Raw genomic sequence first — 288,358 nt, 5'->3', positions numbered from 1 at the left:
TTCACAAATTTTCCATTGTGAAGATTCGCCAGCAAATGATTTGGGAGGACCCTATTTCGGGGCATCGACTTTAGCTTTTCCTTTGCCTTTCTTTTTCCGTTTCGAGGATTTATCCACTGCGATAGACTAGACATCATGGAACTCTAAGGTTTTATTAGGGCCAGGTGGATTCTGAGATGAACTATTAGGGACAGCATTTGAGATCGACTTTTTTTTGGAAGAAGTTTCAGCGGGGGTCTAGGATACTGAACCAATAACTCCATCGACGGGAGGAACAACTAGTGACTTTTATGCTGCGGGATCAGATGATGGCTGTGGAGCATTGGGTAATAACTTGTATAATGTTCGAGACTTAGAGTAAACTAGATGCAAGTACTAGGCACGAGTGATGGCCTGCTCTTCAATAACGCATCCACCCATAGCTATATCATGAGCAATTGGGGCTACAAATGATTTGGTAAACCATTCAGTGAGCAACTGATCAGCAATCTCGAATTTAATCAAGCGACATCTACGTCTCCATTCATGGATGTGATTAGAGATGTGCGTCGCAGTATCTTGCTTAAGCGATGTGAGCAAATAGGTGCCAGTTTCATATCGAATCGGCAGCTGAAAATGCGTGAGGAAAGCCATGGCTAAAGAGTTAAAGTCATGGTAAGTACTTTGAGGTAGCTTGATGTACCATTTCACTGCAGCACTCGTGAGGGTTCATTGGAAAAGACGAAGACGAATGGAATCGTCCACGTACGAGTTCGATGAGCACCAGAGGTGATATGTCATCACATGGGCCTGAGGATCTTCTTTAGCTTTTCCATCGAACTTTAGGTAATCACTTGGTATCTTGGACAGCACCAGAGGCTAGTACGGTGAATGAAGGATCGGATCATTCATAAGGCGCGATACATTTGGCAACTTGAGTGTAGCCAAGAAAGGTAATTGAGTGTTAAAAGGCATGGGAGGTCGATAAGTGGGCCCATAGGGAGGAGCCCATCCATGCTGGTAAGGATTTTGGCCCCACAGTGGGGGATTTTGGCCATATGGCATCTAAGGCTGCCCCCATTGCGGATTACCTTGACAATAGGGAGGATTTTGACCTTGAATACCTTGGAACTATCCAGGCATAGGTTTTTGATAAGAAATGTATGGGTTAAAAGGTTGTTGAGCGTGTTGACCTTGGACATATGGATACGGGACCTGTTGTCCTTGAACATACGGCTGATGAACCTGTTGTCCCTAAATAAGAGGATTATGGACCTGCAGTCCTTGGGAATAAGGTTGATACACTTGTTACCCTTGGACGTAGGGATTTTTTACCTGATTCCTTTGGCCGACAGGACTATTGACCTAGGACATGAGGATTTTGGGTTTGCTGCTACAAGAATTGACCTTGACCCTGCCCCTACAAGGGTTGACCTTGTTGATATGTATACAAGGGTTGTTGTTGCCCTGGTTCATTTTTCTGTTGTAACGGTTGACCTTGCGGTTGCAAAATTTTTCCCCGAGGCTGCAGAGGTTGGCCTTGCGAGGACATGGGTTGAGAGGTGTGTGGAGCATATTGCATCTGTTGTTGCGTGGCTTGTTGCAACTGTTGTAAGGATTGACCTTGCGGTTGTTGTAGGTGACCTTGCTACGAGATAATTTTCCCTTGATCTTGCGCGGAGAGCCCTTGCTGCAACAAAGGTTGCCCTTGCGGTAATAAAGGCTACCCTTGTTGTTGTAGAGGTTGTCCTTATTGTTGCAAGGGCACTTGAATAGTGCCCAGGAAATTACTGAACTGAATCTGGCCATAGCCAGGCTGGATGTACTACCCAAATTAGAGGGTGTAAGGTTGATTAACATTCCTTGAGAACCATATGGAATGTAAGGATTTTGGTATTGGACTTGAGCCCCATAGGGCTGTTGATACTGAACATTGCTCGATCCAGATAGATCAACGAGATTATGAACTTGTTGGTACCGGACATTGCTTGATCCAATAGGATCAACAGGGTTATAAATAATACCAGAAGAAGGTTGGTTTACACCAAGCATGTGAGCTTGTGATCCGCTCACATTAGTGGCACCTGACACCATAGAAACATTCAGGTTTTGCCCCCCAGGTGATGGCAGAACCTGGCCACTAACTAGCGGGACGAAGGAACTAACAGAGACTATCTTTGAAATTGTCGGTTGTGCCTGACAGGTAACTGGGATTGATGATACAAGAGTACTCGGAATGGTGGTTGCACTAGGACTGAAGTAACAGCCTATTGGGAAGTCGTGTTCGTAAAAAATGGACCTGATGTAGGCTTAGCGCCTGATGCCCATACAAGATTATGGTAAAGTGATGAGGCACTAGGTGTACCTGAAACCAACTGCACCAAAGACACATAGTTGGGTGGAAAACTAGTGGGAATACCTTCTAAAAAATGGAAACCCTCGGGAGGAAACTGCAATTACAATTCTTCCCCCTCAACAGTGTGTGGAGTAGAAACTTCGGACTCATCCAGAGATGTGACTAGAGCTTCGCCTTCGGGTTCCATGTTAGAAAACAAACGACGACGAATGGTTGAACGAGTATGAGGGGATAGTTCCAAAGGAACACTCGGCTGGTTGTACAGACTATAAGGTCATTATGGTGATATCACAATAGGGTCAAACATAGGGTTCAGAGGGTAGATAACTAGTCCAAGTTGACCGTCTTGTCTGGAGATTCTGGGCCAAGATAAACAGATGAACCAGTATCGAAAGTAGGCGGAGGACGAGATGGCAATGGTTGAACACTCAAAATAATTGTGAGTTCAACATTTTGGTCCTCGAGTGACTCTGGTAACTCAGAAAACTGCTCCTCAGACGATCTTTCAGATGGAGGAGAGGAAGAGGAATTGGGTGAGCCAGATAGTTCAGCCACGATGACCTTGTCTTAGTCGACGGAATAAATAACTTCAAGGCTTTAAAATGTTCTTTTAAGGAAAATAATGATTTGGTCTCAAAAAATACTAACAGGGTGTTTTGGATCGTGGGTGATCAATTATTAAGACACATAAAAGACTGGTGCTCTTTCATTTTTTAAGAGTCGAGAAAGAAACAAAGATGACTGTATCGCTTTCGATTGGAAGCGAGCTTGAAAGGACAAGTGCTCGAATGATATTTTAAGTTTAATGAGTCAAAAAGATCAAATGAATGCTCTGGATGATCTAGGTAAATAGGATTACCAAGCAACCGTGAATTGCAAAATACCTCCTAGCGAACCAAGAAGTACGAGCAGGCAATCTCCTCGAATGCTATGTTTGGTGTATCACGTTTGCAAGGCAGCCGACTCGACTTCATAAGGATAAAAGGATTGCAGCCTAGTGGGGTCTCTCGTTATATACTCGATGGTACAGGAAGCACAAATCTGTACTAGCATTGTCTAATGCCAAAAATAACGATAGCTCCTACATTTAAAGACGTCAGAACACATCTCTACCCTAGACCTTCTAGATATGATCGTTAATGTCAAATGCGCCTTAGGTTAATTGAATTCATTTTAAAGTTGATCTTGAGTTAAGTTTCAATTTTTAGGTCTTAGTGATGCTACTAGAAAAGCCTTAAATGCAACTAGATGAGACAAGACCCTCTCAATTCGAAGAAATGCCTACACTAGAGAGGGTAGAAACTACTCAATCAAATGCAAACAATCAAGCAACTGAAAATGAAATAATCTTTCACTACCTTACTTTTTCAAAAAATAAACTAATGAAAAATGCATTCCAATTCCTAATTTCCTGACAAGCACTTATCTATTAGTCCTTTCAAAAACAAAAAATTCTCTTCCTTTTTCAAATGCCGATGCAATTCTAGTCTTTTAAATGATGCAAATTATCATAACATAATGATGGAACAAGCTAGAATTCATACTTTTTCATGAAACAACAAAACAAATTTTTCGCATACAATCTTTTAGTGAAAAAGTTCTCGAGACAATAAGCTCTCCAAGCAGATGAAAACATGAAAAGAGAAGTTCATTCAGATCAATGAAACACCGACTTTACCAAACACAAGACGAGAAACATAATCCATGCTGTAAAATAAGTGTTTAGGCAAGGAAACGAAAACTTTTCAAACTTGTGCAAAAAGAGGTCAAAATCGTAAAAAGGACCAAAACAAAATGCAAAGAGTAAGCACACCTACAACCCGACTTGGTGAGTTCACAAACTTCTGAATGGAAGACCAACTAGATTCCCTAATGTCGTTGGCCACTCAATGACTCAATCAATCAAGTAGAAAGATGATAAGCGAACAAGCAAACAAAACCAAATGAAAAGTAGCTTTTTAATCAGGGAGAAAACAATCCAAAAGGCTTATGGGGTCAAAACCACAAGAGTAGAACACACTGGTCAGGATTGGGGTGAAGCCCTAATCTTCACTTACAGGCATCAACACAACTGCCTAACTGACAACAAGCACCAAAGGCTGGTCGACGCGACTGTTTCTCAGCAACTTGCGCTGGTCGGCGCAACTATCAGTGAATTAAGCAACTATCTCTGTGTCTATTTTCCAAATTGGAAATGGCCGCATCCTCCACCGCTGTTTTTATAAATCATAGAGGCCCCGATGTCAAAAAGACCTTCGCTAGTCATCTCTACTGTCGGCTTTCTTCGTACGGATTGAAGGTCTTTCTGGATCGGGAGGAATTGCAGTAGGGAGAGTATTTTAAGTCTCAAATAGAAGGGGCTATTCGAACAGCCTTTGTGCACATTGCCATGTTTTCCTCGGGATACGCTGACTCAACCTGGTGTCTAAATGAGCTCCTAATGATGTTGAAGTCAGGGGCTAAAATAATTCCAGTGTTTTACGAAGTGAAACCCGCTGATCTTAGATGGACCCAGGGCAAAGATACTGTGTATGCACAATCCCTGAAGAAACTTGGAGAGAAGACGGAGTATGAGGCTCAAACTGATCCTCAATCTCCTCAAAAGAAGCTGAGACACAATGCAGCCACTATTGAAGAGTGGCGAAATGCTCTTTCTAAAGTTTCCGGCATAAGCGGTTTCGAGCTGCAGGCGTGTAAGGGGTAAGCGTTCAAACATCCTTCCCGGTGTTTGTGTTACTTTATATTGATAGATATGCACATACTATGTTTCTCACTGGTTATATTGTTTTTCCCCAGTGACGAGGGCCTCCTGCTACATAAGGTGGTTGAAAGTGTGTTGGGAAATGTGAATAAACCATTGGATGTAGCCAAATATCCAACCAGTTTAGAGCAAAAAGTTAACGATTTTGAAAAAGTGTTATCGCAACATCCACAGAGTGGAAGAAAAGTTCAGGTCGTAGGGATTGTTGGGTTAGGTGGTGTAGGAAAAACAACCCTTGCAAAAGAACTCTTCAATAGGAAAATGAATAGTTCACAATCCTTCAATAGGGAGAGTTCAGGTTATGCCTGATTTTGCTTTTTGGATGATGTAAGAGAAAATGTAGTTAAAGGCTCTTTAATAATATTGCAGAGAAAACTTCTTAGGAGCTTGACTGGGTCTTGTCTTCCCTATAAGAGACCTGATTGACTTATCGTAATTCTTTATGTAATCCCTTGTTTTTGTAGATAATATAATTCACCCCATAAATACAGAAAAAATATTATATATGTTAATTTTACTAATAATAATATTATTATTAATACTAATGAGAAAAATAATAATATTATTATTACTATGTGCTTAAGATTAATGTGATTGTGATTACTTAAATGTTATTAATAACAATAATATTCATAATAATCTTAATGTTGTTAACAACATTAATAAGAATATTATTATAGTATAACGTAAAATTATTTCATGTAATACTATTATATCTCATTATTACATTGATATTATTAATTTCATTAATACTATTAAAGTTATTAGTAATGCATTGTCAATATACCATCATTAATCTTTTTGACCACTATTAGTTTAGCATTGACCAATGGCAATTATAATGTTTAACAAAAGTAAATATTTATTTTTCAATATTATTTAAAAAACTAATTTTCAAATATTTGATTTGACCATAACTTGAAGGCCTTATTGTAACCTTTGCACAAGATAATGCTATGTGGATAATTATCTAACATATTTTATGCCATTATTTATGGATATGGTTGCAATATGCATGGATTATTTTAGATATTTGTTTAGTGATTTTTTATTCTTAAGCTTTGAAGGAAGTAAATAACATATTTACCATCAGTTACTTCTCACTATAATTTAATCTAAGCCTTTGCATAAAAAATGGACCAAAATAATATGTAAATTACCAGGAGTTACTTCTCACCATTATTTATGTTTTCTTCAGGACTTATGTAGAACTGTAAATGTGTAGACTTACTAGTAGTTACTACCCACCAAAATTTATGCAAGTCGGTGTGAGCATGCAATTAATTTATCCACTTTATATCTCAATTCATTTGTTCCTTCCAAAGCACCAATATAGTATTCCATTTTCTTATTAACAATTATTAACTTAGCTAACATAAATGAATGTAGATTATAAAATTTTATGCAATTTTTCCCATAACATAACTTTTAACGAAGATGTCTTTAGTGCAACTTTTTGGACTTTCCGGTGCCCGAATTAGGTGGTAAAATTTGAGGTGAAATCTTGCTTTTCCTTATTTAAAATCGTTTTTTGAGTGTATATATGGATTCAATACTGTGAAAAACCTCTAGGGCACTTCGATTGTGCAGGGGTTACCCATCAAACTGGTGATTTCAATAAATCTTGCCGAATTTTATAGAAATCAGACTGGAAAAACTTTCAAAAAGTTACACTAAAGAGGACTCGAATTTTTAACTTGAATGGTGTGGAGTCAGGTGCCGTGCAACACTTATTATTATTAGTATTAATAACGTTATTAGTATTATTAATATTATGTTATTAATACTATAATTTAATATTCAAATGATATATATATATATATATATATATATATATATATATATATATATATATATATATATATATAAGTCTTCCATTAATAAAAATCATTTACATCTAGAGCTTTTCCTAGGTCTGCTAAAAGGGAAACCAAACCAAGAGTAGAAGAAAAGTTTTCATCTCCAAGAAAAGTACCATAAACTACCAAACTAACTATGAGCTTGATAAAAATACAAAAAGCCTAATAACTGAGACTATACAAGACATCCTTCACTATTGTTCCTAATCATGAAGGCAACATGTTGCCAAGCAGTAGCCAAAAGAAAAATAACAAGCATTAGACCTTCAACCTTTTAGATTTTGAGACACCTCGATCAATGGAAGGATTGGGAGGATTCTATTTTTCCATTAGAATCTACCAAATCCTCGTTTGTCAAATCTCTGCATTCCTTAAGCCATTAAGATTTTGACAACGCTTCCATTCTTGAGGAAATGCTGATGGATGAGTTCTTGCAACCCAGATTAGCTAATTGATCACCAACTTTGTTTCCTGCTCCTTTTATATGCATAGGAATTATGATTGAGATACCTTGAAGAAGTCTATTGGTTCTGGAGATGAGGGATTCTATATGGAAAATATGAGAGAGTTTTTCTGAGTTAGAACCATTCAAAAGTTTCTTGAGGATATTTATGACAACCCTCGAATCACCCTAAACAATCAGTTTGTGGAAACCTTTTTCCAAAGCATGTTGCTAACCTGCTTATAGGGAAAAAAGCTCTGCATCATTGTTTGTACTAACCCTGATAGAGCCTATTGTAATGTATGTTGGGAGGCCATGATGATTGCAGAAGACTCCTCCAAAACCTGCATTGCCTAGATTTGTCTTTGAGCCACTATTGAAGTTAAATTTAAGGAAGCCCAAAGGAGGAGAGGACCAAAAAGATTGAGCGAATGGGATGAGGTGGGTAGTAGGATTCGGAAATGAAGAGGAGGGAGGTGAGATGGAGAGGGCCTCAAGAATGGAAGACTTGGGTAGGGAAGTCGTCCAAATGATTAGCCCCCCATGAGATGGCAATAATGGATTCACAAATGTTTTTGAGGATTACTTTTTGGATAATTGCTTCACTTCTTGATGATCCCTTGAATATTCTATAGTTCCTTTCCTTCCAGATTGTCCATTAGACAAATATCGAAAGGAGCATTTAAGGATTGTTGAGAACAAGACTTTGAAAGGCTTATGAATGCCAAGTAGTGATGATCCACAACATCGACTTGAGAAATGTGATATGTTTACTTGAAGGTGATTGTTGCTTTCCTCTGAATGTGCTCCATAATGGGGTAGTCATTAAAAATGTGATTTGGATGGTCCTTTGAAACCCCTTTTTCTAATTTTCTCCTAGGTTAGAGGGTGCTTCCTGGCCAAAAGCCAAAGGAAGGAGGTTACCTTGGGCCATAGACCTTACTGCCAGATGTGAGTCCATATCTCCTCTTTGGGGAAGTTTTCCAAATCTCCCATAAGATTATAATCCTCTTTAATAGTAAATTTACGTGAGGACTTGAAACCCCATTGAAGGATGTCGACACCATCCTGAATATGAATTTTCCTTTCCTATAGTTCCTTTTGGAGAATCTCCCAGTCCTTCTCGAATGGGGAAGCCCTAATCCTCCAAATATTTCCAAGTATGCCAATGACCTTCACTTGGTTGATCTTTCCAATATTGTGCCACTTGTATGTAGCTCTGGGCTTCCAATGTAGTAGAAATTTGTGATAGAATCTCTTGAGAAGAGAGCTTTGGAAGTTGCTGCCATGAATCAAACCAAAATTTGGTCAAGCCTCCATTACGAATTTCCCCAAAATAGTTATTTTGAATGTTTTCCTTATTGTTGTCAGCCAAATTCCATGTGGAAGAGCCTCACGTGAGGTTGTGTCTGTGCAACTTGGAGTCTATGCTAAGTCCTTGACTATAATTTTTGTCCCATATTAATCTCCAAAGATATTGGGCCCCTTGAAGTCAATGCCACCAGAGTTTGGCCCCCATGACTTTGTTAAGCATCTCTGGATCCTTGAGTCATAATCCTCCTCTTGATTTGGTAAGACAGAGAAAACTCCAAGCCACAACCACCCACTTATGTTCCCAGGCCGCTCCTCCCTAAAGGAAAGAGCACATTATGTTACGCATTGAACGCACGACGCCTTTCGGTGTAGCTAGGACCAAAATTCTATAAATTGGGAGTGATTGAAGCACCAATTTGAGGAGAACTAATCTTCTTGGAAAATTTAAGGCCTTAAAGGTCCAATTGTTTAGTTTGGTGAGAATTATATCCAGAATATCTCTCTAGTGAATAGTTTTCAATGAATTCTCTACTAGTGGGGCACCCAGATAAATGATCGAGAGAGAGGCTCGAGATAAACCTAAGAGACGGGCAAGATGGGCTTAAATGCTAGGATGTGTATTAAAGAAGAAATCTTGCGACTTGTTGGGTTAAATTTCAGTACCAGAGGCTAACATGAAGTCATTCAGAATGCGCTTGAAGGCCAAGGCTTCTTGAATTGATGGATCGTCCATCAACATAGTGCCATCCAAAAATTGTTGGTGAGTTATGGGTGCCAACCGAGTGTTGAGACGAATGCCTCACATCTCACCATTAAGCATAGAATGTCTAAGATAACACCTGCGACCTTCAATAGCCATGACAAAAAGAAAAGGGGAGAGTGGGTCTCCTTGGCAAATACCTCGAGAGGCACTAAAGGTGGAGGAAGGGGAACCATTAATAAGGATAGAGAAGAAAGGGGAGGAAAATAAGGAAGCCACCCATTTAGCCCAATCATTAGAGAGACCAAAGGCTTTCAAAATTTGGAAAAGATAATCCCAACACAATTTATCAAATGCTTTTGACAAATCTTATTTGATTACCATACTCGATTTTGTGAACTTTTTGATAGTGTGTATAAGCTCATGCGCTACTATGACCTTGTCCAGGTTTGCTGACCCTCAAAATATCCTGACTGCTCCTTGGAGATGAGCAAAGGAAACAAGGGTTTGAGTCTATTGATTGTGATCTTCGAAAGGATTTTGTACACCACGTTACAGAGTGTGATAGGTCTAAAGTTACTTGGATCTGTTGCTTGTGTCGATTTAGGTCCAAGAGTGAGGAAAGTGGCGTTTAGAGCAGGGATGATAGAGCATTTTCTTTGCAATTCCTCTATTAAAGCTAATATCTCCTCTCCCAAGAATGCCCAACCTGCTTAGAAAAAGTCTGAGGTAAAAGCATCCAGTGCAGGAGCCTTACTTTTTGGGAGGCTCATCATTGCTTCCTTAACTTCCTGCAAAGCAATTTCCTTCATCAATGTCGTGTTTTGGTCTTCAGTGACCAATCTTAGAATGTGGGCGATTATTTTCTCCATGGCTTGTAACATGTTAGAGTTAGACTTTTTAAGGAGATCACTATAAAATGAAGTAAGTTCTTTTTCAATATCCCTATAATCAAAAACCATTGCCCAGTCTATTCGGTAAGTGAAAATATATAATTATGATGCTTGTATTTCAACATTAATTTGTAGAAAAACGAAATGTTCTTCTCCCCTTCCCACAATCATGAGATCTTAAATTTTACAGCCACAAAATCTACTCCTACTTCCATCTTTCATTAATATCATAATTTAAAATTAATATTAAAACTATAATTTAATATTAATACTAACACCATTAATAAAATAATTTAATACTAAAACATATATTAGTTACCATAAACATTAAAAAAAATACTAATATTATTTTACCCTCATATAAATATTATCATGTATGAATTTTGTCTCAACATAATACCCTCGCGTTATACTATTTTCTAAAATAAAATGAAAACCTAACCTAACTAGAGTATTATTTAACTTTTTATGAATTTTGTCTCAACATAATACCCTCGCGTTATACTATTTTCTAAAATAAAATGAAAACCTAACCTAACTAGAGTATTATTTAACTTTTTTAAATTCAAATGATTTGTCTAGATTAATTGAAAATACAGCCTTTAAACCCCAAAAAAAAATCTTTTTTTTTTTTCTTTTTCAAGTACGATATATGAATGGCAATTAAAGGTGGAAAAAGCATTGGTCTCCATTGATTTTTTTATTTGCAGCCGGGGATAACTTGTCAGACGAGAGTCTACGGCTTTTAACGTGGTGACTTATGAGTCGTGAATGTTTTGAGTGGTGTCCCATCAATGTTCTCTCATTAGCTGTGGGTTCAGTTTTTTCCATTGGCTGGCCGGCTGGCCACGTGATTCTGATCCCCTACAATGTATGGTTGTGAATGTCGGTCTATTTCTTTTTGACTTGGCGCGGTCCATGGTCGGCCACTACGAAAACGCGCATTCAGACCTAAAACGCGCCTTCAGACATAAGCAAAAACACCAGGGAAACCAGGGCTAAAGGGTTTGAATCTTTCATGTGTATTGCTGTATTTTTGCATAGAGCGTGTTTCCTATTGCAATTCTTTACAATTTCTCTCCGCACTGAGAAATTCCTAATTCATCAGCTTCCTTGCAGTCTCAGACTGAGTCGTACTCATCGCCATCCTTCACATCTCTCCTATCTCTGTGTCTGTTTTCCAAATTGGAAATGGCCGCATCCTCCTCCACCGCTGCCTCCACTTCCACCTTCCTTAATCCTAACAATACGACCAATTCCGCCTTTGACGTTTTTATAAATCACAGAGGCCCCGATGTCAAAAATTCCTTCGCCAGTTATCTCTACCGTCGGCTTACTTCGTACGGATTCGAGGTCTTTCTGGATCGGGATGAATTGCGGCAGGGAGAGCATTTTAACTCTCAAATAGAAGAGGCTATTCGAACAGCCTCTGTGCACATTGCTATTTTTTCCCCGGGATACGCTGACTCACCCTGGTGTCTAAATGAGCTCCTAATGATGCTGGAGTCAAGGGCTAAAATCATTCCTGTGTTTTACCAAGTGAAACCCGCTGCTCTTAGATGGACCCAGGGCACAGATACTGTGTATGCACGATCCTTGAAGAAACTTGGAGAGAAGACAGAGTATGAGGCTCAAACTGAGAGAAATGTTCTTATATGTGATCCTCAATCTCCTCAAAAGACGCTGAAGCTGAGATACAATGCAGACACTATTGAACAGTGGCGAAATGCTCTTTCTAAAGTTGCCGACATAAGCGGTTTCGAGCTCGAGGCGTGTAATGGGTAAGCGTTCAAACATCCTTCCCGGTGTTTCTGTTACTTTATATTGATAGATATGCACATACTATGTTTCTCACTGGTTATATTGTTTTTCCCCAGTGACGAGGGCCTCTTGCTAGAAAAGGTGGTTGAATGTGTGTCGATAAATGTGATTAAACCATTGGATGTAGCCAAATATCCAACCGGTTTAGAAGATAAAGTTAGCGATTTTGAAAATCAAGTGTTATTGCCGCATCCACAGAGTGGAAGAAAAGTTCAGGTCGTAGGGATTGTTGGGTTAGGTGGTGTAGGAAAAACAACCCTTGCAAAAGAAATCTTCAATAGGAAAAGGGAGAGTTCAGGCTATGCCCGATCTTGCTTTTTAGATGATGTAAGAGATAATGTAAATAAAGGATCTCTATTAATATTTCAGAGAAAACTTCTTAGGAGCTTGACTGGGTCAGATCAGCGGATAGAAAACAAAGATGAAGGTATACCAATGCTTAAAAAGCATCTTTCCTCTCACAAGATTTTATTAGTTTTAGATGATGTAGATAGCGTAGATCAGATTGATCAACTTGTGCCAGATCGAACTTGTATCCACGCAGATAGCTTAATATTGATTACATCTAGAGATAAGGGTGTTCTCACGGGATCAGGGGTCGAGAACTCATTAATTTACAAGTTAGGCGGCCTAAGTACAGAACGCTCACTCAAGCTCTTTTGCCAGCATGCTTTCCGTCAGCCCGATCCACTCCCAGGATTTGAAAACGTGGCCCAGGACTTCGTAAAAGCCTGTGATGGATTGCCTCTATCTCTCAAAGTGTTCGGTGGACTTCTCCATGGAAACAATGACCTGTCTTATTGGTCTGCCCAATTGGTTCAACTTCGAAGGAGACTTCATGAAGACATTAAAAGAAGGCTTCAAATTAGTTATGAAGCCTTGAATGAAGAGGAACAACAAGTATTCTTAGATATTGCTTGTTTTTTCATTGGAGAAGAAAGGGAAATGGCCATTAGCATATGGAACGTCTCAAAATGGGGAGGCTGGTTAGCATTACAAAATCTACAAAACAAGTGTCTGGTCGAAGTAGACTCCTCCAATCTGATACGTATGCATGATCACCTACGGGATCTTGCAATAAGTGAAGCCAAAGTTAAGGAACCATATAGGTTTCGGCATTTTGATGACTTGGTGAAGCAAACTGTAAGTAGTCAATCCCTCAAACCCTCTTATATTTTATTCCATAAAGATCGCGGTTCATTATCTTACAAGAATGAATGACCCTGTAATCACTATCATTTTTTTTTTATGATGGGCAGGGAGTAATAACCGTGCGGGGAATTAGAATGGTTCTTAGCGAATGCCATGATGATGATGATGATTTTGATTCTATTCAAATGAAGAGGTTACACCTTGTTGATACTGAAGGTTCCCTCTTGGAACGCATTCTGAAGAGCGCCAAGGCGCCAAATCTCATATGGCTCCGCTGGAACGAGTGTCCATACTCATCTCTCCCTCGTGATCTGATTCCAATGAATAAGCTAAAGTTTCTTCGGGTGTCCGGGCAGAACTTAGAAACATTGTGGCAACCAGAATCACAGGTAAATTGAAATTTGTTGTATAAACATTTCTGTTTAGTGGTTATTATCAAAATAGCGTCTCGGAATAATTTGAAATGTTTAGTAGATGAGAATCGTGATCCACATATAAATATCTTTTTTGCAGCTCCCTTTATGTTTGGAGGAGTTGGACGTATATGGATGTGAAAGGTTGCAGAACATATGGGGGTTGGAAAACCTGACAAAACTTCAGCGGTTAGATGTTAGTTGGTGCTCTCAGTTAGAGGAATTGTCGGCAAAGGGATGTACGCAGCTGAAGAGGATACGGGGTTTGGAGGACGCCAGACAACTTCAGAGGTTAGATGTTAGTGGGTGCGCTCAGTTAGATGAACTAAGTATGGGAATGTGCTTTCAGTTAGAGGAATTGTTGGCAAAGGGATGTACGCAGCTGAAGAGGATACGGGGTTTGGAGTACGCCAGACAACTTCAGAGGTTAGATGTTAGTGGGTGCGCTCAGTTAGATGAACTACAACTAAGTATGGGATTTCGTTTTCCGTTAGAGGAATTGTCGGCAAAGGGATGTACGCAGCTGAAGAGGATAGCGGGTTTGGAGTACGCCAGACAACTTCAGAGGGTAGATGTTAGTGGGTGCGCTCAGTTAGGTGAACTAAGTATGGGATGGTGCTTTCAGTTAAAGGAATTGTCGGCAAAGGGATGTACGCAGCTGAAGAGGATAGCGGGTTTGGAGGACGCCGAAGAACTTCAGAGGTTCGATGTTAGTGGGTGCGCTCAGTTATGGAAAGATCCTTTCAGTTAGAGGAATTGTCGGCAAAGGGATGTACGCAGTTGAAGAGGATACGGGGTTTGGAGCACGCCAGACAACTTGAGAGGTTAGATGTTAGTGGGTGCGCTCAGTTAGATGAACTGCCAAGTATGGAATGGTTGCTGTGAGTTAGAGGAGGTGGAATGTGTTGAACATTGTACGTGGTTGGAGGAGCTTGATGTCCGTGGGTGCCCCAAATTACAATGTCCAGCCTGGGAGTAGGCGGCGTGGACGTTTTAAAACAAAAACAAAAGAGGGTGTCATAAGACTATTTCATAATTGGGGACGTTCACAGTTGGTATAGTACATGGTCATTTTTATTTACAACATGATTTAAGGACACATATTTTATAAGTCAAATCTGAATAATGTATGGGGTAGCAGTCTGTTTAATCATCGTTGTTGAATGTTCTTTTTATTAGTAATACGTCTCCTTCCGTTTATTAGTAATACGTCTCCTTCCGTAATAAGTTGCCGATTGCTACCTCTGAAGATACCTTTCAGTTTGAGGTCCAAGTAGCTTGGACTCTCTACAAGTTTATGACTAGCTCATTTTTTATAATGGTTTGAAAAGTTTTCATTAAAAATATATGAACTTTATTTTAAGACTTAAAATGAGGTTTAAATTTTAATATTTTATTTTATTTTTAATAATGGATGAAAGCATATAAGGTATATAGGGATCGAGAATAAATACTGCACACAGCAAATGAATTTGAATTTGTTAGACGTGGAAAGTAATGTAGAAATCAAATATATATTGAGATTTATATTGAAAGTAATGTAAAAATCAAATATATATTGAGATTTATATTGAAAATTTATGAGGTTGTTTTATTATTTATAATCATTATTTAAGTGGATACAAATATTAACGTAGTTAAAATAGGTATTAATATATTTATTTATTAAATTGTAATTATTTATAAAATATATAGTTAAAATATATACGAGTAGAAAGTAAATATTTTAATATATTTATAATTTAATTTTTTAAGAAATTGAAAGGGTGTAAAAATGGGAAAAAAGGTTATTTTTTTGGTATTATATTGGTTTTTTTATTCTTAATTTCTAGTAAAATAAAAGTGACTAAAGATGATTAGAATAATTAAAATTTTAAAGGAAATGATAAAGATGGCTAATCAAATTTTATGTGAATATATAATAAAAGTGATTAAAAATTATTAGAATAATTATAATTTTAAAGGAAATGATAAAGATGGCTAATCAAATTTTATGTGAATATATATTATTTGATGGTTATAAGATAGATGAATTAAAAGAAAATTTATTTATTTTGTCTTTGGTTTTTGACTGTATTAATGGATAATACTTAGTTGGGATATGGTTTAAAAATAAGTATAAAAGTTGAATCATATACTCTTTAAGTAAACTAGGTATTAAAATCTTGAAACTCTAATATTTGCACATAAATATAGATGAACTTACTAAGGAAAATTATTATTATATTAAAGTATATATTTTTGTATTCTTAGAATTGTGAAACATATTGCTTTAGATAACAATTTTTTGAAAATGATTTTTTTTTCACCTTGGCATAACTTTTGCCTCATGATTATGGAATGTTACTATTAATTGTCATTGGAACACTTCTTATATGTATTTTGGTACATAGGACTAAAGTAATCAAATTTCTTTGTTATGGGTTTAAAGTGAATTCATTACGGGAACATGCTTCATTCATCATTGTAAATGTACAAGTTTTTTCTTTCTTTTCTATCTTTTAATGTGCTTTTCCTCGTATTTGTGTTTTGGTTTGAATCATTTTTTTTTCTTTCAATTAAATTGTTTTATAAACCATTTCTGAAAGATTTTATATTGAATTTCATACACATATATCTACTTCTCTAAGTTTTAACATAATTTTTTCATTGTCTATCAACCAAATATATTTACATTTTGGATGAGTAAAAAAAATTAGCCAAAATGTTATTTTTGAAAGTGAGCATCATCTATGAGAGAGAAAGGAGCATGTGTGGAAAATCTCCCTATTGTGCAAGTTATGTTTTCCTAAAACAAAGTTGTTCTTCTAAAAAAAAGTATCATCAACTCACCAACAAAGAACCATCAAATATAGCAAGCATTTGGTTTTCAATTCTATTTACATTATTCACATAACAACAGACACATGCACTTATAGTTGTTTTCCAACATATTAGAAGTTGTCTAAAAAGTAAATGCTAATTTGAATGAGAAGAATATTCACAGATAAACTTACACATGCACTTGATAGTTGTTTTCCAACATATTAGAAGTTGCCTAAAATGTAAACGAGTAGTCTAGGAGCTGGCAATCCTGACATACCTTGGCAGATCAGGTCTGAGCTGGAGAGTTATTGCCATTGGAAATTCGAAATGAGGAATTGCGACCCTGGGGCTGCTCACTCACCTTCCTCCTCGACCCGGCGCCTCCCGCTCTGCAATTCCTCCGGTCTGCAATTCCTAAACTCTGCAGCTCGCCACCCAGGTACAATTCGGACGAACCTCCGACTCTGTTAATTGAAATTCCCTTCAATGCGAAATTGAAATTCCCTGATCTGTAAAATCATCAGGTTCTGATTGCTGGTTGCTGTTATTTTCATTGTAAAACCCTCGAGGACACCGAGTATCCTCAACAATTAAATTGACAGATAGATTTTGGGCGCTGACGTGCAGACAAGTGGACTTGACACTGGAACAATCGCCATGGTTTACATGACAATAAACCCCCTGTTTTGAAGAGCCCGCGTTTTGTTGCTGTTATTTTCATTGTACAGGTATGTGAGCCTCCAATGGGTGGGAAAAGTGGCCTGTTGAGAGCAGATTATATGCAAGGAAAAACCAACCCAAGGCAAATGGATCATCAAGCATTATCTATTTTTGTCCAGCAATATGTCAGATAGACATTCAACCTGGTTTTCATAGCTGAACAAATATCATTGCTTGTGTAACAGATTTCCGAGGTTGCTAATCGATGGGCCTTATGGAGCACCGGCACAAGACTACAAAAAGTATGATGTCTTGCTTCTTGTTGGTCTAGGAATCGGAGCCACTCCATTTATCAACATTCTCAAAGACATTGTCAACCATATGAAAGTATCTGAGGAAGAAGGCGTAAGTTTCTTTAAAAGTTTTCATTTTCGTTTTGATCCCCGAGCTTAAATCTTTGATTTTCTCCTCTAAATGGTTAGCATTTGCAGAGCATTGCAAATGTAGGGAAGCGTAAGAAAAAAGCTTTCAATACAGTTCGTGCATTTTTCTACTGGGTTACTAAAGAGGAAGGATCATTTGATTGGTTCAAGGGAGTCATGAATGAAGTGGCAGAAATTGATCAAAAGGTACACACCTTCAAGTCTTTACTTCTGTTATACACGCCCTTGCGATTCAATGATGTTGATTGAAGCAAGGAATGAATCACTGTCAGGGCATAATTGAGTTGCACAATTATTGCACAAGTGTTTATGAAGAGGGTGATGCTCGATCAGCATTGATCGCTATGTTGCAGGCACTAAATCATGCCAAACATGGTGTAGATATTGTATCGGGCACCAGGGTAAGTCAATCACATTACAACATTCAAGATTTACATGTTCATGTGAATGAAGAATTTTTGTCAATGCTTATGGGAATTTGATTCAATTAATCTACACAGGTTTGCACACACTTTGCCAAGCCTAATTGGAGAAACGTCTTCAAGAGTATTGCTCTCAAGCACAAAGACTCCAGAGTGGGTATGATTTTCTCCAACCTAACCTTGTGTCAATGATCTGATGGCTGTTATGTGACAGATTGTCAACTAATCCTTTGAAACCTCACTTCTTTCTCTACTTGATATGCACTCAGGGGTTTTCTACTGTGGTCCTGCTGCTCTTATTGACGATTTGAGGCAGCTTTCACTGGATTTCACACGCAAAACTTCCACCAGATTTGACTTTCACAAGGAAAACTTATGATGCCCAAGCGGTTCAATTGTTTGTGTGTTATTAACTTATTTGTGCATTCATGTTATTAACACCCCAGGAGGCAGGGAATCGAAGAGTCTATCCCTTGCCCAGAAGTTATAGCCACTGTCTGAAGAGAAAAAATGGGTCTCTTTTGACAGTAGTTTTCTTTGTATATTAGAACATGAATTTCAGAGAGGATGAATCAATTTTTTCTCCCTTCATTTGCAATAAAATAACTTTTGATTGATGTTCAGAGTATTCCTTGATTTGCGTTTAAACTATGGTGCATCTAAATTTTTGCAGATTCGATTCAAATCCTTTTACTGACCTCTCTTGTTGTTTGTCAGAACTTTCCAAACTCTTGAGATCCTTTTGTACTTCGTGTTGTGATCGTTATTTTTGTGATGCCTTCTTAATTGCAAGTTTATTAGGATTTTGTTTCACGTTAATAGAGTATGACTTTCTCCAATGTATGTAGCCTCTCTTTTTCATTCTCCAATGAAGATTAGCACACTTCATTATCCAGTTGGGATTACTGAACTCTGGTATTTAGTTGCTTATGTAGTAATATGACCCCGTTACTATGTGTCCACAGCTTGTTTGAGATCAGAGAAAACTTTGAATATCATCTTACTTTCAATCTTAGTAGGTAATTCTCTGTTTATGTACTGTGATAATTAATCAACTTTATGTCACTACATACATGTGCATTGTGGAAAAGATTGTAATTTTTTTTTTAAAGGACTTGACATACTAATGAAGGCATTATAAACCATAAGCTGCATTGTAAGCCATAAGCTGCATAGTTCTTGTAACTTCCAAGAGTTCTTATTATAGAACAATTTGGAAGTTACATGAGTTTCATATGTAATGTCTGTTGTAACTTTTATCTGAGTATTGTTTGTTTCTAAGAGTTTCAGAAGACTGCACCAATCATATTTGATTATTGATTTTCAAGTTCTAAGAAGACCTTTCTTTTCGAAGTAGTAAATTTTGGACATTACAGACATTTGATAATCCATTAAACTTCTCCTGCTAGCATGTGGAATGAGATAGATCCCAACCCATTCACTGAACACTTGTCAGCATCACCAAAATCCACCTATATTTCCTTGTTCCTCTAATTACATAAGGCCAATATATTTTACATCATATATCAAAAGGATTCACCATTTATATACCACCCAACACTTAAAAATATGTCAATGGAAAGGCATGACATCCTAGCAAAGGTAATGTCAAGCCTGGCGTTGAACACATCCACACCTGAAACTTCTGCACTTCCTACAGACAATATCTAGTGATGTTGTTTCTTACTCTTCCACTTCTTCTTCTTAGGACACTAACAAGAAAAGTGGTCATGTTTGTTGCTCTTGAAGCAATTGAGATGATTCAAATCCTTCTTCTAGTTAGAATACCCTAAATATTACATTTTCCTCTAATTAACCCTTCCCAAATCTTGCTTTATTTCCCTCCTTCCTCACCTTCTCAATGATGGATAGGTCTAGTACATCCTCATAGTTTCCTAAACCTATCTTCAATCTCATCTCCTCCTTGACAAAGGCATCACATGGACATTCAAATGAAGGTATATTCTCATAAGCACATAGACATTGTAAAAAGCATGCCAAGATGGACCAACTCCATTCAAACAAATCTAAATTAACTCATTTTCTACCATCTTGCCACCAATTGTGACAAGATGATATCTCAACTTTGTGATATTCCTAGTTATTTTATCCATGTTTCTCATGTTGCTACTAGTTAGTTTGTTCTTCAACAACATTATCTTGGACATGTTCTTACTTTGGTACAAGGAGAGCATGGCATTATACATATCCTTTGTCATCTTCCTCTTTATGATATGAGTAGTTAGATCATCCTTCATCGAATCTAGAATGATTTCCTTTGCTTTGACCAATTTCCCAATGTGCTCAGTAAAATCCTAATAGGGATCTAGGGGAAGAACCACATCCTTTTCCACAAGGTACTACAACTTAATCTCTTCCAAGAGATTCATCACTCTGTAACATGCACTTCCATGAAAGACAAATGGAAGCACCCTCCAAAAAATGACAACTTAAGAGACTATAATTGGTCATGACCACAACTCTTCAAAAACACATAAACAAATCAACAATTGAGATCTCACACAACCTTCCAATTATTGGAAGATCTTAGGCATCTCATTCTTCAACGCTTATCAAGCATGGATATGATTTTTCACTAAAACTATGGAATTCCACTCCTAAAAGCCTCTAACTCCTCCCTCTTATAGATTGCAGTCATACCCATACATTGAATCCTAGAAATTTTCAATAAATGTGTTTAGATGTCATACTAAAATTACTCAAACCATGGTATTCCAATTATGCACTCAAAGAAAAACTAACCTTGAGTAACTTTAATACTGAAACCCTATAAAAAAAAACATCCTTCAAATACACTAATCTACAAATAGATGTGAGTTGAAACACTACCATAAAATACATGGAAAATAAAACTCTCAAATATGTGTCACTATTTTATTAAGTCTAGAAAATAATAAATTATAATCCTATAACTTAAATCATAAATTATTAAGCACCTTGACACATATCCCATTAGATTTTTTGACAGTGCCTCTGCAAGTGGTGTGTGTAGGTGTGGTGCCAATATCATTTTCAACTCTTCCCATGCTTTCCATTTCTATTGGTCTGGTGGTTATGGCACCAATATGAGAGCAAAGATTTTGGCTTTATGGGGTGTTATGCATTGTGCATCTTGGCTAGTTGTTGATGAGATCCTTATTGTCGGAGATTCGAAGATAGTGATTGATTGGGCCATGGGCCATCACTCTCTTACTGTGCCTTCCTTAATCCGCTGGTTGGAGCAAATTTCATCTTTGAAGGCTTACTTCAGCTCCATTTATTTCTGCCACATCTTTAGGGAGAAGAATGCATTGACTTACCAACTCTCTATGTGTGGTGCATTTATTCTGCCTGGGAAGATTTGTTTTGGCTACCTGGTCAATGGTTCAATCATCACCTCAGGGGCATTTTTGTTCTAGCGGGGGCTCTGTTTATTTTTCTTCCTTTTGGTTCTTCTCTATTGGACCCTTATGTTCTGACATCATTGGTGTCTTCACTGTGTACTCTGTTCTTGTGGCAGGGCACTTATTTGTTATCGCTTGTCTGATTTTTTGCACATGATCACGACATTTTGTTCTCTTTTCTTGCCTCTTTATGGGAGGATTCAGTCTTGATTTTTGTCTTTTTGCAGCCTCTGCTCCCGCTGGTTTTTGTTCTTAATTATTGGTGCAATGTTAGCACACAAACTATAGCTAATGTAACCTCTTTCACATTATTAATGAAAGATGTTTTTTATACTGGAAAAAAAAAACACATAAGGTCACCAACAAGCTTAATGGAAGATCCTCTAACTCTTTTGTAGACTAAGAGTAGGGTACAATTAATTCATTCCATCTCCAAATTGTGCTTAGGTAGGATAGAAAACCCTATCTGTAAATTTGAGTAGCATAACATGCATAAGAAACTTTCTATTATTATTGAGTGCCTATCTAGAGAAGATTGACAAAATGTAAGCATGTGTTATCATTCTTTAGGAAACACCCTAACTAAATCTAGAAAACTCCCCTCTCTCATGCACTATGTCTAAATTTAGATATGCATGCATACTACAAGGGAACTAAACTAAAACCTAAACTAAAGACTAACAAAAGAAACACGATCAAAATATACTAACTCCATTTAAATTGGTACCATTGAATCTTAACTTGTCATAAACTAAAATTAATTGAAGGTATGCATGCACCCTCTACCAAACAAGAACATATATATTTGTCTAACTATGTGCTCATTTAGACTTCTCCATTACTACTGTAAGAAAACATTGAAATTGCTTTTTTTGATGACTTCTTTGCTTAAGTTGTACATGCCTTGATGTTGTGAGAAAGCTATCTAAACTAAACTAGTCAAACTCTAATGGTCATGACACTAGGCTCACATGAGTAATTAGTGAGAGTTAGTGTATATAAGAGATTAGTATAATCATTTATATACACACTGGCATATGATCATTTGATGTTGTTATCTTTATGGTTATGAGGAGTTATTCTCCTAATAACTTTATGAGTCATTTTCTAACTTATCATTATTGATATCATGAGAGCCATGTGCCTCATCTTTTAGCATAATTAACGTCTATTATGTTATTTTTGGTAAATTCCATTCATAACAATGAGTATTACAAGAGAGAATCCTCAAACCTACAACTTTAAAATATATGTTTCACTCATGAAGTTATATGTTTTTATGAGAAGCTCCAAACTAAGTGTCACTTGCTTCTCTGAAAAGCAAAGATTTGTTATTGTTTCTAAACTAAAATTTCAACAAAATTAGAAAAGATAATGTGCTTACAAGTTGGGGTTATATTCAATTCAAGCTTACAAGTTGAGGTTATATTCAATTCAAAAACTTGTTAAAAATAGCATGGTGCAATGATTTGTACATATCTTTTGATTATTAGTGCTTAGTGCTAAGGTGACTTACTATTTACTTATACAAGTGAATCCTTCTATTGGCTTGAGAGCCATATCATGTGAAGTAACAACCAACCATGCATGCTCATAGTTCAACTAATTTTGTCGAATTTTGTCAAACTTCTTTTCAACAATTCAATTGTTATGTATAGGATTAGATTTGGAGTTTGCTCAAACTCCAAAATAGTTAATGTTCATTACGTTATTTTTGATAATTTGGTTCATAACAAATGAGTATTAGAGGAGAAGATTTTCAAACCTACAACTTTAAAGTATATGTTTCACTTGTAAACCTAATGTTTTTAAGGGAAGCTCCAAACTAAGCGTCACTTACTTCTCTAGAAAGCAAATATCTATTATTGTTTCTAACTGAAATTCAACAAAATTGGAAGAGATAGTGTCCTTACTAGTTAGAGTTTATACCCATTATCAACAATTTTTCTAAAAATAATATGGTTCAATGATTTGTACATATCTTTTGATTTCTACTGCTAAACGACTTACTATTTAATTATACAAGTGACTCCTTATATTGGGTTGAGAGCCATACCATGTGAAGCAACAACCAACCGTGAATGCTCATAGTTTCAATGAAATTTGTCAAATTTCTCCTCATCAAGAATTCAATTGGCTTGAGAGCCATACCATGTGAAGCAACAACCAACCGTGAATGCTCATAGTTTCAATAAAATTTGTCAAATTTATCCTCATCAAGAATTCGAATTCAATTCAATTGTCATGTACTTAACCTCTAACTCATCCAAGATTAGATTTGCTCAAACTCCAAAATATTTAGTGAAATTGCAATATAACTTACTATTGTGACCTTCGAGTTGTAGTTGGCTTCTATAGGCCTCAATAGCATTGCAACATTATTTGACAATCCCAACTGGATCATAAATTTATAATATATGGTTCGGCACAAATTTGTGAGAATGAAATCAATGTTAAGCTATTAGCAATTTTACTGTCTTTGAAGTATATTAGGTATTGGGATTTAATCCAATCTTGGACTGTTCCACCATTTGAAACTTAAGAAAAGTGATTCATAAAAATTTAACAATCTGCAATTTTGAATTCTTTCTTTAATGTGATGACTCGATAGAGATCTAAGGTTGAGCTTTATCTGCAGAAGTCAATTATAGATTTGTTTTATCGTGTATAAATTAGAATTAGGTTTAATGGATCATCAAATGTCTGTAATGTCCAAAATTTACTACTTCGAAAAGAAAGGTCTTCTTAGAACTTGAAAATCAATAATCAAATATGATTGGTGCAGTCTTCTAAAACTCTTAGAAACAAACAATACTCAGATAAAAGTTACAACAGACATTACATATGAAACTCATGTAACTTCCAAATTGTTCTATAATAAGAACTCTTGGAAGTTACAAGAACTATGCAGCTTATGGCTTACAATGCAGCTTATGGTTTATAATGCCTTCATTAGTATGTCAAGTCCTTTAATAAGAAAATCACAATCTTTTCCACAATGCACATGTATGTAGTGACATAAAGTTGATTAATTATCACAGTACATAAACAGAGAATTACCTACTAAGATTGAAAGTAAGATGATATTCAAAGTTTTCTCTGATCTCAAACAAGCTGTGGACACATAGTAACGGGGTCATATTACTACATAAGCAACTAAATACCAGAGTTCAGTAATCCCAACTTGATAATGAAGTGTGCTAATCTTCATTGGAGAATGGAAAAGAGAGGCTACATACATTGGAGAAAGTCATACTATATTAACGTGAAACAAAATCCTAATAAACTTGCAATTAAGAAGGCATCACAAAAATAATGATCACAACACGAAGTACAAAAGGATCTCAAGAGTTTGGAAAGTTCTGAGAAACAACAAGAGAGGTCAGTAAAAGGATTTGAATCGAATCTGCAAAAATTTAGATGTACCATAGTTTAAACGCAAATCAAGGAATACTCTGAACATCAATCAAAAGATATTTTATTGCAAATGAAGGAAGAAAAAATTGATTCATCCTCTATGTCCTTTGTTGTATGGCTCTGAAATTCATGTTCTAATATACAAAGAAAACAACTGTCAAAAGAGACCCATTTTTTCTCTTCAGACAGTGGCTATAACTTCTGGGCAAGTAAGGGATAGACTCTTCGATTCCCTGCCTCCTGGGGTGTTAATAACATGAATGCACAAATAAGTTAATAACACACAAACAATTGAACCGCTTGGGCATCAGAAGTTTTCCTTGTGAAAGTCAAATCTGGTGGAAGTTTTGGGTGTGAAATCCAGTGAAAGCTGCCTCAAATCGTCAATAAGAGCAGCAGGACCACAGCAGAAAACCCCTGAGTGCATATCAAGTAGAGAAAGAAGTGAGGTTTCAAAGGATTAGTTGACAATCTGTCACAGAACAGCCATCAGATCATTGACACAAGGTTAGGTTGGAGAAAATCATACCCACTCTGGAGTCTTTGTGCTTGAGAGCAATACTCTTGAAGACGTTTCTCCAATTAGGCTTGGCAAAGTGTGTGCAAACCTGTGTAGATTAATTGAATCAAATTCCCATAAGCATTGACAAAAATTCTTCATTCACATGAACATGTAAATCTTGAATGTTGTAATGTGATTGACTTACCCTGGTGCCCGATACAATATCTACACAATGTTTGGCATGATTTAGTGCCTGCAACATAGCGATCAATGCTGATCGAGCATCACCCTCTTCATAAACACTTGTGCAATAGTTGTGCAACTCAATTATGCCCTGACAGTGATTCATTCCTTGCTTCAATCAACATCATTGAATCGCAAGGGCGTGTATAACAGAAGTAAAGACTTGAAGGTGTGTACCTTTTGATCAATTTCTGCCACTTCATTCATGACTCCCTTGAACCAATCAAATGATCCTTCCTCTTTAGCAACCCAGTAGAAAAATGCACGAACTGTATTGAAAGCTTTTTTCTTACGCTTCCCTACATTTGCAATGCTCTGCAAATGCTAACCATTTAGAGGAGAAAATCAAAGATTTAAGCTCGGGGATCAAAACGAAAATGAAAACTTTTAAAGAAACTTACGCCTTCTTCGTCAGATACTTTCATATGGTTGACAATGTCTTTGAGAATGCTGATAAATGGAGTGGCTCCGATTCCTAGACCAACAAGAAGCAAGACATCATACTTTTTGTAGTCTTGTGCCGGTGCTCCATAAGGCCCATCGATTAGCAACCTCGGAAATCTGTTACACAAGCAATGATATTTGTTCAGCTATGAAAACCAGGTTGAATGTCTATCTGACATATTGCTGGACAAAAATAGATAATGCTTGATGATCCATTTGCCTTGGGTTGGTTTTTCCTTGCATATAATCTGCTCTCAACAGGTCACTTTTCCCACCCATTGGAGGCTCACATACCTGTACAATGAAAATAACAACAACAAAACGCGGGCTCTTCAAAACAGGGGGTTTATTGTCATGTAAACCATGGCGATTGTTCCAGTGTCAAGTCCACTTGTCTGCACGTCAGCGCCCAAAATCTATCTGTCAATTTAATTGTTAAGGATACTCGGTGTCCTCGAGGGTTTTACAATGAAAATAACAGCAACCAGCAACCAGAACCTGATGATTTTACATATCAGGGAATTTCGATTTCGCATTGAAGGGAATTTCAATTAACAGAGTCGGAGGTTCGTCCGAATTGTACCTGGGTGGCGAGCTGCAGAGTTTAGGAATTGCAGAGCGGGAGGCGCCGAGTCGAGGAGGAAGGTGAGTGAGCAGCCCGCGGGATCGCAATTCCTCATTTCGAATTTCCAATGGCAATAACTCTCCAGCTTGGACCTGATCTGTCAGGGGATGTCAGGATTGCCAGCCCCAATCGGATCTCCTGTGAGGGAATGTCAGGATTGCCAGGGGTGGCCGGAGCCGGACGATTTTCCGGCTGGTGACGGAAAACGGGCCGTTCTACCGCCTAGGTAGACTACTCCAAATGGAAATGTTGATTTGAATGAGAAGATTATTCACAGAGGAACCTACACATGCACTTTATAGTTGGTTTCCAACATATTAGAAGTTGTCTAAAAGGTAAACGCTGATTTGAATGAGAAGATGTGTGAAAATGTTTGCCAAAGGTTGTTCTAGGCAAGGTGATATTATTGGTAGTGGTTACATAGATGTTGGAGGGGTTGTTGCCCAAAGTGTTTGAAGGAATGCATATTCAACATTGCATTTTTAATTGTTCAATAATAGGAAAAGAACAAATTGTAGGAGCTTCAAGAAGATGAGTTTGTCTACATACATGTGGTAAACAAATGAAGGAGATCATAAAGGTCATGGAAAAGAAATCATTTATTACTTACTCAACGAACACATTAACTCAACAAAAATGACAAAATGAAGGCACATGATATATAGAATGGTAATGAAAATCTATACACTACAACAAACATATAAAACATGGATAATAAGTAATTATAAACACTGGAATAATAACTTAGTGTATTTTTGTGTAAAATATACGTATTGGTCCAAAAGAAAATTTATATGAATATGAAGTAGTGGTGTGATAAAATTTATATGAATGTAAGAAGTGTTGTGATACCACAATGTTTTGTAGCTTTAGTTTGTTTGAATGTGTGAGCATTAGATGTGTAACTTAGTGTATTTTTGTGTAAAATATATGTATTGGTCCAAAAGAAAATTTATATGAATTTGAAGTAGTGGTGTGATAAAATTTATATGAATGTAAGAAGTGTTGTGATACCACAACGTTTTGTAGCTTTAGTTTGTTGAATGAATGAGCCTTAGATGTGTGAGTGTTAGATGGGTGAGTGTTAGATGGTTGAGGGTTAGATGTGTAAGAGTTAGATGTGAGATATTTTTTAAATCCAATTTTTTTATATTGTAATATTGTTTTTTATTAATAAATTTATGAACAATTTTTTAGATAAAAGAAAATATAATATACATATCACATTATATAACATATAAATAGTACCTATAAATTAACATCCATCTTACCATAACCATTTTTAAATTTAATTAATAAGCGCATACAAATTTAATATTTACAATATAAAAAGATTTTTAATTATGAATATTTACCATGGATATTATTAACTTCTAAATAGGATTTTTTTACAATACCATGGGACAATACCTAGAAGAGAAAGATAGAGACAAGGAGGGAGAGGAGGGAAGAAAATCATAATACCATGGGCTAATACCATGGTTTATCTGGGCCATCTAAGATTTAGATTATGGATCTAGGATTTTAATTATTCTGTTACAATACCATGGGCCAATAACATAGCTTATCAATACCACATGCCCAAAAACCATAACTTATTTCAAAATCAAAATATTTTACAAATACTTTATTTTAATTTAACTTTTTAATATTTTTTAATTAAATCTAGAAGCAAAAAGGTTGTAATTGCTCTTGAGGTATATTTAAACCCTCCATCCTCACGACTACTAAAAATATTCCCATATAGAAAACTGAGGTTTTAATAAATTAAAAGTGAGAATACTTTTATATATAGATATGTGAAATTTACATAATATAAATAATATTATAAAGAACTCGGATAGATGCATCCTAACCAAACGATCCAAGTGGAGAGAAAGCAAAGTGACTAAAAACAATAAAGGAAAGATAGTGCATGATTCTTTTAAGTTTTTTATTATTGTTTTTCTTTGACATGGTTGATCCAAAATATAGTTTAATATTTTATAACCAATTATATATCTATATATATATATATATATATATATATATATATATATATAATTTAGATACTTTCTTAAATACAATACAATGGGATCATATTTAAGAGAGAGAGTGAGATGGAGGGGGAATAGAGTGAGGGAGAGAGACATAGAGGTGGGAGAGACAAGGAGAGAGAGGGGGGAAGAGAGGAGGAGAGAGAGAGGGAGGGAAGAACAAAGACATTGAAGGATAGAGGTGGAGAGAGAGAGGGAGCGACAAGGGAGAGATGAAGATGGAATTAGGGAGAGAGGAGATGAGGGCAAAGAGAGAAAAGAAGAGGGTATAGATAGGCAAAGAAGGGGAAGAGAGAGACGAAGATACATAGATATGGAGGGGGGAGAGAACGGGGGAGTGAAAAGGAGAGAGGGAGGGAGATAGTGACAAAGTTGGAGGGTGGAGAGAGAGGAAGAGTGTGATGGGGGGGGAGAGAGAGAGGGAGGTGGGAGAGAAAGGGAGAGAGAGGAAGGAGGAGAGAGAGGGAGAGTGTGATGGGGGGAGAGAGAGAGGGAGGTGGGAGAGAAAGGGAGAGAGAGGAAGGAGGAGAGAGAGGAGAGAGAGGGGGGAGAGATATGGAGTTAGAAGTGGAAGAAAGACATAGAGAGAGAAAGGTGGAGAGGGAGAGGGAGAGGGAGAGGGAGTGACAAGGGAGAAATGGAGAGATGATGAGGGAGAGAAGAGAAAGAAGGAAGAGAGAGAGATAGAGAGAGAGAGTGAGGGAGATAAGGGGAAGATACAAAGAGAGAAGGGGAAGAGGGAGGGAGGGAGAGGAAGAGGGAGATATGGAGAGAGAGTGTGTATATTTTCGGGGTGAGAAGGAGAGACAAGGGGAGATAGAGATATAGATGGAGGGGGAAGAGAGGGAAGAAGACAGAGGCAAAGAGAGGGAAGAAGAGAGAGGAAAATAAAGGGGGGAGGAAGAGAGATATATGTGGAGAGAGAAAGAGAGAGAGTGGGAAGAGAGAGATAGGGAGAGGAAGAGGGAGGGAGAGAGAGAGAGAGAGATAGATAGATAGGTATTGAGAGAGAGTGTGTATTTTTGGGGATTGAGATAGAGTGATAGTGGGAGATAGAGATATACATGGAGGGGGTAGAGAGAGAGTGTATGTTTGCGGGCTGATATCAAGAGATAAAGGAGAGACAAAGGGATATATAGATATAGATGGAGGGGGTGAGAGGGAATAAGAGAGAGATAGAGAGGGAGGGAGGAAGATAGATAGATATGGGGAGAGAGAGAGAGAGAGAGAGAGAGAGAGAGAGAGAGAGATGTGTGTTTAGGGGCCTGAGATAGAGAAACAAATAAGGAGAGATGGATGGAGGTATAGATATAGATGACAGGGGAAGAGATGGAATAAGAGAAAGATAGATAAATGGAGGGAGAGGCGAAGAGAGAGAGAGAAGGGGGGAGAAGGAGGGGGAGAGAAAGAAGGAGAGAGGGAGGGGGAGCGAGAGAAGGAGAGAGGGAGGGAGATAGACACAAAATGGAATGTGGAGAGAGAGGGAAGAATAAAGAGAGACATAGAGACAAACACAGACATAGAAGTTAGATCTAGAAATTTATGAATATTTTGGTTTTTCACTAAAATATACGTTTTGATTTCTAATACTAATTTATCGCTTGCATTAGATGCATTGATTTCAATGTAGGTGTCAATTTCTAATCTTATTTAATACTTTACACTAGATGCATTGATTTCAATGTAGGTGTTGATTTCTACTCCTATTTGATTGCTTGCACTGGATGCATTGGTTTCAGTGTAGATATTGGTTTCTAATCCTATTTGATTACTTGCACTAGATGCATTGATTTCAGTGTAGATATCGATTTATAATCCTATTTAATACCTTACACTAGATGCATTGATTTCAGTGTAGATGTCAATTTCTAATCCTATTTGATACCTTACACTAGATGCATTGATTTCAATGTAAATGTTGATTTCTACTCCTATTTGATTGCTTGCACTAGATGCATTGGTTTAATTGTAGATATTGATTTCTAATCCTATTTGATTGCTTGCACTAGATGCATTGATTTCAGTGTAAATATTGATTTCTAATCCTATTTTATTGCTTACAATAGATGCATAGATTTCACTGTAGATGTTGATTTCTAATCCTATTTGATTGTTTGCACTGAATGCATTAATTTCAGTGTAGATATTGATTTCTGATTTGATTCAACTAGATGTATGGTGTACAGAAATTTCAAGGTAATTAGATTGATATTGTGCATTGATTTCAGAGTAAGCACATCTCTGCCCCCTCCATCTATATCTCTGTCTCCCATTGTATCTCCTTCTTTATCTCTCTATCTCACCCCCCAAACATACACACTCTCTCTCTCCATATCTATCTATCTCTCTCCTCCCCTTTCCCCTTCCCCCCCCTCTCTCTCTCTCTCTCTCTCTCTCTATATATATATATATATATATATATATATATATATATAGATATTCCTCTCTCCCTGTCTTTGCCTCTCTCTCCCCCCTGCCATCTATATCACTATCTCCACTTGTCTCTCCTTCTCACCCCGAAAACATACACACACTCTCTCAATGTAAGCACATAAAAATTATTTATGATGTGAATTGACTTATGTGTTATAATAATTCAACCATAAATAATACTTGATTTTTCGTCCTAAATAAAATGTTCACTTACCCGAAAAGTTTGTTTCCAAAAAATCTAAACTATTTGTAATTGGCTACATTCTTATTATTCCCGTTTTCCATCATTCAACATTGTAATCACTTTGCATTCAAATGCGGTAATAGAAAATAACTACCATTGAATATTATTTGGGGTTTAACACTCCATAAGTCACAATGATTGACTTTGGAGAAAACTACTATTAATATTGGAGAGCAACAAAGACAAGGTATGGTGTTTACTACAATAGTTTGAGTTAAATATTTGAATGGTCTATGATTTCAAGTGCCATTTTCATATAATCGATATGAGAAAATGGCAAAACAAATAGGTGTGACAATAACTATAGTAGAAGAAAATAGTTTTAGATTGATTGCAATGAAGATTGTTTGTAATTGAATATATTCTTATTATTCAGATTTTCTATCATTCAACATTGTCAAATTGTCACTTAACACTCAAAATTTTTATTTCATCATTTTTCATCATTCAAGTTACTAATAGTCTCTCTCATCTCAAAAAACTGAGATAACTAAGAAAATTTAAAATTAAATTGATCAAATTAATCTTAGACATATTTAGCATATTTAAAATGATCAAAATAATTATATATTCAACAAATTTTGTACGACCGCACATGACTGAAACCATCCTAGATCCATCTTAACCCCAGATCTATCAAGCTTCGAGAGGGATCAAATCTCTTGAGGTGTAAACCTTTCCTCAAGTTTTGCACTAAAAAAAGAGGTTTGCACCGCGAGAGATTTGATCCCTCTTGGCACTTGATATATCCGGGGTTAAGATGGATCTTGTGTATTACAAATGAATGTAGGGTAATTAGTTAGCCTTATTTGGATGATGAAGAAGATGTTTGAATAACCTAATTGTTAAGATTGTAAAAATGAGTAGGAAAGTTGGCATTTAGATAATTAATCAATTTCCCTAAGTTAAACTTAGCCATTTTTTAATTATCGATCAATTAATTTAATTGAACCATCTCTAGGTGGAATTTCCAAAAACGATTCTGGGTTTTGGAGAACTCTTGCATTTTAACCTCTCTAAAAAATTTCGAGTCTATAACACTGTTGGGCAGTGGATCCCCCCACAACATGTTTTTGGGGCTTAAAGCCCGAGTTTTTGTCAATGTAATGTAAAGACTCCGCGAAGTACGAGCACGGAGGGCAAAAATCTAGGATGAGTTATAGGGTTGTTTGCCCTAAGAATTGTAAAATAATGTAAAGTTGAGTCAACCTACCCATGGTCCACGGACCATGGGATTGTATAAATAGAGCAAGGCTCTAAGTGTAAAGATAACTTAGCTAGTAGAAAAGAAGAAACAGATAGATGCGAAGGCATGGTTAGAAGATAGAAGTGGATCTGAAGTGTATTGGGTTGTAGTAGTAGGTAGAGGATCTGCAGTTGAGTGCACAGAGGCCTAGTAGAGTCCATAGCTGAGTGCGCGGACCCATGCAACTGAGTGCGCTGGGTGGAGTCGGGTCTGTAATTGAACTTGAGTATTAATAAAGATAAGATTGATTCAGAATATTGTGCGTTTGTTTGTAGATATATATTTCTATGTTCTGGTTATCTTTATGCATTTATATTGTTTTCGAGTACGCACGCTTATCTGAAAGTTGAATAAGTAATAAGAATATTGGGCCCACACAAACTAAGTTAAACACTAATATAATAGCACAGTAAGGATCGGATCAGAATAATATTGTATTCACAAAGGTGCACATGGGTTGCGAAGGATAGAAAGCTGCGCAGAGCAGCGCAACACGCAGGTTAGGATCGCGAACCTCCAGAACCTTCATCAAGACATCCCTAGGGTGTGGAAACCTGGTTCTAGCACCCTCCCATACTACTTCAGGTGAGACCTCAGTCCGCGCTCTGCGGACTGTTGTTGAAAGGGCCAGTAGTACAGGGATTTGCTTGGCTAAACTCACTACTAAACTTGGGTCAGGCCCCACGTAGCCAACTAATGATTCTGTTGCTGGGACCGGGATCTGCCTAAGGGATGTCTGATGTCGTGCCATTGGAACCCTACAAAGAAAGAAATTGAATAGTGGTTGGACAAGAAGATTCACAAGTTCGCGACACAGGAAAACAGAACTCCGCAAGTATCTGAGAAAAGGTGGCTGGATCGCTATGTGTATACAGAAATCCATGAGATTTTCTTTGCATCCTTTCCTTCTGAACTGTATGAGTGGATCGCGAGGTTAGCTGACAACCAGGGAAGGTGTAGGCTCGACCAATCGATAGTGTGGACTCCAGAATTAGTGCGTAGACTAGAGGCATCAGAAGATAAGATTGCACGAGTTGTGGACCATTGGCTCGACCGGATAATAGGGGGATTCATCACTAAGTTCGTGGTAGACACAACCATGAGCTACAACGAAGCAGGACGACATTTTCTCAAGGGACCGCGAGGTAGGTATATTAAATCTTTGAATATTTGGATTAAGATCCTGTTATGTGAAAAGCAGGTTATGCGAATACACTAATGTTTGGGACGACGCAAAGCAGAAAGATCTATAAAGGTGGCAGGGAATTAGAAAACAATCCCTTAATTTCACCTTTGTGAGAGAGCGAGGAAGAGCTCGCTCAGGTCTCTCCGAGAAGTGCTGTTAGTTTGATAAGGCAGCGCATTCTGCAGTTACCACCTCCACCCACACCACCACCCACTTCACCTCCCTCACCTCCATCCCCATCCACTCCACCTCCACCACCTTCACAGTTCAGTATGGTGAATGCAATTAAATTGCCAATATTCAGAGGGGTAAGGAATGAAGATTTAGACCAATTATGGTTCATGGTAAGGGCAGTATGGGAAGCACAAGGTGTCGTGGACGACAACATTAAGAAGGCTACATTGGTAAGCGCGCTACAAGATGGCGCGTTGACATGGTATATCAAGCACTCTAACGACCACCTGAACGTAGGAATAGCAGAAATCTAGATCGCGCTAAACAGGGAATTCAGCCGGCCAAAGTCAGAAACACAATCAATCATCGGGTTTAAAGAGATTGCGATGCTTCCAGGTGAGACCCCCTGGGATATGGATTAGCAGCTGAAGAGTATGATCTGCGAGGTCAATATGACGCTAATAGATGCCCAACATCGTGCATGGTTTGTGGCATCCCTGACACCGCACTTGAGGACGACGCTGTCACAACATAAACTTTCCACCCAGGCCGAAGCATTGGAAATGGCAATGAGGTTGCGTGAGACCCCAATACAAGACCCTGGGTTGGGAGCTCAACAAATCCATGCACAACTACATAATCTATGCCTGGAAATGTAGAGTTTGAAGTAGGATAGGGCACCGCGGCTAGAGGCGCGCGAGGAGATATGGTGCGTAAAATGCAAAGGTCAGGGCCATGACACGGATCACTGTCCAGTATTCGCGAACTACTTGGTAGAAGGGGGACCCATGACGTTGAGACCTGAGGCACAGGCAGGGCCGATTGCGAAACCCGCGTTATGGTGTGTGATCTGTCAGATAGGAGGAAAACACATGACGGACAATTATCATTTGTTGCAGAAGTATACACAGACTCCCCAGCAGTTGTTTTGTAATTTCTACAGGTCGGTAGGCCACGACAAGCGCACTTGTTGCAGCTACGAGCTAATGATGGATCAGACCCCAGCCTATAGGATGCAGATAGAAACGCGAGCGCTCAACCCAGTTGCAGGGATGGCACGCGCTAGATTTCAGGGGCGAGGGCAAGGACGAGTAGGAATGGGATCAGGAAGGGGCCGCAGACAGTTAATTTGTTACAATTGCGGAGGACAAGGGCACTATGCCCGCGATTGCACCAACCCGACGAGAATATCCTGTTCGTACTGTGCTTAGTTTGATCATGAAATGATAGATTGTCCTACGTTGATCACACAAATGCGTGAAAAATGGGTGCTTTAGCCTCCTCCGACTCAGAATATCCAAATAATGAGGTATGAACTGCGCGAAGAAGACCTAAATGTGAACATGATGCTCAAAAGTTTTGATCACGGGGGAAGATAAAGGGAAGCAGCCTGAGGAAGATACTTGGGTTCGTAAGGTTGCTACGAAAGAACCTAAGTTTGAATTAGAGCGCACAAAGGAGACGTTCATGGAAGCTAAGAAGAGCTTCACGGAGGCCTCCACTTAAAGTAGTAAGGATCAACCAGAGCCAGGAATGGATCCTTCAATGCTTACTACCTTTCTGGAGACATGCATGAAACTACTACGCGACAACAAGGAAGTTAAGGGACTACAGGAGCTGATCACTAGGTGCACAGGGGTTAGGAGAACCATGTGTAGTCCAGAAATTAGGGAAGTATGCATTGCGCACCGGGAGGGAAATGAGATTGACTGCGCAGATTGGTGAGTATGAAATGGATCAGGTAATCCTAGACCTGGGATCAGACGCAAATGTGTTACTGAAGCAAACATGGAAACACATGGGCAGGCCCGCGTTACAGTGGTCCCCTATTCAATTAAGAATGGCGAACCAACAGAAGATTGTGCCCATGGGAAGGTTACAAGGGGTAACAGTTGATATTGAAGGTGTGAGCACGTAGACGGACTTTGAAGTGATAGAGATTGTTGATGACAACAATCCCTATCCCTCCCTGTTAGGAATAGACTAGGCCATTGATATGAATGGAGTCATCAACCTGAAGAAGCGGAAGATGATATTCGAAAAAAATCACTGCGCGTAGTAGTTCTGCTAGACCCCGCCAAAGGAGTACACTACATTGAACCAGTGCGCGACGATGAGTTAGATTGTATTTACCAGATAACGACGTGAGACCAGGATCAGGTGAATCCGACTGCAGATGGGAGAATCTTGTGGGAGCACAACAGCTCCTATACTTCAGATTCAGATGAAGAAGTAGAGCGTTGGCAGATTCGGTTGCACGAAGTGACAATGCTGAATTGCAACATGATGATTAGATCACTGCGTTGCGTAACGACAGAGGTGAGGGAATTGCCAACATATGATGGATTGACATTGGTGGATGAATTCCTAGACAAATTTGAAAGCACAATACTGGAACAACAATGGTACGGTGCATTGGAATGGGCACTGCGCACAACACCCACATGATGGTGGATTACACATCAGGAGACTGTTGTAAACTGGTGCGAATGTAGAAGGCGGATGCGCCTACGTTTTGAAAGCCCCCAGCGTCGACTAAGAGCTGGGTAGCCAGGACGAAGCAGCTTGCGTGCCCACCTATGTCGTTGGGTGCAGACGTGTGCTACGCAGTACACACAAGCACACCCTAGACTAAGGATCAAAAATTGGAACCAGACGGAGCAGCAGGAAAAGAGACGCACACCACAAACATTCCACGTAGAAGTATTCAAGAAGGTATGTGGGATCCTGAACAAGGTTCACCAGGCCAAGCGAACTGATTGGGACCTACGTGTACCAGCGGTCAGATGGGCCTCTAGGGCCATGTACAGGGATTCGAGCGCGGGGACGATCCAGAAGATTACGGGCAGAGTTGAGGCCATAGTTTTGGGAGGAAGGAATCCTCACATAGTTGGAACAATACGCGGGGACTAGCACAAAGGAATTATGTAGCCGCGTGAGGTCGAACATATGAAGGATCAAGAAGCCATTCGATGGGGGAACCTTAAGTTTTGCGAACTCAAAGATCGGATATGACTGAGGAAGAAAAGCGTGTTAATGGATGCAGTGTTGGCATTATGATTCAAGTGTTGTCCTTGATGGCAACTCACTCAGAAGGTTGGTACAGGTGCTCAGAGACTGGTACAGGTGATGACAACTTAACTAGAAGACAGATCTCAGTACAGCAGGACAAGAAAGAGATATACGCAGGTTCAGCAAGGATAATCAGCGTGTACACGCAGGTTGGCTTCAGCAAAAGCGCGTGTATGTGGAAACGTACCTTTGGTCCATGGCGGTTAGTCCTTGGAAGTTGTGCCTATGGTTTCGGACCATTGTGTCTCGACGGGCGTGTCGATCCCTAGTATTGAAGTTGATGGTATTGTGTTTCTATGGTTTTGGCTCTTGGTATTGAACAAGGCCTAAAGCTATATAAGGAGAAGATCACTAGGCAAAGTAGCATGGATTGTGTGTGGCTGACGCAGTGAGAGGATCTGGTATTGTTGGTTATCTGTTCGGGACGCTTGGTAAGGGTCGGATCTGACAGCAAAGGCAGAAGTAATCATTTCTAGATCTGCACGCGGGTTGCCTTTGGAGAAAGCGCGTATACACGCGGTTTTGGTACAGTGAAGTAGCGTATGCATGATAAGGGTTGATATTTCAGGTTGTTGCTGATTCTGGTGGTTGTTGCAGAGTTCTAGATTCTGGTTTGGGTTCTGTGTTCTTGATGACAGGGTTTCAGTGATTCGGTATTGGGTTGTTTAATGAATTATGATGCAAGTATAAGTTGATGATTGTATTGCGGTAATGTTTGCTTTGTACTCTTGGATCCAGTCTGAAAATTGATGAAACGTGGTCCTTGAAGGTTGTAGGGTCAGCACCTACGTACTAGTAAATGGATCAGCTAGTACAAGAGCTGAGGGGGTTGTAGCTCCCTTCCAAAAGTAGTTGGAAAACGAAAGAGAGGGTTGTAGCCCTCTGCAGGTTGTAGCCTGCATACTGGTAAAGGACTGCACCAGTATATTGTAAAAGAAGTTTCTCATTAAAGAAAGAAAGAGACGAATTGCAGCAGGTGGTTTTCACCCACATTGGGTTTCCACCTTATATCATGGTGTTCATGTGTGTGGCTCTTGTGTGATGATTCTGTTCTGTTATACTGCACCTGTTTACTCCTAAATTGCTTAATAATGTTCTGATGCATTTACTGAAGATAAGATTAACTGAATCATAAGATATCTGCATATACGCTAGTTGCTTTAGACACAGTCGCGTGTACACGCTGGTTCACTTAACAGAAGTCGCGTATATGTTTCTGAGTAGGAAATTGAAAAGGTTTTATTAATCTGATAATACTGATTCACCCCCCTCTCAGTATTATTTCCAACAATTGGTATCAGAGCAGGTCCTTCAGAGGAAGCTTGATCGCTTGAAGGAAAAGATCCATCAAAATGGCTAATCCAGAAAGAGAGGCACACATCAGGCCACCAGTCTTTGACGGGAACAATTTTACTCACTGGAAGATAAGAACCACTGCATATTTACAGTCTCTTGGAGCAGAAGTTTGGGGACTCATAGAAGGAGGATACAAATTCCCATCAGCAACTCCTACAGATCCAGCAGAGAAAAAGCAATATGAGCTCAATGCCAAAGTAGTTAATGTCCTATTGGGTACTTTGACTCAATCAGAATTTATGAAGATCATGCATCTCAAATCAGCTAAGGAAATATGGGACAAAATCGTTACAAGCTACGAAGGAGATGATCTGGTAAAAATAGCGAAGCTTCAAACTCTCAGAATCCGGTATGAAACTCTTAAGATGCGAAGTAATGAAAGCGTAGCTAATTATTTCCTGCGTATGGATGAGATTGTGAATTGTATGAGGGATCTGGGTGAAGAATTTGAGGAAGTTGTCTTAGTTCAAAAGGTTTTGAGATCTCTGTCTACTAAATTTGATTCTAAAGTATCTGCCGTAGAAGAAAAGGAGAATGTGCGAAAACTTACCATGTCACAGCTTCACGGGATCCTAACTGCTTTTGAAATGCGACTAGAGGTACCACCAGAGGCCGCATTCGAAGTGTCAGAGGAAGAAGATGAGGTAAATTTTGTCAAGAATCTTGAACGTGGAACTGGACGGTTCAAAGATAAGCTGCCTTTCAAATGTTTTCTATGTGGTAGAGTTGGTCACTATGCTGCTAGATGTCCTCATAACAAAGAAAGGATATATGAACAAGATGGTAGAAGCTATTATTCCCATATTAAAAGTTCATTTAATGATAGTGAAGATATTAGAAGTCTCATGGCGCACAAGAAGAAGAATGCTTCATCCAATGATAGCGAGGATATTAAAAGTCTCATGGCACATGAAGAGAAGAATGCAGAAACTGAAGAAGCTGCCAAATTAAAAGAACTATTGGAAACGGAAACCAGGGTAAGGGAGAAATTGCAGGATATAGCAAAAGATCAGAGCACAACTATTCAGAGACTTGAATCAAAGATCCTCTCTCTAAAAGAAGATCTTGAAGATCAAGAACATGAAGTGATCAAACTAAAGCGACAAGTAGAAGAAGGGAGAAAAGTTGAAGAAGACCTAAGGAAGCAGTATCTGAAAAAGGAAGAACAACATCAAGTTGAGGTAAATATCTTGAAAGGTAAACTAGAAGAAAAGGATAAGCTTTTACGATTTCAAGATAGTTCTAAAGTCTTGGATGATATTCTTAATAGTCAAAGATCTCCTGCTATCAAGACTGGTCTTGGTTTTCATGAATATGTTGAAGGTGATTCTAGTTCACAAGGTGAGACAAGAAACTCTAATGAGAAATCTGAAATGCTCAAGGAACAACCAAGAAAAGAAATTCCTCAAGGAAGATCCTTTACTCCTAACTATGAACGTGATAGACGATTATTTCCTCCGCTGAATAAAGTTGAATGTTATGTATGTCATAATCTTGGACATGTTGCAGCCAGATGCAGAAGTAGAATGGTTCAAGAAAGATCATCTCATCCCAGGTATTTCAGAGGGTATTGCTTTGCCTGTAATGCATATGGACACAAAGCATTTGAGTGTGATAGAAGGAACATGAAAAATATAAGGTGCTATACATGCAACAACTATGGGCATAAAGCAAGGGAATGCAGAAGCAGATTTCAAAATTCAAGACAAGGGGACCATACATCATCACAGTTGCAGGAATTGAAGAAGACAGAGACAGAAAGGTGTGGGATAACTCAGACAGCTGACATAACAGACACAGGGGAATCTGAAAGTGATGAAATTCAGTATTCCATCCTGCATACGCTGATAGACTGAAGACAAGTCGCGTATATACGCGAGTTACAGGCTGCAAAGTCGCGTATATGAAGAAAGGGCAGCAGAACAGACCCAGGTTCAGTCATGGTTGGCTCAGGCTCAGGGGGAGCAGAACAGACTCAGGAAATGGTTCAGACATGGTTGGCTTACACTCAGGGGGAGAATATTCTTCGAATAATGCATTGTTGGCATTATGGTTAGAAGGTGTTGATAAAGTCTATGAAGCTAAATGATACATCTTACTGTTTAGGAATGGTATTGCAGGCTGATGGTACAGATCATGATGCTGTTGGTGGCTTTCATAAGTCTTGGTCTAGATATTTCATCACTATGTCATGTATCTCTTTTATGATGTCAAGGTCATGTAACGGCCTATGTTGGTTTCCCCACTATGCCTGGGATGAATGATGAAATGTTCATGTATTATCATGTATCTTCACATGGTTAGGTGAATGAGTCAATATTGGGATATCCCCACTAGGTTGGGTGATGAATGTATGTTGAGTCTTTTGGTGATAGGAAGGTCTTCTATGATGTATAAGTCTTTGTTCTTCTTGTAGAACATCTTTTACAGATCTTGCCTACAGTCAAGGGGAGCATGAACAACACTTTTCAGCAAGAGCAGGATGGATAGATTGGTACACTTTGGCATACACAAAGGGGGAGCACATTTGGAGATTTCAGCATATACTCAGGGGGAGTATGGACAGCAGTATGGTCAGCAGAAGGTATACCAAGGAAGAGAATATCTTGGTCCACCCTTTGCCCTTGATGTCAAAGGGGGAGAGTGACTTGGTGTGGTGGTTGCCATCAAGTCCAAAGGGGGAGATTGTTGGCATTATGATTCAAGTGTTGTCCTTGATGGCAACTCACTCAGAAGGTTGGTACAGGTGCTCAGAGACTGGTACAGGTGATGACAACTTAACTAGAAGACAGATCTCAGTACAGCAGGACAAGAAAGAGATATACGCAGGTTCAGCAAGGATAATCAGCGTGTACACGCAGGTTGGCTTCAGCAAAAGCGCGTGTATGTGGAAACGTACCTTTGGTCCATGGCGGTTAGTCCTTGGAAGTTGTGCCTATGGTTTCGGACCATTGTGTCTCGACGGGCGTGTCGATCCCTAGTATTGAAGTTGATGGTATTGTGTTTCTATGGTTTTGGCTCTTGGTATTGAAAAAGGCCTAAAGCTATATATGGAGAAGATCACTAGGCAAAGTAGCATGGATTGTGTGTGGCTGACGCAGTGAGAGGATCTGGTATTGTTGGTTATCTGTTCGGGACGCTTGGTAAGGGTCGGATCTGACAGCAAAGGCAGAAGTAATCATTTCTAGATCTGCACGCGGGTTGCCTTTGGAGAAAGCGCGTATACACGCGGTTTTGGTACAGTGAAGTAGCGTATGCATGATAAGGGTTGATATTTCAGGTTGTTGCTGATTCTGGTGGTTGTTGCAGAGTTCTAGATTCTGGTTTGGGTTCTGTGTTCTTGATGACAGGGTTTCAGTGATTCGGTATTGGGTTGTTTAATGAATTATGATGCAAGTATAAGTTGATGATTGTATTGCGGTAATGTTTGCTTTGTACTCTTGGATCCAGTCTGAAAATTGATGAAACGTGGTCCCTGAAGGTTGTAGGGTCAGCACCTACGTACTAGTAAATGGATCAGCTAGTACAAGAGCTGAGGGGGTTGTAGCTCCCTTCCAAAAGTAGTTGGAAAACGAAAGAGAGGGTTGTAGCCCTCTGCAGGTTGTAGCCTGCATACTGGTAAAGGACTGCACCAGTATATTGTAAAAGAAGTTTCTCATTAAAGAAAGAAAGAGACGAATTGCAGCAGGTGGTTTTCACCCACATTGGGTTTCCACCTTATATCATGGTGTTCATGTGTGTGGCTCTTGTGTGATGATTCTGTTCTGTTATACTGCACCTGTTTACTCCTAAATTGCTTAATAATGTTCTGATGCATTTACTGAAGATAAGATTAACTGAATCATAAGATATCTGCATATACGCTAGTTGCTTTAGACACAGTCGCGTGTACACGCTGGTTCACTTAACAGAAGTCGCGTATATGTTTCTGAGTAGGAAATTGAAAAGGTTTTATTAATCTGATAATACTGATTCACCCCCCCTCTCAGTATTATTTCCAACATGCAGAAATCAAAGAACTGGAAAATGAATCCGCACAAGCATGCCGCGTCAATAAACCGAGAACGAAAGGACAAGATATGGGCCGAAATACTACTGCATTAGAAGATTTCCAACGAGAATTTGTGGCCCGGCTACCATGGCTGTGACCACACATTACCAGACAAAGTAACCAGAGGAGCGCACCACGTAAGGAAGAATGCGCGGCGCTGACTGTCGCGAGGGAAATTGAGGAGTGCTCGCGGACTAGGCTGGGAATTGAATTGAAGCCTCGCACAGGTGGTGTGGCCACCTAACTATCCGTAGGGAGCACAGTCTCAGCGCTCTAAGCAGTTGAAAGAGAGCACGGGACTATAAAAGAGTCTGTAGGGGAGCTGCCGGAGGACAGCTAGTTTCCCACTATTGAGGATGATTTGTTCAAAGCCGCGAGGTACACCTCGCTCTGGGCTATAACAGACGTGAAGAAAATTCACAGGGTAAAGTTGTTCTGGGTGTTCGTGGAGGTGAGCATCTGAACGTGGATCAATAGAAGACCACGCTTATCCCCTATGGTTCATAACAGCTTGCAGAGCGCGTAAGAATTCAAGGCGGATATGCATAAACTGTAGGGGCGCGCAAAGATCCCACACAAAAATGGGTAAAGCTTTTGTTCATCGTAATGGATGATGTGATATTCACAGTAATGGAGTCATGGTCTCCGGAGTGGCGCACCCCGGACTTGGCAGAAATGGAGAAGGCCGCAGCCCAGCAAAGAAAGAAGGAAACCAAGCTGCGCATCGCACAACTGGCTGAAAAGAGGTGCCAGGAACAAGAAGCAGCTGCACAACAAAAGGTGGTTGATGCAGCAGCAGTGGCGTGGATGACCAAAGCCACATCAGCACCAACCAGAGAGGCTGAGGATGGCTAGGAGATGTCCATGGGGCAGCAGACCGGGGAAGTGGACAGGGTGGAGGACCACGCGGACCCCGGTTACACATCGAACCAACTCAAGCGGCTGCGTGGCCCAGAAAAAACAGCTCCCAGGAAGAAGATAAAATCCACAAAGACGTTCGTCGACCCGATCATGCTCACAAAAGGTGATTTGTTTGACATTAGTGAAACGATTCATGAGGTCGCAAAGGACGCACTCCAGCAACTAAGGATGGAGCAGAGCATTGTGTTGGGGGCACTCAGCATGCAGCTACAAGGATTACAAGTACAACCCCCCAACAGGTACAATGGCCTAATACGTCGCAGCAGGAACCGCCGAGGCCGAACAGACGCTCTGCGCCCGTAGGGCCAACACCTTCGTGTTGCCCGAAGGCGTGCTAGCAGCAACAAGAGAGGGTGACTACGACATCGGCTTGAACTTGGCTGCCCTGTTGCACGAAATTATGTACCAGCTACAGGATGGGGTCATCACAGAGCTCCTCGCCCGGGAAGGCCAAGTGATCCAGGTCCTGCATGAGCAGAAAATCAACATGGACTAGCTCAACATTCAACGGGATGAGTTGATTGTGCAGGCTCGCAGATTGGAGCAGGCCGTAGAGGATGCATCCATGAGCATTCCAGAGTTGCCCGTGCCAATGGAGCTACCAGCAGTAGAGCGGGTCCATAGATTGGCGGCCGAAGTCCGCGAGGCCTGGAGGAAACAAAAAAGGTTTAGTTGGAGTTAAAACTACAAATCGTCGAGTTGCGATTGAAGGTGCAACCTTCCACACCCCCAGAAGTCAGAGAGCAGCGTGCCTGCGCTATCCAGATGGGGTTGGAACAAATTGGCCAGGCGACACAGGGATGCACCGGGATGTTGGAGCAAGCACTAACCATACTTACACACCTACAGGAAGTCCCGAACCTACAACTCCTAGAGACCGAAGCGCGCGAGTTGCAGCAGGAGTATGACAGTGTCCGGGGCACCGTGCAAACGGTTGCCCTTACTCAACGACTCGCCAGACCACAGCAGGCAAGGGCATTGAAGGACTGATTAGACGCCATGCACCAAAAGGAAGCCTTGCTTAAAGCACACATCCAAGTATGGATCGATGAAGCGTTCACAATTACAACTACCATTGAAGGGAAGCTAACACAAATGCAGGAATTATATACGGTTGGATAGGAATGTGACCCTGCTTATGAAAGCTCAGAGATACGTGTGCAACAAATACAACAGGCGGCAGAACAGTGTGCTGTGGACACCCAAGCTGTGCGAGACCTACTGCATGGACTTCGCACAAAGATCGCCGCACCAACAGTGACTCGAGACGAGTCACGATGATTGTGTTGGGGGCCTGTTGGGCAGCGGATCCCTCTACAACATGTTTTTGGGGCTTAAAGCCTGAGTTTTGGTCAATGTAATGTAAAGACTCCACAAAGTACGGGCACGAAGCACGAAAGTCTAGGATGAGTCATAGGGTTTTCCGCCCTAAGAATTGTAAAATAATGTAAAGTTGAGTCGGCCTACCCATGGTCCACGGACCATGGGATTGTATAAATAGAGCGAGGCTCTAAGTGTAAAGATAGCTTAGCTCAGTAGAAAATAAGAAAGAGATAGGTGTGAAGGCATGGTTAGAAGATAGAAGTGGATCTAAAGTGTATTGGGTTGTAGTAGTAGGTATAGGCTCTGCAGCTGAGTGCACAAAGGCCTAGTAGAGTCCGCAGCTGAGTGCGCAGACCCCTGCAGCTAAGTGCACAAGGCGGAGTCAGGTCTGTAACTGAACTTGAGTATTAATAAAGATAAGATTGATTCAAAATATTATGTGTCTGTTTGTAGATCTGTATTTCTATGTTCTGGTTATCTTTATGCATATATATTGTTTTCGAGTACGCACGCTTATCTGAAAGTTGAATAAGTAATAAGAATATTGGGCCCACATAAACTAAGTTAAGCACTAATATAATAGCATAGTAAGGATCAGATCGGAATAATACTGTATTCACAAAGGCGCGCACAGTTTGCGAAGGATAAAAAGCTGCGCGGAGCAACGCAACACGCAGGTTAGGATCACGAAACTCCAGAACCTTCATCAAGGCATCCCTAGGGTGTGGAAACCTGGTTCCAACACCCTCCCATACTACTTCCGGTGAGACCTCAGTCCGCGCTCTGCAGACTTTTGCCGAAAGGGCCAGTAGTACTGGGATTTGCTTGGCTAAACTCACTGCTGAACCTAGGTCAGGGCCCACGTAGCCAACAAACACCATCTGATTCTACAAAAATAACACTACATCTTAGCAAGGAAGCTGTTCTCTCTAGTGTTGCACAACTGCCACAACACCATGTCTCTGCATTATCCTCCCATAAATGTTGCTGATGTCTGACAACTGTAGTTTCTTGCCACTATCCATCAAACACTGCACTAAATATGATTCATTTGCTACTGATTGTAGATGAACCATGTTGCATATGTGATGTTGCTGACACTGCACTGTACAAACTATACAACTCCCAACTCTGCATCTGTATTGAAACCCAACTAACACTCCCTTTCAAATGTTTCTACAACTATTACAATAACTACAACTGAAAATATTGAATCAATTGTGACTTTGTGCTGCAACTATCTCCTAAGTCTCTGACTGCTACTAGCCTCTGCACTATCTACTGAGAAATCTGCACTGATGTTGACTTTGCTACTGAGTCTCTTACTCTGCTATCAACATTGCTCTGCGCTCCTCAACATCTAACTACCACTAATCTACAACTGTCACTTTGGAATCTGACTGCATCAAATGATGTTGATCCACCTTATACTAAATATTGTGCCTCTATAGCAAGGCTAATGGTCCATGAGGAAACATTATCTAATGCTCACCTCAATGGACCTTGCCCAAATCTCTGCGCAACTATGGGACTAAATTCCCATATTGCCCCACCTCACTCTTGGAGGTAGACTACGTACATGGAAAAATATTCCTCCAACTTGGAGGACAATTTGTCTATCTTTCCAGATTTTGCTGCTTGATCCTGCTTCTATTGCTTGTAATTCTTCCTCTGACACTAAGTAATGTAGTGGTCAACCTCACCACACTTGAAGAACTTGATCTTAGATAGATCATTTTTCTTCTTCTTCTCTCCCCGCCACCCTTGTCCCTAACTGGGATCTTTTTCTTTCCCATTTTATGTAAGGGCCACATTGTCTTCCTCCTACACACCTTTTGATCTCTTGCTTCTATTGTTGTTGATGGAGCTCTTTACTTGAGATCGCCTCATTTCTTCCTGCTATAAGTCTGACCATCCTATCCCACCCTCGTAATGTATCTCATCCCAAAATGCCTTAGACGAATATTTTCCATTCCTCAGAGACACTGTTTAGGGTGTAGGTTTTAACCTCGTATAGAAATTACCTGCATTCGAATTCTAAAACATAGAAAATAAACAATGTCAGAGCATAACACATAAAACACATATACACAGAGATTTTCTCCTGGATCCCAAAACCAAGACTACCAACTTGATTTTTCATTATGTTCCTTTCAATGTTATAATACATATTTATATATGCTGAAGCATCCAATACCATGGACCGAAAACCATCACGTCCAATACGTAACCATGGACCAAAAACCATCGCATCCAAAAACATGTGCGAAAATCATGCATAAAACAATAGGTGGGTTTGCCCATCCTAACATAGGGTCCAAAACCAATATGCCTCAAACGCCCTGTGACCCCCCCGCTGCACAATCGGCGCAACGAAGGGGGGCTCCGCCTGCCCCCCTCTAACCCCTTGGTTAACTACGTGGGCTAGTCATGGAAATAATATAACACAACCCAACATTCTCCCACTTGTTGTTTTCTTTCCACAGGGGGCCATAAGAGAGCTTATTCATTTTTCCATCCCTGAAACACCCATTGTCTCTCTACACCAAGAGAATTTCTCAGAGCTCACAGATTTTGTTAATGCATCTGTAGTATTCTTCAAAGTGTCCACCTTTACCAATAACACCTTTTTGTCTTCTATCATATCCCTCACAAAGTGATACTGAACATCAATGTGCTTTGTCGTTGAATGATATGCGGGGTTCTTCGCCAAGAAAATTGCACTTTGGCTATCACAGTCTATCCTTATAGCTCCCTATACTAACCCCATACTTGAACACAATCTCTACAACCAAACTGCTTCCTTGCTTGCATGAGTGGCTGCCATGTATTCCGCCTCTGTAGTTGATAGTGCCACTATAGATTGTTTCTTACTCATCCAACTGACTGCACCTCCAAATAGGTAAAACACATACCCACTTGTAGATCTTCTCTGATCCAGATCTCCAGCCCAATCTACATCAACAAAGCCACGAATATCCAACATTCTGTCCAATCCCGATCTTCCTTGGTAGCACAAACCATAATCACTAGTGCCATGAAAGTACTTGAAAACCTGCTTCACTACTGTCCAATGCTCCTTCCCTGGTTTTGACATAAACTTGCTCAATACTCCCACTACATGTGCAATGTCTGGTCTAGTATAGACCATTGCATACATCAGGCTACCGACTTTTTATCGGGAAAACTAGTGTCTATGCAGAACTGCTAGTCCCACTAAGGGTGACAACTACCTTAGAAACAAACACACTAAAACCACTTTCGTTTTCCTTTATGAGAAATAGATGAGAGAAGAATAGAGGAGACCAACCTCAGTCTTGTGCTTGGTTCCTTGTTTGATTCCTCTCCCTTCTGATAGTCTTTTGCTACTTGCTTCCTTGCATACCCAGCTTCAAAGAGCACCTGTAAAATCACAGCAACATAACACTATACGAGAACATAGATCTATTATCATAAAAAATATAGGACTAGATGTATATTAACCACACAAATGCATACAACATCAATCACACAAGAATGTGGAGGAAAACTTGAATAGCTTTATTAATAATCAAGAAAGAGCAAAGAGGATTACAACCAATTGTTCTGACCCAGCATCATCCTCTCAGCAAGAAGCCCTTCTTCACCTCATGAAAAGCTTAGATCACCCAACACTATGATGTAGCACCAAGAAACCAGCAGCACTTCCTTACAAGATACAAAATTCCAGCCTCTAGATCTCTGGGATGAGGGATCCATATATAGATGTTTGTAAGGGGGGTGAGTCAACTTTTGAGATTTGATTAGTATCCTCTCTTCGATAGTTCTTGAATCCACTTGGAGATTGATGGTCTCTTACTCATCCCTGGGTGAATGCAGAGAGGCAAGTGTCACAGGAGAAGTTTCTAGAAGATTCTTTGCTTCTCCACCTTGCAGATTGACCCTGCCATTTGTCCACTCTCGCCCATCGCACCCCATAGAAGGGCTTTTCAACATGCATCGCACCTGCTAAGTGTACTTAGGTGGGATGCAACGCACTTTGACCATGGAGCAGGTGAAATGATCCAGTTTTGACCAATTCTGAGTAGTTTTTCATGGAGAACTTCTGGGAGAAGATGTAATCAGTTGACCTTGTTCTTTTAGGGGTCGGAACAACACTTTTAGGGACTTAAGAGCCCTTGGTTTATGGACATTTATGATTGGGGTTGCAGTGCCCAAAAATGTCTATAACAGTTGCCCCCTAAAGCATGAGGTCGTTAATTTGTTGATGTCGGGTGAAATGCTTTATCATGAGGGTATCAAGTTCTTTCAAGCTCGAAGGAGACCTGTAATAAGATATAATACAATACATTATCTTCATAATATAGCTGAGGCGGGCATTCCCATGCTCAACTTTATAAATTCATTTTCATGTACATGAGACAGACAATCATCTGAGTGTAGACTGATGATTCTGGTAGAGCCATCATCCCTTAGAATGGATGATTATCTGTGCAGCAATGACGTACATATGATGTATTTATTCTACTGAATCTATATCGCAGCCCAGATGGATGAAACTAGATCCGGGGTCTTCAATCTCATTCGATCTTCACTCAAAGTACAAGTCGATCCATGTGAGAGGTGTTCTGGAGTCGAACATGGAAAGACATTGCCTGATTACCAGCCAATGATGTAAGCTGTTAACAGGCGTGAGAGGAATCACCGATAATGATGATGAACCTCAAGGTACTACAGTACAATTCATGTCGTGTGAATAAAGGACTTGGCGTCGAACACCACGCAAAATCTTTTGGTCGAAGGCCAGTGGTGTAAACCTGTTGCCGTGTTATGAAACCAACTCAAGAAAAGATAGAAAAGATAGATCAACGCCTTAGAATTCAGCCTCTTCGAGGGGGAAACCTCCTTTACATTACATAAATGAACAATTCTTGGATGATACAGATGATAAAACCTCCTTTATATATATAGGAGTCTAAGGAGTCACAATATAATCCAGCCGACCTAACAATAATAATATAAAGCCACAAAAATAACAATAGAGGGATTCTATGGGGCACAATAATAACAATATGGGGGCAATAGGGGCACAACAATATTAATAAGGGGTATAACTACAATAGTAATGGGGTAATCACTAGTATTATGGGGACCCAACATGCCCCTCTCCTTCAAAAAAGTTTTGTCCTCAACGCTTGAGTAGTTCTAGATACTTCTGCATAAAATTCTCATCCTCCCATGTGGAATCTTCAGTGGATAAGTTCTTCCACTTGATAAGATACTCTGAAATTGATCGATTTCGTAGCTGTCGAGTTCTTGTTTCTGTGACTGCTTCCGGTTCCAATATAATTTTTCCTTCCTCGTCAAGTTCTGGCAATATTGTTTGAACTGGGAGCTTGTCGCCTATAACCTTCTTTAAACATGAAACATGGAAAACTGGGTGCAATCGAGAAGCTGCAGGAAGCTCCAATTTGTATGCCATAGTACCAATCTTTTGCAACACCTTGTACGGACCATAATATTTTGGTGATAATTTATTATCCTTCTTAGCTTGCTTGAGGGACATTTGCTTATATGGTTGTAGCCGTAGGAATACCCAATCACCTTCTTTCACTGCGATGTTGATCTGCCTGTTGTTTCATTCTATTCTGTGCCAACACGAGGTTATCCTTTAAGAGTTGGAGGACTTGTTGTTGATGTTCAATGTGATGTTCCACTGCCTGAACCTTAGAATTTTCTCTTAAATATGATGTGATGGATGGTGGTTGATACCCATAAAGTGCCATAAATGGGGTTATTTTTGTTGCTGTATGGAAGGAAGTGTTATACCACCATTCAACCAGAGGCAACCATTTGACCCATTGTGTCTGTTTATCAGATACAAAGCAACGAAGATATCCTTCTAAACATTTGTTTACTATCTCAGTTTGCCCATCAGATTGAGGATGATAAGATGAGCTATGAGCTAACTGAGTACCAAGACAAGAAAATAATTATGTCCAAAAATTTCCAGTGAAAATGGGATCTCTGTCACTTACAATAATCTTTGGGTTTCCATGTAGCTTTTGAATTGTTTCCATAAATGCAGTAGAGATTGTACTGGCTTTAAATGGATGTGATAATGCACAAAAGTGTGCATACTTGGTAAGTCTGTCAACTACCACCATGATGACACTCTTTCCCTCAGACTTGGGTAAACCTATGATAAAATCCATTGAAACCTCCTCCCAACGTTGGCTTGGAATGGATAAAGGTTGTAATAGACTCGGTGTCTTAATTGTTTCAACTTTATTTTGTTGGCAAACCAAACATTCTGCCACAAACTTTTGAATATCTGATTTAAGGCCATCCCAAAAAAATTCCTTCTTAATCCTGTGGTAAGTTTTTAAAAATCCTGAGTGCCCTCCTAAGGGAGAAGTGTGCAATTCCATAAGAATCTTTTGTTTTAGCTGGGAATTCTTACAGAGGTATAAGCGATCTTTGTACCATAACGAATCATTTTTCCAGCTAAATGTATCAGACGTACTGGAATCTTGTTGTAATTTTTGAATAAGTGCCCACACTTCTTTGTCATTCTTCCATTCCTCCCTTGCTTCATTTATCCAATCTGGTTGGATAATAGAAATGGCGCACAACAATGCTTCCACATCCTCATCCTTTCTTGAGAGTGCATCTGCCACCACATTTTGCTTCCCTTTTTTGTAGATGATTTCAAAGTCATAACCCAACATCTTTGTGACCCACTTTTGTTGCTCTTCAGAGGATAATCTTTGTTCTAAAAAGTATTTAAGGCTATCATGATCCGTTTTTACCTTGAAGTGTCTTCCCATTAGGTAGGGTCGCCATTTCTTAAGTGCATGGAGTATTGCCAACATTTCCTTCTCATAAATAGCTTTGCTTAAAAACTTTCCCTTGATTGGAAGACTTTCAAAAGCAATGGGTCTTTCATCTTGCATTAGAACATCACCAATTCCATTTCCTGAAGCATCACATTCCACAATAAAGGTTTTTGTGAAGTCCGGTGTAGCTAAGACTGGTGCTTGGCACATTGCCTCTTTAAGATGTTCAAAGGCCTTTGTTGCTTCCGGAGTCCATGAAAATGCATCTTTCTTCAATAATGTTGTTAGAGGTGCTGCTATTCTCCCATAATTCTTAACAAACTTGCGATAATACCCTGTCAACCCAAGAAATCCTCGCAGATGCTTTATGGATGTGGGGATTTTCCATTCCTTAATGGCTTTAATTTTGCTAGGGTCTACCTTAACTCCTTCATGAGATACAATATGACCCAGATATTCCACCTCCTGGACTCCAAAGAAACATTTGGATCTTTTTGCATATAATTGTTTCTCCTCCAATAGTTGTAGCACCCTGTCAACATGTTCAACATGATCCTTCCAAGACTTGCTGTAGATTAGTATATCATCAAAAAATACTAACACAAATTTTCTAAGGAATGGTTTGAAAATTGAATTCATCAAACCTTGAAATGTTGAAGGTGCATTGGTAAGGCCAAAAGGCATGACCAAAAATTCATAATGACCCTCATGAGTTCTAAATGCTGTTTTCGGAATGTCTTCAATCTTCATTCTGATTTGATGATATCCTGAACGAAGATCCAACTTGGTGAAGTAAATTGATCCATGCAATTCATCCAGTAATTCATCAATGACAGGAATGGGGAACTTATCTTTAATAGTGAGCTTGTTGAGCTCCCTATAATCCGGACACATGCGCCATGATCCATCCTTCTTGTGCACCAATACTACTGGAGCGGAGAAAGAACTTTGACTCGGTTGAATTATACCAGCCTCTAGCATTTCTGCAACCATACGTTCAATTTCACTCTTTTGGACATAGGGATATCTGTACGGCCTGATGTTTGGAGGAACACTTCCTGGAATCAGATGAATAGCATGATCATGATCACGCATAGGTGGGAGACCTTTGGGAGTCTCAAATACCTTGGAATGATTGTCCAGGACTTTTTGGAGATCTGGAGAAATAGATGATTCTGATGTGGAAACATCTAGCGAACATAATTGTGCAATTACACCTCTTTGCTCCTTTTTTAGAAGCTTTGTCATACCATTAGAGCTGATTATCTTTCCTGGTTTCCCTGCAATACCCCTTAATTCAACTTCCTTTCCTTCCATAGAAAATTTGATGAAAAGTTCTTGAAAATTAAAAGCTATTGTACCCAAGGATTGTTGACTCCTAGTACAACATCAACACCTCCCATTGGAATGGAAAGCATTGAACTAGTCAATACATATTCTCCCATGGATAGCTTGATATTATGGCACTTTCCAGAGCAATTTATTGTTCCTCCATTTGCAATCATCACTTGACACTCTGGTGCTGGATATAGGAAGCAATTCAATTCTTTTGCTACCTTACAATGAATAAAATTGTGGGTGCTTCCTGAATCAATCAACACTATTACCTTTTTCTTCTTGATTTGTCCTTCTATCTTGATGGTTTGAGGAGTGGTAATTCCTGCCAATGCATTACAAGATATGGTCGGATTTATTTGTTCTTCATCTAGGCTTTGTTCCTGGAGTATATCCTCTTCTTTTGACCTTTCTTGCTCCTTTTCTTCTTCCTCTTCACAATCTATGTAGAATAATTTCTTCTCAGCACACTTATGACCTTTAGTGTATTTGCTATCACAACTGTAACAAAGCCCTTTTGCTCTTTTTTCTTCCAATTGTTGTGGTGTCAACCTTATAGGTTGTGGAAGACTAGGGGCAACAACACTTTCGTCTTTATAGTTGTGAGTGGTATGCTTCCTGGTTGCCATAATTTTGCTTTCCATTTTTCTTGCTAACCTGAATGCCTTCTCTAATGAATCAGGTTCCCAAAGGTGAACATCATGTTGGATATTATCCTTTAAAGACCCTATGAACACATCAATCCTATGCTCCTCTGGAATATCTTTTACCCTTATGTTCAATTTTTGGAACTCCTCAATGTGCTCCATTATTGAACCCTTTTGTTTGAGACTTATCAATTGGCTAAAAAAAGTGTTGCTTTTTGTATCTTCATAATGTGCTATCAATTCTTCCGTAAAAATTGCCCAAGTGATAAATTGATACCATACAAACTGATTTGGTTCCAAATATAAAGTTGCCATACGTACCTTTTGTGTGTTTTGCACATTATTGAGATCGAAGAATTGCTCCATCTGTAATATCCATGTTGCGGGATCCTTGCCATCAAATTTCCTCATATCGATTTTTGGAATGTGGTGGGTCTTCGATCCAACATTAGAGTCTATGGAATCATGATTAACATTTCTTTTGTTCTCATCATGAGTTTCCTTTACTACCCTTTCACCATTAGTGACCCTTTCTTGTAGTAACTTCTTCAATTCTTCCATGTCTGTCTTCAAGTCTATCTTCAAATCGTCCATCTTAGCTTCTACGCCTTTCTTTAAACAATCCATCTTAGCTTCTACATCTTTCTTTAAACCATCCATCTTAGATTCTGTTCCTTTTTGTGCAAGCGACACTTGCTGCACTTGGTCTCGTAATTTTGCTATATCATGTTTCATTTCTTCCTCTTCTTCATAAGTCATGCTAGATCTTTCAGGTTGCTTACTAGGTGTTTGCATTTTCTTTCTTCAGGGCATCAATTACTGATAATAATGCGTTACTATGCCCTTTGAATTCCTTCAAACAAAGCTTACGCAAAAATTAAAAAAAAAACTACACACCTTTTTTCACTTTGTAGAAGCCTGATTCGAATCTGATGTATCTCTGTAATTTCGAATTATCCAGTTCTAAACTTGTGATATGTAGTATTCTTCTGTGTCCTCTTTCCAATGCCACTAGTCTGATCCAAATTGGATTCTCCAAGCAAGAGTTATGCACAATCTGCCGCAGTGACCTGATTGTAGACTAGTTCAGTAGAGCGAACTTGTATGGAGTGCCACGTGTCACTGTTTTGACCTTTGACTCTGAAAAATATATAAACCAAAACTACAGTCTGTCCTCTTTCTGTACCTTCTTACGAAATTTCAATCTGATGCTCAGAAAGAAAGTTATGACGATTTTCCCCAGGTCACCTGTTTGGAATGTAATTCAGGAGTCTGCAAAAAGACCAACTTCCTCAGATCATATCTCCATAACTATAGTGCAAAAAGCTCTGAAATTCTGACCCAAGGTTCAGCGCGATTTCTTCTCAAATGGGTTTTTCTTGCGACTTCTGAAACATCACAGAAAAAAAGTTATAGCAAAAATTCCACGATGACCTATTTGGAGCAGCGAAACCCTAGAATCCAAAGCTCTGATACCAAATGTTATGAAACCAGCTCAAGAAAAGATAGAAAAGATAGATCAACGCCTTAGAATTCAGCCTCTTCGAGGGGGAAACCTCCTTTACATTACATAAATGAACAATTCTTGGATGATACAAATGACAAAACCTCCTTTCTATATATAGGAGTCTAATGAGTCACAATATAATCCAGCCGACCTAACAATAATAATATAAAGCCACAAAAATAACAATAGAGGGATTCTATGGGGCACAATAATAACAATATGGGGGCAATAGGGGCACAACAATATTAATAAGGGGTATAACTACAATAGTAATGGGGTAATCACTAGTATTATGGGGACCCAACATGCCGGAAGTGAGAAACTTGCCATTGAGGCATGCAAGCTTCAAAGTACTGAAAGGGTTGTTCCTAAATCGACTTCTTGGATAATGAGCTGATGTCGACAAGAAGCGATCCATCATAGGAGGGCCTTAGGGAATCCCACGTCAATGACACGGAATGGAGCAAATGATTTTAATGGAGGTGAAAACTATCTGGTGATATAAGGTTCAGGGTGGCGATCATGAAAGAATGGAGCGTAAATGTATTGCAGTGGGTGAGACACAGGTGAATTCTCGGAGCGACTTCTCTTGAACATATCGGTGACACTGACATGATGGATTGGTAGCATTAACTCCATATGTGGATGGTGTGAGGAAACCATGGTGATGTGACCAGTGAATGGAACAACCCAACCCGACTTGGATGCGGAGTGAAAGTGTCATGTTCAAGAGCGACTTGCTACCAACAAAGTTTTCTCAAGTTTTCTTCCCAATTTTTCCCCAGTCATTGCTGACCAGTACCTCTTTATTTTTGTCAAGCTTGAGGAGGATAACATATGCTTTTTCTATAATTCGCCCTTCGGGCAAACCCATCGCTATGTTTTAACGAGCCTAGCGATAGTGAAACTCGTTCTTGTATGTTATGGACAAGTTTGTCGCTATTCGGTTTTAACGAGTTTAACGACAAAGATAACTCGGTCCTTTTCATTTTTAGAGAGTCTGAAAAGGGACATAAAGGAGACTCCAAAAATCCTTCTTCGTCACATAATCCCTTGAGTCTAAAAAAGTATAAAACAATACAAAAGGGATGAATTTTCGGTACTTTTAACGAGCCAAACAAAACAAGCACTCTATCTTTTTGTGTAATAATCCCTCAGGTCCAAAAAGATTAAAATATAAAGGAGGGATAGCACTTCCGGTCACTTTAACGAGCTAGAGAGGCCAATGGCTCAGCAATCTTTTCATATTTTACGAGTCAGTTGAAAAGAGCTTAAAGGAGACTCATTTTTGAGGAACGAGTGATAGATTCAGGTAGCAGCTGATGCCAGGTAAGGTTTCGAATTTTCCAATCATGGTAGCATTACAAGGATGGCTAACAGGATCACTCTTCGTAGCTGTTCCTCAAAAGGGGTAAACAATCAAGTGGAGGTGAATGATCGGCCAATACAGAGTGGAGGTGATGATGAGAACACGACCAAGGCTTCAAAGGCTGAAGTAATACATTCACGGTGGTTATTTACCGGAATTTGGATCATTTTTTATTTTAAAATGAGCTTAAGCTCTGGAGGAACATTTTCTCATTGCTTATGTTTATTTTTTAACGATCTTGAATTCCGCGTTAAAACTGCTCGATCCAGTTGTAAAATACAGATGTCTCATCTAAGATGCCATTTTTGTGGAGCTTGCACCTTATGAAGCTTTGCTCCGAATCCTTTCTTTGTGCAAGTTAGGAAACGACTAGCCTTACGGGTTTAAAGGGTTAGAGGTCCTACAAACTTAAAAAATAAATAGCCAATCTTCACTTGCATGCGGAAAGGTTTGCATGCCCCCAGGTATAGCAAAGTAGAGTTTCCAGGTTACCCCTCAATTTGTCAGACAAAACATTTGCTTTATCGGGAAAGGCCTACCTTTTCAGGTTACCCCTCAATTTGCAGACAAAACATTTTCTCTATCGGGAAAGGCTTACCTTAACAGAGGTATCTTATTCCGGTCTAATCCCATTTTCCGAAACAGACGGGTGTGTCAGACTACTCATATATCCTCTGTTGGCATTTTGGCACAGGTGTGGCGCTACGGTACAGGTGTTGTCCTTGATGGCAACTCTCTTTGATGACAGATCTCAGTCCAGACTACAAGAATGAAGAGAAATTTCATATACACAGGTTCATTAAGCCCAAGTTGCGTATACACGCTGGTACGCTATATACTAAGTCGCGGATACGCAGGCTCGCTATATACGAAGTCACGTATACACGCAGTTTCATGAACAGAAAAGAGCGTACATGTCGAGAAGCTTCCCTTTGGTCCGTGGTAGTTAGTCCTCGGTACTTGAGCCTATGTTTTTGACCAAGGTATCTCGACAGACGTGTTGATCCCTAGTTTTGAAGTTGATGGTATTATGTTACTATGGTTTTGGCCCATGGTATTGTGAAGGGCCTAAGGCTATATAAGGAGAAGAAGATCATTAGGCAATGGCATCGAAAAAGTCTTGAATATCTGATAAAGAAAGAGATCTAGCATGCAGGTTCTGGGTTGCTTGATCTAAGCTAAGGAGAAATCACACTGGTTGATGGAAGACTAGATCTAAGGATAGATTGGGATCAAATGGTTTGAAATGAACTATTGTTATATGGTTGATTATGCGTATTTTTAGATCTGCATACTGACGCAATATTATGTTCTGAGTATGACTAATGTCTGGTACAGCTGCAAGTTATGAGAAATTATTTTTAGATCTGTACGCAGGTTGTCTTTGGTAAAAGTGCGTGTATACGCGGGTTGGTTTCATTGAAGTAGCGTATATCTTTTGAAGCTTAATTTTTGGGGTTGCAGTTGGGTCTGACTGTTATTGCAGAGTTCTGTAGTCTGCTCTGTGTTCTGGTGACTGGGTGTTGACAGGGTTTCAGTGGTTCAGTGATTCAAAGATTGATGATGCTAGTATTGGTTGTTTTGTGCTTCAATGATCCTTTATGAAAATTGGATGAATTGTGGTCTTCAGATTGTAATGTTGTGCTTCAGGAATATCCAGTCTGAAAATGTATGAAAAGTGGTACCTGAAGGAAAGAAGATTGTAGGCCAGCACCTACGTACTAGTATCTTAGCTAGTACAAGAGCAAAGGGGGTTGGAGCTCCCTTCCAGGAGAGTCTGGAAAACGAGAGAAGGTTGTAGCCTTCTGCAGGTTGTAGCCTGCGTACTGGTATAAGTCTGCACCAGTACAAAAGATTGTAAACTGAAGTTTCTTATTAAAGAAAGATAGAGACGACTTGCAGCAGGTGGTTTTCACCCACATTGGGTTTCCAACTTATATCATGGTGTTTATGTGTGTGGCTTTTGTGTGATGATCTGTTCTGTTATACTGCACCTGTTTACTATTAATATGGTTAATAATGTCCTGATGCATTTACTGAAGATAAACTAACTGAATCATAAGATTTCTGGTTATACGCTAGTTGCTTTAGACACAGTAGCGTGTACACGCTGGTTCACTTAACTGAAGTAGCGTATATGTTTCTGAGTATGAAATTGAAAAAGTTTTATTGATCTGATAATACTGATTCACCCCCCCCTCTCAATATTATTTCCAACATCCTCTGCAGAAACCTACCCTATACCTAAGGTTTTCCTGCCGAAGCAGACCAGGGTGCATGCCCCCTGGGTTTCAGTCATATCCTCCGAATCACTCGTTCTCATCAGGAGGACAGATTGGGATTTGATGAGACATTCCTTGCGTGAAAAGACCATTCAGGGTTGGTATATGACTATTTTCTATGTGTGAACTGGGAAATGAAAGCTGGTCTACGAGCTTGACCACTCTTCCTTCGTGCGGAAAACACATTATTCTAAAGAGTGAGGAGACAATGGCTCCCATGCAATAAATATAGTCTCGTCCAAGGAGTAGATTATAATCCAGGGGTCCTTGGACTACCATTACGTTCATGTGAACGGTTTTCCCTCTCAATGCTATGGGCATATTGGGAAGGATCCCTAATGGTCGACTGGTTCCTTTGTCAAAGCCTGTTAGATTTCTTATCTCAGGCAAAAGCGATGGCGAACCAAGCGATTTCCAAGCAGTTGAGGAAAGGATACTCACAGAAGCTCCTTCATCTATGATGGTACTGGCCATGATCATTCTATATATTTAAGCAATGATTCGAAATGGTACACTAGCCGGTAAACGGGGTTTGCCTAGTAGATTCCAGTCAAAGGAAACAACCAGGTTGCTTGGAGGTGGGACCAAATAGACAGTTGGATATAACTCAGATGAACTTCCTGCGGTAAAGGAACGGGTAGATTGTCCCCATGTTCATCGGAGTCTGTGTTTACGAAAAGAATTTGGACGGTGTCATCCTTGTTCTCTTCGGTGACTATATCATCTAAAGATAGATCCTCTGAAGGCAAGACCGGGTCAACTGTCGCCTCAACCTTTTGACTTTCGTCTGGTGTGGATTCAGATGGTTTATCTTCAATGATAGGTGCTTCGGCAGACCACAAGGGCATGTCAGCCGAATATTCAACTAGTGACGGACTCGGCAAGAGTTTCTTATATCCAGGAGGAAGCCGTAACGGTGAAACCAGACGGTTGTCCAAAACTCTTTTAGCCTCGTCTAAGAAGGGACAACGGTGGACAACGTGATCGCCTTCACACAGTTTACAAGGAAATTTACATTTTCCTTTTTGTCCAAGGGCTTCACTTTCACTAGTTGACGATGTACTTTCAACATGATCATCAGAGGTTGACGACACCGGATTGTGAAAACGAGGAGACCAATCCCTTAAGATCTGAGGGATGCAAGGAAAATCTCAATGATAGTGGTCCCCTTTGCAAATGACACATGGCGATTTAGGCCTGGTCGGTGCAGTGTGTGGATTTTCGCTAGACGATGCTTGGTTGCCCCTTTTCACTTTCGACTCCTTCTTCTTTTTCTCTTTCTTCTTCTTCTCCTTCTTCTTCTCAGTTACTTGATTTTTGGCTTTACCAGCTTCATCAAGCGAAGAGGAAGGAGGAGAGGAGGAAATGGACGAAGTAGAGGGTTGGGGGGTAATTCTGGTATCGTTTAGTTGCTGACTTGATTGTTCAGGAATCGCGGTGTTTTGAACGACAGAGGTTGAGAAGAGCCATATGGGCAAGCCGATTTTCAATCTTGGAAGTGACAATGTGGCCATATGAGGTGCACCAACATCTCCCCAAGAGGAGAAGGGACTAGGACTTCCTCCAAGGGGAATTCCTTGGTTGGTGGACTCCATTTTCCTCAACCTAAGACCAACGTAGGAAAGGTGATAATTATTTCGTTTAAAATAAATTTTAGACGCTTTAACACAACTTGTTTTTTCAATTTTTAAGAGTCGAGAAAAAACAAAAGATGACTCTAGTCACCTTCGATTTTTAATGAGCCTGAAGTGACAAGTGCTCAGATGGACCTTTTCTGTTAAGGAGTCTGAAAAGGAACGAAAGGGACTGCTTTGGAAATCTAGACAGATGGATTACCAAACCAATCGCAAAACTGCATAATACTTTTTACGGTACGGCAGTCAATCTTCCCGAATGCTGTGTTCAGTGCATTGCGATCGATAGGGCGGCAGACACGACTTCCTATGGATAAAGGATAAAGCCTATTGTGGTATCCCAATATATACTCGACGGTACGTGGGAGCACAAGTCCGTATTGGCACTTTTCGTCTCAAAGTGGAGGAATCACCCAACCAACAATGAAAGCAATAGTTACCACGTTTTACGACGCCGGAACACGTCTCTAGCCTAGACTTCTAAATGTTGTGCGTTAGGTTCCAAAGCGTTTTTAGATTCATTAAATTTATTTTATAGTTTATCTTGCTTAAGAAATTTGCCTTTCAGGTTCACCGCGTGATGTAGATGTACAATTCTAAAATGCAATCTAAGATGATAAACAGTGGTTTAATCTTCTTTTCAACAATGAAAATCCTAGCTACTAAGGAAAGAGAGATGGTGTTCTTTCAACAAAGAGAAAATAGCACACACTATATGAACTGTCCTAAATCAAACCAACAAACAGTCTAAATGCAAATGCACATGCATGTATGTGTTTTCAGCCTTCTTAATGTGTAAATGATAAAAAGAAAGCTAAGCGCAAATCTGAATTATTTTTCAAAGCAACAATTACTAACAAGTTTCTTTTCACGACAAAATGAGGATAGCGACGACACTTTGCTATTCGAAATTGAAAACTTGCTTTCAACACTTGAAAAACTACTAATTCAAATCAGATACAAGAGTAACAATGTAATCGACCATCAAGAACAATCGGATTCTCTTCTATGACTAAAAACGACACTTGCGACACTTTCAAATCAAGAAACAACGGTACAATTACGCTACTTATTTGTAAAGGAGAACTGAAAACGACTCAAAATACACAAAACATTTACAGTTCTTTGCACAATGGAGGTGGAATAACAGCAAGGAAAGGGGTTTCAACAGAGGTGTACTGATCACAGGTAATTAAACTCTTGAATAGATCTGAAAAGAGTGAACACAGAAACCAAAATTTAGGAACAAGGCCTTGTCTGATCAGCGCAACTGTAACACAGTGAAATTGAAATGCAGCACACCTACTACACTCAGGAAGTGCAATGCATTTGAAGTTCACAGAACAGACAGTGCGTTGGACCAGGGACGAGACTTTGACTGGGTTCCGGGTCACAGTTTGTAGTTTAGTTCAGGGATTTAGGCCGAGCAAATGGTAATCAGTAAATCAATCACAGGGGTAGATCTAAAGAGGTTACTAGAGCCACCACAAGGGCAATTAGAGAGCTTGTAAATCAATTGTTCAATTCATAAACAAAACCCGGAGATAGATTGAAGCGGCATTCATCTACTTTGCATTCGCATAACAAATGCAGTTCGAAGGCTACCTGGCTCAAATTCAGGCTCCATCTGTAAGTTTATGAAGTAAACAAATGTAGATAAACAAACAATCTATTCGCTCCCCAGTGGAGTCGCCATTTTGTTATCGGGAAAACTAGTTTCTATGCATAACTGCTAGTCCCACTAAGGGTGACAGCTACCTTAGAAACAAACACACTAAAACCACTTTTGTTTTCCTTTATGAGAAATAGATGAGAGAAGAATAGAGGAGACCAACCTCAGTCTTGCGCTTGGTTCCTTGTTTGATTCCTCTCCCTTCTGATAGTCTTTTGCTACTTGCTTCCTTGCATACCTAGCTTCAAAGAGCACCTGTAGAATCACAGCAACATAACACTATACGAGAACATAGATCTATTATCATAAACAATATAGGATCAGATGTATATTAACCACACAAATGCATACAACATCAATCACACAAGAATGTGGAGGAAAATTTGAATAGCTTTATTAATAATCAAGAAAGAGCAAAGAGGATTACAACCAATTGTTCTGACCCAACATCATCCTCTCAGAAAGAAGCCCTTCTTCACCTCATGAAAATCTTAAATCACCCAACACTATGATGTAGCACCAAGAAACCAGCAACACTTCCTTACAAGATACAAAATTCCAGCCTCTGGATCTCTGGGATGAGGGATCCATATATAGATGTTTGCAAGGGGGGTGAGTCAGCTTTTGAGATTTTATTAGTGTCCTCTCTTTGATAGTTCTTGAATCCACTTGGAGATTGATGGTCTCTTACTCATCCCTGGGCGAATGCAGAGAGGCAAGTGTCACAGGAGAAGTTTCTAGAAGATTCTTTGCTTCTCCACCTTGCAGATTGACCCTGCCATTTGTCCACTCTCGCCCATCACACCCCATAGAAGGGCTTTTCAACATGCATCGCACCTGCTGAGTGTACTTAGGTGGGATGTAGCACACTTTGACCATGGAGCAGGTGAAATGATCCAGTTTTGACCAATTTTGAGTAGTTTTTCATGGAGAACTTCTGGGAGAAGATGTAATCAGTTGACCTTGTTCTTTTAGGGGTCAGAACAACACTTTTAGGGACTTAAGAGCCCTTGGTTTATGGAGATTTATGATTGGGGTTGCAGTGCCCAAAAATGTCTATAACACGACTGCACTTGCATATGGAACACGGGACATGTCCTCTTCCTCTTCTTGTGTCTTAGGACACTATTCAGCAAATAACCTCACACCTACAAGAATAGGAACCTTCACTGGTTTACTATCCTGCATATTAAACCTCTGCAGTATTGTCTCGACATACTTCCTCTGGTTTAACCAGAGCTTCCTCTTTGCCCGATCTCTTTTAATTTCCATGCCCAAAATATAGTTTGCAGCACCAAGATCTTTCATGTCGAATTTGGAGGACAAATGGGTCTTCAAATCCTGGATAATTTCTTTGTCATTTCCAACCAGCAACATATCATCCACATACAAGACCAGATAAATAAAATGGTCACCAATTAATTTAAAGTACACACAGTGATTTGCTTTGCTTCTGGTGAAGCCAAGTCCCTGTATAAATGTATCAAATTTCTAATACCACATCCTTGGTGACTGTTTCAACCCATAAAGAGGCTTCTTTAACTTGCATACCAGTTCTTTCTTACCCTTCACTGCAAAGTCTTCAGGTTGCTTCATGTATATTTCCTCTTCCAGATCCCCTTGAAGAAATGTTGTCTAAACATCCATCTGTTCTACCTCAAAATCAAAAGCAACAACAATAGATAAAAGTAATCTAATAGAAGTTACCTTGGCAATAGGAGAAAAAATATCACCAAAATCAATTCCCAGCACCTGGGAATAACCTTTTGCTACCAACCGAGCTTTGTGTTTCTCCACCTTTCCTTCTGCATTTTTCTTCTTCTTGAACACCCATTTGCTTCCAATGGGTTTCCTTTTAGTCGGCAACTCCACCAAATCCCAAGCCTCATTTTTGTGCAAAGATGCCATTTCATCAACCATGGCCTCTTTCCAAAATTTGCCATCCTCTGAATCTACTGCTTCCTTCATAGTTCTGGGATCATCATCAGTAATAGATAAAGAAAAATTTGAATAGAAAGCAGATGGACTATACCTTTCTGGCTGCCTTCTTTCTCGAACCGATTTTCTCACACCTGGAGTTTGTGGCTCTTCATCTTCTGAATCGTCCTCTGCTGTAGAGTCTGATTCTTCCTTCTTAAGCTCAAACTCTATCGTCTCAGGTTCCTTTGGTTGGACTTCATGTTTAATAACATCTTTTACCTCTCTAAACGCCACATCTTGGTTGTACACAACCTTCCGTGTGACTGGGTTCCAAAGCTTATAACCCTTTAAACCATCCTTATACCCAATAAAGATGCACTTTTCAGATTTACTATCCAACTTGGTTCGTTTCTCCTTTGGAACATGTACATATGTATCACATCCAAATAGCCTAAAATGTGAAAGAGATGGTTTCTTACCAATCCATACCTCTTGTGGAGTCTTATCCTCCAACATTGATGAAGGTGACCTATTGACCAGGCAACATGTAGTATCCACTGCCTCTGCCCAGAATTCCTGTCCTAACCCGACACCACTGAGCATGCTTCTTGCCCTTTCCATCAACGTCTTATTCATTATTTCTACAACTCCATTTTGCTGAGGTGTATATAGAGTAGTCTTCTACCGTGCTATACCACACTTCTTACAGAATTCTTCAAATTCCTTGCTGCAAAATTCTCCACCATTGTTTGTCCTCAACACCTTTATCTTCTTCTCTATCTGATTTTCCATGAGAGCCTTAAATTCTTTAAACCTATCAAAGGCTTCAGATTCTTCTTAAGGAAATATATCCATGTATTCCTTGAGAATTCATCTATAAATGATATATAGTACAAAGACTTACCCAGTGATGGAACCTTCACAGGTCCAAACACATCACTGTGCACAAGTTCTAATATCTGTTTCGCCCTCTTACTACCAGAGGGGAAACTCACCCGATTCTTCTTCCCATATACACAATTTTCACAGAAATCAAAATCCAGAGAGCTATTACTCATGCCTTCTACCATACCTTTACTGTGAAGTATTCGAAGGCCCTTCTCTACAATATGTCCAAGCCTTTGATGCCACAACATGGTCTTCTCTCCAGAGACCACTAGATTTTCTGCTCCACTTTTAGGAACCACAGAACTGTTGCACCCATCAATAACAGTGCTACCTTGCAGCTTGTACAGATTTCCAATTCGAACTCCCCGCATCGATACCAGTGCCCCCGAAACCATCTTGCAGGTGTCCTTCTTGAACACTATTTTTACACCTGCATCATCCAATTTGCTTACAGAAATCAAATTTCTGGCCAATGCAGGAATATGTAGAACACCTGGAAGTGTTCTAACCCTTCCACCTTGCAACTTCAACTTTACTTTTCCATGACCAACGATTCTAGCCTTCTTATCATCCCCTAAGAAGACATCACCACCATCGTATTTCTCATACTCGCAGAACCACTCTCTATGGGGAGTGAAGTGAAAGGATGCACCTGAGTCAATCAACCATGCCTCATGTTCTACATGCGTACTTGAAGAAGCAAGTACACATCCCCACCTTCATCTGATGTGGTTTTCGCCTTTGTAGAAGGAGCATCATCAGATCCCTTTACTTTATCAGGAGCTTTAGATTTACAGTCCCTTTTGTAGTGCCCTTCCTTTTCGCATTTCCAGCACATCACCTTTACAGGTTTTCCTGGAGATTTAGATCTCCCTCTAGATTTAGGTCTCCCACTCGATGACTTATTTTTGTTTCTATTCTGGGACCGACCTCGTACAGATAAGGCATAACCATTCTAGCTCTCCATATTTTTCCGTCTCATCTCCTCCGTCAGCAAGGATGAGACTATTTCATCAAAATGTAAGGCAGTTGCATTGCTACCTATTACAATAACCAGAATATCCCACGAATCTGGTAGAGAACACAACAAACTGATGCACTTATCTTCATCTAAAATTTTAATATCAACAGATGCAAACTCACTTACCACAATATTAAATGTGTTCAGATGCTCTGTCACCGAGTCTCCATCTTTCATCCTTAGGTTATACAACTTTTTCTGCAGGAACAGTTTATTCACCAGAGACTTAGATTGGTACAAAGTCCCTAACTTGTCCCGCAAAGCCTTCGCCATAGCTTCCCTTGATACATTCAACAATACTGAATCTGAGACACACAATCATATTGTGCTCTTTACCTTCCGATCCAAATTCTTCCATTTTTCATCGGACACTTCTGTTGGTTTAGTACCCGAATCTACCGCGATCCACTGATATTTATCCACCAACAGATCCTCCATCTTGAGTTTCCACAACTCAAAACTCTAACCATTAAATTTCTCGATCTATATCTTTCCACTGCTCGCCATCTTCTTTCACCACTAGAATCGATCTCGCAAATCTCCCACTGAACGGGGTCTACCACAGGCTCGAGCGAAACCCCTCAACAACAAAGGTGTCCCCTTGAAGCCAAAACAGCTCTGATACTAAATGTAGGTTTTATCCCCGTATAGAAATTACCTGCATACGAATTCTAAAACATAGAAAATAAACAATGCGAGAGCATAACACATAAGACACATATACACAGAGATTTTCCCCTGGATCCCAAAACCGGGACTACCAACTTGATTTTTCATTATGTTCCTTTCAATGTTATAATACATATTTATACATGCCAAAGCATCCAATACCATGGACTGAAAACCATCGCGTCCAATACCATGGACCAAAAACCATTGCGTCCAAAAACATGTGCGAAAATCATGCACAAAACCATAGGTGGGTCCGCCCATCCTAACATAGGGTCCAAAACCAAAATTTTCCAGGGCGCTGCCCCGGACCCCATAAAGTGGGGTTACGGGTACGCCTCAAACCCCCTGTGACCCCCTCCGCTACAAAATTGGTGCAACGAAGGGGGGCTCCGCCCCCCCTCTAACCCCCCAGTTAACTACGTGGGCTAGTCATGGAAAGAATATGACACAACCCAACATAGGGCCAAAAGCACAATTTTTGTAACTAGAGGCGCCTCTCCTATCGATGCAAGCTCATCTAAGATATCCTACAATATAGTGAGAAATGGATCAATTCCTTCACACTTCTACCTTCGAATATTCCTTAGATTTTATTTCAAGAACATCTTCCACTGCTCGAAAGGATTCTGATATAGACATGAGAGAGCATCCAACATATCTTTGGTTGTATTCTTGCCAGATATATGTGAGACTATATGATCCCAGACTCCATCTAGGATAATCCACTTCGCCTTGGCCATTTCTTTCTTGAATTCTTTCAGCTGATCTACATCGGTAGGTTCTTCCATAACATTTTCAACATAGGTTTTTAGGTCGTGCTCATCTAATAGGAAGAATGTCCTAGACTTCCTGATGATATAGTTGGAAGCTCCCTCCAAACTATCTTAATCCCTATGCCCAACTATGGCCATCTCTGCAAAAACTCGACTTGTAATGGAAATCTCCATCTTTCTCCTGCTTGGCTGCTAGCTCAGTTATTCACACTCCCTTATGGAGTGTGATCCAGGTCCGGGTGTGAAGAAGGACCCTTCCAAGACCTTTTACTTTCATGATGTGTTAAAATTGCATTTTAAAAGAACATTAACGAATACATCTACATGCGGAAAACAAGAGGAACATATCAATCATCAGCACATGAAAACGTAAGTCGTTGATAACGAGTTTGTCCAGGAGGGATTACATCTCCAGGCCCCGGTGTCAAGATGGTGTAGGCCATTGCATTAAGTGTTGTCAATAATGGTGATGTACACAGAGATGATGTCTCGATCATACAAGGAAAAATGCCCTCACACAGGAGTGGCTCTAAGAGATATCCCACAACTTGGAATTCTCAATCAAAAGACTCCTATCAGTATGATACAAAAACATGCATGGTGAGCATCCCGCCAACATGGGACAAAAGGGATGTCAAAACAAACACATGCATGATGACATGTAATAAAAAAGAGTATCCCAACAACATACAATAAGGGATCTCAAAGCATAACATGAAGAGTTATGACAACAAGTACATCATATAGAAGATTCCACATCCAATTAGCAAGGAATCATGACAACAGATAATAAATAAGATCCTGTCTCAATATCAATCAAGGATCCGTGCAGCATGATGTAATAAGAAGAAGTATGCAAACAAAAATAATATACCTCGTAACAAAGGGGCCATCTAAAGCTGGATATTCATATCCTTAGCAAAACCATCCACCGTGAATATGCTGTTCACAATGTCGATGCGCACGCAGGGGTCAATCTGGCCTTCAGCTTCCCTTGCATCAATCATTTTCTAGCTTGTTGCCATCAGAGGCATTGGAAACAAAAACTGTCACAACGCTGAACCATTGATCTCACAGCATCGCTAAAAAAGAAGACTGTTATAGAATTCTCTGCATTGTAGCTCTCGGGCTATCTGGTGTTTGCAGTGCTCTGGCTACATTACTGCATCTCTGTGGCTCTGCTTGACCTTCTGGTTCTTTGGCTGCCTTCTCACGCTGCCTCGATCACGCTCTGTGATACTCAGGTTCTGCGGCGCTCTGGCTTGCAAGCTTTCTGCTTTCTAGCTTTTCTGAGTGAACATGACACTGTCTAGCTACCTCTAGCTATCTGGTCTTCTCATGCTGCAGCTCTCCATCGGGTGCAGCCTCCTCATTGAGGTGATTTTGGCACACAGCACAGGCTCTCGGGCTCTCTCTCTCCCTCTGGCACGCAGGCTCTCTGGCACAAGGTCTCTGGCCTTTTTCTTGGATCTCCATATCCATTGTGTTTTATAACATGTTTGGGACAAGGCCACATAAAAATCAGGGTCGATTTGTTTAGGAATAGAAGTTGTTCGAACAGAAGGTTCAACCGATGCAACAAAAATACAATAATAGCCTTTTCTCTGTTAGAACAGACAATACACAGAAAACATTAAAAAACCCGAAAAAACTATAAAGCCAGACTTCAAATTTCATCCAATCGGGCTTATAAACCCATCGGGTCTGTGCTATATTGCAATCACATCGCCCCTTGGTATTGGGATCGTCGATCTCCCAATCGCCAATTTAATATTGGTCATTGATCGGTTTTCTATCTGACGGCTAAGATCGCATCGCATATCAATATCGCTTATGTCGATAGCCCTGCATATCGAGGGATCCACCGACGCTGATCGTCGATCGTTCCGATCACCGATATCGGTGATCGCTAATCGCATTTGCTACACCCAGGGGTACTGGTCCTCCGCCTTTGGGTTTCGCCGACCCGATTTACCGATGCCAACATTCCATCGCCGATATTGCCGATTTAACTGACCTGATCACTCTCTGATCGCTGATTCGATCTAATCAGAGATCGGTGATTGGGGTTCTGCTGCGCCTCCTTAAGTTTTCCTCCTTGGATCGTCTGATTGCGATTTTGGCCTTTTAAGGCTTAAAACCCATTTTTAAAGGAAAATCCTCATTTTCTTAAGGAACAAAGTAGGCTTCTTTTCACGATAACTTCATCATCCGGTCTTGGATTGACGAACCATTCATACCTCCACGATCAGGACAATGAGATCTACGCTCTAGTCCTGTGTCATCATCATTCCAAACACTTTGATTTTTGAGCGTTTCCATGCCATGGTGTCTGAAGATCCACTTGGATCAATCCTCCTCACTGAGGAGCTTTTGGTCCTCCAAAAGCATAAAAATTAATCTACAACTCTCTCTGTACCCTGTCCGCATCACAAGCATCCTGAAAAGGCCTCGCTTCCATCTCCTTCACCTTTGTTCTTCGGAGTCCTAAGCGATGAACCAACACCTGCTACCTTTGCAACCTATAGTACATTATTTCACAAATTACATGTTTTGAATGACATGACCAACGAATGACCCAAAACGTCCCATACTTGCCACGAGTTTATAACATACTCGATGGTCAAGTTTACAACAAGATGGATGTAATATCCCAGCTATGACAGCAAGGCCAACCTATCATGGTTGCTTCAAAAAGTGATGGAAAACACATCATCACTACAACACATGATTTACACACATAAGTCCAAACATTATCATGTGGACAAGTGATGGAAACATAACATCACTTTCAGAGTTTTAATATGTGACTCAAAACATAACCAAACATCATTGTTGCTGACCAAGTGATGGAAACACATCATCACTTTTACATTTTAAAATGCAACAAATGATTCACAAAAGAATGACCATGAACCGACAACATTTCTAGAAACCATTTTTCACTTATCAAGGTGAATGGGTCATCTCCTTGAGGTGGTTTTGCTTGTCGAACCACTGCTTTACCGGCTCCATGCACCGACGCTTTGTCTTTAAGCTGCTGCTCTGGATGGAGCCTCCAACAAGTGGCTTTTTGATGGCCATTTCTATTGCAATGACTGCAGTAGGATTTCTTCCTCCATATCTACTTAACCTGTTTCTTTTCATGCTGTTGTGAGGGTCTTTCACGGCTCATGAGTGCTGCCATTCTTTTCCAACACTTAGAAAAGGTATGGTTAGGTAAACCACAAAAGTACATGTTTTTCGATGCCTTGATCTTCGTTCATTACTAACAACATGATCATAATCAAAATGAACATTTGAAGATAAAAAGTGGTTATACCTTCCTTTTCTGTTTCTGATGTCAGCATGGCAATGAGAGCTTGCCTCAGCTCTCTCCCTACAATGGAAACTGCCTTGGGATAATGGGGATGTTTTCCCATCATTCTCTTTCCTCGACGATGTCTCGGACAAATCTAACACCTTTGAGCACTCTCCTTTAGTGTATTTCAAGCCTACAAATCAATGTTCATGCACAACCTCCAAAGGTTGAGTGATGCCTTTGTTATTAGCACCAAGTTCTTCTTTCTCCTCATGCCTCATCCTTGTAAGGAGCCTCATGTTTGTCCCTGTAATTGGCATCTCCAAATCTCCAAAAGATATCATACTATGAGAAGACGAAACCGAAAGGAAATCAACATATTTTGCCTTCTCTTTCGATTTGGAAAGATTTGATGAGGGTTTCTCATCATCCATTGTTGGTGGTTCGCTAACTATCTTAGCACATTCCCCAACTTCTTTCCTGACATAACCAAGTCCTGCGTGACCGATTAATTCCTCTACTTTGATGGGATTGAAAATGCCTTGGCCATTAACGCCCAAGCCTTTTTCCTTCATACCCCATTCTCTTCAACAGTTTGGAGCCAATTCCTGTGGTGTGATTTTCAAACACAGCGAAATCATTATCAAGAAACATACATGAAGATGGAGAACTACTTTTACCTCACATGGGTCTCGCTGCAGCTTTTCCAAGGCCTCGTCCTTTGCTTGCAGCTGTCATAGCAAACTTTTTTTTTCCTCTTTCTCTTCATGTAGGCGCATCTTCAATTCATTGTTCCCTGTTTGAATATTATGTTTGTTTCGCTTCAGTTCTTCCATGGCCTCTTCTGTGGCTTGCAACTGAAGTTGTGTTAAGTTATGGTATGTTCTATGCTTATAACAGTTTACTTCTTTTTCTTATTATATTCCACCGATTAGCAATCACATGTACATAAAGTAAAGTGCAGATAGAACATTAAACGATCGACAGAAAACAAGCCAAGACAAGAGACACAAGATGTGGCGGCTAGCCAGGGACAAACCCCACAATGTGTGGGGAAACCCTTTGATCAAATCTTCTTTTATCTTCAATAATTCAGCAGAGAGAAATAGTACAATAAATCTGATTCATATCAGCAGTAGCAAACCCTAGATCAGTAGCATCAGCATTAGCGGCTTCATTATCAAACTAGGGCAGACCATATCTCACAAACCGACAGTCGGATTGACTTCATTCCACCACCAAAAGTTTCAGCTTCTAGAGGAGGTTCAGATGAACCTACAACGTAGTTCAGATGAGGAGATCTTCTAGGCCACGCAAGTCAATCTTTGCTTCTGCAGTTGCAGCTTTAGTTTCAGCAGTTTCCGGCTTCAAACTAGGGTAGTCAATATCTTGCAAACCGTTCGTCGGATTGACTTCATTCCACCACCAAAAGTTGCGGCTTTCAGAGGAGGTTCAGATGAACCTACATCACAGTTCCAAAGAGGAGATCTTCTAGGCCACGCAAGTCAATCTTTACTTCTGCAGTTGCAGCTTCAAATTCAACAGCTTCCGACTTCACATGTGTGAGAGAGAGAGACCCATTTCAGCGCAGTAGAGAAGAGACTCATATCTGCACAGTAGAGAGAGAGAGATGTGATGAGATGAGTGAGTCTAAATGAGAAAAATTCCTCTTATATTTATACACAACGTTGGTGGGTGAATAGATGCGACTGTTGGGCTTCTGAGCCTACATGAGTTGTAGGTCGGCTTGATAATAATTCCATAATCAAAATAAATTCATATCTCCATGAATACATATCGGAATTGGATGATCTTTATATCAATCCTACACCTCTCGACGAGAGGAATCTAATAAAAATATTATTAGCCATGAATAAGATGACCCACATGAAGTTTTTCCCTAGTTTCCAATTTTAACACTCCCTCTCAACCATGGAGAACTTCATCTGCAATCTGTCTATTGGTCGTTACTATTCATCCATCAAATGCACTGCCTTGTACAGCCTGACCCTTGCCCTGCTCTGCTCTATTTTGCCTGTTCTTCTTTGTCTTGTTCTGCCTACACTGATCTGTACTATTTTGTTCTGTTCTGCTCTGCTCTTGCATTGTTCTGTTCTACTCTGCTTTTGTCCGAATTATGAAGAAGAAGAAATGATCGAGGATGTATCATACTGACTCAAAGTCAGTCTCAGAGTATGTACCACTGGTCCCAGACCAGTCTCAACCAACCCAAAGTCAGTGTCATAGTGAGTACAACTCCAATGGTCCCAGACCAATATCATCCTCCACTGACTCAAAGTCAGTCTCAGAGTATGTACTACTGATCCCAGACCAGTCTCAACCGACCCGAAGTCAGCGTCATAGTATGGTACAACTCCTACCACTGGTCCCAGACCAGTATCATTGATCCCAGATCAATGGAGGTCATCCTAGCGTAGGGAGTACGGTAGTTACAACGATGCGTCCATCGGTACTACTATGGTCCCTAACTTCATTTCCCTACTCATTGATCAGATGAGAGGTACTTCCTATGAGTCCCAGACTGCATGGGTAGGATGCCTCGACAGGAGAGCTAATCAATCTTGTCCTCACAGGAGAACACATCAATCCTGCTACAATTTCCATGGAGAACACATCAATCCATGCCTCACAGGAGAACACATCAATCCTGCTACAATTGCCATGGAGAACACATCAATCCAGGCCTCACAGGAGAACACATCAATCTTGCTACAATTTCCATGGAGAACACATCAATCCAGGCTGCCATGGAGAACACATCAATCCAGGCCTCACAGGAGAACACATCAATCCTGCTACAATGTCGCCACGGGGTGTACATGTATACCACCTGGGGATAGTGAATAATCCTGTGGTCATATGCTGCTCCAAGAAGCACCCTGCACCCCCCTGGAGCTCTCAGAGCTCAATGCATCATACATGACCCTCATTGGAGGGTCTTTGAACAACTCCAAGTTGTTCACGGAAAGTCAGAAATTTTACTTTCCCAAGGGGTTTTGTCACAATGTCAGCGACCTGTTCATCTGTACCGATATGATGGAGCCTTATAGCTCCCCGTTGCACCATATCTCAAATATAATGGTATCTGATATCAATATGCTTGGAGCGATAATGGAATACGAGATTCTCTGACAAACGAATCCCACTTTGGTTGTCACAAAGGATCACAGTGGTATCCAATGTGAATCCAAACAACTCACTGAAGAGCTTTTGCAACCAAACTGCCTCACAAGAAGCCATGCTAGCAACAATATACTCTGCTTCGGCGGTGCTCAAAGCCACCGACTTTTGTTTCCTGCTCATCCAGGATATCGAAGCAGATCCCAAGGAGAAACAACACCCGGAAGTGCTCTTACGGTCCTCCACATTGCCTGCCCAGTCGGCATCTGTGTATCCAAATAGTCTCACATCTCTGGCAATGTATCTTAACCCATAAGTGATAGTGCCACGAAGATATCTCAGCAGATTCTTGGCACCAATCCAGTGTATGTGGTGGGGTTCAACCATATGCTGGCTCAACGTGTTGACTGCAAAGCATATATCTGGACGGGAGTTCACTAAGAACATTAATGCTCCGACGAGTTGCCGATACTTGGTAGCATTTCGTAAAACAGGTCCAGCAGCACTACCGCTTAACTTCTTGAAGTCAAGCTCCATCGGAGTAGTTACAGGCTTGTAGTCCACCATTCCGAATCTTTCCAATATCTTCACCACATATTTTCCTTGAGATAGGAAAATTTCTCCTGGCTTTTGCCACACTTCAAGTCCTAGGAAGTAGTGCATCAGTCCTAGGTATTTCATTTCAAATTCAGAGGCCAGCTCCCTCTTACATTTGTGAATGAGAGGGTCTGCACCTGTTAGAAAGAGGTCATCCACATACAACACCAGTATGAGAGGCTTTTCATCTTCAACCTTAAAGTAAAGGTTAGGATCGGCTTCACTCCTAGTGAATCCCAACTTCATCAAGTAGCTATCGATCCTCTCATACCATGCTCGGGGTGCTTGCTTTAGCCCATAGAGAGCTTTCTTCAACCTGCATACATGAGATTTTCGATCATAAATCTCAAATCCTTCGGGTTGCTCCACGTAGACCTCTTCTTTGATCGAGCCATGCAAGAATGCAGTCTTGACATCCATCTGATGTAGGTTCCATCCTTGTGAAGCGGCAAGGGCTATGATCGAGTGGATGGTCGTATATCTGGCAACAGGTGCAAATATCTCATCATAGTCTATACCTTCCTTTTGGGAGAAACCTCGAGCAACAAAACGAGCCTTATACTTTTCCGTGCTTCCATCTCCTGCATGCTTTATCTTGTAAAGCCATTTGGAAGTAACAACAGTCTTGTCCTGGGGTCTGGGAACTACTTCCCAAACATCATTCTTTATGATAGACTCATATTCTTCGGTCATAGCATCCTTCCATACTTGATGCTTGACGGCATCTGAGAATGACGAAGGCTCATTTTGTATGATCGTGCTCATGATGGTCAGGTATCCTTGATACCTATGTCTTACATCGGGTAGAGCTTTGTAATGAAGGTGGGCAAACCTCCGATGCCAAAGTTCGGACTGAAGCGTTGTGTCACAAGACATGACACCTAGTGGACTTCCACCGACTTGATATAAAGAATCAACTCGAAACCCAAGAGTGAAAGCATCTTTAACATTATTTTTCCATATGCGTACCTTACCATCGCTGAAGGTTACCTTATAGCCTTTGTCTTCCATTGCCGAGATGGATACCAGGTTCTTTTTGAGATCAGGTACATATAATACATCTTGTAAGTGAATCGTATTACCTTGATTCAGTTTAAGAGAAACATTGCCTACACCTTTCACTGGGTATTTCATGTCATCTCCAAGGACAATTTCCAGGTTAGTTTCTTTCTCTACCAGATTATAGAGTACTTCTTTGTAACCAGTGAAGTGTATTGAGGCACCACTATCAATGAGCCAAATTCCCATTGAGTCCAAAGGAGCGGAGGTAGATAGAGCAGCTGGTAGATAATATTCAGCCTGCTTATCGTCAACAGTGTTAGATTCATACCTAGAATTTCTAGCCTTCTTGAATGGTTGCCCTCTTCCTTGATTTCCCGCATTCCTTTTTCCTTTGTTGTTGAATTTTCCATTCCTTCGATTACCATGAGAGGGATTTTGATCATAGTCACGGTGAGAGTCCTTTCTATTAGGGCATTCCCTTGCATAGTGACCTGCTTTATTGCAAATGAAACATCGTCCTTTTCTTCCACCCTTAAATCCAGCCTTCCTTTTCGATTTAGACCCAGAATTATTTCTTTTCTTAGCATGAGAAGAAAAAGCAGCAGGAGGACCTTTAGGCAAGGGCATTTCCTACTCTTCTACCCTTGTTTGTTCTTGAATGCATCTAGCCATTAATTCCTCGAAACTAGGAATTACATTATTGTTCAGAAGAGTAGTCCTGAACACATACCATTCAGATGGTAATCCTCGGAGAGTTGTGAGTGCCATTTCTCTGTCAGTAATGGTTTCCCCAATAGATAGGAGATCGTTCTTGATCTCAGTGATTCTTAAGAAGTATGCTTGCATACTTTCATCTTTACCCTTCTTGATTTCCCTCAACTTATTTCTAAGAAACAAAACTTGATTTGCATCATTAACTTTAAATAAACTCACTAGTCTGTCGTAGATTTCCTTGGAGGTGTCTAGATCAGAGATGTAGGCCACCAACCGCTTGTCGATAGAGTCCCGGATGATCTTCTTTGTTTTGACTTCTCCATTTTTCCATTTGTTCCAGGCAGCAGCAGATGCATTTGATGAAGGCTCAACAATATTGCCTCTTACATGGTCCAACACTCCTTGATATTCAAGGGTTAGATCGATAAACATCTTCCATCCGTGATAGTCAGCTTTCTCACGGAGCTTGTCTTCGGCAGGAAAGAGTGTTGAGGATCCCATAGTTCTTTTAGGATAGCCTTGCCAATCTTCTCTTCAATGATTGCTCTTGCTCTTGCTTGGGCTTTGTCTTCACCTCAGCTCTGATACCATGTTAAGTTATGGTATGTTCTATGCTTATAACAGTTTATTTCTTTTTCTTATTATATTCCACCGATTAGCAATCACATGTACATAAAGTAAAGTGCAGATAGAACATTAAACGATCGACAGAAAACAAGCCAAGACAAGAGACACAAGATGTGGCGGCTAGCCAGGGACAAACCCCACAATGTGTGGGGAAACCCTTTGATCAAATCTTCTTTTATCTTCAATAATTCAGCAGAGAGAAATAGTACAATAAATCTGATTCATATCAGCAGTAGCAAACCCTAGATCAGTAGCATCAACATTAGCGGCTTCATTATCAAACTAGGGCAGACCATATCTCACAAACCGACAGTTGGATTGACTTCATTCCACCACCAAAATTTTCGGCTTCTAGAGGAGGTTCAGATGAACCTACAACGTAGTTCAGATGAGGAGATATTCTAGGCCACACAAGTCAATCTTTGCTTCTACAGTTTCAGCTTCAGTTTCAGCAGTTTCCGGCTTCAAACTAGGATAGTCGATATCTTGCAAACCGTTCGTCGGATTGACTTCATTCCACCACCAAAAGTTGCAGCTTTCAGAGGAGGTTCAGATGAACCTACAGTGCAGTTCTAAAGAGGAGATCTTCTAGGCCACGCAAGTCAATCTTTACTTCTGCAGTTGCAGCTTCAAATTCAACAGCTTCCGGCGTCACATGTGTGAGAGAGAGAGACCCATTTCAGCGCAGTAGAGAAGAGACTCATATCTGCGTAGTAGAGAGAGAGAGATGTGATGAGATGAGTGAGTCTAAATGAGAAAAAGTCCTCTTATATTTATACACAACGTTGGTGGGTGAATAGATGCGATTGTTGAGCTTCTGAGCCTACATGAGTTGTAGGTCGGCTTGATAATAATTCCATAATCAAAATAAATTCATATCTCCATGAATACTTATCGGAATTGGATGATATTTATATCAATCCTACACCTCTCGACGAGAGGATTCTAATAAAAATATTATTAGCCATGAATAAGATGACCCACATGAAGTTTTGCCCTGGTTGCCAATTTTAACAAGTTGCAATCGCTCCTTTTCCTCTGTCTCTTTCTGTAGAGTTTCATACATAATTTCCACTCTCTTGGAAATGTTGAGCATGGTCTCATACATCACTCTTTCATCCTCTGTCATTGTTCACACTGCAATTCACATCAATGCAAAGACCGCTCTGATACCACTTGATCCAGGTCCGGGTGTGAAGAAGGACCCTTCCAAGACCTTTTACTTTCGTGATGTGTTAAAATTGCATTTTAAAAGAACATTAATGAAATTAATACATCTGCATGCGAAAAAGAAGAGGAACATATCAATCATCAATACATGAAAACATAAGCCATTGATAATGGAGTTCATCTAGGAGGGACTACGTCTTTGGGCCCTGGTGTGAAGATGGTGTAGGCCGCTGCATTAAGTTCTGTCAATAATGGTGATGTACACAGAGATGATGTCTCGATCATACAAGGAAAAATACCCTCACGCAGGAGTGGCTCTAAGAGATATCGCACAACTTGGAATTCTCAATCAAAAGACTCCTATTAGTATGATACAAAAACATGCATGGTAAGCATCTCGCCAACATGGCATAAACGGGATGTCAAAACAAAACACATGCATGACGACATGTAATAAACAAGAGTATCCCAACAACATATAATAAGGGATCTCAAAGCATAACATGAAGAGTTATGACAATAAGTACATCATATAGAAGATTCCACATCCAATCAGCAAGGAATCATGACAACAGATAATAAATAAGATCCTGCCTCAATATCAATCAAGAATCCGTGCAACATGATGTAATAAGAAGAAGTATGCAAACAAAAATCATATGCCTCGTAACAAAGGGGCCATCTGAAGCTGGATATTCGTATCCTTAGAAAAACCATCCACCATGAATACGTTGTTCACATTGTCGATGCGCAGACAAGGGTCAATCTGGACTTCGGCTTCCCTTGCATCGATCGTTTTCTGGCTTGTCGCCATCAGAGGCATTGGAAACAGAAACTGTCACAATGTTGAACCATTGATCTCACAGCATTGCTAAAAAAGAAGATTGTTCTGGACTTCTCTGCAATGTAGCTCTCGGGCTATCTGGTGTTTGCAGTGCTCTGGCTACATTACTACAGCTCTGTGGCTCTGCCTGACCTTCTGGTTCTTTGGATGCCTTCTCGCACTGCCTCGATCACGCTCTGTGATACTCAGGCTTTGCGGCGCTCTCACTTGCAAGATTTTTGCTTTCCAGCTTTTCTAACTCAACGCAGCACCGTATAGCTACCTCTGGCTATTTGGTCTTCTCATGTTGTGGCTCTCCATCGGGTGCAACCTCCTCATTGAGGTGATTTTGGCACTCAGCACAGGCTCTTGGGTTCTCTCTCTCCCTCTGGCACGCAAGCTCTCTAGCACAAGCTCTTTGGCCTTTTTCTCGGCTCTCTGTATCCATCGTGTTTAATAACACATTTGGGACAAGGCCGCATAAAAATCGGGGTCAGTTTGTTTAGGAATAGAAGTCATTCGAACAGTGCAACAAAACTACAATAATAGCCTTTTCTCTGTTAGAACAGACAATACACAAAAAAAATTAAAAATCCCAAAAAAACTATAAAGCCGAACTTCAAATTTCATCCAATCAAGCTTATAAACCCGTCGGGTCCATGCTATATCGCAATCACATCGCCCCTTGGTATCAGGATCGTTGATCTCCCGATTGCTGATTTAATCTTGGTCGTTGATCGGTTTTCGATACGACAACTAAGATCGCATCGCATATCGCTATTGCTTATGCCAATAGCCCTGCATATCGAGGGATCCGTCGATGCCGATTGCTGATATCGGCGATCACTAATCGCATTCGCTACACCCAGTGGTCCTGGTCCTCGACCTTTGGGTTTCATCGACCCGATCTGCCGATGTTGACATTCCAACGTCGATTTACAAGTGCCAATTTCGCCGATTTAACTGACCTGATCGCTCTCCGATCGCCGATCCGATCTAATCGGAGATCGGTGATCGGGGTTCCACTGCACCTCTTTAAGTCTGCCTCCTTGGATCCTCCGATTGCGATTTAGGCCTTTTAAGGCTTAAAACCCATTTTTAAAGGAAAAACCTCATTTTCTTAAGGAACAAAGCAACATTCTTTTCGCGATAACTTCATCATCCAGTCTCGGATTGACGAACCATTCGTACCTCCACGATTAGGACAATGAGGTCTACGCTCTGGTCCTGTGTCGTCATCATTCCAAACACTTTGATTTTCGAGCGTTTCCATGCCATGATGTCTGAAGATCGACCTAGATCAGAGTGAGAAAATATTCTTGTTGGAACTACCTACTTCAAATGGAAATATTTGATTTCTGAACTAGAAACCCTCTGAGAGAGACCCCTGGGCTCTGTGTGTGCACTTTCTCTTCCACTCGGCATTGAATCTTCTCTAGTAAACTATTGCAAACTCTATGCCCAAGGAAGAAAATTTGCTTCGCGAAAATATTGAGTTGTTGCTCCCTCTTCATGATAGAATGACTTTTATGGACAAATCAGATTTTCCTGCAACAACAACTAGAAAATCAAACCCTTGCCCAACAATTCGCATTGTCTGGCTAGGCACTACACAACCCCTGAAAATTTTGACTTGTTGCTTCATCTAGACAATGAAATTTTCCTCTTCCAACTCTGAGCTTCATGTCTGTCAATTATTATATGATACCATGTGAAATTTCCTTGAAATGCAACAAGTGTAAATATTTCCTCTAAATGATAAATTAATTATGTAGTTTATTTTGTTCACGACAAAATGACGAAATATTCACACTGCAATTTATTCACCAAATAAAAAACTGCTGAAGCCAAAAAATAGGAACTGAGAAATACTAATAAACACAAAAAAAAATTGACACCGTTATTTTTGGACGAAAGGCCTCAGAAAAACCCAATGTGGGAAAACCGATGCAAAAACTAAGGGTTTGTATTTTATTATATGCAACAGAAAATTTGAGTACAATCTGGATGCCAAAAACAGGCAATCCTACAGAAAAAATACTGGAAAAATAATTGCGAAGAAATTTTCCTCACCTCATGAGAAATCTGACACTGAAACTAACCTCAAAAACCCCTCTACTAATTTCCCTACATCACACTCTGTGTAGGCTCTACGTAGGTACACTTTCACACTGCTTATATCTCTCTCTGAAATGCGTGTCCAATTTTCCACTAACTCTAGAAATGTCTTTCTTGGTCTCTGTGAATATTTCCTTCCTTTGGATCTCTGAAATGACCACCTAAATTTGCAAATCAAATTTCCTCCTAGAGGCTACTATGCAAATTCTCTGTGGCTATCTCTACCTCCCTGCAAAAGATTTCTCGAAACTGGAAATCCTTCCTCCGTATATTACTGACCTCCCTTGCCACCTACAACCCACCCACTGGCTCGATTTCCACTGCTGAATCCCTCTAGCTATTGAGAATTCAAACTGCTTAGGGTAATTGAGTATCTGCACTAGTGCGTTTTCCATCTACCCATCAACCTCTTTTTATTATCTCCAATTGGGACTCCAATGACCAAGGTTAAAACTTAATCGATGGTTGGGATCATCTCTGAGTCGATCCATGTGAGTTTCTAGAGAATTCTCACATTTCTCAATTAATTATTATTAATTAATCAATTTCTGTAAGTTAGACTTAGGCATTTTTTAATTAACGATCAATTAATTTAATTCCGTAATCTCTAGGTGGATTTTCCAGAAATGATTTCTAGGTTTTAGAGAACTCTTGTGTTTTAGCCTCTCTACAAAGTTTCAAGTCTAGAACAACACCCTATGATACAAAAAATAATACTCTCTCTTAGGGAGGAAGGTGCTCTCTGTAGTGCTACAAAACTACCACAACACCATGTCTCTGCATCATCCTCCCATACACGCTGCTAATGTCTAACATTTGTAGCTACCTTCCATTGTCTATCAATCATTGCACTAATTGTGATTCATTTGTTACTGACTGTTGTTGAATCGTGCTACATTTGTGTTGTTGCTGACACTGCAATGTACAACCTATACTATTGCTAACTCTACATCTGCATTGCAACCTAACTAACACTCCCTCTCAATTTTTGTTTCTACTACTACAACTAAGAAGCATACAAAACACTAAATCAATTTTGTCCATGTGGTGCAACTTCCTCCTTAGTCTTTGACTGCTATTAGCTTTTGCATTGTCTACTTAGAAATTTATGCTGTTGATGACTCTGTTACTGAGTTTCCCGCTCTGCTATCAACATTGCACTGATCTCTTCAACATCTGATTGCCACTAGTTTGTAACTGTCACTCTGGAATTTGACTGCATGAACTGGCACTCATCCACATTCTACTAAATACTGTGGGCCCTTGTAGTAAGGGTAATGATCCATGAGGAGACACCATTTGATGCTCACCTCAATGGACCTTTCCCAAATCTCTACACAACTATGGGACTAAAGCTTTATATCGTCCCACCTCACTCATGGAGGTAGAATATGTACATGGAGAAATATTCCTCCAACTCAGAGGATAATTTATCACTCTCTGCGAATGCTTCTACTTAATCCTGCTTTTCCTTCTTCATCTTAGGACACTGGGTATTGCAATGGCAAAACCCGCCACACTTGAAGCACTTAGTCTTAGATATATCCTTTTTCTTCTTCTTCTCTCCCTGTGACCCTTGTCTATGCTTGTGACCCTTTTGATTTCCCTTTTGATGCAAGGGAAAATTTGTCTTCCTCCTTCACACCTTTCGATCCCTTGCTGCTATTTCCACCGATGGAGATCTTTACTAGACACTGCCTCATCTTTTCCTGCTACAGGTATGACCACATCTTGTCCCACCTTTCTAATGTATCTCATCCCAAAATTCCTTGGACGAAGATTTCCCATTCCTCAGAGACACTGTTCAGGGCCAAACAAAAAAGCTCTATATTTGGAGGTGCCTCTCCTACGACTACAAGCTCATCCTGGATATCGTGAAGTCTGGTAAGAAACAGATCAATACGTTCACCCTTCTGCATTTGAATATTCCTCATATTTTTTTTTAATAACGTCTTCCTCTGCTTGGAAGGATTCTGATATAGCCCTGAGAGACCATCCCACATATCTGTGGATGTGTTCTTGCTAGATACATGTGAGGCTATATGTTCTTAGACTCCATCTAGAATCATCCACTTCATCTTAGCCATTTTTTTTTCCTGAATTCTTTCAGTTGATTTGCATCGCTAGGTTTTGCCACAATGTTTTCTGCTTAGGTTTTCAGGTCGTTCTCATATAACACGAAGGAAATCCTAGCCTTTCAGATGATATAGTTGGAAAATTCCTCCAACCTATCTTGACCTCTAAGCTTAGCCGTGGCCATACCTAAAAATGTTAGGATATTCTGACACATAGGAAATAGTTAAGTATAACTTGGTCTAGTGTAAAGTTAGGTAAGGTGTGTTTCTTTACTATGTATTTTTTGTAACTTACAATATGATGGTCACGATATGTTCTAGACATGAAGTGATCCGACGATTAATTCTCTCCTTGGTATTACCGACACTTGATCCATGGCTTAATACCCGAATGGTCCGTGATCTCTATTTAAACGGAATGGAGGGTCATTTGTAAGGTGACTGTTCATGAGAGAAGCTTATGTAAATTTTCTTTCTTTTACATTAATAAATTTCCTCAAGTAGCCGCGTTAGATCAAGTCGTGGACTGTTTCCCTCTTTGAGGGCTTTAACCACGTCAAGAATACTGGTGTACTGATATGTGATTTGTTTGTGAGAAGTGTCCTTTGGTGTTTTATCTAAGGAACTTACCCTGTAAATTCCTACATGCTATCAAAGCTATTCGAGGGCCGCATCCATTGGTGATCCAAATACGAAGCTGGTACAACTACATCCGACTATCATTTCGTAGATATGTTGTTTCCGACCGCTTTCGGGCCGAGAGGATTTCTCTATTATGTTAGCAGCCTCTGTTGTAGTGAGGAACCCCTTTTGTTTCACACAAAAAAGGTTGCTGGTAGCCCTAGCTACATCATTTTTAAGATCTGGAGGTATACAGTCTTTATTTGCAATTATAGTTATTTATCTCTCTATTTATTTTGGTTTATAGTCCTATATAACGTTTTTTTATTACCGGATCTATACCTTTCATTTCTGCTATGTTCTTTGCCCTGCAACTCTATGCGATTTGGGCAAACTAGAAACATAAAGAAATGATTTTTCTCATGCATATTCTCTTTTCTGTTGAGCCTTAGTGTGATCTTGGAAAACCATTAACATTTATGAAAATATTTAGTTTCCATCAAAATCTAACTTTAAGCCGTAAGGCTTGGATTTCTTTTGCATGTTCGTTTTGGGTTGTGTGGCTTTTTTTGTTTTGCAGGAAAAAATATGTTTTTCAAGTAAGCACACACTCCAAAGCTTCAGTGAGCAAAAAAAAAAAAAATTTCCTCCTTTCCAAAATTTACTAACCTTTTAAACTAACTCACTTGGTCCAAAGTTACTTTATGAGAATAAAGGTCTTGGGTTCAAGTCTTTATTTTTGTTGAGTTACTTTTTAAAAAGCACATGCAACTTATGTTTTAAAGTTACTTTATGTAAAAATGTTTTCACCCATTATAAAAAGTGAGACACTTATAATTCCAAAATCACTTGATCTTTTATTTAAGTTACAATTTTTTGGGTAGTTCATAAAGTACTATTGTAAAAGTGACTTTCACTTATTTATAAAAGTGGATCACATAAAGTAATCTTTTTTTAAAAGTGAGCTAATTAGATCACGTTTGGAAAGGAGGAAGGTAGGGTGGGTAGGGTGGAGGATTTTTTTTTAAATATAACATTATCATTCACTTCCTAACATTCACGTAGCTCGTAGGCATCTTCAACAACATTTCTTTAAAAAACCATAACTTCTTCATTTGGAAGCCATTTTCAGAGCTGCTTTTTTTAATCAGCCTATTTTTTCGAGATATTTCCATTGGAATACTTAGTTTCAGCATCTTCAGCTTCAGTTTCTTTTAAAATGGAAAGCCCATGCCTAGTTATCCTTTCTAGCACCAACTACTTCTAATGGTTATGCTACATTGTGGATTTACATAGAAGTAAAGGTCTTTATAGAATAGCCTCAGGCCAAGAATCTAAAACCTAAAGATGAAGATAAGATAGCCAAATGGGAAAATAAGAAAGATCAAGCATGTGGGTTGATAGGGATGTCTATTTCACCAAACCTTAGATTCCATATTGCAGAACTTGATACCCCTCATGAAGCAATTAAACAACTCATTAAAGTTTTTGGAATAAAAAATGAAATTAGAGCCCATCAACTCGAAAGTGAGTTGCTTACATTGGACCTCAATAATTTTTCTTCCATTGAATATTTTTTGTCCAAGTTCAAGACCCTTAAACTTCTATTGGAAGGTGTTAAGGTTAAGAAAGAATATGGTAGCCTTATCTATTCCGTTCCTACTAAGTTATGACAATCCTACTCTTTGTTTGTTTCCACCTTCTAGTGTACTAGAGAAGCCTTTATCTCTCAAGGACAAGCCTACATGTCCCCCTCTTTTGATGCCTTTTATGATTCTTTAATAAGAGAGCAAGAAAAACTCTTACATTTTAGTTCTTAATAATGGAAACTCTTCTAAGAAAGCCTTAGCATCCCAACAACAACAAAATTCAAAGAATCCTAAGAAGCAATATCCTAAAAAGAATGGTTCTAAACCAAACACGGGTCCTAAGCAATTTCAATCTCAAAATGAAAAATCAATTCAACAAAATGATAAGGCAAATAAAAACAAAGGGAATAAGACTGATAGACATTGCAACTTTTGTAATCATGATAGCCACTTCGAATCCAATCGCTTTAAGAAGATGGAAGCCTTAGAAGCAGTAATGAAGAAGCATAACATCCATTTGGAGCACTATTGAACTTCAACTTCATCTTCATGAATAACACTTTCTGAATGTGGTTGTCAAGCATCTCGATCTAGCTATGCACTAAATGTATCTTCTTCTTCTCATTCTCATGAGTGGCTCATTGATTCTGGAGCTCCTTATCACATGGCCAAAAACAAAGCCATGTTTTCTTTTTTAAATGATTGTAACACCAAAAATATATATGTTGGTGATGATAGATCTCTTAGTGTTGTAGGGACTAGAACTATTCATCTAGACAATGGTCAATTTAATTATGTATTATGTGTTCCTACCTTGTCCTGCAACCTTTTATCTGTATATCAGATAACTCATTCAAGTGAAGGTAAAATCGTTGAATTTTCACCTCATGACGTTGTAATTAAGGACCTAAGAGATCCTAGACAGTTTTTAGCTACTGACATTGCTAATGATTCTACAAGGTTGTATAAGTTTAACAACTTTGGGTCATTAAATCTTCCCTCGGTATTTGTTGCTCATAATGATGAAGTGAGAAAACTTTGGCATGAGTGATTTGGTCACTTAAACTATCACTCCCTTCAAAATCTATGTAAAGAAAACATGGTGACAGGTCTTCATATGGTATCTTGTAGAGATGGTGTTTGTTACAAATGTGTACTCGGAAAACATCATTGGGATAATTTTGAAAAATGTGCTTCTTGGCATGCCTCAACCCCTTTACAACTTGTGCATAGTGATTTATGTGGTACACTTCCTGTTGTTTCATTCTATGGCTACAACTATTTCTTAACTTTCATTGATGATTTCTCCAAACGCACTTGGGTACACTTCTTAAAACTCAAGAGTGAAGTGTTTAACATGTTCTTGGCCTTTAAGGCCTTTGTTGAGAAACAATTTGGACATCAAATTCTTAAGCTAAGATCTGATAATGGTGGAGAATATGTTAACAACAAATTCATCAACTTTTTCACTAAGCATGGAATTCAATTGTAGCATACTATTCCATATGCTCCACAACAAAATGGTGTAGCTGAAAGGAAGAATCACACCTTAAAAGAAATGGCTAATTGTATGCTTCAATCTAAAGGACTTAGTCTTAAATTTTGGGCAAAAGCAATTAACTGTGCAAATTACATAGTAAATCACACTACTACTAAGGTTTTAAATGTTATCACTGCAGAAGAAGCATGGAGCTCAATTAAACCAGATGTAAGTCACCTTCGTGTTTTTGGAAGTGAAGCATAGGCCCATATTCTAGATGAGAAACATAAATCCTTAGAACCTAAGAGTGAAAAATGTATTTTTGTTGGATATTCTGAAGATGTCAAAGGATATAGACTTCTTCAACCTAAATCCAAAAATGTTATCATTAGAAAAGATGTAAAATTATTGAAAATATATCGGCCTACGAGGCTAGTTCGGCGGATGTGCCGCCTCTCCCTATCTCTTCTACTTTTGAAAATATTTCTTCTTCAGATGATGACAACGAGGATGAAAATCTTCCCCCACCTTCTCGAGATGATCCTTTAGCTCCTTAGCTTCTAAAATAGGTCTGTGTTACTCAGGATGCAACAAGTGCTCTTGTAGGTGATCCCCCAAATCATCGTCGTATATGTTCTCAGTTCAATAGAGCCTCTTCTTTACTGGATCAAGCGTCAACGAATTATGATCATGGCATCCAGATTGGGATGCATCTATGAATGAAGAATATCGTTCACTATTAGAAAATGATACATGGGAGCTTGTTCCTTTTCCAAAGGGACGAAAACTTGTTAGATGCAAATGGGTTTACAGAACCAAGTTTGAACCAGATGGAAAAGTTGATAAACATAAAGCTTGTCTTGTTGTTAAGGGTTTTTCACAAGTTGAAGGAATTGACTATACTGAAACCTTATCCCCTGTTGCCAAAATGAACTCTATCCTCCTTTTTATTTCCCCTGCTACCTCTTTCAAATGGGAAGTCCATTAGATGGATGTTAAATCCACCTTCTTGCATGGGGACTTGCATGAAGAAATCTATATGGAACAACCTCCTGGCTTTATACAAACAAACTCTAGCCTTGTATATCAGCTTAAGAAATCCCTGTATGGTCTCAAGCAAGCCCCTTGGGCCTGGTATGCCAAAATGGATAGCTTTATTTTAGATACTGGCTTTTCTAGGTGTCATTTTGACAATACTGTCTACATCAAGAAAGTGGGTAAGTATCTTATCGTTCTTGTTCTTTATGTTGATGATCTTATCCTTACTGGTAGTCATCCCAAACTTATAAACCATGTGAATTCTAGCCTTAAAAATCAATTTGAAATGACAAACTTAGGACACTTGCATTATTTTCTCGGTCTTCAAGTCTTGCAATCCAAAGAAGTTATTTCCCTTTCCCAGTCCAAGTATGCCTGTGATCTTCTACACCACTTTCACATGGAATAATGTAAGCCAACCCCTTCCCCCTTTCAATCTGGAGCCAAACTCTCAGTCACTTGTACTTCCCCTGAAGTTGATGCTACCTTATACCGTCATCTTGTTGGAAACATTTTGTATTTGACCCATACCCATCCTGACCTTTCCTTTGTTGTTGGCCTTATTTCTCGGTTCATGCAAAATTCACATTAAAGTCATTAGAAAGAAACTAAAAGAATACTTCATTATGTTCGAGGTACAATTCAGTTTTGGATTCATTACAGTGCAGAAGCATCTCCTCTATTGGTTGGTTTCACTGATTCCGATTGGGCTGGTGACCCTGATGATTGAAAGTCTACTCCAGGTTATGTATTCACTCTTGGTTCTGGACCTATTACATGGGCTTGCAAGAAACAAAGTGCCATTTCTCTTTCTTTAGCAGAAGTAGAGTATCATGGTGCCGTAGAAGCCAATAAGGAAGCCCTGTGGCTTCGTAATTAGAGTTTAGTTTTCAACTGCAACATCTGACTACACTTTGGTGTGATAATCAAAGTTCCATTCAACTATGCAAAGATCCAATCCAATAGTAGCGTAGAAAACAAATTGAACTACACGTGCTTCATCAAAAAGGTCATTCATGACCATGTTCTTGAAGTGCAATATTGTTCAACTGATGATCAAGTTGTAGACATGTTTACAAAGGCTCTCATAGAGGCAAAGTTTATTAAACTTCAATTTATGTTTGGAGTTCAGGAATTTGTCACTAAGGGGGGATAGGCTCTAATGCCTCCTTCCTTTTCCTACTGTGTCATCTTTGTACATCCTTCAATCCTATCCCAAGTTGTTCTTAAGGGGGGATGTTAGGATATTCCGACACATAGGAAATAGTTAAGTATAACTTGGTCTAGTGTATAGTTAGGTAAAGTGTATTTCTTTACTATGTACTTTTTGTAACTTACAATTCAACGGTTAAGATATGTTCTAGACATGAAGTGATCCGATGGTTCATTCTCTCCTCGGTATTACCGACACTTGATCCCTGGCTTGACACCTGATTGGTCCATGATCTCTATTTAAAGAGCATGGAGGGTCATTTGTAAGGTGACCATTCATGAGAGAAGCTTATGTAAATTTTATTTCTTTTACATTAATAAATTGCCTGAAGTCGCCACGTTGGCTCAGGCCATGGACTGTTTCCCTCTTTGAGGGTTTTAAGCATGTCAAGAATATTGGTGTACCGATCTGTGATATGTTTGTGAGCGGTGTCCTTTGATGTTATATCTAAGGAACTTACCCTGTAAATTCCTACAACAAAAACTTAACTTGTAATGGAAATCTCTCTCTTTCTCCTGCTCGACTGCTAGATTTGCTATTCACACTCCCTTCTAGAGTGAGAAAATCTGCTCGCTGCAACTAGAAATATTGGATTTTTTTATCTAGAAACCCTCTAAGAGAAATATCCCTTTGTGTGCGCACTTTCTCTTCCACCTGTCATTGAATATGCTCTAGCAAACTGCTACAAACCCTCTCTGCCTAGACAAGAAAATCTGCTCTGTGAAAATATTGAGTTGTTTCTCGCTATGCCTGTTGGAATCACTTTTTTGGACAAATAAAATTTTCTTGTAGCTACAACTGTAAAATCAAAGCCTTTCCCAAAAATTCACAATACCTGGCAAGGCACTGTGCAACCCTTGAAAATTTCAGCTTGTTGCTCCCTTTGAATAGCAAAATTTTCCTCTTCTAATTATGATCTTCCTGTCTGTCAAATATTCTTTGGTACCGTGTGAAAATTCCTTGAAATGCAACAAATGGAAATATTTCTTCTAACTGACAAATTTATTATGCAGTTTATTTGGTTTACAACAAAATAACGAAATATTCACACAACAATTTCTTCACCAAATAAAATACCGCGGAATAAAAAAATTAGGAATGGAGAAATACTAACACACATACAATTTTTGGCACCATTATTTTTGGACAAAAGTCCTCAGGAAAACCCAATGTGGGAAAACCGGTACAACAACTGAGGGTTTTTATTTTATTATATGTAGCAAACAAATTGAGTACAATCTAGATGCCAAAAACTGACAATCCTACATACAAGAAACTCACAAAATTATTGTGAGGAAATTTTCTCACCCCATGAGAAACCCGACACTGACACTGGCCTCAGAAACCCCTTTGCGAATTTCCTTGTGTCACCCTCTGTAGGAGCAATTTCACACTGCCTGGATCTCTCTTTGAAATGCCTCTCCAACCTTCCACTATGAAAGTGTCTTTCCCGGTCTCTATGAATTTTTGCTCCCTTAGGATCTCTGAAACAACCTTCTGAATTTGCAAATCAAACTACCTTCTAGATATTACTGTACAACCCCTATGCAACCTCTCTATCGTTATGTCTACCTCCCTTCAAAAGGCTCCATGAAACTGGGAATCATTCCTTCGAAAACTGCTGACCTTTTCTTCCATCCACAATTCACCAAGTCGCTTGATCTCCATTGCTAAATCACTCCTGCTTCTGGGAATTTGAACTACTTAGGGCAATTGAGTATCTGCATTGGTGTGTTCTCTATCTACCCATCGACCTCTTTTTATAATCACCATTTGGACTCAAACGACCAAGATTATAACTTAATCGATGGATGAGAACATCTCCAAGTCAACCCGCACGAGTTTCTAGAGAATTATCACCTTTCTCAATTAATTACTATTAATTAATTGATTTCTCTAAGTTAGACTTAGGCATTTTTTAATTATTAATCAATTAATTTAATTGAACCACCTCTAAGTGGGATTTCCAGAAACATTTCTGGGTTTTGGAGAACTCTATTTTTTAGTCTCTCCATAAAGTTTCAAAACTGGACCACCATCTGATGCTACAAAAACTAACACTCCCTATTAGCGAGGAAGGTCTTCTCTCTAGTGTTGTATAATTGCCACAACAGCCTGTCTTTGCATCATCCTCCCATACACGATGTTGATGTCTGGCTATTGTAGTTGTTTTCCACTATCCATCAATAATTGCACTAACTCTGATTCATCTGCTACTGACTAAAGCTTAACCATGTTGCATCTGTGTTGCTGCTAACATTGCATTGTACAACCTGTACTACTCCCAACTCTGCATCTGCACTGCAACCCAACTAACACTCCCTCTCAATTGTTTTTGCTGCTACTGTAACTACTACAACAAAGAAGCATCCAAAAATACTTAATCAATTTTTTCTTTGTACTGTAATTGTCTCCTAAGTATTTTAATGCTACTAACCTCTGCATTGTCTATTGAAAAATTTGTGTTGTTGCTGACTTTTGTACTGAGCCTCTTGCTTTGCTATCAACACTGTTTCAAGCTCCTCAGCATTTGACTACCATTAGTCTGCAATTGTCACTCTGGAATATGACTGCATCAACTGGCACTGATCCACCTCTTACTGAATACTGTGGGCCCCTATAACAAGGGTAATGATCCATGAGGAAACACTATCTGATGCTCACCTCAATGGAACCTGCCCAAATCTCTGCGCAACTCTGGGACTAAAGCTCCATATTGCCCCACCTCACTCCTGGAGGTAGACTGCATACATGGAAAAATATTCCTCCAACCTTAAGGACAATTTGTCTATCTTTGTGGATGTTGCCACTTGATCCTACTTCTCATGCTTTTCCTTTGAGGACACTGAGTACTATAGTGGCCAAACTCACCACACCTGAAGCACTTGATCTTAGATAAATCCCTTTTCTTCTTCTTCTCTCCCTGCGACCCTTGTCCCTGACTGGGACCTTTTGCTTTCCACTTTGATGAAAGGGCCACATTGTCTTCCTCCTTCACATGTTTTGACCCCTTGCTGCTATTTTCACTGATGGAGATCTTTACTAGAGATTGACTCATCTCTTCCTGCTACAAGTTTTCCCACATTCTATCCCATCCTGGTAATGTATCCTATCCTGAAATGCCTTGGACGAATATTTCCCATTCCTCGAAGAAATTGTTTGGGGCCAAATGCACAAGCTTTTTATTTCAACTTTGCCTCTCCTAGTGCTACAATCTCATCCTAGTTATCCTGAAGTTTGGTGAGAATGGGATCAATGCCTTCACCATTCTGCATTTGAATATTCCTTAGCTTTTCTTTCAAGAACATCTTCTACTGCTCGGAAGGATTCTGATATAGACCTAAGAGAGAATCCCACATCTCTTTGGTCGTGTTCTTTCCAGATACATGTGAGACTATATGGTCCCATACTCCATCCAAGATCATCCACTTTTCCTTGGCCATTTATTTCCTAAATTCTTTCAACTAATCTGCATCGATAGGTTCTACCGCAACATTTTTTGCATAGGTTTTCAGGGCGTGGCCATCTAATAGGAAGGAAATCTTGGACTTCCAGATGATATAGTTGGAAGCTCCCATGAACTATCCTGATCTCTAAGCCCAAATGTAGCCATCTCTTCAAAAACTTGAATTTAATGGAAATCTCCCTCTTTCTCCTGCTCGACTGCTAGCTTTGATATTCACGCTTCCTTTTGGAGTGAGAAAATATGCCTACTGGAACTACTGCTGCAATTGGAAATAGTGGATTTCTTAACTAGAAACCCTATGAGAGAAATCTCCGTTTGTGTGTGCAGTTTTTCTTCCACCCAACACTGAATCTACTCTAAGAAACTGTTGCAAACCCTTTGTGCCCAGAAAAGAAAATTTTCTCTATGAAAATATTGAGATGTTGCTCTCTTTTCCTGTTGGAATCTCTTTTCTAAACAAATCGATTTTTACTTCAACTGCAACTAGAAAATCAAACCCTTGCCCAACAATTCGCACTGCTTGGTTAGGCACTATGCAACCCCTGAAAATCTTGGCCTGCTACTCCATTTGAAAAATGAAACTTTCCTCTTTCGACTATGAGATTTTTGTCCATCAAATATTCTCTGTTACCATGTGAAAATTCCTTGAAATGCAGTACCTAGAAATATTTATCTAACTAATAAATTAATTATGCAGTTTATTTTGTTTATAACAAAATATTTACATTGCAATTTCTTCACCAAATAAAATACCACGGAAGCAAAAAAATAGGATATTATAAATACACACACAAAAATTTTGACATTGTTATTTTTGGACAAAAGTCCTCGGAAAATCCCAATGTGGGAAAACCAGTGCAACAACTAAGGGTTTGTAGTTTATTACATGCATAAAAAATTATGAATACAATATGTATGCAAAAAAATGGAAATTCTACAGTGAAAATATTGGCAAAAATATTGTGAGGAGTTTTTCCTCTCCCCACGAGCAATCTGACACTGAAACTGGCCTTAGAAACCCCTCTACGAATTTCCTTGTGTCTCCATTTGGGCAGGCACTATTTCAGACTGCATGGATCTCTCTCTAAAATGCTTGTCTAGATTGTATTCATAATTTTTGTCGTCTACAAAAACAACCAATGTAGGTTTTCTATCTTTTTTGCCTCTTTCCTTTAATTTTTTTGCAAAATAAAATAAATAAATTTGATATGAGATCCCACCATACAAAAACTACAAAAAACAACTACTAAAACCACCATGAAAACCACAAAAAAAACCACCGATAAAATCTTTGAAAACCACAGAAAACAACCTAGAAAGCAAAAAAAAACCATTAAGAAAAACCCTTGAAAAAAAAAAACTATAATTTAGGTTTTAAATTTTTTACATTTGATTGTATAAGTTTTTCAATAATTGTAATGGTAACATTTTGAATGGTAAAAATAATATTTTCTAATTATTTTAGGTTTTAAAGTTGTTTCTTAAGAATTTAGTGAAATAAAATTAAAAAAAAAAATGATTTTTTGTTATTTAATATACATTTTATTTTCGAACAAATTTGATAAAACAACCAATAAATAAATAAATTAGGAGCCTGAGATTGACAAGATGAATATGGTTGTTCATATTGAACCTCTAATTATTAAATAAGAAGTTTTATTTCATTTTTTCATTTTTTAATTTGAATTATTTATATTTTAAATGTTTTTTCAATAATAAATATAATAATTTGTTTAAAAAAATTAATTATACTTAAATAAAACATTAACTAAATTAAAAGTCCAAAACAATTTTTTTGTTATTTAATTAAATTTGATTAACAATATTTAATAGATAACTCTCGATTAACTATAATATAACATAACTATATATATTTGTATATAATATAACTATATATAACATCTAATATGTAGCATAATTATATAGAAAATTTTATTTTATATTTATATATATCTATCTATATATATATATATATATATTCTCTTCATAATAATATAAGATAGGTGATGCTTACCAACTTTTTAAGACTCAAGTTTATTTATAAACTATAATTTTCTTTAAAATTTCTACTGCTCATATTTATAAAATTATTTTAATTTAATGATATACCAACTATATCTCTCAGTTCTCACCCTTATTAAATTTATTAGTTGTGTAATGATTTTGTAACTTACACTTCCTATATTAACAATAGATTTTATTTAATTCAGCCCTATATCAAAATAACCGTGGCTTAGGGTAGAATAACTAATCATGAACTACAAGTAATTATAGGGGACACTAATAAAACCCATGGAGTAACAATTCCAAAGTAAAAGTTGTAATCTAAAGCTATATCTAGAATCAACATTACTTTCATATATATATATATATATATATATATATATATATATATATATAAGTTAACATTTAACTATATATGTTAAATTATACTAGATATATATAATTATATGCTAGTTAGGTTACGTTATGATAACTATCATTATACATAGTTATGGTATAGTTATAACTAACTAATTGTAATCTAAAGCTATATTTAGTTATGTTAACTAGATATAACTAATAACATAACTCTAACAAATATAAAATTATATAACTAAATAACCATATCCATATATATATATATGTGTGTGTGTGTTTTCAAAATTATATAACTATAAGTTTCAACAATGCAGCATTGATAAATGAATTAAATCCTAGATGAAAAGTGCATTTAAAGTGAATAAAAACAATTTGACTCTTTTCTAATTTGTACCCTATTGTTTTATTATGTAGTATGTTGTACCAGAAATGTTGTCTTCATATGCTTGCACCTAGTACATGTCTTATGTCAAAGTAAAGCATTATAAGAACTTGTCTTATGGAGTATTTGGTTGGTATGAAAATTTATTAGTTTTGCAAATATGTTTATTTTAATTTTCAACATATATTTACATATTTATGCTCTATGAATAAAATGCATTATTTAGAAATGGGAAAAAGTTTGAAGTTAAATTTGATCACCTCTTTCGATTGTGTTTACATGCAACTCAATAATTTGGTTGATAAATGATCAAAAAATGGACTGTAAAGTTTAGAACTTCAAGCTAGATTATTCTACTTGAGTTTAGAAATGAATTTCTTGTCAACATTTTTTTTAAGTCAACATTTTTTTTTCATGGATTAGTTAATATGTATTATATATGTAATAGTTTTGTATTATATGTTTAAATAGTTTAGTCAATATTTATTTCTTCGATTACTTTATAGGTATTATATGTAAAATGCATAGGCATCTCCTATATGCCCCCCAACTGCAGGCCATTGGAGTGTGGGGGGATCTATTATACATGGATGGGCTTGTGATAGGTCACATAGCCCAACCAGAGTGCGTGTTCCACTCATAGATCCTCACTCTAACACAAATAAGAGTGTCAGATGTAGTGTTTCTGTCTTTGTGGATGACCATATTATAGATAGTGGACCTTCTTCACCAGTTATAGGTACACCTCATGCATTTTTAAATCCCCTTTAAACTTTATGTGTTTATGTCTTGAAATTATCTTTAATCTTTAAATCATCTTCAATTGATGTGTTTGAATTTAATGTATATGTTATTATGCTTCTAGTTTGTTATATATGTGTTAAATTATGTTTATGATTTGCAGACCCTCAACATGGGCAAAGCTGAGGATCATAGTGTAATGTCGATCCTATCGTGGGACAATGCTACAACCAATATCACACTCGAATATGTTAGCGGCCAACATCATGGATCACATGAGAGCTGGGTAAAATATATGTTAGTTCACCTACTAGGTGTAGTTTGTCTTTGACACTAGATAACATCGACAGGTTGATCAAGACATACCAAAGGGCAGGCCCATAGAGTCGTCTCCTACATTCCATACAAAGGATTAAGAGGCAGGAGGTTAGAAGCCCACATACTTGGTGTTATCACAAAACCCAACCCTGATAGGCTACTTATCAGGAAGACTTTGAGTAACTATTTCAAACCAAACTTTTGGCTGAGGCTTAGCCTCCTCAACCTGAGAGGGCTCTCTCACTAGGTTAAAGATTTTAGTTTAAAGATTAGATGGCTAACTCTATGGAAAAACAAGTGAAAAAAGTATAAATGGTTGAACACAATCAATAAACATCCATTGGGCTTATGGAGTCAGAATATGTTTCAGTATCACAACAAGATTAGCTTAACATGGAAGTCAGGGCATAAAGAGTCTTAATATATCAGCAAAATAGAGAAATAATGTAAGGAACACAGTCTATAAACACATGAAGGAAGTTAGAGCATTGTCAATGAATTCTAAGTAACATGTGTTCATACCACTGCAAGTGAGTAAATGAAGAAAACCATGAGAAAATCAAACATTAAAACTCTCTTCTGAATCTTGAGTAGTGAAGCCAAAATCTCTATATTAACATAAAAACACAGTCTCCCACAATGACACAGTATGACTGTTTCTTTTGAAAATTGCCAACCCTGAGGCATTCCACCTCTTGTCCTTTATATATTTTTCATTACAATCTTGGATTCCCTGATCCAACATGAGAGGAATTCAAATTTCCTATCTTGACACCTATTCATTCCTAAAACAAACTATTAATTACAAGTAGCAGTTATCTAACAGTCCTAGAGTCCTAATACAATTAGGAGTACAACTCCTTATTATGATAGTAACAACTTAAACTAGGAAATAAATTTGATTCTTGACAGCTGCTCCTCCTTAACTTCGACCTTGGTGATGTCCATAACCCTCCAGCTGGCCTTCAATAACTTCTCCTTCATCTGCCCTGAAAACTAGGAAACTGTCCCCTGCAGTGCAGTCTTGGTCTTCAATGATGTTCCTTGAATCTCCTATTGACCAAAATAGCCCCTTTAATCATATAACACATATTGAATTAACCATAGAACCCTGCTCTTACACTTGTGCCAAAACAAAACTCCTTGAAGTTGCCTAAAGAAAGACAAACTAGATGAGCTATGAAATGAACTGTTATTTTTGTAGCGCAAGGCTTAGTTCTCGCATATATCTTTCATTCCTTGAGTTTTTCTTTACTTAGGCTTTAAACCTTCTCAAACGATCTCCTTACATTTCTGTAGCAACATCCTTCTCAAAAATAGCCCCTTCATTCCTTTGAAGATTAACCAAAAAGAAAAAAAGTGCACCTACAACAGTTTCGTAGCGCGCTAAGAAACTGCTGTGTGAATCAATTTACACAGTCTTTTTTCAAAAAATTTCTTTCTGAGGATACTTCATAGCTGTTTCCTTATGTATATATGCCACATATACTTGAGATCACCTATCTATGAAACTACTTCAAAAAAGTAATATCTTTGTTTCAACCAAAATTGTACTAGGGTTTCATCAGTTATTGCCTTGTTTATTTGTGCTGAGGCTGACTTCTAGGCTTGCTTAGCTGAATTTCAAGGTCTTCAATTTGTCTTTTCATTACCCTGATATTAGTTCTCAGTCTATCATTGATCATTCTGATATACCTTGCTTCCTTGATTGCAGGGACAGTCCAGGTGATATATTGAGCGTCTCTGCCAACTACTTCAGGTTTTGGAACTTTTCCATCTTCCCATATGGCCTTTACCCTTTTGAAATTGGATTTTTCAATTGCATGTTTCCTTGCCCTTTTCTTAAGTCGAGCAATCTCAAGATTGGTAAGCTTCAATTTCTTCTTGACTTCCTCAAAGTCATTTTCTTCTTCTTGAGTATCAACTACTCTATTTTTGTCATCTTCATGCGTGAGTGATGGTTGCACTACTGGAACTACCAGCTCTTCACAGAATCTCAATATCTCCCTTGTCTCACTCACCTCTAGCTCTACCTCCTGTAACCTTTTGGACTACCTAGTCACAGGCCTTCTGGGCTTAAAAACAAATTCTGAAACCTGATCATCAAACTGTAACTTTTTGGAGGATTTCATCTATTTTGACTTGCTCTCACCCAATTCAATGAAGTCTGCTTGGACCAGAGGGGACTCCTCAATGTTAAATGCCTGGAGAAGATCATTCAAATTGCCCTTTGAGGCTGGGATTTCATTAGTGGCCACTATTTTACCCTTTTTTTGGCTATTTGGCTTCTAGTTATCCTTCTCTGGACTGTTTCACCAATGCACTGCTCTTGTGCTGCTTCCTTAATCTGAACTTTCTTCTTCTGTGACTGTTGATGAGTATCTTGAACAGCCAATGGTGTTCTAGTCACTGGCTCCTTAACTTGTTTTCAGGCCTTAATTTTAACAAACCTGCTTGACCTTTCTTTTGCATGGTGACTAATCACTAGTGATGATATTTCCTTAGCCTTAGGGGTAAGTCATGTTTCATCTCTAAGACCAGACATAAAGAGAAATGTAGACCACTCTCTATCTGCCTTCTGAAGTTCATGCAAGATCATTAATTTAACTAAGCCATGATGGAACATTGATGTTTCACATGCCTCTTTCTTCAATTGTATTTTATCAGACATCTTGCCTAAGCTTTGAAACAGAAAGAAAGGTAGATCTAGAGATATTATGCCAGTGAAATGCAAAAGGAGTTTGAAATGGTAAGAATACACCTTGTGGTATCTTCCTTCACAGGTGAAATACCTTTGTATGCATGAGAGTAAGTTGGCAAATGAATCTTTGACATAACCCCTTGGCACTGCTTTAGTCAAATCTGTGTCTACAAACTCTGGCTTTAGGAATATCTTGCAGGGTGCCATTTCAAACTTGAAATTCTTAAACCACTTTTCCTGACCTCTAGGAATTTTTGTAACTAAAGATATCACTTTAGGAGAAACTGGCAATTCTAACACCCCAATCTTTGTATGTAAATCTGTGAAGTTAAGAGCAAATTCCTTAGTCACTTGGCTATGTCCTCCCTGTAGTTTCTCATAGAACCTCCAGCAACCTACTTTTTTGAAGGCTTCTTCCACTGTTTTATCCTTTGTGAGAGCGTATAAGCCTTCAGGTTCAGTTCTCAGACATTGGCCTGACCTATGATTCTTCCTTTCTTCTGACATTTCTCCTTTGAAATCCCTATAAATAGAACAACCTGGAAGCAAATGCCTTGCTAAATTGAAGAGCTGCCTCGCTTGTAACCTACGGAATAATTTTGGTCTCTGCTCACCCTGGGCTTGTTTACTTTGAACTTAAGGACAACAACAAGTGTATCTTGTATGCATATGAGCAAGATCAACATGGATATGACTAGGATCAACTAACCCTTTCCTCTTTTGAAATTTGAAATGACTGCGGACAAATGACCCCTAACGAATCTAATGATGTATATGAATGGTTGCATGTAGATGGTAAGGTTCATGGACCGACACTTGATGATGAAAATATAATGGATTCTGGTGGATTTGACAGCTAGACAAGATTGAACACGAATCCTCGATTTCGTAGTGCATCCAGTGTAAATTCAGGGTTTTGCACTACGAAAACACCTAACTGCAAATCCCCGATTTCGTAGTGCAGGTAGTGTAATTTCAGGACTTTGCGCTACGAAAACGCCTAGATAGTTTTGTAGCGAGTTCAAAAGTTTGAAATGACCAGACACATGAAACTTTAAACATGACATGGGATCCATAAGGGGTCAAACAAGGTTGTTGAACTTTATTTGATGATGGAAATGAGACTCTAACCCTATGACTTAGACTTAAAAACATAAAAATCACTTGACCATGTTTAACATAAAAACTTTGGAATCATGCGGGCTGTCCAAAAGTTTTTTAAAAAACTTTTACAGTGATAAAACTTGGGAGGTGGTGAAAGATGCCAGCAAGGACATTGATGTTCCTGGGGAGTTGTTCGACATTCCTCTGGAGTGTCATGCTAAACATCGAGGTTTGATTCCACTAAGTATTTCAAGAATGTTGATGCGGCTCCTTTTGTTTATGATCGATTCATTTGAGCTTGGGGCCAGTTCCCCCACCATGACCAAGTCCCCCTTTACTTTGAAAAACATATATATGCAGAGTGCAAGCTACATGGAACAAGTATCCAATCCCATGAATTGATGACCTACTGGACCAACTTAAGGGGGCCAAGTATTAAAGCAAAATCGATCTAAAGTCTGGTTATCACTAGGCTCCAATAGAGCCCATATAAGTATGGAAGACCACCTTTAAATCCAAGGAAGGCCTTTTTGAATGGTTGGTTATGCCCTTCGGGTTGACAAATGCCCCTACTACTTTTATGAGGCTAATGGATGACATCTTGTGGCACTTCACCAACTCATTCATGGTGGTTTATCTGGACGACATCCTCATCTTCAACAAGCGTTGGGAAGAACACTTGCAATGCATTCAGCAAGTCCTTCAAACCCTTCAGAAACACAAACTGTGTGCCAACTTGGAGAAATGCACCTTTGGCATTACCCAAGTCCAATATTTGGGTTACATCATACATGAGCATGGCGTGCATGTGGACCCAACCAAGATCCAAGTCATTTGGGATTGGCTAGCCCTGACCACTCTAATGAAGCTTCGCAGCTTTTTGGGCCTTGCAAATTTCTATCGGAGGCTTGTGTTGAGATTCTCCCATATCACATGGCCTTTGAGACAAATTACTAAGTGTGGGGCGAAAGTAAAATTTTCCTGGTCCGAGTCCCAACAAAAGGCATTCGTTGAGTTGAAGCACTGCCTTTGCTCTGCTCGATACTCACTCTGCCGGACCTGCAACAACCATTTGAAATTGAGATAGACACCTCAGACTATGTTATTGGTGCAGTCCTCACCCAACACAAGCATCCAATGGCCTATCACAGTGAAACACTTTTGTGATACAATTCAAAAGTACCCCACCAATGATAAAGAGATGTATTCTATCATGCAGGCTTGCCGACAATGGAAGCACTACATTCTGGGGAAGGAGACGGTCATCCACACTAATCACCGACCTCTTCAATTTATACAGACATAGGGAAAGTTGCAGAATATTCGCCATTAGAAGTGATCTACATATTTGCAACAATTCCACTTGAACATTAAATACAAAAAGGGCAACACCAATCATGTTGTAGATTGCCTCAACCGACCCCCAGTTGCAACGTTGATCACTGTTCTTGACTCTTGTGGTCACAAGACCTCTGGATGGTCGCAACTATACAAAAATGATCCAGAGTTCGTCTCGACATACCAGATGCTAGTAGCTAGCAAGAAAATTCCTTATTTCACCTCCATGATGTATTATTATGCTACCTGGGCCACCTTTGTGTTCCTTCAAGTGAGTGTGCTAAGATGATTTTGGAGGCGCACTACACTTGGGTTGCAGGACACTTTGGTGTGGAGAAAATTGTGGTTGTACTACAAAAGTTCTTTTATTGGCCCAAACTTCATCTGGATGTTGGGAAATATATCAAATCCTGCACTGCCTATGCCATCACCAAGAAAACCATCAAGAAGCAAGGCATGTACACTCCTCTACTTATTCCCAGCCAACCATGGAATCCATCTCCATGGACTATATTTCTGGCCTCCCTTCTACCAAGCATGGTAATGCCGGTGTATTTTTGGTCATGGATAGATTTTCTAAGATGGCTATATTAGCAACCTGCAAGAAGAGTATCATAGTAGAGGACACTACCAAAATCTTCTTTGAATGAGTATGGGTACATTTTGGGATCCCACAGACCATTATATCAGATCGGGATAACAAATTATTGAGCACATTCTGGTCAATCTTCTAGAGACTATTGGACACCAAGCTCACCAAATTGACTGCCTTCCATCCCCACATTGATAGCTAGATGGAGGTCGTCAATAGGATGATAGTGCACATACTCCGCATGTACAACTCCAAGCATCCTCGAACCTGGTATGAGAGTCTTGCATATGTGGAGCACATTTATATTAGATCTCTCCATAGCTCGACTAGTCGTAGTCCCTTTGAAGTGGGTCTAGGATTTCAACCATTGTGTCTGATTGATGTTGCCATGCCTCATGCGACTACGTAGACAGAATCCACACATGTACTATCCAAGGCTTATAAAGCAACCAGATTTATTGAACGCATACAACACATCTACTAATAGATTCATGACATCCTGGAGAAGTCAAAGGCCATGTACAAGCAACAACATGATCAACATCGGGTGCCACATAAGTTTCAGGTGGGTGAAAAATTCTAGTTGGATTTGAAGAAATAACGCCTGACTGGAGCCCATCAGAAGCTCAGACCACTCTGATATGGTCCTTACACCATTGCCAAGGTTGTGGGAGACAATTATTTTGAGATCAACATTCCCCCATTGCTTGGTCTTCACCCAGTGTTCAATCTGGATTGCCTTTGACCATAATTCCCACCATTGTTGGACACATCAGACATTGCAGAACAACTCACACAAACAGAATTAAACCCAGATCGCATGGAACAAGCCACAACTAATTATATTATGGACACATAGGTCAAGAACACTCACCCGTAAAATAAACAACTATATCAGGTTGTCAAAGCTAGCCAACTCCTGCACCAAGGAAAGTGGCTCACCAGGGACAAGGTTCAACATAAATTTCCTCACCTCATAGAGCCTCTGCATGCAATGGGGACTATTAATTCCTTAGGGGAGAGGAATGATCCAAGTGGATACTAGTGGCCACCCACCTATCCCAGCTAGACCTCCAGTCAGTTTCATTTGTTTCCTTCTTTATTTCAACATTTACTATTTTTAACAGTTTTTCGGGTCATGAACTTTCGGAGTAGTTTTGACCCCCTAAACGACCTTTTTTTGAGGTCCGCTACAAATCTATAGCCCCACAAAAAATATTGTAGTAATCAGAGAGACCTTTCCAACAAGGTATCTTACGCACCAAACAGAGATAATATGACCAAGTTATGACCCCGGGAAGTTGGTTTCCCAGCTAACCCCAACGAGGTCCACAAACTCTTGGCATAACATCTCCTGGGGTAAGGGTTTTGGTTGTTTAGGGTTTTCTCATATTTTTCAATAATAAATAGGCCCTTGAGCCTCATTGTAACACAGTTCAGAGGCATGTAGCTGCCACATCTCTTCTCAGAGATAATCTACCATCGCTCGAGCTAGTCTTATTTCCATTTTGTTTGTAAGCATATTTCAGTATTTGATATTAATGAAATGAAACATTATTTCTGCTACATCTTTGTATTTATGCTTATATCTGTAATTTATTGCGTTCCTGTTTAAATTCAGATCACTCCAACCTCCTCTTTACCATATGTTGGGCCGAAAAATTGAGGTCGATCTTCAAACTCAATGGGTTTTTTTATACCTTGGCCATGGATTCCCAAGCCCTTTGCTTCATAACCCATTTTCAATAACAGTTTCGATCCAATTCCTTGAGTATTCTTCTTGAAATAACTAAGACTAGCATCGTTTTGTGATGAAACCGTACAAGAACATTTACTGTTCACTTCATTTACCTTAGCATTTTGACACTTCTCCAAGGCCTCTTTTGTAGCTTGTAATTGTAGCTCCATCTCTTTAGGTCTATCTTGAAGCTCTTGCTTCTCATCTTCTAATGTTTTCAACTACTTTCACAACTCAAAACTTTCTCTTTCTTCATTATACAATTCCTCCTCAATAGTCATCATGGATAAGAATCCTTTAAGAAAACCTAGTCTTTAAAAGGTTTTTTAAAAAGAGGATTAAAGGATTCTCATTTCTTGTAATTGACATTTTTAGATCCTTCTCCTTGCTTTTCTTTTAAAAACCCGTTAAGTATCACACTAAGAAAAACAATCAACTTGCTATGATACAAAGATGATCCCAAATTTAGACTGTTATAAAATTGCTTAGTTGGTCCTACTCAAAGCTACTTTATATAGTCCAGAAATTTACAGTCTAATTCATGCAATTTGATCGCATAGTTCTACTTCAAGAAAAGAAAGTGAACAAAAATTAATCACATAGAGAAAATTTTCAAACTCATCTTGATAACAGAGTTGACCGAGCCCCCTAGCTATGTCTCTGAATTCACTTAATGCACATATCACTTTATTATATCTCCTTCAAAGAGACACTCTCCTTCTTTACAACAAGGGAAGAAATCTTCTCAAAATACATGGCTCATGCTCCCAAAGGGACTACCTTCTCTTCTAAACAAAATGACTCAAGGCTCTCACATAAGTGGCCATTCTCAAGCACCAGAAGGGCTATGCTTATTCAAAGAGTTTATAACATACTCTTGAACAAATTTACAATAATTCATTTCACTCCCAAAAAACTCTCACATAAGGAATTCAAATAATTATCATGACTCCATAGTCCAAGGACAATAGATCCACAAAAAGAGGATCTACAAGTTTTTTAAGAAGACTACAAGATCCACTAAATTTGGATGCACAAAACTTCAATGGAAAAACTAAGTGAGAATATAAAACCATCCATAACACTCGAAACTAAGCTCATGAGACTCTCAACATCTCATTTAGAATACAAAAATTGTTGTGAGGTGGATTCTCACACAAAACTAATTTCCCTATTTACAAATTAAATGAAAAATACATGAGCACTTAAACCCACCTTAAGTATTAATCATTTACAATTCAATCATTTCCACATACATCAAACTTCTTTGAGCTTTTCTTGGGTGCATGGTAAATTGTTGGAGAGTTTATTCAAGATCCTCTTGGATCACTAGCATTGTTACATTTGATGATGACGATGATGATTAATGCCCACTAAGATCAATGTGATCTTTGTATTCAAGCTTCTTTGATCCATAATGAATTAAGTAAAGTCTTTCGTTAGAAATCACATAAGAGAAATTTTTGGCCGACGCGTTTTGAACCAACAAGTGTGGTTCATCATCAGGACATGATGAACCACACTTGTTGGTTTGAAATGCGTCGGCCAAAAAATTCTCTTACGTGATTTCTACCAAAAGACTTTGCTTAATTCATCATCTGGTCCTGATGATGAACCACACTTGTTGGTTCGAAACACGTTGGCCAAAAATTTCTCTTATGTGATTTCTACGAGAAGACTTTGCTTAAATCAATGTGATCTATTAGACCTTAAGAAAGTAAGAGATTAATGCAGAATCTTTAATATTTTATTTCTATGATAAAAAGAAGGGAAAGAAGCGTTCCTCGGTCACTACAGTTATGTTGACTTAACAAGTCATCAAGGTTGGTAGTGTGGAAAATGTTTTGGAAATGAAAATGGATGTGAGTAAGAGCCGAGTAGTCCAAAAGAAAGTGTTTTTCATCTTCAACCCTCTTAGTATTGCAAAGGTGACAATTTTTTTCATCCCAAGGCGTTTTGAGAATAGACTAACTCCCAATTTCACTTCGGAGCTCATGAGAATTAGTTCTTGTCCTTGTGATGCTCATTTTCTTCTTAGCACTAGTATAGACAAAAAGATAATTTTGGTTAGCAAGAGTGGGGTTGATCACCTCCTTATAATACCTTAGCTTCCTTTTCCCCTCTAGCTCTTTGTCATCCTACAACTTATCCTTAAATTTGGAAGAACAATATTTTTAATTTATTATCCTTATTCTCCTAGATGATCTCCTCCTTTACCATCCAATGGTTGAGCCAAGACTTGGGATCTTTGTTCCATCCTCGCTTGACCCGAAGGTGGGGTTTCTGGCTAGAGTTAGACAATTTTAGGGAGCCTTGTGGATTCCATGTTGTAAAATTTCTTGTTATATATCAGATACCTAAAAATAGCATGCTTTCATTAGGGGAAATACTAGCTTCAATCAAGAGGATAGGATAGGGAGTATTTCCTTTAATCTTGAGGTTATAGGTTATAAATTGCTTTTGGATCAACTTGATCTTCCTCCATGATTCTCTAGATATACTGCAAGCTCAAACCTCACAACCATATAAAATAATAGGGGTGTAAAAAGTCTCAAGGAGGACCTTTTTTTTACTCCAAACCTAAAGATCAATCGACTTACCACTATTTTCAAGCTCATAATAACTTTTCCAGCGTCCAATATCATTTTCTCATTGTTGTAATTCCAGTTGAGCTGATGGTGAATGTCAATAACTAAATATTTGTATGAAGAAACCTTCTCCAAGTGATTGTTATCATAGATGAAATTACCATGATTGATCTTTTTGGATTTAATTATAATGACTTTAGTCATGTCGATATTTATAGTCATACCCATCTTGGGGCAGTAATCAATAAGAATTTTAAGCTGCTTGTCAAGTTCCTCATGCCTTCTTGCTAGAAAAACAATATCATAAACATAAAAAACAAATAATAACCATACTAGTGAACTTGACTTCCACTATCATTATAAAAACAATTCTGATAATATTTTAAAATTTAAAACCATAAATCGAAATATAATTACATCATTGATATAAACTCATCGCATATTAGCATGCACGAAAACTCCATTGTTCATCACATTAATAATTTTTTTATTTAACAGCCATTGACCAAAACACTAAACATTATATTTTAAAATTATGACGTTCTCAGTGATGTCAGCATGTTAATCTATACTTTACATATATTTTTTGAAATATCAGCAAGCTTAGGTACTTTCAGATAGTTTATTATAATTTGTATGAGTTTAATAGTTAAAATAATTATAATAGGTTTAATACTTAAAAGCTTAAATCTAAAAAATTATGAGTTTAAATTGAAAATGGAGTAGTTTGGGTGGGATTACTGCAAATTGATTCCAAATACCAAAATTTTAGCCTAGAGTTGATGATGGGATTCCCATTTATTTTGCTTATCACTACACTACGAGCAATGTCACATGGTTCGGGTTCGGGTTCAGTTCGACAATGATTAGGTTCGGTTTGAGTTAAATTTTTTTGATGAGGTTCGCTATTAGGCTCCTCTATATATATACACATATGTTAATGTAAAATGAATTATAGGATAAAATAGTAACAAATCAACATCAATAAACATAAAATATGATATCACAAACTTGGAAACTGCAAGGATAAATTACAAGCTTGAGTTGTGACATGAAGTTATGAGTTTTGATCTATGGACTTGGTCAATGGCTATGAGGTTCGACGAGGTTCGTCGAACCTCAAAACATTTTTGAGGTTCGTCAAAATTCGAACCTCAAGGTTAAAGTTCGACGAACCTTGTGACATAGACTACGAGGTATGAGTGAGTTGTCTACGAAGGAATTGGCCGGATGGTCAAAAGTGGCCCGAATCCAAGCAAAAGAATTTCAAAAACTCTTGTAGATGCAGTGTTAAAATAATATTTTTGACAGTGGAAATAAATTAGCACTATCAAAAACTTTTAGGCACCTAAAATTATGAAATTTAACAACTTTTACTTGGATTTACAAAACAAATTGACAGATTTTTTCAAAATATAACCAGAATTTTGATCACTTTCAAAACAAAAAAACAGTATCGTTAGAATACGACATAATCAAATAATTATGGCACGGATTTTAAGAATATTCTAAAATTGGGGACATATTTAAGTTGATTGCAGATTCCTCGAATATTCGGGGACATGGGCACGGTCAATTTTTTGACGGGGCCCACTGGAATATTTGGGGAATCTACAGTCCAATTAAGCTTAGGGTGAAATTGGACACAAGGGTGATGCCATTGCTTACCACCAACGATGAAAAATAAGGCACACCCCTCATCTCGTTTGCAAATATCTTGACCCATTCATTGGTCACTGATAATTATAATTTATTTCAATCTCCTAGAAATATTCATCCGCCATAATTTATTTCAATCTCCAAAGGTATTCATAGATTCACACGGATGGTGCTACATAGAGTGAAGTGTGTTATGGTTAACTATGATTTGAAGGTACAACATTTGCTGTGATTTGGAAAAATTACAGAGTGACTGCATAATAATAGCAATGGCACGAACCAGGTAGGAAGGAAAACAATAAACCATTCCCACCACAAGACCTACACTCAATTGTTAGTGAATTTGTTGCCAAGGACGGATCTGTTCGTAGAGCATTGAGACTACATAGGGATCTATGCGTAGATAGTTCATTCCCACCACAGGACCTACACTCGGTTGATTGTTAGTGAAGCTATTGCCAGGGACGGATCTATTCGTAGAGAATTGAGACTACGTAGGGATCTATGCGTAAACAGTTCTGTGTGTGGAGAAACCTACATAGCGTGCGTAGATAGTTCTATGTGTGGAGAAACTTGCGCAGTATTCTAGACCGTGGAGTAAGTAAAGCCATGGAGTGGACCAATTTTACAACCACACACTAATTTTTAGCATGGATTACTGTTGTCAAAGCAACTTCTTTGGAAGGGAATTTTATTAAGTATGGAACCCTAAAAAGGGCTAGATGTTATATAGATCCTTCTGCGTTTTCCTTTGAAATGGAGAGTTAAATGAATGAATATTTTGTAGCTCAAAAATAGTTTAGTCCCTTTATGAGTACGAGGGTTCATTATATTGTTTGCTTGAGAAATACGACTTTGAACTACTACAATGCTTTGGCGAGAGTTTTGCGAAATGAAATTTGAAACTTAAACACACCAGAACACATCTTGAAATTTATTATAGAGTCAAACTTTAATAACCTTGAATAGTTAGATGAATATATGAGATGGTAAAATGAGATGGAATAGGGTACTGAAGCATTAAGGCTATGGGATAGGAACCCTTATGTTTTTAATGGGCGTGGGGGGGCGGGGGGGTGGTTTGCAGAGGAATGCAACACGGTTCCCTTCCCGACGACATTTTCTAGCCTTGTAGTGAAATGGTGAGGTATTGGACTAAGGTTTGGTGAGATTTGCTTGGCCGCTAGGCTTACAGTGTCCTTAGGCGAGGATGGACTAGATATTCTTTTCGGTCCCCCTGCTATGACGGTGTTATTAGTTGTTTTCTCTTTGTTTTGGCCTCTGGACTCTTGAGGGAGTTGTTCTTCTTCCGGTTTCAATTGACGTTACCAACGTTCGATGCAGCTTCAGGCAGGCTCACGGGGGTGGCGTCTTCCTTTTCCTTTTTCGAACTAAACATTACAGGTTGGTGCTCTGGATATATGTTCCCCTCTTTCTTTTTCCTGTATTACCAAATGTTTGATGCATAAGATATTTAGATTGTGGTGTGTTCACTCTCAGGGATGCATATTCTATTTGGTTTCATAATTGTTGATATGGTTCATAGAACATATTTTGCGCTGTTGAATTCAGAATTGGTTCATATAATTATGATATTTACAGTAGTTATCCTTGTTCTTTATCGTATATATATTGCACACTTCTCCTAAGTAAAATACTGCTCACATGCATTCTGGCTCTGAGATTTTGTCTGGTTGTTGTTTGGTTTCATCTGAGGACCTGGCATTACTGCACCAATATTTTCTTTATATCTTGGCCATGCAATTATTTTGGTTTTCGTTTGGGTGATTTCTGGGTTTCTTGTAAAGTTTGTTACTATTTGTGTTGTTGTGAGGGTGTTATCAGGAAATCTAGTGTCCACTCGGATCTGCTAGTCCCACTAAGACTGGTAGCTATCTTAGAAACAAACAAACTAAAACTACTTTCGTTTTCCTTTATGAGAAGTAGATGAGAGTGGAATGAAGGACACCAACCTCAGTCTTGCGCTTTGTTCCTTGCTCGGTTCCTCTCCCTTCTGACAGATCCTTACTGCTTCTCCTTCGTCTACCCAGCTTCAAAGAGCACCTGTGGAATCAAAGCAGCATAATACTATCGAAGAACAGGGATCTACAATCATAAACAATATAGGACCATATATATATTGACCACACAAATGCATATATCATCAAACATACAAGAATGTGGAGGAAAACTTGAATAGCTTTGTTAGTAATCAAGATTAGCAAAGAGGATTACAACCAAGTTCTGACCCAGCGTCATCCTCCAGCATGAAAGCCCTTCTTTCACCTCATGAAAAGCTTAGCTCACCCAACACTATGATATTCCAACAAGAAACCAACAACCCTTCCTAACAAGATACAAAATTCCAGCCTTTGGATCTCTGGGATGAGGGATCCATATATAGATGATTGCAAGGGGGTGAGTTAGCTTCTGGGATTTGATTAGTGTCATTTCTCTGATAGTTCTTGATTCCACTTGGAGATTGATGATCTCTTACTCATCCCTGGGCGAATTCAGAGAGGCAAGTGTCACAGGAGAAGTTTCTGGAAGATTCCATGATCATCCACTTCGCAAACTGTCTTTGCCATTTGTCCACTCTCACCCATCGCACCCCATAGAAGGGATTTTCAGTATGCATCGAACCTCCCGTGTGCATTAGGTGGGATGCATTGCAATTTGACCATGGAGCAGGTGAGATGGTTCAGTTTTGACCAGTTCTGAGTAGTTTTTCATGGAGAACTTCTGGGAGATGAGGTAATCAGCTGACCTTGTTCTTTTAGGGGATGGAACAACACTTTTAGGGACTTAGGAGCCCTTGGTTTATGGACATGTTTGATTGGGGTTGCAGTGCCCAAAAATGTCTATAACAGTTTGCCCCTAAAGCATGAGGTTGTTAATCTTTTGATGTCGGGTGAAATGCTTTATCATGAGGATCCAAAGTTTTTTCAAGCTGGAAGGCGACCCGTAATAAGATACAATACAATACATTAACTTCATAATATTTTTGATGATCTAGATGAGGCGGGCATTCCCATGCTCAACTTTATAAATTCATTTTCGTGTACATAAGACAGATAACCGTCTGTGCGGGAGACCGATGATTCTAATAGAGTCATCATCCTTTGATTCGGATAATCATTTGTGCAGCAACAATGTACATTTGATGTCTTTATTTTCCTGAATATATCGCAGCCCGGATGGATGAAACTAGATCCGGGGTCTTCAAACTCGTTCAATCTTCACTCGGAGTATAAGTCGATCCATGTGAAAGACGTTTTGGAGTCGAACATGGAAAGACATCGCCTGATTACAACGAATGATGTAAGCTGTTAACAGGCAAGAGAGGAATCACCGATAATGATGATGACCGTCAAGGTACTACAGTACAATTCGCGTGGAGTGAATAAGGGACTTGGCATCGAACATCGCGCAAAATCTTTCTGTCGAAGGCCATTGATGTAAACCTATCGCCGGAAGTGAGAAACTTGCCATTGAGGCATGCAAGCTTCAAAGTACTGAAAGGGTTGTTCCTAAGTCGACTTCTTGGATAATGAGCTGATGTCGACAAGAAGCGACCCATCGTAGGAGGGCCTTAATGAATCCCACATCTACGACATGGAACGGAGTAAATGATTTTGGAGGTGAAAAACGATCTAATGATACAAGGTTCAGGGTGGCGGTCATGAAAGAATGGAGCGTGAATGTATTGTAGCGGATGAGACATAGGTGAATTCTCTGAGTGACTTCTCTTGAACATACCGGAGACACTGACATGATGGATTGGTATTGTTAATCCCAAATGTGGATGGTGTGATGGACCAATGGTGATATGACTAGTGAATGGAACAACCCAACCCGACTCGGATGCGGAGTGAAAGTGTCATGTTCAAGAGTGACTTGCTACCAATAAAGTTTCTTCAAGTTTTCTTCCCAGTTTTTCCCTAGTCATTGCTAACCAGTACCTCTTTATTTTTGTCAAGCTTGAGGAGGATAACATATGCTTGTTCTATAATTTTCCCTTGAGGCAAACCCGTCGCTATATTTTAACGAGCCTAGCGACAATGAAACTCGTTCTTGTTTATATGGACAAGTTTGTCACTATTCGGTTTTAACGAGTTTAATGACAAAGATAACTCGGTCATTTTGAATTTTAGAAAGTCTGAAAAAGGGACGTAAAGGAAACTCCAATAATCCTTTTTCGTCATATAATCCCTTAAGTCCGAAAAAGTATGAAATAATACAAAAGGGATGAATTTTCGGTAATTTTAACGAGCCGAACAAGACAAGCGCTCGATCTTTTTGTGTAATAATCCCTCATGTCCAAAAAGATTAAAATCTAGAGGAGGGATAGCACTTCTGGTCGCTTTAACGAGCTGGAGAGGCCAATTGCTTGGCAATCTTTTCATATTTTACAAGTCAGTTGAAAAGAGCTTAAAGGAGACTCGTTTATGAGGAATGAGTGATAATTTGGGTAGCAGTTGATTCCAGGTAAGGTTTGGAATTTCCCAATCACGACAGTGTCACAAGGATGGCTAACAGGATCACTCTTCGCAGCTGTTCCTCAAAAGGGGTAAATAATCAAATGGAGGTGAATGATCAGCTAAAACATAGTGGAGGTGATGATGAGAACATGACCAAGGCTCAAAAGCTGATGATAATGCATTCACAATGGTTATTTACCAGAAATTGGTTCATTTTTTAATGAGCTTAAACTCTGGGGAACGTTTTCTCATTGCTTATGTTTAATTTTCAACGATCTTGAACTCCACATAAAAACTGCTCGTGCCAGTTGTATAATAAGGTTGTCTCGCCTAAGATGCCATTTTTTATGGAGCTTGCACCTTACAAAGCTTTGCCCCGGATCCTTTCCTCATGCAAGTTAGGAACAACAAATCCTATGAGTTTAAAGGGTTGAGAAACTACAAACTAGGAAAATAAATGGTCGCTCTTCGCTTGCATGCAAAAAGGTTTGCATGCCCCCAGGCATGGTGAAAAATTTCCAGGCTACCATATGAAAGCTTTCCATCCGCATTGCAGACAAAATGCTTCCTTAGCGATGCCTACTGAAATAGACAAAGGTGAGTGGCGCGGTCGCCTCCACTCACATAACTTTGACGAGGGAATCTTATTCCAGTCTAATCCCATTTTCCTAAATGGACGGGTGTGTCAGACTAGTCATATATCCTCCATGGAAACCTACCCTATACCCAAGGTTTTCCTGCCGAAACAGACCAGGGTGGATGCCCCCTGGGTTTTAGTCATGTCCTCCCGAATCACTCGCACTGATCAGGTAGACGGACTAGAGATTGATGAGACATTCCTTGCGTGAAAAGACCATTTAGGGATGGTATTTGACTATTTTCTATGTGTGAGCCAGGAAACGACAGCTGGTCTACGAGCTTGACCACTCTGCCTTCGTGTAGAAAACACATTACTCTAAAGAGTGAGGAGACAATGGCTCCCATGCAATAAATATAGTCACGCCCAAGGAGTAGATTATAATCCAGAGGTCCTTGGACTACCATTACGTTCATGTGAATGGGTTTCCTTCTCAATGTTATCGGCACATTGGGAAGGATCCCTAACGATCGACTGGTTCCTTTATCAAAGCCTGTCAGATTTCTCATCTCAGGCAGAAGCGATGGCGAACCAAGCACTTTCCAAGCAGTTGAGGAAAGGATACTCATAGAAGCCCCTTCATCTATGATGGTACTGGCCATGACCATTCTGTATATTTGTGTAATGATTCGAAATGGTACACTAGCCGGTAAACGGGGTCTGCCTAGTAGGTTCCAATCGAAGGAAACAACTAGGTTGCTTGGAGGTGGGACTGAATAGACGGCCGGATATGACTCTGATGAACTTCCTTCCTGCGGTAAAGGAACGGGTAGACTGCCCTCATGTTCATCGGAGTCTGTGTTTACGAAAAGAATTTGAACGGTGTCGTTCTCATTCTCTTCAGTGACTGTGTCATTTGAAGATGGACCTTCCGAAGGCAAGACCGGGTTGACTGCCGTATCAACCTTTTGACTTTCTTCTGGTATGGATTCAACGGGTTTATCTTCAATGACAAATGCTTCGACCGACCACAATGGCATGTCAGTCGGATTTTCAACCAGTGATGGACTTGGCAAGAGTTTCTTATATCCAGGAGGAAGCCGTAACGGTGAAGCCGGACGGTCATCCAAAACTCTTTTAGCTTCGTCCAGGAAGGGACAATGTTGGAGGGCATGATAGCCTTCACACAGTCTACAAGGGAATTTAAATTTTCCTTTTTGTCCACGGACTTCATTTTCACTAGTTGACGGTGTACTCTCAACATGATCTTCAGAGGTCGATGACACCGGATTGTGCAAACAGGGAGACCAGTCCCTTAAGATCTGAGGGATGCAAGGACAATCTTGATGATAGTGGTCTCCTTTGCAAATGACACATAGCGATTTAGGCCTGGACGGTGCAATGTGTGGATTTTCGCTAAACGATGCATGGTTTCCCCCTTTCGCCTTTGGCTCCTTCTTCTTCTTAGTTACTTGGTTTTGGGCCTTACCAGCTTTATCAAGCGAAGAGGAAGGAGGAGAGGGAGAATAGGATGAAGTAGAAGGTTGGGGGGTAACTTTAGTATCATCTAGTTGCTGACTTGATTGTTCAGGAATCATGGTGTTCTAAATGACTGAGGTAGAGAAGAGCCATACGGGCAAGCCAATTGTCAATCCTGGAAGCGACAATGTGGCCATATGAGGTGCACCAACATCTCTGTTATAGACATTTTTGGGCCCTACAACCCCAAGCATGAAATGTCCATAAACCAAGGGCTCCTAAGTCCCTAAAAGTGTTGTTCTAACCCATAAAGGAACAAGGTCAACAGATTACAGCTTCTCCCAGAAGTTCTCCATGAAAAACTACTCAGAATTGGTCAAAACAGGATCATTTCAGCTGCTCCACTGGCCAAGTGCATTGCATCTCACCTAAATACACTGTGAGGGTGCGTTGCATTTCAAATATCCCTTCTGTGGGGTGCGATGGGCGAGAAATGACAAATGGCAGTGTCATTCCGCGAGGTGGAGAGGCAATGGAAGCTTCCAGAATCTTCTCCTGTGACACTTGCCTCACTGAATTCGACCAAGGATGAGTAAGAGACCATCAATCTCCATGTGGAAGCAAGAACTATCAAAGGGAAGACACTAATCAAACCATGAGCTGACTCATCTCCATTACAAACATCTATATATGGATCCCTCATCCCAGAGATCCAGAGGCTGGAATTTTGCATATTGTAAGGAATTGTTGTTGGTTTCTTGAGACAAACATCAGATTGTTGGGTGATCTAAGATTTTTTTGAGGTGAAGAGGGGCTTCTTTGCTGGGAGGTTGATGCTGGGTCAGAACAACTGGTTGTAACTCCTCTTGGCTCTTTCTTGTTTTATCAATAAAAGCTATTCAAGTTTTCCTCCATGCTCTTGTGTCATTGATGCTTGTTACATTTGTATGGTCAATTTACATCTGATCCTAGATTTTTTATGATTATAGATCCATGTCTTTATATAGTGCTATGCTTCTGTGATCTTACAGGTACTTTGTGAAGCTGGGCGTGCAAGGGAGCAGGTAGCTAAAGACTATCAAAGAAGAGGGGAATCAAATCAGGAGATTAGCGCAAGACAGAGGTTGGTCTTTCTGTTCCTCTCTATCTATAATTCATAAATGAAAAACGAAAGTATATTTTCTCTGTTTGTTTCTAAGGCAGCTATCACACCTTAGTGGGATAGAGTAGTTCTATATAGACACTTTTCCCTGTAACAAAATGGCGACTCCACTGGGGAAATAATTAGTTTGTTTGTTTATCATTCTCTGTTGTTTGTTTCATAAACTTACAAGTAGCATTCGAACTGCATTTGCCATAACAAATGCAAAGTAGATAACTGCTATTTCAATCCATCTATTGGATTTGTTTATGAGTTAAACAATTGATTCACAAACTATCTGATTGCCCTTGTGATAGCTCTTAGATCCTCCTTAGATCTACCCCTGATTGTTGCATTACTGATTGCTTTTTGCTCGGCCAAAACCCAAGAACTGAACTGCAAATTGTGACCCGGAACCCAAACAGAGTCTCATTTCTGGCCCAGCACAGGTACGGTTCAGAGGATCTGAACTTCAGCACACTTCCCGAGTGGACAAGGTGCACTGCATTTCAAATTCTCTGTGTTACAGGTGCGCTGATCAGACTAGGCCTTGTGCAGTTTTCGTTTCTGTGATTCATTCTTTCCAGTTCTATTCCTGAATTTTGCTGCTTGTGATCAGTATATATATGTTTGAAACCCCTTTTCCTTGCTGTTATTTCACCTCCTTTGTACAAAAGAACTGTAGATGTATTTGTGTGTTTGTTGAGTCATTTACAGTTCTCCTTTGCAAAAGTAGCATAATCGTACTGTCGTCCTTTGATTTGAAACTGTCGCAAGTGTCGATTTCAATCGTAGGAAAGAGTTTGATTGCTATTGATGGTCGATTATCCTGTTACTATTGCTTTTGGTCTGAATTTGTAATTTTCTAGTGTCAAGGACAAGTATTCATTTCAAAATCGTAAGGTGTTGTGATCGTCTCCATTTTTGATTTCGAAAAGAAACTTGTTGATATTTGTCGCTTGAAAAGAAATTCAGATTTGTGCATCAACTTTCTTTTTAGTATTCATATACTAAGAAAGTTGAAAACAAATACATGCATGTGCATTTGCATATAGACAGTATGATTGGCTTGATTTAGGAAAGTGTATTTAGAGTGTGCTCTTTGCTCTTTGTGAAAAGAATCTGTCTTTCTTTTCCTTAGTAGCTAGGATTTTCATTGCACAAAAAAGATAAAAAGTTTGTTTATCATCTTAGATTGCATTTTAGGAATTACATCTACATCTCGCAGTGAACCTGAAAGGACAACTTCATAAACAAGATCAACTTAAAATAAATTCAATGAATCTAACAACGCTTTGGAACTTAACACACAACATTTAGAAGTCTAGGCTAGAGACGTATTCCGGCGTCGTAAAACCTGGTAACTGTTGTTCTCACTGATGGTTGGGTGATTCCTCCACTTTGAGATGATAAGTGCCAGTACGGACTTGTGCTCCCACGTACCGTCGAGTATTTTTGGGAGACCCCAATAGGCTTAATCCTTTATCCATAGGAAGCCGTGTTTGCCGCCCTATTGATCGCAATGCACTGAACACAACATTCGGGAAGATTGACTGCCGTACCGTAAAAAGTATTCTGCAGTTTTGCAATTGGTTTGCTAATCCCTCTACCTAGATTTCCAGAGCAGTCCCTTTCATTCCTTTTCAGACTCCTCAACAGAAAAGGTCCATCTGAGCACTTGTCACTTCAGGCTCATTAAAAATCGAAGGAGACTAGAGTCATCTTTTGTTTTTTCTCGACTCTTAAAAACTAAAAAAACAAGTTGTGTCAAAGCGTCTAAAATTAATTTAATTCGGAAACATACTTCCCCTTTATTTTAGTTGATCGAGTAATCCGCAATCGTGGAAGAAAGTCAATTGAAACCCCGTCGTTTGCGGAGGCTTACAAGTCAGCCGTCTTTGTCTCCGGAATCGAGGCTAGTACGGACAAAGCGAACTCGTTTAACCGGTTCCAAATCTCCTGTTAAAGTTAGAACAAGTGTTCCAACAACATCAGAGACTCTGGTTACTCCAAACATTTCTGGAATCCCTGCCTCTACAGAAGAAGTTCAGCAGCCACAGAAGGACAGTGATATTGATCCTAGTATGAGAGTAAACACTTGTGTTACCGAACCAGTTCCATTTTCAACCGGTTTGGAGAGTCTTGCTCTTCAAACATCTGTCGCTGCCGATTCCAGACCTTCTTCGGCACCAGAAATATTCTACGGACTTGACGGTCTTCCCCTTCCACCTGGTCTGATTGCCATAGAAGAGATTGTGGAAGATCCTCCAACGAGTACTCCATTGCAATTTGGAGTTGGGATCACTCTATATCCTTCTTCATCAGAAGTTAGTCTACCGCCAGCGGAAGCTCCTGTATAATCGCTAGGTAATCTTTTGGATAGACTAGAAATGTCTGAACAACTGTCAACATCTGGACTGTGTCGTCTGACACAACGACGACAGAACTCCCTGCTATCACTCCAACAATGTTCGCCGGTATACCATCTGTCCCGACTACCTATCAACCGCTAGAAGGAGCCCACTCAGGGGCCATTTCGACAGTATGGTCTGTTCCTGTTTGTTCATCCGGAAACTCTTATGTTGAGTTTCAACAAATTGATCCATTTGGAGGTCAATTTGGGCAGTCCGGCCCCCAAGGGAAAACCATTCCCTTGAGTTCTGGATTACCACCATATGGGGGGCAGTATACCCTTTCATTATCCCCTCCGGGAGGATATCCAAGCGGTTGGGTACCGATACTACCTCAACAACCAAGAGTCGTATATTCTATGCAACAATGCTTACCTATGTCAAATATACCAACTACGCCAGCTATTGTGATAGTGTCGCAAGTTCAAGCGCTGCCTGTTGTATGCCAACCTCAGGTCTCTCAGGTTGTAATGCAACAACCCCTTGACCCTGCAACTCAACCACAATCGCCGACTGGTGGAATGACACAGGTTCAGACGGGTACGATTACCCCTCATCTTGGTCAAACTGTTAGTATCGGACAACAGCACATGGCTTCACAACCATGGCTAGTGCAATACCAACAACCGCAATTCCAACAAGTATACCAAGGTTCTGAGCAAAAAATCTTTTCAAATAGTGGACAGCCGTACATTCAAAATGGTCAAAATCAACCATTTTACAATGGTCATGCCCACCAGCCTTACCAAAGTTACCAACATCAAATGCATTATGCCGGTATGCAAAGACCAACTGCTTAGGCAATCCCATCTTATCCTGGGTATGCTTCACCTAACCTGAATCAACAGTTACCCTTTGTGGCAACTTTAGAGTTACCTAATTTAAATCGGTTAACAAACGATCCAATCGCTTATGCCCCTTGGTGGCCAGCGATTCTGCATAAACTTCCATAAGATATTCCTAAATTTAATGGAAATCTGGGTGAAGATCCGTCGAATCATGTGATGACCTTTCATCTGTGGTGTTCATCAAACACCCTAAATGATGATTCGATAAGACTTCGCCTTTTTCAGAGGACGCTAACGGGTCCAGCGGCAAAATGGTACATCGAATTGCCTATAGCTTCATTCGACAACTTCAGTACCTTAGCCACAACCTTTTTAACCCATTTTCAATTACCAATAAGGTACGAAACGGGAACGGAACTCCTTACCAACTTCAAACAGACAACGGCCACTCACATATCTGATCATATACATGAGTGGCGACGTCGTCGTAGAATGGTAAAAATGTATGTTCCCGATCAGCTCTTAGCTGAATGGTTTATCAAGTAATTACTACCTTCCATCACGGAAGATGTGGCAAAGGGGGGGGTCGTAACAGAAGAGCAAGTTATCGCTCGTGCACAATATTTGGACTTGATTTACACTCAGTCCGGAATGCTCTACGATAAAATACCTGACGCCCCTAGACCAGAATCCTCAATTCCTCCTCCTCCTAAATCAAACAATGACTCTCATGCCGGCGATGGCGTGATTGGAACAACAGACACGAAATCGACAAAGGCTACATCCAAAAAGGCCCGTAAGATTTCAGGTCAAAATGCAAAAGATGAACTTCTTGCCTCGGAAGTAAATGCCGTATCGACAGATAAAGGCAAAGAAACCAAACAACCAGGGGGCAAGAAGAAAGGCAAAGGGAAGAAGAAGAAACAGGAGGAATCATCACCTGAAAAATCTTCTTCAAACCCTCCTGGAGATAGGAAACCAAAAAATCCATGCTTTATATGTGATGAGGATCATTGGACCGCAAATTGTCCACACAGAGCTGAGCTTAAAAAATTCTTCAAGAATTCAAAAACCTCCGCAGTGTTAACTGATCTGTTTCCAAATCCAGGAACAAATCTGGTTGAAAGTGGAAATGCTTCCCCGTCTCAAGTGCTAATGTTGTCGGTTTCAAAACAGCAAAATGATTCTTTGATATCGACAAGGAACAAAGATTATGGGAATCCACAGCTGTCGAACAACAAGGATAAAGATCAACCTAGTAGTTCGACAACAACTCCGACAGAAGTTGTGCCACCCATCATTCCTAAATTGACAATAAAACCGCCACAGGGAGTAGTACACAAGTCGACATTTAATCCCCGCGCTAGAGCGACACAACATTATAATATAGTGGAAGATTTGGCCCAATCGCCATCCGCTATGTCGACTCTTGAAGTACTACAGAATTGCCCATCCCAAAGGCAGGCTTTATTATCAGCCATTGGTGGGATAGACCCAAAGGATTCCAATCTTGTATCCTTCGATCATAAAGGATACGATCCTCAATTACCAGCTCAACTAGCTTTCCTTGTTCAAGTGAAAGCCCTCAACAAAACTATTCATCGAACAATTATTGATGAGGGGGCATCTACATGCATTATGTCGATGAGTTGTTGGAAAACTTTAGGATCTCCAACCTTGTCGCGATCTTCGACGACATTAAAAGCATTCGACGGAAGGACATATACCCCATATGGTATTCTAAGTAACTTGAAAGTTGAACTAGGAGGGAAAACGGTAGAAATAGATGTTGAAGTAATCGATGGAAATCTTGATTACAACATCCTACTAGGAAGACCATGGATATATGCTATGGCGGCTGTTGTATCGACCTATTTTAGAAAGATTGCATTTCCTTTTCAAGGAGGGATTACAATCGTCGATCAACAAAACTTCCTCCCCAATGGTTCTCAAGTTACAGGAAGCATTCCCATGATCCATGGAAGCCCCCATTCGCTTCAAAATATCGGAGTAGGCCTACTAAAAGACCCTATATTAATGGGAAATTTCACCCTTCCACCTCCAATCAATCTGGCGGAAGTAGCATCGGTAGGAACCTGCAATATGATATCTTCTAAAAAGATCTCAGAAAACGATATCAACATGGATCATGCAATGGTTTTGCCCCCAAGCCCAATGGAAATATTGTAGCAATCAATGTTCCTAGCCTGGATGGCAAACCCAAATCAACGCTCATCAAGCGTTTGGATAGATAGGTCTAAAGAATATGGTACCCCTTCAGATCCTTGGTCGCGAGTGCATGTCACCGACGAAGGAATTGTCCAATCAATGGTAATTGAAGGAGCACCATGGAATGAATCCCACCATCGTTCCCTTCTTCCGGATTGTGGAGAAGATACTTCTGATGACCTTTATCATCCTTCAGTTTTTGATTTTCTATCAAATACTATAAACACGGTGGATTCCGAGCGAAACTTGTCCAACATTGAAGAGACTATCGCCATAAATATCTCGACCAAAACAAATGTTGTAGAGAATATTTATGTTGGCAAATGTTGTTCTCCTTCAGAACTGGAAATATATGACGCTCTTTTTCACGAATTTAGAGATGTCTTTGCTTGGTCATATAATGAAATGCCAGGCATTGACTTGAGTATCGTTGAACACGAAATTAAGATGTATCCAGATGTCAAACCAGTACGACAACGGCTACGGCAGGTGCACCCCAAGAAAGCCGCTGCCATTAAGGCAGAAGTTGAAAAACTTCTCCATGCTGGTTTCATTTACCCGGTTCCTCTAACCGATTGGGTATCGAATATTGTCCCTGTTATGAAAAAACAAGGAACAATTAGAGTGTGCGTCGATAATAGGGATGTAAATCAAGCTTGTCCAAAAGACAACTACCCTACACCCTTCATCGACCAGATAATTGATGAATGCGTCGGATGCGAAATCTTTTCATTCATGGATGGATTCTCCGGGTATAATCAAATAAATATCCGCCCACAGGACCAGTCAAAGACTGCATTTATTTGTCCATGGGGCACATTCGCATATCGAAAATTACCCTTTGGTTTAAAGAACGCAGGGGCGACGTTTCAAAGGGCAATGAATTATGCCTTCCACGACATCAAAAACATCGTTCAACCATACCTTGATGACCTTCTGGCTCATTCGCGAAAGCGGACTGATCACCCGCAGCATTTAAGAGCGATATTTCTACGTTGCTGACACTACAAGATACGAATCAATCCACACAAATGTGTATTTTGCGTCAGTTCTGGTCGTTTTCTTGGCTTTGTAGTCTCAAAGGACGGGATTCGTCTCGACCCATGTAAGGTCCAGGCAATCGTAAATTTGCCTCCACCTTCGAATTTTCTTCAGATTCAGAAACTCCAAGGGAAAGCAAACTTTCTGAGGAGGTTCATTCCAAATTACGCCGAACTTGCTAAAGGTTATACACGTCTTTTGAAAAAGGGAGTACCCTTTGTCTGGGATCAGGTTGCGCAAGCTTCCTTTGATGCTTTAAAAGAATCCCTAATGAAAGCATCATTAATGTACGCTCCTGATTATCAAAAAGATTTTAACCTGTATCTGGCTGCAGCAGATACGACCATCGCAATGGTTTTAGTTCAAGAAGTCAATGGAATTGAACATCCTATATATTATTTAAGTAAAAACTTAAATGATACAGAAAGCAAATATTCTTATGTTGAAAAGCTAGCACTCGCAGCTGTTCAAGCGATACAGAGATTTCGACACTATGTCCTCTTTCGAAAAACTACCATTCTGTCAGATTGCAACCCCATGACTTATATATTGTCGCGACAGTTGCTGGGGGGCAAATATTCAAAATGGATAGCAATCCTGCAAGAGTTTGATCTGGAATTTGTAAAATCCAAGTCAAAGAAAGCTCTGGTTTTCGCAGAATTATTATGCGATCTCCCATCGTCGTCCAACGATGAAACATCCGATGAAACAATCGTGGATGAAAGTTTGTTTCTGATATCGTCAAGCAATGAGTGGTATGGGGATATAATCATTTATCTCCAAACCCAAAAATATAGGCCAAACACCTCCCGCTCCGAACAAAAACGTATTCGATACCAAGCAAAAGACTACATGATCGTCGGTGATACACTTTATCGTCGCGGTATTGATACAGTTCTGAGAAGGTGCGTCACCCATGAGGAGGCCGAAAAAGTCCTGAATGATTGCCATTCAGGCGCGTGTGGGGGGAATCAATCCGGTTATGCTACAACGCAAAATTTTTTACGAGCAGGATACTTCTGGCCAACAATGTTTAAAGATTGCATAAACACAGTCAGAAGTTGCCATGCTTATCAAATTTTCGATAGCAAAACCAAAAGACCACCCGCACCTCTGCAGCCAATAGTTGTTGTTGGGCCATTCGCCAAATGGGGCATCGATTTCATGACATGTAATCCCACCTCGACCGGGGGGCATGGGTATATCATAGTCGCAGTTGACTATTTTACCAAATGGGCCGAGGCGATGCCTACATTAGATAATACTGGTGAAATAGCTGCCCTCTTCTTTTTCAATCATGTAGTCACCAGATTCGGCGTACCACAAGCTATAGTCACAGATCATGGATCGCATTTTCGCAATCACATGATGGTCGAATTAGCTGCCAAACTAGGGTTGTCTCATGATAGCTCTACTCCATATTATCCGCAAGCCAACGGACAAGTTGAAGCAATCAACAAAGTCCTGAAGCACATGCTGCAAAGGATGATTGGAGTTCACAAAAGAAGATGGCACCTAATCCTGTACTCAGCTTTGTGGGCTTACCGAACATCAGTAAGGAATGCAACCGGCTTTACACCTTTCCAACTGGTATATGACCTGGAAGCAGTCTTACCAATCCAGTGCGAAATCTCGTCTCTCAAACTCGCAATTGATCTCCTCCCCAGAACTTCAGAAGAAGAAGCTCGTTTCTTGGAACTAATCCAATTGGATAAAACCCGTCGTGATGCCGCTTTGGCTAACGAAGCCCATAAGAAACAAGTCAAGGCGCAGTTCGACAAAAATGTCAAACCTCGTGTCTTCTCAGAAGGTGACTTGGTCTTGCTTTACGACCAAGAATCCGATAAATTGGGAGCAGGTAAATTTAAGTCTTTATGGATGGGCCCCTATATTGTTAAACGGGTGTTAGCAAAAGGAGCCTACGAGTTAATGGATTACGACGGAATTCCACTGGCGCAACCTCGTAACGGGTTGTACCTCAAGCGTTACTATGCGTAATGGTAACTTGTATGCTTTTGTTATGTTTTTGTTTTCGCTAAAGTGTTTATTTTGGTCAAGTAATCCACTTTTTACATTTATTGCAGATGTCAAACCTGTTGGAGTCATGTGTTGGATATGCCGACGGAGCGAGTCGTAGTTCGCGAAACCTATCTTTCGCGGCCTGGGCCATTTTTGATCCAAGCGGCGAGTTAGTAAGTTTCAGAGGGGTATGTATTGGTCGATCAACAAATAACATCGCTGAATATAGCGCGTTGATAGAACTTCTCTCTGATGCCATCACACATGGTATACGCCGACTGATCGTCAGGCTAGACTCACAACTTGTCATACTACAACTCACTGGTATCTACTCTGTCCGAAATCCAGCTATTTATCGCATGTTCCTAAGGGTTAAGATTTTGGAAAGACAATTTGATTTTATTCAATATCAACATATTTCCAGAAACTTAAACACATTAACTGACTCATTGGAAAATTATGTGTTAGATAGACATTTGCAACATTTATAAAAAGAAACATACCATCAATGTTTGCATTTGGATCATGTAACTTAACCAAAATAAAACTCTGAAAATAAAAAATGTATATAACTGTTTGTGGTTTACACATAATGTTTTGTAACCAAGACAAAATCGGTCAAATGACCAAAAAACTCAAAATGCTAGGGGCCACCCTAGTCTAATGATGCTCGTGATAGCAAGTCATAGCCTGTGCGATCATGCGTAAGAGACGAGTCCGTCGTCTTGGCACACCAGTAGTATGCCGCTGCAACCTCAAGGGCATCTCATCAGTCCTCACATCTGGAATACCAAGAGTGAGGCCCTCAACCTACTCCTGTAATGCTATGAGAGTCTCAGCCACATCAAGGTCGCGGAGGATAGCCCTTCCCACAGCCTCTCCTGCTGGGGCGGCAGCTGGCACTCTCAGGTGAGCGACTGGACAAACAGGACCAACATCTGCATGTACACATGAGTTTGATTAAAGTCTTGATAGAATAAAGCACAAGGACATTATAAATGAAAAATGATAAACAAGAATATGGTCAAAGATTTTACTAATGGCGCCCCACTGTTCACCATCCGGCAGTACTAAATCTGGATCACCCCGGAAGTCCATGCCAGCATATGGATACTCGGAATAAACCATCTCCTGACGATCAAACCACCTGAAGAAGGTATCAGAAAATGAAATCTGAGACTGACCAGCATGCCTAGACATATGGTCAACCCATCTCTGCATACGTGGTTCAGCAGGTGAAGGTAAATTGAGTGCAATATACAGCGGCTGCATCAGTGGTATCTTCTCCAAGGCAAAGGCGGTCAAAATAGAACCATACCCAAAGTTCTTCAACCTCCCGCTCTTTATCTTAGTCAACTATTCTTTCATCACAAGAAGTACTGCGTCGCACCAGTTGAACACCTTCGGTTGGAGGCATTCCAAGGCATACTGCATATAAGATCAATTGGCTACATGAAGAGCCGCACCATCAGCCATCCTACCAAAAGTAAACAGAATAGTCCTAAGGGACCTATCAGTGACATCACGGATGATGATCTTGTCGTCTTTACTCGGCTGAGATCCCTCTCTGCAGTACCAGCGAACATAATCTCTCACAGAGTCACCTCCTCGGGCCGAACCTGATAAAGAGATGGGGGCACCCCGCCTCGACAAGCCAGTCAAGAAATAGAAGTCTACTACAGTCAAAGGGATAGATTTGCCCCTGATCTGGAAAACCTGGTTGGTAGGATCCCAAGCATCGAGCAAATACTGCAGTAAGTTGATCTGTTGTCTCATGCTAGAAATGCGGAAAAACTTCAGCAAGCCACAGTTCCGCAGTGCGTTTACTATAACCGGATCATGTAGGGCAAGCATGTCCTCTTCTTCATGTTCACGTTCTCGCCATGTAATGGTCATCTTACTCCAAAGATCTCTGAAAACAAACAAGAGAAGGGTTAGATCCTGATTTTGGTAAGAAACAGGCAAAATTTCCATAAAAAATTGTGCACAGAATTCCTTCTTTGCGCCCATCGCACCTACAGTAGTGCTCCGGGTGCGTTGCATGTCAGATGGCTATTAGACAGGCCAACATCCAATGCACCTTTCGATACACAGAGGTTGCGCTGAAGGCAGAACTAGTTTTTCAAACCCCAGAGGCTCAGAAAAACTAGGAATCAAGTTCAGAATGTAAAATGGAAAACATGAAATGAAAGAGCTCAGGTTTAGCTCCTACCTGGTCCAGATGGCGCCGAGAATCATCCAAAGAATCTCCCGAAATCATCTGATGAAAATCAAAGGGGGAAAAGCACCTCCAAAGCTCCAACAAACCAAAGTTCAAATGAAATGGTAAAATGAGAGGTAAAAACACTTTTCAATTACTTTTTACGTAGTTCAAAGTAAAATATTAGTGTTCTAACTCGTTTTTCAAGCATGTATTGTTCATTTCTGACTAGCTTGATGAAGCATTTGAAAATACAGTACAATCTTTGAAAGAACAAAGCTATTTATGGTAAAGTCAAAAAAGGGACCATTCAATCGAGCAGTTTTAGTGCGGACTTCATGCTCGTTAAAAAATAAACATAAGAAATGAGCACATGTTCCCCCAGAGTTTAAGCTCATTAAAAAATGAACCAATTTCCGGTAAATAACCATCGTGAATGTAGTACTTCAGCCATTAAAGCCTTGATCATGTTTGCACCATCACCTCCACTTTTGCATTGGCCGATCATTCACCTCCATTTGATTGTTTACCCATTTTGAGGAACAGCTGCGAAGAGTGATTTCACTAGCCATCCTTGTAACACTGCCGTGATTGGAAAATTCCAAACCTTACCTGGAATCAGTTGCTACCCATTTTATCACTCGTTCCTCAAAAGACGAGTCTCCTTTAAGCTATTTTCAACTGACTCGTAAAATATGAAAAGATTGCTGAGCCATTGGCCTCTCCAGCTCGTTAAAGGGACAGGAAGTGCTATCCCTCCTCAAAATTTTAATCTTTTTGGACTTGAGGGATTATTACACAAAAAGATCGAGCGCTTGTTTTGTTCGACTCGTTAAAAGTATCGAAAATTCATCCCTTTTGTATTGTTTTATACTTTTTCGGACTTAAGGGATTAGATGACGAAAAAGGAATTTTGGAGTTACCTTTACGTTCCTTTTCAGACTCTCTAAAATTGAAAAGGACCGAGTTATCTTTGTCGTTAAACTTGTTAAAAAGATTAATAGCGACAAACTTGTCTATAGATGAGAACGAGTTTCACTATCGCTAGGCTCGTTAAAACATAGCGATGGGTTTGCCCGAAGGGAAAATTATAGAACAAGCATATGTTATCCTCCTCAAGCTTGACAAAAATAAAGAGGTACTGGTCAGCAATGACTGGGGAAAAATTGGGAAGAAAACTTGAAGAAACTTTGTTGGTAGCAAGTCGCTCTTGAACATGACACTTCCACTCCGTGTCAGAGTCGGGTTGGGTTGTTTCATTCACCGGTCACATCACCATGGTCCCACCACACCATCCACATTTGGGGTTAATGCTACCAATCCATCACATCAGTGTCACCGATATGTTCAAGGGAAGTCATTCAGAGAATTCACCTGTGTCTCACCCACAACCATACATTTATACTCCATTCTTTCATGACCGCCACCCTGAACCTTATATCATTTGCTCCGTTTCGTGTCATTGATGTGGGATTCATTAAGGCCCTCCTGTGACGGATCACTTCTTGTCGACATCAGCTCATTATCCAAGAAGTTGATCTAGGAACACCCCATTCAGTACTTTGAAGCTTGCATGCCTCAATGGCAAGTTTCTCACTTCCAGCGACAGGTTTACATCAATGGCCTTCGACCGAAAGATTTTGTGTGGTGTTCGACGCCAAGTCCTTTATTCACACCACGTGAATTGTACTGCAGTACCTTGAGGGTCATTATCATTATCGGTGATTCCTCTCGCGCCTGTTAACAACTTACATCATTGGCTGGTAATCAGGTGATGTCTTTCCATGTTCGACTCCAGAACAGCTTTCACATGGATCGACTTGTACTTCAAGTGAAGATCGAATGAGATTGAAGACCCCGGATCTAGTTTCATCCATCCGGGCTGCGATATATATATTCAGGGAAATAAAGACATCAAATGTACATCATTGCCGCACAGATAATCATCCAATCAAAAGGATGATGACTCTATCAGAATCATTAGTCTACACTCAAACGATTGTCTGTCCTATGTACATGAAAATGAATTTATAAAGCTGAGCATGGGAATGCCCACCTCAGCTAGATCATGAAAATATTATGAAGATAATGTATTGTATTGTATCTTATTACAGGTCTCCTCCCAGCATTGAAAGAACTTCGGATCCTCATAATAAAGCATTTCACCCGACACCAAAAGATTAACGACCTCATGCTTTAGGGGGCAACTGTTATAGACATTTTTGGGCCCTACAACCCCAAGCAAGAAATGTCCATAAACCAAGGGCTCCTAAGTCCCTAAAAGTGTTGTTCTAACCCCTAAAGGAACAAGGTCAACAGATTACAGCTTCTCCCAGAAGTTCTCCATGAAAAACTGCTCAGAATTGGTCAAAACAGGATCATTTCAGCCGCTCCACTGGCCAAGTGCGTTTCATCTCACCTAAATACACTGTGAGGGTGCGTTGCATTTCAAATATCCCTTCCGTGGGGTGCGATGGGCGAGAAATGACAAATGGCAGTGTCATTCCGCGAGGTGGAGAGGCAATGGAAGCTTCCAGAATCTTCTCCTGTGACACTTCCCTCACTGAATTCGACCAAGGATGAGTAAGAGACCATCAATCTCCATGTGGAAGCAAGAACTATCAGAGGGAAGACACTAATCAAACCATGAGCTGAATCATCTCCATTACAGACATCTATATATGGATCCCTCATCCTAGAGATCCAGAGGCTGGAATTTTGCATATTGTAAGGAATTGCTGTTGGTTTCTTGAGACAAACATCATATTGTTGGGTGATCTAAGCTTTGTTTGAGGTGAAGAGGGGCTTCTTTGCTGGGAGGTTGATGCTGGGTCAGAACAACTGGTTGTAACTCCTCTTGGCTCTTTCTTGTTTTATCAATAAAAGCCATTCAAGTTTTCCTCCATGCTCTTGTGTCATTGATGCTTGTTACATTTGTATGGTCAATTTACATCTGATCCTAGATTGTTTATGATTATAGATCCATGTCTTTGTATAGTGCTATGCTTCTGTGATCTTACAGGTACTTTGTGAAGCTGGGCATGCAAGGGAGCAGGTAGCTAAGGACTATAAAAGAAGAGGGGAATCAAATCAGGAGATTAGCGCAAGACAGAGGTTGGTCTTTCTGTTCCTCTCTATCTATAATTCATAAAGGAAAAACGAAAGTAGCTTTTCTCTGTTTGTTTCTAAGGCAGCTGTTACACCTTAGTGGGATAGAGCAGTTCTATATAGACACTTTTCCCTGTAACAATCTCCCCAAGAGGAGAAAGGACTAGGATTTCCTCCAAGGCGAACTCCTTGGTTGGTGGACTCCTTTTTTCTCAACCTAAGACCAACGCAGGAATGGTGATATTATTCTGATTAAAATAAATTTTAGACGCTTTGACACAACTTGTTTTTTCAATTTTTAAGAGTCGAGAAAAAACAAAAGATGACTCTAGTCGCCTTCGATTTTTAATGAGCCCGAAGTGACAAGTGCTCAGATGGACCTTTTCCTTTAAGGAGTCTGAAAAGGAACGAAAGAGACTGCTATGGAAATCTAGACAGAGGGATTACCAAACCAATCGCAAAACTGCAGAATACTTTTTATGGTATGGCAGTCAATCTTCCCGAATGCTGTGTTCAGTGCATTGCGATCGATAGGGCGGCAGACACGGCTTCCTATGGATAAAGGATATAGCCTATTGTGGTCTCCCAATATATACTCGATGGTACGTGGGAGCACAAGTCCGTACTGGCACTTATCGTCTCAAAGAGGAGGAATCACCCAACCAACAGTGAAAGTGACAGTTACCAGGCTTTACGACGCTGGAATACGTCTCTAGCCTATACTTCTAGATGTTGTGCGTTAGGTTCCAAAGCATTTTTAGGTTCATTAAATTTATTTTACAGTTGATCTTTCTTAAGAAATTTGCCTTTCAGGTTCACCACGTGATGTAGATGTACAATTCCTAAAATGCAATCTAAGATGATAAACAATTGTTTAATCTTCTTTTTGCAATGAAAATCCTAGCTACTAAAGAAAGAGAGATGATATTCTTTCAACATAGAGCAGAGAGCACACACTAGATGCACTGTCCTAAATAAAACCAACAAGCAGTCTAAATGCAAATGCACATGCATGTATTTGTTTTCAGCTTTCTTAATGTGTGAATGACAAGAAGAATGTTAAGTACAAATCTGAATTATCTTTTCAAAGCGACAGTACTAACAAATTTCTCTTCAAAACGAAAGGAAGATAATGACGACACTTTACTATTTTGAATTGAAAATTGCTTTCGACACTTGAAAAACTACTAATTCAAATCAAATACAAGAGTAACTGTATAATCGATCATCAAGAACAATAGGATTCTTTTCTTTGATTGAAAACGACACTTGCGACACTTTCAAATCAAAAGACGACAATACGACTATGCTACTACTTTACAAAAGAGAACTGAAAATGGCGGAAAATACATAAAAACATTCACAGTTCTTTGCACAATGGAGGTGGAATGATGGAAAGGAAGGGGGTTTCCACAGTGGTATACTGATCACAGACAACAAAACTCTAGAATAGAGCTGAAAAGAGTGAAGAAAAACCAAGACCTGGAGGCAAAATTAGCCTTTTCTGATCATCGCACCTGTAACACAGGGAAACAGGGATGCATCCCACCTACTGCACACGGGAAGTGCGATGCATCCAGATTTCCTTGAAGAGAGGGTGTGATGGTACCAGGACGAGACTTTACTTGGCTCTTGGTCACAATTTGCAACTCAGTTCAGGGATTTAGGCCGAGCAAATGATGTACAGTAAATAGAAATCACAGGGGCTGATCTAATGAGGTTACTAGAGCCACCACTAGGGCAACTAGAAAGTTTGCAAATCGATTGTTCAGTTTATAAACAAAACTCGGAGATAGACTGAAGCAGCATTGATCTACTTTGCACTTGCATAGCAAATGCAGTTCGAAGGCTAGCTGGCTTGACTTCAGGCTCCGTCTCTAAGTTTATAAAACAAACAAATATAGACAAACAAAGAATCTATTCGCTCCCCAGCGGAGTCACCATTTTGTTATCGGGAAATCTAGTGCCCACTCGGATCTACTAGTCCCACTAAGACTTGTAGCTATCTTAGAAACAAACAAACTAAAACTACTTTTGTTTTCCTTTATGAGAAGTAGATGAGAGTGGAATGAAGGACACCAACCTCAATCTTGCGCTTGGTTCCTTGCTCGGTTCCTCTCCCTTCTGACAGATCCTTATCGCTTCTCCTTCTTCTACCCAGCTTCAAAGAGCACCTGTGGAATCAAAGCAGCATAATACTATCGAAGAACAGGGATCTACATTCATAAATAATATAGGACCAGATATATATTGACCACACAAATGCATATATCATCAAACATACAAGAATGTGGAGGAAAACTTGAATAGCTTTATTAGTAATCAAGAGTATCAAAGAGGATTACAACCAATTGTTCTGACCCAGCGTCATCCTCCAGCATGAAAGCCCTTCTTTCACCTCATGAAAAGCTTAGATCACCCAACACTATGATATTCCAACAAGAAACCAACAACACTTCCTTACAAGATACAAAATTCCAGCCTTTGGATCTCTGGGATGAGGGATCCATAGATAGATTATTGCAGGGGGTTGAGTCAGCTTCTGCGATTTGATTAGTGTCCTCTCTCTGATAGTTTTTTATTCCACTTGGAGATTGATGATCTCTTACTCATCCCTGGGTGAATTCTGAGAGGCAAGTGTCACATGAGGAGTTTCTGGAAGATTCCATGATCATCCACTTCGCAAACTGTCTCTGCCATTTTTCCACTCTCGACCATTGCACCCCATAGAAGGGAATTTCAGTATGCATCGCACCTCTCGTGTGCATTAGGTGGGATGCATCGGACTTTTACCATGGAGCAGGTGAGATAGTTCAGTTTTGACCAGTTCTGAGTAGTTTTTCATGGAGAACTTCTAGGAGATGAGGTAATCAGCTGATCTTGTTCTTTTAGGGGATGGAACAACACTTTTAGGCACTTAGGAGCCCTTGGTTTATGGACATGTTTGATTGGGGTTGTAGTGCCCAAAAATGTCTATAACAGAGGGGCATTAGGTTTTATGTGTTAGTGTCTGAGCTTTTCTGAACCAGTCCTGGTCCTGGTATCGGCTCGGATTGTCCAGTTTTTTCTGGGAATATTTTTGGTCACCTTGCCGGCTGGAGTTGGTGGTCACATTCCGGTTACTTAGACGCGCCGCTTGTTGTAATCAATTTGATGCGCTTTCTTTTCATCAGCCTAGGTGCTTTGGGATCTCGGTCTGATGATATCCATGTTCATCATTATATCCCTCTGACATTTTTTGTCATTCCCATAAAAATCCAGATTTTAGAATTATCTCCGTCGGCATTCCTTAAGTGACGTTTAATTTAGATTGTGGAACTTCTACTTTGGGATCTGGAATTTGGTCAGAGGGGTACTTTGGTTTGGTCGCTAGTACTTCCTCTATTTATTCTCTGTGATCTCTTTGCTGACCCATATTGGCATTCTACTTGTCCTATTTTGTCCGCGCATGATAATTTTATTGGTGCTGACATTTTCCAGGCAATTATTGAGGCTGTTGTTTTGTGGCAGTCATGGACTTTTTCGAATCTGATACCTCGGCCCAAGAGGCATTTATTTGGGCCACGATGGTAGCAGAGTCTAGTCGAATGGGTGTGCTGGGGGAAAATAACCGAGGTGGCCCACAAGGGTTTGAAGATTGGAGTAATACCTTGGGTGATGGATTTGAGCCAGTTGGCGGACATGCAGGCCAGGATGGACAACAAGGCATGCAACCATTGTATCATCACAGTAATGGACATCGTACCAAGGCCATAAAAAATTCTCTTCCGCCACTTTCCATGTTTTTTTATCTTGATAAGTTATCGGACCATATTTCCAGTTTACAAAAAAGAGCGTTAGTATGTCGCTGGTATTTCTCTGTGCGGAGCAATGCAGATATGAGGAAATGGATAAAAGGAAAGTGGAAGCCAATCCTGGGATATCTGCCAATGGTTGTAAGACTGCTCCGTGGGTGGTACAATTTTCATTACCTTAGTCAAGAGAATCGTATTAAGATGAAGAAACTTCCATGGATTGATGGTCGAAGCTTTTTGGAACTACATTCATGGTTCATAGGCTTTAACTCTTTAAACAACACTCCTCAGAACAAGTTGATCTGGGTCAAACTGCCTAGATTTCCTATTGAACGATGGAAAAAACAAGCACTCGAAGATATCAGAAATGCCATCGGAAAATTCGTGTATGTTGACCCACGCTGCCTTAGCACTCCTGACAAAAGGGTTGTGTGGATTCTTATTGAGAGGGAATATAGGGGTGGATTTCCAGTTCATATAGGGCTACATTAGGGGGACACTAATCTATCTCAGAGATTAGACTATTGGGGCATCCCATTCAGATGTTCTCTTTGTCATCATATTGGAATGTTCTGGAAAACCGTCCACGGCGATTGGGTGGAAGATATAAGGGCTTGAATTATGTGTGGGCACCGAAAAAAATTCCACAGGATGTTGAACCTACTCCCAGAAATGGAATGCACCATCAAACAGGTATTCATCATATCACCTATAATTCTCGTTCATCTGAGCATTCTTCTCCGAGAAATGCAATCCCTTCCATAAATATTCCCTCATCGCCATTTTCTTCTGATTTTTCTTTTCTTCCTGAATCTTGTTGGCTGCATAAGACCTCACAACCCGAGTCATCTGTTCATTCCCCATCTGCACAAGATAGATTGATGATTTCTAGATCTCATTCTGGCCCAAATTGTATAACCCTTTTCTAGCCATTGGGGCTCCTTCTCTTTCATGTGCCACTTATGTTCAGCCCCGTTCTCGAAAATCTACCAACTTGGGTCATCGTCCTGGAAAGAGTCCAGTCCACACACTGTTAAATTCCCCTAATAATTCTATTGGTAGTGATTTAGATAATCTTCTTTAACAAAAAACACTTTACTTAAGATCATTAACCATCCATAAACCTTCTGAAAATTCCTCTCCCCAGATTAGTCCTTCCTCAGCTGGTAATATTACGGTCAGACGTAAAAATAATTGGGGGAGCCGATATTTTAGGGGACGTACTAAAAAAAATCATGGTATCTCCCCATTGGACAAATTTCTTGTTGAAGTTCCCATCACTGTTCTTCCATCTCCCCGTGCCCTTGGAGCAAAGATGCCCAAACAAGGTGCCTCATGACTGCCATTCTTTCTCTAAACCTTCGGGGATTGGGAACCCCCGACAAGTTCCTGGCTTTAAAATACCTCTTTCAATATGTTCACTCGTGTATTATATTGTTACAAGAAACAATGCACTCTGTGTCACATGTTGTTGCTTATTTTCGTAAAATTCTACCTGAATGGTATTTTGTAGCCACGGATGCTACTGGCCTATCAGGTGGATTGGTGGTTTTATGGAACCCGCTATGGGTCCAGGCAAAATCTTTCTCTTGCTCGACTGGTATACTTATCAATTTTTTTTTATGTGGTTCCCCTGAACGTTTCCATATTTTAAATGTTTATGGGCCATATAGAAACAAGACTGATTTCTGGGAAGCATTGTTTGTTTCTGGCATAATGGAACTTTCATCACTTATTATTGCTGGGGACCTTAATTGTACTTGGGTATAGATGAAGTTTGGGGGAAGTCAAGGAATTTTGATCCTATGGAAGGATTAATAAGAGAGGTTCTCCTGGTGCATAACTACATTGATGTCTACCCGTCGATGTTGGTCCCTACCTGGGATAATGGATGGAAAGAGGATGCATACATTGCCAAAAGATTAGATAGGTTGATCATCCATGAGAGCTAAATATAACAAATGGGGAACATTCAGTCTAATGTTATCAATAGTTTTCTATTGGATCATAGGTCAATAACTCTTCATTGGAAAATGGGCAGGCGGAGACATGGGATGCCCTTCAAATTTAATCGCACCTGGCTCAAAGATCCTGTATTTAATGAACTTGTGCATTCTTGTTGGTCATCTACCCAGGTTTTGAGCTCCTCCCCTATGGAGAATATTCTGGAAAATTGGGCATCCTCAAAGCAAATGTAAAAACTTGGCAGAAAAAGAAAATAAAGGAACAAATGAAGGATCTAGAAGACATTAAAATAGCACTAGATGCATTGACACCATGGATGTTATCTCAGTCACTACCTGATGAAATTCGGTCACGTATCAATTCTCTTGAACAAAAGAAAAGAGAAATATTGGCGGCACAGGAATCCACCTGGAGGCTAAAGAGTAGAGCAATCTGGATAAATGAAGGGGATCGTCATACTAAGTTTTTTCATCATTACGCAAATCACAGGTGTAACACAAATACTATTTGGGAAATTCAAAAGGAGGATGGTGCCCGAATTCTATCTCAGGAGGGCATATGTGAAGCTCCTGTTTCACATTTCAAAAATCATACAAACAAAGGGAAGAGGTTGAAGTGAATGATATGCTATGGGCCACTGATATGTATCCAAAAATGTTTGATGAGGAGGCAAATATATGTTTCTTTAAGGAGCTACAATAGACGAAACACTGGAAGTTCTCAAAGCATTCAAGAAAGATAAGAGTCTGGGTCCAGATGGCTGGAATGTTGAGATTTTCATGCACTTCTTTGAGATTTTTAAATCAGATCTCCTAAATATGGTGGAGGAGTCGCGATGTATTGGGCATATTCATCCTCGTATTAATTCCACATACATCACTCTTATACCCAAAAGAAAGCCTAAGAAGAATTTTATTGACTATCGCCCAATTTCATTACGTAACCTAATTTACAAGCTCATTTAAAAAACAATCGCGAGCAGGATGCACAATATTCTGTCAAAGTATATCTCTACTGAGCAATATGGATTCCTACCTGATAGGAAAATTCACGATGTTGTCGCTATCGCATAGGAATGTATGCATTCCATCCATACTTCTCATCAAAATGCAGTCATTATGAAGGTGGATCTGATGAAGGATTATGATTCAGTTGATTGGGGTTATCTTCGCTTGATTCTTATAAAGACAGGATTGCAACCGAGGTGTGTAAAATGGATTATGGCATGTGTCCAGAATATAAATTATGTTGTAATTTTTAATGGATATCCCACCCAGTTTTTCCGAGCTGGGCGTGGATTGAGGCAAGGTTTCTCTTTGTCACCATTATTGTTTATTCTAGCTATGGATGGTTTGAGTATGCGGATTAAGCGGGCGGTTGAGGACGGATTATTTTTGGCACTAGAATCTGGGAAAAATATCAAAATATCGCATGGTTTTTTTGTTGACGATGTGCTAACCATGGGCATGATTCGTCGCATTTCATGGATGCATCTTTTTCATATTTCCAATATATTTGAAAAAGCCTCTAGCTTAATCATGAATATACATAAATCTAAGCTATATTTTGACATGGGCGATATGGAAGATATCAACTATATTAAGAACCTGTTTGGGGTGGAGGCAACCTAAATGGCGAATGGTATACAATATCTCAGACACCATATAAAACCAAATTGTTATAGAAATAGTGACTGGCAATGGCTAGTGGATAAATTCTTCAAGATAATTTTTGGCCGGGAATTTCATTATCTATCCATGGGTGGTCCTGTGACGCTAACAAAGGCAGTGCTAACTCAACTGGGCATTCTATGGGCTCACTTATTTCATATCCCATTGGCAACTATAAATAACATAAACAAAATTATGGCAAATCTTATTTGGGTTGGTTGTAACCGAAAGCACAAATATCACCTTTCTAAATTTCGCCATATTGCATGCTCGAAGATGAGAGGGGTATGGGGTATCATGAACCTTAAACAGTTTGGCAAAGCATTATTAGTAAAATCTCTGTGGAGGGCTATCTTTGGATCTGGTGTATGGAGTAGAATGATCAACCAAAAGTATATGAAGAACAAAAGTTTCACTTGTTGGTTTCGGAAAAATTCCATTGGTATTTCAGGTGGCTCGGCTATATGGAGAAGCTTTCAAAAAGTTGGAAATTTTTTCCTCAATCAACTCAAGTGGAACATGGGATCTGGACACTCCATAATTATTGGCCTTGATTAGATATATGGACCAAATGGGGGAAGCCTCTTCTGTGAACAAATGCGCCTGGCTATTCTTAGAAAAGGATTTTTGTTTTGGAATCAATTGATTCGAACATGGAGTGACCACTTTCCTATATGGAACTCTCCATTACAGATGGGATTGATAGGACAAATGGTAGATGAAAGGCTTTTCATTATTGATGTTTTAAAATTTGTTGGGATTTGTAGGGAGGTCCATCATGATAGACTTATTTGGTCTGGGAAAATAAAATATACAAATGTTGTGGTTGCAGACATATATGATAAACTGTGTGAGGTAGAATGCGGATATGTGGTGGATCTGATGCTATTTGAATTATGGAAATGTCATGTCCCATGTAAAATCATCTAGTTTACATGGCTTTTTTTCCACAACAAGAATCTAGCATGGTAGAATTTGCAAAAACGTCATTGGCATGGTCCTGGCATATGTGTTATTTGCAAGCAGGAGGAGTAAAACAATGCACATCTATTTTTGTCATGTCAACATGTTTCCAAGGTATGGTTTAAACTTGCTGCTTATTATGATTTTCCTCACCTTCAATTTCAAAATGTTGCAGATTGTTTGAGATGGTGGCTCAATAAAAAATTGGCATGGAGGAACATTCCTCTATTTGTTTTTTGGACTATATGGAAATGGAGGAACAAACGTATCTTTGAGAATTGTTTTGAAGATTTTGGAGTTACATATGAAAAGATCATTTTATTAATGACACTTTATCTAGCAAAGGAGATTCACCAAAAATAGAAGTAGAAAAAGAGTGTTGCTCCTCCTATGGTATATCTGATCGCCTTCTTCAATGGGGCTTCACAAAACCAAATTTATGAATGTGGCATATGGCTGGTTATGTCACCCGATTTGTAGTATACGACAAACTGGAATGAAAGGACAGGCACCAACAACAAGGCTGAGGCAATGGCACTTTGGGGTATCATTTGGCTTATAACATGACAACTCCTCCTCCTTAACTTCGACCTTGGTGATGTCCATAATCCTCCAGCTGGCCTTCAATAAATTCTCCTTCATCTGCCCTGAAAACTAGGAAACTGTCCCTTGCAGTGAAGGTCTTGGTCTTCAATGATGTTCCTCGAATCTCCTCTTGACCAAACTAGCCCCTTTAATCATATAACACATATTGAACTAACCATAGAACCCTGCTCTTACACTTGTGCCAAAATAAAACTCCTTGAAGTTGCCTAAAGAAAGACAAACTGGATGAGCCATGAAATGAACTGTTATTTTTGTAGCGCAAGGCTTAGTTCTTGCATATATCTTTCATTCCTTGAGTTTTTCTTTACTTAGGCTTTAAACCTTCTCAAACGATCTCCTTATATTTTTGTAGCAACATCCTTCTCAAAAATAGCCCCTTCATTCCTTTGAAGATTAACCAAAAAGAACAAAACTGTACCTACAGCAGTTTCGTAGCGCGCTAAGAAACTGCTGTGTGAATCAATTTACACAGTCTTTTTTCAAAAAATTTCTTTCTGAGGATACTTCATAGCTGTTTCCTTATGTGAATATTCCACATATACTTGAGATCACCTATCTATGAAACTACTTCAAAAAAGTAATATCTTTGTTTCAACCAAAATTATACTAGGGTTTCATCAGTTATTGCCTTGTTTATTTGTGCTGAGGCTGACTTCTAAGCTTGCTTAGCTGAATTTCAAGGCCTTCAATTTGTCTTTTCATTACCCTGATATTAGTTCTCAGTCTATCATTGATCATTCTGATATACCTTGCTTCCTTGATTGCAGGGACAGTCCAGGTGAAATATTGAGCGTCTCTGCCAACTACTTCAGGTTTTGGAACTTTTCCATCTTCCCATATGGCCTTTACCGTTTTGAAATTGGGTTTTTCAATTGCATGTTTCCTTGCCCTTTTCTTAAGTCGAGAAATCTCAAGATTGGTAAGCTTCAATTTCTTCTTGACTTCCTCAAAGTCATTTTCTTCTTCTTGAGTATCAACTACTCTGTTTTTGTCATCTTCATGCGTGAATGATGGTTGCACTACTGGAACTACCAGCTCTTCACAGAATCTCGATATGTCCCTTGTCTCACTCACCTCTAGCTCTACCTCATGTAACCTTTTGGACTACCTAGTCACAGGCCTTCTGGGCTTAAAAACAAATTCTGAAACCTGATCATCAAACTGTAACTTTTTGGAGGATTTCATCTATTTTGACTTGCTCTCACCCAATTCAATGAAGTCTGCTTGGACCAGAGGGGACTCCTCAATGTTAATTGCCTGGAGAAGATCATTCAAATTGCCCTTTGAGGCTGGGCTTTCATTAGTGGCCACTGTTTTACCCTTTTTTTGGCTATTTGGCTTCTAGTTATCCTTCTCTGGACTGTTTCACCAATGCACTGCTCTTGTGCTGCTTCCTTAATCTGAACTTTCTTCTTCTATGACTGTTGACGAGTATCTTGAACAACAAATGGTGTTCTGGTCACTGGCTCCTTAACTTGTTTTCTAGCCTTAATTTTAACAAACCTGCTTGACCTTTCTTTTGCATTGTGACTAATCACTGGTGATGATATTTCCTTAGCCTTAGGGCTAAGTCATGTTTCATCTCTAAGACCAGACATAAAGAGAAATGTAGACCACTCTCTATCTGCCTTCTGAAGTTCATGCAAGATCATTAATTTAACTAAGCCATGATGGAACAATGATGTTTCACATGCCTCTTTCTTCAACTATATTTTATCAGAAATCTTGCCTAAGCTCTGAAACAGAAAGAAAGGTAGATCTAGAGATATTATGCCAGTGAAATGCAAAAGGAGTTTGAAATGGTAAGAATACACCTTGTGGTATCTTCCTTCACAGGTGAAATACCTTTGTATGCATGAGAGTAAGTTGGCAAATGAATCTTTGACATAACCCCTTGGCACTGATTTAGTCAAATCTATGTCTACAAACTCTGGCTTCAGGAATATCTTGCAGGGTGCCATTTCAAACTTGAAATTCTTAAACCACTTTTCCTGACCTCTAGGAATTTTTGTAACTAAAGATATCACTTCAGGAGAAACTGGCAATTCTAACACCCCAATCTTTGTATGTAAACCTGTGAAGTTAAGAGCAAATTCCTTAGTCACCTGGCTATGTCCTCCCTGTAGTTTCTCATAGAACCTCCAGAAACCTACTTTTTTGAAGGCTTCTTCCACTATTTTATCCTTTGTGAGAGCGTCTAAGCCTTCAGGTTCAGTTCTCAGACATTGGCCTGACCTACGATTCTTCCTTTCTTCTGACATTTCTCCTTTGAAATCCATACAGATAGAACAACCTGGAAGCAAATGCCTTGCTAAATTGAAGAGCTGCCTCACTTGAATTTGATAAAGAGCTGCCTCGCTTGTAACCTACAGAATAATTTTGGTCTCTGCTCACCCTGGGCTTGTTTACTTTGAACTTAAGGACAACAACAAGTGTATCTTGTATGAATATGAGCAAGATCAACATGGATATGACTAGGATCAACTAACCCTTTCCTCTTTTGAAATTTGAAATGACTGCGGACAAATGACCCCTAACGAATCTAATGATGTATATGAATGGTTGCATGTAGGTGGTAAGGTTCATGGACCGACACCTAATGATGAAAATATAATGGATTCTGGTGGATTTGATAGCTAGACAAGATTGAACACGAATCCCCGATTTCGTAGTGCATCCAGTGTAAATTCAGGGTTTTGCACTACGAAAACACCTAACTACAAATCCCCGATTTCGTAGCACAGGTAGTGTAATTTCAGGACTTTGCGCTACGAAAACGCCTAGACAGTTTCGTAGCGAGTTCAAAAGTTTGAAATGACCAAACACATGAAACTTTAAACATGACATGGGATCCATAAGGGGTCAAACAAGGTTGTTGAACTTTATTTGATGATGGAAATGAGACTCTAACCCTATGACTTAGACTTAAAAACATAAAAATCACTTGACCATGTTTAACATAAAAACTTTGGAATCATGCGGGCTGTCCAAAAGTTTTTTAAAAAACATTTACAGTGATAAAACTTGGGAGGTGGTGAAAGATGCGACCAAGGACATTGATGTTCCTGGGGAGTTGTTCGACATTCCTCTGGAGTGTCATGCTAGACATCGAGGTTTGATTCCATTAAGTATTTCAAGAATGTTGATGCAACTCCTTTTGTTTATGATCGATTCATTTGAGCTTGGGGCCAGTTCCCCCACTATGACCAAGTCCCCCTTTACTTTGAAAAACATATATATGTAGAGTGCAAGCTACATGGAACAAGTATCCAATCCCATGGATTGATGACCTATTGGACCAACTCAAGGGGGCCAAGTATTAAAGCAAAATCGATCTAAATTCTGGTTATCACTAGGCTCCAATAGAGCCCATATATGTATGGAAGACCACCTTTAAATCCAAGGAAGGCCTTTTTGAATGGTTGGTTATGCCCTTCGGCTTGAAAAATGCCCCTACTACTTTTATGAGGCTAATGGATGAAATCTTGTGGCACTTCACCAACTCATTCGTGGTGGTTTATCTGGACGACATCCTCATCTTCAACAAGCGTTGGGAAGAACACTTGCAATGCATTCAGCAAGTCCTTGAAACCCTTCGGAAACACAAACTGTGTGCCAACTTGGAGAAATGCACCTTTGGCATTACCCAAGTCCAATATTTGGGTTACATCATACATGAGCATGGCGTGCATGTGGACCCAACAAGATCCAAGTCATTCGGGATTGGCTAGCCCTGACCACTCTAACGAAGCTTTGCAACTTTTTGGGCCTTGAAAATTTCTATCGGAAGCTTGTGTTGAGATTCTCCCATATCACATGGCCTTTGAGACAAATTACTAAGGGTGGGGCGAAAGTAAAATTTTCCTGGTCCGAGTCCAAACAAAAGGCATTCATTGAGTTGAAGCACTTCCTTTGCTCTGCATCGATACTCACTCTGCCGGACCTGCAACAACCATTTGAAATTGAGATAGACACCTCAGACTATGTTATTGGTGCAGTCCTCACCCAACACAAGCATCCAATGGCCTATCATAGTGAGACACTTTTGTGATACAATTCAAAAGTACCCCATCAATGATAAAGAGATGTATTCTATTGTGCAGGCTTTCCGACAATGGAAGCACTACATTCTGGGGAAGAAGACGGTCATCCACACTAATCACCGACCTCTTCAATTTATACAGACATAGGGAAAGTTGCAGAAAATTCGCCATTAGAAGTGATCTACGTATTTGCAACAATTCCACTTGAACATTAAATACAAAAAGGGCAACACCAATCATGTTGTAGACTGCCTCAACCGACCCCCAGTTGCAACGTTGATTACTGTTCTCAACTCTTGTGGTCACAAGACCTCTGGATGGCCGCCACTATACAAAAATGATCTAGAGTTCATCTCGACATACCAGATGCTAGTAGCTAGCAAGAAAATTCCTTATTTCACCTCCATGATGCATTATTATGCTACCTGGGCCACCTTTGTGTTCCTTCAAGTGAGTGTGCTAAGCTGATTTGGGAGGCGCACTACAGTTGGGTTGCAGGACACTTTGGTGTGGAGAAAATTGTGGTTGTACTACAAAAGTTCTTTTATTGGCCCAAACTCCATCTGGATGTTGGGAAATATATCAAATCATGCACTGCCTATGCCATCACCAAGCAAACCATCAAGAAGAAAGGCCTGTACACTCCTCTGCCTATTCCCAGCCAACCATGGGAATCCATCTCCATGGACTATATGTCTAGCCTCCCTTCTACCAAGCATGGTAATGCCGATGTATTTTTGGTCATGGATAGATTTTCTAAGATGGCTATATTAGCGACCTGCAAGAAGAGTATCATAGTAGAGGACACTACCAAAATCTTCTTTGAATGAGTATGGGTACATTTTGGGATCCCATAGACCATTATATCAGATCGGGATAACAAATTCTTGAGCACTTTCTAGTCAAGCTTCTAGACACTATTGGACACCAAGCTCACCAAATTGACTGCCTTCCATCCCCACATTGATAGCTAGATGGAGGTCGTCAATAGGATGATAGTGCACATACTCCGTATGTACAACTCCAAGCATCCTCCAACCTAGTATGAGAGTCTTGCATATGTGGAGCACATTTATAATAGATCTCTCCATAGCTCGACTGGTCGTAGTCCCTTTCAAGTGGGTCTAGGATTTCAACCATTGTGTCTGATTGATGTTGCCATGCCTCATGCGACTACGTAGACAGAATCCACACATGTACTATCTAAGGCTTATAAAGCAACCAGATTTATTGAACGCATACAACACATCTACTAATAGATTCATAACATCCTAGAGAAGTCAAAGGCCATGTACAAGCAACAACATGATCAACATCGGGTACCACATAAGTTTTAGGTGGGTGAAAAAATCTAGTTGGATTTGAAGAAATAACGCCTGACCGGAGCCCATCAGAAGCTCAGACCACTCCGATATGGTCCTTACACCATTGCCAAGGTTGTGGGAGACAATTATTTTGAGATCAACATTCCCCCATTGCTTGGTCTTCACCTAGTGTTCAATCTGGATTACCTTTGACCATAATTCCCACCATTGTTGGACACATCAGACATTGCAGAACAACTCACACAAACAAAAATAAACCCAGATCGCATGGAACAAGCCACAACTAATCAGATTATGGACACATAGGTCAAGAAACTCACCCGCAATATTAGGTTGTCAAAGCTAGCCAACTCCTGCACCAAGGAAAGTGGCTCACCAGGGACAAGGTTCAACATAAATTTCCTCACCTCATAGAGCCTCTGCATGCAATGGGGACCATTACTTCCTTAGGGGGGAGGAATGATCCAAGTGGATATTGGTGGCCACCCACTTATCCCACCTAGACCTCCAGTCAGTTTCATTTGTTTCCTTCTTTATTTCAACATTTACTATTTTTAATAGTTTTTCGGGTCCTGAACTTCTAGAGCAGTTTTGACCCCCTAAATGACCTTTTCTTGAGGTCCGCTACAAATCTATAGCCCCACAAAAAATATTGTAGTAATCAGAGAGACCTTTCCAACAAGGTATCTTACACACCAAACAGAGATAATATGACCAAGTTATGACCTCGGGAAGTTGGTTTCCCAACTAACCCCAACGAGGTCCACAAACTCTTGGCATAACATCTCCTGGGGTAAGGGTTTTGGTTGTTTAGGGTTTTCTCATATTTTTCAATAATAAATAGGCCCTTGAGCCTCATTGTAACACAGTTCAGAGGCATGTAGCTGCCACATCTCTTCTCAGAGATAATCTACCATCGCTCGAGCTAGTCTTATTTCCATTTTGTTTGCAAGCATATTTCAGTATTTGATATTAATGAATTGAAGCATTATTTCTGCTACATCTTTGTATTTATGCTTATATCTGTAATTTATTGTGTTCCTGTTTAAATTCAGATCACTCCAACCTCCTCTTTACCATATGTTGGGCCGAAAAATTGAGGTTGGTCTTCAAACTCAATGGGTTTTTTTATACCTTGGCCATGGATTCCCAAGCCCTTTGCTTCATAACCCATTTTCAATAACAGTTTCGATCCAATTCCTTGAGTATTCTTCTCGAAATAACTAAGACTAGCATCGTTTTGTGATGAAACCGTACAAGAACAATTACTGTTCACTTCGTTTACCTTAGCATTTTGACACTTCTCCAAGGCCTCTTTTGTAGCTTTTAATTGTAGCTCCATCTCTTTAGGTCTATCTTGAAGCTCTTGCTTCTCATCTTCTAATGTTTTCAACTGCTTTCACAACTCAAAACTTTCTCTTTCTTCATTATACAATTCCTCCTCAATATTCATCATGGATAAGAATCCTTTAAGAAAACCTAGTCTTTAAAAGGTTTTTTAAAAATAGCATTAAAAGGATTCTCATTTCTTGTAATTGACATTTTTAGATCCTTCTCCTTGCTTGTCTTTTAAAAATCCGTTAAGTATCACACTAAGAAAAACAATCAACTTGCTATGATACAAAGATGATCCCAAATTCAGACTGTTATAAAATTGCTTAGTTGGTCCTACTCAAAGCTACTTTATATAGTCCACAAATTTACAGTCTAATTCATGCAATTTGATCGCATAGTTCTACTTCAAGAAAAGAAAGTGAACAAAAATTAATCACATAGAGAAAATTTTCAAACTCATCTTGATAACAGAGTTGACCGAGTCCCCTAGCTATGTCTCTGAATTCACTTAATGCACATATCACTTTATTATCTCTCCTTCAAAGAGATACTCTCCTTCTTTACAACAAGGGAAGAAATCTTCTCAAAATACATGGCTCATGCTCCAAAAAGGGACTACCTTCTCCTCTAAACAAAATGACTTAAGGCTCTCACATAAGTGGCCATTCTCAAGCACCAGAAGGGCTATGCTTATTCAAAGAGTTTATAACATACTCTTGAACAAATTTACAATAATTCATTTCACTCCCAAAAAACTCTCACATAAGGAATTTAAATAATTATCATGACTCCATAGTCCAAGGAGAATAGATCCACAAAAAGAGGATCTACAAGCTTTTTAAGAAGACTACAAGATCCACTAAATTTGGATGCACAAAACTTCAATGGAAAAACTAAGTGAGAATATAAAACCATCCATAACACTCGAAACTAAGCTCATGAGACTCTCAACCTCTCATTTAGAATAGAAAAATAGTTGTGAGGTGGATTCTCACACAAAACTAATTTCCCTTTTTGCAAATTAAATGAAAAATACATGAGCACTTAAACCCACCTTAAGTATTAATCATTTACAATTTAATCATTTCCACATTCATCAAACTTCTTTGAGCTTTCCTTGGGTGCATGGTAAATTGTTGGAGAGTTTATTCAAGATCCTCTTGGATCACTAGCATTGTTACATTTGATGATGACGATGATGATTAATGCCCACTAAGATCAATGTGATCTCTGTATTCAAGCTTCTTTGATCCATAATGAATTAAGTAAAGTCTTTCGGTAGAAATCACATAAGAGAAATTTTTGGCCGACGCGTTTTGAACCAACAAGTGTGGTCCATCATCAGGACATGATGAACCACACTTGTTGGTTTGAAATGCGTCGGCCAAAAAATTCTCTTATGTGATTTCTACCAAAAGACTTTGCTTAATTCATCATCTGGTCCTGATGATGAACCACACTTTTTGGTTCGAAACACGTTGGCCAAAAATTTCTCTTATGTGATTTCTATGAGAAGACTTTGCTTAAATCAATGTGATCTATTAGACCTTAAGAAAGTAAGAGATTAATGCAAAATCTTTAATATTTTATTTCTATGATAAAAAGAAGGGAAAGAAGCGTTCCTCGGTCACTACAGTTATGTTGACTTAACAAGTCATCAAGGTTGGTAGTGTGGAAAATGTTTTGGAAATGAAAATGGATGTGAGTAAGAGCCGAGTAGTCCAAAAGAAAGTGTTTTTCATCTTCAACCCTCTTAGTATTGCAAAGGTGACAATTTTTTTCATCCCAAGGCGTTTTGAGAATAGACTAACTCCCAATTTCACTTCAGAGCTCATGAGAATTAGTTCTTGTCCTTGTGACTCTCATTTTCTTCTTAGCACTAGTCAAGACAAAAAGATAATTTCAGTTAGCAAGAGTGGGGTTGATCACCTCCTTATAATACCTTAGCTTCCTTTCCCCTCTGGCTCTTTGTCATCCTACAACTTATCCTAAAATTTGGAAGAACAATATTTTTAATTTATTATCCTTATTCTCCAAGATGATCTCCTCCTTTACTATCCAATGGTTGAGCCAAGACTTGGGATCTTTGTGCCATCCTCGCTTGACCCGAAGGTGGGGTTTCTGGCTAGAGTTAGACAATTTTAGGGAGCCTTGTGGCTTCCATGTTGTAAAATTTCTTGTTATATATCAGATACCTAAAAATAGCATGCTTTCAATAGGGGAAATACTAGCTTCAATCAAGAGGATAGGATAGGGAGTATTTCCTTTAATCTTGAGGTTATAGGTTATAAATTTCTTTTGGATCAACTCGATCTTCCTCCATGATTCTCTAGATATACTGCAAGCTCAAACCTCACAACCATATAAAATAATAGGGGTGTAAAAAGTCTCAAAGAGGACTTTTTTTTTACTCCAAACCTGAAGATCAATCGACTTACCACTATTTTCAAGCTCATAATAACTTTTCCAGCCTCCAATATCATTTTATCATTGTTGTAATTCTAGTTGAGCTGATGGTAAATGTCAATAACTAAATATTTGTATGAAGAAACCTTCTCCAAGTGATTGTTATCATAGATGAAATTACCATGATTGATCTTTTTGGATTTAATTATAATGACTTTAGTCATGTCGATATTTATAGTCATACCCATCTTGGGGCAGTAATCAATAAGAATTTTAAGCTGCTTGTCAAGTTCCTCATGCCTTCTTGCTAGAAAAACAATATCATAAACACAAAAAACAAATAATAACCATACTAGTGAAATTGACTTCCACTATCATTATAAAAACAATTCTGATAATATTTTAAAATTTAAAACCATAAATCGAAATATAATTACATCATTGATATAAACTCATCGCATATTAGCATGCACGAAAACTCCATTGTTTGTCACATTAATAATTTTTTTATCTAACTGCCATTGACCAAAACACTAAACATTATATTTTAAAATTATGACGTTCTTAGTGATGTCAGCATGTTAATCTATACTTTACATATATTTTTTTGAAATATCAGCAAGCTCAGGTACTTTCAGATAGTTTATTATAATTTGTATGAGTTTAATAGTTAAAATAATTATAATAGGTTTAATACTTAAAAGCTTTAAATCTAAAAAATTATGAGTTTAAATTGAAAATGGAGTAGTTTGGGTGGGATTACTGCAAATCAATTCCAAATACCAAAATTTTAGCCTAGAGTTGATGATGGGATTCCCATTTATTTTGCTTATCATTACACTATGAGCAATGTCACATCGTTCGAGTTCGGGTTCAGTTCGACAATGATTAGGTTCGGTTTGAGTTTGAATTTTTTGATGAGGTTCACTATTAGGCTCCTCTATATCTATACAAATATGTTAATGTAAAATGAATTATAGGATAAAATAGTAACAAATCAACATCAATAAACATAAAATATGCTATCACAAACTTGGAAACTGTAAGGATAAATTACAAGCTTGAGTTGTGACATGAAGTTATGAGTTTTGATCTATGGACTTGGTCAACGGCTATGAGGTTCGACGAGGTTCGTCGAACCTCAAAACATTTTTGAGGTTCGTCAAAATTCGAACCTCAAGATTAAAGATCGATGAACCTTGTGACATAGACTACGAGGTATGAGTGAGTTGTCTATGAAGGAATTGGCCGGATGGTCAAAAGTGGCCGGAATCCAAGCAAAAGAATTTCAAAAGCTCTTGTAGATGCAGTGTTTAAATAATATTTTTGACAGTGGAAATAAATTAGCACTATCAAAAACTTTTAGGCACCTAAAATTATGAAATTTAACAACTTTTACTTGGATTTACAAAACAAATTGACAGATTTTTTCAAAATATAACCAGAATTCTAATCACTTTGAAAACAAAAAAACAGTATCGTTAGAATACGACATAATCAAATAATTATGGCATGGATTTTAAGATTATTCTAAAATTGGGGACATATTTAAGTCGATTGCAGATTCCTCGAATATTCGGGGACATGGGCACGGTCAATTTTTTGACGGGGCCCACCGGAATATTTGGGGAATCTATAATCCACTTAAGCTGAGGGTGAAATTGGACGCAAGGGTGATGCCATTGCTTACCGCCAGCGATGAAAAATAAGGCACACCCCTCGTCTCATCTGCAAATATCTTGACCCATTCATTGGTCACTGATAATTATAATTTATTTCAATCTCCTAGAAATATTCAGCCGCCATAATTTATTTCAATCTCCAAAGGTATTCATAGATTCACACGGATGGTGCTACACAGAGTGAAGTGTGTTATGGTTAACTATGATTTGAAGGTACAAAATTTGCTGTGATTTGGAAAAATTACAGAGTGACTGCATAATAATAGCAATGGCATGAACCGGGTAGGAAGGAAAACAATAAACCATTCCCACCACAAGACCTACACTCAATTGCTAGTGAAGTTGTTGCCAAGGACGGATACGTTCGTAGAGCATTGAGACTACGTAGGGATCTATACGTAGACAGTTCATTCCCACCACAGGACCTACACTCGATTGATTGTTAGTGAAACTGTTGCCAAGGACAGATCTATTCATAGAGAATTGAGACTACGTAGGGATCTATGCGTAAACAGTTCTGTGTGTGGAGAAACCTACATAGCGTGCGTAGATAGTTCTGTGTGTGGAGAAACTTGCGTAGTATTCTAGACCGTGGAGTAAGTAAAGCCATGGAGTGGACCAATTTTACAACCACACACTAATTTTCAGCATGGATTACTGTTGTCAAAGCAACTTCTTTGGAAGGGAATTTTATTAAATATGGAACCCTAAAAAGGGCTAGATGTTATATAGATCCTTCTGCATTTTCCTTTGAAATGGAGAGTTAAATGAATGAATATTTTGTAGCTCAGAAATAGTTTAGTCCCTTTATGAGTACGAGGGTTCATTGTATTGTTTGCTTGAGAAATATGACTTTGAACTACTACAATGCTTTGGTGAGAGTTGTGCGAAATGAAATTTGAAACTTAAACACACCAGAACACATCTTGAAATTTATTATAGAGTCAAACTTTAATAACCTTGAATAGTTAGATGAATATATGAGATGGTAAAATGAGATGGAATAGCATACTAAAGCGTTAAGGCTGTGGGATAGGAACCCTTATGTTTTTAGGCGGGGGGGAAGGGGTTTGCAGAGGAATGCAACACGGTTCCCTTCCCGACGACATTTTCCAGCCTTGTAGTGAAATGGTGAGGTATTGGACTAGGGTTTGGTGAGATTTTCTTGGCCACTAGGCTTACAGTGTCCTTAGGCGAGGATGGACTAGATATTCTTTTCGGTCCCCCTGCTATGACGGTGTTATTACTTGTTTTCTCTTTGTTTTGGTCTCTGGACTCTTGAGGGAGTTGTTATTCTTCTGGTTTCATTTGACATTACCAACGTTTGATGCAGCTTCGGGCAGGCTCATGGGGGTGGCGTCTTCCTTTTCCCTTTTCGAACTGAACATTACAGGTTGGTGCTCTGGATATATGTTCCCCTCTTTCTTTTGCCTATATTACCAAATGTTTGGTGCATAAGATATTTAGATTGTGGTGTGTTCACTCTCAGGGATGCATATTCTATTTGGTTTCATAATTGTCGATATGGTTCATAGAACATATTTTGGGCTGTTGAATTCGGAATTGGTTCATATAATTATGATATTTACAGTAGTCATCCTTGTTCTTTATCGTATATATATTGCACACTTCTCCTAAGTAAAATACCGCTCACATGCATTCTGGCTCTGAGATTTTGTCTGGTTGCTGTTTGGTTTCATCTGAGGACCTGGCATTACTGCACCAATATTTTCTTTATATCTCGGCCATGCAATTATTTTGGTTTTCGTTTGGGTGATTTCTGGGTTTCTTGTAAAGGTTGTTACTATTTGTGTTGTTGTGAGGGTGTTATCGGGAAATCTAGTGTCCACTCGGATTTGCTAGTCCCACTAAGACTGGTAGCTATCTTAGAAACAAACAAACTAAAACTACTTCCGTTTTCCTTTATGAGAAGTAGATGAGAGTGGAATGAAGGACACCAACCTCAGTCTTGCGCTTGGTTCCTTACTCTGTTCCTCTCCCTTCTGACAGATCCTTACCATTTCTCCTTCATCTACCCAGCTTCAAAGAGCACCTGTGGAATCAAAGCAGCATAATACTATCGAAGAACAGGGATCTACAATCATAAACAATATAGGACCAAATATATATTGACCACACAAATGCATATATCATCAAACATACAAGAATGTGGAGGAAAACTTGAATAGCTTTATTAGTAATCAAGAGTAGCAAAGAGGATTACAACCAATTTATGACCCAGCATCATCCTCCAGCATGAAAGCCCTTCTCTCACCTCATGAAAAGCTTAGATCACCCAACACTATGATATTCCAACAAGAAACCAACAACACTTCCTTACAAGATACAAAATTCCAGCCTTTGGATCTCTGGGATGAGGGATCCATATATAGATGATTGTAGGGGGGTGAGTCAGCTTCTGCGATTTGATTAGTGTCCTCTCTCTGATAGTTCTTGATTCCACTTGGAGATTGATGATCTCTTACTCATCCCTGGGCAAATTCAGAGAGGCAAGTGTCATAGGAGAAGTTTCTGGAAGATTCCATGATCATCCACTTCGCAAACTGTCTCTGCCATTTGTCCACTCTCACCCATCGCGCCCCATAGAAGGGCTTTTCAGTATGCATCGCACCTCCCGTGTGCATTAGGTAGGATGAATTGAACTTTGACCATGGAGCAGGTGAGATGGTTCAGTTTTGACCAGTTCTGAGTAGTTTTTCATGGAGAACTTCTGGGAGATGAGGTAATCAGCTGAACTTGTTCTTTTAGGGGATGGAACAACACTTTTAGGGAATTATGAGCCCTTGGTTTATGGACATGTTTTATTGGGGTTGCAGTGCCCAAAAATGTCTATAACAGTTTCCCCCTAAAGCATGAGGTCGTTAATCTTTTGATGTCGGGTGAAATGCTTTATCATGAGGATCCGAAGTATTTTCGAGCTGGAAGGTGACCCGTAATAAGATACAATACAATACATTAACTTCATAATATTTTTGATGATCTAGTTGAGGCAAGCATTCCCATGCTCAACTTTATAAATTCATTTTCGTGTACATAAGATAGATAATCGTCTGTGCGGGAGACCGATGATTCTAATAGAGTCATCATCCTTTGATTCGAATGATCATTTGTGCAGCAACAATGTACATTTGATGTCTTTATTTTCCTGAATATATTGCAGCCCGAATGGATGAAACTAGATCCGGGGTCTTCAAACTCGTTCAATCTTCACTCGGAGTACAAGTTGATCCATGTGAAATATGTTCTGGAGTCGAACATGGAAAGACATCGCCTGATTACAACCAATGATGTAAGCTGTTAGCAGGCACGAGAGGAATCACTGATAATGATGATGACCGTCAAGGTACTACAGTACAATTCACGTGGAGTGAATAAGGGACTTGGCATCGAACACCGTGCAAAATCTTTCGGTCGAAGGCCATTGATGTAAACCTATCGCCAGAAGTGAGAAACTTGCCATTGAGGCATGCAAGCTTTAAAGTACTGAAAGGGTTGTTCCTAAGTCGACTTCTTGGATAATGAGCTGATGTCGACAAGAAGCGACCCGTCGTAGGAGGGCATTAATGAATCCCACATCTACGACACGGAACGGGATAAATGATTTTGGAGGTGAAAAACGATCTAATGATACAAGGTTCAGGGTGGCGGTCATGAAAGAATGGAGCGTGAATATATTGCAGCGGATGAGACACAGGTGAATTCTCTGAGTGACTTCTCTTGAACATACCAGCAACATTGACATGATGGATTGGTATTGTTAACCCCAAATGTGGATGGTGTGATGGACCAATGGTGATATGACCAGTGAACGGAACAACCCAACCCGACTCGGATGCGGAGTGAAAGTGTCATGTTCAAGAGCGACTTGCTACCAATAAAGTTTCTTCAAGTTTTCTTCCCAGTTTTTCCCTAGTCATTGCTGACCAGTACCTCTTTATTTTTGTCAAGCTTGAGGAGGATAACATATGCTTGTTCTATAATTTTCCCTTGAGGCAAACCCGTCGCTATATTTTAACGAGCCTAGCGACAGTGAAACTCGTTCTTGTTTGTATGGACAAGTTTGTCGCTATTCGGTTTTAACGAGTTTAACGACAAAGATAACTCGGTCATTTTCAATTTTAGAGAGTCTGAAAAAGGGACGTAAAGGAAGCTCCAAAAATCCTTTTTCGTCATATAATCCCTTAAGTCCGAAAAGTATAAAATAATACAAAAGGTATGAATTTTCGGTAATTTTAACAAGCCGAACAAGACAAGCGCTCGATATTTTTGTGTAATAATCCCTCAGGTCCAAAAAGATTAAAATCTAAAGGAGGGATAGCACTTCCGGTCACTTTAACGAGCTGGAGAGGCCAATTTCTCGGCAATCTTTTCATATTTTACGAGTCAGTTGAAAAGAGCTTAAAGGAGACTCATTTCTGAGGAACCAGTGATAATTTGGGTAGCAGCTGATTCCAGGTAAGGTTTGGAATTTCCCAATCACGCAGTGTCACAAGGATGGCTAACAGGATCACTCTTCGCAACTGTTCCTCAAAAGGGGTAAATAATCAAATGGAGGTGAATGATCGGCTAAAACATAGTGGAGGTGATGATGAGAACACGACCAAGGCTCAAAAGCTAATGATAATGCATTCAGAATGGTTATTTACCGGAAATTGGTTCATTTTTTAATGAGCTTAAACTCTGGGGAACGTTTGCTCATTGCTTATGTTTAATTTTTAACGATCTTGAACTCCACATAAAAACTGCTCGTGCCAGTTGTATAATAAGGATGTCTCATCTAAGATGCCATTTTTTATGGAGCTTGCACCTTACAAAGCTTTTCCCTGGATCCTTTCTTCATGCAAGTTAGGAACGACAAATCCTACGAGTTTAAAGGGTTGAGAAACTACAAACTAAGAAAATAAATGGTCGCTCTTCGCTTGCATGCAAAAAGGTTTGTATGCCCCCAGGCATAAAGAAAAATTTCTAGGCTACCATATGAAAGCTTTCCATCTGCATTGCAGACAAAATGCTTCCTTGGCGATGCCTACCGAAATAGACAAAGGTGAGTGGCACGGTCACCTCCACTCACATAACTTTGACGAGGGAATCTTATTCCAGTCTAATCCCATTTTCCTAAACGGACGGGTGTGTCAGAATAGTCATATATCCTCCACGGAAACCTACCCTATACCCAAGGTTTTCTTGCCGAAACAGACCAAGGTGGATGCCCCCTGGGTTTCAGCCATGTCCTCCCGAATCACTCGCACTCATCAGGTGGACGGACTAGAGATTGATGAGACATTCCTTGCGTGAAAAGACCATTTAGGGATGGTATTTGACTATTTTCTATGTGTGAGCCAGGAAACAACAGCTGGTCTACGAGCTTGACCACTCTGCCTTCGTGCGAAAAACACATTACTCTAAAGAGTGAGGAGACAATGGCTCCCATGCAATAAATATAGTCACACCCAAGGAGTAGATTATAATCCAAAGGTCCTTGGACTACCATTACATTCATGTGAATGGTTTTCCTTCTCAATGTTATCGGCACATTGGGAATGATCCCTAATGGTCGACTGGTTCCTTTATCAAAGCCTATCAGATTTCTCATCTCAGGTAGAAGCGATGGCGAACCAAGCACTTTTCAAGCAGTTGAGGAAAGGATACTCATAGAAGCCCCTTCATCTATGATGGTACTGGCCATGACCATTCTGTATATTTGTGTAATGATTCGGAATGGTACACTAGCCGGTAAACGGGGTCTGCCTAGTAGGTTCCAATCGAAGGAAACAACTAGGTTGCTTGGAGGTGGGAATGAATAGACGGCCGGATATGAGTTTGACGAAATTCCTTCCTGCGGTAAAGGAACGGGTAGACTGCCCTCATGTTCATCGGAGTCTGTGTTTACGAAAAGAATTTGAACTGTGTCGTCTGAAGATGGACCTTCCGAAGGCAAGACCGGGTCGACTGCCGTCTCAACCTTTTGACTTTCTTCTGGTATGGATTCATCGGGTTTATCTTCAATGACAGATGCTTCGACCGACCACAATGGCGTGTCAGTTGGATTTTCAACCAGTGATGGACTTGGCAAGAGTTTCTTATATCCAGGAGGAAGCCGTAACGGTGAAGCCGGATGGTCATCCAAAACTCTTTTAGCTTCGTCCAGGAAGGGACAATGGTGGAGGGCATGATAGCCTTCACACAGTCTACAAGGGAATTTACATTTTCCTTTTTGTCCATGGACTTCATTTTCACTTGTTGATGGTGTACTCTCAACATGATCTACAAAGGTCGATGACAGCGGATTGTGCAAACGGGGAGACTAGTCCCTTAAGATTTGAGGGATGTAAGGACAATCTTGATGATAGTGGTCTCCTTTACAAATGACACATGGCGATTTAGGCCTGGACGGTGCAATGTGTGGATTTTCGCTAGACGATGCATGGTTTCCCCCTTTCGCCTTTGGCTCCTTCTTCTTCTTCTCTTTCTTCTTCTTCTCCTTCTTCTTCTTAGTTACTTGGTTTTGGGCCTTACCGGCTTTATCAAGCGAAGAGGAAGGAGGAGAGGGAGAATCGGATGAAGTAGAAGGTTGGGGGGTAACTTTAGTATCATCTAGTTGCTGACTTGATTGTTCAGGAATCACGGTGTTCTGAACGATGGAGGTCGAGAAGAGCCATACGGGCAAGCCAATTGTCAATCCTGGAAGCGACAATGTGGCCATATGAGGTGCACCAACATCTCCCCAAGAGGAGAAAGGACTAGGATTTCCTCCAAGGGGAACTCCTTGGTTGGTGGACTCCATTTTTCTCAACCTAAGACCAACGCGGGAATGGTGATATTATTCCGATTAAAATAAATTTTAGACGCTTTGACACAATTTGTTTTTTCAATTTTTAAGAGTCGAGAAAAAATAAAAGATGACTCTAGTCGCCTTCGATTTTTAATGAGTCTGAAGTGACAAGTGCTCAGATGGACCTTTTCCTTTAAGGAGTCTGAAAAGGAACGAAAGAGACTGCTCTGGAAATCTAGACAGAGGGATTACCAAACCAATCGCAAAACTACAGAATAATTTTTACGGTACGGCAGTTAATCTTCTCGAATGCTGTGTTCAGTGCATTGCGATCGATAGGGCGGCAGACACGGCTTCCTATGGATAAAGGATATAGCCTATTGTGGTCTCCCAATATATACTCGACGGTACATGGGAGCACAAGTCTGTACTGGCACTTATCGTCTCAAAGAGGAGGAATCACCCAACCAACAGTGAAAGCGACAATTACCAGGCTTTACGATGCCGAAATACGTCTCTAGCCTAGACTTCTAGATGTTGTGCGTTAGGTTCCAAAGCGTTTTTAGGTTCATTAAATTTATTTTACAGTTGATCTTTCTTAAGAAATTTTCCTTTTAGGTTCACCGCGTGATGTAGATGTACAATTCCTAAAATGCAATCTAAGATGATAAACAATTGTTTAATCTTCTTTCTGCAATGAAAATCCTAGCTACTAAAGAAAGAGAAATGATATTCTTTCAACATAGAGCAGAGAGCACACACTAGATGCACTGTCCTAAATCAAACCAACAAGCAGTCTAAATGCAAATGCACATGCATGTATTTGTTTTCAACTTTATTAATGTGTGAATGACAAGAAGGATGTTAAGTACAAATCTGAATTATCTTTTCAAAGCGACAGTACTAACAAATTTCTCTTCAAAACGAAAGGAAGATAATGATGACACTTTACTATTTTGAATTGAAAACTGCTTTCGACACTTGAAAAACTACTAATTCAAATCAAATGCAAGAGTAACTGTATAATCGACCATCAAGAACAATAGGATTCTTTTCTTTGACTGAAAACGACACTTGCGACACTTTCAAATCAAAAGACGACAATACGACTATGCTACTATTTTACAAAAGAGAACTGAAAATGGCGGAAAATACATAAAAACATTCACAGTTCTTTGCACAATGGAGGTGGAATGATGGAAATGAAGGGGGTTTCCACAGTGGTATACTGATCACAGACAACAAAACTCTAGAATAGAGCTGAAAAGAGTGAAGAAAAACCAAGACCTGGAGGCAAAATTAGCCTTTTCTGATCATCGCACCTGTAACACAGGGAAAAAGGGATGCATCCCACCTACTGCACACGGAAAGTGCGATGCATCCAGATTTCCTTGAAGAGAGGGTGTGATGGTACCAGGACGAGACTTTACTTGGCTCTTGGTCACAAATTGCAACTCAGTTCAGGGATTTAGGCCGAGAAAATGATGTACAGTAAATAGAAATCACAGGGGCTGATCTAATGAGGTTACTAGAGCCACCACTAGGGCAACTAGAAAGTTTGCAAATCGATTGTTCAGTTTATAAACAAAACTCGGAGATAGACTGAAGCAGCATTGATCCACTTTGCACTTGCATAGCAAATGCAGTTCGAAGGCTAGCTGGCTTGACTTCAGGCTCCGTCTCTAAGTTTATAAAACAAACAAATATAGACAAACAAACAATCTATTCGCTCCCCAGCGAAGTCACCATTTTGTTATCGGGAAATCTAGTGTCCACTCGGATCTGCTAGTCCCAGTAAGACTTGTAGCTATCTTAGAAACAAACAAACGAAAACTACTTTCGTTTTCCTTTATGAGAAGTAGATGAGAGTGGAGTGAAGGACACCAACCTCAGTGTTGCGCTTGGTTCCTTGCTCGGTTCCTCTCCCTTCTGACAGATCCTTGTCGCTTCTCCTTCGTCTACCCAGCTTCAAAGAGCACCTGTGGAATCAAAGCAGCATAATACTATCGAAGAATAGGGATCTACAATCATAAACAATATAGGACCAGATATATATTGACCACAAAAATGCATATATCATCAAACATGCAAGAATGTGGAGGAAAACTTGAATAGCTTTATTAGTAATCAAGAGTAGCAAAGAGGATTACAACCAATTGTTCTGACCTAGCGTCATCCTCCAGCATGAAAGTCCTTCTTTCACCTCGTGGAAAGCTTAGATCACCCAACACTATGATATTCCAACAAGAAACCAACAACACTTCCTTACAAGATACAAAATTCCAGCCTTTGGATCTCTGGGATGAGGGATCCATAGATAGATGATTGCAGGGGGTGAGTCAGCTTCTGCGATTTGATTAGTGTCCTCTCTCTGATATTTCTTGATTCCACTTGGAGATTGATGATCTCTTACTCATCCCTGGGCGAATTCAGAGAGGCAAGTGTCACAGGAGAAGTTTCTGGAAGATTCCATGATCATCCACTTCGCAAACTGTCTCTGCCATTTGTCCACTCTCACCCATTGCACCCCATAGAAGGGATTTTCAGTATGCATCGCAGCTCTCGTGTGCATTAGGTGGGATGCATCGGACTTTGACCATGGAGCAGGTGAGATGGTTCAGTTTTGACCAGTTCTGAGTAGTTTTTCATGGAGAACTTCTGGGAGATGAGGTAATCAGCTGATCTTGTTCTTTTAGGGGATGGAACAACACTTTTAGGCACTTAGGAACCCTTGGTTTATGGACATGTTTGATTGGGGTTGCAGTGCCCAAAAATGTCTATAACAGAGGGGCATTAGGTTTTATGTCTTAGTGTTTGAGCTTTTCTGAACCAGTCCTGGTATCGGCTCGGATTGTCTAGTTTTTTCCGGGAATCTTTTTGGTCACCTTGCCGGCCAGAGTTGGTGGTCACATTTCGGTTATTTAGACGCGCCCCCTGTTGTAATCAATTTGATGTGCTTTCTTTTCGTTAGCCTAGGTGCTTCGGGATCTCGGTCTGATGATATCCATGTTCATCATTATATCCCTCTGACATTTTTTGTCATTCCCATAAAAATCCAGATTTTAGAATTATCTCCGTCGGCGTTCCTTAAGTGACGTTTAATTTAGATTGTGGAACTTCTACTTTGGGATCTGGAATTTGGTCAGAGGGGTACTTTGGTTTGGTCGCTAGTACTTCCTCTATTTATTCTCCGTGATCTCTTTGCTGACCCATATTGGCATTCTACCTATCCTATTCTATCCACGCATGATAATTTTATTGGTGCTGACATTTTCCAGGCAATTATTGAGGCTGCTGTTGTGTGGGGGTCATGGAATTTTTCAAATCTAATACCTCGGCCCAAGAGGCATTTATTTGGGCCACGATGGTAGCAGAGTCTAGTCGAATGGGTGTTCTGGGGGAAAATAACCGAGGTGGCCCACAAGGGTTTGAAGATTGGCATAATACCTTGGGTGATGGATTTGAGCCAGTTAGCAGACATGCAGGCCAGGATGGAAAACAAGGCATGCAACCATGGTATCATCACAGTAATGGACATCGTACCAGGGCCATAAAAAATTCTCTTCCGCCACTTTCCATGTTTTTTTATCTTGATAAGTTATCGGACCATATTTCCAGTTTACAAAAAAGAGAATTAGTAGGTCGTTGGTATTTCTCTGTGTGGAGCGATGCAGATATGAGGAAATGGATAGAAGGAAAGTGGAAGCCAATCCTGGGATATCTGCCAATGGTTGTAAGACTGCTCCGTGGGTGGTACAGTTTTCATTTCCTCAGTCAGGAGGATCTGATTAAGATCAAGAAACTTCCATGGATTGATGGTCGAAGCTTTTTGGAACTACATTCATGGTTCATAGGCTTTAACTCTTTAAACAACACTCCTCAGAACAAGTTGATCTGGGTCAAACTGCCTGGATTTCCTATTGAACGATGGACAAAACAAGCACTCGAAGATATCGGAAATGCCATCGAAAAATTCGTGTATGTTGACCCACACTGCCTTAGCGCTCCTGACAAAAGGGTTGTGTGGATTCTTATTGAGAGGTAATATAGGGGTGGATTTCCAAATCATATAGGGCTGCATTAGGGGGACACTAATCTATCTCACAGATTAGACTATTAGGGCATCCCATTCAGATGTTCTCTTTGTCATCATATTGGAAATTTTCTGGAAAACCGTCCACGGCAATTGGGTGGAAGATATAAGGGCTGGAATTATGTGCGGGCACCGAAAAAAATTCCACAAGATGTTGAACCTACTCCCAGAAATGGAATGCACCATCAAACAAGTATTCATCATATCACCTATAATTCTCGTTCATCTGAGCATTTTTCTCCAAGAAATGCAATCCCTTCCATAAATATTCCCTCATCGCCATTTTCTTCTGATTTTTCTTTTCTTCCTGAATCCTATTGGCCGCATAAGACCTCACAACCCCTATCATCTGGTCATTCCCCATCTGCACAAGATAGATTGATGATTTCTAGATCTCATTCTGGCCCAAATTGTATAACCTTTTTCCAGCCATAGGGGCTCCTTCTCTTTCATGTGCCACTTATGTTCAGTCCCCTTCTCGAAAATATACCAACTTGGGTCATCCTCCTGGAAAGAGTCCAGTCCACACACTGTTAAATTCCCCTAATAATTCTATTTGCAGTGATTTAGATAATCTTCTTCAACAAAAAACACTTGACTTAAGATCATTAACCATCCATAAACCTTCTGAAAATTCCTCTCCCCAGATCAGTCCTTCCTCAGCTGGTAATATTACGGTCAGACGTAAAAATAATTGGGGGAGCCGATATTTTAGGGGACGTACTAAAAAAAATCAGGTATCTCCCCGTTGGACAAATTTCTTGTTGAAATTCCCATCACTGATCTTCCATCTCCCTGTGCCCTTGGAGCAAAGATGCCCAAACAAGGTGCCTCATGATTGCCATTCTTTCTCTAAACCTTCGGGGATTGGGAACCCCCGACAAGTTCCTTGCTTTAAAATACCTCTTTCAATATGTTCACCCATGTATTATATTGTTACAAGAAATAATGCACTCTGTGTCACATGTTGTTGCTTATTTCCGTCAAATTCTACCTGAATGGTATTTTGTAGCCACGGATGCTACTGGCCTATCAGGTGGATTGGTGGTTTTATGGAACCCGCTATGGGTCCAGGCAAAATCTTTCTCTTGCTCTACTGGTATACTTATCGATGTTTTTTTATGCAGTTCCCCTGAACGTTTCCATATTTTAAATGTTTATGGGCCATATAGAAACAAGACTGATTTTTGGGAAGCATTGTTTATTTCTGGCATAATGGAACTTTCATCACTTATTATTGCTGGGGACCTTAATTGTACTTGGGTATAGACGAAGTTTGGGGGAAGTCGAGGAATTTGGATCCTATGGAAGGATTAATAAGAGAGGTTCTCCTGGTGCATAACTACATTGATGTCTACCCGCCGATGTTGGTCCCTACCTGGGATAATGGATGGAAAGGGGATGCATACATTGCCAAAAGATTGGATAGGATCATCATCCATGAGAGCTAAATATAGCAAATGGGGAACATTTAGTCTAATGTTATCAATAGTTTTCTATTGGATCATAGGTCGATAACTCTTCATTGGAAAATGGGCGGGCGGAGACATGGGATGCCCTTCAAATTTAATCGCACCTGTCTCAAAGATCCTGTATTTAATGAACTTGTGCATTCTTGTTGGTCATCTACCCAAGTTTTGAGCTCCTCCCCTATGGAGAATATTCTGGAAAATTGGGCATCCTCAGAGCAAATGTAGAAACTTGGCAGAAAAAGAAAATAAAGGAACAAATGAAGGATCTAGAAGACATTAAAATAGCACTGGATGCATTGACACCATGGATGTTATCTCAGTCACTACCTGATGAAATTTGGTCACGTATCAATGCTCTTGAACAAAATAAAAGAGAAATATTGGCGGCACAGGAATCCACCTGGAGGCTAAAGAGTAGAGCAATCTGGATAAATGAAGGGGATCGTCATACTAAGTTTTTTCATCGTTATGCAAATCACAGGTGTAACACAAATACTATTTGGGAAATTCAAAAGCAGGATGGTGCCCGAATTCTATCTCAGGAGGGCATACGTGAAGCTGCTGTTTCACATTTCAAAAATCATACAAACAAAGGGAAGAGGTTGAAGTGAATGATATGCTATGGGTCACTGATATGTATCCAAAAATTTTTGATGAGGAGGTAAATATATGTTTCTTTAAGGAGGCTACAATAGACGAAACACTGGAAGTTCTCAAAGCATTCAAGAAAGATAAGAGTCTGGGTCCAGATGGCTGGAATGTTGAGATTTTCACGCACTTCTTTGAGATTTTTAAATCAGATCTCCTAAATATGGTGGAGGAGTCGCGATGTATTGGGCATATTCATCCTCGTATTAATTCCACATACATCACTCTTATACCCAAAATAAAGCCTAAGAAGAATTTTATTGACTATCGTCCAATTTCATTATGTAACCTAATTTACAAGCTCATTTAAAAAACAATCGCGAGGAGGATGCACAATATTCTGTCAAAGTATATCTCTGCTGAGCAATATGGATTCCTGCCTGATAGGAAAATTCACGATGTTGTCACTATCGCGTAGGAATGTATGCATTCCATCCATATTTCTCATCAAAATGTAGTCATCATGAAGGTGGATCTGATGAAGGCTTATGATTCAGTTGATTGGGGTTATCTTCGCTTGATTCTTATAAAGATAGGACTGCAACTGAGGTGTGTAAAATGGATTATGGCATGTGTCCAGAATATAAATTATGTTGTAATTATTAATGGATATCCCACCCAGTTTTTCCGTGCTGGGCGTGGATTGAGGCAAGGTTGCTCTTTGTCACCATTATTGTTTATACTGGCTATGGATGGTTTGAGTATGCGGATTAAGCGGGTGGTTGAGGACGGAGTATTTTTGGCACTAGAATCTGGGAAAAATATCAAAATATCGCATGGTTTTTTTGTTAACGATGTGCTAACCATGGGCATGATTCGTCGCATTTCATGGATGCATCTTTTTCATATTTTCAATATATTTGAAAAAGCTTCTAGCTTAATCATGAATATACATAAATCTAAGCTATATTTTGACATGGGCGCTATGGAAGATATCAACTATATTAAGAACCTGTTTGGGGTGGAGGCAACCTAAATGGCGAATGGTATACAATATCTCGGACACCATATAAAACCAAATTGTTATAGAAACAGTGACTGGCAATGGCTAGTGGATAAATTCTTCAAGAGAATTTTTGGGCGGGAATTTCGTTATCTATCCATGGGTGGTCGCGTGACGCTAACAAAGGCAGTGCTAACTCAACTGGGCATTCTATGGGCTCACTTATTTCATATCCCATTGGCAACTATAAATAACATAAACAAAATTATGGCAAATTTTATTTGGGTTGGTTGTAACCGAAAGCACAAATATCACCTTACTAAATTTCGCCATATTGCATGCTCGAAGATGAGAGGGGGATGGGGTATCATGAACCTTAAACAGTTTGGCAAAGCATTATTAGTAAAATCTCTATGGAGGGCTATCTTTGGATCTGGTGTATGGAGTAGAATGATCCACCAAAAGTATATGAAGAACAAAAGTTTCACCTGTTGGTTTCGGAAAAATTCCATTGGTATTTCAGGTGGCTCGGCTATATGGAGAAGCTTTCAAAAAGTTGGAAATTTTTTCCTCAATCAACTCAGGTGGAACATGGGATCTGGACACTCCATAATTATTGGCCTTGATCAGATATATGGAACAAATGGGGGAAGCCTCTTCTTTGAACAAATGCGCCTGACTGTTCTTAGAAAAGGATTTTTGTTTTGGAATCAATTGATTCGAACATGGAGTGACCACTTTCCTATATGGAACTCTCCATTACAGATGGGGTTGATAGGACAAATGGTAGATGAAAGGCTTTTCATTATTGATGTTTTAAAATTTGTTGGGATTTGTAGGGAGGTCCATCATGATAGACTTATTTGGTCTGGGAAAATAAAATATACAAATGTTGTGGTTGCAGACATATATGATAAACTGTGTGAGGTAGAATGCGGATATGTGGTGGATTTGATGCTATTTGAATTATGGAAATGTCATGTCCCATGTAAAACCATCTAGTTTACATGGCTTTTTTTCCACAACAAGAATCTAGCATGGTAGAATTTGCAAAAACGTCATTGGCATGGTCCTGGCATATGTGTTATTTGCAAGCAGGAGGAGTAAAACAATGCACATCTATTTTTGTCATGTCAACATGTTTCCAAGGTATGGTTTAAACTTGATGCTTATTATGTTTTTCCTCACCTTCAATTTCAAAATGTTGCAGATTGTTTGAGATGGTGGCTCAATAAAAAATTGGCATGGAGGAACATTCCTCTATTTGTTTTTTGGACTATATGGAAATGGAGGAACAAACGTATCTTTGAGAACTGTTTTGAAGATTTTGGAGTTACATATGAAAAGATCATTTCATTAATGACACTTTATCTAGCAAAGGAGATTCACCAAAAATAGAAGTAGAAAAAGAGTGTTGCTCCTCCTATGGTATATCTGATTGCCTTCTTCAATGGGGCTTCATAAAACCAAATTTATGGATGTGGCATATGGCTGGTTATGTCACCCGATTTGCAGTATACGACATACTGGAATGAAAGGACGGGCACCAACAACAAGGCTGAGGCAATGGCACTTTGGGGTATCATTTGGCTTATAACTTTTTTAAATATCCCAGAGATCCATATATATGGCGACTCCAAGATTATTGTGGATCATGTTAAGAGAAATGCCAACATAAATCAGCCCTCCTTTTTGGGATGGTTAAGGAGAATTGAATGCCTCTAGACAAAGAGAGGACATCCTCCTATTAATTACATAGGAAGAGAATATAACCAGATAGCGGATTTTCTCTCAAAGAAGGGCCTTCTGGGTAAAACAGGTAAAGTTCAGATGGTCATTTACATGGAGGTGCAACAACCACACTTTGTGGTTTCTTCATTCCACGGATAAGTTTTTACATCAGCAATTCTCGATCTATTATTGATTGTTGATAAAACTACTATTTCCATAATTGTATGTGTAGATTATTGGAACTATAAAAATGGACGCTATATTTTTCTGTTTCTTTGATAGTTCTGATGATGATTTAGAAGGAACAAACATTTCTAGGATGATCTTTTTGCTTAAGTTTATTTTCTTAAGAAACATGATTATTTCTAGTTTTTTGGGCAGTTTTGAGGGGATTGACTGTTTCAAGCTATTTGGTAATCTGGAGTTCTATAGTGTACACTCTGGAAGACAATTGATGTATATGATCCATTAGTTTCTTATTATCTAATATACAACTTTTTATATTGAAAAAAAAACAATAGCAATGGCACAATTAGCAACAACAGCAAATACAGTGCATAGATTGTGTTTGGGGTCGCAAGGATTAGAAGTATCAGCACAGGGTTTGGGTTGCATGGGCATGTCTGCCTCCTATGGCCAACCAAAGCCCAATGGAAAAATGATATCTCTCATCCACCATGCCATCTCCAAGGGCATCACCCTTTTGGACACTTCAGAAATTTATGGGCCCTTCACCAACGAAATCCTCATTGGAAAGGTAGGATTGCCTGCCCCCTCAAGGGGTTTCTATTTTCCTTAGAATTACCAATGAATTTATATGGATCTTAACTTGAGATTTTGATTCACGCTTGCAGGCCATTAAAGATATAAGAGACAAAGTCCAATTAGCTACAAAGTTTGGACTTAGCTATCCAGATGGAAAATGAAAGATCCGAGGAGATCCTGCATATGTTCGCGCCTGCTGTGAAGCAAGCTTGAAGAGACTGGATGTCGAGTGCATTGATCTTTATTACCAACATCAGATTGGAAAAATAATCCCAATTGAAGTCATGGTATGTATGCATACCATCGGTTGAATTTCTCTCTGTTTGGGTGTATTTATCGTTGGTTTTTGTTAGGTTTAGTCTTTATTAAGTTTTGGCTGATAGGAATCCATGTAACATAATCACTCTCTATATTTAGGTTTAAGATAGTCTCCCACAACTTTGGTAACATCATCCCACACTCACATAGATAGTTTTTCCATCCAACATTGAAACATCTTAGCCTAGCTTAATTTAGCATGGAAAAAATATTGTTTGGTTAACATGTTTAATAAATTCAATAAGAACATTTGTTTTCTTAAAACCATCACATGGATTAGATCATTAACCTTATCACATTGATTAGATCGTTGACCTTATCACATTGATTATATTTTATTGTAGGAATAGTTGATACTCTTGGGCCTTAATTTGAATTTGTGGAAAGTACTTTGTTTCACCTATTATGCATATAACAACTATTCGCCATAGCTCTTAATTTCCTTGCCACCCATTATCAATTATTTCAAGGATTGGGTGAGAAATACACCCTTTGCAAGGATATACACTTTTTTTTCAAGTGAAGAAATCTGGAGCAGCTTTCAGGCATTCATAGTCCTGCCTGGGATTGGACCACGAGACCTGTGGGAACCAAACCTCCCCACCTATCAATTGGTCCACATCCTCAGGACTTTTGCAATGACATACACTATAGTATGTATGTTAGTAACCATCGTGTCCAATGGCATGCGTACTTACATACATACCACACTATAACGTACCTCACTATAATATGCATAAGGTTCACCTATGGTTTACATATTGGTTGTATTATGGGTCCATTTTATCATTTATGGGAATGGGAGCTTTTTAGCCATGCAAAAACTTGGGATTCCAATGTTGCAATAGAGGTATGTTATATTTTGTTGTTGAATATATAGTTACAATAATTATCCCATTTGCTTTTCTTATTGTCTACTCAATGTTTAAGACTTGTAAGGCATCCTTTAAGGAGTTAATGTTAGGGAAAGAAAAATGTTGTAAAAAAAATAGCACTACAACCACAAAAACAATGCCTCGCAATCATTGGGGAAAGAAAAGCACAATAGAATACTTAACACTACAACCACAAAAACAATGCCTCGTAATCATTAAGGTCAATATGCTCAAACATTAAGACAAATAATTTCACTGATTGATTTTTGATAAAATATTATCGTAGTAAGAATGTGAGTCACTAAGTCAAATTGGAAAACAATAGAAACAAGTAGAATATACATGCCCTATCAAAACGCAATCAAACTTGCCACGACTAAGTACGTAGAAAAACTTATGGATATAATTTAAAAGTTTAATACACCTATAATGGATAAATAATAATTCTTCAACATTCTCTCTCTCTCCTTGAGGTGATTTTCCTATAGCATGTTTGTAGTGGGATTCATAATTTTTTTTATAAGATTTGATGCATTTATTGAAGGGTGAAATGTCAAGGAAATAGTTTTTGTTATAGAAATTAATTGGTGTATGGGCCAAATATAGAGCATAATGAAGAAATCTAAAACATGGATCCTAAAGTTCCAGGCCAAAGCACACAAAGAACTTGCTCATTGCAATACACGACAATGTTTTCATTAATTGATGCTTGTATTATATTTAAATGATATGTGCAATTGCTAGCAAAATGGAAGGATTTTGTAAGAGTAGGCTACTTCTGGACAAGTGACATTTTTCATTAACCTATAAAGAACATCTAAGTGTTACAAGCTATAAGTACCACCTAGATGTGGGAGTTCAAATACACAAGATGTCAAATTTTTCTAAGCACAAAATTTACCGGGGAAAATTATTTATGACATATGCATGACATATGCAAATAAAGATGATTTTAAGATTTATACTACAATACATGAGTTCTCAAGGAGCTCCCTTTTGCTTTTGAATTGTCCTCAATATTTGTTGTATATGGGGGAATTTCTCTCTAAAGTATGCTCACAGAACCACTTAGCTTACAAATGTAGTTTTCCTTTTCTATCAACTTGTTATGTTTTAGTCTATTTGATTTTTGTTTCCCATGCCCTTGTATCTAGCTATGTGTCTTTTCCTAGAGCATTTTAGACACTTTGAATAATATCTTGGGGGTGCATAACTTGTTCCTCCTCCTTTAAAGGCATAAGCTCGCGTAATTAGTTTAGGCTTCCAATGTTAACCACATAATGAATCTTCAGATAGTTTGAGAAGGAAGTAATTCACTCCAGTGGGTTACAAGATGCTATACAAATCATATCTAATAGACTTTAATTACATGGGATGTCTAATACACTAATGTCAAGTATATGTGTGAGGGAGTGGTTGAGATGGCTTGCTATTTGTTTGGGGCTTCATTCTTATATTAGATTAAATGTTTGATATTTTGTGTGCAACATAATTTATTTGCTTAAAATTTTTGTTAGTGTAAGTACTTGAACTGGGGTATACATTCCTCATTGTAAATGTTATATTTCAACATGGCATGGGATATATATTTAGAGAGATAAGCGACTAGTTGTCCTCCCTACGTAAGAAACAAGGGTAGAAAATTGGGAGGTCAATCACTACTTGAAAAGGTTATGGAATGTCAAGGAGTGCAAGTGCGAGTGTTCAACAAATTGTGTCTTCTTGAGTTGGTAAGTTTTTTCTTTTCTTTGAATTCTTAATGTAATTACTTAGTACTATTTGTAAGTTGATTTAGAAAGAGCAATTAAAGGACATTGGTGGCCAAATTTTCTATAGAAGTTATTCCTTTTAATAAAAAAATTATCGTGTTACATTATTGGTCATTGGTCATTCTTTGGGCATTTTTCTTAGGAGCTACTTGTACTCCTTGATACTGGGCTATAAATTGATGGCACTAGATGGAATCTTGTTCAGAAAAATATATTTTGATTTTTTCCTCATGCTTCCCTTCTATTATCAGATCTAATACAATCTTGACATATTACAAATGATCCTACTTTGTTGGGTTGTAATCCAAGGTGACATTAAGGTATGCAATAACACAACTTCCAATGTAAGACCTGAAAAATGTTGTTGATTTTGCTCATAAATGTGGCAAGATAACTAGTAAGTCCGTGCAACATACAAGACCACTCAAAGAGCCCAAACTTGGTTTTGAAGTTTGTGTTCTAAACATATATGAGTTCTATTTGAACTTGATGGTAGCTAGAGGTTGAATCAATTTCTAGAAAACAATCATCCCATTGGAATTGATTAATGATCTTGCTGCCTTCTTCTCTGGTTTCTGTCTCTTAGTGTTTAGTCCTCCTCTCAGGGTTCGCTTTGACTGACTCTCTCTTCAACTGTGTATTCTGTCTCTATTCACGGCTTTTAGCCATTATGTCCAATGCCTGTTCGGTTCCTCGTCCGCCTCTATTGATTCACCTTCTATAGCTGCGCTTGGAGTTCCATGTTCGGCGTCAGCATGAACGCTCAGGGAGTGGCCACATGTCCTCCTCTAAACGATGCCAGCCTACTTCGTTGGTTCGTTTCTTTAGTTACATCATGGATGAAGTCTTTCCTCCACTGTGGTGGTCAAATGGATTCCAAATCCTTTTAAAACGCGGCATATTCCTTCGTCAATTCCGCTTCCTCCATCGGGCTTGATCTCAGCTGTCCGATCTGGGGCCTCTAGATCCGATGCCATACGCACGTCCTACATGGTTAACTTGCTCAAGCGATAGCACGCGATCAACGGCGGTTTTCTCTCACATTCACTTGCCATGCATCGATCATTGAGTGGGATCACTCCGCTTCCATCCAAAACTGCTTACCATTTGAGGGTGCCCCGATCAATACTGCTGGTCTCTAGAGCGCGGGTCATGCCTTTGTCCTTTTAGTGTTGTTCGCCTTTTCGCCCGCGGTTCTCCAGTTCACCATGCATCGGATAGATCTTTCTAACGAGCTATCGTACGTGTCAAACGGAGATCGTATGCCAAAGTTACGACCCCGGGAAATTGATGTACCAATTTACCCAAACGGGGCCCACAATTTGGCGTTTCATCTTCTAGGGTTAGATTTCGGAATGTTAAGGGTTTTCCATTGTTTCTCAACAATAAATAGGCCTTCGAGCCTCATTGTAACACAGTTCATAACAGTTCAGAGGCATGTAGCCACCACATCTCTTTTCAGAGATAAGCTACCATCGCCCTAGCTGGTTTATTTCCATTTCTGGTTGTAAGCATATTTCATTATTTTCCATTAATGAAATGAAGTATTATTTCCGCTGCATCTTTGTGTATATGGTTATCTCTGTAATTTGTTGCGTTCCTGTTTAAATCCGGATCAGTGGTATCAGAGCGGTCTGCTTTTTCTATGTTTTTCTTTGCTTGTCCCCAATGAGGTCGGGATATAAGGAGTTAGGGCTTGAACTGGTCGAACCTTTGCAAGACCAGCCTTGAAAATCCCGACGGCCTCCCATGGCGGATGAGAAGAAAGACGAGGGGGCAGGAGATCCTATCAAAATCTTGCTCGAAGAAGCGCTTGAGCGGCAAAGGAACGCGATGATGGATAGCTTTGCACAGATTCTTCAGTGGCTACCCAGAGGCGACGCATTGGCTTCCAACAGCGACTCTGGAAACGCCACACCGTTTAAGGTACAAGTTAATTTTGAAATCCCCATCTTCGAGGGTTAAATAGACGCAGATGCCGTAGATAAATGGTTAAATCTGCTAGATGGGTATTTTTCTGTTCACGAATTTTCAAGTCGGGAAAAGATTGTTTTCGCTCTTCTTAAAGCAGCCCCCCACGTCAAGGACTGGTGGGAAACCTACTGCGAGCAGAAGGATGAAAGTACAGGCTCACTATTTTCAGCCGCACCCACTTGGAATGACTTCTGGGATGCCATCAAGGAGCAATACTACCCTGTTGGAAGCTATGAGGACAAATACATCAAATGGACCACACTGCGGCAGGGACGAGACCAAGATGTGCCAGAGTTCACAAACATTTTTCATACCCTTTGCACACAGTTGGGTATCAAAGATTCTGAGCTACATTTGGTACTCAAATACCGTGGCTGCCTGCACAAATACATCCAGGAAGAGATGGTTTTCTTGAACATCTCCTCGCTCGGCACGGCGTACCGATACGCTGTCAAAATCGAGCAAAAGTTCAAACAGAAGAAGCGAGACTTTGGATCTGCAAATCCGAAGCCCAAAGGACAAAGCCAAGGCGGGGTGACCCAAGAAAACCCGTCGAAGCCGCAAGAAAAGAACAACACCATGAAGCCGAAGAAGGACACAGGGAAGTGGTGTGAGTTCCACAAGAGTCCCACTCATAACACAAGTGAGTGTCGGACCAACCAGTCACTGGTGGCTGAGTTGAAGGCTTCCGAATCAGATGCATGTTCCGACCCTGAGCCAGAACCCGACAAGGGGAATGGCAAAGGGAAGCATATCATTGATGCGGATCACAGTGCCACTGTTGCCACCGCCAAGATCCAGAAAGATGAGCTCGAAAATCCAGAGGAAGGGGAGCGTCTTTTCCACTCACAGATGTGGGTGAAGGGTTCGCCGCTACAATTCATTGTCGACAGTGGCAGCCACAAGAACCTCATTTCAGCAGAGGTTGTGAAGCGGTTGGGCCTACCGACTACACCGCACCCGCAGCCGTACAGTATCGGGTGGCTTCACGAAGGACGAGATCTGAAAGTTTGCCAGCAGTGCCACCTTCCCTACAGCATCAAACCCTTCACAGACGAGGTATTGTGTGATGTTACACCTCTGGATGTTTGCGATGTATTATTAGGCCAGCCATACTTGTGGAGGCGACATGCTGTGTATGAGTCCAGGCCTCGTGCTGTCATTATTTCTTTGAATAATTCATTATTCAGGATACCGGAGGTAGCCCCACCTACCGCCACATCTTTGATCAGTACCAAGAAAGGCAGCAAGCTCATATCACAGACCAGGAAATTCATCTGTCTGGTTCACTCCCAAAGTAAGGGGAAGATCATTGCTACATCCATGACCCCTGCAATGGGTTCCTCCACGCAGCAGCAGCAGCAAAGGGATACGGTCATTACAAAACACAGGAACAACTTCTCCTCACCCACACAGGTACCACACAAGTTTCAGGTGGACAACAAAGTCTGGTTGCATCGACAGAAAGAACGCCTTACCAGAACCCACCAGAAGCTCAGACCACTCCGACATGGTCCTTACAGCAGTACCAAGGCTATGGGGAACAATGCTTTGGAGCACATCATTCCTCCATTCCTTCGCCTGCACCAAATGTTCAATGTGGACCATCGTCGACCATGCTTCCCACCATCACTGGACACATCAGAGATTGCAGGACAAGTTCAGCAGATGGAGGAACTCAACGCAATGGGGACCATTGCTTCCTAAGGGGGGAGGAATGATCCAGGTGGATGTTGGTGGCCACCCACCTATCCCATTTGGACCCCCACAACTGTCTCTTTCAGCTTTTTCAGTTTCCTAAATTGTAGCACAGTTTACTATTTTTAGCAGTTTTTCGGGTCCTGAACTTCCGGAGCCGTTTTGAGGCCCTAAACGACGTTTTTTTGGGAATCTAGGGAAACATGGGTCCATGGACCCATGTTGCCTCCCAAAGTGGTAGTACTCGGATAGATCTTTCTAACGAGCTATCGTACGCGTCAAATGGAGATCGTATGCCAAAGTTACGACCCCGGGAAATTGATGTACCAATTTACCCAAATGGGGCCCACAATTTGGCGTTTCATCTTCTAGGGTTAGATTTCGGAATGTTAAGGGTTTTCCATTGTTTCTCAACAATAAATAGGCCTTCGAGCCTCATTGTAACACAGTTCAGAACAGTTCAGAGGCATGTAGCCACCACATCTCTTCTCAGACATAAGCTATCATCGCCGTAGCTGGTTTATTTCCATTTCTGGTTGTAAGCATATTTCAGTATTTTCCATTAATGAAATGAAGTATTATTTCCGCTGCATCTTTGTGTATATGGTTATCTCTGTAATTTGTTGCGGTCCTGTTTAAATCTGGATCAAACCCTGTGGTAAGTTTTTAGAAATTCTGAGTGCCCTCCTAAGGGAGAAGTGTGCAATTCCATAAGAATCTTTTGTTTTAGCTAGGAATTCTTACAGAGGTATAAGCGATCTTTGTACCATAATGAATAATTTTGCTAGCTAAATGTATCAGACGTACTAGAATCTTGTTGTAACTTTCGAATAAGTGCCCACACTTTTCGTCATTCTTCCATTCCTCCCTTGCTTCATTTATCCAATCTTGTTGGATAATAGAAATGGCACACAACAATGCTTCCAAATCCTCATCCTTTCTTGAGAGTGCATCTGCCACTACATTTTGCTTCCCTTTTTTGTAGATGATTTCAAAGTCATAGCCCAACATCTTTGTGACCCACTTTTGTTGCTCTTCAGAGGATAATCTTTGTTGTAAAAAGTATTTAAGGTTATCATGATCCGTTTTTACCTTGAAGTGTCTTCCCATTAGGTAGGGTCGCCATTTCTTAAGTGCATGGAGTATTGCCAACATTTCCTTCTCATAAATAGCTTTGCTTAAAAACTTTCCCTTGATTGGACGACTTTCAAAAGCAATGGGTCTTTCATCTTGCTTTAGAACAACACCAATTCCATTTCCTGAAGCATCACATTCCACAATAAAGGTTTTTGTGAAGTCGGGTGTAGCTAAGATCGGTGCTTGGCACATTGCCTCTTTATGATGTTCAAAGGCCTTTGTTGCTTCTGGAGTCCATGAAAGTGCATCTTTCTTCAATAATGTTGTTAGAGGTGCTGCTATTCTCCCATAATTATTAACAAACTTGCGATAATACCCTGTCAACCCGAGAAATCCTCGCAGATTCTTTATGGATGTGGGGATTTTCCATTCCTTAATGGCTTTAATTTTGCTAGGGTCTACCTTAACTCCTTCATGAGATACAATACGACCCAGATATTCCACCTCCTGGACTCGAAAGAAACATTTGGATATTTTTGCATATAATTGTTTCTCCTCCAATAGTTGTAGCACCCTGTCAACATGTTCAACATGATCCTTCCAAGACTTGCTGTAGATTAGTATATCATCAAAAAATACTAACACAAATTTTCTAAGGAATGGTTTGAATATTGAATTCATCAAACCTTGAAATGTTCAAGGTGCATTGGTAAGGCCAAAAGGCATGACCAAAAATTCATAATGACCCTCATGAGTTCTAAATGCTGTTTTCGGAATGTCTTCAGTCTTCATTCTGATTTGATGATATCCTGAACGAAGATCCAACTTGGTGAAGTAAATTGATCCATGCAATTCATCCAGTAATTTATCAATGACAGGAATGGGGAACTTATCTTTAATAGTGAGCTTGTTGAGCTCCCTATAATCTGGACACATGCGCCATGATCCATCCTTCTTGTGTGTTATCACTCAGGTTGTCCTTAAGCTCTGGAAAAAGATACGGCCGAGGTAACCACAGACCAACTTTGGACTGCAGGTTCTAGCCAACCTGCAATCAGAGAGGGCTCTCTCTTTTAGATTTAGATTTGTTGAAAAGGATTTTAGGCTAGGTCTCGAGTTCAGAGGGTTTTTGTTTTGTTTTTGGTGGGAAAATTGATGTTTTCAGACAGAGAGGCAAGGCATAGTCTAGAAATTTCAAACCATTGGGCGTGGAGTCGAGGATGAGAACTGCTGGTGCATTTCTTCGATCACAAGAGAGGGAAAGTGGAGCAAGATAGCTGAGCATAAAACAATATTTCAGGTTAAAATGATGGGAAAAATGCTAAGTGATGAGAGGCAGTTAAGAATCTCTCAATCAACTTAATAGAGGAGGTAACAAAGCGCTACCTAGGGGCAGTAAAGAATCCCTAGATAATTGGCAAACACAGGTGAATTGGGGTAAACATGAGCCAGGAGGAATTCATATTCATAACCAATTCAATCAGAGGAAAACAAAAAGAAATAGCTGAAATTGAGCATAGAGAGTATTTAAACTAATTCTAGGCTATTCTTTCTTTCTGCTATTTAGATAGTGGTAAACAATAAACAGAGGTGAGATGCACTTATTGCTTCAGGCTGCAGCACAAGAATTCCATCTTCATATCTCCAAAAACGTTCATTCACAATAGACAGTTTGCTCTCCAAGCTTTCAGCAATCTTTGATTATAGAAAAAACTCAGGTATACAATGCGAGTCTCTGGTGAAAATTCTCAATGAACCAACACTTGAAACAATGTAGAGGGCGGTATATATAGGGCAAAACTATCTACAGAGTTACTTTATTACATCTTGACCTAATCAGGTCATAAAGAAAAATGACTACTTAACCTAATCCTATCCAGAAATAAATGCAAAAAATATCTTGGGCTGCGCTCAGGGCTGCCATATCAAAACTGAATAAATGATGTTGTCCTTGGTGGCTTGCTGCAGCGTTTTCTGAAATAAATGTGTATGGGTTTCTGCATCTCTGCTGTCTTTCTGCATTTAAAGCTTTAACTGTGATTTGAGGGCAAGGATGGGCTTATGCCTCTTGATTTGACTTTCTGGGGGGAGGCTCATCAATGTTCAGGTGCTTCGAGCCCCTCAAAATATTCGGCTGATACTCTTTGGCTTCTCTTCTTCCTCTGATACTCTTTGGCAATAAACAGATGCTTTGCTGACGTGTTGTGTGTTAAATCATCATTTAATGGCCGCTGTTCGGCCTCTGTTTTCTTCAAAACTGTTTTTTGGTCCTCCCGGTAAGCTTCACGAAGAAAAATGGGTCATTCGGCGCCTTTCGGGCCTGCTGGGGGCCGCAGAATGAAAAGATTCCTTAAAGATTCCCCATTCAGGCCCAAAAAATCTAGCGATGAGCGATTTGCACTTTTGCGCTAGGCGCAAATCGCTCATCAAAAACTGCCTCAGAATCTGATTTCGGGGCTCCAAAGTGCGATTTTTGCCCTTCGCGCCAAAAAAGTGCTGATGACGTTAGCATGACGTGACGTTGTACGACGGGTGACGTCAGCGATGACGTCAGCATGATGATGTGGCGGGATGACATCAGCATGACGTCATCATGTACGGACGGTGACGTGGCATGACATGTGGCAAGGGGCCACGCAGGCAGATGACTCGACATGTGACTGGGCAGAGGGGGTGACGTAAGCGGTGACTGTGCGGGGGGTGACGTAAGCAATGACGTCACCGGGTAGGAGGCGGTAAGTGGTTTTGTGGCGCACCACCTTTGGGGGGGGAGCGGTTTTGTCAGAGGGGGCTCCGCCACAGCGCAGGAGCTGACGCGTGGCGGGAGGTACGACAGTAATACCGCCCATCTCCCGGACGCTAACGCTCGGGCGTTTTGGAGATGGGATGGCCCGCGCACCGTCAATCTGTGGGGCGGACGATCCGACGGCTGGCGGCCAGGACGAGGCGGGGGTGGGATAACGGACGGGGTTCTGTGGGAATATTTCCATTTTAATAAAGCGCGGCGGTGGGTTTAGAACTTAGGAAATGGCGGAGTTTGTGGGTTATGTGGGTTAATGCGTGCGGATTAATATTTTCAGGGGTGAGACTTTGGGAAAAAGGGGAAAATAGTGTGGGCGGGGTTTGAATATTTACAAGCCCAACTTTTGGGGGAAGGGTGGCAACAGGGGCATTGTAGAATTAGGGGAATGGCTATTAGTCTAACCAGGTGTTAGACCAATTCCAAGACATGGATGGGCTAATGGCAGCCTCAGATGGACTGTTCTTTCCCTGACTTAGAAAATATGGCTATATTGCCAGGGAGGGGATATTTACATAAGGGAGTGTTATATACATTCTTTTAGTAGGGGAAGGGGGAAACTGATAGGGAATTATATAATACTGTTAGTAGTTAATATGACAGTGATCAGCAAGCGCTAAGGTCAGGGACCTTAGGCTATTTTGGGGAAAAGACCTTGAAAATAAAAAAAATCCTTGAGTGAAGCAGATCTTCACCAAGGCAACTGATATGGATGATGATGAATCTAAGAGGAATCACGCAGATCTTGACCTCTTTGGGAAGTTAGTAAGGGACTTGGGGAATTAGAAGAAGGGGGGAGTTAGTTATGTCTACCTTTGAGCTCCTTTGCATGAACACTGCCTGCACTGTGATCTATAAAAATATAACACTTTGTACTACAAAATTGATCACAAATTGTCATTCTGCAACCACACAACTACCTACCCAGCCTACTCTCCTAACATTTTTTCTTCTTTTTGGTTTGGGTGCACTTAGACTTGCAAACCCAGATTTACAATTTTTTCTTTTGAATTTTTCCTATCTAAATCTACACTTATTTCTGCCAGGGCCCAGATTAAGCAGTTGCGTCCCTTTGATTCTCTACCTATCTACAGATCTGCCAAGATTAAACTGTTTGGACAGATATCATTCCCTATATTCTAAAATAGGAAATTGAAACCTAGGGAGACCAAGATTAAACTGTTTGGACCTCCCTTAAATGAAAACTCTTCAAAATTGGAACAACTCATCAAAATTGGAATCAGCAGTGGCATTTGGACTAGTACACTTCATGGCTTTCTCCTTTGGTCTCTTCTGGAAATATGGAACACTGCAGCTTGCAAAGTATGACATATTTGGCATGTGAAAATGTCAATCATGAAAAATGATACCCTGTTGCAACAGGAGGCTAACAGTGGCTCCACTTGGGGATGGCTTTTCCTTGTGAAAAGCCAAGAACAGCAGGTTAGACTGCGTTGATTTTCTATTTGTTGCTGTAGACTGGGAATACTTCTTTGTTCTGGCTTTTTAAAAATATAAACCTGGAACTATAAACAACCTCTTCCTCAACTAAATTACTGTGAACAGTACAACATCGCCTGCTTTCTTCTGCATGCTTGATAATTATGTACAACATTGTTTGAGCATTATGTCTCTGAAAATCATGGGTCAAAACTGATGTATCTCCTCTGACTCTGGTCCTGAACAGTTACTAACCAATTTCTTCTTCCTTGTCAACACTCTTTTGGCTGAAGATTACAATCTGCAATAGTTTGCCTTTACCATGATACATTGTGATGTGTCTGTGCTATTCTTCGCTGTTGTGCTGAAATTAGTGCAGAGACAGGGCTTTTAAAACTGGAATACTTGCATCGGCTGGATCTTCACAGATTTACTGTTGCTTCTTAAACAATCAGCTTGCTTATAAAAAAGAATGAAAATAAAGTGCTGATATATACAAATAAGACTTTACAAAGATATATACAAAGCTGCATTGTGTCCCTTAAAAGGGATCATGGTAATGCTTCAGCATACGGCCATTGACAGGGCCTTCTTCAGCAGAACAATCCTCTACAGATCTGAGAAAATAAGTGTTATTTCCCTGAACCGCAGAAATAACCAATGGACCTCTCCATAGAAAATCAAACTTGGCATGTTTGTCTTTGTCTTCCCTTCTTGAGTCCCATCTTAGAACTCTATCACCAACATTGAAATCTTCAGCCTTAGCTCTCCTATCAAACATCTTCTTGAGCTTTTCTTGCACAATCTGAGCTCTGTCATAAACTTGTTCTCTGGTTTGCTGCAGATGGATGGTCTAATTGATTCTTCTTTGAATGTCATTCGGTTCAGCCTGAATCTCTTGTAACAGCTTGATAGTGGGAATGCCCAGGGATGAAGGAAATCTGGCCTCCATGCCATATACTAGCTCATAAGGGCTCATCCCAATGGATATTTTGCTTGACAGTCTGTCTGCCCATAGGGCATTTACCAGCTTTTTGTGCTAGTTCTTTTTGTTTTCTTCCAGCACTTTCTTTATGATGTTGATGAGGCTTTTGTTAGATGACTCGGCCAAGCCATTGCCTTGAGGGTAATAGGCTGTGGAGTGGCCCAAGGTAATATGAAATCTGTGGCAAAAATTGATCATCTTTTTGGACTTAAAGGCGGCGGCATTATCAGTGATGATTTTCTCAGGGAAACCAAATCTGGAAAGGATATTGCACTCAAGGAATTGGATAATGATGGTGTCATTGGCTTGTCTACAGGGAATGGCTTCAACCCACTTAGTGAAATAGTCGGTGGCTGTTAGGATCCATTTGTGTTGGCCTGAGGAAGAGGGATGGATTTCTCCAATGAAGTCAAGACCCCATTGTTGAAAAGGTTTTTCTGTGGAGATGGGTTTAAGGGGCAGGGGCAATAACTTTCTCTTGCCCTCAAAAATTTGGCATTTGTGACATGACATGGCAAACTTCTTTACATATGCAAAAAGAGAGGGCCAATAAAAACCAGCCCTTAGAATTTTATCAGCAGTAGACTTCCAGTATAGATGTCCTCCACAGTCACCTGCATGGAATTCTTTCATGACATTGTTAGTTTCATTCATGGTTAAACAATTAAGCAATATACCTTCATGATTTCTCCAAAATAATGCACCATCTATAACAAAAAACTTTAAAGCCTTCATTTTCAAAAATCTTTTCTTGGTTCTGGACAATCCTGGGGGAGCACACAAGTTTAGCAATACAAAGCATATATCAGCGTACCATGGGGATTGTAAAAAAATTTCACTGATCTGTGGAGTCGCCAGCTCTGGTTCATTGTCTAGCTGGTTAATCTCTAAGGCTTGAAAGTTTGTTTCGGACATCAGTTTAGCTAAACCTTGTCCCTTTATTAGCTTGGTTGGTTTTATCTCTATGTCATATTCAAGGATGTTTGCAATCCATTTGCCTCTTTTGCCTTCTAATCCCTCTTGGGTTAATATGTCTTTTACAGTAGCATGTGGGACATAGGCAATCACGTGTGAATATAATATGTACACTCTGAAATCCTTGATGGCCTTAACCAGTGCGTAGGCCTGCTTTTCCATTATTGGGTACTTCAAAGGGGTGTCTCTTAATGCTCGGCTGAAAAAAGCAATTGGTTTTTCAGCTCCCTGTTCATCCTTTTGCAAAAGGACAGCGACTATGGTGTGATCAGATGCAAATGAAAATATGATAAAATCTTTATCAAACTGTGGGCTAGTTAGGACCGGGGTTTGAGTTAAGGCTGATTTGATACTCTCAAATGCTTGCTTGGTTTCAAGAGACCATTTTACCTTGGCATCCTTCTTTAACATGTTGCTCAACAGTCTTATCAGCTCAGCTAGATTTGGAATAAATCTTCTCAAGAAGTTGATTTTCCCAAGGAATGCTTGTAGTTCTTTAATGTTTCTTGGAAATGGGATTTGGAGGATGGATTGTATTCTTTCAGGATCAATTATGATCCCATCCTTTGATATGATGTGGCCAAGTAATTTGCCTTCTTCAAGGCCAAACAGAGACTTCTTGGGGTTCAAGGAAATGCCGTATTTCCTATATGTCATGAAAATTTGCCTGAGATGCTTGAGGTGTTCTTCATCAGATTTGGAAAATGGGGTTAAGTCATCAAGGTAGACAACTAGGAAGTCATGTATTTCTTTGGCAAAAGCAATATCCATTGCTCGTTGAAAGGTAGCACCAACGTTTTTAAGACCAAATGGCATCTTTACATACTTGAATGTTCCCCAGGGTGTAGTAAAGGCAGTTTTGTCTTGGTCGTCTGGGTGAACAAGTATTTGGTTGAAACCTGAAAAACCATCTAGCAAAGAGATTCTAGATGATCCCACTACACTTTGCAAGATGTGGTCCATTTTGGGCAAAGGGTAATGGTCTTTTAGGGAAACTTGATTTAAATTTCTGATGTCTACACAGAGTATGATTTCACCTGTCTTTTTTCTCCTAGGAACAAGATTGGACACCCATTCGGAAAATCTGATGGGTGCTATGATGCCTGCTTCAAACATCCTCTTTACTTCCTTCTCAATCGGGGGAAGAAGCATAGGGTTAATTCTTCTAAGTTTCTACTTGAAGGGTTTCTGGTTTGGTTTTAAAGGAATGGTGTGTTGGATCACCGAGGTATCATAGGATTTCAGATCCTCATAGGTCCAAGCAAATACATCTTGGAACTCTTTGAATAAGTCAATGTACTTGGGCTTTTGATCAGGTGGTAAGTTTTTGGATAGTTTGATCATTTTTGGCTTTTCTACTATCCCAATGTTATGTTCCTCTATCTCAGTGTTTATGGGCTGCAATTTTGGCTTTCTGGGCACATCATTAGCATCAAACATATCTTCTAATGGGGTTAGGCCAGCAGGCAGGAAGTTATCCTTTAAGTCAATGATGTCTGCCTCTGTTTTGGCTATATCCTCCAAGTGTATTTGTTTCAGCTGTTCTATGTTTTCTTTGTCAAAAACAGTTGGTTTCAGGGTTGGCTTGACTATTGCAGACGTTACATCTTGCTGAGTTTCATTTGTTTGGTGTTCTGTATCTGTCATAGCATCCATGTCAATGTTGATACTTGAAAACTCATGCTCAAGGGTGAGAAAATTATTAATCTGGGCATCATTTTCGAATACTTGCCAGTCTTTAACGTTATTTGGGACTGCGGGCCTATGTTTTATTTCAGCTGTGAAGTGATGGTTTGGGTCAAAAGGAAGCTTGCATGTACTAGCAAAAGTAGCTAGGCTGTGTGCATGAATGTTGTGATTTCTTGAAATCTTGTCAAGCTTGAACTCAGTGAATGCCTCGAGTATATTAGTAGCAGCGGTCCTATAGGCTCTCATTCTGTTGTCGTTGGTTACAAAATTGCCTTTCATCTGTTGTATGATTAAATCAGAGTCTCCCAAAATAGACACTTTTGCAGCTCCTAGAGTTTTGAGGAGTTTAAGGCCTAAAAGCAGAGCCTCATACTATGCCATGTTATTTTTGCATTTGAAATTCAGTTTGTAGGCATGTCCTTCTGCATGGTTGTTATATGTGTTGTGAATCCAGACACCTACCCCTGCTCCTAACTTGTTGACAGAGCCATCAAACTCTAAATACCATGTGATTTCTCGCTTATGGTTAGTATCAAGAGATTGAGTTGTTTTAGGATTGGGCAGATTTAAGATTTCTGTTTGGGAAAGTTCTTTTGGTATGCTGGTTGCATCAATTGCTGTGACAGTTTCGTGGGTATTTGCAACTGACTCTTCATTGATGTGTGCTTGTTGCTCTAGAGCGAAGGGCTCATTATCAATTGAAACATTTGTATCATCATTAAATAAAATAAAAGAATCCATATCAGAGTGGATTGAATAAATGGGAAAATTGTGAGGCTTGCTCTCACTACTTACCACATATTTCATGAGCGTTTCTCTATACAGACTCTTTGGTTGCCCAAAGACTGAAATAGTGGCATAGGAGAGGTCTAATTGAAGGGATCCTTGGAGTTTTGCTCCCCATGATCTTGACAGGAGCATACCGTACTTTGGTGGAATGTCAGCAACCACTACATCCATGAGGATGGTCTTGTTTGGGTATTGAACTAAGGAGACACACAAGTCTTTGATGAGGCCTAAACATTTCACTTGACTTGAGTCAAATGAGTATAAATCTTTGTAAGGTCTTGTAACATCAAGATTCAGTTTTTCCATAACTGCTTTGGGCATAAGATTGTGCGATGCCCCTGAGTCAAACATAGCATTGTGCAAAACTTTGTCATGTATATGAAAATTGACATAAAAGGGTGGGACAGGTCCATGTGTTGATTTTCCGTTAACTTCTGGGCCAAATAGCAGCTCTGGGGTGTCATCTAAAACATTTACATCATCTTTGACCTCTGGCATTTGAAGTGATCTCTGAATTTTCTGCCTATATACATCGTGTTTAACAAGTTCTGAGAGGGGAATGGATATTTTTAACTTAGCTATTTCTGTCTCTAAGCTAAATGGCTTTTCCAGTGGAGTCTTGGTGTTGATAATAACAGTTTTTTCTATTTCATTTGAATTGTCTGCGTTTTGCTCTTGTTTATTACTGCTATGGGAAGTTTTTTCTTGCGGTTTTTCAACTTCAGGAAAGTTTTTTGGAAACCTGTTCGAGCTTTCTTCCGAGGAAGAATGTGGCAAAGGCTGATCTTTGGAAGGTTGTATCTCTGTTATGTCTTCTACAGTGACTTGATGTGGGTTTGGAACAGGTATATCAGCAGGTTCTGTTGTGACAGCCTTGCCTTTAGTCTTGCTGGGTTGTTTGCCTTCCTTTGTTTTACTAGGTTCGGAAATGTCAATGGTCCTAGTTCTCAGCTTATATTGTTTGTGTACTTCATACACAGCGGTATCATAACCTTGTTTAAAATCAAAAGACTCGCCAGACTTAGTCTGAAACTGATTGTAATCAGGTTCATTTTGGTCTTCTTGGGACAGGACAGTTTGGTGCTCACCCTTTAGATCCATTAAGTTCATGTGAGTGTCCTCTATGGGTTCACTAGATGTAGATCCTTCAACATAATTATCTTGGAAAGGGGGTCTTATATCATGGTCTTGGTTAGGCCTACCAGCATTTGTGTTCTGTGTTTTCCTAAAATTTGGGTTTCTTATGGTATTAGACTGTTGTCCTTCCCATGATGCTTTTCTCTCGACATTTTCTACTCTTTCTCCCAGCCTTTGCAGGCCATTGATGATAGCATCAAGCTTTTGATCAAAAGCTGAGGGTTCTTCCTTAAAGGTGGTTCTTCTTTCCATTCTAGCTCTGTTTCTTTTGGCAATTAAATTGGCTTCTACGCTAACAACAACATTTTGCATGTCGGCAAGGGTTTGAGGAGCTCTTTCTTTTAACTGGTATGCCATATCCGGGTCAAATCCATCGGGAAATTTGTACAAGGCTAGATCAGGTGGAGGCCTTAAGTTTTGTGGTATTGCGTTATATACATTATTGAATCTTGCACAGTACTCCAAAACAGTCTCTTGAGGACCTCTTTTGATCGTATCATATTCAGCTAGTATGTGCAAGGGGTATTTCTTTTTCTCCCATCTGTTGGTAAAGGATTGGTAAAGCTCATCTGGGGTGGTTATGGAATTTGCAGCAAGTGATCTGATTCAAGTTCTTACATCACCTGTCAAACTCTGAACAAAAATTCTCATTCTTACACTATCATCGTCTATCTCATAGTTTTCAAAATAGTCTTGCATCTTTTTGGTGTGCTGAAGGGCTGTGAAAGGACCGGTGGAATCAAAATATGCGATTTTAGATTGGTACTCTTGAGGTAAAGCCCCAGCATTAGCAGGTAATTGCAAGGGTGCATATCTATTAGCCATATTGACAGGTATAAGTGGAACAACGGGGATAAGTGGAACAACTGGAGTAACGGGGATCACAGGAGTAACTGGAACGCTGGAAACAACAATAGTGCTAGTATGTGCAGTGAATGAAGGTGTGGAAGGAGTACTACGGGATGTAGATGATGAACTAAGGGAAATAGGGGTTGAACGGAACAAAACCTTGACAGGAGTCGGAATACTGCTAGGGTAAGTTGTTTCAGGGCTCAAATCAGCAAAATCTTCCTGTCTTTCTTGCTTCCTAATGATTTTCGAGATTATGTTAGGGTTTTCAAAAACAGCTGGAGGGTTGGGGTCTGAAATAGACCTTGTATATCGTGGATTTTTCTTGGGAGCCAGCTTCCGAATTGTTTTTTGGGTAATTTTCCGGGGAATGTTTTTGTAATCAACAGGGGACTAATTACAATATGTGACAGCTTGTTTGTAACTTAAAACTAGCATGAAGATTGACTGAAGCAGCATTTATTTACTCCTGTTAATGCAAAGCAAAAAACAGTCTCAAAGGCTTCCTGGCTGACATTCAGGCTTCATCTGTAGTTTTAAGAGATAAACAGCAGTTGAAAAGTTTGATTTATGGTCTCAGCAGAGCTTTCTTACCTTCTTCGTGAAACTATCTGAGAAATCCCCAGTGGAGTCGCCATTATGTTATCACTCAGGTTGTCCTTAAGCTCTGGAAAAGGATACAGCCGAGGTAACCACAAACCAACTTTGGACTGCAGGTTCTAGCCAACCTGCAATCAGAGAGGGCTCTCTCTTTTAGATTTAGATTTGTTGAAAAGGATTTTAGGCTAGGTCTCGAGTTCAGAGGGTTTTTGTTTTGTTTTTGTTGGGAAAATTGATGTTTTCAGACAGAGAGGCAAGGCATAGTCTAGAAATTTCAAACCATTGGGCGTGGAGTCGAGGATGAGAACTGCTGGTGCATTTCTTCGATCACAAGAGAGGGAAAGTGGAGCAAGATAGCTGAGCATAAAACAATATTTCAGGTTAAAATGATGGGAAAAATGCTAAGTGATGAGAGGCAGTTAAGAATCTCTCAATCAGCTTAACAGAGGAGGTAACAGAGCGCTACCTAGGGGCAGTAAAGAATCCCTAGATAATTGGCAAACACAGGTGAATTGGGGTAAACATGAGCCAGGAGGAATTCATATTCATAACCAATTCAATCAGAGGAAAACATAAAGAAATAGCAGAAATTGAGCATAGAGAGTATTTAAACTAATTCTAGGCTATTCTTTCTTTCTGCTATTTAGATAGTGGTAAACAATAAACAGAGGTGAGATGCACTTATTGCTTCAGGCTGCAGCACAAGAATTCCATCTTCATATCTCCAAAAACGTTCATTCACAACAGACAGTTTTCTCTCCAAGCTTTCAGCAATCTTTGATTATAGAAAAAACTCAGGTATACAATGCAAGTCTCTGGTGAAAATTCTCAATGAACCAACACTTGAAACAATGTAGAGGGCGGTATATATAGGGAAAAACTATCTACAGAGTTCCTTTATTACATCTTGACCTAATCAGGTCATAAAGAAAAATGACTACTTAACCTAATCCTATCCAGAAATAAATGCAAAAAATATCTTGGGCTGCGCTCAGGGCCATATCAAAACTAAATAAATGATGCTGTCCTTGGTGGCTTGCTGCAGCGTTTTCTGAAATAAATGTGTATGGGTTTCTGCATCTCTGCTGTCTATCTGCATTTAAAGCTTTAACTGTGATTTGAGGGCAAGGATGGGCTTATGCCTCTTGATTTGACTTTTTGGGGGGAGGCTCATCAATGTTCAGGTGCTTCGAGCCCCTAAAAATCTTCGGCTGATACTCTTTGGCTTCTCTTCTTCCTCTGATACTCTTTGGCAATAAACAAATGCTTTGCTGACGTGCTGTGTGTTAAATCATCATTTAATGGCCGCTGTTCGGCCTCTGTTTTCTTCAAAACTGTTTTCTGGTCCTCCCGGCAAGCTTCGCGAAGAAAAATGGGTCATTCGGCGCCTTTCGGGCCTGCTGGGGGCCGCAGAATGAAAAGATTCCCTAAAGATTCCCCATTCAGGCCCAAAAAATCTAGCGATGAGCGATTTCAAAAACTGCCTCAGAATCTGATTCCGGGGCTCCGAAGTGCGATTTTTTCCCTTCGCGCCAAAAAAGTGCTGATGACGTCAGCATGACGTGACGTTGTACGGTGGGTGACGTCAGCGATGACGTCAGCATGATGACGTGGTGGGATGACGTCAGCATGGCGTCATCATGTACGAACGGTGACATGGCATGACACGTGGCAAGGGGCCACGCAGGCAGATGACTCGACATGTGACTGGGCAGAGGGGATGACGTAAGCGGTGACTGTGCGGGGGGTGACATAAGCGATGACGTCGCCGGGCAGGAGGCGGTAAGTGGTTTTGTGGCGCACCACCTTTGGGGGGGGAGCGGTTTTGTCAGAAGGGGCTCTGCCACAGCCCAGGAGCTGACGCGTGGCGGGAGGTACGGCGGTAATACCGCCCATCTCCCGGACGCTAACGCTCGGGCGTTTTCGAGATGGGACGGCCCGCCCACCGTCGATCTGCGGGGCGGACGATCCGACGGCTGGCGGCCAGGACGAGGCGGGGGCGGGATAACGGATGGGGATATGTGGGAATATTCCCATTTTAATAAAGCGCGGTGGTGGGTTTAGAACTTAGGAAATGGCGGAGTTTGTGGGTTATGTGGGTTAATGCGCGTGGATTAATATTTTCAGGGGTGAGACTTTGGGAAAAAGGGGAAAATAGTGTGGGCAGGGTTTGAATATTTACAAGCCCAACTTTTGGGGGAAGGGTGGCAACAGGGGCATTGTAGAATTAGGGGAATGGCTATTAGTCTAACTAGGTGTTAGACCAATTCCAAGACACAGATGGGCTAATGGCAGCCCCAGATGGACTGTTCTTTCCCTGACTTAGAAAATATGGCTATATTGCTAGGGAGGGGATATTTACATAAGGGAGTGTTATATACATTCTTTTAGTAGGGGAAGGGGGAAACTGATAGGGAATTATATAATACTGTTAGTAGTTAATATGATGGTGATCAGCAAGCGCTAAGGTCAGGGACCTTAGGCTATTTTGGGGAAAAGACCTTGAAAAGAAAAAAAATCCTTGAGTGAAGCAGATCTTCACCAAGGCAACTGATATGGATGATGATGAATCTAAGAGGAATCAAGCAGATCTTGACCTCTTTGGGAAGTTAGTAAGGGACTTGGGGAATTAGAAGAAGGGGGGAGTTAGTTATGTCTACCTTTGAGCTCCTTTGCATGAACACTGCCTGCACTGTGATCTGTAAAAATATAACACTTTGTACCACAAATTGATCACAAATTTTCATTTTGCAACCACACAGCTACCTACCCAGCCTACTCTCCTAACATTTTTTCTTCTTTTTGGTTTGGGTGCACTTAGACTTGCAAACCCAGATTTACAATTTTTTCTTTTGAATTTTTCCTATCTAAATCTACACTTATTTCTGCCAGGGCCCAGATTAAGCAGTTGGGTCCCTTTGATTCTCTACCTATCTACAGATCTGCCAAGATTAAACTGTTTGGACAAATATCATTCTCTATATTCTAAAACAGGAAATTGAAACCTAGGGAGACCAAGATTAAACTGTTTGGACCTCCCTTAAATGAAAACTCTTAAAAACTGGAACAACTCATCAAAATTGGAATCCGCAGTGGCATTTGGACTAGTACACTTCATGGCTTTCTCCTTTGGTCTCTTCTGGAAATATGGAACACTGCAGCTTGCAAAGTATGACATATTTGGCATGTGAAAATTTCAATCATGAAAAATGATACCCTGTTGCAATAGGAGGCTAACATTGTGCACCAATATTACTGGAGCAGAGAAAGAACTTTGACTCGGTTGAATTATACCAGCCTCTAGCATTTCTGCAACCATACGTTCAATTTCACTCTTTTGGACATAGGGATATCTGTACGGCTTGATGTTTGGAGGAACACTTCCTGGAATCAGATGAATAGCATGATCATGATCACTCATAGGTGGGAGACCTTTGGGAGTCTCAAATACCTTGGAATGATTGTCCAGGACTCTGGAGAAATAGATGATTCCGATGTGGAAACATCTAGCGAACATAACTGTGCAATTACACCTCTTTGCTCCTTTTTTAGAAGCTTTGTCATACCATTAGAGCTGATTATCTTTCCTGGTTTCCCTGCAATACCCCTTAATTCAACTTCCTTTCCTTCCGTAGAAAATTTGATGAAAAGTATTTGAAAATTAAAAGCTATTGTACCCAAGGATTGTAGCCATTGGACTCCTAGTACAACATCAACACCTCCCATTGGAATGGAAAGCATTGGGCTAGTCAATACATATTCTCCCATGGATAGCTTGATATTATGGCACTTTTCAGAGCAATTTATTGTTCCTCCATTTGCAATCATCACTTGACACTTCGTTGCTGGATATAGGAAGCAATTCAATTCTTTTGCTACCTTACAATGAATAAAATTGTGGGTGCTTCCTGAATCAATCAACACTATTACCTTTTTCTTCTTAATTTGTCCTTCTATCTTGATGGTTTGAGGAGTGGTAATTCCCGCCAATGCATTACAAGATATGGTCGGATTGATTTGTTCTTCATCTAGGCTTTGTTCCTGGAGTATATCCTCTTCTTTTGACCTTTCTTGCTCCTTTTCTTCTTCCTCTTCACAATCTATGTAGAATAATTTCTTCTCAGCACACTTATGACCTTTAGTGTATTTGCAATCACAACTGTAACAAAGCCCTTTTGCTCTTTTTTCTTCCAATTGTTGTGGTGTCAACCTTATAGGTTGTGGAAGACTAGGGGCAACAACACTTCTGTCTTTATAGTTGTGAGTGGTATGCTTCCTGGTTGCCATAATTTTGCTTTCCATTTTTCTTGCTAACCTGAATGCCTTCTCTAATGAATGAGGTTCCGAAAGCCGAACATCATGTTGGATATTATCCTTTAAAGACCCTATGAACACATCAATCCTATGCTCCCCTGGAATATCTTTTACCCTTATGTTCAATTTTTGGAACTCCTCAATGTGCTCCATTATTGAACCCTTTTGTTTGAGACTTATCAATTGGCTAAAAAAAGTGTTGCTTTTTGTATCCTCATAATGTGTTATCAATTCTTCCGTAAAAATTGCCCAAGTGATAAATTGTTTACGAGAGAAAAGCCATTGATACCATACAAACTGATTTGGTTCCAAATATAAAGTTGCCATACGTACCTTTTGTGTGTTTTGCACATTATTAAGATTAAAGAATTGCTCCATTTGTAATATCCATGTTGCAGGATCCTTGCCATCAAACTTCCTCATATCGATTTTTGGAATATGGTGGGTCTTCGATCCAACATTAGAGTCTATGGAATCATGATTAACATTTCTTTTGTTTTCATCATGAGTTTCCTTTACTACCCTTTCACCATTAGTGACCCTTTCTTGTAGCAACTTCTTCAATTCTTCCATGTCTGTCTTCAAATCTATCTTCAAATCGTCCATCTTATCTTCTACGACTTTCTTTAAACCATCCATCTTAGCTTCTACATCTTTCTTTAAACCATCCATCTTAGATTCTATTCCTTTTTGTGCAAGTGACACTTGTTGCACTTGGTCTCGTAATTTTGCTATATCATGTTGCATTTCTTCCTCTTCTTCATAAGTCATGCTAGAGCTTTCAGGTTGCTTACTAGGTGTTTGCATTTTCTTTCCTCGGAGCATTAATTATCGATAATAATGCTTTACTATGCCCTTTGAATTCCTTCAAACCAAGCTTACGCAAAAATTAAAAAAAAAAAAAAACTACACATATTTTTTCACTTTGTAGAAGCCTGATATTGAATCTGTTGTATCTCTGTAATTTTGAATCATCCAGTTTTGAAATTGTGATCTATAGTAGCCTTCTGTGTCCTCTTTCCAATTCCACTAGTCTGATCCAAATTGGATTCTCCAAGAAAGATTTATGCACAATCTCCCGCAGTGACCTGATTATAGACTAGTTCAGTAGAGCAAACTTGTATGAAGTTCCACGTGTCACTGTTTCGACCTTTGACTCTGAAAAATATATACAAGAAAACTACACTCTGTCTTCTTTCTATACCTTCTTACGAAATTTCAATCTGATGCTCGGAAATAAAGTTATGACGATTTTCCCCAGGTCACCTGTTTGGAATGTAATTCAGGAGTCTGCAAAAAGACCAACTTCCTCAGATCATATCTCCTCAAATGTAGTGCAAAAAGCTCTGAAATTTGGATTCGAGGTTCAGCGCGATTTCTTCTCAAATGGGTTTTTTTTTCAACTTCTGAAACATCGCTGAAAAAAAGTTATAGTTAAAATTCCATGATGACCTGTTTGGAGCAGCGAAACCCTAGAATCCAAAGCTCTGATACCAAATGTTATGAAACCAGCTCAAGAAAAGATAGAAAAGATATATCAACGCCTTAGAATTCAGCCTCTTCGAGGCGGAAAACTCCTTTAAATTACATAAATGAACAATTCTTGGATGATTCAAATGACAAAACCTCCTTTCTATATATAGGAGTCTAAGGAGTCACAATATAATCTAGCCGACCTAACAATAATAATATAAAGCCACAAAAATAACAATAGAGGGATTCTATGGGCACAGTAATAACAATATGGGGGCAATAGGGGCACAACAATATTAATAAGGGTTATAACTACAATAGTAATGGGGTAATCACTAGTATTATAGGGACCCAACAGAGTGTCTGTGTTTTTGCGGTCTCTTTGCTGTGCTGGTGGTTCTTTTTCTTTTCGAGGCTGGTAAGGCTATTCCCTTGTCTATTGAAAATATCAGTTCTTCCCAACTAATCTGCTGTTGAGAAAGACTATAACTAACTATTAATCGTATTAAACAATGATGTCTTACTATTTTTCTTGTATGACGGGATTTCCTTATGCTCCGAGCAGCGTCACGTAGTAAAAAATTTAAATATGCCGGCAAATTTACGACACACCTCTATTTTAGTACTGCTAATAGTTTGAGGTGGTGTGGTCTTACCACATCCTTTCTCCCATCGCAAGTGATGTAGCTCTGCACTACTCTAGCTAGTTCTGTCCATGGTTCTCCTAGAGTTGCGGGCAGGACTCCTTTTCCTTTGACAGTTAGGTTCTGTCCTTCGTCCCGAAAAATGGCCATGGCTTCCTGAAGTTTCAATTTCTTATGTGTCCATGTGGGTGTAACTGCTGGTTTTCCAGATACCTCTGCGATTACTGCATCCATTACTGTTATTCGCCTTCCTCTTACTATGGAATGGTCCTACTATAAACTCTGCAAAAATTGGATGGCCACAGTTTCATGGGGCTGCTGTAGTCATGTAAGGTAGGCAATCCATCCTGCTCTCACCAAAATTTCTCATGCAGCGTCGGAAACTATTAGTACTTGTGGTTCACTGCGTACTGATCGACCTCCCATTTCATCTAAGCTCTGCACATTGTTAATTCTACACAGCAATACACAGAAATGGCAATGGAACAACAAACTGTGCATATCGGAAAATATCAATACCGTTAAACTTGCTATTTCTGGGATCTGATGAAGTCATAGTACCTCCAAATAAGAAATTGACACGTATGCAAGCGTATTTAGAAGTCACGTGCGCCCCACTGAAATATGATAGGTCGTCCTCGACCAGTCAAATGGAGGAGCAGCGTGTTGGACGAAAATCGTACAATATAAAAAGGAAAGGCGTACATATCCATGATATTCACAAAAGGTATCAAATTACTGAAATCGAGGCTTATGATGAAAATCGTAAATAGATATGGAAATGCTATGAAATGATGTGAAAATTAGGAAGAGGATAGCTGACGTAAGTAAAAATTCTTATGCGGTCATTATTCACTTGAACCATTATGATCGATTTTTAAACAATATTTCATGTGTAAGAGGTTCAAAAAGGGTTTTGGAGCATAATCTCATTTGAAATCATGATAAAGATATAAGAAAAGGGCTTATAATTACTATTGATGTGTAAAAAATATGACTCCAATACCATCAGCAGAGCTCTGTTGCCCACGGGTGTTTATAACATTGAAAAAGTTGCTTTTTCACCCTTGGAACCATAATCCTTTATGTATGCCTAGGAAAGTACTTTGTGATGTCATAATGGAGGCCATTGTGCTCGCTTGATAACCAAATGAATCACAATGCCATTCACCAGGAAGGAGAAAAAGGTGGGTAGACCAACTCATGATGAGACCTCCTGTTCCAAGGACTTTCTTATTTTTCTGATATGCCCCTTGGATCATATCCCTGGTGTGGTAGCCACAATGGGAATGCCACTTCACTGCTTCCTTATGATCATGGTAGGCTGGCTCTTGATGATACCCCCTATCCTTCATCTGACAAATCATAGAATTGTTAGTAATCATATAGATATATATTTTTCCTTTTCCTTTTCTTTTATATAGCACTTCCTATTTATATACAGAGGATGGCTCAACACTCCTTAAGAGTAGGGATGGTGGAAGAAGTTTGAACATCTCAATAGAGGAAAATGTGTCCTTATTCTTATTCGATAATAATGATCAAAGAGAATTATGAAGATTAGGAAAGAACTAACATGATAAAAATAATCAATCAAATTGAGTTTTAGTGAAGATAAAGACAGCAAAGTGATATAGATAGTTGTGTCCTTTCCTTTTTTCTTATCAATATAAAGAAATTTCTTTAAAGATTAAAATTTTTCTTTGATTTGCTGATTTCAGTAACCTCTAATTTTTGTGTACTTGCATAAATTTGTATCTTTGCCTTGAAAGGGTAATGAAGAGTGAAACATTATTCACAAAAATCTCTAAAAAAAGTGTTGTTCCTTAAGAGAAACAACGAAAAATGCACTCAAAAATTGTTGTTCCTTAGATGGAACAGTTGTTGCTCCTTTAAGAGGAATAGAAAAAAGAACATCTGCATGCAAAACTGCGGTTACTTTAAGAGGAACGACAAATAAAGAAAAAGATACATGCGAAACTGCTGTTCCTTAAGAGGAATAGCAGCAAATAAAGCAAGCGCAAAATAAAATGTTGATCCTTCAGTGGAACAGCGTAAAAACAATCCAAATCGAAACTGTTGTTCCTTAAAAGGAACGACAGAAAGTAAAAAAATGGTGGAAGGGTTGTTTCTTAAGAGGAACAACAAAAATATAACACGCAAAAGTGTTGTTCCTTAAGAGGAATGGCTATTGTTCCTTTAAGAGGAACAACAGTTGTTCCTTAAGAGGAACAACAAAAAGCTTGCACACAAAAGTGTTGTTCCTTAAGAGGAACAACTGTTGTTCCTTTAGGAGGAACAACAATTGTTCCTTTAGGAGGAACAATAATTGTTCCTTAAGAGGAACAACAAAAAGTTAACACGCAAAAGTGATGTTCCTTAAGAGGAACGTCTGTTGTCCCTTTAAGAGGAACAACAGCTGTTCCTTCAGAGGAACATCAAAAAGTTAACACACAAAAGTGTTGTTCCTTAAAAGGAACGGCTGTTGTTCCTTTAAGAGGAACATCAACTGTTCCTTAAGAGGAACAAAAAAAAGTTAACACGCAAAAGTGTTGTTCCTTGAGAGGAACGACTGCTGTTCCTTTAAGAGGAACAACAGTTGTTCCTTCAGAGGAATAGCAAAACAATCATTGAGGGGATATTCGAAAATGTTGTTCCTTAAGAGGAACAGCTACTGTTCCTTAAGAGGAACAACAAACAAACATAAGCACGCAAGATTGTTGTTCCTTAAGAGGAACGGCTACTGTTCCTTAAGAGGAACAACACGATAAATAAAGGCACGCAGAATTGTTGTTCCTTAAGAGGAACAACATGAAAATAAAAGCACGCAAAATTGTTGCTCCTTAAGAGGAACAACACGCTAAATAAAGGCACGCAGAATTGTTCCTTAAGAGGAACAACACGAAAATAAAAGCACGCAAGATTGTTGTTCCTTTAAGAGGAACGGTTGTTGTTCCTTAAGAGGAACAACAGGAAAATAAAATGAAAACCTTCTGCTGTTTCTTAAATGGAACGACTACTATTCCTTTGAGAGGAACAACAGCTGTTCCTTAAATGGAACAAAAATAAAAATCTGTACAAAAACCAGTTTATACAAGCGAAATTAAAGAGAACAACTTATTTACAAAATTCAGAAACAAAAGAATTGTTTAGTGAATTAATGCTGAGGAGGGGTTATCTTCCTCAGAAAGAATCTACATAGTGGAATATTCCTGTAGTTGCTGGTAAAAGGATTCCCGAGTAAGCGGTTTGTGGTAAAGTCGCACTCAATGACCGTTTGCTTTGAAGGAATGTCCAGATCCATCAATGGTAGTCAGTGTAATGGTGCCATTGTCATGCACTTTTTGTATCTCATAAGGTCCAAGCCATTGTGTCTCGAGTTTTTCGGGGAAATCCTGAAACCTGAAATTGTATAGGAGTGTCCAATCTCCTTCGTAGAAGATTTTCTTTTTAATAAGGGCATTGTGCCATTTTGCTCTCTACTGTTGAATTAATGCAGTGTGTTGAATGTTGGGTATACGACCAAAGTCCCACATTGACTAGAAGTGGGGAGGATCATGGGTATATAAGGATGGACAAATATCTCCATTGGTATGAGGCCTTTTGGGGTAAAGCCCAAAAACAAATCCATGAGGGCTTAGGCCCAAAGTGGACAATATCATACCATTGTGGAGATATGTGGTGTCTAGAGTCCTTACAAGTGGTATCAGAGCCAGATTTAAAGTTAGCCAAGTGGATGAATCCTCGGAATGCCGAATGAAGGTGGTGAGCCCCGGTAATATCACAATGGGATCCGTGGATGAGATCGGTTAGAGCAAGCTATCAAGGCAGGTGGTGTTCCATGTAAGGTGTGTGCTTCCAACGCATTGGAGCGGAGAATCCTGGTTGGTAGAGAATGGACGGATGGATAATCATTCAAGGGGAGGCTTGATGGTCCTTTGTTCGAGGGGAGGATTGTTGGGTATACGACCAAAGTCCCACATTGACTAGAAGTGGGGAGGATCATGGGTATATAAGGATGGAAAAATATCTCCATTGGTATGAGGCCTTTTGGGGTAAAGCCCAAAAACAAATCCATGAGGGCTTAGGCCCAAAGTGGACAATATCATACCATTGTGGAGATATGTGGTGTCCAGAGTCCTTACATTGAAGAGTTGAGAGCCTAATTTCATCTAATTCATTGATTTGTTGTAATCTATTAATCTGGGCCTCGTTTAAATTCAAACCCACCTCCTACGCCATTCTTAATGTTTGGATTTTGAATTCTATTGGAAAGATGGGTTCTTTTCCAAATATTAATTGATATGGTGGATACCCGGTGGTATTTCTCCACGTTGTTCGGTATGCCCACAAGGCTTCCGGTAACCTTGAAGCCCAGTCACGTTTGTGTGATGCAACTGTTTTGGTAAGTATTGCCTCTATCACCTTATTTATGCTCTCTACTTGGCCATTTTCCTGTAGGTGGTATGGGGTGGTAATTTTGTGCTGAATGTGGTAATTTTTTAATGTTGCAGCGATTTTATTACCTACAAATTACAGTCCTCTATCTGTGATTATGTCCCTCGGGAGGCCATATCGTACAAATGTTTGGAAAATGAAATGTATTACAGAGTCCTTTGTAGCTCTTGGAAGTGCCTCTGCTTCAACCCATTTGGTAACATACTCTGTTGCAACTAGTATGTTTGTTTTCTAGTTTTATGATGGGTTAATAGGACCAAAAAAATCGAGCACCCAGTGCTCCAATGGCTCGATTACTCACTGTGGATTCAAAGGCATTTCATCGGACTGTCCAAGGCGTCCCGCCCTTTGGCAACTATCACAGGCTTGTACAAATTTTTTATCATCTTTAAAAATTGTAGGCCAGTAATAGCCTATTTGTAAAACCTTGTGGCCAGTCCTGCGGTCTGTGAAATTTCCGCCACGTGGCCCATCGTGGCATGCTTTCAGAATGTCAAATATTTTGTCTACTCAGACACATCTTCTGATGTGCATATCTGCCCCTGTATGAAATAGGTAGCCCCCAATCCAAGAGAATCGGGTACTGCGCTGCACTATCTGTTTTCATTCATTGGGCATTAGATGCTAGGGTAATTTACCTACTGCTAAATATTTTGCAACATCAGCATACCACGATGTTCTGACAGTAACAACAAACAAATTTTCAATTGGGAATTGATCTTCGACTGCTGCTACATCCGCTGGCTTTGGCATTCGTGAAAGAAAATCAACAACAGGATTCTCTTTTCCAAGTCAATGTTTTATTGTGATGTCAAATTCCTGCAATAAAATCAACCACCTTGTTACTCTACCATTTGTAACAGGTTTATTTGCTAAATATTTTATGGCAGAGTGATCTATATATAAAACTACAGGATACCCAGTTATATAATGTCTAAATTTATTTACGGCATGTATTACAGCTAAAAATTATTTTTCAGTCATAGTATAGTTTAATTCAGCAGGAGATAGATTCTTGCTAATATAATGAATTGCATATGGATTTTTATCTTCTTCCTACCCAAGGATTGCTCCGATAGCTGTGTTTGAAGCATCAGATGAAATTTGGAATGGAAAATCCCAATTTGGGCCCCTTAGCACTGGGGTTGTTGATACAAGCTTTTTCAGATCCTCAAAAGCATGGTCACACTTATCTGTCCAAATAAAATCAACATTCCCTGTTAGTGTGTATAGAGGTGCAACTATTTGAGAAAAATGCTTTATGAATCTTCTATAATAGCCAGAAAATCTTTGAAAACTGTGTACCTCTGTTTGTGTGGTAGGAGTAGGTATTAACAAAATTATCTGAATTTTAGTCAGATGTACATATATTTTAGCTGATGACATTTAATGACCTAAGATGAGTCCTTCGGTCATCATCATATGACACTTTTCATGGCTCAAGCAAAGCCTAGTGTCGATACATCTTTGCAGCACCTTTTCCAATGTTTCTAATGCTGGCTCAAAATCATCTCCATAAGGTGTGAAATCATCCATATATACTTCGAGCCCTTCATTTATTAAATCTGAAAAGATGCTGAGGATGGCCCTCTGAAATGTGGCAGGGGAATTGCATAGGCCAAAGGGTAAAACTCTGTAAGCAAATGTTCCCCAAGGATAGGTAAAAGTAGTTTTATCCTGATCTTCAGGGGCAATCTGAATCTGATTGTATCCACTGAAGCCATCTAAGAAAGAAAAGAATTTCTTTCCTGCTAATGTGTCTAATACCTGATCAATGAATGGAAGGGAAAAGTGGTCTTTCTGGGTTGCTTTATTTAATTCTTTGTAGTCTACACATATCCTCCACTTTCCATTCTTCTTTGGCACCACTACTAGTGGAGAGACCCGCTTACTGTCAGATATTGGGTAAATAAAGTTTACATCTAAAAGTTTTTGTAATTCAGCTTTCACAATATCATTAAGATGAGGGCTTAGTCTCTGTTGGGGTTGGCGAACGAGTCTAACATCCTTTTCTATATAAATGTGGTGCGTACACAACTAGGGATCAATTCCTTTCATGTCTGGGTAATCCCATGCAAATCTTCCTTATATTTTCTCAGTAGTTGGACCAACTTCTCTTCTTGTTCAACAGTCAGGTTTTTGTTAATGTTCAAGGTTTTTCCTGGCTCAATTTCTAAAGTTTTGCTGTTGGAAACAGAGGTAGTAGGTATTGATTGATCATGAGTGTCTTTCAAGGGATCTTCTTCTTCTTCATTATCAAATGCTGCCTCGATCATGTGACATTGTAGATGGGATCTAGTTTCTGGTTGGTTAGTGAAATTGTTAATGATGTCGTTCTTTGTTTGGTCTTTAAATTCGAGGGCATCTTCTATGGTTAATGGTGATCTAATGTTTTCAGTCAAGTATGATACAGGTTGTTTTTTTTGTTTTGATTATTGTTAAACTTGGTTGGTCTAGAGGGTATAAGGCTAAATTCTTGACATTACTCACTCTTGCTATAGTCATGCTGCCTTGTCGACAACCAATGTAAGCGTCAGCAGTTGCCAGCCAAGGTCTACTTAAACTTAACGAGTGTCCATCTAGTCAGTTTTTGGGGTTAATGATCGGAAAGTTTGCAGGGTATTCCCAGGAGTCTACAGATACCATTACATCATGTAGTGTGCCTTCTGGTCTGACTACTGATCGGTCAGCCAACTCCAATAAGGTGGTAGTTGAATCTAATGATGTAATGCCAAGCTTTTGACAAGTGGTGGTTGTTAGGATATTGATTGCAGCTCCTAAATCAACTAAGGCATTTGGAAAGGAGTTTCCATTGATTTGCACCGTAACTATAGGATTCCTTGGGTCCTCATATTTTACAGGTGCCTCTCTTCCTGATAGTAAGTCAGATAGGGTGCCAACTACTTGGACGGTTGGATTAGTTGTTATTCTCCTCTTTGGAATTTTTATACATAATTCTTTGATGGTTTTTGCGTATTGTGATATCTTGGATAGCTTGGAGGAGTGGATTTTTTATACACAAATTTCTTAGTTCTCCCAGAATATCAAATTCAGTGCGTTCTATTGGGCGAGGTATGATTAATCGTTCTGGGAATGGGGGAGAAGAGGTGGTTGCTTGTTCATGAGTTTGTTGTCTATCCAAATTCTCTTCTTGTAGTGGTTGTTCTAAAGGTAGTGAATTTTCAACTTGAGCATTTTTGTCTCCCTCTGTTTCTATTATGCATCCAGACCTTAATTGAAGGTTGTTGCACTCCCTTAACTCAGTTTATAGTTTTGGTGCTTCGATTATTTGAACAGATTGAACCAGTCTATTATTGGGGTTCAGGTTGGGTTGGGTTGGGAGTTGTAGTCTTAAGTTGGTCTGGGGATTTTGTTGCAATGTATATGGTGCTGGTAGTGTAGGTTGAGGGAGAGGAATCGTTCTTGCTGGCTGATTCATAGGTGTTTGCTAGTTCGACTGCCAATTTTGACTCTATGAGGTGGAGGGTGACCATTATGTTGGATATGCATTATTTTTCCAAAATGGTGGATAGTAAGGAAAGTTCGGCCAATTGGTTTGATTTTTTTGGTTTCGCCATGGTGATGTAGGAAATGGTTGCTGCGACTAGCTAGGGAAAGGTGGCTGATTTTGCCACATTCCATTATATTGCTGAGCATTATACTGAGGAGACTGAAAAGAAGAGGATGGATCAACGGGCATACCTGTTTGTTGTGGCTACCATTGACGGCGCTGATTGAGTAGGTACGCTGGTTATGTTTCTTCTTCCACTTCCTTGTAGACTGCTTTCAATCCCGAGAGTGAGGGGTAGCTTTTTGTGGAGTGATCTTTCATGCAGATGGCGCAGACTTGGACTGTATCCAACGGGCACTCTTTATGGCTGTGTTTCTTTCTGCATCTAGGGCAGAATATTGCCAAATTTTGCTCTGCTTCTACTTGCTTTTGTTTAGCTTGCATAACGTCGAGTTGCATTGTTAGAGTCCCTAGAATATCGGTTTTGAAATCTTCCAATAGATTACCAATTTCTATGCGGGTTATGCCTCCACCGGGGATCTTGTTATCCCTTGTGATCATATCATGTTCTGCTATCTTTAGTCTTGTGCTGCCTCTCGAACTATTGATACACAAATCAATGATGTCAGCAAAATTTTCCTGATATATGTCCCCTTTGCCCATAATGTTTAATGTTTCAACCCATTGTTCCTTCATCCCTTTAATTAATGTATTTTTTAACATATTGTCAGGCAAGGGTAAAGATGCATAAGGAGATCTCTGGAGATTGTATTGAAAGCATTTTACATATTCCTCCAGTGTTTCATTAGGTCTTGCTATCATTTGAAATATTTCATCCTTTAATTCTATAGACCTACAATAATCCTGATATTTCTTTAGAAAAGCAGTTTTCATTTGATCCCAGTCGTTTATAACACCTCCACCTAACCCCATAAACCATCGTAAAGATGCTCCTTTTAATGTGGAGGGAAATAATTTTAGTTTTTGGGGATCGGTGGTATAGTCATACCCCCCACATAATACACTGAATTCAAACAGAAATGCATCTGGATCTTCTGATGTTAGGCCATGGAATGTAGGAATATGCTGGAGAGGAATGGCCTTCATAGGTACATTAACTATAGTATCCATAATGGGATATTGCAGTGTGGAGGTTTGAGGTGTTTGCTGGTTTTGGGCCATTTGATCAAATATGTGCCAATACCCTTCTGGGATTTCTAGGGAGTTATTCCTAGGCTAACTAGGAGTAGGAATGACCTTAAGAACACTTCCTTGATCTGGGATAATGAGTGTTCCTTGCTGAATTATTATCTGGGGGGGGGTTGGCTCTTCAGGTTCTTCAGCTTTGTTTTGGATAATCTTGACAACACTTCCCTTATTTGGGCTACTTAGTGTTTGGACTACTCCAAGAGGGGATCTTGGTTCTTCTATTTCCCCTGTTTCTCTTCCTCCTTCGCAGATATTACTAGAGTTCCCTTCTTGTAAAGAAATTGGGCGAGAATTCTCAATTTCTTGAAAATCTTGCTCAGTCTCTTCTGTTTGGCTATGTACCTCAGCAAAGGCTACAGATGGTGATTTTGTGGCCCAAAGGGAGCGAGTAGATTGTCTAGAAGAAACTTTTTTAGGGCCTACTGATGGCTGAGATTCAACTTTCTTAATGATATTGTCTATAAAGGTAGATCGACCAAGGATCACCGATCCCTTATCTTTGTCAGGTTTGGGTAGCAGTTTTGGAGTATTTTCAATTTTTTTCTTCTTAGTCATACACACAACCCAAATGCTTATTTCTACCCAAAAAAATAACAAATCTGTCGGAAAGCGGGTGGGGGAAGCAGGGCTGTTACATACTCTATACGCAGGTTCTTACCTTCCATTTTTAATACCCAATTCTCTCCTAGCAGGCACTCATCAGATTCACACTACTGAAAGAAAATAAATGGCTACACTCTCCCCGGCAACGGCGCCAAAATGTTGAGGTATAAAACGTGTCTTTTTAACTCCTATTTATCCTACATTAATTATCAATCCAGGCACAATTTTTAATCTCAAGAGTGTACTCAGTCTGAGGCGGTCAATTATTTCCAAAGTAATGTTTTCTAATTTGTAGTACAGTGCTTCAAATACAAGAGTATACAGATGCATGAAATAAAATCTATTTGCAATTAAAAGAAACTCAATGTTCTGAAACTAAATCATTCACTCAAGAAACTATAGCAATTATCAGTCAAGGATGCAGTAGTGATAACTCTTTCCTCTGTCAACTGATGTAAATGAAATCAAGCATAAACAAGATCCACAATCTAAGAACTTAGACAGTGATAGCCAATGTCATTTACAGTTGTTGATTATACACTCCACACTAAAGCAATTAACTGGAAGTCAATAATGCTGCTAACAGAAATGGAATAAACACGCTCACTGCAATAATACTTAAAAGCAAAACTAAATGCTTGCAGGAAAGAAATGAACAGCAACACCTATTTAGTAAAAATAAACAGCAAAGCTAGTTTAATCGAAATGAACAACACTCTGTAGTGAACAACAAAGTCTGAAATGAACAACGAAGCTTTATACTTGAAATGAACAGCATAACAATATAAGTTGCAAAGCATAATAATCTCTGTTATGATGGAAAGGAACGACAATGGGATTCAATGATAGCGTATGCAATAAAACAATTTCATAAAATACTGGAACAACACACTGTAAAAACATGAAACTGTAAAGCAATACGATTCAAAGAAATAAGAATTAAATCGAACCATCACACGACTGGAACTGTAAAGTAATAGTACAAATAGCCAGTGGATCCACCAGGGTCGGGCCCTTAGCCGCTAGTGAAGCACCGCTGGACTAATTCAGTATAAAGGAATGGAAAAACAACCGACTTATATATTAATCATGTGAAAATGTCACAGGCAATTGTACTCTCTTTTGATTAACGAGAGTCGATGATCAAAGTAGCAATACAACAACGAATTCTACAAAATGATAATACATGCTCTCCAGATTTCTACAAGTGCTATCCCTTTTATAATGGCCAGGCAGATATATCGAGAATACATATATACTTTGAAGCAGCGATCCCTTAGGATCAAAGGATCCTGAGGGATTCACTCTATCTTCTATCTCCAGTCATCTTTTTGTCTTCTTGCTGATGCCGCGCTTTTCCTTTCTTTTCCTTGACTGTGCGCTCCAATCTCGATCTTCTTGTCTGGATATGGCTTCCTGGCGAAGGGACAACAATTACTTCTGCTTTGTCTTTTCCTCCCGAATGGTGGCTTTCCATTTCTTCTACTTTCTGTATGGAAGAAAAGATAATAATTAGTTAATTTGTAACAATCACTAATCTCCTTAATTCTACTAGAATTTTTTGATATATTACCATCTTAGAATGTAAAGGAGTTATTATTAAAGAAAAGATAAAGAAATAAGTGACAAATTCATACATTTTCCATCGCTCAACACCCTTGAGGGAACAACAAAAAACACTAGAAAAAAAGTGTTGTTCCTGTGAGGGAACAACAAACTCTAAAGTGCTTTTCCCTTGAGGGAACAACAAAAAACACTCCAAAAAAGTGTTGTTCCCTGGAGGGAACAACAAACTCTAAAAGTGTTGTTCCCTTGAGGGAACAGCAAAAACGCTCAAAAAAGTGTTGTTCCCTTGAGGGAACAACAAAAACACTCGAAAAAGTGTTGTTCCCTTTAGGGAACAGCCACTGTTCCCTAGAGGGAACAAAAAAAACACTTGAAAAAGTGTTGTTCCCCTTAGGGACAAAAAAACACGGAAAAAGTGTTGTTCCCTGGAGGGAACAACAAAAACACTCGAAAAAGTGTTTGCTGTTTCTTGGAGGGAACAACAAAAACACTCGAAAAAGTGATGTCCCTTTAGGGAATTGCAGTTGTTCCCTAGATGGAATAGCAAAAAAAACACTCTGAAAAAGTGTTGTTTCCTGGAGGGAACAACAAAAACAATCGAAAAAGTGTTGTTCCCTAGAGGGAACAGTAAAAAACACTCGGAAAAAGTGTTGTTCCCTTTAGGGAACAGCAGTTGTTCCCTGGAGGGAACAACAAAAACACTTGAAAAAGTGTTGTTCCCTTTAAGGAATAGCAGCTGTTCCCTAGAGGGACCAACAAAAGAAACACTTGAAAAAAGTGTTTCTCCCTGTAGGGAACAACAGTTGTTCCGTAGAGGGAACATCAAAAAGAACTCGGAAAAAAGGTGATGTTCCCTAGAGGGAATAGCAAAGGAAAACATACAGAAAAAGTGTTGTTCCCTATAGGGAACAACAGAAAAGTACTCGCAGAAAGTGCTGTTCCTTTTATGGAACAACAAAAGCACACGGAAAATTGTTGTTCCCTTTAGGGAACAACAAATCAACACACAAAAAAGTGTTGTTCCCTGAAGAGAACAACAAATCAATACATGAAAAAGTGTTGTTCCCTTTAGGGAACAACTATTGTTCCCTAAAGGGAACAACAAATCAACACATGAAAAAGTGTTGTTCCCTTTAGGGAACAACAACTGTTCCCTGTAGGAAACATCAAATCAACACACGAAAAAGTGTTGTTCCCTGGAGGGAACAACAAATCAACAAACGAAAAAGTATTGTTCACTTTAGGGAACAACAAATCAACACACGAAAAAGTGTTGTTCCCTTTAGGGAACAACAGCTGTTCCTTGTAGGGAACAACAGCTGTTCCCTGTAGGGAACAACAACTGTTCCCTGTAGGGAACAACAAATCAACACACGAAAAAGTGATGTTCCTTGTAGGGAACAACAAATCAACACACGAAAAAGTGTTGTTCCCTGTAGGGAACAACAAAAAGAAAACAGGGAGAGAAAAAAACACAGACAAGAAATCATCCCTACTGCTCTAAACAACAGAAGGGCAATCATACAGAAGAAAGAAAAACAATAGAGAAAAACAGGAAAAAGCAATTGTATTTACAGAAAAACAGAGAAAAGCAATCGTATTTATAGCAACAAACAGAGAAAAACACATAAAACAATCATATTTACAGTTTGAAAAGAAATAACTTTTTACAGAAATGAAGCTGCGAAGAATTTCCTTTTACAACTGAAACTTGCACGGTGGGGTCCTCATTGTTTAATGATCAATGGAGCGGAAACTACAATTTGAAGGAAGCAACACCTGAAACAAAAAAACATAAGAAAAATAAAAAAAGAAACAACACTTTATTTAAAAAACAATATATAAATAAATAAATTAAGTTACAACAGCTATGATGTTATTTCCTAAGGGAATATCAATCTATCAATGGAAAAAAATGATCTCTTGGAAAAATGTTTTGGCAGCAGTGACATGAATCTTCAAATAGAAATCAATTCTTCATTTCTTCTGTTATGAATCCATTAAGTAATGAATTGGATGAAATGCCTTTGTTTCATTAAAATTTCTTTCAAGAATCACTCATTCGTAAATTGACCTTCTTTATTCTCCTAAGACCTGCAAAAAAACGAGTATCTACCTACAATAAAACATTAAGTCATGGATAAAGAGAGGTGATCGGGCTCCCTAATCCAAGAATTATGCAGAAAAATAACAAGTAGTTACTCTGTAAAACAAATCCACGGAAAACATTAACAAAATAAAATTTATTTGTCACCTGCGGGAGAGCAGTGGTCGACCATACTAACTAGTAGTGTTTTAATCACAACTCCTTTGTTTTTGGTCTGATTTGAGTGATTCAAAAGCCAAATGAGAGCTAATTAAAATATATATCACTAATAGAAACAAGTTTTAAAAATTCAATGATATGATATGTCAATTTTACTTATAACAATCTGCATAACGAAGTCATTTTCGATTTCCCCACTTAGAACAACAGTGGATATTTTAAGCATAGCTTTTTCGTTTGATGACGGATTTGAATTATTAAAACTGGAAATGAAATTATATTCATTTATTTATCTCCAATAGAAATAGGTTTTGAAAACAAAAAGAATTGATGGCTCAAATACTCTAATGAACAGTCGGAAAAACAGAGTTTTAAGAGTGCTGATTTACGATAGATAGTCAGTATTTTGGTCATAACTTTCTCATACGATATCGAAAATGAGTGATTCAAATTGAATTGTAAAAAATATTTATATGGGAATATACCATAGAAACATTTTTTCAAAATATAGTTATTTAGGCCTCCAAAAATTGACTGTCCCAACTCTATTCCTGAGCGGCCTACTAGACACCCAGTCAATGTTTTAGTTATAACTTTTTCGTTTCAAATCATTATTGAGTGATTCAAATTGAGTTGGAAAGTATACATAAATAGCTACTTAGGATAGAAACAGGTTTTGAAAATATAGTCATTTAAGCCTCCAAAAACTGACTGTCCCAACTCTGTTCCTAAGCTGCCTACTAGACACCCTGTCAATGTTTTGGTTATAACATTTTCATTTCAAATCCAAATTGAGTGATTAAAATTGGGTTGAAAATTAGAAATCAAGGGCTACTTATAACATAATTTTTTTTTAAAAATATAGTCATTTAGGCCTCCAAAAACTGACTATCTGAACTCTGGTCCTACGCTGCCTACTAGACACGTTGTCAATGTTTTGGTTATAACGTTTTCGTTTCAAATCCAAATTGAGCGATTCAAATTGGGTTGGAAAGTAGAAATCAAGGGCTACTTAGGATAGAAATAGGTTTTAAAAATATTTCCTTTTTGGTCCCTCCAAACATGATTGTCTCGGTTGTGTTTTCAGAAATTTTATCAAGCCCACAAGCCAAAAAATATGATATTCAAGCAATTTTTCCAAATCGGTGATAAAAATGAATACGAGTGTTTGTAGAACTATTATTTCCATTATAATTCATCTCCATACACAAATGAATCAAAACATTTATCACCGATGTTGATGTCCACAGCGTGTTGCAACAAAAACAACTATTTTTACATAAAAACAAAATATATTTATTTATGTCCTTATTATTATTTTTTTTTACACTAACATATTCTGTTTTGAAAAATGAATATGATTACGTATAAGAGTACTTACAGTGGAGCCATTTTCAAAATAAGGCTTCAAGTATGCACATACCCAAATTTGAAAAATGCATGTTAATAAATATTAGGGTATGAGAAGCCAACTTCCCTTGAAAAGATGGTGTCAAAAATTGTTGAAGTATGGAGTGATGCTGCAAACAAATGATGGAGTGAAATAGATCTTTAATATATCCTTTACTTTCTTGATTTCCCATAGCCATCATATCATGAAGTTCTTGAGATTTTAAAATGACTTGTTGATGCAGACTAGAAGAAACCTCATTTTCTTCCATAACTTCTACAATTTTTGGATTTGAAACATTCTGAATCTCAATATAAGTTTTTTCCAATGGTGCATGTGAGATAGAATGGATGGGAAAGGTGGGTAAATTTTTCAGTTCAACACTGTAAGCATGTTGTACTAGCTTATTGTGGTGAGAGTGTGGAATGAGTTGAGCAGGAGCATTTTGATGATGTAGTTGATTGGGTTGAGTGGATGATTTTGATAGGCAAGCAAGATGTTGTGGAAGAGCTGGTGAAGAATATGGAGGATGTGTTTGTGCTACAAGATGAGGGAGAGTAGTCATGCAATCATAAGATGAACCATGCCAAACTTGTAGACAAGATTTGTGGGGGTTATATTGAGATGGACATGGCTACCCTAACACATGAGTATTCCATAATGGATTATGCAAGTAAGAGAATGGAGAGGAAGTGTTTTGTGCTATACATGTAGGACACGATTTCCATGGTTTTGACCTTGTTGCAACTTCCCCATCTCTTTGATATGCTACTTCCATCCTAGATAAGGAAGAACAATTATCTATGGGATGCTCCTTTCGATAATGAGGGCAAAAAACTTCATGAAATTCTTGATTTTTCTGAACCTGCAAAACATCCAATTGTGAATTCAAAGAGCTAATAAAATCAACTTTAAAATGTTCAAATAAAACATTGATTTCAGCTCTTCTAAAGAAAGAACAAATGTCTCTAGAATTCTTACCAGCCTTGGAGATTCCTCTTGAATACCTTATGCATAATTCACAAACATCATCATATGATAACTGAAAAAACATCACATTTTCCTATCAGATTTAAGAGTTCTAAAAATTCATCTTTGATTCCTTTAAGAAGGAGTGTTTTTAAGATCGATTTTCCAAATATTTATGCCTTGATTTTTGAAGGTTATATTGAAATCGCTCTACACAGTCCTCCAAGATTTCATCTTCCCCTTGTATCATACTGAAAATATCTTCATTGGATTTGCAATAGTCTTAGTACTTCTTCAAGAATACGTTCTTCATGTCCTCCCATGTTTGGATGCAGTTCCCACCTAGGCTTATGAACGATCAAAGAGCATAATAGAAGATGTTCCTCATGTGTTTCTTTGAGGATCCTCCTTCAAATGTTCCTGTCAATTGGTTAGTGAAATGGGTGGTGCTTACATCATCACTTGAGTGGAATTATGAGATTTTAAAAAGTATTCTACCTCTAAAATTCCTACTTCAATTCCTACACAATTCTGCTGAAAAGCGGGCGGAGGAGCAAACACTTTACTTGCTCATTACACAGGTTCTTACCTTCCATTTTTAATACCCAATTCTTTCACAGCAGACAAACATCAAACACCTACTTCAACTTCTATGCAATTGTGCTGAAAAGCGGGCGGAGGAGCAAGCACTTTACTTGCTCATTACGTAGGTTCTTACCTTTTGTTTTTAATACCCAATTCTTTCCCAGCAGTAAATATCAAACATAAATCACTCTCTATGAAATGATACCACTCTCCCCAGCAATAGCGCCAAAATGTTGGGTGCTAAAAGGTGTCTTTTAAAACTCTTAATTGCCTCACATTAATTATCAACCTGGGTAAGTCTTTTTGTTTCAAGAGTGTACACAGTATGTGCAAGTTATAAATCCAGAGAGTAATGCTTTTCAAGTTGAACTATAAAGCTTGATACAAGAATAAACAGATGCATTTATAAAACTCAAGCTACAACTGTTAATAGAAATGTTACATCCAAGCATCAAGACTTAATCTCAAGCAAAACCATAATCAAATCTGAAACAAGTAATTCAATTGAAAATAGCGTCAACCAAGAGCATAGTAGCAATAACCAGTCTCTTTTAGATGATTCTATCTAAATCACCCTCAATCTCAATTAAGCAATTCAAATGGAAATGATGTCAATCGAGAGTTCAGTAGCATTAACCAATCTCTTTGAGCTGATTCTATACTAACCACACTCTTCTCGTAATCAACCAAAAATCAATTTCTTAACTGATAATTAATTTAACCTGCAGTGAGCATAAATGAAGTCAAATGGCAAAGTTGCGAAGTACATGAGATCAGAATAAAGGAAAGTAAACTAACTGCAATGTAAACTCACAGGAAATCACAAGATATCAAACAGGGTAAACTTAGCAGAAAATAGAAAAAAATCAAACCAATTAGACTCGCGTGAATTAGAAAGATATAACACAAAGGATAGCAGTTTGATCCACTAGAGGCCAGGCCCTAGCCACCAATGAATAGTGCTGAGCTACTTCAGAGAATATGAATGAACATCAACGTAGATTATGTATTAACCATTGAATTCAATCCTCATTACAATATGGTCTCCTTTAGAATCACATTATGTATATTGAAATTACAATTGAGGTCCCAAGCAAAAGTCTAAATATCTCCATTAGCCCCTATCCTCCTATCCTATCCTATCCTATCTATCTCTAATTATCCATCCCCCTCTTTGATCTCTGTTCTAATTTAAATACACAGAGAGAAAAGAGAAGTCACAACAAATTTATTAATAAACCATCATTGGTAAAATCATGCATAATAATCATCAATTTATTAAAAATAATGGGGAAGCAATAATATTTATCCATAAGAGCATAAATAATTATAAAATGGAATTATATGATAAACCATGATAAATGACGTGATAAAGAATGGTAAAAATGGATAAAATGGGCATTAAAGAGTGATAATAATAATGACAACTAGCGGCCCAACAGCTGGGAGGTGACCATTGGTATCACTGTTCATGACAAGAGGTCCAATTTAAGGCAAAAAGGAGCGGGCGGCGGGCAATTAAGACACGAATTAAGAGCTAGATTTGGGACGATCTGCCGCCAAAAAGGAATTAATGACTTAGAAGTGGGGGGAAGGGTCGAATTCAAAATCAAAAGATGCTATAAAACCACCAGCGCTAGCCACAACGCAACACTTGGTTGTTTGAGAATTGAGCAAGTACAGAGCACTGAGCGCCGCGTATGCTTACCATCTTCAACCCAAGACACGATGATGGCTGCGAGAACAAGATTGCGATTCGCGGAAGTTACCCCAGAGCCCCATATGGTTAGGAGGAGCCTGGAGAGGCGGCAGCTGCACCAGAAGTTCCAAAGTCACCACGCACACTGCGACCACAGAAATACAAGAAAACAATGGGACCAGTCTGTGTATCACCACGGAACCCACGGTTTAGTAAATTGTCAATGGCAGAGAAGGGCAAAGCTGTCACCCTCGAAACAGAGGAGGAGGAGGAAGACTTGCAAGCTCTGATCACCCAAATTAAGGCACAAGATAGTGAGGTGGAGAATGTCTCCCAAGTGCCTTCTGCGATAAAGTTACCCCCCTACATCCCCCTGTGGAAGGAGAAAGCCAAGATCTGGAGGCCACGAAGAGTGCACTCTAGACCCCACTCCTTCTTGATGAAATAAGGTTTGAAGGTCTGTCGTTGGGACGGGTACCTAATATGAAGTTTGAAGATTGGGACCTCGCGGACAGCGAGAAGTTCCCACAGTTGGCCACGGAGAAGTTACTGAAGTAGAAATGGTTACGCAATGTGGAGAGGGTTGGGCTACTCCATCTGCAATGGATACCCCACTACCACTGCTCACCCATCATCATTTTCGTCATCCTCATCCGGTAGCTGCTGTGCCTGGTGCATGATGGGTATCTCTAGCTGGAGGAGTTGATTCCCATCAGGGCCAATCTAATTCACCGGATTTCTCGACTGCCTGTCAAAGGAGATGACCCCACAGCCATAGCAGGAAAGAGCAGCGACTTAGCCCTCGCAGAGGCTATGAAGGCCAAATATAAGTTGGAGAAGAGAAAGTTAGGGTACGTAATAGCGAGCATCCAAGACCAAGGGGTGCACATAGCCACCTAGCTGCTGGCCGACAAGCTAATGAGGAAATGTCGCGCAGACGAAGTGTCAGCGTCTGTAACTTCATTGGTAGAGCAATGCATAGAGGGGGTCTAGTTCAGTTGGGCGCAGTCTCTCTGCGACGAGTTTTTGACAAATTTTAGGGAGGCCTAGGAGCAGGGTAAGAACTTCCACTATGTGTGGTTGCTCTTTTCCATCCTATTAGTTGCAGGGGAGCTACCGGAGGACAACCAATTTCCCACTGTTGAGAGTGACCTACCTAAAGCCGCGAGGTACACCTCGCTCTGGGCTACGAAAGACGCGATGAGGATTCATGAGATAAAGTTGTTCTGGGTGTTCGTGGAGGTGAGCATATGAACATGGATCAACCGTAGGCTGCGTTTGTCCCCGACAATCCACAACAGCTTACAAAGTGTCGCAGAATTCAAGGCGGATATGCATACCCTGTATATCCGACCACACAAGGATCCCGCACAAAAATGGGTGAGCTCCCTTTCATCGCCACGGATGACGCGATCTTCGTGGTAATGGACTCATGGCCTTCAGAGTGGCGCACCCTGGACTTGGCAGAAATGGAGAAGATCGCGGTGCAACAATGGAAGAAGGACACCGCAGCTGGCTGGAAGAAGGCACAGGAACAAGAAGTGGACACGCAGTTGAAGGCGGCTGAGGCAGCAGTGGCAGCACAGATGGCAGAGACCACAACCGCACCAACCAGAGAGCCCGAGGAAGGCTAGGAAATTTCCACCGAGCAGGACATACAAAGGGAAGACCAGACAAAGGACCACATGGACCCTGCATTAGAATATACTCAACTCAAGAGGCCACATGTCCATGAGAAGCCAGCCCCACGGAAAAAGACAAAGGCAACAAAGACATCCGTCGACCCAATCTCGCTCATCAAGGGAGACCTTGTTGACATTGGCGAAATAGTTCATGATGCCACCAAGGATGCTTTTGAAGAATTAATAACGGAGCAGACAACTATGTTGGGGGTGCTCAGAGCACAGTTGCAGGCATTACAGGTGCAACCGCTAAGAATGATGACACCACACCTTGCGGCAGAAACCAAGCAGATGTTACGCACCCATGTTACCAAAAGGCGCAATCTTAGCAGCAGCCGAGGGCGACAAGGCTATGATAAGCAAAATTAGGGGCTGGGGGTTGAATTTTGCCGCCCTTCCCAGGGAAACCCTATACCAGCTATAAGATGGGGTAACTACTGAGCTCTGTGCCCGGGAGGGCCGTGCCCTCCAGGTCTTGAGTGAGCAGAAGCTAAATATAGAACAGCTCAGCCTACAGCGTGACGACCTGGTTGCACAGACCCGAGGATTGGAACAGGACATCAAGGAGGCCTGTAGCAACATACCGGAGTTGGCCGTACCGGCAGTACTCCCAATAGCAGACGAGATTCACCAACTGGCTGCTGGAGTCCTCAAGGCCCAGGAGGAGGTAGTGAAAGCTCAATGGGAGCTGAACCTACAAATCGTCGAGCTGCAATTGAAGGCGCAACCCTCCACGCCCCCAGAAGTTAGAGAGCAATGCACCCGCGCTATCCAAACAAGGCTGGAGCAAATTAGCAAGGCAACACAGGATTGCACCGAGCTGTTGGAGCAAGCACTCACCATGCTTACGCACCTGCAGGAAGACCCGAATCTGCAACACCTAGAGGCCAAGATTTGCGAGTTACAATGGGAGTATGATAGTGTCTGGGGTACCATGCAGATAGTTTCCCTTACTCAACGACTCACCCAACTAGAGCAGGCAAGGGCACTGAAGGACCAATTAGACGCCGCGCGCCAAGACGAAGCTGTGCTCAAGGAATGCATCCAACCATGGATCGATGAAGCGTTCACCATTACAGCTACCATTGAAGGGAAACTGACACAGATGCAGGAACTTTCTACGATTGGACAGGAAGGTGACCCTGTTTCCGAAAGCTCAGAGATTCGGATGTAGCAAATACAACAGATAGTCGAACAATGTGTTGCGGATACCCAAGCTGTGTGCGACCTCCTGGATGAACCTCGCACAAAGATCACTGCATCAACAGAGTGACTCGGGATGAGTCACGATGATTGTGTTGGGGGCCTATTGGGTAGCGGATCCATCCATAGCATGTTTTTGGGGCTTAAAGCCTAGATTTTGGTCAAGTGCAATGTAAATACCCCGTGAAATGTGGGCGCGGAGTGCGAGGGTCTATGGTTGTCTGCCCTAAGATAATGTAATTTAATGTAGAGTGTGTCGGGCTACCCATGGTCTTCGGACCATGGGATTGTATAGATAGAGTGAGGCTCTAAGTGTAAAGAGAGTCTTGGTCTGAAGTCTTAAGTCTTATATTCTTTTGGAGGATGAACTAGCTCTGAGTCTGTAAGTCTGAGTCTTGGGTTGTAGTAGTAGGAAGAGGCTCTACAGTTGTGTGCACAAAGGCTTGGTAGAGTTCGCAGCTGTGTGTGCAGACCCCTGCAGCTGAGTTCGCAGGGTGGAGTTGGGATTGTATCTGAACAGAGGATTAATAAAAGATAAGTTAATTCTGAAATATTGTGTGTTCATGCTTCTGTTATGTTTATGCATCTCTTTACAGTTTTATGATTGTGTGCACTTACTATGAATGTTGAATGATTAATGAGAATATTGGGCACACGCTGTTGGATAGGTAAATCCCCTCTGCGGACAGAGGCGATCCCACTAGCCTAAGACAGAACTAGCCACAATCAAATCACGCTGCTACGCAAGTTCCTAGTTGTACACTAAGGGTGAATTAAGAAGACCAACCTGGAATCCAACGCTATATTCGAAGCAGAGTTGGTATTCCCTCTCCCTTGCTCCGGCAGGTCACAATCCTTGCGATCCTTGCAAACGGACACCTGCACATGCAAAGGAAGAAACAAATACAAGCATAAAATCCACCAAGGCACAACTATATTTCAGTCAGAAAGGAAATAAATCAAACATCACTATAATAGATAATGAGATTGGAACCATAATAGCAGTCGTTCATTAATAAATAATAGACGGGAAAAGTTACAACCAAGGTTCTGACGTTGAACCATTCCTCTGGCTGGGCGGGCAGCTATGTGTGTCTTGCAATACACCTCCTCTCCGGCAGCATAACCTCTCTATGCTTCACTATCACTCACGACAAGCGTAACCACAACTAGCATTACTCAAAAAACTCAGAACTAAGAACTAGCTTGTCAAATGCATGAGGACAAGCTTATATAGATGAAGAAGGGAGGAGGATACAATGAACCAAGAAATGAACCGGGACACCCATTGTGGATTAACATTATCCCCAAAAGCCATTAAAGATGGAGATAGGATAGAACTCGACATAAGACTAATCTTTATCCTCAAAAAGCTCCATGTAATGAAGGAAACAACAGTCGGGCGTGCGTTAAGGCAAAAAGCATGACCAAACTTGGTTGGCGCGACTGTTGCTCTAAGATAGAGCGCCAATGGTCGCGCCCTCTTTTGAGGATCTCCATGATTGGCGCGGGTGAGACACTGTGGACACGCGCCAATGGAAAAAGAGCACTTTTCAGGGATAATTTGCAGGAGGTGTCTTCAGGGAACGTGAAGTACATACTCAGGGGAACATAATGCAAGTGTTTTTAGACTTTGTCACTTCTTATAACTCCCGGGATGAGTCCTCCAAAGTACGACAAGAGGAGTAACAGGGATGGTGACAAATTACTGTGTAACAGATGCCCCCTAAAGCATGAGGTCCGAGAGGTGGAGAGGGGCGAAATGCTTTATAAGAACACACAAGAACACATATAGCTGCTGCCGAGGATCTGCATTGAGAAATACGACTGATAGTTCAATTACATGATGTACATGGTATGGTCGCAGCCATCCATAAGAGAGTACATAATCTAGATCCATAGTATGGACGCAGCCATCTGGTTAGGATCAATGAATAGACTCAGGCATGGTCGCAGCCATCCAAGGGAATGAGTCATGTATCAAGAATCACGCCTGGATTACAACAGACACAATCCAGGGTCTTGCGCTCCATTTCGACCCGAACAAGAGTGCAAGTTCAAGCATGCGAATATATGAGCTGAAGTCGAACATGCATGAACATCGTCTGATTACCAGTCAATAATGGGAACTGTTAACAGACGCGAGAGGTACCACCAATAATGACAATGGACCTCAAGGTACTATAGGTACAATCTACGGCGTGCGAATTAATGAGCTGATGTCGAACACCCATAGAACCATCCGATCGGAGGCCATTGATGAAAACCTCACGTCGAACACGAAGAACCTGCCATTGAGGCATGCAGGCTCCAAGGCACCGGAAGGGAGTCTCTAGGTCAGCTTCCTGGATAATGAGCTGAAGTCGATAGGAAGTGACCTTGATCGAAGGTGGGCCATAATGTTTCCGACATCATCGACACGAGACAGAGAGATAATGTTTGTGAATCAAGATTATGTGAACTATCAGATGGCGGTTGTTTCTTTTCAGAGGTCAACTTCTCTTGAACATATCGGCGGCACGATAGTGGAATTGGCAGTATTTGACATCAATGGATCAGAGGTCATGATGACGAGGCAATGAGCAGATGAGAGGTCAAATAGGATTACCCAAATCCATGGAGGCCAGTGAAAAATGAGATGAGATATCCCCACCCAGACACGAAAGCAGATAAGTGCCATGTTCAAGAGCGACATACTGCCGACACGACAATGATTATGGTTCCAAAATTTTCTTTTCCCTCACCATTTCTGGCGAGTACCCCAGTTATTTTTAACAAGCTTGATGGGGATAGCATATGCTTGTGGTGTGTCATTCCAACAAAATCCGATGTCATCAGGTTTTAACAAGTCTGACAAAGGAAGAACTCAACGTCTTTTCATGTTTAGAGAGTTTGAAAGGACAGCAGAAAAGGAAACTCCAGGGGTGTCCTTTTTCGTAAAGTTGTGTCTCCCGAGCCCGAAAAAGTATAAAACAATGCTCGAAAGAACCGCCCGATCATTACGATCGAGGAGTACTTTTCATAAATAGTGATCCTGACCTGAAAAAGTAAAAGAGCGGTCAAAACCACGTCGTTTCATGACCATTAACGAGTTTGAAACGACAAGACCCGGTAATCTTTTTATGTTTTAACGGTCGATAAAAAGAACTTAAAACGACCGCCCCTTATTAACGTTTAACGAGTCAAGAGGAATAACTCGGCAATCTTTTCTCTTTAAATGGTCAGAAAAAGAGCTAAAAGTGGACCTTGGAGTAACCTTTTCATTTGTTTTACAGAGCCTGAAAAAGTGAGAAAAGGAGCTCGTTTCATTGCTTGAGTTGCACCAAACCCTGTCATCATTCAAAAAACAGCGTAAAACCCACTTTGACATAAAAATACTCACAAAATCATTATTTTAATGTATTTTTAGGCCAAAAGAAGCTATAAATAGTGAAATGGTAAAAAATAGAATTACTTTTCACTTTTTACCTTGTGAGTTTACCTTTGGAGGGTTTTGGGTGCAAAGTTCGGCTGCTGATTGCGATCAATCCAGGAGACCATTCGAGCCGCCGTCTGCAACAGGTAAGAGGCCTCATCTTGCTCTTCATTTTTACTCCATTCTTTTAGATTTTCACCTACAGAATGATCCTCTGCAAGGGGGATTTGTAAAAATAGGGTTGCGCCCATTGGCGCGAGTTTCCCGCGCGGGTTCGCGCCAATGGGCGATTTTCCCTAAAGGTGTCGCGCCATTGTCGCGACTGTTTCGAAAACAGTCGTGCCAATTGCGCAAACCAATTTTTGACATAATTCCGACCATTCAATCTGCAATTTTTGTTGATTTATTTGTTTCATCAACGATTCATTGATGACATCTTCGGTTTTTGGTTGCAGGAACTGGTCAGAATGGCTATAGAATGGAGAGAAAGGGAACATGAGGCCATAGATGCCATGGCATTGGAGGATGATGCATGTATGGATGCGCTGAGAGATTGCGGCTTGAAGAAATTCTTTCTTACCTCGTACTTACGTGCACAGCCTGAGTTACTGAGGTTTATTGTGGATGCTTGGGACACAGAGGATCAGGTATTCCGCCTGAAGGACCAGACATTGGAGTTGGATGTCTCTGATGTCTACTTTATTACAGGATTATCACGGCGGGGTGCATGGCCCATCTTGACCGGAAGCAGGCCTTCCGGGGAAAAGATGGGTGAGGTAATGGCCAGAGTTTGTCCTGGGGCACAGTTTGGATCCAACAGTGCCAAGGTAGATATTGTCACTATTCCGGATCTGGTACTACGAGTGGTACTTTTTACGATCACCCGGACTGCTGGGGTACAGGCACCCCACGAGGCCAACAAGAATCACTTGCTGCTGGCAACTGAGTGTCTGCACCCTACACTGTTTGATTGGGCAACGGCAGTGACAACAAACATAAAGAGGCAGCTTACCAAGTGTAAGCGTGATGGCAATAAGCAGTTCGGATATGGATCCATCATAGTATCATTTTTCTTGGAACGACTACCGATATTCCGGATCCCGGGAGGTATAGTGGCAGATCCAGTGCCACGGGAGCCGAGGTTGGCTCGATGGGCACCACTTATGCCCAGAGGAGGCGGGGGCCAGCAGATGGCCTGGAGGCCGAGTTCTTTATTTGGCTCCGACACCAGATGATCGTCGTGGAGGACTGGCCCTATGCGGGCAATGATTTTACTGGAGATCCAGATCTCCCATTTCCTGCAGGGGAGGATTGGGATGAGGAGCTAGGTAAGAACTCTCTGTATTTTTGATGTTTTTATGTATTTAGTTTTTTTTTTTTTAGTAATACATGCCAGTCTCTGACGACAAATATATATATGTATGCAGATGTTGGTGCGGAACGACCAGCTGAGTTGTCTCATATAGCACGGAGGGCACCTGCTGCCGACCCTCAGGTAGAGGGTGATGCGGATGATGACCTAGTACAAAACCTCGAGGCACTTACTCGAGGGATCCCAGATTATGGCAGATTGGCAGACATGCCCAGAGCATATCAGAGGCACACGGTGGGGGTATCTACTCGCGTCCATCGTCTGCTGAGACGCGTGGTGCGAGCGGTGACATGCTATCATGAGCATCACCGTGCTTAGACGCCTAGGTTTCATTTTTGTACATTTTTGAGAGACATGTTGTCAGCGGCCGTATAGGACTTGGACATGTATTATTTTTTGGGTTATGTAATGCGCGTGGTGCAAACATTATGACACACACGTATATATATACATATGCCTATGGTTTACTATTGCGTTTTCATGTGCTTGCTTATATACTGTTTTGATTACAAATTATGCAAATGTCTATCTAATACATGATTGGCCAATGCATCAGATAATGTGCTTAATTGTCTTGGAACATGTTGATATGTGATAAAATCGAAATGTCTTTCTAACAATCTTACACGTAAATACAACCTTAGAATATGATGATTTCTGACGGAATATTGCCCGTTGAGCTGGTGGACAACAAGTTGAGAGTCGAGGTTTACTACCAATGCACGAATGCCGAAATTAATTGCTTTAGCAAGTAGCTCGATTACAGCACAGTATTCGGCGACATTGTTAGTAGTACGACCTAAACACACACCCTGACAATCTACTAGCTCACCATGAGGATGGTAGATCACCCATGCCGCAGAGGACAAATCGCGAGTACTGTGGCAGGCACCATCAGCGAAACCAACATAAGGTGCATCCGACATCTGCACAAGAAGCGAAAAACACAATAAGTGGTTGCTATTTTTTTAAAACTGACACACACACACAACACACTAAAGTACATGTATGTACACAATAAAATGTACTAGCATTATGCATAGTACTTTTTCAAATAAAGCCCGTTTCGGGGCTTCCCAAGAGGATTCCCTTCATAATCAATCAGCTCGTAGGCCCCTTTCTGCAGAACTTTCTTGACAATGTAAGGGCCTAGCCACATAGACTCGAGCTTTCCTGCTCCCAGCTTATCTTTTGCCTGATCATAGAGCAGGACTAAGTCTCCCTCAACGAAAGAGCGCGGACGAACGGTCTGATCGAAGTGAGTCTTGACTCGCTTCTTTTGCGTTTCGATGGCCAAAGAGGCCAAGCGACGAGTCTCATCTAGCCGTTCTAAGTAAAGAAGACGTTCCTCTAACGGAGTGGTGTTGGGAAGTAGCTCGACAGCTAATTTCAATGAAGGGATCTCACATTCAATTGGAAGGGTAGCCTCCAGTCCATAAACCAGTTGAAATGGAGTGAAACCAGTGGCATCCTTCACAGAGGTTCGGTAGGCCCACAAAGCAGGGAACAACATCAAATTCCAGTTAGACTTATGCACGCCAACGATACGTTGAAGCATTGTAACCAAGATCTTATTGACCGCTTCAACTTGACCATTGGATTGAGGGTAATACGGAGTTGAACTATCGTGTTGTAAGCCTAGCTGGGTTGTTAATTCCAACATCATATGATTACGGAAATGCTTTCCGTGATCAGTGACGATGGCTTGAGGGACACCGAACCGCAAAATAACATGATTGAACAAAAATTGCGCTGTTGTGTGACCGTCTTCAGTTAATGTAGGCATCGCCTCGGCCCATTTAGTAAAGTAATCGACGGCAACGATGATAAACCCATGCCCCCCGGCCGAGCGAGGGTTACAGGTCAGATAATCAATGCCCCACTTTGCGAAAGGACCGACGGAGACAACAGGGTGCAACGGAGCAGGAGGCGCTCGCATTTTGCGCTGGTATATCTGGCACTCATGACAAGAGCGAACGGCAAGAATACAATCCTTGAAGATAGAGGGCCAAAAGTAGCCAGCACGAAGAATTTTTTGGGTCGTAGCATATCCGAACATATGTCCGCCACAGGCACCGGAGTGGCAATCATTTAAGACCCGTTCAGCTTCCTCGAGAGTAAGACAACGACGGAGAACAGAGTCTGTGCCGAGACGATACAATGTATCTCCAATGAGACGGTATGGTTGAGATTGGTGACGAATCCTTCACCGAGCGTCTTTAGACACACCCGGGCGAAAGGAGGACGTTTGCAGATATGTGATTATATCTTCGTACCATGGATCGAGGGTGCTAATGAGGAACAGGGTTTCATCCGGAATTTGATCCTCTAAATGTGAGGTCGAGGAAGAAGATGGCAAAGAGCAAATTAACTCAGCCAACACAAGGGATTTCTTAGACTTGGCAGTGGTAAATTCCAAGTCAAACTCTTGGAGGATAAAAATCCACTTCGAGTACTTGCCCCCCAGCAACTGGCGTGACAATATATACGTCATGGGGTTACAATCAGAAATCATAGTAGTTGTTCGCAGCAAGATATAATGACGGAAACGTTGGACAGCACAGACCACGGCTAAAGCCAATTTCTTGACATAAGCATACCGGGTTTCCGTATCCAGAAGGTTGCGGCTGAGGTAATAAATGACATGTTCAGTGCCATCATCGTCAGCTTGAACGAGAACCATGCCGATAGTGGTGTCAGCGGCGGCCAAATACAACATGTAATCGCGATAATAGTTCGGAGGACGAAGTAATGGAGCAGAGACAAGGAGACCCTTGAGACGCTCAAAAGATTACTGAGCAGTGGTATCCCAATGAAAAGGGAGATCGCGTTTTAACAATCGTGTAAAACCTTTGGCCACTTCGGCATAGTTGGGAACAAAACGACGTAAAAAATTGGCTTTTCCCTGCAAACTCTGCAACTGATGCAAAGAAGCTAGGGGAGGGAGATTCACGATAGCCTAGACTTTAAGGGGATCCAAATGGATGCCCTCTCGGGAAACGATAAACCCGAGAAGTCTGCCAAATTCAACGCAGAAGACACATTTGTGAGGATTTAGCCTGATTCGGTAGTATCGACAGCGAAGAAAGATTTCGCGAAGGTGTTTAGGGTGGTCCTGACGTTTAGCTGAATGAGCAGGAAGGTCATCCAGGTAAGGCTGTACAATATGTCGAATGTCATGAAATGCATAAGACATTGCACGCTGGAAGGTAGCACCGGCATTTTTGAGACCGAAAGGGAGCTTCTTATAGGCAAAAGTCCCCCATGGGCAAATAAAGGCAGTTTTGTGTTGATCAGCGGGAGCAATATTGATCTGGTTATAACCAGAGAAACCGTCCATAAAAGAATACATTTCACTTCCGGCACACTCATCAATAATTTGATCAATGAATGGTGTGGGAAAATTATCTTTAGGACAGGCTCTGTTTATATCACGATAATCGACACAAACCCGGATTGTACCCTGTTTTTTTGTTACAGGTACAATATTAGAAACCCAATCTGTGAGAGGAATGGGATAAATAAAACCGGCTTTAAGAAGCTTCTCTACCTCGGCCTTAATGGCTGCAGCCTTTCGAGGGTGTACAGGGCGTAAACGTTGACGAACAGGCTTAGCACCTGGGTACGTGATTATTTCATGCACCACTATACTAGGATCAATGTCGGGCATTTCTTCATAGGACCATGTGAAAACATCACGAAATTCCCGAAAAAGTTTGGAATAAAGTTGAATCTCCTCTGGAGTACAAGTGACTCCAATGTGAAGATGCTCGACAAACCCTGGTTTGATAGAGATGTCGATGGGTTGGGTTTGCGTAATGTTTGCCATATTCCCTTCAGAAAACACCTGATCAATTTGAATAGGCGTTTGAAGGATTTGTGATGGGAGACAAGGAGCAAACCGCTCGAGGCATGTCAGAAAATTCTGCGGGGCAGGTAGAAATGAGGCACGATGGTGAGAATCATGCCAAGGAGGTTCCTCCAGAGACATGGTCTCAATAATGGCTTCGTCGGAGTGGAATGTTTCTCCTAAGGAATCCGAAGAAGCCTCGTCTAGAAGCCCTGAGGATGGAGTAAGCGTGGAAGAGGAAGCCAAGGTAGCAATGATTTCAACATAGTTAAGCTCGGCGGGACTCAATGGCATCCTATCGCCCCAGGAATCTACTTGGTCTGTGGGAGGGATGATCCACGGGTCAGAACCAGTAGTGATCATATTGACAGAGGTGAGATTCGGGGGAGGGAGCGGAAAAACACCCATAAGAGCGGGATCTTTGAAGAGTCCAGCTCCCAGACTCTTAGATAATTTGGAGGTATGCTCCACAAACGGGATGGTGCCTTCGGAAGAAGAAGCAAAGAAGGATAGCTGGTCAACGGTAATGATCTTCCCTTGATGAGGGAAACGAATGATACGAAAGAAAGATGAAGCAACAGCTTGCATCACGTATATCCAGCTACGTCCGAGAAGGAGGTTGTAGGTTAGAGTAGCATCAACGACTTCAACTTCCATCTCAACCGTCTTCCCTTCCAAAGAGATGGGTAAACGTTGGAGTATACCGTAAGGACGGGACGCTCTTCCATCAAAAGCTTCCAAGGTAGTAGGAGACTGGCTCAGCGTTGGAGATCCAATAGCTTTCCAACAGGCAACAAACATGATGCAAGTTGAGGCACCTTCATCAATGACTGTACGATGAATCGTTTTGGAGTCAATAATAACCTGTATTAGGAAGGCGATTTGGGGAGGCAGTCTCTGAGTATGGCGCTCTAAGTCAAAAGTGATTAAATCCGAATCAGCCGAGTCTATGCCACCAATGGCAGATAGCATGGACTTCCTCTGAGAAGGGCAACTCTGGAGAACTTCTAAAGCGGACATAGCCGACGGAGTCTGTGCTAAGTCCTCAACGATATTGTAGTGCTGTGCAGCACGAGCATTCGGGTTGTAAGAGGATTTCCGGAGTACTCCTTTTGGAGGGGGTCGAAGAGGCGTCTCAGTGGTAGGTCTCTCAATGTGGAGTGGACCTGAACTGAACGGTGGAGCACTAGAGGGAACCTCAGGCTCCTTCCCGGCAGATGGCGGATAATATTTCGTTCGAGTACTGATATTAATGGGTATTGTACCAGCCATAAACACTTGAGAACCAAAGGAAGAGGGAGGCTGAGAAGGGTCAGCCACCATTTGAGTTTTTTGAGTTTGTTGGGTAGGAAAGGGCTCTTTGAGCACCGCAGGAGTCCCAGGGGTGCCTTTCAACAAACGACTAACTTCGGACCGCCTCGGGCAGTCCTTGGTATAGTGATCCTCATCACAGATAAGAAAAGGATACTTGGGTTTGCGTTTAGCGCCGTCCTCGGATGGAGGTTTAGGGGCTTCTTGTTTGGGTTGCTCTGGTTTATTTTTGGCTTTCCCTTTCTTCTTTTCTTTCGAGGCCTTGTTTACCGTATTGGATTGGACGGCATTAACCTCGGAAGTGACATTCGAAACAGGTGGTACCTGGGAGGGTTGTTCGTTCGAAGCAATCGACTTTTGCTTCCCAGGGTTCGCGGGATTTTTCTTTGAGGATGAACTAACTGAACCAATGATACCGTCAACAGTTGGTGTTGGCGGTGCTTTAGACGTTCCTGGTCTTGGGGCATCAGGCAAATAATCATATAATGTACCTGATTGAGAATAGACTAAATCAAGGTACTGAGCGCGCGCAATAGCTTGCTCTTCAGTGACACATGCCCCCATGGCGATATCCCGGGCTATCGGAGGAACGAACGAAGTCGTAAACCAATCAGTAAGAAGCTGGTCGGGAATCCAAAATTTAATCATACGTCTACGCCGTCTCCATTCATGGATATGATCAGAGATATGCGTAGCTGTCGTTTGTCTTAAGGAAGTGAGGAGGTGTGTACCCGTTTCACATCGAATGGGTAACTGGAAGTGAGTGAGAAATGCCATAGCCAAAGAATTGAAATCCTGAAAGGACCCGTGATTAAGTTCGATATACCACTTAGCGGCAGAGCCAGTGAGAGTCCTTTGAAAAAGGCGAAGCCGAATGGAATCATCAAGCCATGAATTGGATGAACACCACAAATGATAAGTCATGACATGGGCTTGTGGGTCTTCATTGGCTTTACCATCGAATTTTGGACAGTCACCAGGAATTTTGGTTGGAACCGGAGGCCAATAAGGGTTATGAAGAATGGGATCATTGGTCAATTTGGACACATCCGGTAATTCTAAAGTCGCTAAGAATGGTAATTGAGGATTGAAAGACATCTGGGGCTGCTGATAGGAGGGAGCACCGGGGTTCCAACCAGGTGGTGGTTGCCCCCATGGGTTTTGTCCTGATGGATTTGGCCCCATAGTGTATTGGCCATAGGGATTTGTATTTTTCCCCCCAGCATAAGGATTACCAAACGATGCTGCAAATGCGCCATATGGCTGTTGATAAGTCTGCGAAGGATTCGCCTGCAGTTGTTGGTAGTTCTGGTACGGGGCGAACAAAGGTTTCCCTTGAGGTTGCTGGTAGCCGTACTGTGGTGGGGCTCCAAATTGAGTTTGAGTACCAGGCTGGGTTTGATAAAAAGTTTGCGATTGAGCTCCCACCTGGTTTTGGGGTCCCACTTGGGGCCACGGACTGGATTGAGCAGCGCCAGTAGGCTGTCCTGTAGGTTGGGCTATCTGGCCAGAAGGATAACCTTGTTGATACTGAGGTTGGCCTACCTGTCCAGAAGGTTGTAACTGTTGATACAGAGGTTGGCCTACCTGCTGGGATTGGAGCTGCTGTTGCGCAGCTGAAGGTTGTCCTAACAGACTAGATGGCTGAGAGGGCTGGGCAGTTGGTTGGCTCAACTGCGTTTGAGGCTGACCAGTTTGCCCAGAAGGTTGATTATACTGGACCGTAGGCTGACCAAGTGGTTGAGTAACTTGTCCAGATATTGGACCATACTGGACATTGGGTTGATTGAGATTAACAAAGGATTGACCAGTGTGTCCAGTAGGGGAACCTTGCTGGATACCAGGTTGAGCTTGTTGTATAGAAGGTTGACCTGGGTTACCAGTAGGTTGAGAGGTGAAGAACGGACCACCAGAGACAAAAGGATTCCCTTGGAAGGATTGTCCTTGTAAGTTTTGCTGAGGTGGTTTGTCGGGTTGAGCATACGAAGCTTGACCACCATGAAAAACGGTGGAACTCCAATCGATTGACAATGGAACTGAAACCTCAACCATCGGTTGACCCGTCAAATACCCATGAGGTGGCAAATACTGATCGTATTGGCCTTCAGGTGGGCGTTCGATGTAGGATCAACACCTCCGAATAAAGATTGACTAAACATAGGAGTCGATGAAGCCACAGATACCGTTGGAGCGGTTGTGACTGAGGTAACAGATGTACTGTAACTTGGTGGAGTCAAAAGCCCCGTGTTGGAAAAACTGAGTTGCGACCAAATAGAGGTCGGAAAGGGAGAAGACATAACATGGCTTATTGCTCTGTAACCTGGAGCACCACTAACAGGTGTAGAGACCATGACGGTGGGATTTTCACCACCTGGCATACCGGATTCATCAGTCGTAGTAGGGGATGTGTCTTCCATGTTTGAAGAAAATGGAGGTGGAACTCGAGGAGAGGTGTATTCCCAAAAAGGGACACCGTCTTCAGAAGGTTCCCAAATAGGGTTCCAATGAAACTGATAAGTCTCGTCGCCTGGAGCACGAGAATCGAGCGGTTGTATACTTGGAACAATAGAAAGGTCGTTCACAACCGGTATCTCGGAAGACGAAATTGGTAATTCTGCCAGGATGGGACTTCACAAAATCCTAGGGAATCTAACGAGAGAAGACCCTACTCAGACTAACGCAAACAAAGTCTAACCAGGTAATGTTATCGTGGCAAATAAATTTTAAGACACTGAACTTGACCTTTTCATTTTTTAAGAGTCGAGAAAAGGACAAAAAGATGACTCTAGTCTCCTTCGAATATTTAATGAGCACGAAGTGACAAGACGCTCACTGGCACCTTTTCATTTAGAGAGTCCGAAAAGGATCAAAAGTGACTGCTCTGGAAAACTAGGCAAGAGGTTTACCAAACAATCCGTAAAACTGCTTATACACCTTGGCAATCAGATGAAAACCAAGGACTTCCCGTACTGCAGTCAATCTTTTCGAATGCTGTGTTCAGTGCATTACGGCTTGTAAGGCGGCAGACTCGGCTTCCTATGGATAAAGGTTTTAATCCTATAGGGGTCTCCCAATGTATACGCGACGGTACGTGGGAGCACAATCCATACTGGCACCTATCGTTTCACCGTGGAGGAATCACCCAACCACTCGACGGTAAGCTACCAGGTTTAAAGATGCCAGAACACGTCTCTACCTAGACCTCTAGAATGTTCACGTTAGGTTCCAATGCGTTGTTATGTTCATTCAGTTGATTTTAAAGTTTATCTTTAATTATGTTTCAGTTTTTTGGTCCTACCGTATGTGATCTCTCAAAACTTCCTAAATGCAAACTACATGCCAAAATAATATCATTTCATTCAATGAATTCTATCTACAGGAGAGTGGAGATTTTTACACAAACAAAATGATCACTCAGCAAACAACAAAGATCCTAATGCAGCTAATAACAAGAAATGAAAGTTTTTCTTTTCTTTTCTTTTTAAAAGCAACAAATAACAATAAATGCTAACTAATATGATGCAAAAGATCTTTTGTTTTTCTTTCTTTTAAGATGGCATGATGCATTTAAACGAATCTTTAAGAGATATTCACAAGTATAAGCAAACCAAGTTCACTCAAAGGAAATAGAACCAATTCTGAAACACCAAAATGAACTATCCAAGCAAGGAAAAACACAAAGACTTTCAATGAACCATGTGATCTAAGTTCAAATGAAGTCAAGCAAACTTCAACAAGCTAGAAGTGAATCACTCAAAGCATAGAAGACCAAGCTTTAACAACCACTAGATAGGTGTGGAACACAACCAACCAGATGACTGGAAAATCAAAAACCAGAACTTCCCACAGAAGGCTCGACATGCAAAGCCAGCAGATATGCTAGGGCAAAGATACAAAATCGACTGAAATAAGCAAACAACTGAAGGATGAAGGCACAACCAGTCAAACAGAGGTTCAACACACTTCCAGAAGCTGTGAAAGATATAAACGAACCAAAAATCTGAGTTAAAAGAGCTTTCAACCAACACACAAGCAAAATTCTCAGGGCTGGCGCGACTGTCAGCCTGCAACTTGCGCTAACAGTCGATTGGCGCGAGTGTTTATCAGGCAACCTGCGCCAACTGGCGCGACTGTCAGATAAAAAACCGTGCCAATTAAATTTGGCGGCTTAAAAAATAAATAAAACGACTCAAACAGTAAATAACAATCTCAAGATTGACCCAGAAAGCTCATTCACTCAAACAGGCAAGAGAAAGTTAACATGCAAGACAAACTCCAAAATAGATAATCCCCAGCAGAGTCGCCAAATTGTTGGATAGGTAAATCCCCTCTGCGGACAGAGGCGATCCCACTAGCCTAAGACAGAACTAGCCACAATCAAATCACGCTGCTACGCAAGTTCCTAGTTGTACACTAAGGGTGAATTAAGAAGACCAACCTGGAATCCAACGCTATATTCGAAGCAGAGTTGGTATTCCCGCTCCCTTGCTCCGGCAGGTCACAATCCTTGCGATCCTTGCAAACGGACACCTGCACATGCAAAGGAAGAAACAAATACAAGCATAAAATCCACCAAGGCACAACTATATTTCAGTCAGAAAGGAAATAAATCAAACATCACTATAATAGATAATGAGATTGGAACCATAACAGCAGTCGTTCATTAATAAATAATAGACGGGAAAAGTTACAACCAAGGTTCTGACGTTGAACCTTTCCTCTGGCTGGGCGGGCAGCTATGTGTGTCTTGCAATACACCTCCTCTTCGGCAGCATAACCTCTCTATGCTTCACTATCACTCACGACAAGCGTAACCACAACTAGCATTACTCAAAAAACTCAGAACTAAGAACTAGCTTGTCAAATGCATGAGGACAAGCTTATATAGATGAAGAAGGGAGGAGGATACAATGAACCAAGAAATGAACCGGGACACCCATTGTGGATTAACATTATCCCCAAAAGCCATTAAAGATGGAGATAGGATAGAACTCGACATAAGACTAATCTTTATCCTCAAAAAGCTCCATGTAATGAAGGAAACAACAGTCGGGCGTGCGTTAAGGCAAAAAGCATGACCAAACTTGGTTGGCGCGACTGTTGCTCTAAGACAGAGCGCCAATGGTCGCGCCCTCTTTTGAGGATCTCCATGATTGGCGCGGGTGAGACACTGTGGACACGCGCCAATGGAAAAAGAACACTTTTCAGGGATAATTTGCAGGAGGTGTCTTCAGGGAACATGAAGTACATACTCAGGGGAACATAATGCAAGTGTTTTTAGACTTTGTCACTTCTTATAACTCCCGAGATGAGTCCTCCAAAGTACGACAAGAGGAGTAACAGGGATGGTGACAAATTACTGTGTAACACACACAATTAAGTTAAGATCTATAATAATAGCACAGTGAAGATAAAAGATCTAGACAACACCTCTTCTCGGGTGAGATCTCAGTTCGCGCATCGTGGACTGTTGCCAAAAGGGTCGGTAGTTTCGGGATTTGTTTGGCTAAATCGCTTATGAACCTGGGTCAGGCCCCAACAAGCCAATATCAACACAACATGCAAATACATTTGTAAAGTAAATAATTAATGGATGAAATAGTTAAGCAAAGAGGAAAATGTAAACATCTCAAGAATATGATTGGTGATGAATTATTAGAAAAAGATGAGGAAATTTCTCACCTGGAATAACATAGCCAAAACCTACTTACTCAAATCAAGGAGATAAGATGAGATGAGATGAGATAAGATAAGATAAATATATTAATGTCCAACTAATGACTACAGAAGTATGTCAATGGGATTGTTAAGTAACATGTTGTCTAGATCCTATACAAAGCATGAGTGCTAAAAAAATTCTCATATAAAGCAAGAAGCGGGAAGTGAAATATAATAAAGTCTAATATAAACCCTAGAAATCTAAATCCAAAAATGGAGAGGTGATCCTTGAGATGGATGTGCAAAAAGAATGGATCTAGAGTCTATGGTGCCAATAATATGAGATTACTTTGGTCCATAGGGATCATCTCTCCTACCATCCAAGGCGAAATAGAGAAAACTCAAATTAGATGTTTATCTGGAAGAAGAATCAAAAGAGGATCTAGAATGAGTGTTATGTTGTTGTCTAGAACAAAGAACCTATCTTTGTGATTTCCAAGATATATTTTCGTGACTAATCTACCTGCAAATATAGTGCCCCATGTCCTCCCTAATCTAGGGTCAACAATATCCATTTGCTACTTGATGCCCTTATTAGGGAGAATTGTAAAGAAGGAAGTGATATTTTGGGTGGAATCTAATCCAGTATGTGGATGTGGCTAGAGTATAGAAGAGAACATTTGAAGGGATTCCTACAATTTACTAAAATATCAAGTGTAGGAATTGGTTGTATGTGGAATTAAATTTTTCATACAATGAGTACTCACTCTGTGTTAGGTAAACTTGACTTGGGGAAGAGTCAAAGTTGGCTGTGTCATTAGTGAAGGTTTTGGGCCCATGGTTTTTGGTTGCCAATGGTAATTTTCCCATGGAATTCATATAGTAGAGAATTTAAAAGGATGGGGGGAATTCATTGCAATGGTGCCAAGGAGGTGAGCGGTGAAGGCCCATTGGGTAGGGCTTGGCTAGGGTTTTGGCCAAGGGATCTAATGGAATTCCATTAGGATGGGGTTTTCCTAGGGTAAATTATGTGTATTGTGTTTAATATTTTATTTATGTTGTTTATGTTTAATTTTTCTCTCGGTAAATAGGTTATACTTTTTAGTTTACCCATATCAAAAAATTTGAAAATACATGATTTTTTTTCCAAATCACGTATTTTCATTTTCTTTAGTGTAATTCCACTCAAAAGTATGTATAGTGGGCACTCATTGGATGCGGAATTTAATTCCACATCCAAAGAGTGCGTATAATTGAAATTAGAGTAAAATTATAAGGAAATACATTGGAAATACAATAATAAAAAAATAGTTTTGCTTCTTTTCCTTTGAAAACCAATAACTCTTATTTTATTATTTTTCTTAGGAGGCCCATTTTAGACCTCAAAATTCACCTAATGCTTTGGGAAATGAAGAGAGGCTTCTTGTGGTGATAAGAAGCCTTAAGATTGGGGTAGGAGGGTTGAGTGCTAGTGAAGGAACTTACATTCATTGCCATATCATTTGTTCATGGGATATAATCCATATTTTAGGGAAGGTGAGGTTGGTCTGATTTGATGGGGATAGGACTTAAGAGAAGCATCCAAAATGACAGATGAAAGATAATTATATTTAGAATTGGTAGAATCAAGGCACGAGAACTGGGAATCAAAGAGGAGAATCTAGTAGAGATGAGAAGTAAAGATGTTAGGATCTCACTTATCAAAGAAGAAGGTTGTTCAAGGTGGGCCCAAGGGAGGGGGAGATAGGGGAGGGCATTGTCAACCCAAATGAAGAAAGATAGAAGAGTGTGGTTGGCTAAGATGATGGAAGTTACCTATAAATGGTGGATGAAGGGGAGTTGAGCCTCATTGAACAAGATATAGTCTACTACACTCGCCCCTCCACCATGAAGTCAACAAGTGAAGAATCAAGGCTCCAAGAAGAAAGGAAGGCCATTAAGGATAAGTATCTCATCAAATTCAACAAGATAGAAGAGGTGTTGTGCCCACCATAACTTGTAATAGGTCTTAAAACATCATCATATAGTTGCTGGAGTCTTATTGAATATATATCAATTTCTTGAATGCAAAAAATGTCCACTAAGAAATCATGGAGATAGACCTAAAGAGCTATGATATGAACATTGAATTTTCCCAACAGGACACCTCCCATCATAAATTATTGAATAATTCTAGCATGTAGTCTAAAAATAGGCTTTCTTCTAAGCTATTGTGAATAGAAAACTACAATGAAATAGAGGGGAGTAACCAAGTGCCGTGTAAATGTATCTAGGAAGGAAAGAAAATCCATCGAGGTGAATCCAAAGGTCTAAGGAACCTATAAACACTGTTTAAACCCACTAGAGACACCTTATCGTGGAGGGCGTCCCTAGTCAATAAAAAATCTCCTTCTGAATCTCTGCCACCACTTGAACATTTGGTCTCCAATTAACATACCCAAAACTAGTGATAACTTTATATGTCTAAGAGTGGCCATATAGGGATCATGTGAGTGTTAGTGATAAAGAGGATATCAGATGTACCCAGAGCATTAGATATCTTTCTTGGAGATGACCAAAAGTATCCATTATTTTTCCAACAACCAATTGAGATACGTGAACCCTGAATCCTTCTCCAATAGGACCTTTATTTAGAGGCCCCAAGCCAAGAGTAGTTGAGGGGATGATAATCTCAAATAATTGCCCTAAGGTTACAAATAACTATTCATTTCCCTACTTGTTGCATGTTGCAACCATCTCCTTTGAGTGTTTTAAGTCTACAACTTGGGATCAAGTAAGATATTCATTTAAAAATACCATGTTGGGAAGGGAGAATAGTCTATGCTTAGCGTAAAGCACTCTAATATGATCCCCAACTTATTTGAACCTAATGAATAATGTAGAATCATGAACCAAGTACTCTCAGGAGAAAGGTTTGGAAGACCAAGGTTTTCTTCGAGGAGCATGATTCCAAATTGCATGGGGTTCAAGGAAAGAGAATATAAGAGAAGTCCCCTAACCTCCAAATGAAGTTTTTGAGCCCTCTTAGTGCATTGTTCCCTTAGCCTAGCTATAACAACTTCCTTGACCTAAAAAATATGGGTTTGGGGTGTCATGTCCTTACCCCTAACTACTTTCACCCATAATATAGAATTGGAGAATCAAAATCTCAAGGAGAAACTCAAAAAGAGTTTATAAAAAATATGAAGAAAATTCCCATTGAAGTAATCTTTTTTTTATTAAGCTCAGAAATGGTGAGGCTACATCATGGTCATGTTCAAGAATAACACCTGAAAATGGAAGAGAATTGAATCGGTGACTTAACATCTAGGACTACCTTAACAACACACCCGATCAATGTCTATCCAAGACCCTGTGGACCCACTGAAGGAATCATAATAAAATGTTTTTTAAATAAATCAAAATGTTAAAATGTGAGAGAATAGAGAATATAACCATTAAAAATAAAATTGACAAATAAAAAAATCATGAAAATTTTTCATGCCTAATGGATCAAATCAAAATCTACTTACACAAATTAAGAAGAAAGACAATGATAAGGAGTTACAACAAAAAAAAAACAACTTACCAAGAAAGAAGTGTCAATTAATAAAGAAAAAATGAGTGAACTTACATAATTAGAGAAGCTTTCAGATGTAAAATCCCAATCTAAAATGAATCAATACAAATCCAATCAACACCATAACTTAGGAAGATGAAAATCTAATTGAAGTAATGATAGTTTCAGATGTTAAAGTACCATTGATGGAAATTACAAGTGTAATTACTATTAGCAAATTAGTGTTGAACAAAATGTCACACGGACATATGAAAAAGACATAATACCTAAAGTGAAATAGAAAAAATTAAAGGTATGATAAGTAAAATAATGCTGTAATGACATCTTATCAACATCATAATCACAAGTGTCAACACGTTAAGTAATTAGCATATCAATATCATTGAAATTCATTGACTTATATTTTGAAGAGTATTAATGCCAATGCAATTAAGTTTCAAAAAAGTTCATCATGAGAACCCTATAAATATACAATTCCACAAATGATTGAATTAGAGAAGGAAATATAATGAACACAACATAACCTATCATTAATATTAATGATAATAATAAAAAAAAAATTAATGAAAGGACATGACCATTCAACCAATGTGAGTAGTCAATGTGTATATATGTGTTATCACCAAAGGTGATTATATGCCATTCATTTTATCATAACTTATTTGATTATTTACTTGTCCTATATGAATTTTTGTTTATGGTCCTTATTATGTTGAACAAAAGTAAATGACAATGGTTGATTTTAATCCTTTTTTATGTTTGAAAGCAAGTTTGTTGAAAAAGATAACTTGATTTTGGAGAATAATGATCCCAATCAATGTGTCATTATAAATAGATTATAAAAGTATCTTGGAATTGAAATAGAGGAAAGGCTTTTAGATTCCAATCTCCTTTCTCTCACCATTTAAATACTACTATGAAAGTAGTAATATCTTTTCCACAATATAGATCATTATTGATATTGGAATAATGCATAGCATACAAAATATACAAAATTTCCTTACATGTTGCTCACATGATGAGATAGATTATTTGAAAATACTATTCAAGTATGAACAAAGAATTCCCCCAGGGAAATGCATTTAAAACTTATTCATTAAGGGTAGAATGTTGAATAAGGGTAGAATGTTGCCGGTTTATTAGTAAGGACAAACAACATTTACTTTGAACTCATAATTTCCCAAGTATGCAAACATCATTTTACACTTGTATTCATGAATTGAATTTTTATATGAAATTCAATACTATAGGGTTAAGAAGTATTTAGCATTACGTAGTTCATCTAGTAGAAATGTCTTCTTAATTGCTAACTTATTAAGCATCATTTAAGAAATTAAAACTAAAGAACCTACCATCCCTTTCTTTACTAAATGGTTGATTCTCCATTAGCAACTTTACTAGTAACTACCCACCCTTTTCCAAAATCCACTAAGAAAACTTCCATATTTCCTTGTTTCTTTCTTGAGGTAGATTATAGAATTAGAAGCAATTGAGAGAAGTTATATTTCTTGTGGTAGAATTGATACGTGATTGAGAGTGGTTATATTTCTTGTGGTAGAATTGTTAGGTGAATCACATGGGTTATGTTCCCTCAAAATAATCCATTTCTTGGGAGGCCTTGTTAAGGAAAACATTTTAAATTCTTCCAAGGTTTATTGTGGTTGATTTCCTAGTTTGGTTTCATTTTTCTGTGTTTGACATGTTTAAGACATGAACACATTAGCTCCTTATTTTTATTTGTTTGACATGCTTAAGCCATGAACACATTAGCTCCTTAACTTAATCTGAGTTAAGGGCGCACAAATGTTTCTAGTTAAATAAATAATCTCATGCAAAAGTAATTTTATAACCATTAAGAATATATTATTTTTATTCTGGTAGCTTTTCCCCAAGTGCAACAAATTTTTTTATGAAGAGTGTTACCCTTAGGAATAATGTGTTAAAAAATGGAAAGACAAATTAGAATGAAACTTACACACTGAAACTAGCAGCTCACAGGTGAGCCACACTACACCTGGAGACTGCCCAAGCAGTACTACTCTATTCCATTAATAATAAAATCATAAATATATAAGTTTACATTCAATTAGGGAGATCACAACTATCTCCTAGAAAATAGGGAACTAAGACACACACACAATGTGAAACAAACTTTCTCCATTAATTTCAACTCTCCCCCTTAATGGATAAAGGATTCACTTGCACACCTAACATCTCCCAGAACAATTCAAATTTAATCTTCTCAAGAGGCTCGGTGAAGATATAAGTTACATTTTCACAAGTGTTACAATATTCAAGAAAAAATTCTTTGGACTGAACCTTTTCTCTAAAAAATGAAATTGAGTATCTATATGTTTTGTGTTTTTATGAAACATAGGATTATTCACCAGCTTGATTGAACTTTGGTTGTCGCATTTAATAACCATAGCATCCTTTTGTTCTTCTCCTACATCATGAAGAAGTCTTCTCAACCAAATTGCTTCACAAGTGGCTGCACATACAACTTGATACTCTGCTTCTCTGAATGATAAGGATACAATACTCTGTTTTTTACTACTCCAAGAAATTACCCCAAACCCAATATTGAAAGCATACCCAGTTATAGATCTTCTATCATCCAGATTTCTGGCCCAATCTGAATCTGAATAGCCTGTCAGTTTAACATCAAAAGAATCAGTATATTTAATGCCAAAATTTATAATTTCTTGAAGATAGCTTAAGACACCTTTTGCTGCCACCCAATGATTTTCAAGAGGTTTTGTCATGAACTAAATCAACAGACTGACTAAATATGTTAAGTCAGGTTTGGTTGTAGTCAAATAAATCAAACTTCCAACCAGTTGTCTGTACAGTGTAGCATCCACCTCTTTAGAATCATCATCACTTTGAAATTTAACATTTTGTTTTATAGGTACTGAAGCAACTTTACACTGATCCATTCTGAATTTCTTCAAAAATTCCCTGACATACTTTCCTTGAGTAACAAAAGCCTGGCCAATATCTCTCCAAACTTCAAGACCCAAACAATAATGCAGTTCTCCAAGGTCCTTCATTTCAAATACCTGTGACATCTGCACTTTAATTTCTTCAACCAATACATCAGAATTTCCAGTAAAAATTAAATCATCAACATATAAGGAAATAAACACAATCTGCCCCTTTGAATCAAATTTGGTATATAGATTTGGATCATTTTTACTTCTCTTATAGCCATGTTGTAAGAAGAAAGAGTCAATTTTCTCATACCAAGATTTGGGAGCTTGTTTCAACCCATACAATGCCTTCTTTAATTTACAGACCAAGTGTTCCTGCCCCTTTTTAATGAACCCTTCAGGTTGTGTTAAATATACTTCTTCCTTCAATTCTCCATTTAGAAAAACAGATTTTACATCTAGCTGGTGTAAATTCCAATGGTTCTTTGTATATAGAGCTATTAACATCCTAATAGTATTTAACTTAGCTACATGAGCAAAAGTCTCCTCATAGTCAATTCCTTCTTTTTGTGAGTACCCTTTGGCCACCAATCTAGCTTTATATTTGTCTATACTACCATTTGCTTTGAACTTAGGTTTATATAGCCATTTACAACCTATGGGATCTTTTCCTTTTGGAAGTTCAACTAATTCCCAGGTTTTATTTTTAATTATGGACTCATACTCTTCTTTCATAGCTGATCTCCATTCATCATACTGATTTGCTTCATTATAATTCATGGGCTTAACAACATTTAAAATATTAGTCATAAGATCATAATCTTTATACCTTGCAGGTAAGTGAGTCTACCTTCCTGATCTCCTTGGTAGCGGACTTGCCTCAATTATGTCTTGTGTGATTTCTTACTCACCTCTGATTAGAGTTCGACTGCTGAATGTGTCTACATCACTAGAATCCTCATTATTGTTGCTACTATAAATGATTGTCTTTGGCTTCATCATTATTGTCTTCAATCATTAAAGGCATTTGCCACTCCTCATAACTTCTCTCCTTATTCCCTTCATCAACCTGTTCATGGAAGATAACATCTCAACTCACAAATACCTTGTGAGTACATGGATTAAACATATTATATGCTTTGAAATAAGAACATTACCCTACAAATATGCATTTCATAGCTTTAGCATCCAATTTATTCCTATCTTCTTTATGAATGCGTGAAAAAACTTTAGAATCAATACTCTCAAGTGATGGACTACAGGTTTAAAACCATACAAAGCCTCAAATGGAGTCTTGAGATCAAGACACCTAGTTGGACTTATGTTCTTTAAGTAAACTGTTGTACTAATTGCTTTTGCCCAAAAACCATTGGATAGGTTCTTACCTTTCATCATGCTCCATGCACACTCCACCAAAGTTTTGTTCTTTCTTTCTGAAACCCCATTTGTTGTGGAGTGTGGGGTACTATAAACTATTGTGCTATTCCATGATCTCTGCAATATTTGATGAAGTTCCCAAGTTTGTATTCTCCCCCTTGATTTGGGCAGAGAATTTTGATAAATTTCCCTGTCTGCTTTTTAACCATATTTCTAAATTATTTAAAATATTCGAAAGCATCACTTTTCCTTCTAAGAAAGTATACCCAGGTATACCTTGTGCAGTCATCAATAAATAACAAAAAATAGTAAGCTCCACCTAAGGACCTTGTCTACATGGGTCCACAAATATCAGTATGCACAAGTTCGAGTATATCTTTCTTTCTCCTATTTAAGCTGGAGGGAAATTCATCCTATGCATCTTTCCAAGTGCACAACCTTCACAATCAATATGTTCATTTCTTAAAATAGGAAATCCATCAACCATACCTTGTTTCTGCAGCAATAATAAGTCATGAAGGTTGATGTGACCAAACCTTTGATGCCAAAGATTCTCTGTTGTCATAGTTGTTGAAGTTAAAGCTTGATATGGCATGCTTGTAACATTCAACTTATATAGGCCTCCAACTCTTACTCTTGATGCAACCGGCTTTTGATGATCCAACAAATCCTTTATAACACAATAAGTTTTGAAAAAATCTACCTTTAAATTATGATCCGTAATCATGGAAATAGAGATCAAATTCTTTTTAATACGTGGTACATACATAACATTCTAGATGCGCCTGATATTACCGTTAGGCAATATCATAGGAATGTCTACATACCCTTTAATCTGATATGCTCTGTCATCTTCAAGGTAGATGTTAGCACCGTTGCTAGTCTCCTTAACATTTTCATACCAGTGTTTATTACCTATCATATGAGTGGATGCTCTAGAATCCATAAACAAAGTTTCATCCTTATCAGTCTCAACAGAAAGAGTAGCATCAGACAGATAATTTAAGATCATGATTCAGATCATCGTCAACAAAATTCCTTATATGCCTCTTGTGTTTATGTTTAGTTTCATCAATCTTCTTTTTATAACAATCTCTAGCAATATGACCAATTCTGCCACAGTAAAAACATTTTATTCCTGAATCATTCTTAGCGGATGACATATCTTGAAATGACTTATTCTGAGATGGATCATCGCTTTTCTGTCCTCCCCCTGGTTTCCTTTGGAGAACTTTTTCTTTGCCACCAATGCTAGATCTCCATTCTGAGGCTTTAGGTTCATACGTCTTTCTTCTGCCTGCATCAAAATCTGTTTCAACTCTTCAAAGGTGGGAGCTTTCTCCCTCGCTGCAAGCCCTGTGATGAACATTTGATAATATTCTATCATACCATTTAAGGTAATTATGACGAGGTCAGTGTTGGACACTTTCTCCCCTATGTCGCCCAACTTGTCTCTTAGTTCTTTAATCCATGAGATGAACACAACAATAGATTCATTCTCTTCCATTCTAATGGAGATAATCTTACTCTTAAGAAACAACACACGATTTGTATTTTTTGTTTCATACAAATCCTTGAGTGTCACCCAAATCTCATTAGCGGTTTTGAATTCTCGGATATGATGAATTGTGTTGTCTTTTACCAACATCTTTAACGACTCCTATCTTCAACAACACCTTCTCTTTATTTTCCCTCTTTTCCCAATCTTGAACGTGACTGTGGCACCACTTGCTGCAATCGGCTTTGCTTCATCTTCGTTTGCAATTGTCCACGCACTAGAACCCTCGAGCAATGTTTGTAACTTGAACTTCCAGTTGGAGTAATTTGACCCATCGAGCTTATTTCTCTCATTAAGGTACACCTATGCAATATGATTATTCATTGTGACAAAACAATTTCAACAGACCAATAGATCCATGACTCCAATAACAGGTCCATTGGGCCAATCTACAGATCTAGTAATCTAACAACTGATCTATGGATCCAACACCATATCCTCCAATAATCGATCTACAGATCTAACTCCAGATCCTCCAACAGCCGATCTACGAATCTAACTCCAGATCCTCCAATAGCCGATCTACAAATCTAACTCCAGATCCTCCAACAACTGATCTACGAATCTAACTCTAGATCCTTTAGAAAAACGCTGGATAGGACCACCAACATAGGTACATCTGGTCTCAGGTTGCCTCTAACATGCAAAAAAACAAACGCTCGTTCAGCTTGTTGTAGGTCACGCTGAGAAAAATTCTCATAAGTTATTGGTCATCAGCGTGGGCCTAACATTGTTCATCGGCGCTGATCATCACTCTTTCACTATGTATGGCCAACATTGATCAACACGACTACTCATTGTTGGGGGCATGCTGATCAAGTTTACACATAAAATCAACGCTCTATCACACAAAAAAATGTACCAACCACCAAGGCTCTCAGCCACCAAGGCTTACTCGCTCTCCAATCTCAGCCACAACGACTCTCAGCCACCAAAGCTCAACTCAGCCACCAGGTCTCACCATAGACCCAACTCAACCACCAAGGCTCTCAATCTAGCCACCAAGGATTTGATCCATCGAGCTTATTTCTCTCATTAAGGTACGCCTCTACAATATGATTATTCATTGTGACAAAACAATTTCAACAGACCAATAGATCCATGACTCCAATAACAGGTCCACTGGGCCAATCTACAGATCTAGTAATCCAACAACTGATCTATGGATCCAACACCATATGCTCCAATAATCGATTTGCAGATCTAACTCCAGATCCTCCAACAACTAATCTACGAATCTAACTTCAGATCCTCCAACAGCCGATCTATGAATCTAACTCCAAATCCTCCAACAACCGATCTACGAATCTAACTCTAGATCCTTCAAAAAAACACTAGATAGGACCACCAACATAGGTACATCTGGTCTCAGGTTGCCTCTAACATGCAAAAAAACTAGTGCTCGTTCAGCTTGTTGTAGGTCACGCTGAGAAAAATTCTCATAAGTTATTGGTCATCAGCACGGGCGTAACATTGTTCACCGGCATTGATCATCACTCTTTCACTATGTATGGCCAACGTTGATCAACACGACTACTCATTGTCGGGGGCGTGTTGATCAAGTTTACACACAAAATCAACGCTTTGTCACACAAAAAAAATGTACCAACCACCATGGCTTACTCGCTCTCCAATCTCAGCCACAACAACTCTCAGCCACCAAAGCTCAACTTAGCCACTAAGTCTGACCATAGACCCAACTCAGCCACCAAGGCTCTCAATCTAGCCACCAAGGCTTTGATCCCATGTTAAAAAATCAAAACACAAATTAGAATGAAACTTACACACTGAAACTAGGAGCTCACAGGTGAGCCACGCTATACCTGGAGACTGCCCAAGCAACACTGCTCTATTTCATTAATCATCAAATCATAAATATATAAGTTTACATTCAATTTAGGGATATCACAACTATCTCCTAGAAAATAGGAACTAAGTCTAAACTAAAACATACACACAACCGTGAAACAAACTTTCTCCATTAATTTCAACTTAATGTAACTACAAATGGACTCATATTTAATGTGCTTTGTTAGATAAAGACTATACTATAATAGTTTTAGTGTTTTTAAGTAAATCGTTGAATATTTTTATGTCATTCATCAATGTATGAAATTGAGCACTAGCTTTTATGGTTAGTTAACTTTCTTTGATTACTTGTTTCGAAATTGTTGTTGTGCAGTGGTATACAATCATATTGTGAAAATTTGAATCATGGAGGCTATATTATGATGTTTTGAGATGGTATGGTGGCCATGAACAAAAAAACTTAACCTATAAGAAGGAAAAATGAACAATGATATGAACTCAAAAAAATGTTCAATACCAACTCAATTTCATCATTACAATAACATATATATCTTTCATAAAAATTGAAAATGGTTATTTTTTATTTTTATTTTCCGAGGAAAATAACCATAATTCTATTTATAAAACAAAATTACATTTTGCATATGCTCAAGAGCATTCGGTCATACTGGTAAAATGGGGCTCATACAACCAACTATCAAAAATAAAAAAGATAAAAAATTACGAGTTGGGACTAAGTGCAAAGTCACTTAGCTACCCCTTCCTTTTTTCTTTTCTACTTTTTGTTAGCCTCCTTGATTTGGAGTAGCACTTATGAGTGTTAATTGATTTTCTTTTGCTTCATTAGGGTATCCTTGTTTGAGTCTGATCTCTCAAATACATGGGAACATTTAAAACCTCCCACCTCCTTTTTATCAGGGGTCTTCTCGTTGTGTTGTATTGGGACTAAAATTTCTATTTCTTTAGGCGCTCTTAAGCTTGGTACCATTGTTCCTCCTTGTTGGTCTCCTCCGCCAACTACTATGTCACGTGGATTCTGATTTTCCATGAGAGTGGGAGTACAAGTTTCCTCTTAGTCCTCTTCTTCTGAAAGAGACTATTCTGGAAACTTCCATCCCTTTGGCTTTTTCGTTTGTTTCTTTTTCCTTTTTGGATCTTTCTTTGCCCGAGGACACGTATGTTGTAAGTGTCATGTTTGAACACATATATGACATCTAAAAGTTGTATTTTCAAAATATAAGAACTGGGTCCAACGCAAATTGTTGTGAATCATGTGAATGCGGTCAGGTAAACCTTTATCTACTCCCACACAAATTCTAGCAAAGATAAAAATTTCTTCTATAGTTCTGTCTAGATTTGTCTTAATGTACTTCCCCATTGTATTCTCGATTTCTTCTAATACTTTATGATGCCAAAAATGGAGAGGGATATTATGCAATCTAACCCACATTGACATTTTGGAAACCACCATTATATTGACATCTAAACCCAAGAACCATGGGGTCATGAATTGACCCGCACTACGTCAAAACCATGATCCCTCCTTTAAGACGTGGTCCATGTCCTGCAATGTTTCAAATTTTAAGATGAAAAATCTCGTGGAATATATGTAAATATTGCACCTTGGGGTCCAAGTAGAAAAAAATCCATTGGTTTTGGCGAGAAGCCATTAAATCTACATATCACTGCTTTGGTTTGGAAGGTTGTACGAATTGCATTGACCTTTTAAAGATCTACTGCCATTTCCGGAGTGCGATTCATTTGTTCCATGATGTAGGGGCCTGGAGCATTTAGGATTTAATCATATTTGTTTTGTGTCTTATCTTTTCTTTTGACAACTTCCTTAAACAAGCCCATGCCCTTGAAAAAACTCGTTGAAAAACTTGTTCAAGGCAGTGCTCCTCGCAACCTTAGATTTAAGATAATATATAAATCTCTTTCGATGTCGTATTCTTGCAATTAAAGAGCATCTGGCAGAACTTTCCCTTTTTTTTCAATAAAAGAAAAACATTGATTTTTGTATTAATAAAAAATACGGTACATATATCATGGATTAAAACAGTGCCTGTAAATAATAACCAGAAACATAGTGGTCCAAAATAAAACCATATAGTCCCATATGTGCCCAATAAAACATCTAAAGTAGGGAATGTAAACAGAAAATATAGATCCATCCATCTATCAAAATACAACCATTTCCACAAACATATCAGTCCAGGAGGGACATAGCTAGCCTACATAAGACATGAGAAAAAGTGTGTAGAGCATCATCCAAGAAAAATGCTATCGGGAGAAAGGAAAAACACCAACATCCAGTATGGAACCTCCAATCCGAATCTCCATATGCATACCATCCAGCAACCTCCGATCCGAATCTCAATATGCATACCATCTAGCAGAGCCACTAAACCCATCGTAGATCATGCTTTGAGATTCCTAGCTTATCTTGAACCTTCTACTTCAAATCTTGTACCAGTTCCTCTTCCTCTTCCTTAGCCCTTGTGGAGGTCGATTTCCCATCTGGAATTTTAACAAAAAAAAAAAATATAAAGATGCTCCCATGTCCATATCTATTTGAGAGCTCTCACAACGGGGGACCTGAGAAACATTATGCTTCGATCCATACCTCCGACTGAAAATCTGATCCTCCGATCGGTGGTCGTTAAAGCCTTCAGAGATAAACTGTAACTTCCCATCGATGGCGTCAGTCTCCTTGCAGGTGGCAATCCTCTCCGAAAAATTCTTCGCGTAGGCCAGATCCGTGTCATACTCTTGACATAGGCGCATATCGCCTTGTTTGAGCATGCCCTAGGCATCGAAAGGGGCCTAGATCTTAACAACGATGGTCAAAAACTCGTTGCGGACAAAAATCCAAGCCATCTTGAAGCCGATAAAGGTCCCCATACTGCTTATCGTCAGATCTGTCGAAGATCTCACCGATTTTGGGTTGTTAGTCTCCAGATGCCAGAGTATTAGAGCTCGTTCGGCTTTATCCACACTCTGATACGTAAATAGAGACAGATCTAATCATCGAAAAAACCTGCATCCCCGGAACTCATGCGATCTGAACAAAATCCAAAAGAAAATGACGGATCTGGTCGAAAACGTGTGAGATCCAGCGCACGACAGGTCATCAAGGTTGCCCCCGCCACTTTGAAAGAACTCAATGATGTGATGGGCATGCCAACCTGAGTGAACAAAGGAACGATCACAAGATCAACATGTTCGCTGGAAAATGAAATGACACAGGAAGTAGAGAGAATGTGCCTCCCAACTATCATGTTAGTTTGGGAGGTCGCATGCACCTTATATATATACACAATGAGAAAGAGTTCAATGGAGATAAAGTGCAAATGGAGACAATATGGAACAAGTTTTCGGTCGAGACAAATCAAGCAAGTGGTGAACCGATTGCAGAGTTAAGAATAAATTATCGTGGCATGGGTTTGGTGTTGGTCACGAACTTCCCATCAAGGAAAGGGACGAAAGAATGCAAAAGCACATACAAATCAGAGTGCAAGATCTAAAAACCTCTAGGAAAGAGATCAAGAAAATTGAAGAATGAAGAAAATAATTCATTTCTTGTGGAAAGGTGTTGTACATCAACCTAATTTATAGGAGCAATAGAAGATTCTAGTGATAGCTAGAAGATAAGACTTACAATGCAACATATAAGGATTTTGTGCAAGCTTACAATTTCCAAGGCTTCTTTATTGGAACTCTAACACCCCCCATAAGCGAAACATAGAAATAAAGAAGAAAAAAACCCATAGGAAAAACTCCCTCCTCCTCCCCCGCCCCCCCCACAAAAAAAAGAGAGTACATAAGAAAAGAAATAAAGAAAGAGAAAAATAAAGAGGTGAAGGAAGGAATCGATATGACCCCCCAAGGACAACTTCCTTCAATCTAAGCATTATCCATAATTAAAGAAAGATTGGTGATTCCAAGGACTTTAAGAAAATATTTGCTACTTATTCTTCAATAGGTACATATTCCAGGTTAAGAATGTCATCTTGGATAAGTTGGTGAATGAAGTGCATACATATCTCAATATGATTGGCCTTTTGATGCTCCATAGGATTTCTAGAAAGATGTATTACACTATGATTATCACATCAAAGAACAATAGGTTGATCCTGCTGAATGCCAAACTCAAGTAATAACCTTCGCAAACAAAAAACTTCTTAACTTGTGATAATTGCAATTCAATACTCAAATTTTGTTGTAGATTATACAATCGTTGATCATTTCTTGCAAGACCAAGCAATACAAGTAGAACCAAGACAGAAAACAAATTCATAGGTGGACTTTCAATCATCCACTGATCCAACCCAGTCAAAGTTTGTGAAACCCACAAGCTCAGGAGAACAAACAATATACTAAATGCCAAAATTGGAAGTCCACTAAAAATATCTCAGAATATGCTTTGTTGCTTTCCAGTGACTCTGATGAGAATCCTAAGAGAATATAGAAACTATCCCTACTGCATAAGTTGTGTCAAGCAAGGTGTGTGTCAAATAGAGTATACTTCCAACCAATTGATGATACAATGTGGGATCCACTTGTGGTGGGGTGCAACTGGTGGTAAGAGTAGCATTGAAATGCAAAGGCGTAGTTGTAATCTTAAAATTATCCATGCCAAAGCATTGAAGTAAATCGAGGGCATATTTTTGTTGGAAGATGACATTTCCTTCTAAATATTGGTGAACCTGCAAGCCATGAATGTAATGTAGCAAACCAAGATACATCATATAAAATTGTCCCATCAACGCTTCCTTAACATTTTGAATCATAAATGAAGAACCCCCTATGAGGATCAAATCATCCACATACAAAACTATAATAAATAAATCATAGTCTTGTCTCTGAGTGTAAACTATACGAACATAATAAGAATGGTTGAACCTAGAAGCAAGTAGAATTTTTTCCATCTTCTCATACCAAGCTCTAGGAGCTTGTTTGAAACCATACTAGGAACACCAAATCTTGCAAACAAGTGAAGTATCCTACCCAAAACTAGGTGAGTTCTCCATGTAAATCTCCTCATGTAGATACCCATGCAGAAATGTAGTCTTTACATCCATTTGGTAAATTGACCAACCTTGGGAGGCAACTAGAGAAAGGAAACGACATATAGAATCCATCTTGGCAATAGGGGAAAAAGTATCGGAATAATCAATCTCTTCAACTTATGAAAATCCCTTGGCCACAAGATGTGCCTTATGTTTGTCAACAGAGTGATCTACAACATATTTGGTTCTACAAACCACTTGCAATAGACCAACTTATGTTTGTTTGGAAGAGGAACAAGATCCTAAGTATGATTCTTCATCAAAGAAGAATACTCGTCTGTCATGGTAGTTGTTGTAACTTATTTTTGCCCTAGTTATTTTTTATCTTTCCATTTTTGGTGAAAAAAAGAAAAATAAAAAAATATAGAAAATAGAAGAAAAATAAGAAAGAAAGAAAGAAAGAAAGAAAAAAATGAAAAGAAAAGAAATTGAGAAAAGGGATATAAAAAATATAGATATATAAAAAAAATACACTAAAGAAATCTCAAAACCACGAGCAAGTCAAAATGTTGCATTCTTTTATATGCTTATTATTTAATCATATATATATATATATATATATATATATATATATATATATATATATCAAAGGGTTATATTTTATTGTGTAAATAAAAGTATGATTTGACGTTTTGTCGCTTTGTAATAAAACACGATTGGCAATCAACGGAGGAGATCATCCCTGCCTAGATCAACGATGGAGGATGGGTTCGTGACCCCACCAGGACCTTCAAAGGTTAATGACGAGGGGGGCGGGGGTTCTGAAAAAGTTGATTTCAATAAACTGCCCATTAATATGCGCACCTCCACAATAATTTCAGGACCCCCCTCTCTTAAACCATAAACCACCTACCCCACCCCCTCTCCGAAATCTGCTTTATCCTTCCCACTCCATTCCCGTGCTCGTTCACACCTCTGCACTTGTCCCCTTCCTATTTGCTCCAACTATGTAATCGTTTAAACATTTAATTCCTCCCGCCAAACATTCATATAACTGTTTTATCATTAATCCTTCGCGCCAACATCTAAATTCATTAATAAGACACGCCCAAAAATGGTTATGCATTTGAATCCCATCTTTAAAAAAAACCACAACTACCCTGCATCCTCTTCTTTCACCATTTTAGCTTCCAGCGTGTTGAAAATGGCAACAAGAAATTTCTAAAAATAGAAGTGCTAAAAATAGCACTCCTAAAAATAGCAGTTTGGGTACCAGTGCTCGATTGGGCAATAGGGAATGAAAAATGGAAGTGCTAAAAATAGAAGTTCTATTTTTAGCAGTTTAGTGTGGATTCCTATTTTAGTCAATCCCTGGACTAGAAATAGGAAGTAAAATTCGAATTTGATATTAACATCAATTTGTAAATTAATTTATTAATTCAATTTGAGTTAATTAGTTAAGGAATTATGAACTTGAAGTCTATGTAAGGACATGCAATAGTTTCTTCTTTGATTGAGGGATTTAACCATCAGTTAAAGGATGTGGATGAGTTGTAATTAGTTGTTTCAGTTAATTGAGTCAAGTTCAGTCAGATTAATTTAACAAGTTGTTAAATTAATGAGATTCAGTTTGTTAATGCTTGCATGCATGTAACAACTGGTATTTTTAGATAACTGAAGATTCAATCATGGATAACTCATGCATGTCAATTCAGACAAAGACCCAGTTGAGATCAGATGGAGGGATAGTGTACTATCAGTTGCTAGGATATTCCTTGTGAATATTCCTTGCACGCAGAAGGAATATTATTCCTTATGGATTGCATAGTTGGACATGAGATTACAGTAGGTATGATGTGGCCAATTCACACATGTTATGACATTGGACCCCAATCAAAACTGCGCAAGGAAATATGAGCTTGGAGGACATGTGTAGCCTATATATTTAGGCCTAGGTAGTTCATGAGCTTCATCATCAGAATACAGAGAGAGTAGGATAGCTTTTGAGTTGATTCTTTTTGTATGTTGTTGAGGATTTCCACTTGATTGATAATACAGAGATGGGGTTTTAGGCTGGTGCTTTCCCCATGTTATATCTTCTATGTTATGGTTGATTACTTCTCATTCTCAGTTATATCTATTCGTGCTTGATGTTGCTCATGTTCAATTAAGCTTCCGCAAAGTTTATGGTAGATGTATATCTAGTATTATGCTTTAGTACATTGCATATATCAGTTTGATCTGTAGGTGAAATTTCTACATGATATCAATGAGCTAGCTGATTTGTAGAGAAAATTCTACATGGTATCAGAGCACAGGTGATCAAGGAAGAACAATATACAAGAAGGGAGAAGTTGAAGTTTGTGGTTTCTGAATATTGAATTGAGTTCTTATCACATCTATTTCACCGATGGCATTCTATGGTTTGAGACTCGAATATGCCCTTGATGGCAGTTCGAATTACATAGCCTGGAAGGATCGCATGGAGGCAGTATTTGAAGATAATGGCCTTAAGGACATCATTGATCAAGATGTCCCGAAGCCGACTGATGCTACTCAACTAGCGGAATGGGAGAAGTGTGTGGCTAGAGCAAGGAGAATCCTTCTGGAGGGAGTTCGAGATCACATTGTCTCGATCCTCCATGGGAAGGAGACTACATTTTCGATGTGGAAAACATTGAAAGAACTTTATCAGAATAGCAGTGATCAAAGGAAGTTGGAATTGAAGGACAAACTTCGAAAGATCAAGTGTGAAAAGGATGACACGATCTCTGTGTATCTAAACAAGCTCACCACATGTAGGAATGAGCTTGGAAGTGTAGGGATCGCGACAATTGATGATGACATGGTGAGACTTGCACTCCTCGGTCTTCCTAAGAGCTGGCATAGCTACGAGGACTCTGTTAATGGAAGAGAGAAACTGCCAGATTGGGAACGACTTTGGTTGGATTTGATGCAGGAGGAGATAAGAAGAAGCACCAGAGATGGTTCTTCATCCATGGAAAATGAAGAAAACTATGCCTTAGCGAGTAAGGCAAAGAAGGGGAAGGAGAAGGTTTCTCTTTCCGAGTCCAATTTTGACAAATCGAAAGTGCGATGCTTTCGTTGTCATGAGGTGGGCCATTTTGTTACAAATTGTCCACTGAGGAAATCCAAGAAGGGACCCGGGGAAGGATCTAAAGGTGAGGCACTTGCTTCACAGTTCGAGTTGGATTTCACACTCTTCACATGCATGGTTTCATCTATGGTGGGAAGTGGTTGGTTTCTTGACAGTGGAGCTTCTTTTCACATGACCAACGACAAGAGTTTGTTTAGTAATTTGGAGGAGAAAGATCTCCATATACTCATAGCTATGGGTAATGATGAAAAGTATAGTGTCTTAGGTGTAGGCATGGTTATTTTTCAGAGGGAACATGGAGCTTGCCTTACCTTGACCGATGTCAAGTATGTACTAGGACTGAAGAGAAACTTGATGTCGATCACGATGCTGGAAGATAGAGGCTATGATGTAGTCTTCAGTAAGGGAAAGGTTTTCCTTAGACACATCATCACTAGACAGGTGAAGCAGATCGGTTCACAGGTCAAGAAGTTGTATGCTCTTGAGGTTCAAGATGCATGCAAAGCCTTGAGTAGCAAGGAAATTGATGGAGACTTGGTGGTTGAGAGGGAGGGTATAATACCTTTCAACATGCAGCGCCAGAAGAAGTCTCAGATGATTCTGGAGGAGCCACGATTGGTGCAGTAGCTTCAGGAGGTTGTGGAGCAGCCACAATAGGGGAAGCTGAGAGGAGATCGAGTAGAGACATCTACTCATGTAGAGACCTCCAGTAGGGGGAAACTTCGAGCCAGATGGGTAGAGAGATCACATGCAGCCATACCTCCAGGTAGGAGATGGGGTGATGTGGAGTGATCATCCCAAGGAGAAGGGGTAGGATCCTTGAGGTACCCAACCTCTTTGATTCGACTTTGCTTTGAGAGCCCCGTTGAGGAGTAGCAGAAATGACTGATTGGGTAGAGATAGATGCGGATGGAGCAGCAGAGAGAGCTACAGTGCAGGAAATTCCAAGACAACGCAGAGCTAGCAGGCTGCAGCAATGCGAGAGGCACAAGTGTGTTGCACCAATGCAGGGTAGCACAGAGAGGTGTTCAAAGGTGCGAGATACATGAAGATGTTGCAGTAGTGTAGAGGTCAGAGAGGGAGCACTTGTCAGTAGTAGGTAGAGCTTCAGCATCAGAGTATGTTTCTAGCCCAACAGAGAGGTCAGTTGGGAGTTTTTTTTTGTTCCGAGAGTTGCTGGAGCAACCACACTTGGTAGAAGTGTTGCATGCAGAACATTCTGAAGGCACGGGATCGGGTTCGAGAGGAAGCCTTTCTTGTTGAGATGGAGTGTTGAAAATGGCAACAAGAAATTGCTAAAAATAGCACTGCTAAAAATAGCAGTTTGGGTACCAGTGCTGGATTGGGCAACAGGGAATGAAAAATGGAAGTGCTAAAAATAGAAGTTCTATTTTTAGCATTTCAATGTGGATTCCTATTTTAGTTAGTCCCTGGACTAGAAATAGGAAGTAAAATTTGAATTTGATATTAACAACAGTTTGTAAATTAATTAATTAATTCAGTTTGAGTTAATTAGTTAAGGAATTATGAACTTGAAGTCTATGTGAGGACATGCAATAGTTTCTCCATTGATTGAGGGATTTAACCATCAATTAAAGGATGAGGATGAGTTGTCATTATGAGTTGTAATTAGTTGTTTCAGTTAATTGAGTCAAGTCCAGTTAGATTAATTTAACAAGTTGTTAAATTAATGAGATTCAGTTTGTTAATGCTTGCATGCATGTAACAACTGGTATTTTTAGATAACTGAAGATTCAATCATGGATAACTCATGCATGTCAATTCAGACAAAGACACAGTTGAGATCAGATGGAGGGATAGTGTACTATCAGTTGGTAGGATATTCCTTGCACGCAGAAGGAATATTATTCCTTATGGATTGCATAGTTGGACATGAGATTACAGTAGGCATGATATGGCCAATTCACACATGTTATGACATTGGACCCCAATCAAAACTGCGCAAGGAAATATGAGCTTGGAGGACATGTGTAGCCTATATATTTAGGCCTAGGTAGTTCATGAGCTTCATCATCAGAATACAGAGAGAGTAGGATAGCTTTTGAGCTGATTCTTTTTGTATGTTGTTGAGGATTTCCACTTGATTGATAATACAGAGATGGGGTTTTAGGCTGGTGCTTTCCCCAGGTTATATCTTCTGTGTTATGGTTGATTACTTCTCATTCTCAATTATATCTGTTCATGCTTGATGTTGCTCATGTTCAATTAAGCTTCCACAAAGTTTATGGTAGATGTAGATCTAGTATTATGCTTTAGTACATTGCATATATCAGTTTGATATATAGGTGAAATTTCTACATGATATCAGTGAGCTAGCTGATTTGTAGAGAAAATTCTACGCAGCAGCACCAGGTGTAGCACTCACCTCTGTACTTGTCCCCTTCCTATTCGATCAAACTATGTAATCATTTAAACATTTAATTCCTCTCGCCAATCCTTCGCGCCAACATATAAATTCATTAATAAGACACACCCAAAAACGGTTATGCATTTGAATCCCCTCTTAAAAAAAAACCACAACTACCCCGCATCCTCTTCTTTCGCCATTTTAGCTTCCAGCAACACCAGGTGCAGTTCTGAATTCCACAATCGTGCAATCATCATTCACATGCCATTGATCGTCATTTGCCTAGTAATTCACCACCTTAGCTAGTAATTTCCCATTCATGATGTCTTCATCTAAAGGAAAGTCAAAATTGATCGTCGAAAGCCCTATGCTGCCCTGTGTAGTTAACCTATATGAGCTTCCTCTGATAGATACACAGTACAAGATCTTAGAAACCCAGTGCGAGTTCAATCTTTATGAACTCCACAACTGGGAAAACTAGAAATTTCTAGATGTTAGTGATGAATTGAGCATTTGGGAGTCTTTCCTACCCCAATTTGTCTTTCCCCAAAACCATATCTTCTGATAATTTGTCACATGGTTCCATCTTGGGTATCTTCCCAGAATTTTTCACATGGTTCCATCTCAGGTATCTTCCTAGTCAAAGGGTTGTAATTTCCCAAAACAATGAAGTCTTATTTGCCATTACACCTGAATCAATCTGCCAAGCACTCCAAAACAACCTCCCAGCTCCTTTGCACCCTTTTTCTACTGATTCCATCATGGAGATTTATCAAAAACTCATATTTCCTCAATGAGCCCGTATCTTTGAGTAATTCTTACCAGAGAATTCTGAGTTGCCTAGAACTAATCTGCCCTATTCTACTTCAATTTTTCCATAAATTTTTAAGCAGATCATTTCCATGGTCACTTATCTGTTAGGTTACCCTATCGATCAGTGGGCTGATGAGGTAATATTGGGATTTTTATCAGTGTTCTCTGTGGGTAATAAGCCCTCATTGGTTTTCAACTACAATCAGTTTTTGGCAGAAAATATTCATGACCAATTTTTAAAGTTTTCTATTAAAGGTGCTTTTAAACATCAATCAGTTCTTGTGTATTTACTTTTATTTCATCAAGCAGATGGGTTTAAGTTCCCATTGTAAAAATTAGATGCACAAGGAAAGCCTCAGTCAATCATTCACTGGACTTCCTTGCTAAGGAAGAACACATAATAATATTCCTTAAGTGATAATGTAAAATAGTTTTTGCATATGTATTTATGTCTTCTTAGCAACGATGTTATACCATGGATTTCATCTAAAATCAGAAGAATTCTACACCTTACTGAGTAAGCCAAAATTGGAGACTGGTACCTCTATCATAATTATACAGAGATCATAATATATGGATGTGAAATCCCTCCCTACAGGTTACCAATATTTCTGCCAATTGGGATCTTTGCATTGGAATACATCACACAAAGGATGAAAATAGATGATTTTCATCTTGTATCCAGGAAGCAGAAATCCCAATTCAAGTTGAAGGCACAAATTGGCCCTTTCATTGTCAATACCAGAGTAGCATTGAAGGAGGTAGATAATTTATTAAAGATGAAATTCAAGTTGAGATTTACCTGGTCCTATGATTCCTTGGGGATTATTTTGAAATTGAGAGTTGATCAGAAAACAAAACCATATGTACATACAACCAGGCCATAGATAGAACAATATGCAAATCAAGAAGAATGGTAGAAAAATACATTATAGGAATCTGAAGAACACATTGTTAGTCAGACATCTCCACAAACTCTAGTTCCTCAAGAAAAAGAAACCAAAATACCAAGAGAAATTTTGTCTCCTACAGACTCAAAAACTCAAGCTATAGGTTTCACAGTTTTCAAGAGGAGAAAGAAGACAAACACTAATCAAGAGTCTTCAGAGGACAAGAGTTCACAAGAGCAAGCCACAGTGGTGCTGTCAGGTTTTCCCACCACTTCTTTTCCACAGATTGAAGAAATTACATATTCTCCTATGTCTTCTATTTCTCATGATACAACGCAACAAAATACTTTTTCTAGATACAAAGAAATTAAAAGGAAGAATGAAGCATTAAAGGTCACCACTTATTCAAAATTTCGGAAGCAGTATTCCATTACACATCACAGAATTTTATGTGCACTTGATACTAAAAAGGGATGGCTTTAATTATCTTTCTTGGAACCTAAAGTTCCAATCCCTAAAAGTGCAGAAGATTACAAAACATCCATTTTTTCTTTTGACACCAAGAAAATTCATGCCATTGATCAAATTGACCTGCATAAGCAGGTTGGTGAAATGATATATTCCACATTGACAAGTTCAACTATGGAAACCTCTAAACTGCAAGCTTCCTTGAACAATATTCACACACAATTGAAGATGGAGTGAATTTAATCCCTCGCTAAAGATACCAGAATCAAATCTCTTGAAGATCTGGTGATCAAACTAGGATATGATCCTAGTAATATCAAAGTAGCAGAAGAGATGATAAAGAATAATAATGCTAACATTCAAGCATTGAGGAAGCAGCTTAAAATTCCTACTACTGAACATCCACAAGCTAAGGAAGTTGGTCAACTTGAAAAGGAAAAATAAAATATGTTCAAATTGATAGTTGAACATAATGTTCAAATTCAGAAAATGGAAGGTGGCATGGAATCACTACTAAAATAAAAAGAGCAACAACTCAGTATTTCAACTACCATTCCTATAGCTACTACTTCTACAAAAAGTACTTCAGGAACAGGGACACCTACAACAACAACCATCACAGTAGAAACTCAGTCTACCGATTCAACATAACAACTATTAAAGGCCATGGGAGACTTGTCCTTGAAGGATCAAGAAATTGAGAAAATCAAAATGAAGCTCCAAAAAATTCAAGAACATAAGATTAAGTCTGATAATGCATATTTGGCTGAGATTCAAAAGAATTATAAATTAACTCAACAATTAGAAGTTTATGAAAATGAATCTTTAATTGCACAAACTATTGCTCAGCCCAAAGAAAATATTTGGATAGACATTAATGTATGAGTGACTGAGTTATGGCCCTCAATTAAAATTATTTTTGAGCAGGAAGATTTATTGCAAAGGTCACAAGCAGCAGTAGTAGAAATAAAGAAGGACCTGGACCACAAACCTAGAGATGCTACAAGGATAATCAAAGTCCTAAACTCCAAGACAAAAGATGAGCTTGAAGAATTCGACATTGAAGACATAATTAAAGTTGTCTTAGAGGTAAGAAAGGTTCCAACCCGAAGAGGAATTTGATGCTACAACTCAACAACAAGTGCCAAAATTTAGAGGTTCAAATCAAGAAATTTCACAGGAAATTTAATGCTTTACATCAAAAAGGACTTCCAGCTTTGCAGGATAGAAGTGGCAAATTGATCCCACTTGAAGAATATCAATAAAGGTTACATGATATAGTAGTGGAAAAGACTAAATTTGCCAAAATCAAAGGAGTTATTACTGGGAAAGCCTTCATTGAAGGTTTAAGTTATGATTTGTTAATTCAACATAAAATTAAGCATTTGTTTCTAACTAGGCCCACTTTTGAAAAATATTGAAGTCGATGAGTCATATAGAAAATTGTTAAAGTTTTCTATCCCTGATGAAAAGAGATGGGATAATCTGAGTGAGCTCATCAAATAGGAACAAAATGCAGAATTTCAGATGAAGACAACAAAATTTGAGGGGTAGTGAACATAAAAGCATATTCCTAGCTATAGTCATTAACAACAACCCTCGAATTTAGTTCAGATTCACTATTTTTAATTCTATTTTTGTAATATCCCAAATATTTTGGATGATATTATATTTTGTAATAAATTTTGATTCCAGTTTAGATATGTTTGAAAGTCAAACTCTATAAATATTTTGTAATTCAAAGAAGAAAGGATTGAACCCTTGTGATGAACCAATGAACATGCATGTAACTTTCTGAGCTATTTTTGAAGTCAATAGAAGGATTCTAGATTCATTCTGAGCATCTTATGTATCTTTGTGAGTTCTTCAAGTTCTTCATTATGTGTTCATTTTATTTTTCTATGCACATGTTCAAGGTAACATAGAAGTTTGGGTAAGAATAGATTGAATATCAATCTCTCTAAAAGCTCCTGCAAAGTTATCATTATTTAAAGAGATTAATTAAGTGAAACTGTTTGTCTTAGTTAATTCCTCTAAATTTTTAAATTGTTGCCTTCTGTCATCTCTTGCACATGTATTGTTTGGCTATAGAAAACTTCTATATGCATATGCTATATATAAGAAATTAGATGTTCAATCTGAATATTTAAGGAATTATATATCTTCTTAAATTTTGTTTTCCATATCATTTTTAAAGCTTAATACTATTAAGAATGAAGAATCAACTCTTTTGTTCTCTCATAAACACTTAGGATTTGCATATGTTTAAAAGTTTAAGCATTGGTCATCCATTCAAAATTAAAAACATTACTTTAGATGCTTTGGCACAGTCCCTTAGCCTAGGACTGTCTACAAAGGACAACATTAGCTTCCCACTTGGGCATTCCAACAACATCGGAAAACAATTTCGGATCTTATGAAATGGCATTACGACAAAAGGGAGATTCCTTTTGACTATCGTTGATTTGAGGCTAGATAACTAAAATAAGTTGCTTCATAGCCATATATATCATGTTTCCTTCTCTTGTGAAGGATCCTCACCAAGGATTCATTTGTAATAGAATGCTCTTGGTTTGACTGCTCAAGTTCTAATGGTGGTGTTGGTAGATATATTCTTTTCGCTGAGGACACACAAATTTTTTATTTTATTTTGCAATATCTACAAAAGAATCACAATGATTAGAACTATTATCAATAGTTAATGATGAAGAAGGAGGTGAAGATGATTATGGATGATTGTTCTAATCAAAATGAACATATCTTTGGAACAAAACTTCCTTAGAGGTAGGATCAAAGTGTTGATAAGCCTTCATGTCCTCATAGTAACCAACAAATATTAGTTGTTGATTCTTTTTTTCCATGGCTTTATGCTTTTCATCTGGAATTAATGCCTAAGTAGGATTTCCAAATACCATGAAAGAAGAGGCATCAAACTTCTCATGTGCCCAAGCTTACACTAGAGTCATATGTTGAACTTCCTTATGAGGTATTCCATTTTGAATATAATTGGTACAATTAATTGCTTCAACCCAGAAGGTAGATGCCAAGTTCTTACACTGAATCATGCAATTTGTCATCTCTTAGTGTTCAATTCTTCCTTTCAACAAAACCATTTTGTTGAAGAGTGTAGGGAACAAAGTGTTGATGAAGAAAGCCGTGTTCTCTACAAAAATCTTGAAATGCATTATTGATATATTCCCCTCCATTATCAATGTGTAGCTTCTTGATGGAGCATGATGGTTGTTTCTCAACAAATGCTTTAAAGGTATTGAAGGTTGCGAAGACTTCACTCTTGTACTTGAGGAAGTACATCCAAGAGTGTCGTGAGAAATCGTCAATAAAGGTTAGTGCATACTCGGCCCTGAAAAAGGAGGAGTTGAAAAAGTCATTAAATCACTATGAACCAACTCAAGAGGTATTGTTTCCTTTAAAGATTTCCCTTTAGGAAACAATCTTGGTGTTGTTTTCCAAGAGTGCAACCTGCACACAACCCATCAGTGAAAGAAACTTTTGGAAGACCTGAAAATAATTTTTAGTGAACATATGCTGCAAAGATCTATAATTTAGATGGCCAAATATTTCATGCCAAAGCTTACTTAAGGGTTCAGTGTGAACTATAAAACAAGAAGTTGAGTAAGGCTAAAAGCTAACAAACTTATAAAATCTAGACGCATGATCAACCTGTCCAATAGAAACAAAAACCATTGGATCATGTACTTATCTAATAACTACCCAATTTGGAGTGAAATCCATTGTTTTCTCATCACAAAAATGACATATCTGATAGATGGATAACAAATTTGTAGAGACCTTAGGGACCAGGAGCACATTATTAATGCACCCATTTGTTAATTGCACAATACCTGGCCCTAAAACCTCAAGTTGAGTAGAGTTGTTGACTCCAATTTGTGAAATGATGTTATGGGATGTGTTAAATTGTAGCAAGAAAAGGCTTCATTTGACTTGTGCCTTAGTCAAATGGATAAATTTGAATTTCCACATCACCGGGATGACTTGAGTTGCAGTTAGCAAGAGTTACACGGCTTTGTCAGTTAGTTAAGTCAGTCAATTCAAGTTTGTAGGATAGAAGTATAGTTGTGCATGAGTTGATTACTAAGCTCTAACAATCTAGTGGAGTTATTGTTAGTTAAAATCAATTATATAAGGTCTAGTCATGAACAGAGTCAATAGGAGTTCAGTTGAGTAGTAGTAACTATTGTTAACTCACTGATCTCTCAGTTAACTGATCAATTTACTAAAAATAGTCCCAGTCATGCATGGAATTCGAATTTCCTAGTTGAATGGATGGAAAAGGTACAATTTTATACATTGTTGTATAGTAGTTGAGTGTACAGGTTTTGCATCAGAGTGGGTGATCAATTCCTTCAGGATTTTCACAAGGAAATAGGGAATTCTCCTATTTTTTAGGGGCTAATTTCCTCAAGGATTGTGCAAGGAAACATGAAGAAGGTTGAGGTCTATTTTGGCTAAGTGTTGGTCAAAGCAGGTCAATGAGCAAGAGATCAAAATTACATTGGAGGGTGTGCTTCATGTGTGAAGCAGTCATTGTAATTGATCCATATTCTCATTTGAATTAATGCAAAGAAGCAAAGGGGTTTTTCCCAGTTGGGTTCCCCTGTAAAATCATTGTGTTCCTTGTGTTTTGATGGTTGCATGTTATTACATGTGTTTCTATCGTGTATTTTCCTTTCAACATAATAGTAGAAGAAATTTGTGTCTCTTGTTTTCAGTTTGAATTCAATAGCAGTAGAAAATTTCTTGAAATTTATACATGGTATTAGAGCCCTGAAAGCTACATAGAAACCAACTTCCTGATCTTCTCTGAGAGAAATTTTGAATTGCAAAGTTTGTGGAGAAAATTTTCTTTAGTGCAGGAACAATGTCCTTCTATGGATTGAGGCTTGAGTATGAATTGGAGGGAAATTCAATTTTCAGGGCTTGGAAAGATAGGATGGAAGTTGTGTTGGATGACAATGGAGTATTGGAGTACACCCAAACTGATATTCCAAAACTAGCAGCATCGGATGCACAACAACTAACATAATGGAAGAAAGATATTGCAAAAGCCAGGAGGATTATCCTAGAGGAATCCAGAGACCATGTGGTTTCAAGTTGCATGGAAATAAAACTTCTTATGCAATGTGGAAAACCCTCACAGAGTTATTCGAAAGAAACAATGATGCCAAGAAATTGGCATTGAAAGATAAACTCAGGAACATTCGAAAGTAAAAAAATGAAACCATTGTTGAGTACTTATCCAGATTCACTTAGGTCAAATATGAACTTAGAGGAGTTGTAGAGACTATGCCACCATATGAGCTTGTGAGTTTAGCACTCCTTGGACTTCCAAAGTCTTGACATAGCTATCATGATTCAGTGAATGGAAGAGACAAGCTTTCAAATTGGGAGAGACTTTGGTCTGATTTGGTGCAGGAGGAGAGTAGAAGAAACACTAGAGATTGTCTCACATCCAAATCTGATGAGGAAGAAGATTGTGCTCTAGTTTGAAAATGAAATAATGCCAAAGGAAAGAAGGCCTAAGGTGAGGAAAAATCTAGCTAGAACCATGGCAAGAAAAAATGCCTCAGTAAAATTAAATGCTTTCATTGCCATGAGTATGGAAACTATGCAACCAAGTGTCCACACAGGAAATCTAGTAAGGAACCTACAACATGAGAAGGTGGAGATGCTCTTACATCAAAATTCGAGTTGGATTTCACCCTCATTGCTTGCATGGCAAGAAAAATAAGAGGGAGTGAGGGGTACCTAGACTTTGGTTCTTCATATCATATGACAAGAAATAAAGAGTTCTTCAACAACTTAGAGGAGAAGGACCTACAATGACACATAGATCTTGGAGATGATGGAAGGTACAGTACCAAAGGGATTGGAATTATCACCTTTAAGAGGGATTCAAACTCTCATATTCACCCAAAGAATGCAATGTATGTGTCTAGTCTGAAGAAAAATCTAGCTTATGTAGTTTTACTTGAATACCATGGATATGATGTGTTGTTTAGTAAGGGGAAATCTTTTCTGAAGCATGTTTCTACTGGAAAAGTAAAAAAAATTGGTGTTCAAGTTAAAAATCTCTACGAGCTAGAGGTAGATTTCGCCATGCATGCAACTATACCTCTAGGAGTGAGGTGGGGCGATGTAGAGCCTTAGTCCCAGAGTTGCAAAGATTTGGGCAGGGTCCATAAGAGAGCAACAACAATTGCAATATACTCTTATCATGGATCATTACCCTTGCTATAAGGGCCCACAATATCCAGTAGCAAAAGGATCAATTTCAGTTGATGCAGTCAAATCTTGAGCGACAATGCAGAGGCTAGTAGCAGCCAGAGACTCAGGAGATAGTTGCAGGTAAGAGACACAATTGATTCAATATTTTGGATGCTTCTCAGTTGCAGTTGTTGCAGTAGAAACAACAACAGTGAGAGGGAGTGTTAGTTGTGTTACAATACATTCCACTGGAGTAGGATTGGGATGGTTAAGAACCATTTTCTTGCTAAGAGGGAGTGTTAAATTGTAGCAAGAAAAGGCTTCATTTTACTTGTGCCTTAGTCAAATGGAGAATTCAAATTTCCACATCAGAAGGATGACTTGAGTTGTTGTTAGCAAGAGTGACATGGCCTTGTCACTTAGTTAAGTCAATCAATTCGAGTTTGTAGGCTAGAAGTAGAGTTGTGCATGAGTTTATTGCTAAGATCTAGCAATATAGTGGAGTTATTTTTAGTTAAACTCAGTTATCTAAGCTCTAGTCATGAATAGAGTCAGTAGGAGTTCAGTTGAGTAGTAGTAATTGTTGTTAACTCATTGATCTCTCAGTTAACTAATCAATTTACTAAAAATAGTCCCAGTCATGCATGGAATTCGAATTGCCTAGTTGAGTGGAGGAAAAAGACATAATTTTATATATTGTTGTATACTAGTTGAGTGTACAGGTTTTTCATCAGAGCAGGTGATCAATTCCTTCAATATTTTCACAATGAAATAGGAGGAAGCTTGAGTCCTATTTTGGCTAAGTGTTAGTCAGAGTAGGTCAGTGAGTGGAGATCATAATTGCAGTGCAGGGTGTGCTTCATGTGTGAAGAAATCATTGTAATTGATCCATATTCTCATTTGAATTAATGCAAAGCAATGGCGAGGTATTTCCCAGCTAGGTTCCCCTGCAAAATCATTGTGTTCCTAGTGTTTTGATTGTTGCATGTTATTTCACGTGTTTCTATAGTGTGTTTTCCTTTCCACATAATAGTAGAAGAAATTTGTGTCTCTTAATTTTAGTTCAAATTCATTAGCAGTAGAAAATTTCTTGACATTTCTACAGGATGTAGATGGAAACTAATCTTGACAAGGAGTCATATGATTGATGCCCCTGAATCAAGTATCTAGTGATCATGTAGATATAACTAGGGATTGGGATGATAAAGCATGTACTTTTCTTGTTGATATATTGTGATTATTCATGGCATCATCTAAGACTTGCAACTTTTCCCAACATTTTGCTTCAATATGACCAAATTTGCCACAAAGGTACATGTTTCATCTTTTTTTTTTTTCCTTTTCTAATGCTTCTTTGTCATGGAGGAGGATCCATCATTCTTTGAAGTTGGAGGTGGAGACTTGGTATTTTGCTGAGGCTTGGAGGGAGACTCACAAGCTTTAGCATACATTTTCTTTCTTTGAGATGGGGATTTATGTTGACCTTTGGAGTTATGATCCACCAAATCTTAATTTGAACAGAAAGAGAGAACATCTAGTTGCTTGAGCTTACATTGTTCTCAAGTGAGATGATCATAGAATGTATCAAAGATGGGAATTTTTAATGAGTCACCAAGAGCATTCTTTGTTGCATAGAAGGTAGATGAGAAAACCTGAAAAGGACCTTTTAGTTTTGACAAGATTAGAAAAACACATTATGCTTCATTTTTTCTCCCTACCACATGATTTTAATTGGGACAACAATGACCTGAATTGAGCAAGATACTGCTCAATAGAAGCATGTTCATTAGGTACCGGGGTTGATAATCTAGTTTCCAATTCTAAAGCATGGAATTCATTGACATTTCCAAAAATAGAGGTCAACTTATTCTATCTTTGTTTTGGAGTGGTATATTCTTCAACCCCATGGCTTCATCTTTCTTATTTCTATACAAAAGCCTTCCAACTTATTTTGTAAAAATTGGTGGGTTTTACTTAACATTTGCCACAATCCCTTAGATTGTAACAATTGTTACATTTTCCTTTTCTAGGTACGATAATTGTATAGAGTAATGAACTCTATCGTCCTTGACTCTGCCATAATATCAAACCCCTTCCCCCTGTTTTTTTACAATAAATACAATTTAATACTCTTCTTAGAAAAAAATGACTCAAATTTTTTTTCCCAAATATTTAGCTCTAAAAAATTTTTTTTCAATTATTATACAAATGTTCTTTCCTCCAAAAAAAAGTTGGTGTAAATAATAGGCCTCGCAAAGACCAAAAAAATGTTGAAGGGTTGGTGTATATATTAGGAAATGGCTCTGCTTCGGTTGGCACGACACCAATCAAGGTCGATTTCATTACCCACTCCTGCAATGATTCTTCCTTCCAAGTAAACAAAACAATGATGGTTCCAACCACAAAACTAATTTGAAATGTAGTCATAATGAAACTATACCATAAAATAATAGTTTCAGTACCACGAAGATCTTGTAATACCAAATTGGATCTTTTTCAAATAAGTTCTTCTCTGTGCACATATCTCTCAAAAGGAGCCACGTGACCATAAATAACCCTTGACCAGATATTTAAAGAAGCCATTCTTTAGTTGAATTTGCAAGGGGAATAAATGATTTGAATTAAATAAACCCTCAGATCAACCAAATAGCAAATGATGTTGAAAACCCTATATCACTGCCAAACTAGACTTCTTTTTGTCTAACATAAGCTCTGTGAGGAGTTTAAATCATACGACCACATAGGAACCACAACTCTACCACAAATACCACAACAATGCAAGTGCGAGGTGATAGAAAGACAATTGCAATAAAGAATTTGAATCAGAGCCATTTCTCCATAAGCATCTAGCTATAGGTTTTTTAGAGCTTTAGAATATTTTTTCAATGCAGAACTTCCTCTCCAATGCAACACTTGGGGTAAATCACTTCAAGAAGTCGTGGGCATGATTAAAGTAGAAACTGATCACATAGACACCCAAAAAAAAACAAGATATAAAAAAAACTCACCCTCCTACCTAGATCAAATATGATCTAATTGTTGTTTGTAATAAATATCTAAAAACAAATAAGAAGGAGCTTGCAGTTAAGCTTTGATACCATGTAAGAGTGTAAAAACACCCACGGATTAGACTGCAATATCTAAAAATGAAAGAGATCAAGAAAATTGAAGAACAAAGAAATTACTTCATTGCTTGAAGAAAAATGTTGTACATCAACTTAATTATAGGAGCAATGGAAGCTTCTAACGATAACTAGAAGACAAGACTTACAACACAATAGATAAGGATGTGATTCTTTATTCAAACTCTAACAAGGGCGTGTGGGCCTAATTTCTGAGGGATATAAAATCACATGTGTTGAATGTCAATTTTTCTAACCCTAGTAAATTACAAATAATTTCCTAGAAAAAATCTTTGTTGATTTTTAATTTAATTTCAGCTTGTTGAACAAAATGTACTACTAGGATTTTAATTGGTAGATAAAAAAATAATTTTCAGCAAAAGAAAAAAATTCAAACAACCAATTTTATTTGCACAAAACACCTAAATTTTTCCCTTCAAAATTCAACTTTTCATTCAAAAAATTTCCAAGCTTACAAGGGCTTTCCTAACTTGGGAAAATTTGCCCATTGAGAAAATACAATCTCAACAATTTTTAGAATTTACTGAAGAAATTTTTGGAACCTGTGAAGTTGTACAACTCTTTGGAATCACTGAAAATTCCCAAATCAAACATTTCCTTGCAATCTATTGTACAACCACATGTGCCATGCGATGTACTTTTTCCATACTTGCATGTGTGCACTTTTGTTGGGTTTTTCCTCACATGCAGACTAGATCTGCTACAAAAAATTAGTCTTTGATTCTCTCATGTTAGGTGTCTTCCTTACTACAAAACCTCTTGCTATTTTTTTCTCTAGCAAATCTTAAGTGAATTTCCTTCTCCACCCAATCACTGAGATCCTCACCTATCTCATTGTGTTTTGTGCTTAATAATGTGTCTTCTCCCTTTCCTAGCCTTCTTTTTATAAGTTTGAGTTATGTCTTAATCAACAACCCTAATATTCAAAGTGATTGATGGTTGAGATTAAATCTCAACTTCACTTGATATCAACGACTATGCTTTAACTAATTCGGTGATATAAATAACCTTTGCATTTTATTATATTAAACTCGCCTTTCTCATAAAAAATTACTTTAATAAATAAATGAATTACTAAGGTTAAGATGTAATTAGGTGACTTCAACATGTGTTGATATTGCTACAAACATCAACACTCCCTCTTAGCGAGGTTGGTATTCTACATCACTCCTATCTTGACCCTGTAAAACAAAAACTTCCCTTTCACCAAGGGTTTGGTGAGAATGTTTGTAATATGCTCAATTATGGAGATATATTGAATCTTCAATGCCCCTTTCTAGATCCTACCTCTAATGAAGTGATACTTGATCTCAATATGTTTGGACTTGTCATAGAACACTAGATTCTCATAGTGTGACACAACTCTAATAATAATAGTATATCACCATAGGCTCCAACTCCTAACCAAATAATCCCGCAACCAACTTGCAAAGACAAATGTCCTAAAAAATTGCCACACTTGTTTCCATATACTATGTATTTTCTTAACTGAGTACCATGGAAGTTTGCTTCCTGCTAAACTAGGAAATCATCATTGATCCAAGGTTGAAGAAACACCCTAAGGCGCTCTTCCTATTTGCTATAGTCCCTACCCAATCTGAGTTTGTATATCCCTGCAACTTCACTCTATCTACTACAAGATACTTCAATGAATACTCCATTGTAATTCTCAAGTATCTTAGAACATGCTTCAATACTACCCTATGCACCCGCCTAACTCCACTATGAACTAGCCCAAAGTGCACACAGAAAAGAAGATATTTAGCCTAACGTTGACAAAATACTTTAAGGACCCTATTAATTATTTATACAATGTGGTATCCAACAACACTAAATTTGAAGTAAAAAACTTATCCAGATTGGTGATCATAGGTGTAGCCATAGATCAATAGTCCTTTGCACCAAATCTCCTTAGGATCTCTATTGCATACTTCCCCTAACCAAGGAAGATATTACCTAACCTCTGGCATACTTTTAACCCCAAGAAGTAATGCATCAACTCAATTTCCTTCATCTCAAATTCTATAGCTAAGTCTACCTTGCACCTCGATATGAGCATATTTGAACCTATGAAATACAAGTCATCCACATACAGTACCAAGATGAGTGGATCATCTAAAACAAGTATAATTTCCTCACTCTTGGTGAAGCCCATACTTAATAAATATCCATTAATCCTATAGTACCATGCCCTCGGTGCTTGGTTGAATCTCAATAAGGCCTTCTTCAATCTACACATATGAGACTCCCTCCCATGTACCTCAAAAATCTAAGGCCGCTTTACATACACTTCCTCCTCAATCACCTTATTGAGGAATGTTGTTTTGAGATCCATTTGATGTATCTTCCACCACATAACTGAAGTAAGAGATAAAACATCTCTAATGGAAGTATATCATGTTACTGGAGTAAATGTCTCCTCATATTCCAATCCATTTTTTGGGAGAACCCTCTTGCCACAAACCGCGCATTGTACTTCTCTATGTAACCATTGGCATTATGCTTGATCTTGAAGACCCATATGGAAGTCACCACTAAATTTCCCTTCAATTTTGGCACAATATCCCATACATCATTCCTCATAATGGAGTCATACCCTTCCAATGTTTTCCTCTTCTCTACAAGAACATGGATATATAGTAGACAACCAAAGATGTGAAAGTACCCTATCTTTGGGTTCACCTCTGTGAATGCTTCCTAATGAATCTTGTCCCCCAAGATCCTATGAGGAATCTTGTTTTGAACATAAAATATTGTGTTTTGTGTCTTTTCCCAAAGAAACATAGGCAAATCCTAGTCATGAATCATTGCCTTGGTAGTTGTTATAATGGACCAAATTTTTCTCTTCGCAACCCCATTTACTAATGGTTGTATGATACTATAATCTCCATCTATATCCCTACCTCTTAGAAAAAATAATTGAATTCATTGGAGGTGTAATCTTCCCCATTATTTGATCTCAATACCTTGATCCTTTGCCTAGTTCTCCACCTAGGTGATTAGGTGCTCAGTATTAAGCTCAAAATTCAAATTTCTCAGATTGGTTTGAAAACTATATGGCTATGTCTTTCTTGTCAAGACAATCACAACGCAATTCATTTCGTCGAAAATAGAGTCCAGATGAAGGAGAAAAGGCCTGTTGTTCGTTTTCTTAAACAACTAAAAAAATTGCAGAATGGGACAGAATGATGACGTGGCAGTCCAGTCAGCAAGGGGAATCTTCTTCAGTTTTTTCCCAATGGGGCTATGACAAGTGTTACCTCCAGATTCGCTAGTGTGGTTTTGTGAAAGGGAAATTCCCTAATTGGCACCAAGTGGAATTCGAATTTATTTTTATTTAAATATTATTATAGATATAGTATTATTTATATTATATAGTTTTTTTTTAACTCTATATATATATATATATATATATATATATATATATATATATATATATATATATATATATATATATATATGTTACATATATTTAAATATTAAATATTAAAATTTAAGTCCACATGTTATATTTCAAATGGCGCATAGACCAATGTTTCAGGTGGCATATATTATGTATTAAAAAATGTGATGGGGGCAAGGCAGGTTTGAACCCATGACCACCCCACTCCTATTTTTGTGCCTTACCATCAAGCTATAGAGAGTGCATTTAAAAAGAGGGTGCACACAGTTTTTTAAACCATACTTGTTGACCAACGACGGAGAGGAGGGGGCCAACCCCTCTCCATGCGACCACAAACTCGAAACCAAGAGCCAGTGGAGAGTTTAGCGCTAATCCTGCTTAACTTAAGTTAAATCCATTTAAATATTAATTAATCATGCTTAATATTTAGATTAAGTTGGCGGTGGATTTAAAGGCACGCCAAATTAGGCAGAAATTGCCAGTTTTGGCAGACTTAACTAGAGTCTCTTGATATTTAGCGGAGGTTTCCTAGGAAAAATTAAATGATGCATAACTTACTCAATTTTTTACCAAATTGAGATCAGAAAGAAGTGTTCTTAGCTAGTTTGGACCTTTTAAACACATTGGTGTAGGTATTAGGAGTCATAGATCCTTGTAAAAACATTTTTTCCACATTGCAATAATATAAAGGCCCAAGCCATGGAAGCTGGACCAAGGAGATGTAGCCCAGGAGGGGTGAAATCCTTCATCAAAACACTGTGTTAATGTGTCTCTTTGATGGTTTGCTGTATTTTACATGTTCCCTGTTCATTATTAGTTTCTGAAGATATTTTTCTCATGAATGTCTTGTTAAAATTAAGGAAATTTCTGTTTGTAAGCACTAACAACTAAGGAAACCTCAGCACCAAAAGCAAGAAGAAAGCACATGTTTATTAATTTGTAATTGTTATTAGAAAAAAAAACTCATCATACCAATACAGATCACTAGGCCTTGAATTCCCTAAATCGACTAAAAATGTCATCCTTCATTTTCATAAAGAATATCTAGGTTTTCATGGAAAAGTCATCTATGAATGTGACATAGTAGAGAGACCTTTGTACTAATGCTACTGAAATTGGTCCAAATAAATATGAATGAACAAGATCTAATAACCCTTTGGACCTACTCTTGTTACTTAGGAAATCAACCTTGGCATTCTTTCCAATTTCACACCCTTCACACATGCCTTGTTGTTCAATGTTGAACTGTGAGAGACCAATGAAAATATCCATCAAAATTGGCAATGCCATGTAGTGCAAGTGTCCCATCCTCCTATGCTATAGCTCACACAAGTTGTCACTTCCATGTACCAAAACATGTACTATCATACCTTGCAGCCTGTAGAGACTGCCCTCTATAATCCCAATGACTCCTGCTAAGTCAAGATTAACTATCTCTTGACATATGAGTATATGTCCATTTTTTTCAACCCTAGAACATATAGAATTTCCTTTGCATCTAATGACCCTCTAAACTAAAGTTGGAACATGATGGTCCCAACACCCCTCATTGCATACCTGACATCATTTCCAATCTCCACATGTAGATTTGAGTCTTTCTTTGTCAAACTACTAAAAAGATCTTGTGTTGCTATCATGTGGCATGATGCACCACTGTCCAAATATTGTGCACTCCTATTGGTGGTGCTAGTAGATAAACAAGATACCAATAAGAAGACCTTCTCAAATTTGGCTACAAACTCATCAACTTGTGTTGATGTTGTTATTTGTTATAACTTACACTTCCGCTTCTTCTCTGGACACTATGATGCATAATACTCATTCTTGTGACAAATGAAACACTTGATTTTTACTCAAGTCATTCTTCTTGCTTAGTTGTGATGTTGACATTTCACTTTTGGCTTGTTTAGTAGAACCCTTTCTTTTCCTTTTTTTGGATTAACCCACCAAGGCCATGTTCTCCTCTCCACCTCCTTACTTGTTAGCATTAACATTTTTATGATATTCTTCCTCGATGCAATCATCCTAAATCCCCTTGCAATTTGCAAAGTGTTTCCAAGTGTAGATCCCCTTGAAAAATGGTTCCCAAGACTTAGTGAACACATTCAGTGCCACATGTACTAGTGAGTCTAGGTACGAGTGCACTTCTCCTTGGGTTGTATTGGGGAAGGCTAGAGCTTTAGAGAGAGAAGTGTAGAGAGAGATGTTCATGTATGGGCTTAGAGGGTACTTGGAGTCCCATAAAGATATTCAAAACTTCTAGAAGCCATAGGGCTTTGAAACATCCCTAGGTGACCAATTTGGAAAACTTGGAAGGGTAGTGGTTCAATTCGATGGATTGTGGGTGCAGAGAAGGGGACACACTACCTTGGATTGTGTGGGTTGATGGGGGTGTGAAACTATTGGAGTTTGGTATCTTGGCGTTGCTCATATTTGGTACTAGTTATATACATGGTTTTGTGTAAGCCATTTATATGGTGAAGTCATGACCCCAGCTGAGAGGTGTTCCATTGCTGAGAGAGTTGGAGCAGCATGCTCTATGACTAGGTGGGATGTTTGAATTCTATAGCCAATATGTGGATTTAATTAGATAAATGGTAAACATATTTTATGTTGTTTATTGTTTATGACTCTTATGCCGATTATTGTGATTATGTTATATAAACATGTCATAATATGTTTGTGAATGGCATCGCTGCAGCTAGGTGGCTACAAGGTGTTACGTAACTATTGATATCATTACATCTTAATATATTGATATTATTAATCTTTAAGTTGGACATACTACACACTAGTTTTATTGTTGAAGAATGAAGCAAGCTAACTTGCTATGTTTCTTGATTACAAGAAAATATAATGTTATCCTCTAACCTGTCTGCCTAATCATTTGATTTCATTTGACAAAACAATGATAAAATCAATAGATGGGATCTCACATCTTCGACTTGGGATGGGAAATGGTAGGAGAATACATGAAATATATAGGTTATTGCTTTTTTTTTGTGGTTATGATTGCTGAGTTTCCTTTTCTCCTTCCATTTCAATAGTTAAATGCTTAGATCTTATGCCTTATTAAACTTGTGCGCTTAGCTACAGGAAGTATAAGGCGTTCCTACATTTCCTTCTAGTAAATGTTGAGCTCAAAACTGGTAAAACTATCAGTTTTCATTTTACATTTGGGCATTTGGTTGATGCAGAAAACTGTTAATTATCTTGGAAGTTCATTTTTAAGTTGTATTCTAGGCAAGGTGTTGGCAACTATATTCTATTTGCCCCTATGCAAACTGCAAAATTGAAAACATGAACCATGAACAGATCTGGATGTTGTATTCATTTTGAGAGGAGAAAGTTTATCATTTTAATGGCCACTTGCATATCAATTCTTCATTTAAGTGTTTCTTCCTTGGTTATACCTTTTTAATTTCTATTTTTATATGCTTAACTATTGTTTGTTGACATGCTTTGTTTGTGTATCTATATCAGATTGGAGAACTGAAAAAATTAGTTGAAGAAGGGAAAATAAAATACATTGGACTTTCTGAGGCTTCGGCATCAACAATTCGAAGGGCTCATGCTGTACATCCTATAACAGCAGTTCAATTAGAGTGGTCCTTGTGGAGTAGGGATGTAGAGGAAGACATTATTCCAACTTGCAGGTACATAATATTTTGGAGTTCATACTTTTCATGTGGCCATTGAATATTAATGTGTCTCTTTCATGGTTTGTTGTCCTGTACATGTTTGCTATTCATTATTAGTTTCTGGAGCTATTTTGCTCATGAATGTCTTGTTAAACTTAAGGAAATTTACCTGTTTGTAAGCACAAGAACTAAGGAAACCTTAGCACCAAAAGAAAGAAGCAAGCACATGTTTATTAATCTGTAATTGTTATTAGCACTACAAAACTAATCATACAAATACAGATCGAGTTGGTATCAGAGCTCAAGGTTGAATTTCTTTCTTGCTTGAGTTTGTGCAATTAGGGTTTTAATGGTTGAAAAATTGTGATGCTTACAAGGTTAAAGTTGTAGAAAGGAGAAGGGAAGCAATTGGTTGCAACTCCTGAGGTAATGCCTAGAAGAAGGAGAGCCACAAGGCCACAATCTCCACCACCCAAAGTTCCAATTCCAATTTCACTTGAAGCTCCTCAAGTTTTGCCTTCAATTGAGATTGAAGAGGCACAATCAGTACAAATTTTTGAGCCCGAATCCATAGCCATTATGTCTGGAGAAAGAGAGCCTGAAGGTCTCTCTTTAGAAGAGGAAGAATTCAAGAAATCTTTCTATACTTTGACTACGATGGTTAAAGTCTTATATGAAGAGAGGAACACCAGAATGGTTGGAGAGAGTACTAAACCTCCACATGGAGAACGAAGCTCATAGGACAAAAAAGATGAGAAGAAGGATTCAAAAGGGAATAGTGGAAAGCCACCTCCATCTCCACCACCCTCATCATCTTCACCATCTCACATAGCATCATCTTCTACTATCACCATTTCCCTTACTCATTCCAAAACCCCAAAAGGAAAAACCCCATTACTGAAATTGGACATAAAATTTGAACTTCCCATGTACAATGGAGAAGTGAATGCTGAAAATTTAGACAGTTGGATTCAACAATTGGAGGTATACTATAGAATTCAGAACCTTCAAGAAGACGAAATAAAGATCCAGTTGGTTTCACTGAGGCTAGAAGGAGTTGCACTAGTTTGGTGGGAAGCAAAGACTCAAGAGGAAATGAGAATCCATGGTAAGATATCCATCACTTGGGTTGAATTTTTTCTGCAATTCAAAGGCAGTTTTATCCTTTAGCCTATATGCAGAAAGCCATTATGAGTTGGCATAATTTTAGGCAGCTTAAAGGTCAAACAATCCAAGATTATACACAGGAGTTTAGAAAAAGGGCTTTGTTATTAGGAGTGAATTTGAATTCCCAAGATACATTGCTAAAATATATTGGGGGTTTACATTCCTATTTGAAACATACTATCCTTATGTTTAACCCAAAAAATTTAGATGAGGTATGGTGCAAGCCACGCGCCTTGAATCTAGAGGAAAGAACATTCAAGAAGAGGGTAGTAAGAGGAAGCCATTCAAGGGTAAGGATAAGGAAAAGGGTGGAAAATGGAAGGGAAAGAAGAATGCAAGTGTGAAGAAAGAAGGGGATAAAATCACATGCAAACATTGTTCCAAAGAGGGGCATGATGAAGCCCACTGTTGGAAACTACATCCTGAATTAAGGCCTAAGAAACAAAACAATAAGGGAAAACAAAAGATGACAGCTACCACACACCATGACCTTGGTTCAGATTCTGGTGATGAGACCAAGATTTCAGCCATGGTTACAAAAGGAAAAGAAACTTTTGCAAGCACTAGTTCATCACATAGTCAAAACAACACTCCAAATGAAGAGTCAAGAATAGAGTTGTTTCATGTTAGAGTGATTTCAAATCATAAAAAGATTGATGCATTATTTGATAGTGGGTCACAATCAAACTTGATTTCAGAAGACTTGGTTAAAAAACTAAACCTTGAAACTGTACCTCATCACAAGCCATATCCATTGGGTTGGATAGTAAACAATGCAAACTTACAGGTTACAAGGAAGTGTTTATTCAAGTTTTCCATTACTGAAAAGTTCATTGATGAAGTTGAGTTAGATGTAGTTCCACTTGACATCTCAAGAATCATTTTGGGTAGTCCTTATTTGTATGATAGAAAAGCAGTATTTTATCGCCATGACAACAAATACATATTGCTCAAGAATGGGGTGGAGTACATAGTGAGAGCCCATAGAAAAAACATGGAAATTTCTTTGGTTAATGCAGGGCAAATGAAGAGACTAGTAAATGCAAGTAAAAATTTTGTGCTTCTCATGATCAAGAAAAAGAATGATATTTATTATGAATATTTTGAAGGTTGTGATGATAAATTGAAATTTGAATTTTTTGATGTGGTAAGCAAGCATGGCGAGATGTTTCAAGAACCAAAGGGGTTACCTCCCAAGAGGGGAATTCAGAATGAGATTTAGTTGCAACAGGATGTTCCACTTCCGAACATTGGCATGTATCACATGTCTATTATGGAGAGTTTGGAAATCAAAAAACAAATCCAAGAATTGATCAGAAAAGGTATCATACACCATCTACTTCGCGATGTGGTTCGCCCATTGTCTTGGTGCCAAATAAGGATGGTACTTGGAGCATGTGTGTGGATTTCCGTGCACTGAATAAAATCACGGTAAAGAATCATTATACACTTACAAGAACTAATGGTTTGCTTGATCAGTTGAGGTATGCAAAGTATTTCACTAAGTTAGATTTATGAAGTGGTTATCATCAAGTTAGGATAGTTGAAGAAGACATTTGGAAAACTGCATTTAAAACTGAACAAGGATTGTTTGAGTGGCTTGTTATGCCTTTCGGTCTTACAAATGCTTCAACTACTTTGATGAGAGTAATGAATGATGTATTGAGAAAATTTCTAGATGATTTTTTCATTGTCTACTTAGATGATATCCTCATATTCAGCAAGTCAAGAGATGAACATGGCATGCATGTAAACAAAGTACTTGATGTCTTGAGAAAAGAACAGTTGTTTTTAAAGATGTCAAAGTGTGAATTTGGTAAGACGTCTTTGGTGTATTTGGGACACATTGTTGGAGGAGGTGAATTGAAGATAGATCCCTCTAAGGTTGAGGTCATTCTAAATTGGCCCAAGCCCAATACAGTTACAGAGGTAAGAAGCTTTTTGGGGGCAACACAATATTGGAGAAAGTTTATTGCTAATTTTTCTTCTATTGCAGCTCCATTACATGCATTGAAAAGTGTCAAGAAAGTCTTCCATTGGGGAGATGTACAACAGAAAGCATTTGATGATTTGAAGAAAAAGATAAGTTCAACATCGGTATTAGCACTTACAGATCTTAGACAATCATTCGAGATTCAGACAAATGGATGGGAGCAATTCTATTGCAGCATGGTAAGACCATTTCATTTCATTCTAAAATTTAATGGAGCTGTAACTAACTATCCCACATATGAAAAAGAACTTTATGCATTGGTACAAAGTGTTAAGAAATGGAAGCACTATTTTATGGGGAAGGAGACCATCATCCATACCGACCATCAACCATTGCAGTATTTACAGTCACAGTCAAAGTTGCAGCAGTCACGCCATTTCAGATGGATGGGTTGTCTACAACAATTTCATTTGGTTATCAGGTATAAAAAGGGAATCTACAATAAGGTAGTTGATATGCTTTCAAGGCCTATTGTAAATTCATTTGTTATACTCAAGCATAATTTTGTTTTGCATGAAAGTTACGTAGAACAATATGCAAATGATAGTGACTTTAAGGAAGTATATGTAAGCTTGAGTGTTAGGGTCCAACCCTAACCCCTTTATTTATGTAATAGGGTCAAGTCATAGTTATAGTTAGTTAAAGAGTCAATAAATCCCATATTAATAATTGTAAGTGGTTGACCTACATTTAAGAAAGGGACCATAGTTAGTTGCAAAAGGGCTATGGTATTAGATAGATGGTACTGAGAGAACCATGGTAATGACCATGGTATTGTATGTATGAATCCTATATAGAGGCTAGAGTCTCCCCATTGAGAAATATGGAGTCTTATTTTGTAATCAAGCTTTGCTCTACTGGAGGTTGCCCCCTCGAAGAGGCAAGTGAACATTGCTTTCATCTCTAAATAATAAAATAGTTGTCGTTTTTCTCATTTTATTCTGTGTTCTCAGTTGTTTTTCTTCGCATATTTTACATTTTGGAATTTCTCGTAGGTCAAGAGCATAACAAGTGGTATCAGAGCACTTTCCAGGGCAGGTGGTACCTCCATTTTTGGCAGATTTTTTTTTTTAGGCTAGAGACGTGTTCCAACGTCTTTAAAGCACGGGATCTGTCATTGAACGCATAAACTTGCAGATTTGGGGAGGTATGCACGCAAGAAATACAAGAGGCGGTCACACTTGTTGGACTCCCTAATAACCCTTGTGGGTACCCTTGCGAGTAGTAGCACATTAGAAAGAACTACGCATGGATTGCCTTCCACGTACCCTCTGGGTATATCAAAATCCCCCTAGGCTCACCTAAAACCTTGCCTTTGATAAGCCACCAACCGTCTTGCTGCTACAGTACACTGAGAACAGCACTGGGGGATATTACTCGCGCGTACGATAGGGTAGTCGGGTAGTACGGCTAAGGGTACGGTTGATCCTCCTTAGTTAGTGTCCTCAAAGATTGGGCCGAGTACTATTATTGGACCCTTATGTATATTGCGATCTGTAGAACCTGACACTCCTTTTGAGACCATAGTTCCCTCGACTCTTTGAAGATCTCCCATTATCTTATTTTCCAGACTAGATCCACAAGTTGGGGTTCTACCACCGCAGTACGATTCAGATCTAGTAGATGGGGTTCTGTCGCCGCCGCAACAATCAGATCCACGAGTTAAGGTTCTACCACCACAATACCATTAAAATCTAGCAGTTGGGGTTCTGTCGCCGCCGTAGTCCAACTCACATTCCGCCATTGGGGTTTTGCAGGTAGATCTGACCATTTGCACAGTGAGGCTTGTGGCTCCTATAGTCTGGGCCTAATTTTCACAGGACATTCGGCAGGATCAAGTTTTCTGGAATTTGGCCACTGTAGTATTGATCAGCGGGGAGTAAAACTCCGTTCGGAGTAAAAAAAAAAGAGGAGTCTGAGGCCTTCCCAGGATGCTTACAAGAGACTTAGTCCATAAGATTTAGGACAACGAGCTGATCATAGTGGTGGCATTCACTTGTCAGCTTCAATTTTTAGGTGGTCCCAAATTTTTTCAAAGTGATGACAAGTGACCAAGATCTGTGTATGGTAGAAACCAGAGCTCAAGTCATGGCCAACGAGAAGATCAAGCGCCTTGAAAAAATGTTGGATTCTTTCCAGCGCCTAGTGGACCAACTGCAAAAATTCATGGCACAATTCAATATGAGCACATCGGGGTTGCATCTGGAGGCACATGGTATTAATGAAGACCTTGAAGGAGAATCTACCTATCATATTCACTTCCAAGGAAATCACCAACATGCCCACCCTCGGCCACCCAAGCTAGACATGTATAAATTTGATGGCTCTAATCCGGTAGTATGGGTAGCACAAATGGAACAATATTTCATTTTGAATGATATCCGAGATGATCAAACTAAACTACGTGTGGGAGCCCTTTACTTGGACCAAGAGAGATGGCAATGGTGGCAGTGGCATTGGAAATGCTATCTCGGGAACATAACTTGGCAGGTGTTCTCAAAATCTCTTTGTGACCGCTTTGACAGAGAATTTAAAACAGTAAAAGAATACATTGCAGCCTTTGATACATTGGCCATCCGCACAGAAGGTATAGGAGATGAATTCTACTTGGAATGTTTTCTAAGTGGTCTCAAAGAAGCCATCCAAGCACATGTTCAGATGCACCACCCACCTACATGGATAGATGCTTGCACAAAGGCTATCGAAGTGGAATATGCTTTAGCTGCCCAGTCTCCTCATCCAAATTTCATAGCCAAGGGACGCCCCACCCAGGCTCAGGGCCCTACCCAAATACTTAAGGTTAAAAAGGTGTCTCCAACAGAAATGGCTAAAAGAAGAAGACAAGGATTGTGCTACTACTGTGATGACAAATACTCCCCGCGGCATAAATGCAAGGAACCCAAATTCTTTCAAAGGGACCAGAGGACGAATTTGAGGAAACCTAGCAGGACAATGAGCTCCCAGCTATGCCAGAGGAACCAGTTATCTCGCTACATGCTTTCGTAGGCATTTCTACGCCCCAAACTCTCAAAATCAGAGGCTTTATTAAACATCACCCTGTAGTAGTATTAATTGATAGTGGAAATGCTTATAACTTTATCCATCAGCGAGTCATCGAAGTTGTTCATTGTTTTGTTAGGCAATCTATAATTTCCAGGTCCAGATTGTTGATGGGGGGACAATGAAATGTGAAGGCCGCTGCAAAAATATCAAACTTCATATGGGAGACTACCACCTAAAGACCCACATGTTTGCGATTAACATGGGTGGTTGTGACATTGTCTTGGGTGCTGAATGGCTTCACACACTAGGCCCAATCACAATGGATTTACAAGAGTTATATATGAGCTTTAAGTAGAATGACCACATGCATACCCTCCATGGACTCCAGGCTAGTGCTCCCTCTATCATTAGCTTGCATCGAATGGAAAAGTTGTTGAAAAAGGACCATCATGGAGTTATTGCCCAGTTTAATGCCATCCAGGCCATAGAGCCCACTACTCTTCATATTCATCCTGATATGCAATAGGTCTTAAACCAGCACTAGTAGGTATTTGAAAAACCTAAAGAGATTCCACCCTCTAGAGGGGAACATGATCATATCATCACTTTGGTCCTAGGGGCACAACAGCTAAATGTGCGCCCATATCGATATCCTTTCACCTGAAAGAATGAAATTGAAAAAATCATCAAGGAACTCCTTGAAGCTGTTATTATTCATCCTAGCATCAGTCCTTATTCATCACCAGTGGTCATGGTGCTCAAGAAAGATGGGGAATGGCACATGTGTCCAGACTTTCGTGCCCTCAACAAGCTCACTATCAAAGACAAATTCCCTATCCCGGTTGTTGATGATCTACTTGATGAACTACATGGTGCTTAATTCTTTACTAAGCTAGATCTTTGCTCTGGCTATCACCAAATACGCATGAAAGAAGTAGACATTCCCAAGACTGCTTTCCAAACTCATGAAGGCCACTATGAATTCTAGGTCATGTCATTTGGTATCTGTAATGCCCCATCCACTTTTCAAAGCCTCATGAATCACTTGCGGAAACCATATCTCTGAAAAATTGTCCTTGTTTTCTTTGTTGACATTCTCATCTATAGCCTAACCTGGGAAAAACATCTTCAACATGTAGAACTGCTCTTGCAATTACTCTGGAATCACAAATTATTTGTCAAATGGTCTAAGTGCTCTTTTGGAATGGAAGAAGTCAAGTATTTGGGACACGTTGTGGGTCGTGAAGGTGTCCTTGTGGATCCCAAAAAGATACAGGCAATCCAAGATTGGTCCCAACCAAAAAACTTGAAGAGTTTGAGGGGATTCTTGGGTCTCACCGGCTACTATCAAAAATTTGTCCACAATTATGGTCGCATTGGTAGACCCTCACTAACCTTCTCAAGAAAAAATCATTGCTCTAGATTGAGGCAGCACAACAGGCATTTATGGCTCTCAAATAGGCCATGTGTTCCACTCTTGTATTGGCACTACCCGACTTCACCAAATATTTTTTGATTGAATGTGATGCCTTGGGTACTGGTATTGGTGTTGTTTTAATGCAGGAAGGTTGACCCTTGGCTTTCACTAGCCAACAACTGAGTGGGAAACATCTGGGACAATCTACCTATGGGAAGGAGATGATGGCTATCTTACATGCAATAGATACCTGGCGACCATACTTATTGGGGCGGTGTTTCCAAATCCACACAGACCATCAAAGCCTCAAATATTTTCTGGAGAAACGTATATCCTCACCCCAGAAAAATAAATGGCTGGCCAAAATGTTGGGATATGATTATGAGATAATTTACAAAAAAGGGCGTGACAATGTAGTGGCAGATTCTTTATCACGCCAATTTGAGGATGAAAGCACCCTGCTATCAATCTTTCTTCCCGTACCAGATTGGACTGAAGAAGCCCGCAAGGAATGGTTTTCACACCCCTCTCTCTCCCAACTCATTAATAACTTGAGATCAGATCCTAATTCCTCAATTGGCTACTCTTGGAAGGATGAGATTCTTCACTACAAGGATAAAGTATTTATATCACTGACATCGCCCTCAAAGCACACATTTTGGAAGAGTTTCACTCATCTCCCACTGTAGGCCATGCAAGATTTCAGAAGACTTATGCTCACACTCATCGTTCTTTCATTTCAAGAGGCATGAAAAATGACATTCTTACTTTTGTAGCTGAATGTGATGTGCGTCAACACCATAAAGGAGAAATAGTCAAGTTACCAGGAACCTTACAACCATTGCCAATCCCTGCCTCTGTCTGGATGAATGTTTCTATGGATTTCATTACTGGTTTCTCGAATTTAGGCAACAAATTAGTCATCATGGTGGTTGTGGACAAACTTTATAAATATGCTCATTTTTGTGCTTTACCCCACCCATTTACCCCCACTTTGGTGGCTCAAGATTTCATGGACCAGATCTTCAAACTGCATGGCATGCCCACTTCCATTGTGTCTGATCATGACCCGACTTTCACTAGTAACTTTTGGCAAGAACTTTTCAAGCTACAAGGCACCCAACTCTAACTAAGTACTTCATATCATCCCCAAACTGATGGTCAAACTAAAGTAGTCAACAAATGTTTGGAGACATACCTAAGGTGCTTCACTTCAAAAAAGCAACATCAATGGGTACAATGGCTACCTTTAGCTGAATGGTGGTATAATACTAACTATCATGAAGCCACCAAGATGACTCCATATGAAGCAGTGTATGGCCAACTCCCACCTTCACCTATTTATTATATCCCTGGATGCTCTAAGGTACAAGTATTTGATCAACTCCTATAGAATCGTGCAGGCATGCTAGCTCGTCTCAAAGATAATCACCATCAAGCTCAGAATCGAATGAAGAAACAGGCAGACCAACATCGTTGAGAGTGCACATTTCAAGAAGGGGATCAGGTATTCCTGTGGCTACAACCATATAAGAAAACATCGCTCAAAGAAAAGGGCTACCAAAAATTAGCTCCAAAATTCTATGGACCTTATCAAATGCTTCAGTGCATTGGAGCAGTAGCCTACAAGCTGGCCTTGCCACCAACTTCAAAAATCTATCCAGTCTTCCATGTAACATGCCTTAAGAAAGTGGTGGGGAACAATTGTAGAATTCAAACTAGTCTACCTAAATTAGATGAAGAAGGTTCACTCTGGCTCCAACCTGAATAGGTCCTCAATACACGAGAACGACATCTGTGCGGCTGCATGATCAAGGAAGTCCTCCTCAAGTGGAAATACACCTCCCTAGAATATGCGACCTGGGAACCAGCCACTAATCTTCAGCAGTTTCCGCAGCTTCAGCCTTGAGGACAAGGTTGCTTTTGATGGGGGATGGCATGTTAGGGTCCAACTCTAACCCCTTTATTTATGTAATAGGGTCGAGTCATAGATATATTTATTTAAAGAGTCAATAAAGCCCGTATTAATAATTGTAAGTGGTTGACTCGCATTTAAGAAAGGGAACACAGTTAGTTGCAAATGGGCCATGGTATTAAATAGATGGTATTGAGAGAACCATGGTAATGACCCATGGTACTGTATGTATGAATCCTATATAGAGGCTAGAGAATCCCCATTGAGAAATATGGAGTCTTATTTTGTAATCGAGCTCTGCTCTGCTGGAGGTTGCCCCCTTGAAGAGGCAAGTGAACATTGCTTTCATCTGTAAATAATAAAATACTTTCTGTTTTTCTCATTTTATTCTGTGTTCTGGGTTGTGTTTCTTCGCATATTTGATATTTTGGAATTTCTCGTAGGTCAAGAGCATAACATTGAGTCAGGGAAACCAAATAGAATAGTTGGATCATCATGTTCATAACAATTTGTTGTATCACTTGGGAAAGTTGTGTATTCCATAGGGAGAAAGAAATAGTATCATAAGAGAGGCGCACACTTCATTGATCGCTGGACACTTTGGTGTAGGCAAGATAGTAGCGAATATTCAAAGGTATTGTTATTGGCCACACATGTTGGATAATGTTTCTCGTTTCATAAGAGGATGTTCTTTATGTGCTACAAGTAAGCCTAGTAATAGGAAACTTGGTTTATACACTCCACTTCCAGTACCTTCACGTCCATGAGAGAGCATCTCAATGGATTTTGTAGGAGGTCTTCCATTTTCAAGGAAAGGTCATGATTACTTGTATGTAGTTGTAGACAGGTTCAGCAAGATGTGCATACTAACACCATGTAAAAAGAAAATTACATATGAACAAACAACTCATCTTTCATTTTGGTCTTCCTACTTCCATTGTAAGTGATCAAGATTCTTGATTTGTAGGAAACTTTTGGTCAGATTTGTGAGACATGATGGACACAAAGTTGAAGAAGAGTACAACATTTCACCCACAAATAGATGGACAAACCGAAGTGGTCAATAGAATAGTTATTCATCTTCTTAGAGGATATTGCAACAAACATCCCAAGTTGTGGGCTGAAAAGTTGCATTACATACAACATGCATACAACAAGGCAAATAATTCTTCCACAAACACATCACCATTTGAGGCATGTTATGGATATTTTCCTAGATCGCCATTAGACTTCATCTTTGAGAAATATGTTGCTATCGAAGGTCACAGTGACATCAATAAGGCAAGGAAGTTCATAGAGCAAATTCAGTTGATACATCATACAATGCAAGAAGAGCTTAAGAAAAGTCAAAGTAGCTACAAGGCAAGGCATGAAAAACACCATATTGATCACAAATTTCAAGTTGGCGACGAAGTTTTCTTATATATTAGCAAAGGGAGACTTCAAGGGCAAGTGAAAAAGCCGAAACCAATCTGTTATGGTCCTTTTAAAATTCTGGAAATTATTGGTAATAATGCATTCAAGCTTTATTTGCCTCCTTACATGCAAATATACTATGTTGTTAATGTTGAGAATTTGAGATTGTTTGAGCCTCCTTTGATTGATGATCAAAGAGAGAATGTTCAATTGCCATCAATAGATGATTTCTCCCCATAATATCTAGATGAGCTTTAGCAAGATCTCATACTTGACAAAAGAACCAGAACTTCAAAGAGAGGGGATGTCAAATACCTTAGAGTGGGACTCAAGGGACAAAAGCCTTCTCAAGCCAAATGGTTGCAAACCGAAAAGGTGAGGGAGCTGTACCCTCACTTGTTGAACAATTGATAGTATATTTTGGGGTCCAAAAGGCTTCTAGTGGGAAGGAATGATCAGGTGCTCAGTATTTAGCTCAAAATTCAAAGTTCTCAGATTGGCTCAAAAACTGTATGGCTGCGTCTGTCTCGTCAAGACGATCGCAACACAATTTGTTTCATCGAAAACGAAGTCTGGATGAAGGAGAAAAAGCCCGTTGTTCATTTTTTTTTAACCACATGGTGAATCAATAATTGCCAGTCCTAATCTATGGGATACCCAGGATCAATCCTCGTAGCTGCCACTATAACACCAAGAGTACATCCAACTACCTGCAATTCGATATACTAAGATCCTATGGTTTAGCAAAGTGAGACTCTCGCACCACGAAGGTGGGGGTGGGGAATTTTCTTCTCGAGCCGCCACCACAGCAAGTCAGTGTACTCAATGAGATTTGAACCGCGGTCTCCTAAGCTTTGTCCAAGTAGACTTACCATCAAACCACACATCACTGTACTTGTTGTTCATTTTCTTAAACAACTAAAAAAATTGCATAATGGGACAGAATGATGACATGGCAGTCCAGTCAGAAAGGGGAATATTCTTCAATTTTCACCCAATGGGGCTATGACAAGTGTCACCTCCGGATTCGCTAGTGTGGTTGTGTGAAAGGGAAATTGCCTAGTTGGCTCCAAGTGGAATTCAAATTTATTTTATGTAAATTATTATATACTATATATATAGTATTATTTATATTATATAGTTTTTTTTAACTATATATTATATATAAAATGTTACATATATTTAAATATTAAATACTAAAATTTAAATCCACATTTGCATTAACCAAAGTCCGAAGGCACATGTTATATTTCAAATGGCACATAGACCAATGTTTCAGGTGGCATATATTATGTATTAAAATATGTGATGAGGGAAGGCGGGTTTGAACCCGTCGACTTCCCCTCCTATTTTCATGGCCTACCACCAAGCTATGGAGAGTGCACCGAAAAGGAGGGCGCACGCAGTTTTGTTAAACCATACCTGTTGACCGATGGTGGAGAGGAGGGGGCCAACCCCGCGGGGCCAACCCCTCTCCATGTGACCACAAACCCGAAACCAAGAGCCAACGGAGAGCTTAGCAGTAATCCTGCTTAACTTAAGTTAAATCCATTTAAATATTAATTAATCATGCTTAATATTCAGATTAAGTAGGCAACAGATTTGGCGGCGCGCCAAATTAGGTAGAAACTGCCAGTTTTAGCGGACTTAACTGGAGTCTCTTCAGATTTAGCAGAGGTTTCCTAGGAAAAATTAAATGAGGCATAACTTACTCAATTTTTGACCAAATTGAGATCAGAAAGAAGTGTTCTTAGCTAATTTGGACCTTCTGAACACATTGGTGTAGGTATTAGGAGCCATAGATCTTTGTAAACAATTTTTTTTTTCCACATTGAGATAATACAGAGGCTTAAGCCATAGAAGCTAGACCAAGGAGATGTAGCCCAGGAGGGGTGAACTCCTTCATCAAAACACTGTGTTAATGTGTCTCTTTGATGGTTTGCTATATTGTACATGTTTTCTATTCATTATTAGTTTATGAAGCTATTTTTTTCATGAATGTCTTGTTAAACTTAAGGAAATTTACTTGTTTGTAAGAACTAACAACTAAGGAAACCTCAACACCAAAAACAAGAAGCAAGCACATGTTTATTAATTTGTAATTTTTATTAAAACAACAAAACTAATAATACAAATACAGATCACTAGGCCTTGAATTCCCTGAATCGACTAAAAATGTCATCTTTCATTTTCATAAAGAAGATCTAGGTTTTCATGGAAAAGTCATCTATGAATGTGACATATTAGAGAGACCTTTGTACTGATGCTACTGAAATTGGTCCAAATACATGTGAATGAACAAGATCTAATAACCCCTTGGACCTACTCTTGTTACTTAGGAAATCAACCTTGGCATTCTTTCCAATTGCACACCCTTCACACATGCCTTGTTGTTCAATGTTGAACTCTGAGAGACCAATGACAATATCCATCAAAATTGGCAATGCCATGTAGTGCAAGTGTCCCATCCTCCTATGCCATAGCTCACACAAGTTGTCATTGCTATGTACCAAAACATGTACTATCATCCCTTGCAACCTATAGAGACTACCCTCTATAATCCCAATGACTCATGCTAAGTCAAGATTAGCTATCTCTTGACATATGAGTATATGTCCATTTTTTTCAACCCTAGAACATATAGCATTTCCTTAGCATCTAATGACCCTCCAAACTCAAGTTGGAACATGATGGTCCCAACACCCCTCATTGCATACCTGGCATCATTTCCAATCTTCACATGTAGATTTGAGTTTTTCTTTGTCAAACTACTAAAAGGATCTTGTGTTGCTATCATGTGGCATGATGAACCACTGTCCAAATATTGTGCACTCCTATTGGTGGTGCTAGTAGATGAACAAGATACCAATAAGAAGTCCTTCTCAAATTTGGCTACAAACTCATCGACTTGTGTTGATGTTGTTATTTGTTATAACTTACACTTTCACATCTTCTCTAGACATTATGATGCATAATACCCATTCTTGTGACAAATGAAACACTTGATTTTTACTCAAGTCATTCTTCTTGCTTAGTTGTGATGTTGACATTTCACTTTTGACTTGTTTAGTAGAACCCTTTCTTTTCCTTTTTTGGATTAACCCACCAAGGCCATGTTCTCCTCTCCAACTCCTTAGTTGTTAGCATTAACATTTTTATGATATTCTTCCTCGATGCAATCATCCTAAATCCCTTTGCAATTTGCAAAGTGTTGCAAACTGTAGATCCCCTTGAAAAATGGTTCGCAAGACTTAGTGAACGCATTTAGTGCCACATGTACTAGTGAGTGTGGGTACGAGCGCACTTCTCCTTGGGTTGTATTGGGGAAGGCTAGAGCTTAAGAGAGAGAAGTGTAGAGAGAGATGTTCATGTATGGGCTTAGAGGGTACTTGGAGTCCCATAAAGATATTAAAAAATTCTAGAATCCATAGGGCTTTTAAACATCCCTAGCTGACCAATTTGGAAGACTTGGAAAGGTAGTGGTTCAATTCGATAGACTGTGGGTGCAGAGAAGGGGATGCACTACCTTGGGTTGTGTGGGTTGATGGGGTGTGGAACTGTTGGAGTTTGGTACCTTGGCGTTGCTCATATTTGGTACTAGTTATATGCTTGGTTTTGTGTAAGCCATGTTATATGGTGGAGTCATGACCCCAGCTCAAAGGTGTTCCATTGCTTAGAGAGTAGGAGCAGCATGCTCTATGACTAGGTGGGATGTCTGAATTCTATAGCCAATCTGTGAATTTAATTAGATAAATGGTAAACATATTTTATGTTTTTATTGTTTAGGACTCTTATGCCGATTATTTTGATTATGTTATATATACGTTTCATAATCTGTTTGTGAATGGCATCGCTACAGCTAGGTGGCTACAATGTGTTACATAACTATTGATATAATTACATCTTAATATATTGATATTATTAATCTTTAAGCTAGACATACTACATACTGGTTTTATTGTAGAAGAGTGAAGCAAGCTAACTTGCAATGTTTCTTGATTACAAGAAAATATAATGTTATCCTCTGACCTGTCTGCCTAATCATTTGATTTCATTTGACAAAACTATGATAAAATCAATAGATGGGATCTCACATTTTTGACTTGGGATGGGAAATGACCTGTCTGCCTAATCATTTGATTTCTTTTGACAAAAGTATGATAAAATCAATAGATGGGATCTCACATTTTTGAATTGGGATGGGAAATGGTAGGAGAAGACATGAAATATACAGGTTGATGCTCTTTTTTGTGGTTACGATTGCTGAGTTTCATTTTCTCCTTCCATTTCAATAGTTAAATTCTTAGATCTTATGCCTTATTAAACTTGTGCGCCTGGCTACAAGAAGTATAAGGCGTTCCTACATTTCCTTCTAGTAAATGTTGAGCTCAAAACTGGTAAAACTATCAGTTTTCATTTTGCATTTGGGCATTTGGTTGATGCAGAAAACTGTTAATTATCTTGGAAGTTCATTTTTAAGTTGTATTCTAGTCAAGGTGTTGGCAACTATATTCTGTTTGCCCCTATGCAAACTGCAAAATTGAAAACATGAACCATGAATGGATCTAGATGCTGCATTCATTTTGAGAGGAGCAAGTTTATCATTTTAATGGCCACTTGTATATCGATTCTTCATTTAAGTGTTTCTTCCTTGGTTATACCTTTTTAATTTCTATTTTTATATGCTTAACTGTTGTTTGTTGACATGCTTTGTCTGTGTATTTATATCAGACTGGAGAACTAAAAAAATTAGTTAAAGAAGGGAAAATAAAATACATTGGACTTTCTGAGGCTCATGTTTTACATCTTATAACAGCAGTTCAATTAGAGTGGTCCTTGTGGAGTAGGGATGTAGAGGAAGACATTATTCCAACTTGCAGGTACATAATATTTTGGAGTTCATACTTTTCATGTGGCCATTCACCTAATATTATAACTACAAACTGAAGATTAAACATTTCATTGCAGGGAGCTTCGTATTGGAATTGTGCCATATAGCCCTCTAGGGCGGGGTTTCCTGTCTTCTGGAGCAAAGTTAATTGAAAATTTAGATGACAGTGATTTCAGAAAGGTATTATGGATCCATTTATTCTTACTTGTACATTTTAGCTTTATGAACAGTTTTAGTTCTTCGATAGATGCCTGATTTTATTTACACACAAGCTTTCTATATTTCTACTCTTTTTCATGTTATATGAAATAGAGATAATGTTTGAAAAGGCATAATTCATATTTTCATTTTATTTCTTCTATTTCCTGATAACTAGGTGTGAATCAACTTGAATACATATCTTTGATTTTATGGCATATTTCTAACATACCTTTTTTTTTTGGTGCAGTTTATGCCCAGGTTTAGTAAAGAGAATCTTGAAAAGAATAAGGTTATATTCGAGAGAATATGTGAAATAGCTTCAAAGAAAGGGTGCTCCCCCTCCCAACTAGCACTTGCTTGGGTGCAACATCAGGGAAATGATGTTGCACCAATACCTGGGACAACCAAAGTGAAAAACTTAGAAGAAAACATAGGTGCTCTTTTTGTTGAGCTCACACCCTCGGAGATGAAGGAAGTAGAAGATTTGGTGTCCTCAGCGGGTGTCTTTGGAGATCGATATGGTGAGATGTACTCCACATGGAAGAACTCAGAAACACCCCTTCTGTCTACTTGGAAAGCTGCAGTATAATGTCTTTTAACACATGCTAATGAAGCATGTGGAATATGTCAAATAGGGAGGGCATATATTTTCTAGGACTCTTTTTTATCCTCTTTAGAAATATAGAGGTGCTATGTCATTTTATTTGAAACGGGGACTTATTACTTTCCCCCTTTCTGTTTTTTCTACTCAAAAACAATATAGACATGCCATGTCTTTGTATCTGACTTATTATTTGGTGTTGTCATATAGTATTTTTCTGTATATGTTGTATGTGGGATCTATATTTTGATTGAAAATGTGTTTCTCATGTCAATTGGCTACATGTCATACGTCGGGACATTTGACAGGCTGAGCCAGGCAGCTATCTCCTTTCTCCTTTCAATCGGTAATAGAATACAAAGGATGTTGGGTGAACCAACGCAGAGTGAGTTAGTTGCAGCTGTTCTTTTCAATTGTCGCAGCATACAAACCTTTGTTTGAGTACGTGCTTGTATTTGGAGTGCGACATTCGTTGTGTTGCCAGAAGGACATTATCTAGTTGAGTTGACAGCAAAGAGATTTTAAAAACAGGTTTGTTCTTTAATGTAACAAACATCAAAGGTTGGGGAGGCAGCTGTTGAATGATGAAATTCCCTTACATTCAATTATCCATCCACTTTCGTTTATGCATTGGCAATTTATTACATTGTAACTAAATATAGCTGGTTGGTTTGTGTAAGGTTTGTTTCATTATGTTATTTTGTTCAATTTTGAGGGGGGAGAGGTTAAGAGTGGAAGTTATATGTGGGAATACACATTTTTTATTAGGGTTTTAGGTTTCATTAAACTTATCATAATTTTGGTAACAATATTTCACAAGTGGACTAATCTTATCCAACATTAGAATTACCTTGAAATAAGCTTGCCCTATAATCATATAAATTAAATTATTAATAAACATTGATTAAAATTTTTAATTTAATGATTTTTCATTCTATTACCATTCATAATCATAACCAATGATTCCCATTCACACATTCATACTCAATGATAAAGCTTTTAAAAGTTTTGTCCCAAGGCGAAAGATGGTGGAAAACATAAAAAGTAAACACACAATTCAGTTTGCATTAAACAACGTTAAAACACATGTAAATGGATCTTATAGCGAGGGGAACTTGCCTAGTTCATTTTATAACCCCGCGTCCATTTCATAACAATGACATTGATTGTTATTTGATAACCAACACAATAATTTAATGATCATATTACATAGATATAAACAGATAAACATATTCATTAATGATAAACATATGGATTTACAGATGAAAGAGAGTTAATATTGAAATTTTCATCTATTAATGTAAAGGAGATGATAAGTATATTTTAATATTTTCTATTCCTAATTATAAGATTGAGATCACTGATTTAAAAAATAGATTATTATGTTATTTTCCAATAGGAAAGATGTCTATTAGCATAATTTTTTTTAACACATTGGAAAATCTATCATAACCGAGTGCTCAAATTAGTAGTGAGGATAATCATTACTGGTTCTATCTACAAATGTAGGTTGACTCATCACCATTATTCAAGGAAAACTACACCACCTAGAATTAACCATTGGAAGTTTGTAAGGGATTAGACTTTCGCAAATGCATGTTGACTCATCACCTTATTCAAGTAAAACCACATCACCTAGAATGAGTAATTGGAAGTTTGTAAAGGGTTAGGCTTTCACTCCTACCAGATGTTTTTTGGTCTTGGGCCATTAAACCGTTTCATCGGAAAAAGAACTCGTAGCCAAACAGGAGCAGTTTTATGGCACACTTGTTATGAATAAAATATATAAAAATATTAAAAATAATATAAATAATAATAGACATAAACAATTATTAATTAACTAATAATTATTAAGGAAGAGACATGTTCGTGAAAGGATACTTATCTGGCTATATATACATGATCCTCACTTTCAATTGTATCACCATTCTTACTCATACATTATAATATCTATTTTTGTATTTTAAATAAAGATTTATATATTCAAATTTTCTAAAATATATAACTTGAAAAACGAACTTTGTTTGTACCATTTGGTATCACAACCAAATCTAATCCTACCCTTGGCCATAACTCTTCAGAAACCTTATTATCGTGAAATTGGAAACATTTTGCTATTGAAGTGATATTCTCTATTTTGTTACATCTTTTCCAAAAAAAACAAAAGAAAAAACTTACTAGCCACCACTGTAATTGCAAGCCGCAACCCACATCCCAACTCACAACCCAACTGACATCGCGACTTGCTCACAGCTACAACCCTATACCCTAACGCCACTACTCGATCGAGACCCCCACGTACATCATCCGACAGTCCACCGAGCTCATCGACCATAGTTGTCCACACTGCTTTCCATCCATTGCTGTCATGCCCCTACACATGCGGTAGTCTTTCAACCGCTTATAGCGAGGTGTGGCACTACCAACCGTTTTCTTTTCACCAATACTTACGATTGTAGACTATGCCTAACATTCCATACTTAATTTATTTTTCGTTACCAAGTATTATTATTATCCTTTATACAGTGGAAGCCCATAACATTCACATAAACAACATTATATAAGAGAAATGCACAATAGTATAAAGGGAGGGGCAACTCCCTGCAATATGAGTCTACCCGAATCAATATATATAATCTTCTTTTACAAGTTCAAGTTAAATCTTGGGAAACCCCAAATTTACACTTAGCCAATTTTCAAACTTCGGCAAACTCAATTGCCCAGCTCATCGGTGCCTCCGCACGGTCGCCGCACAACTCACCAACCCTTCGTTCACCTTGTCACACGATCGTGTTGTTTTCCCAACTTGGGCGCGCCTCGTCGTAACCAAATCGCCACACACGGGCGCCTCCGCACGAGTCACACCTCCGTTCACAATCTCACCACTTCACCGGTTCCACCGTTTCGTTGTGCACGACACACCCTCACCCAGCCGCCTTTCTGCACGCCTTCAGCGTGTCAATCGACTCACCTCCGTGCACGGTGCGCCCTACCCAAGTCACCCATTCAGCACTTTGGTTGGTTGTTCAGCGGACGCCCTACTCGGGTCGCCCGTTGTGCACGCCTGCATGGACGCCTTCACCGGCCGCCCGTCGTGCACGCCTACCCGGACACCCTCACCGGTCACCCGCACACCCTCGTTCAACCGGTGCCCATGCCTTCACCTGTGCACGCCTTCCTTCGACCCGCGGGCGCTCCTTGCCCTACGGCTACTCACCCGATACCTCCATGCAATAGCTCGTGTAGCCTCGCCCAAGACTTCGGCGCATCCGACCACACTGCGACTTGCACCTGGTATTTCCGTGTGACTGCGCCTTTCTTCGTGTTCGAAGGTCGAAGTGCGATGATACAAATGAACCTCCATCGCTCCCATATATATGCTCACCACACGGTCGTGCTATTCTCTCGGCCGACCCGTGCAATTCATCAACCAACGCTTTCGTCCAAGCTTGTGGCTGGTCGGCCCGTCGATCAACGCCCTCAACATGACTTCTCCATTGTCGGCTTAACATAGGTGAACGCCCACGCTGTCCACCGTATAAAATCATAACTGCTCCAACACTTCGCATAATTTCAAGTGTCGCTCGTGCGCTCTCCTTCGCACTTTCCACCAGCGGGTGAGTCAAGGACTGCAGGTCCTTACATCCTCCCCCACTTAAAATCATTGTCATCCTCGACAATATCTCATCTCGACAACCATCTGTCACCAAGATCACCATACCAAGGTATACACCCCATCGGTATGGCATACACCGGAAATCATATTAATCCATAACCATCAACCACCCTATCACAATCTCCACACGCTGCTCCCCATCGTGGA

General features: G+C 39.3%; 3 protein-coding genes and 1 pseudogene across 8 annotated transcripts; 3 read left to right on the top strand and 1 right to left on the bottom strand.

The window, feature by feature from the left end:
* The first annotated feature begins 4,778 nt into the window (after nt 1–4,778).
* LOC149188889 (disease resistance protein Roq1-like) lies at nt 4,779–5,405 on the top strand. Its single transcript, XM_089410074.1, has 2 exons — nt 4,779–5,035; nt 5,132–5,405. The coding sequence occupies exons 1-2, from the start codon at nt 4,779–4,781 to the stop codon at nt 5,403–5,405; spliced, it is 531 nt and encodes a 176-aa protein (XP_089266200.1).
* A 5,780-nt stretch (nt 5,406–11,185) lies between these two features.
* On the top strand, nt 11,186–18,643 carry LOC149188888 (respiratory burst oxidase homolog protein C-like). 5 transcript variants are annotated; one of them, XM_089411728.1, is made up of 6 exons: nt 11,186–12,085; nt 17,401–17,560; nt 17,647–17,784; nt 17,871–17,999; nt 18,099–18,177; nt 18,290–18,643. In XM_089411728.1, the coding sequence occupies exons 1-6, from the start codon at nt 11,496–11,498 to the stop codon at nt 18,397–18,399; spliced, it is 1,206 nt and encodes a 401-aa protein (XP_089267854.1). In that variant the 5' UTR covers nt 11,186–11,495; the 3' UTR covers nt 18,400–18,643. The 5 variants fall into 5 exon arrangements, 3 of the variants coding, with proteins under 3 accessions (XP_089267854.1, XP_089267853.1, XP_089267852.1); XR_016255845.1 differs by lacking the exons at nt 17,647–17,784; nt 17,871–17,999; nt 18,099–18,177; nt 18,290–18,643 and adding exons at nt 12,182–13,268; nt 13,385–13,666; nt 13,791–14,745 and having other exon boundaries at nt 11,187–12,085; nt 17,401–17,538; XR_016255846.1 differs by lacking the exons at nt 17,401–17,560; nt 17,647–17,784; nt 17,871–17,999; nt 18,099–18,177; nt 18,290–18,643 and adding exons at nt 12,182–13,268; nt 13,385–13,666; nt 13,791–14,745; nt 16,786–16,923 and having other exon boundaries at nt 11,187–12,085.
* A 6,243-nt stretch (nt 18,644–24,886) lies between these two features.
* On the bottom strand, nt 24,887–26,779 carry LOC149188887 (respiratory burst oxidase homolog protein A-like). 2 transcript variants are annotated; one of them, XM_089413112.1, is made up of 7 exons: nt 26,614–26,779; nt 26,325–26,528; nt 25,988–26,147; nt 25,764–25,901; nt 25,549–25,677; nt 25,371–25,449; nt 24,887–25,258 (listed from the first exon to the last, which is right to left on the bottom strand). In XM_089413112.1, exons 3-7 carry the CDS (start codon nt 26,009–26,011, stop codon nt 25,149–25,151), a joined length of 480 nt encoding a protein of 159 aa, XP_089269238.1. In that variant the 5' UTR covers nt 26,012–26,147; nt 26,325–26,528; nt 26,614–26,779; the 3' UTR covers nt 24,887–25,148. The 2 variants fall into 2 exon arrangements, with proteins under 2 accessions (XP_089269238.1, XP_089269239.1); XM_089413113.1 differs by having other exon boundaries at nt 26,325–26,425.
* A 138,419-nt stretch (nt 26,780–165,198) lies between these two features.
* On the top strand, nt 165,199–284,523 carry LOC149188886 (putative aldo-keto reductase 4; annotated as a pseudogene).
* The last annotated feature ends 3,835 nt before the right edge of the window (nt 284,524–288,358 follow it).

The sequence above is a fragment of the Pinus tabuliformis genome, chromosome 3_1, assembly GCF_031772625.1.
Source record: "Pinus tabuliformis cultivar Carrire ecotype Pingquan chromosome 3_1, CPIR1, whole genome shotgun sequence".
In the NCBI taxonomy this organism is placed as follows: Eukaryota; Viridiplantae; Streptophyta; class Pinopsida; order Pinales; family Pinaceae; genus Pinus; species Pinus tabuliformis.
Note: the sequence above shows the minus strand (reverse complement) of the source record. Positions and strands in the feature narration are given on the sequence as shown.

Excerpts from the sequence above, each read along its gene's own strand:
- LOC149188889 (XM_089410074.1), top strand. The coding sequence starts at position 4,779 with ATGTTGAAGTCAGGGGCTAAAATAATTCCAGTGTTTTACGAAGTGAAA. Across the intron at positions 5,036-5,131 it reads GAGCTGCAGGCGTGTAAGGG|TGACGAGGGCCTCCTGCTAC; the intron begins GTAAGCGTTCAA and ends GTTTTTCCCCAG.
- LOC149188888 (XM_089411727.1), top strand. The coding sequence starts at position 11,496 with ATGGCCGCATCCTCCTCCACCGCTGCCTCCACTTCCACCTTCCTTAAT. Across the intron at positions 12,086-12,181 it reads GAGCTCGAGGCGTGTAATGG|TGACGAGGGCCTCTTGCTAG; the intron begins GTAAGCGTTCAA and ends GTTTTTCCCCAG. Across the intron at positions 13,667-13,790 it reads TGTGGCAACCAGAATCACAG|CTCCCTTTATGTTTGGAGGA; the intron begins GTAAATTGAAAT and ends TCTTTTTTGCAG.
- LOC149188887 (XM_089413112.1), bottom strand. The coding sequence starts at position 26,011 with ATGAAAGTATCTGACGAAGAAGGC. Across the intron at positions 25,902-25,987 it reads AAGTATCTGACGAAGAAGGC|AGCATTGCAAATGTAGGGAA; the intron begins GTAAGTTTCTTT and ends TAGCATTTGCAG. Across the intron at positions 25,678-25,763 it reads TGGCAGAAATTGATCAAAAG|GGCATAATTGAGTTGCACAA; the intron begins GTACACACCTTC and ends AATCACTGTCAG.